Source organism: Prionailurus bengalensis, chromosome B3 (assembly GCF_016509475.1).
Source record: "Prionailurus bengalensis isolate Pbe53 chromosome B3, Fcat_Pben_1.1_paternal_pri, whole genome shotgun sequence".
NCBI classification, from domain to species: Eukaryota; Metazoa; Chordata; class Mammalia; order Carnivora; family Felidae; genus Prionailurus; species Prionailurus bengalensis.
In genome coordinates this window covers 134,875,977-135,147,261 of record NC_057355.1, presented here as the reverse complement: position 1 = coordinate 135,147,261, position 271,285 = coordinate 134,875,977, and the positions used below count along the sequence as shown (strand labels likewise).

Sequence of the window (271,285 nt, the reverse complement as noted above, 5' to 3'; positions counted from 1 at the left end):
AGCCTGCTTTGGATTCTCTCCCTCTCCCTCTCTCTCTGCCCCTCCTCTGCTTGTGCTCTCTCTCTCTCTCTCTCTCAAAATAAATAAACTTAAAAAAAAAAGTCTTCCTTCTAGAAAAAATCTTGAAGGAGAGATGGTACCTTAACCCTTTGTTTGCCTGGCTGGACCAGTCAGTGTTCAACACGCTTCAGGGCAACAGCAGAGGCTGGTCCTGTGGAACAGACACAAGAAACCACACACACATAAGAGACAAGGCTTTCTGTTTCCCTTCAGTTCTTCCACGGAAGGAGTTCTGATCTTCTTTATTCCTTGCTGTATCTCCAGTACCTACAACAGTGCCTGGCGCATGGAGAATGCCCAATAAATGTCCACTGTTGGAGGACACAGGCAGAGCAAGTAACATGCACAAAGGCAACCATGATGAGGGAGCCAGGGAGGGAGAGGAGAAACCATGGCTCAGAAGCGAAGGGAAGCAAGTGTTGCAGGGGGGGAATTCGTGGTTATGGAGGTCAAGGAGGACCTATGGAGGTCAACAAGCACCCACTGGAGTTTGGAATTCATGCCCCTTCTCCCTTACCACCATGATGGTGTCATCGTGGTCCTGTTGGTTAACAAGCATCAGGAGCACCTGCCCCATAAGCAGGATTGCGTTTAGGACCTGACCTGGAAGGGTACAAAAATAGGAGGAGACAAGTCCATTCCCTTGATGTTCAGAGTCTAACCAGGAAGATCTTAATTCACAAGCATGAGCAATTCACAGTAACACAAAACTCCATTTCTGGTTTCTGTAGATGTCCCCTGGATCACTTCCCTAGAGTCCTACAGCTTGATAATGGAAGAACAGAGTAAGTAGGTGTACAGACCTTGTCTTTACTCATTAATTTTTGTGGTGGGAGTCGCTCGACGTTTGCCAAGAGAGTGGCTGGTGGCAGCCTAAATACAACTGCAAATTTGCAAAATAGATGTTGCTGTAAGGAAGAAGCCATCCTAACTGTATAGACATTTCACAAAAAGTGTTTTCATTACAATGAGAGAGACAAAAGATTAGGGAGAATGCTGGCAGTCATGTTTAGTATTGCTTATCTAATAGGTCAGATTCAAGTGCTCCCAATAAGCAAAAGATTGTGAACAAAACAAGCATTTTCAACCAAAGCCAATGGGTTCCCTTCCTAAACAATTCAGTCCCAAAGTCATTAGGTAGAGCTGAGTGGGGAAGGAGTCCATGGTGGGGGATGGAGGGCAGGAGCCATGGTGGCCCAAAGCAGGGGATCAGAGTCCAAGTGATGAGGAGGACAAGCCCAAGGAGGGTGACATGACCCGTGGTGTCACCATCCGATCAGTGCAAGGAGAGATTCCTCATATGGTGGGAGAATGGCAGACTGGCATGTAGCATCAGAGGGAAAGAGTGCACCCACGTGGGGGCGTGCCCATGTGCGTGTGTGTGCGCATGCACAGGGAAACACGTATCTTAGCTCTGCCTGGGAGCACTAACATTTCAAAAGGGATGAGCACGTCTGGTGCCCAAATCTTGGATTCCAAATGCCATTTTCCATTAAAATGAATCAAGAGGCCTTGGAGAAATGGTTGATTCACTAACTGGGGCCTAGAAGTCAGAAGGTGAGCCTCCTGGAAGTCAGAAGTCCAGAAGGTGTGCTGGAAAGTAGGGATGTGCTGAAAGAATGATGGAACCATACACAAAAGCCACAGAATGAAGGAGCTCTCAGTGGTCAAACTGGGGACAATGTGAGTTTCAAATTAAAGAATGTTGGGAATGGATATAACTCACTAACTTCTATAGGAATCCAAAAGTTCATATGGAGATAAAAAATAATTAAAGTTGATGAGGAATGAGACATTTACGCAATTTCAAAGTACCTCCCCATAAAATACCTATCAATTACAAAGAGGAAAAGTCTAGTTTTATAGTGAAGAAACCTAGTAGACACCACCTTAACCAAGTGATCAAAGTATAGGGACAAACCAAAATGGAGAACGCCTCGGTAGGAGGCAAGGGGAAGAAGGCAGTGTCATTGCATGATTTTCCTGCTATGGTGTATAACTTGAATCTGATCCGGAGGAAACATTAAGCAAACCTTAACTGAGGGACGTTCTACAATGTCTGTGATCTTTAAAAGTGTCAAGGTCAAAACACTAAAAAAAATTTTTTTAAGGGGAGCCTGGGTGGCTCAGTTGGTTAAGCATCCAACTTCGGCTCAGGTCATGATCTCATGGCTCACAAGTTCAAGCCCCACATCCAGCTCTGTGCTGACAGCGCAGATTCTGTGTTTCTCTCTCTCTCTGTCCCTCCCATGCTTGCTCTCTCTCTCTCTCTCTCTCTCTCTCTCTCTCTCAAAAAATAAATAACAACATTAGAAAAAAAGTGTCAAGGTCATGAAAGTCAAGGAGAGACTGTTGAGTTGTATTTCCAGACTGAAGGGGACTAAACAGATTTAATTAAGTGCAAGAGTGATTCTGAACTGGATCTTTTTGTGGTCAAAAACACGGTTGTGATAATTGGCAAATCTTGTTTCCTGGTTTTGATGGTTGTGCTGTGGTCAGGTAGGGAAGTGTCTTTGTATGCAGGAAAGACACAGGAAAGTATTGAAAGATGATGGAGTATCAGGGCAATGTATTCCTAAAGAGTTCAAGAAAAAAAGAGGGTTTTGTTTTTTTGTACCACCCTTGAAATTGTTCTGTCACTTTGTGATTGTTTCAAAATTTAAAAATGACAAGAAACAAATATAGAAAATTAAATTGTAGATAAATAAAATGTAGCATATACATACAATGGAATATTATTTAGCCTTTAACAGGAAGGAAATTCTAACATGTTACGAACATGGATGAAGCTTAAAGACATTATAGAAAGTAAAATACACCCATCACAAGGGACAAATACTGTATGATTCTGCTTATAAGAGGTTCCTGGGGGCGGGGGGCGCCTGGGGGACTCAGTTAAGCATCTGACTCTTGATTTCGCCTCAGGTCATGATCTCATGGTTCAGGTCATGATCTCATGGTTCATGAGATCGAGCCCCATGTTGGGCTCTGTGCTGACAGCACGGAGCCTGCTTGGGATGCCCTCTTTTTCTCTCTCAGAATAAATAAATAAGCCTAGAAAAAAAAAAGAGGTACGTTGAATAGTCAAACTCATAAGGACAGATAATAGAAGGGTGGTTGCGAAGGGCTGGGATGGGGGTAACAGGGGGTGAGTGTTTACTGGGGCCAGGTTTTAGGTTTGGGAAGATGAAAAAGTTCTGGAGATGGAGGGTAGTGATGGTTGCACAACGATCCGGATATATTCAAGGCCACTGAACTGGTGAGGACAATAAATATTATGTTACGTATATTTTGCAACATTATATTTAACTTAAACAAAGGAAACTGTGATTCGCTAAGGTGCATTCTGGTGACATGTTTAGCTTCAAATCGTTGCTTGTGAAAAGTGTCACCAGGGTCGGTGTGTGTCTTGAATTAAATATCAAATATTCTTGGGGCGCCTGGGTGGCTCAGTCGGCTAAGCATCCAACTTCAGCTCAGGTCACCATCTCGCAGTTCGTGGGTTCGAGCCCTGCATCGGGCTCTGTGCTGACAGCTCAGAGCCTGGAGCCTGTTTCAGATTCTGTGTCTCCCTCTCTCTCTGACCCACTCCGTTCATGCTCTATCTCTCTCTGTCTCAAAAATAAATAAACGTTAAAAAAAATTTTTTTAATAAATAAATAAATACCAAATATTCTCCAACTCAGGGTTCCTGTTCCAGCTCCGTGAAAAGGAGCTCACCCTGAAAAAAGGAAAGATTTTGTGTAAATGCTTCACGTAGCCAAACATTAACTTTATGACTCTGTGACAATTTAGGAAAAACTCTTCCCGCCAAACGTGGTCGTGAATGTCCATTCTTAGAGAGTGATAGGATATTTGGGAGCCTCACTCTTCAAAGTAAATCTGCTTTTAGTTATTTAGCTAAATAAAGCAACCCAACCAAGTGGCAAGACTCCAAGGTACGACATTGCTACGGGCAAACAAGGCAAACCCTTCTGCTTCATAGTTTGCCTTGCTTGTAAAACCAGAGCACGCATGTCTGCTTATTTAATACAGAGGTTCTGCGATGCTCTGTCAGAGCAAATTCCTGTGGCCATGAAACATGACACACAAATCCAGACGGAGGTTAAGTCTATGATGTTACTAACAGTAAATGCTGCCTTGTAGTTCCTTGGGTGAGTCCTAGGGATAAACCAAACAGTTGCTTTGATGTCTAGCTCCCCGTCCACTGCACTGCTCAACCAATAGCACGACCTACGAGCCTACCTCAAGGTCACAATGAACACTGTTCTCTGGTTGGAGGAGCTGGAGGCTCCATGCCCTTCCTTGGCTGGGGAAGGTCTCACCGAAGTGGTGATAATCTGGCACAACATAGAAGATACAGTGAATCAAACAGCAAAGCACCTTGATTCCTCGGGCCTGGTTCCTTCGTGTCAAATGTCAGACGTGCCAGGATAGACATTTCTTTAGTGCTTTCCAGTCCTATGGTTTTCACAATCTGTAACTACTCAGGCAATAATTTATGAGTTGATGGTGGTATGGGTTACTAAAGTGTTTTTTTTTTCCCCCTTAATTCCTGTGTTAGGGATATGTATGTGTGTTTCTTTGAGAGTAAAATTAACTCTTAGTTGGTCAGTTCTTGGAATGATTGGTCTCAGAACCACACATTAGTCCGGAACTATACTTACCCTACCCTGCAGGAAGTTTGCCACCTGAGATCATAATTGTACAGAAACAAATATATTCAGTAATAGAGCCCCATTCCAGAAGTACATATTGTGAGACAGATATAATGACACATGTCCTTTAAACCTAATCCTCTTATGCTGGGCCTAATATAATTTAGGTTTCAAGGCCATATGTATATATGGGTTACATTTCAGAAGACAGGCAATTGGTCTAAATCCAAATAAAAATGAGCTAAGTTTGGCCCCCTTTCATTTATATCCATCCATCAACAGCTGTACAGAGACGGGATGGCTCAGGCAGTTGTTCCAAAGGGTCTTTCAGTCCCGTTAAAGCTGCATCCAGAAACAGCTGAGGCCGAGCCAGGGTCTGCACTGCCTGAGGTCTCACAAACTGAAAAACACACTCTCAGACACGATTATGCCCTTCCCTGCTCTGTTTCCTGGTTAAGATTCTCTGAGATTTCATTTTATGAGTATTCCTGACCACCAGATGTTTGCGACTCAGGGCCTGCACCGCAAGCTCTTTATTACCTGTTGCATAAAACCAGTGACAGCTGTACATCTAGGCAGGATGGGGACAGTGTAGGGGACAGCGCACTCCCAACGCTGGGGAGGGGAACCGTGGCGGGCGCTAGTTCAGAGGCCGCTGTTTGCCTAGGTGATCGGTGCGCTGGGGCAAAGGGAAGAGCTCCGCAAGGGAGTTGCCCAGGAGGATGCCCCCGCGGGCGCCCTCAGAGGGAGACCATCAGAGGCCTCGGACAAACACAGTGAGAAAGTTAGGAGCTTCAAGGGGCCTAGGAGTCTCTCCTGACCAAGCAGTCGGCAGGTGGGACAGGGCCCTTGGAGGGTCCCGTTGTGCCCAGCAGCCAGACGCAGCGGAATCACGGTGCATTTCCATGGGAACGGCTGGGCAGCCCCACACTCAGCGGTGTGCTCCGTCTATTTCTATGGCACCTATCACCATGGCACCTACTTGCTCTGAAAAACACAGGCTAAAAACAGAACCTAAAGTAAAGGGGGGCAATCCGCTTCCCCGCAGTCACCTTCTGCAGCTGCTGTTACACTTTGGGATTGCTCATGCGGACCTTTTGCGTTCTGAGTTTCCGTGTTTTTGCTGTCGGTGGCTTTAAAAAAATAAAAGGCTTACTTACTATCAGCATCAGCATCATCTTGGGGTGATGTGGCCTGAGGCTCCAGGAAGTCTGTACTTACTTGCTGCAGGTGTAAAATTTCCAGCCAGAGGGAGCTCCTCTGAAGTGGCTCCTCCTCCCAGGGCTTGTTCAGGGCCTCCTGTGAGGTGTTTGGGAAAGTGGGGGAAAGCTGGGGGTTAGTGGACAGGGACAGTGACAGTGACATCAGTATACACAGATGACCCAAGAAAGGACCTGTGTTTATCCCAACAAGTGGATCACAAGCTCCTCTGGGAGCGAAATCCACAAGGTCAAATAGCTTCCCTGAAAGTTTTCCCTAAGTTAATGGCCACCCTTTATAGCACAGCCCTTAACCCAGTCTCTGGAGTCAGACAGAGCTTGAGTTTGAATCCTGACTCTGTCACTGGCCAGCCATGTGAGATCGGTGGGCAACCTCTGAGCAGATGGTTAACGTACTCATCTATAAACTAGGGCTGAGAAGACACAACCCATAGGAACAAGCCACTTCCTGTGATCTCAGCCTTCATGGTCGTTCCTTCATTTGTCCAGCTATAAAATGGGGAGAATAACAGCCTCGAGAGCTCAAAAGAGCTTTGTGACTGTCGAGGAGACAATATATGAAAAGCACTGAGCGGAGTACTCACAGCTGCTAGAGAGGAAACTGTGAGCAGGTGGGCAATGACAATGGCCAGGACAGAGTGCTCAGCCTGCCCTGGTTCTCCGGGCCTGACTTCCTGCCCTCAGGCCCTAGAAACAGGGCCCTCAGCCATGAGTAGCTTCCTGCTTCCAGACTCCCACATTTATCAGTGTCCTTGGGCACAACAGATGTGGCTAAGGACAAGCTCACTCTCTGCAGCAAGAGTAACCATGCAGAAGGGTCATCAACCTGGTACTTTCTGTGATACATAGGACAACAAAATTCTCACGAACTGGAGAAAATCCCAACGCAGTTCCCTGTTTGTAGGCTTTGGAGTCAAGCAGGCCTGGGGACTCAAGTCTCCCCCCTGCACATCTGTTGGCTGAGTGACTCAACTGAAATCCCTTCCCTCACCCATCTGTGAAGTGGGCTGATGCCTCCTATCTCAGAGAGAGGTTGGGGCATTAAAGGAGAAGATGTAGGAAGTGCCTCCAGCCCAGAGTCCACACAGAGTGGGCTCTCAGTAAATGTGGGCTCTCCTCCTCTCTAACCCCCCACTGAATGTTTTAAGGTACAGTAAATACTCTATTTAATGAATTAAGGGTTAGCCTTTATAATAGAAGGAAACAGGTGTGTTTCCTGAATTTGCTGAGGTGCTGGTAAATGCTGGTAAATGCTGAACTCCCAGGCTCACACAACACCCAGCCCAGGGTTGGCATGGCCCCCCTCCAGGGCCCCCGCTGCCCTTTCTCACCACCCCCTCTCAAGAACGCTCTGCCAAACAAGCCTGTAGGCTTGCTCTCACCACTGCTTACCCTTTCCTTTTTATTTTATGAAAGTAACTTCCCCCTTGCGAGCATTGTGGCTGTCTCCCTACCAAATCCCACCCTCCAAGAGGTCCCCCTTTCCACTTGAGGCTTCATGTGCTTCCAAGAAACTGGGCACGACTCCAAGGTGCTGGGGATGGAACATGTGGCCTGAGCTAAGCCAATCACATAATTCCAGCCCCCCCCTGCAGGCAGGGATTGGTTCATGGGTTCAATGCCACTTGGAACTGTCCGGAGAATAGGGAACAGAAGGTCTGCAGGGGCTGTCGATGTGAGGCTGGGCTGCTCCAGTCATTTGACTATCATAAGCAAAGCCAGCCTGTTGGCAAAGCCAACACATGAAGAACAACAACCAAAGCCTCACGAAGAACGGTTGCCGGAGCCATGGCGGCATTCATAGGCCTAGACCAAACTGTGTCTCAGACTTGCCCCGCCTCTTTCTTGGGTCTGTGAGTCAGTATAGTCCATTCATGGCTAAACCAATTAGAGTTGGGTTTTCCATAACACGAGGATACAAGCACCAGGAACATTACTTCCTCTTTAGAGTTCCAGAGCCCTCATCACATTCAGACCTCAGTTCCAAAGCCAGGTCTTGAAGAAAGCCCGCCTAATTCTATTTCCTCCTTTACCCCCAGCTCCTGTGTGTTGTTTGTTAGGAATCGACCACGTGTGTGACCCTAACAATAAAATCGGTCGTGTCTCCATTTTCCCACCGAAGACACTGAGGCCCCAGTGAAATCATTTTCTCCATGGCTACACATTTAGTAGTTGGTAAGATCAGGACTAGTCTAGAAATGAGGACCCTGTGTGATAGGTAGGCTATTAATAAGTTTTCATTTTTTTCTAAATATGAAATTTTTTTAATTCCCCATTTGGATTATAAATTTATTGAGTCCAAAGCTATTTTTTCTTCCTATTTTGACCATCCATTGTAGTCGCTTGAGACATGTTTGTTACCAAACGGCTAAGGGAGTCTCCTGGCCCAGGGGCCCGACAATGTCCAGAGGTCTGCTGAGTACCAGGCATTGGGTGAAGTGCTTGACATATGTAATCTTATATTTTTATTATTTTTTAAATTTTTATTTATTTTTGAGAGAGAGTGCACATGAGCAGGGGAGGGGCAGAGAGCCAGGGGATAGAGGTTCCAAAGCAGGCTCTGTGCTGACAGCAGAGCCCGATGCGGGGCTCAAACTCTCCAACCACAAGATCATGACCTGAGCCAGAGCTGGACACTTAACTGACTGAGCCACCCAGGGCCCCTGTAATCTTTTTTTTTTTTAATGGCTTACTGTAGGGGCACCTGAGTGGCTCAGCCAGTTAAGCATTCAACTTGCAGTTTTGGCTCAGGTCATGATCTCACAGTGTGGGATCAAGACCCACATTGGGCTCTGCACTGACAGCATGGAGCCTGCTTGAGATTCTCCCTCTCTCTGCCTCTTCCCCCTTTCAAAATAAATAAATAAACATAAAATGAAATGAAATGAAATGAAATGAAATGAAATGAAATGAAATAAAATAAAATAAAATAAAAATGGCTCATTTTAGGGGCATGTGGCTGGCCTAGTCGGTGGAGTATGTAGCTCTTGACCTCGGGGTTGTAGGTTCAAGCCTCCCAATGGGTGTAGAGATTACTTGAAAATAAAATCTTTAAAAAAACCCAGCTCATCATATTTATGTGATTCTTAGACCCGAGGATAAGTGGCCTTTTGCCAAGGCCTGTGAGCAGAACCCGATTGTACTGGAAGGGGAGGATCTATCCTGAAGAAGGAACACAGAGAGCCGTGGTCCCCTACTGTGGCACATGGCTGTGTGGAAAGGGCAAGGACTCTGGGTTTGATTCCCAGGCATGTGCCCCCAACCCCCACCCCCACTCTGTGGATGATGGCCAACCATACTCGGGAGCCAAAGAGAGATAAAGAAGTTCAAGGAAACACTGGCCACCAGGTGGGGAGAAGTTTCCATCCCATTCCTTGCCAAACATAGATTTGCTGCTGGAAACCCAGAGCACGCCAAGAAATGGTTATAGCCCAAGCTGCTCTATTTCCTTGAAGATCATTGTGTTTGGATTATAAGAAAGTGTTTTTCCTTTTGTCTCTGCCCAGCAAGCCGTGAACAGTTCCAGATCTGACAGCCTGAGCACTGGGTCTAACTTATTAAAGAAAGGGAAGGGGATATGCTGCGTGGCTCAGTGTGTATTTTCAATGAAGATGTGAAACTGTTCCTCAGACAAGCCAGGCTTTGCTCAGGTGTTGAGCGTCATCATATAACCAGTGTGTACCCCTGCTCAGGGCTCTTTGTCAGTCATGGGGAATGTTCTTCCTCTTTGGGTAAATGTGACAGAGCAGCACTTCTCTGTGGCTTGGGTGGGGAGTTGGGTGGGGAAGCCTGAGGGACAGGAAGAGATAAGATATCTGACATTTTGTCACTTCTTCTAATCTCCTCTTGCATTCACAGAAGGGGGTAGGCCCAGCAAGTTGTTCCACCCCAGGATGAGGCTTCTGGTGTTAAACAGTTCTACGTTTCTGCTGGAAGCCATTCAGTTTCCATTTATGGGAGGCAGTGTTCTCAAAGTATAGATCTCTAGGACACCTGCATCAGAACCCTGGAGCGCTTGGTAAAATTGCAAATTTCTGGCTCCAGAGGATTCCCACTGATTTAGGCTCTACCAAAGATTGAGAACCTTGGGTAGCAGGTGAAGAACATGAGTTTTAGAGTCAGATCAGTATGGACTGAACCCCAAGCTGCAGCTCCACTACCCACTACCTGTGGATCTTGGCCAGGTTATGTAACCTCTCTGGGTCTCCATTTCACCTGCACAAAGGGAATGCTGAACAATCAAGACGGATGGAGCTCATGTGGTTGTTACACGGATGAGGTGAAACATCACGTGTTTAGCCACGCTCGGCAGAAACATTCATTGATTGCATGGTAACTCTTCTTTTTATATAACAATACCTGTACTCAAAAAGTCTGAGGACTTTACTATTTACAAGAAATAATAAACTTGGCCATCACAAGCAGTGTTAAGAGTCCTACTAGTACTTTCCACTGGTACAGGTTTTGATAAGTCTACAGACCAGCACCCAGACCTGGAGGTGTCTTGAGCCACATGAAACGCCACCAGAACTCACATCTAATCCTCAACAGTGAGCCAGCCAGGAGAGGGCAGCAAGAGAGAGCCAGAGTCTAACTGTAGCTGTTCACATCACCATGCCCGAGTGTTAGAGGCACTTGGTGTGATCCTGGTTGGTACTAGTTTGAAAAGACATTGGATTTGGTGGAGGGAGATATGGTAGCATGGTTTTCCTGCTGTCTGGTGGCTGTCCCTCTGACTCTTGACTTCCATACATATCTACTTTAGGAAATCACACAAGCATCACTATATTGTAGGAAACAATAAAACTTTATTGAGATGTAGATACCGGGAGATAATCTAAGTCAGGGATTGGCAAATTCTTCTGCATAGCCTGTGAGTTAAAGAATAGTTTTTTATATTTTTTCTTTTTCTTTTTAAAGTTTATTTATTTATTTTGAGAGAAACAGACACAGTGTGAGTGGGGGAGGGGCAGGGAGAGGGAGAGGGAGAGGGAGACGCAGAATCCCAAACAGGCTCTACGCTGTCAGCACGAGCCCGATGCGGGGCTCGAACTCACGAAACCTCACGAAACCATGAGATCATGACCTAAGCCGAAATCAAGAGTTGGGCGCTTAACTGAGTGAGCCAGCCAGGCACCCTAGTTTTTATATTTTTAAAGCATTGTTAAAAAAAGAGGTGGAGGGGAACAATATCAGTAACAACAAAATAAAAATAATGAAACAAATAAATAACAAAAACAAGAACACTGTGATAGTTAATTTTATGTGTCAGCTTGGGTCGTGGGGTGCCCTGGTAGTTGGTTAAACCTTACTTCTGGTGTGTCTGTGAGGGTGTTTCCAGATGAGATAAGCATTTGAATTGGTAGACTGAGTAAAGCAGACAGCCCTCCCAGGGTCGTGGGCATCATCCAATTCTTTGAGGGCCTGAATAGAGCAAGAAGGCAGAGAAAGGGTGATTTTGCTTTCTGCCTGATGGGTTGAGCTGAGACATTGGTCTCCCCCTGCCCTCTGACTAGGACCTATACCACTGGCTTTCTTGGGTCTGTAGCTTGCAGCCAACAGATTGTGGGACTTCTCAGTCTCCATGATCCCATAAGCAATTTCTTCTACATTATATATAAGATATAATAGATAATACAGACATAATATATCTCCCCTACTGGTTCTGTTTCTCCAGAAAAGAAAAAAATAACAAAAAATTTATACCATGCTTAATGGTGAAATATTGAAAGCAGTCCCTTTAAGATCCAGAACAAGGCCTAGGAAGTCCCATTATCACCACATTCTACTGGTGAGTGTGGTAGAATAAGGGAAAAAAGAAAAGCAAATCAAAATGTGTAAGGATTGGAAAAAAAGGAAAAAAAACCTTCCGGGTCTTACGATTGCCTAGAAAATCCAACATTATCTGCAAGTAAATTATTAAAATTGGTATGAGAGTTTAGGAAGCTTTCCAGATACAAAACCAATACGTGAAAGTCAATTGCATTTCTGTTCATCGGCAACTGTTAGAAAATGTAATTTAAAAAGATACCATCTATAATAGCATGAGCAAATGCCAATACTCTAAATCTAACAAAAATTGCGAAAGGCCTTTATGGAGAAAATTGTAAAACTTTACTGACTTTTTACAACACCTATGTAAATGGAGAGACAGCATGTTCGTGACAGGAAGACTCAGTATTGTAAATATATCAGTAATCCTCACATTGATGTACGTGTTTTAGGCAATTCCAATCAAAATATGAACAAGATTCTAAAAAAGAAGCTCAACAAATGATTCCAAAATTTGTTTGGAAGAGCAAAGGGCCAAGAAATGCCAAATCATTTTTTAAAAACAGACAAATATGTCTCTTTTTGGCGGGAAGTTACCTTTCCTCTACCGGATATCAAGACTTGTTATAAAACCATAGCAATTAAGATTAAATGAAAGAACTCCCACAACTCAACAGCAAAAACAAACAAATTTAAAAAAAAAAAAAACCCTCAACCCAGTTAAATAATGAGAAAGGACTTGAACAGACATTTCTCCAAAGAATATATACAAATACAAACGACTAACAGGCACATGAAAAGATGCTCAGCATCACTAATCATTACAAAAATGCAAAGCAAAACCACAATAAAATACCACTTCACACCACAAAACACAAAAACAGAAAATAACAAGTGTTGGCAAGGATGCGGGGAAATTGGAACGCTTATATATTGCCGGCGGAAATGTAAAATGGTGTAGCCTCTGTGAAAACACTAACATTTACTCAAAATCATTACGTATCAAACTGCAATCACACTTCTGGGTATATGCCAAAAAGAATGGAAGGAAAGAACTCAAACAGACATTTGTACACCTATATTCATAGCAACTATTCCTAACAGTCACAATAGGTGGAATATTCACAAAATTATTGTTTACGGTATTTCACAATAGGTGGAAACAATCCTCATGTCCATTGATGGATGAATGGATAAACAAAATATGGCAGACACAGACAATGGAATATTCCAAAAAGGAAGGACATTCTGAAATACCCTGCAACATGGGTGAACCTTGCTGACATGTTTGTGAAGAAAGCCAGCCACAAAATGACAAATACCATATGCTTCCACTTCTCTGAGTTAGCTAAGATAATAAATTAATAAAGACAAGAGTAGAATGGTGGTAACCAGGGCTTGGATGAGGGGGGAGTGGGGAGTCATTGTTTAATGAGGACAGAGATTCAGTTTGGGATGCTGAAAAGTCCTGGAGATGGATGGTATGGATGGCTGTATGTTAAGCGAATGTACTGAATGCCAATGAATTGTACATTTAACAATGGTTAAGGGGCACCTGAGTGGCTCAGTCAGTTAAGTGTCCAATTTGGCTCAGGTCATGATCTCACGGTTCGTGAGTTCGAGCCCCACATCAGGCTCTCTGTTGTCAGTGCAGAGCCTGCTTCAGATCCTCTGCCTCTCTCTCTCTCTCTCTCTCTGCCTCTCTCTCCAGAATAGATATATATATTTTAAAAAGTAAAAATAAAAATGGTTAAGATGGGGAGCTCCTGGGGGGCTCTGTCAGTTGAGCGTCTGACTCTTGATTCTGGCTCAGATCATGATCCTGGGGGTTGTAGGATCAAGCCCCACATTGGGCTCTACACTAAGCGTGGAGCCTGCTCAAGATTCCCTCCCTCTGCCCCTCTCTCTCGCTCACACGTGCATGTTCTCTCTCTCCCAAATTAAAAAAATTTTATAATGGTTAAAATGGTAAATTTTAAGTTATGTATTTTTTACCACAATTTCTCAAAAAGATTGGGTGGTATTAGAGCAGGAATAAACAAACATATTAGTAGGGCAAAACACAGGAGCACCACTCAAAGTGTAGTCTGAACACTGCTTGTCATCTCTGAACTGTTTGCCATGGGCCAACCATCAGTACAGACGTGAATAGTAAGCGTTTGGAAACTTGGATAGCAACTTGACAGAGTACGTTTAAATTTGCTGGGTCTTGGGGCGTCTGGGTGGCTCAGTCAGTTGAGCGTCCGACTTCGGCTCAGGCCAAGATCTCACAGTGTGTGGGTTCGAGCCCTGCTTCGGGCTCTGTGCTGACAGCTCAGAGCCTGGAGCCTGCTTCGGATTCTGTGTCTCCCTCTCTCTCTGACCCTCCCCTGTTCATGCTCTGTCTCTCTCTGTCTCAAAAATAAATAAAACATTAAAAAATTTTTTTTTAATTTGCTGGATCTAATAATAAACAACTGGGGACTTTATTTTGTGTATCTTTTTGAATTTCATTTTTCTAGCAATTGATTTTTATTGTATTTCCCAAACCATTGTTCTGCAGTGGATTATGGGAAAAACTGGCATTCAACACAGAACGTTTGAGAGGTCGGAGGAAAAAGAACAACCAGTCACACATGGAAACTTGCTTTCTGATGGAGTGGGGAAAAAGGTAGAACTGGGAGCCGATCATCTTACAACAGTCACAAAAATCAAATCCAGGTAGATTAAATACTTAGAACATGAAAGATTTCATACTTCAAATATGAAAGACAAAATATGAAATTCTTAGAAGATAATAATAAATAAGATCTTTATGACCTCAGCTTGGAAAAGGTTTCTTAGACAAGAAAAATTTGGCGTGAAAATGAACAGCTTCTGTTCAAGTCACTACAAGTAAAATGCAAAGGCAATCCCAAACTGCAAGTAAATATCTGAACATATAGAACCGATATCAGATTGTAACCCTCTAAATCCATAAAGAGCTCTTATAAATCAAGAAAAAAATACCAACAGCCCGTTAGAAAATAGAGAAAAGACATGAACAGGCATTTCACAGCAGAGAAAAAGCAGTTGGTTCAAAAGCATGAAGAGAATTTCCAATCGATGGTAAGCAAATACATGCAAATTACAACCATAATGAGACACAGGCCATGCCCGTTCAACTGAGAAAGTTGACAAGAATGAGATCAACCAAAATATTGTCGTTGACTTCTAGTAAAAATACAGATTATTATAATCACGTGAGGGGGGAAATTAGCATTACCCAGTAGACTTGAAGGTGTGAGCACCCTTAAAACTAGCAATTTCATACACTGGTATACACTCTAAAGAACAGAAGAAATACATGCCAAGTGGGATAATCCCACAGTGGAATAGTATGTAGCGTAAAAGTGAACTACAGTGATTTGCATCAACATAAATGAATCTCAGATATATAATGTTTAATGAAAGAAGTCACAGAATATGTATTATATTCTTATTTATTTACTTTTGAGAGAGAGAAAGACAGAGTATGAGTAGGGAAGGAGGAGAGAGAGAGGGAGACATAGAAAATGAAGCAGACTCCAGGCTCTGAGCTGTCAGCAGAGCCCGACATGGGGCTCGAGCTCATAAACCGCAAGACTATGACCTGAGCCGAAGTCAGACACTTCAGCGACTGAGCCACCCAGGTGCCCCTATCATATTATTAAATATAGCATTAAAATAGGCATCCATGCTCTACAAAATCAAACAATATACTGCTCAGAGATTTAAGAGTGTGTGTGTGTGTGTGTGTGTGTGTGTGTGTGTGTGCATGTGGGTAATAAAACTGTATGGAAAAGCATGGCTGATAAACATAGAATTCTGTAGAGGTTCTCTTCGATAGAGAGAGGAGTGTTGACTAGGGAGGAGCATTCAGAGGCTTCTAAGAAACTCACACTGTTCTATTTTTTAACTTGGGAGGTGGGATGCAAGTGTTTGTTTCACTGTTCTTTAAGCTGAGCATATGGCTTATATGTATGTATGATACATTCCACAATAAAAAATTAACATAAAGGAAAAAAGGCCTCTCAGTGATGGGTAAGGATGCAGAAGAAGGTCAAATCCTCTGAGGGTGCGAGCGAAGGCTGGGCAGGCTGCCATGCTCTGGACCGAAAGGAAAATGCAGATCAAGAACCTGCTCAGGGGCCTAGCTCCTACACATTTATTTTTGCCTTTCAAGCATTTTTTTTCCTTTCAGAGACTACCTTTCCTTGCAACCCAGAGGGGCTGTCTGGTGGGCATGTGACTCAAGACAGCTAAGCGGGATACTTCTGCTTTTCTGGCCTCAGTGGTTAATACAGGGATGAACAGAGGTCCCAAGCCAGCCCAGTCAGAGTCAACCATGTCCTTCTGTTGGAACAATCAAGAAAGAGGTAACATTACTATATGTAAATGCATGGCAGGCCCAGAGCTCCATGAAATCTGTCTGAAAATGAAGCTAGCAGAGAAAAAAGCAGAAAGGAGGACTGGAGAGTCACAGAGGGGTAGAGAGAGGGGTAAGAGAGAGACAAAGTCCTCATCCTGTCATTCGAGTGTCTTGATCCAGCCATTCCTGATACCCATTATGCAGACAGTTGCAGATCTAGTTGCAATCAAAAGTGTGCTGTGTGTAGTGTAGAATTTTGTATCATGAGCAGGGGGTTACAAGGGGCAAGCCCTACTATGTGGAATTGGCTGTGCTGGGGTGGGGACCAGGGCCGTGTGGAGCTCCCCCTCCCTGACCAGAAAGTAAGCAGTATCTGCTACATGGAGCAAAGCTGCTAAACTCTCTCCTGTTGGGTCTGGGGAGTCAAACCACATGCTCAGTGAGGTTGGAAATTTAAAGAGCGTATATTTTAAAAAGCTGGGCTCTGGAGTGCATTGGCTACTTCTTCAGACTTTAGTAAGGTTCTATAACAAAAGACATACTTGAATCTCAGCTGGCCTTTCTGAAAGCAGAGAAATGGGAAAACAGAGCCACGAGATCCTCCTTCTGCCTGTGGCCAGTGATTCAACTGAGCTGAGAGCCAGAAAATTATCTTTCAGGATCGCAGAAGTCAAATCCCTGCCCAGGCCAAGAGAAGGAAAACACAGTGGGAGATAAGAGAGGAACACTGGAGAGGGCCTCTTGTCCTCCAGCAGCTCTTGCTGGGCCCTCCCTTCCTGGCCAAAGTGACCATCCCCCCCCCCCCCATAGACAGCGGTCCACTGGGAAAGAGCCTGAGGGCAAGTGGTCAAATCAGCCCTGCCTCTCCCCCACTACTCAGCGTGTCCAGGGCAGAGGCCAAGTGGCTGTGCGTCTAAATGAAAGCTGGCGGAGGGAAGAGCACAGAGATGACTGTTAGCAGACAGACATGGTGAGGACAAGGTCCAGATTCCAGAGCATGACTGGTGTTCCAGCATTGGTTGCCAGCTTATGGACTTATCAGAAAACTAACTGCCCAGCAACTGTCTCCAAGTTTAAACAGTCATACTGCCAGTGACACCCCCGTCTAGCAAACCACAGCATGAGATTGCTCAATTGCTGGGTCCAGCCCCAGACCTCTGTCCTCAGGTCCTCATCTAGTGGCCTGCTAGAGTATACGGTTTCCAGAAGGCGCATTCTCTCTGATGCCACTCATGGAGGGTAAAGAGCAACAGAGAGTCTTCCGGAGAGCAGAACCCCAGGCACCCCTGGACGATTGAGGAACTCAGATCTTCCAGCAGATATGAAGTGGTTTCTTGCCAGTTCTCTTCTGTAGAATGTTGGACGAGTGGCCACAGTGTGTGCGCTGTAGCCCCATTCCCTTTAATAAAGGCAAGTGGTTTTTATTTTTTCTCTCGACCATTAAATGCTGGGGTGTTTGACTTGACCACTTGCTCTTAATAACTGACAGATTATTAAGAGTAACATCCAGACCCGACCAAGAAGAATGCACATCCACCAGCTTGGCTGACATGTGGGCAGCTTGTACCATGTTGGGGTGGCACATTTCTGAAATTGTTTGTATGGGGAAAAATGTTTGCATGGTGGTACATTTCTGAAATTGTTTCTATGCTAGGCAGTCAAGGGGTACAGTGTAGTGGTTATCTATTACTTACTTTCTGCCCTATAATTAGTTGAATTATGCCTCCTCCCCCCAAAGATATGTCTAAGTCCCAATTCCCAGTACCTGTGAATGTGATCTTATTTGGGGAAAGGGTCTTTGCAGATGTAATTAAGTGAAGGATCTCGAGATGAGATCATTGTAGATTAATCAAGTCGGCCCTGAATTCAATGACAAATATCATTATAGGAGGACAAGACACCCACAGAACAAGAGAAACACAGAAGGAGCAGTCATATGACAGTCAAGGCAGAGACTGGAGTGATACAGCTATACGCAAAGGGACACCAAGAACTGCCTGGGGTCAAAGAAGCTGGATCAGGCAAGGAAAGATGATTCCTCAGAGTCCTTGCAAGGAGTGTGGCCCTGCTAACACCTTGCTTTCAAACTTCTGCCCTCCAGAACCGTGAGGTAATATCTCTCTGTTGTTTTTAGCCACCAAGTTGTGGTAACTTGTTGTGCGGCCCCAAGAAACCCATACATGCCCAGACATTTTTAAGACTGTCCCTCCCCTGGTAGGGCTGTCAATCACTATCTCAGACCCAGGTGACCAATCAAAATACTCCATTCCCAGGATCGTGCTGTTTGCCTTGGGGATGGTCCTTGCAATGGACTGTTTGTCTGTTCCCTAAATTCATATATTGGAATCCTAACCCCCAAGGTGATGGTATTAGGAGATGGGCCTCTGGGATGTGATTAGGTCGTGAGAGTAGAATCCTCATGAATGGGATTAGTGCTCTTACAGAAGAGACCCCACAGAAGAGTTGCCTTTCCCCTTCTGCCTTGTGAGGACGTAGTGAGAAGATAGCTATCTGTAAGCCAGGAAGTGGGCTCTATCCAGACACCAAATCTGTGGACACCTTGATCTGGAACTTCCCAGCCTCCAGAACCGTGAGAAATAAATGCGTGTTAAGTCCCCCAGTCTGTGGTATTTTCGTTTTAACGGCCCAAACAAACTACGATAGCCACATGACCCAGAGTAGGCAATTAGAGGTACCTTTTGACTCTGTATAGTTGTTGGGAAAGAAGAATTTCTTGTCCTGAAATTGCTAGATGTTAAGGGCAATTTCTGTCCCTCCATAGAGAGCTTGAGAAGGAAGCCAGCTAAGAAGGAAGCAGAGCCAAAGGTACACAGGGAGAGGCATGCCTTGATGATGCTATCCCTGACCCTAGAAACAAGCATATCTAAATACAGATCTCCCTCTAGCATTTTTCAGCCAGAGAATTCATCTTTCTTGCATAGGTCATGAGTTGAGACTATCACTTGCAAACCCTGGGTCTTGATTGGCACATTCTGTGAGATGCCAGCCAATCTCCTCAGTCATGGGAAGCCCAGACTCAGGGGAGCACCAGAAGTAGAGGTCTTACCTGGTGACAGGAATGAGGCTCCTGATATCTCTGGCTCTCATGGTCTGGGAGATGGGACCAGCCTAGTTCCACACGGCTGGCTAGCCAGCCAGTGCCGTATTCGAAATGCTGAGGCGACCACCAAAGACTAGAGACAGAATCTCGGCTGTTCCGGAGAACAGATTTGGCAGCAAGTAAATTTCAAGCACGGCAGCTAAAACTATCATAACAAACAATGAAAACTTCTGTAAAACGAGAAGATTTGCTTCTGTGCCGCTGGAGAATTAGAGCAAGACACAAACAATCTCTCTGGAGCACCATGCTTTCCCTGGCCAGGGCAACATCACCTCCCCCCAAAGCTTTCTCCAAACCTTCAGTGCTCCTGGCTGAGGAAAGTCACCATTCACAAAATGTCCGGTCCACCGTAAATTAACAAGCAGCTACCCCCCCAGAGACCCTATTTCCTCCCTGAAACCTTGAATCCTGCTGAACTGTCAACCCCTCGGGCCTAATGCAATAATATAATGAATTCAGAAACCCCAGAGAATAAAGGACCCCAGGGCATATGCAAAAATACCGTGCACGCTGACAGCCCAGAGAAAGGAGGCAGCGGGGAAGAGGGGCAGTGGTGCTTCCTTTTGCTCAGCAACTTGGGAGTGAATGAGGAACGACGAACTGCTCTACCCTCAGCTGACTGGCTGCACAGCTTCTACATGTCTGATTGTCAAGGTCAAACCATGCTTCTATTAAAAAACTGGAGACACCCTGAAGAGCTTTTACAAGGGACCTTAACTTGATGCCTCAGGCTTCCTGAGTGAGAATTAAAAGTTTCTGAAACAAATAGTCCATGCCTTTACCATTTGTAGAGCACCTTGTGTGTGCTTCGGCCCTGGAGCTGCTAACGGGGAATCCGGTGTGTGAAATGGTGACAGCCGTGCCAGGCAGCCGTGGCCTGTGAGATGCTGCCCGAGCTGAGTTTTGACAGACAACTGGAGATCAGCACCAGGAGGAAGGCAGAAGGTGCTGCAGGTGAAGGCATGTCGCTAGGCATGAACCTGCACCGCCCCGCGTGGGGTAAAGATGGAGAGGGGCTGTAAGGGTAGACCCGGAATTATCAGGAAGGGTTGTGTGATTAACTGAAGGAGCGTGAGCTTTATCCAAAATCTCTGGGAGCACTGAGGAGCAGGAGGATGCCCTGAGCCAACAGCACTAGGGGGATGACCCTGGCAGTGGAGGATGGAAATAGAGGCGGTCCCTCAAGGGCCCTTTGCCATAGCTGTGTGAGAAGCAGTACGGGCTTTTCCCCCAGTGGTAGGAGAATGAGAGGCAGGGAGATTCAGGAGCTGGAAGAGCTAGAGTCACCAGAACATGATACCTGCTCAATGAGAGGCAATGAGAGGGATGCATCCAAGATAATTACTAGACTTCTTTGCTCTGACATGGGCAACTGGGGTAACGGTACCGTTCCTGACAACTGGGGGCATAAGGAGAGGGGCAAGTCTTGGAAGAGCCTGACGAGGAGTCTGGCTTTAGAATGCTAAGCGGGAGGAGCCTGGGGACAGCCAGAAGCAGTAGTCCAAGAGAGGCTGGACACTCAGGACCAGATGTCAGGAGGGAGAGCAGGAGAGTGTCGGCTCATATATGGTTGAGGACACCAAGGGACAGGGTGAGAAGAGCAGTGGGTGGGACAGAGAGACCCTGGAGACATTTGGGGAGTAAGTAGAACAGGAGGTCTCCATAAGGAGATAGGAAAAAAATATCCAGCAAAGTAGGGTGGAAACCTAGAGAGCAAAGTCATCTGGGAAGAGAGGCTCAAAATGTGTGGGTGTGTAATGGTACCAATGCCCTCGAAAGATGGAGTCATTCTAGGGAAGAAAAACAACAACTAGATCTCGGGAATGGCTGTCTTTCATGACGTTAGTCTGGGCATTTGATCATGGGAACATACGCCAGACGGGTGATGGCGGACTGAATGGGCAGGGGGGCAGTGTCAGCAGCCAGTGTAGATGATTCTTTCAAGAAGCCTGGGCTGCGAAAGGAGAGAGAAAGGGAAACTGAAGGCAGAAGTAGACAGAAATACGGGTTCGAGAACAGGGTACTATTCAGATTGGAGAGCTTGAACAAGTTCAGGTAGTGATGAGAAATACTGGTAGGCAAGAAGCTGAAGATGTGAACAAGAGAACAGAATGATTGGAGGGAGGAGGGGAGGGTGTCTCTAGGGGAGATGGGAGAGTGTCTGGAGCACAAGGAGAAGGTCGGCCGTGGGCAGGAGCACACCCCTTCCCTAGCACGGGAGGAGTGGAGAAGCAGAGTAGGAGATATGCTGGGGGGATTGCCAGAGATGACCTTGAGAATTTCTTGGGGCCTTAAATTGTGTTCAGTTTTCTCAATGGACAGGATGGATTCCCTGTCAATGACAGTGACAGGCAATGAAATGGAGGTTTAAACAGGGTGGATGAAAGAGGAGCAGCCAGGAGGAGACACCAATAATAATGGGACAGGGGAGGCCTAGGGACATCTGGGAGGGCTTCCAGGCAGCCTTGGGAACCTAGTACTCTAATGGTCCAGACAGACTTGGCAGACAATTCCTCCAGCTATAGTCAGAGCCCAACAAAGGAGCAGGGCAGAACTATTCCAGAAGTGGGGTTCCACCGGGTGGGTGCACAGAGAAGGATCAGTGGGCAAGGGTGATTAGAGAGAGATGCAGGTTAGCGCAAAAAATCCAACCACCACAGTCAAGTGAAGCCAACCCCTGAGTTTATAACAATCACCGTTTCAGGTTTTTAGCACAGGGGACCACGTCTCTCCTACATATAGGCTAGATTCCCTCTTCAACACAAAAAGTGTCTGGAGGCCGATGAAATAATAATGGAAAGAGCAAAAAGTTTTAGAATCAGGTAGATGTAGGTTTAAAAGCATCCTTACCATTTCCCTCTCTGAGCTTGAATTTTTGGCCTACAAAATATGAAAAATACACGCTTTGCAGAATTTACAAGGATTAAATGAGATGGTTAATGCATGGTACTCCTGCTAGGTTGTAAACTCCATCAGGTGCATGTTTTGTTACTTAATGCCTGGACTGCTGCCTTGAGCAGGTGCTTGGCACATAGCAGGCCCTCAACAAATACACATGTCCTCCTTCATCTGTTAGCCAATATACCTCAAAGTACCTTCTCTGTCCCTGGAGTAAGCTCCCGCTAGACCATTGATATGCCTTTCTTTGACCCAACCAATAAGTTACTTGCAATAATGAGAATGGAATACTGATCCACACTTCCTTTCATTGAGCCAGGCTGCTACTTAAACTAGTGCTTTCAGGAAAGTATGTATCACCGAAGTTGAACTAAAAGACTACAGAGCTCTGGGACCACGTGGCTGCCCATCCATTCAGCAAACATGTGGCTTGATTTCTTTCTTACAGTCCTGCGGGCTCATAGATAATCCTTGATGAGGTGGGGAGAAGGTTCCCTCTTCAACACATGCAAGGATGAGCTCTAGGAGAATGGAAGGACACAGGGACCCTTCCTTAATCAGCCACCCCAGACTCAAGATCCCAAGGAAGAGTGACTCTCTGGAGACAACAGAGTGTGGAATTTACATTGCCTGTTGGGGAAGTTGTCAAAAGAGCCAGAAGAAAATAAACAAACAAAGAGAGCCAATGCCACTCTTGCTAGGAGGTTTGGGCAGTAAGGGGACAGGCTGCCCAACCCTGCAGACAGGCAGTCTGACCAGCCAGCAGGAGATACCCATGCTGCCACCAGGGGTATTTATCTGAAACATGAGCCAAGAGCTGTCCCTGGGTTTTTCTAAAGAAGAAATCCAGGAGCAAATCAGGCATCCAGTCGGAAGTAGAGCTCAGGTGGGCTAAGAACCCAGTGACCATGAACTCTTCCCAATTTCCACTCTCCCTTTCTTCCTTTTAGTAACAGAATTCCTAGGTTTTAGTTGGGCATATTTAGTTGGCCTAGCTGGAGACTACATTTGCCAGACCCACCTGCAGCTAAGTGTGCCCACGTTCTGGTCAATGAGGGATAGGAGTGAAGGGGCATGAACAGCTTCAGAGTTACAACATTTGGAAGGGGGCCGTTTGCCTGCAGGCAGGAGCAGAAAGGAGATATAATGCTGGGGAGCTGTAACTAGGCAGAAGAGGGGGACACCCTAGGGGATGGGAAGAAACACAACACAAGGAACCTGGGTTCCTGAATGACCCTGTGGAGCAGAATTGTTTACCTGTCCTGGACCGACCGTCTACCTCCAAGCTAGCAGGTGAGAGAGAAATAATACACTTCTATCCTTTTTGAGCAAATGTATTTTGGGGCCCTTTTGTTACAACTTAGCCTGTCGCAAAGGTACCGATAATAATAATTTTAGTACTGATAGTAATATTTACTGAAAACTTACAGTGTGCCAGGTGTTGTTCTGAACATTTTGCATGTGTTATCTCATTTAACCCACACAACACTCCCTAGATAAGGGCTGTCATACCCATTTTACAGGAAAGGAGGCACAGGGAGATTCAGTACTCTGTCTAAAGACTCACAGCTACCGAGTCGCCTAACCAGGAGTCAAGCTAGTAGTACTCTGGATGGACATCCTACCCATGGTCATTATGCGTTTCCAAGCCTAGCTTTTTATAATTCCACGCAGTCTAAGGGACACAGCTTACTTTTATTAACTTTTCTTCACAACTGCTGCAGGACCAAGGCATTTAGTTTCTCTACTGTCGGTTTTCTCCAAGAGAGCACAGGAAGGGGGCCCAAACTATCCACCTCACGGAACTGCCGGAAAGAGAAAACGAATTCGTGCATGTTGCAGAAATGCTTTAAAAGCTAGAAAGTGTGGCATACATGACATATTGCCTTCAGGCAGGCTGGGAAATACTTAAACCAAAATAAGAAAATGCACTCAAAAAAATTTTTTTAAATGCAAATACCATCTCGCAATTTGGCAGATAGCCTGGAAAGGCTGCGGAGTCTGTAAGGAGAGGGGTACACTTGGTTTTCTGCATCTGCCATCCTCAGATGAAAAGGGGAGAGATTAATTGAAATTAACTGAAAGACAGCATACCTGTGTGCCTGGCACGTGCATGTGCGCGCGCGCGCACACACACACACACACACACACACACACACACACACACACAGGCTCAACAGAAGAGAATCATGATCGAGACCAGGAGTAGCAGCCGTTTGCAATCAATGCCTGTGGGAACCCGGCAGGTAACAGAAGTTGGGGAGTGGGGGTGGGGAGAAGACAAAATGCTTGCGGTGTGAGTGAGTGGGGACCTCCGCGAACACGTGCAGCTCCAGCTTCAGCTGCCCTTCTGCAGTTTAAGCCTGGGGTGCAGACCTTTCAGAGTCACGCGTGAAACCTCCCCACTTTCCAAGGGTGCTCAGGTTAATAAATAAAACACGTCAGGGGCCAGCAATTGATCTCTGGGATCTAGCCCCCGCAGCCAGAAGTCACATCTGGCTCTTGAAGATGCTTCATCGTTATTATGGACAAGCTACCATTCGGCTTCCTCTCCGCGAACCCCGTCCTGCCCTGCCCTGCTCACCCCATGCCACCTTCCTCTTCCTTCTTCCTCATCTTCACTCCACCCACCGGTAAAGCCAACTTTCTCTTTGCTCCCTACTCTTGGACCTCCCCTTCCCTTCCTTGTAGCTTGTACCCAGTTATCTTGAAGACACAAAGTAGCTTCCCTCCTCTGCGTGCCAATCAATGCCAACCTTCTCTCTGCCAACATAATCTCAACCTGCTCCCCGCTCCCAACGCATGATAATTTTCGCATACATTCTCAGGCAGTAAGGTGGATTATAGTTAGCTCTCAATTGTCTGTAATGGAGGAGGGGGCAGGGCAGCACAGATGACACGAGAGAAGAGACACCCGGAAGTCACAAGGCTTTGCCTTTAGCATTTGGTGGCACACACGGGTCAGGGGCATGCCACCGTAGCCACCTGTGCCAATTGGTCCTGCCCCCTCCCAGTGGAGACTGAGTCAAGCGGACTCAAGGCCTGGAGAAAGTCTTGAATAGGATTAACAGAGCTCTGCCTCCAGCCAAGGTGGAGGTGATGTCCTGGCTGCTGTCTCCCCTCCACCTTTCCCTCCTCAAAGTCCCTGCCTATGCCCTGCAGGTGCCCAGGGAAACTTGGGACGCCGACTGCCCCGCATCTGTCACAGCCCCCACAGCCACCCCCATTTTGGCCATTAGCTTCATTGCCTTGTTCCAGGCAAGCTGGTGGCCCAAAGACCGACAGTTAAACTGACAGGTTTCAATTTCACTTTCTCTGCTTTCACCACGGGACCAAGGCGTTCTCAGGACAAGGACACGGACCTCAAGGCCCCTGCAGGCGGAGGGACAGAGTGCAGAAACACCACTCACACCTGAGGTGTGGGCAGTCATCAGGTGTTACCTGACCTGTGCTGAGCCCTGAAGTTCAGAGCCCCCTCCCCCCTATCCCCCAACCCAGGAGAAAGAATTTCAGGGAATTTTCTGTCCTGCTCACTGGCTTGGCCAGGCTGTCCCTGGGTGGGCTGTGGGCAGAGCCTGCCCCTTAGCTGCAGGGGTGTGTGTGTGTGTGTGTGTGTGTGTGTATGTGTGCATGTGTGTGGTGTCCTGGGGGAGGGGCCATGCGGTGTTCGTGCCCTCCTGACTTACTGTTTGTTTGGGACGTCTGGACTAGGGCTACAAACAGTTCCTCTCTTTGTTTCCACGGCCTCGCAGAATGTGTGCTTCCCCCAAAAGGCATAAAGGTCCCCTTTCTTCGGCTTGCCGGCGCCACCGCCGCTGGGGCCGGCCTGCGGGGCTCGGGTCTGCAAGCCCAGGCCGGGCCCAGCGCTGACTGTCGCAGCCTGCAGCCTGTGCTCACGTGGCCCGTGCAAGATGGCAGGCGGCCTCCCGGGGCCTCCGTGGCTGGCAGCCAGCTCCCCTTCTTAAAGCTGCAGAGCCTCCGGAGCCGGGAGCCCAGTTCCCTTTCCCCCTCCCTCTCCCCTCCCCCCTCCTTCCTGCAGGAGTCAGCCTGACCTCCCTGGAAAGGGGGACGCGTCACCCAAGGGCTTGGGGGAACTTTGAAAAACTCCTGATGCCTGAGCGGCAGCCCCAGAAACTCTGCAGTCCTTCATCCAGGGGTTCGGTCTACCCAGGAGAGTCTCATATGCAGCTAGTCCCGGGAGTCACCTTAGAGCTTCTCTAACTTCAGTGTGCTCAGGAATCACCCTGGAGGATCCTGTTGAAATGCAGATTCCGTTCTGGAAGGTGTAGGACCAAGGTTCTGCATTTCCAGCAAGTTCCCGGGAGATACGGTTGATTCTGCTCCCCAGACCACGCGGAATAGCAGCGGTGATGGTTATGATGACGTTTTGGGGGTGATGATGGGTTCGGAGCTGACGGCCAAGAAAGAATTCTTGAAGATGTCTTTGGTGCAAAAAAGGTGATTTTGTTAAAGCGCACGGGCAGGAGGACCCTTGGGCAGAAAGAGCTGCACTGGGGTTGTGAGGAATGACTGGCTATGTACTATAGAGTTGGGGAGGTAAGGTCAAAAGGGAAGTTTCCAAAGAGATTTTCCTGTGCTGAAAAAGATTCACAGGATACTGGAGGCCTCGCTATTGTCAAGCTAAAGTTGTTTTCCCTCTAGCAAAGCATTAACATTAAGGCGGTGGGGGGGTTCCTGGGGAAATGTTTTCTCTGTATTTGCCTCAAGTATTTGTCAATGGGCTGAAGGTTATAAGGAAATTTAATTTTACCTGCCATTTCTTTCTTGCCTTTGTTCCCCATATCACTGAGGAGGAGATGTTGGGGCTCAGGAAACTGAGCCTACCAGTTTCTAGAGATTAAGCAATTGATAAGGTTGCCTTTGTCTTGTAATTTACTAAGATATTTGTGAACTGATGGAGACTCATGTCCTGCAGGACTGTGATCTCTATCAGTTAACCATTTGTTTTCTTTCCTTTCCTTTGGTCTTGGGCAGCCGGGAGTGCCTGAGAGACGTCACACACCTCCCCCCTATATTTGTACTTTGCCCTCAGCCTGCCTTATGGTCCCTCATCAGTGGGATCTGCATCCTGCCACCCACGCCTGGAGGCCTTGGTAAGATTCTCTCTAGGTCTCATCACTCATCCTGATCAGCTGTTGGGAGGGTTAACTGAGATAAGCATGAGGCCCCAGAGCAGCACTCAGGCCTCAGAAATGCTCAGTAGATGTTGGTTCTTAGGATTTTCAGCTGGATGCCTCCTTCAAGGGTAGAACAGGATCTGCTTTCTTCCCTGGCTTCAAAGCCCTCAGAACTTCTCTTTTGCCCCAGGGTTGAGCCCAAACACCACACGAGTTCCCCTCTCCAAATGATCCCTGCCCACATCTGTGGCTTCACTGCCTCTGCCTCTCACACATCTCCACACCCCCACCTCAAATCCCAAGTCACACACGTAAGCCAACTACAGGTCCTTCCTTTCATCTCTGGGCCCTTGGGTGACCCTCCCCAGGCCTGGTTCACCCTTTCCATCCTCTGCTCCCTCTGGCTAATTTCTTCCCTTCCCTAATGACTTGGCACAGGTGTGACTTCCTTCAGATAGCCTTTCCTGGCTCCCAAGGACAGGAGGGGCACCTCTCTGGGTTCCCACGGCATGCCATCCTGCTTCTCCCAAAGCCCTGAATGTTGGGTTTTGTCAGTGTCAATTTACGGGCCTCTCTGCCTCTAACGGTTAGAAGCTCAGGGCAGTCTGAGCTCATCACTGTGTTAAATAATATTGGAATGAACGAGTGGGAGAATGATAGAATGAATGAGTTTAATGAATTGAATGAATGAACGAATGAATGCAAGTTCTCTTTTATTACAGAGTCAGAACCCCTGTGTTGTGCAATCCCACTCCCCCAGGGTGCTATCTCCGACCAGCTAGACCCTCAGGTGTAGCTCTGCAAAAGTCCATAGTGACCACGGATCCTCATCTTTCACTGACTATCTCCAGCACCAGTTTTGCCTGCAGAGCCCTGGTGGTGCTCTAATTGATGTCCTATTTCTATTTTTTTAAATGTTTATTTATTTTTGAGAGAGAGAGAGAGCGGGCCTGAGCAGGGAAGGGGCAGAGAGAGGTTGGGGGACAGAGGATCGGAAGTGGGCTCCATGCTGACCCCAGAGAGCCGATGCGGGGCTCAAACTCACGAACCACAAGATCATGACCTGAGCCCAAGTTGGACAATTAACGGACTGAGCCACCCAGGTGCCCCGGTGTCCTATTTCTAGAGAATGAAATGAAGTAAAAGGTAGTTGTTACGTTGGTCATAGGTCACAGAGGAGCCAGATCCCATGCATTTATTATGTTAAACTTTATTAGACACTAGGCAAAAAATGGAAATAACCCAAGTGTCCACCAACAGATGAGTGGATAAACAACATGGGGCATATGTACACGCAATGGGATCTACAAAAAGGATGAAAGTCTAATATATGCTACCATATGGATCAACCTTCAAGACGTTACGCTAAGTGAAATTAAGTCAGACGTCAAAGGACAAATATTATCTGATTCTACTTATATGAGGTACTTAGAATAGTCAAATTCATAGAGTTAGAAAATAGATTAGTGGTTACCAGAGACTGGAGGAGAGGATAATGGGGAGCTACTACTATTTAATGGGTACAGAGCTTCTGTTTCGGATGATGAAAAAGATCTGAAAATGGATAGTGCCAAAGATTGCACGACATTGTGAATGTATGTGATGCCACAGAATTGTATGCTTTAAAATGGTTAAAAGGGTAAAATTTACGTATATCTATTTTACCAAACACACACAAAAAGCTTTATTAGAAACCTAAACTATGGCAACATCCTAACATGCATCCCTCAAGGGATGACTATTATTTTATTTTTTATGAAATTTTTTATTAAAAAATTTCTTTTAATGTTTATTTATTTTTGAGAGAGACAGAGTGCAAGCAGGGGAGGGGCAGAGAGAGAGGGAGACACAGTATCTGAAGCAGGCTCCAGGCTCTGAGTCGTCAGCACAGAGCCTGACATGGGGCTCGAACCCACAAACCATGAGATCATGACCTGAGCCGAAGTCTGTCGCTTAACTGAGCGACCCAGGTGCCCCAATTTTTTTTATTATTTTTTAAATGTTTATTTATTTTTGAGAGAAGGAGAGAGAGTGCAAACAGGGGAGGAGCAGGGAGAGAGGAAATCTGAAGCAGGCTTTGTGCTATCAACGGAGAGCCCAACGTAGGGCTCGAACTCACGAACCATGAGATCATGACCTGATGCTTAACCGACTGAGCCACCCAGGTGCCCCAAGGGGTGACTATTTATAAAGAAGCAAAGTTTCAGGGCCTAAAACATACCCCAGCCTTTTCTTTCCATTTTCCCTTGAGGCTTAAAACTGAAATGGAGAGCCCCAGAAGGCTAAACAGTGCGGACTACCAGAAGTACAAGGAATGTCAAATATTTACAGTTGGTTTCTTCAGTGGGTGAGATCCAGGCAAAACTGCTGGGGGAGGGAAATATGACAATATTCCGATAGCTCAGTGCATGCTTTGGAAAAGAAGCAGTTGCTTGTGTCAAAAGCATTTAGAAATATAATCAAGCTATTGTTTGTAATTGCTTAGCTAAAATGAGTTCCCCTCAAAAAAGAAAAAAAAAAAATTAAACCCAGGTGACTATTGTATGCCGGGTAATTGAAGCTATTTCAAAGTTAAGAAAAGGGAAGGCAATTGAATGGATTTAGTGGGTGATAGAAATAAGAATTCAAGGCTGCTTTTTGCAGCCTGAATTAGATGTGAAGCTTCCAGAAGTGGCTGTCCCTGACAGTGGGGAGGCTGAGGGATTAGTCCTCAAAAGTTGATTTGGCCTCTGCTTGGAATTGAGCTTTCTGCCAACTGCTGAAGAGAGATCAAAGTCCATGTGTTGTTTTGACTCCACGGAAACCTCAAGGAGAAACCACAAGCCATCGGCCCGCAGCCAGCACCCCTCAGCAGCCCAGGAAGTATCCGTTAGGCAGGAAAGATCCAAGTCCCCGTCCACAGAGGTAGATGGGAAGGGCTTGGATTCTGGTTTCCAGCTGTCTTCCGTTCGGGCTGGGTCTCTAGCTGGGTCTCTGCCTTCGCGGGCTTCATACAACTTCCCCTTTCTGCAGAGCACGTTTGCACCTCTGATCTCCAGTCTGCTTGACCTCTCGAGGAGAAAACAGGGAGGGAGGTGACTGTAACAGTTTGTGCCTTACAGCTGGCGGGTGAGACTCCCAGAGTATAGGGGAGCTGAGATGTGAAGACCTCCAGGCGTCAGAGGGAGGGACACGGGGGGTGGACTTAATCACTTCCCTCATCCGCAGATCTCAAATCAAACTTTATTTCCTCCAGAAGTCTCCTTGACCCCCTAGGCCAAGCTGGCACCTTCTGTTATATAAGTTCTCATAACTGCCAAATATTTCCTTCAAAACACTCATTACCTTAGGGAGCTCTAAATCCATAAAATTATTTGATCGTCTGATTCTCCCTCTAGATCTTAAGCTGCACGAGAGTAGGACGCATGCCTGTTTTGCTGGCTGCCATGTCTCCTATTCTTAACAGTGACCGGCAGAGAGTAGATGTTCAATAAACGCTTGTTGACTGAGTCGGTCAAAAGGAGCCAGAGGAGATTGAAAGGGAGTTCTGAAATAATTTCACTGGGGTCCTGAAATTCAACTTGCACCCATGCTATTGCACTTTATTCCAAAAGGAGGCTGGAACAGCTTACCATTTCCAACCATGGCAGCAATTATATTAACCATTTATTGAGTTCTTACTGTATGCCATGTTCCTATTTTATCTCATTCGGGGGTTTGTCTCATTTGATCCTGACAACTAGGCTCTGGGGTCGGCACTATTGTCATTCCTGCACCGAAGATGAAAACACCAAAGCTCTGAGAAACTGGCTGAGCGTCTTGCCCACGGTCACACAAACATGTGACAGAGTGGGGTTTTGACTATTGTTGGGTTTCGTCTCACAAACTCCATGGAGGGTCTGGGGCTCAGAGAGGTTAAGCAATCTGCGTGAGGCTACCCAGCTAGGAAGCCACGGAGTCAGGTTTCAAACCGGACTCTGATTCCAAAAGACCACTCTCGAAAAGAACGTGGCCCACGTTCATGGCCACGTTTCATGGCCCAGTGAAAAATGGCATTTTAGAAAATGGCTAGAGATGTCTGAGCAAGTGAGGCCACCAGGGTGAACCGGAACAGGCAATTTCATTTCCGCTGAACAGAAGACTGGAAGTTCCTGCTGAAGGGTCTGGCCTCCCAACTCCAGCTTGGTACTGACCGCACATAACTCTCTGCCTCTGTCTCCGGGAATTACCTTTCCTCTGAGTTTCCCCAGCCTGCGGCCACTACCTCACATTGAACCCTTTATCTGGGACCAAAGCCTGGGCCGGGGGAGGGTTTCCTGTGACCTCCCAGTAAATCTCCCTGCCTTCACAGTGCCCGCCTGGCACTCAGCCAGCCCCTCTCCACTGCAGTGCCAGGGCCCCACGCAGCTGGGAGTTCCCGAAAGGCTAAGCAACCTTGTCCCCTGTCTTAGGAACAGAGCGGCTCTTGAGTTCATTCTGCTGGCATAGCAGAGGGAAATCACGGCCCCTGTTGGAAAGGGGCCCACCCGACGGGAGATTCCATAAGCACGGCTGAGCTAGCGGCACAAGGGACCCATGGTTTTTAGAGTTCTCAAAAGTACGTTGCTCGGCCACAAATAATGCCATTGTCACAGCAGAACTTCCTGTTTTGCACAAATCGACCATATTAAAAACAGAAAGAGGCAAGAGGCTGGCATTCATTGTGTCTGCTCAGTTGTTTGGGAGATGTTGACTTCTGGGGTGGTTTGGGGGCAGGCAAAAATACGTGAGGGGCACAGGGCCACCAAGCTTCCTTTCTGCTGCCTACTCTTCCAGCAGCCCCGGGCCTGACTGTCACAATACATTTCCTGACTGGTCCCGGCACTGGGCTCATTCCCCTTCGTCTCCACAAGGCTTCTAGACCAACAGTCCCCAGGTGGTTTTTTCGGTCACATCATCTATTTGCTCAAGACCCTCTAGTGGCCTTTCCAAAGACCACAGAGGAACTTCTGAAGACTTAGCAAAGCATCCGAAGCCCTCCTCTGGTGACTGTGACCACATTTACACAGACCCTGCTTCCGGGGCTGAAACCAGGGTGAAACCAGTGTGCAATTGAAGAGGGCACCAAAGAACTCAGTAACCAAAAGTACCGATCTTAAAAAATCAAAATGAATGCCAAAAACCCCCACGATGAACAAAATACCAAAATTTCACATAAGGACAGGGTCGGGCCCTGTACTTGTAGCAGCCCCTCAGGGGCCTGTTCCCTGTCTCCCACCCTCCCCCACCCGGTTCCTGACCTGCTTTACTTTTTCATGGCATTTCTCACCATCTGATGCATCATTTTGTTTACTTCTCGCCTGTTTCTGTACTAGAATCTAAGCCTCATGAGAGCAGGGCCTGATGACCCATGACTGACTCCCAGAGTCCGGAACGGGGCCCGGTGTGTGGCACATATTCAATTATGTTTGTCAAATTAAATCTCTTTAGTCTAACTCCTATGTGCAGCCTCAACACATAAAGCAGATACATGAAGATTTTAGTTAGTATGAAATACTTTTCTACATTTAAATTTATATAATTACTTAGGCAGCTGAAGGAAATATTTTATGTTCACTTGAGCATAAAAATTTGAAAATTGATGTTAGGGACACTTGGCCTCACCACACAGCATCCTCATTTTCTTTTCTTTTGTTTTTAATGTTTATTTCTTTTGGGAGAGAGAGCGAGAGCGCATAAGGAAGCGTGAGTGGGGGAGGGGGAGATAGGGAGAGAGAGAGAGAATCCCAAGCAGGCTTTATGCTGTCAGTGCAGAGCCTGGCACGGGGCTCCATCCAGTGAACCATGAGATCATGACCTGAGCCGAAATCAAGAGTAGGACACTCAACTGTGTGAGCCACCCAGGTGCCCCTCTCATTTTACTTCATATTGCATTCTCTTGGTACAATCTCTTTTTTTTTTTTTTAATTTTTTTTTTCAACGTTTATTTATTTTTGGGACAGAGAGAGACAGAGCATGAACGGGGGAGGGGCAGAGAGAGAGGGAGACACAGAATCAGAAACAGGCTCCAGGCTCTGAGCCGTCAGCCCAGAGCCCGACGCGGGGCTCGAACTCACGGACCGCGAGATCGTGACCTGGCTGAGGTCGGACGTTCAACCGACTGCGCCACCCAGGCGCCCCTTCTTGGTACAATCTCAAGAGAATCTTGACTGACCAAGATAAGCAGTTGAAATTGTAACCATTAAAAAACAACAAACTTTAAATGGGTGAATTGTATGGTACGTGAATTATATCTCCAATAAAGCTGTTAAACAAAACAAAATTGTTCCCCTTGCAAATCTCTAGATGAATGGAGATTTTCTTTTACGAAATAGAGGTGGAAGGAGATACTTCCCCGCAGTCTGGATGAAAATCTATCAACCTGAAACCAAGCTTACTGTGTCGATGCTCTCTACCATCTTGAAATTTAGCCTGTAACCTGTCATAAGTATGTTCTTATTTATTACAATTAAAAATTTTTTTTAGTGTTTATTTATTTTTGAGAGGGAGAGAGTGCAAGCAGAGAAGGGACAGAAAGAGAGAGGGAGACACAGAATCTGAAGCAGGCTCCAGGCTCTGAGCTGTCAGCACAGAGCCCGACACGGGGCTCACACTCATGGACTGTGAGATCATGTCCTGTGCCGAAGTCAGATGCTTAACCGACTGAGTGAGCCACCCAGGCACCCCTATTATAATTTTTAAATAGTTTTTTTTTAATTTTTATTAAAAAAATTTTTTTTAGTGTTTATTTATTTTTGAAGGAGAGAGAGAGACAGAGTGTGAGTGGGGAGGGGCAGAGAGAGAGGGAGACACAGAACCCGAAGCAGGCTCCAGGCTCTGAGCTGTCAGCACAGAGCCCGACGTGGGGCTTGAACTCACAAACCGCGAGATCACGACCTGAGCTGAAGTCGGACGCTCAACCGAGGGAGCCACCCAGGCGCCCCTAAAATAGTTTAAAATAGGGGTGCCTGGCTGGCTCGGTCAGTAGAGCATGTGACTCTTGATCTTGGGGCTATGAGTTCAAGCCCCATGTTAAGTGTAGAGATTACTTAAAAATAAATTAATAAAAAAAATCCTAAAACAACTTTTTAAAAAAACTTAATAAATTTTACTAAAATCTTATCATTAATTTAATAAAATAAAATAGTTTAAAATACACCTCAAAACAGAAATTTGAATACTGAATCTCTAGTTTTAGCTGTGCACCTAAAACCTAACATTATGTGTCAATTATACCTCAATAAAAAAAAATAGAGATTTGAATTCAAAAATTTGAGGACCCACCTACTTGAAGTGTCCCCGATGAACAGGTTTCTGAAAATCACTGTCTTCCAGTAGTTGGGCACCCATTGTATGCCAGCCATTACTTCCTCGTATTTTCTGGGTTTCTGTCCTGTGTACTCCCAGCAAACAAGCTCTCTAGGGCAGGAATTTCCAGCTGTGCCTGGCACACAGCTCATGCTCAAGCAGTGTTTTTGTTTCGTTTTGTTTTTAATTGGCTTGACCCGTCTTGATTTGATCTGGTGAGTCCTCAGTGTCTATCTGTTTTTGGGCTCTCTGGTAAAAACTAAAAAGACATGCAGTTTTCATGTCAAAGAGTCGTAAACACCAATAATAACAATTAACATGCGTTTAAACTCTCTGTTGTGAGATTTACTTGGTTTTCTCCATTCGGTGATTACAACTCTGTGCACTAAGTGCTATTCTTATCCCCATTTTACTGAAGAAGAAACAAAGGCTGCCAAGTTTCTGAGAAGAAATTGTTACTACGGTCACACAGCTGGGAAGCTGAGAGCTGGCACTCAAACCAGACAGGCTGGCACCAGAGCCAGCGTGCAAATGATAGGAAGTCACTGGATGGGCCAAATAGGAAGAGAAGGGAAAGAGAAATACAAGAAGAAAGCCCAGAACTGAGTCAGGTGGAGGAGGAACATGCAAAAGAATGGCCCCAAATATAGGTGAAAACCAAGAAAGAGAAGCATCACAGAGTTCAAGGGAAAATGGCTGAGTGTGTCGAGCATGGAAAATAGTTTCTCAGACTTAGGCATCATGGGAACTCTTGGAAATCAAGAGTTGGAAATCAAGAGTTGGAAAACAAGAGCCCGACGAGGGGCTTGAACTCACGAACTATGAGATCGTGACTTGAGCTGAAGTTGAACGTTCAACTGACTGAGCCACCCAGGTGCCCCTATGGCTAGATAATTGTGTGCTGTGGGGGCTGTCCTGTGCATTGTAGATCGTTAAGCAGCATCTCTGGACGCCACCTGCTAGGTGCCAGTGGACCCCTCCCCTGAGTCATGAGGACCAAAACTGTTTCCAGACAGTGCCAAGTGTCTCATGGGGACAGAAGCTGGATTGGAGTGAGGAGAGGAGAGAACAGGAGGTGCGAGGGGAGATCCAGAAACGAGGGGGGAGGCAGGGCCAAGGGGGACATCTGTTGTTGTCTTTAAAACCCATATATACTTAAGAGTTTTATATAGATGTGTATGTATATATACACGTAGATGTGTATACGTATATGTATACGTGTATACACATATGTATACATAACATATACATCTACACGTAGGAGTTATTTTTACATGTATATTATGCTTTAACATATGCACATGTATTTTATATTAATACTATATGTTAAAATTTTAAAACTCTTTATGTACATATAAGAGAGAGCAGAGAAAGTCTATAGGTTGGTCCAGGGGAGAGTGAAAATTTGCAGATGAAGGAGAGAGAGAGAGAGAGGGAGAGGAGATGTGATTTTCTGGGATAGACAAGAAGGAGTAGGATCCAGGCCACGCGCTGAGGGGTTTGCCTTTGAAAGGAGTGGGGACACTTGCTCCAGTGTAAGAGAAGAAAGAGAGGCCTGTTGCAGAAGTAGATGTAGGAAGGTGTGTGCATTTGGTGGCGGCAAGAGGAGGGAGTTCCCATCTGTTGGCTTCTATTTTCCCAACCAAACATGCGGCTGGGTCAGCAGCAGAGCTGGGGTGGAGAGCGGGGTGGAGGAGGGAGGAAAAGGCCCAATACTTGCACTGGAGCAAAGCAAGCCAAAAGGAGAAGAGGCAGTGTTGATAGCCCATTTGCAGTCTGAGACCAGGAGTTTGGACTGAAGCCAGCCCACGGTGGTGTAAGGATTTTCTCCAGTAACCTCATCTGTGCTGGTGTCAGCGTGGAGCAGGTGGATGAGGCCTCTGGTCCCTGGCAGTAGCTCCCCCAGGCAGCGTTCCAGAGCCAAGCCTCAACATTTGGTTGTTCTTCCTTTAGCCAGAGGGAAATGTGCACCTTCAAGATCAAGAACTGGGGTGGGGTTGCACAGCACCCTTTCATCCCCAGGAGCAGGTGCACAAATCTCCCAGCCCGTCCCCCGTCCTCCAAGTCCACATTTTGTGCATGCACCTGTGAGCCCTGACTCTACTCCACTGAGCTGCAGCCAAAGTCCACTGACCTTCCACCTCTTGCCAGTGATGCCCCTGCTCCTCTGCAAGTCATGTCTGCCCCTCACTTCCAAGGACACCTTCCTTTTGGCTACTGTTCCCAGTCCCAGTGAGAGGGACAGCAAATATGAGCAATGATTCCATGTAGGAATCAACATGCAAAATTCTATACCTTATGATCAGCTCGTCTTCAAATGAAGCAAGTCTTCCAGTAGACACGAGACAAAAGGAAATTCCAATGAGAGAAATTTCAATTCACCCCAACACCTCCTTCTGGAATCCACCCATCTTCCCCTAGAGAGCATTCTGGAATGCTGATCACTTTTTTTGGAGCCAGGAAGTCAAATTAGAAAAATGATCTCTGGCAGCTTATTTTGACTTGATTCAAGAATGATTCAGTAAGCCAACTTTATGGTTTCTGTGACATTTGGAACACCCATGATGTCAGGATATTACCCCCAAACCAGGGAGTGGATGGTTTTCACTGTCCTGGTCAAATCATTGTAAGGGCATAGGAAATGTTGGCTCTCTGAAGATCTCCACAGTGTGACTGCTGACCAAGCTACTGGCAAGGGACAGCCTAACATCATACAGGGGTTCTCAAATGTGAACAAGCATCAGAATCCCCTGGAGGGCTTCTTGATTCAGTAGACCTAGGGCATTTGCATTCCTAAGCTCCCAGAAGATGCTGCTGCTCTGGAAGTCATACTTTATAACACCGGCATAATGGAAGAAGATAGGCATTGATTGGCGTTAGATTCGAGTTTGAATCTGGGTTTCATAGAGCTATGGAAGCCTGGGCAAGTTACTTCACTGCTCACTTATAAAATTGGGATCATACTGTGCACTTGTTTTGAAAATCAGAGAGAAATCATGTCAAGTCCAAGGCCCTTAGTAGGCAGTCAGTAAAAGAAAGTGGCAGCTATTTTTAATCACTATTCTAACACACCTGCACAACTCATAGTTATTTGGATTAGGCATTCAAGACAAGCATCGACTTGGCCTCAGAAGTCGTGAGGAGGTTACTGAATTGGTAATCTCTCCACCCTCTCTTCCTCCTCTTCTGAGCATCCAGGCACCAAAATAGCCCCCCCAACGCCCACCAATGCACTTCCAGCGATGACATTGCCAAGCGGAGGAGATAACTGATCACTTTCACATTTTGTAATATTTTAAGTACATTATCTTTAAAATCTAGGTCAGGATGAAAAATGAACTTGGGCTCATGAAATGTTAGAGCTGGGAAGAAACTTTAAAACCATCTAATTTTCTTGTTAAAGATGGGAGAGTTAAAGGTGAAGAAACGGAGACCCAGAGAGGGGCAGTGACCTGTGAAGGTGGCACAGTAAGTCAAATGGCAGGTGCAGACCTGGAAGCCAGGTATGCTGCCTGCCAGGCCTGGGCCATCACCTCCTGATTCTCAGCCTGTGGGGTGAGCATGGAGAGAGGTCATTGAAAAAACAGCCCAATCGTGCTTTCTCCTCTAGGGTTTTGATGGTTTCCTGTCTCACATTCAGGTCCTTTATCCATTTTGAGTTTATTTTTGTGAATGGTGTGAGAAAGTGGTCTAGTTTCAACCTTCTGCATGTTGCTGTCCAGTTCTCCCAGCACCATTTGTTAAAGAGACTGTCTTTTTTCCATTGGATGTTCTTTCCTGCTTTGTCAAAGATTAGTTGGCCATACGTTTGTGGGTCTAGTTCTGGGGTTTCTATTCTATTCCATTGGTCTATGTGTCTGTTTTTGTGCCAATACCATGCTGTCTTGATGATGACAGCTTTGTAGTAGAGGCTAAAGTCTGGGATTGTGATGCCTCCTGCCTTGGTCTTCTTCTTCAAAATTACTTTGGCTATTCGGGGCCTTTTGTGGTTCCATATGAATTTTAGGATTGCTTGTTCTAGTTTCGAGAAGAATGCTGGTGCAATTTTGATTGGGATTGCATTGAATGTGTAGGTAGCTTTGGGTAGTATTGACATTTTGACAATATTTATTCTTCCAATCCATGAGCAGAGAATGTCTTTCCTTTTCTTTATATCTTCTTCAATTACCTTCATAAGCTTTCTATAGTTTTCAGCATACAGATCTTTTACACCTTTGGTTAGATTTATTCCTAGGTATTTTATGCTTCTTGGTGCAATTGTGAATGGGATCAGTTTCTTTATTTGTCTTTCTGAACAAATCAGGAGACTATAGATGCTGGAGAGGATGTGGAGAAATGGGAACCCTCTTGCACTGTTGGTGGGAATGCAAATTGGTGCAGCCACTCTGGAAAACAGTGTGGAGGTTCCTCAGAAAATTAAAAATAGACCTACCCTATGACCCAGCAATAGCACTGCTAGGAATTTACCCAAGGGATACAGGAGTACTGATGCATAGGGGCACTTGCACCCCAACATTTATAGCAGCACTCTCAACAATAGCCAAATTATGAAAAGAGCCTAAATGTCCATCAACTGATGAATGGATAAAGAAATTGTGGTTTATATACACAATGGAGTACTACATGGCAATGAGAAAGAACGAAATATGGCTCTTTGTAGCAACATGGATGGAACTGGAGAGTGTGATGCTAAGTGAAATAAGCCATAGAGAGAAAGACAGATACCATATGTTTTCACTCTTATGTGGATCCTGAGAAACTTAACAGAAACCCATGGGGGAGGGGAAGGAAAAAAAAAAAAGAGGTTAGAGTGGGAGAGAGCCAAAGCATAAGAGACTCTTAAAAACTGAGAATAAACTGAGGGTTGATGGGGGGTGGGAGGGAGGGGAGGGTGGGTGATGGGTATTGAGGAGGGCACCTTTTGGGATGAGCACTGGGTGTTGTATGGAAACCAATTTGACAATAAATTTCATATATTGAAAAATTAAAAAAAATTAAAAAAAACAGCCCAATCGACCAAAACCGTTATGCTTTCATAAATAAAATTGCAAATCCCCTGGGCTGGCGGGGAGACCCAGGAATTCTGAGTATGAGAGACTGTCATCCAAAGGCAATGGTTCTACTCCCTAGGGGGACAGATCACAATCTCTGAGGAAAAGGGGGCATTTTTTATGCTAATCAGTGAAGGGTATGTGTTCAAAAAAGTTTGGAAACACTGACCTTATGCCATGTCACCTTCCTGCTTAATCTTTCATTTAGTAGGTCAGAAGGTAAGCCAGATTCTTTGCCTTAATTCTTCTAAAACTACTTCCTGTAAGCAGATTCCTCTGGTCTCCATCTTTCATCATCTTCCTGTAACATTATGCTCCACATGCAGAGAGATCTTGCTCTGTACCCAGCACAGAACAGACATCTTTCACTTGTATTTAACTTATTAAAATGAATAGGTTAAAGACCGATTTGCATTAATTTTTCTCTTATTCCATTCTCTTCCGCTGTTCAGAAGCCTATTATTTGCCAGTCTTTAACCGCTGTGGTGGTTCAAAGATAACCTCTTGCTGTCAGTCAGCGAGCATGTGTTGAACATGCCTTGTAACTGTTGGCCACCGAACCCCACGGATGATTACATGATCAACAAGCATGGGCCCTGTCCCTGCTCTTGAGAGCGTCCAGGCTGCGTTCTAGGAAACGATGTCTTTCTGGCAAAAGGGCAGGCCTGGCCAGGTGGGATGCTAGAACTGGCTCATACAAGCTTGTAGGAGCTGATGGTTAACTTTTCAGGGATTTTGTGAGCTGGTGGTTAAACACAGGCATTATTTCAAGTTAAGTTGTATAAACTGACAATTAACTAAATAAAAGACAGAGGTACACCCTCAAAGCTCATCACAAAGATGATGGAAACACACTCAAAGTTGATGTGCACTCAAAAGTCTTCATTTCCCAACCGTTTTCGGATGTTTTGCCATGGTCCTGAGGTAATTTGCATCTGTATGGTAGAAATGTTACCTAACGGTGTCCTGCCGGGCACTTCCCAACTCTGCTTCAGCCTCAGGTACTGTAGCTCAGGTATGGTGTTAGTATTTACATCCCAGAAATCATCAAATGTTACGAACTAGGGTGTGGTTGTTTTTTCTTCCCTGAAGAGCTGGTTGTTAACCCTGTAGTAGCACACCGCTGCATAAAAGTGACATAGTATAAGGTAGAGGAACCAAATGAGGAACGAAGAACATTCGGAGGGAGTGGCTCCAATGGGTCCTTGAATGCTAAGTGGAGAGAGATGGGGTGAGGGGTAATGGTGGGTAAATCTGCCTACACACCTGTCTTGAGGGGATTGTCAACATTGTCTTTGGAGGGAAAGATGAGGCTATTTGTTTCAATAATCGGTATTGAGATTTAACTCACATACATGGCCTATTTAAAGGGCACAACTCAATGACTTCTTAATATATTCACAGAGTTGTGCAACCATCACCACAATTACCTTTAGAGCATTTTCATCACCCTGAAAAGAAACTCTGGTACCTATTAGGGGACACTCCCCATTTCCCCCCAAGTCCCTTCCCCGCCCAGAATTTTAGGCAACCACTAATCTACTTTCTGCCTTTATAGATTTATAGTGTTGTTGTTTTTCTTTTTAAGCTGACACAGAAACCAGAAACTATGAGTTAATCTTGGAGAGTGTTTCGTGGGTTGCATGCCCCTGTGCCAGTCAGTAATTTACCTGATTTTCCCAGTGTGAGCTTGATAAAATGGCCTCTTGACTGTCGCTGACTCACCCCCTCATAGTGGGCCAACTGGTTTCCCTGGGAGGGAGCGAGGAGGAAAAATTCATACAGGTGAGCTGAGTTGTCATTAGAGATAGCTTCAGGCTGGAGGTAACAAGCTGCGATCTTGATAGTTGAGGAATTCAAAGAAGCAAGCCAGGGTGCTACTCACGTTGGGTGTGACCTGATGTAACTGTACACCCAAAACATTCTAAGGGCTGACAAGCCTCTCTGGAGAACTGTGCTGTGGTCAGTCTCCAGACATTTCTAAGAAAGCCCAAAGCCTGTACAGCTGTACAAACTGTTCTATCACTGACTTGGTGGCCCCAGGAGGAGTGGAAAGAGGGTCTTACTTCCTACTGCCAACAATGCATCACTCCACTGGTTCAGGTGGCCACTTGTGCAGTATAACTTGAGGGCATGACGAAGACTTCACCTATCTTAAAATAAATGCCCATCTCCAGCCTACAACAGTGCCTGAAATCCCTGTCATTCCTCTGAGTTGCACCATCATCCCCAGAGGCTACAAGAAAGGTTCCTGTGATGTGGGCTGGGGTCAGGTGGTTCAAGCCAGCAAGATGTTACATTGGGGAGCAGGGGCTGGATCCTGTGTGCAGTGGGACGTTGAGATGTGAGGTGTGGATTGAAGTGGTGAGGAGTAGTGACCATTCTAGATTATAAAGATAAGAGGGTATATTTTGGGGAAAGATGGGTCCACATGAGAAAGTGAGGAGAGTAGAATAGGCCAGTGGAGAGTACCATTGAAGAGATGTAGAAAGGAAAGGTCCCTACATTTAAGGAAAAATATGGGACGTTCGTTCCATCCCATCTAGTTCCTTCAGCCACTATTTTCCCTCTGTTATTTGCACAGTCTTCGTCCTCTCCTCCCATCCATATGACAAATAATTGCAAGTATTTATTTTTTGCCTTTGATCTCCTGCTGTTGCCACATATCTGAACTGAATAAAACATCTCTTTTGAAATTCACAAAAGAAATTGATTGAACTGTGCTTTTTTTAATATATATATTTTTAAAGAGTCTGGATTCCATTAGGAAAAAACACTCCCTTGGAAGAAAAAAAGAACATGGAGTGCATCACATATTCACTTTCCTTCATGCGCAAGGATGTAGCGGTGAGCACGCTCTTGCTGGCCACTTGCCTTGTTGTGGCGGGAGGTGAGATAAACAAGTATAAGCTGGAAGTATGTCTGTACTCTGTGAGGATCTTGAGAACCAGCACCCCCCCCCTCCCCCCCCCCCGCCCTGACCCTCCTGTGCCCTCCAGGGGACAGCATTTCCCAGCCAGGACTCTTCTTGGAGGTTCTTTGGGCAGTGACTGATTAATTTCTTAGCAATCATCATTGTTTTTATGATCTCCAAGTGATCCCACCTGTGTCTATAGGCTCCCAAAGTGTTCTTTCTGAATGGTCACCCCGTCTCTGGGACCCTGTCTCCACGCGGGCTACTGTTGCTATTTTTGTTTGTTTTGTTGTTGTTGCTGTAAATTGTGGTAAATGCCCATAACATAATATTTGCCATTTTTATTTGTTTTGAATTTTTTTCATGTTTATTTTTGAGAGAGAGAGAGAGGGCAAGAGGTGGAGGGGCAGAGAGAGAGGGAGACACAGAATCCAAAGCAGGCTCCAGGCTTTGAGCTGTCAGTGCAGCGCCCATCGTGGGGCTCGAACCCATGAACTGTGGGATCATGACCTGAGCCAAAGTCGGACGCTTAACCGACTAGGCCACCGAGGTGCCCCCAAATTTACCACTTTTAAAGTGAACACTTCAGTGGCATTAAGTGTATACACAGTGTTGTGCAACCACTAGCACTATCTACTTCCAGAATATTTCATCACTGCAAACGGAAACCTCATATCTATTAAGCAGTTCCTCACAGTTCCCCACCCCCTCACAGCTCTTGGCAACCACTAATCTGCTTTCTCTCTCTATGGATTTACCTATTCTGAACATTCCATGTAAATAGAGTCATAGAATGTGGGGCCTTTTGTGTCCGGCTTCCTTCATTTAGCAAAACACCTCAAAGTTTGTCCACGTTGCAGTGTGAACCAGCCCCTTGTTCCTTTTTTATGGCTAAATAATATTCTATTGCATGGATAGACCACACTTTGCATACCTGTCATTGCTGTTCTGTATCTCATCTACCCACATGCAAAGCTTGGGCCCTTCCTCCATTTCCACAATGACCTCCACTCACAGTTTGCTCCTGGGAATAATGATACTTCATAGAATTCTATGACGGGTAAGTCATACATAACAAATAAAATGACCTGGGGTGCCTGGGTGGCTCAGTCGGTTGAGTGTCTGACTTTGGCTCAGGTCATGATCTCACAGCTTGTGAGTTCGATCCCCACGTCGGGCTCTGTGCTGACAGCTCAGAGCTTGGAGTCTGCTTCAGAGTCTGTGTCCCTCTCTTGCTCTGCCCTTCCCCTGCTCATGCTCTCTCTCTCTCTCTCTCTCTCTCTCTCAAGAATAAGAAAAACATTTTAAAAAATGACCCAAAGCATCCAACAATTAGTGCTCAACAATAAATTATTAATGCTATCATTATGAATCTATGAATTCTTCCTAACCCCTTTTTCTGTAGTATCCATCCATGTATTTTACAAAATGTCTTCTTTAAACGTTTATTAATTTATTTTGGGGGGTGTGTGTGGAGAGAAAGAGAGAATCCAAAGTAGGTTCCGTGTTGTTAGCACAGAGCCCAACGCAGGGCTTGATCCCACGAACCGTGGGATTATGACCTAAGGTGAAACCATGAGTCGGATACTTAACTGACTCAGTGACTGGGAGCCCCTGTTTTATAACATATCTTAAAAGCAATCAGGGTTTGACAGCAGAGAGAGAAGGTGCACGGATTAGGTACTTATAAGCATGGTGTTGGATGCATCCCCCAGAGGTTCCCAATCTGTAGGCCACGGAGTCATAGGGTCTCTGCTACCCAGTTACAGCAGAGAATTCCTGAACCGTGTCTGCAGCAAACATTCTCCAGTGCTGAGTGGCCACTCTTACTCTGCTGCATGGCATGACTGTTTCTCAAATGTGTTAGTCGCTGTTGGGATGAATAAATGATAAGTCATCCAAAGCATTTGTCATCATGTGCCCCCTCAGTCCAGCAAAACTCACAATACCATTCATCTCGGGTGGAGGTCCTCCTGACTTTGAAAAGGTCAGAAGCTACCAGCGCACAACAAAACCAAATGGAACCAAGGCATTTCCTCTTAGTCTGAATATCAAACCACTAACAAGAGTTGATTGAACATCTACTGCGAGTTTGGTACTATCCCAAGCAGCACGGTGGGGGAGTGGGAGTATGAATAAGCAGAAGGTAGTTTCTGTCCTGCACACTTTGAAACTGAGAAGACTAGATCCAGGGGGCAGTGCAATAGTGGGGAATGTCTGCACAAGACTGTAGGGAAGAAAAAATACATTTTCCTCTACCGTTCCAGGATCTTGGCGGATATACCCCCTGCAATGAAAGAGAAATTAACCGAAAAAAAAAAATTAAATTTGTGTGTACTGGGGTCCCAAAGATATGAGACTCAAAGAAGTGACCAAAGTGGGCAGCTTTCATACTTTTTAGACAAAGAAACAATACCTTTGTGGAGAGTTGACAGGACAAACAAGTATGGGTTTGGGGGTAGAATATGAATGAAGAAGTAACAGGTTTGTTTATACGGCCTTCTCAGCCCTGAATTCCTTCTCTCTGGTGATAAGGATGCCTTCTACACTCCAGGTGCAGAGAGAGTACCTTTGCATGAGGGGTTTATTTTCTGCTTTCAGGGGGACAGAGAAAGTTCAGAGTGTCCTTACACTGGCTGTTTCCTAAGTAACTTTAATTCAAAATAATCAATATGCTGGAATGGCACACTTTGGGGCAGCCTGCCCTGAACCCCATCAAGATCAGCTGTTAAATTAGCCAGAGGGAGGGGCGCCTGGGTGGCGCAGTCGGTTAAGCGTCCGACTTCAGCCAGGTCATGATCTCGCAGTCCGTGAGTTCGAGCCCCGCGTCGGGCTCTGGGCTGATGGCTCAGAGCCTGGAGCCTGTTTCTGATTCTGTGTCTCCCTCTCTCTCTGCCCCTCCCCCGTTCACGCTCTGTCTCTCTCTGTCCCAAAAATAAAATAAAACGTTGAAAAAAAATTAAAAAAAAAATTAGCCAGAGGGATACTAAATAAACTCAATGGGGGCTGATATCCTCAGGAAAGGATTCAAGGAAGCATCTGGCTTAAAGGACAGGGGAAGCTTAAAAGGGGCAGGGGGTTCCAAGCAGGTAGAGACGGGAATGAACAAGAAAGTGAGGATATGGGAGGATGGGTATTGGCTTGCCTAGAGTCCAGGGTCTGATTTGGGAGACATGGTCAATTCCTATGATGAGGAGGTCAGAGGACAGAGCACCAGAGTTGCAAGGGTGACTGATGGGCAACCAAAATCCCTGAGGTTTTAGTGCTGTAGATGGCTGAACCAAAGGTGTGTCCCAGGCAACTCAGTCTGGATGGAGCAGGAGAGCCGGGGGCCAGGGATGGGTTCAGGGGACTCAGGGACATTTATTCCAGGCTGCAGTTATATCACAAAGACTCCACCGGGGATGAAACAGGAGTCTGTACCCATAGTGTCTCTTTCTCTCTCTCTTTTTAATGTTTGATTGTTTGTTTGTTTGTTTGTTTGTTTAGAGTGGGACAGAGGCAGAAAAGGAGAGAGAGAATCCCAAGCAGGCTCTAAGCTGTCAGTGTAAAGCCCGATGCGGGGCTTGGTTTCATGAACCAAGAGATCATAACCTGAGCTGAAATCAAGAATCAGATGTCTAACTGACTGAGCCACCAGGTCACAGTGGTCCTCATAGTGGTCTCTTATGACAGGAACTGAATGTGTTTGCCCTGTGTACCAACCATCTTCTGCCCTAGACATGCAAATTTGAATTGCCCAGACAGGCTATGGACTTTTGCTTAGCTGCCAGAACTTTTTGCATTATTTCAAGGTTTGGGGAAAGACCTATGCCCTCTGGGAATGGATAAATGGACTGGAAATTTGCTAAGCTGGTTTTATAGATATCTTCCCATACTTGACACTCCTTAGAACAATAGCCCTTCACATGGCAAAGTCCACACTGGCCACACCTTTCACCCACTCTTGTTGAGCGCAAAGGTGGAAGGCTAAGAGGGAGGGTTGTTTAGAGAAGCCAGAGTACTTGGCAGATTTACACCTGAGGATGCAGCCTCTGGGGCTAACCCTTGATAGTCCTTGACAGCTCACCCTAAGTGACCTTGGAGGATGGGGCCTTCACCACCCTCAGCGTGTACATTTCCTTGGATTCTGGCCAGAACAGCATAGAGCAGACAGCCTGGCTCCACAAGAAGCCATGGGCACCTCCCCCTTCCTACTTGTCCTGAGAGCTGACCTGTGTGATTCCTCAAATGGCACCAGGTTGGGGGGGCTGGGGCACTGGATCATGCACTCCATGGCCATCAATGGACTCTCTTTCTTAACACCGGCCATCTCCTGCCAGTGGCTCCTAATTTCCTAACTAGGTTGCCCCCCTCCTCCCCCAGAACCTAGGCGGGAGACACTACCCAACCCTCAGGAACATCTTGTCGTCCTCAGCTCGAATGAGGAGTGATGCTCATGGTCAAAGTAACCTGGGAGGTGAAGTTTTAAAAAAACACACAGGCAGGTGGCAGCTCAGGAGGCAGCGACATCTGAGACAGGAGAGCGGAGCATGTGGGGACAGTATCCCTGCCATTCAACAGCCTACCTTCCCCTCTTCTTTTGTGGGTTGAGAAAAGTGGGGTACATGGATAGTAAATGATCCTTCCTAAGATCCACCTCTGGGGCCGGGACCCGTCTAGTTCCTAATCTGTGGAGGTCTCCCCACAAGAACCCCACGCAGTTTGGAACGCCGGGAACAAGGTGCTTTCCTCTCTGCGCTGTAGTGGAAGTGTGGCCAGGCAGTGGGGAGGGAGGAAAGGCTACGTGGGCACACAGTTCTGCAGCTGCCAACTCCATCATACCTACCGGATCAGGCAGCCCCTCCATCTTCTCGGGCCCGCCCACTACACCTCAATGCTGGACGGACTGATTTCCCCCATCATCATATTAGTGGGTTAAAGGGAGCGTCCGCCTGGGACTGCCCCAGGTGACATCCGTTGTCCCAGGGTAATTATTACTAGTGGCGTCTTTCATTTTTAAAGTGTTCTGGGTTGGACAGTACATTCCTTGGTCGTCCTAGTTATGAGGGACAGGCTTACATAAAGCACACAAGGTAGCTTAAGCAAAGTGACATTCTGTGGTCACGTCCGCGTGACAGTCGGATACAGTGGGAACCAGGGACTTGCACCCCACGTGACCCCTCGCTGTCTGTCCTGCTTTTCCCTGAGGCTTCCATTGCCTTTTCTCTCTGCATTACTGTCCTTGTCTTCGTGACAAGAGCTGCCACCAGCTCCTGAGTTGCACATTTGACAGCTTCCATCATCAAAGGGACACCAACGTTCTCAGGTGCAAGTGTGAAACTGTCCCAAGGCAGGGACTTATGGCCACATTGTGGGCAGGCGGGCCAGGAGGCTTCAGAATGTTGTAACTCTCCGGGCAACCAGAGACAGAATGGAGGAAGAGGCAGTTTTTAGAGGAGAGAAGGTGTAGAATAGACAATCCCTTCAGTGTCCAACACAGACCACTTCAAGTAGTTATTAATGATCCCCGTGGCGTGCATCTGATCACTTGTCTGTCATTTATGTACCAGAGAGGAGGCATATTCCTTTTCAGTCCCCCAGAGCGATGTCATTTGATCTGGAGCAGGAGGGGGAGGGGCTTCCTTGCTCAAGGGAGGGATTCTTGGGAAAAGATGCTGGTTCCCAGAATGCATGTGGCTCTAGTTTGGAAGTCCCCTGCCCCTGAGGCTGTGCCTGTGTGTGTGTGTGTGTGTGTGTGTGTGTGTCTCCACAGGACCTGAGGCACTGGGGTTGAAGTCCATTGTGTCATGTAGCATCCCTCATTGAGCGCGACTCAATGGAAAGGAGGCCTCTTCCCTTCCTCTCTCCCTGACTACAGGCCACATCTCTGCCCCGGATGAGCTCTGTCCCAGGTCTCCGTGTGTCAGCAGAGGCACTGCGGCAACAGCAGCAACAATAACAGTGCAGAACATAACCCCCCAGGGGGCTCCTCAGCTTTTCTGATTTTCTCTCCAAGAGGCAGAGTCACTAGGATGCCCTCGTGGACCGAGGAAGGCCCTGGGATTGTGGGATTTATCGAGGTACTCCCAAGAGGGGGGAAAGGCATTCTCCAAACAATAGCGTGGGGGGTCAGAAGCACATTTAAACTGTCATTTTATTGGGGCACCTGGCTGGCTCAGTTGGTAGAGCCCGTGACTCTTGATCTCAGGGTCTTGAGTTCAAGCCTCATGGTGGGTGTGCAGCTTACTTTAAAAGAAGAAAAAAAAAAAGAGTGCAAACTCTCATTGTATTAAGTAACCCCTGGAGAGGTGAAGCTGAGAGTCGTGCTTCGAATTGTTACTTATTTCACTTTTCATGTATCTTTGACTGTAAATTCTTGAGGGCAGGGCCTCTGTTTTCCACATTGTGGTAACCCCAGAGCTGGGAACAGCATTTGGCACGTACACTGAATTCTCAGTAATTTCAGTAATTACTTGCAGTTCCCAATGGGGCCCTGTTCTGCCCGGTTTCCGGCTTGCCTTCTCTGCCTGGAACATCTTCTTCTGACCCTTTGCCTGCCTAACCCCTCCTTGTCCTGGGAGACCCCGTTCAAGTGTCCCCTCTCCAGGCCGCCTCCTCCAATTCCCAGGCTGGGCTAGCGGCTCCTGCCTAGGGCTGTCTCAAGGTCCAGACCATTCCGCACTATTGTGGCCGGTTGTGGGTCTGTCTCTCCTACTTCTGGAGGGCAACACAATTCCTGGCACACAGTTGGTGACCAATAAATCTTTTCTGAATGGACAAGATGATTTTGCAAGCAATGTTTGGTTCTAGGCACAAATCAGAGGAATAAGACAATGGCCCAGTCCCTTGAACTTCTTTGGGGATTGACTTTCTCAATCTGTGACAAAGAGACCAGGTGACAAGATCCGTGTATGTCAACATTGTAGCAAATTGCTAGATTCCGTCTGTGACTCTGACTTTCCAAGGTGGGTCCTGTGAACTGCACCTGCTTTGGACCCTGGGATCAGTCCTGTCCTTAGTCAGGGGGAATTGAAGGAAGCATAGGTTCTTTCTTTATTTAAAAATGCTGGGCCACCTGGGTGGCTCAGTCGGTTGAGCGTCTGACTTTGGCTCAGATCATGATGTCGCAGTTCGTGGGTTCGAGCTCAGTGCAGAGACTGCTCCGGATCCTCTGTCCCCCTCTCTCAGCCTCTCCCCTGCTTTCCCTCTCCCAAAAAATAACTAACTTTGAAAAATGCTTACTGAGTGTTATGGACAGAATGTTTGCACAAGTTCTCCTGTCCCACCTCTCATTCATACATTGAAAATGGGGCTTTGGGGAAGTAATTAGATTTAGATGAGTTCATGTGGGTAGAACCCTGGGCTGATGGGATTAGTGTCCTTATAAGAGACACCAGAGGGGTGCCTGGGTGGCTCAGTCAGGTGAATGCCTGACTTCAGCTCAGGTCATGGTCTTGTGGTTCATGGGTTTGAGCCCTACATCAGGCTTACTGCTGTCAGCACAGAGCCTGCTTCCTATTCTACGTCTCCCTTTCTCTCTGCCCCTCTCCTGTTCATGCTCTGTCTCTCTTTCTCTCAAAAATAAATAAAACATTAAAAAAAAAAGAGACACCAGAGAGCCTGTTCTCTTTCTCTCTTTCTCTACCATGTGGGGCACAGCAAGAAGGTGGACCCCACAAGCCAGGAAAAGAGTTCTCACCAAACCTGAACATGTTGGCTCCCTGATCTCAGACTTCCAGCCTCTAGAACTATGAGAAAATCATATTCTGTTGTCAAAGCCACTCAGTCCACGGTATTTTGTTATGGTACCCTGGGCTGGCTAAGTAAGATACTGAGTGATGGGGAATCTGAACAAGTACAAAATAATTACCCGTCAGAGCTGTGGACACAGTGCTCTGAAGCTTAGGGAGTGGGCAGTCCACTTGGCTGAGGAAGAAGAAAAATATGTGGGCAGGCATCACAGAAAAGCCCTTTGAACTGGCCCATGAACAGAAGCAAGGGTTTCCTAAGCACGGATCGGGAGGGAAGACCTGCCTGGGTGAGGGCAGGGTGAAGGGGTGAGATTTCCCAACCTATCTAGGAGGCAGGGCAATTGACTGCTCCCTTAGTTTTAAAAACCACACCCCAGCCTCCTTGAGAAGCACAAAATTGCAGGCCCTTCCCTAACATTTGATACAGAAAATTAAATACTGCGAGTATAGAACAAAGCAAAGCTACGGGGAGGAAGCACAGCTTTGTTTTCAATCTGCACGTCCACATCCTCAATCTCACCACCAGCTTCAGTGCATCCGCCTGGTAAGGCCCCCCTCTGCGCTGGACAGCACAAGTTTGCACGGGGTGGCAGCGAAGGCAAAGCTTGTACACGGGGAAACACGGGGAGCCCTTGGTGGCAGGGTGGGACAGCAACTGCGGCAGACAGAGCAGGGAGGACCACTGCCATTGTTTTTAGGGCTGAACATTAGTGCTGGGGGTTAGGGAGGGAGGAGAGGAAGAGAGGGACTTGAGATGGGTGACGGGGGAGAGAACTGTTAAAGCGTGGAGCTGAGTGGATGGGGGGCAAGCAGGAGCTCAGGCCCTTGGTCCAGGCAGCACCCCTCCCTCATCCGACAGTATGTACCACTAGGGCTGCTGTAGCCAGAGACGGTGCTAAGCACTGTGCATGCAGCAAAGACCCGCAAAAGCAATCCTCCTATTTGCATGGAACTTGTGTTTGAGAGGGGGGAAGATGGGCAGCCAACAAATGAATAAATGCATGAGCAAGATCATCTAGTTAGTGGTCAAGGCTGGGAAGACAATACAGGGGGGTGAAGAGACGGGGGTGGGACAGGGTGAAAGGAAGCTTGGGGGTCATGGAAACCACTCTAAGCTGAGACAGCTGAGCTGAGTCCTGAGCAATGCGTTAGCAGTGAGCTATGGGAAGTCTGGAGGCAGAGCATCTAGAGCTCTAAGACAGGAACACATATTTCTTACATACTAAAAAAAAAATTTTTGAAGAGTAAACATTGCTGGTATGCCCGTTCTTAAGTTGACATGGAAGCAAGGAGACATCCCCATTCCCCAGGAAGGAGCTTCAAGGAGCATATTCTCCCTTCTCCTTCTGTTCTTGCTTGCCCACAATCGGACATATGGAGACCCACTCTTTTCTGGGTCTTTCTCACTTTGTTCTATAAGAGTGAGGCAGACCACAACCCTCAGTGCGATAGAGGTGTAAATGTGCCTAGAGCAGGCTCGCAAACAAGACTCCTCTATGCTGTTCTCCATATGCAGATTTAGGGTTGAAAGTGGGGGTGGGGCACATGATGCCTGCCCTCTTTCAGAATGAAAGATGCCCACCTAGAGCTCCAACAAAGTTAACCAAAGCCATTGTTGGGGATGATGGAGTCTACACCGAGCCTGAGCTTCACTGGGATCCTTAAGTCCTCCTTACACTCGTTTTCAACACTGAAGGCAGGAAGGGTGGTTAATTGTCACCCTCCAACCTCTAGGAGCTGGCCTCAATCTTATAGAATACCAGAGTTCCACACTGAGGGCTGGGAAATGTTGAATTACAGGAGTCACAACCTCAGTAAGTCAAATGTAGGCCATATGCTCACAAGATTTGCTGGTCTCCCTGGCACTGAGACCTAAGAAACCTTTCCCTTGGTGAAGGGTGTGATGAGGTGCGCTTGGTTCTCAACAGTGTCCCTGAAGTGACCACAATAACAAGTTCCATGTGGCTGTTTGTTAGAAGGTCCCTAAATCAAGGCCAAGAGCCTGAGTAAAAGCAAACCGATTTGGTCAGAATGGTAGGTGGGAACATCACATGGGCCACACCTCGGTCGTGTACCTCTTTCACGGGAAGAGGGTTGCCTGTCTCACACTTTATCTTGGAATCCCTCCCAAATATGAAAGGGTTTTTGCATGCTGGTGGTCCAACTGACAAACACCCTTCACATGTTCTTTTGAGCACAATTTCCCTCATTTCTGCTTTTCCAGATGCTGCTCAGCTGTGGTAGGTTGAATAATGGCCCCCAAAGATGTCCACAGTGATTGCTGTAACCTGTGAAAACATCATTCCCTCACATACAGGGGACTTTGAAGATGAGATTAAGCTAGGGATCTTGAGATGGGGAGATTTTCCAAGATTTTCGAGGTAGGTCCTATGTAATCACAGGGTCCCTATAAGAAGGAGGCAGGAGGGTCAGGGAGAAGAGAGGAGATTCAACAATGGGAATAAAGGTTGGATAGATAGTCTTTGAAGACACAGGAAGGGTTCATGGGCCAAGGAATGCAGATTCTGGAATCTGAAAGAGCATGTAAAATCAGATTTTCAGAATCTGGGAAGGACAAGGAAACGGATTCACCCTTAGAGCCTCCAGAAGGAACACAGCTTTGCCAACATCTTGATTTTAGCCCATAAGACCCAGACTTCTGACTTCTGGGACTGTAATAAATGTGTGTCGTTTCAAGCCACAAAATATGTGGCAATGTATTACAACAGAGAGGAAACTAACACACCAGCTAAAATCCTCCAACCTTTGGAAAGGTTCTGTAGGCCCAGACCTGAGGTCTTCAAGGACTGTGCTAGTTTATGAATGCCTATTACTTGCTATTTAGGCATTCAAAAGTTAATACCATGCTGCTGTGGGATGGGCCTCCCGTTTTCATCTTGGGCATGTCCCTTGGGTTAGTTGACACGGCGTTTCTAGAACACAGAGCAGGGCTTTACCTATTTTGGTGAGTGAAAAATAAACTATTTTTTCCCTGGGCTTCTTTGCATTTCTCGAGAGAACGAACACTGCACGAAGCACACGTAAGGTACTCCTATATTTGTTGATCATTTTCCTGAAGTTTAAAGCATTTTCCCCAGGACCCCTCTTTTGGCACTGGTTTCACACTTATAGTTGAAGGCCTTTTTTTTTTTTTAAGTTTATTTATTTATTTTGAGAGAGAGACAGTGTGAGTGGAAGAGGGGTAGAGAGAGAGGAGGGAGAGAATCCCAAGCAGGTTCCGCCCCACCAGCACAGGGCCCGATGCAGGACTCAAACCCATGAAGCCATGAGATCATAACGTAAGCTGAAACCAAGAGTCGTATGCTTAACTGAGTCACCCAGGCGCCCCTATAGTTGAAGACCTTTTGTATGAGTTTGGGACTGGTTGAATAAAATGGGGGAAACCATTAAAAATGGCAACACCTTCTCTATAAACATTTATAAACGTGTAATCATTCACCAAATTTTGATGGAGGACCAACGATTTGGTGTGTGCACTAATAGGAGTTCCTGCTAGTCACGCTTGCCTAAATAACATACAAACCTCATCTGTTATTTCCAGGTTGGGTCTCTATAAAATGGCATGAGGTTCCTCAAAAAGTTAAACATAGAATCACATACTTCTAGGTATATAAAAGAGTTGAAAGCAGGGACTGAGACATCTGTACGCCAATGTGCATAAGAGCATTGTTCACAACAGTCAAAAGGTGTAAACAACACAAATGTTTACCAACGGATAAATGGATAAACAAAATGTGTGATAGTGGCAATGGAGCACCACTCAGCTATAAAAGCAAAACGAACATTTGTTGGATGGTCCTTGAAAACATCATGCGAAGTGAGATATGCCGGTCACAGAAGGAAGAATATCATATGATTCCACTTGTATGATAAGTGCCTGGAAGAGACAAATTCATAAAGGCAGAGAGTGGAGTAGAGGTTACCACAGGCTGGAGGAGGGGATCACAGGGGATTATTGTAGGATGAGTACAGAGTTTGTGTTGGGGTTAATGAAATGTTTTGGGCGGGGGTAGATAGTGGTGATGGCTATTATAACATGGTGAATGGATTTAAGCCACTGAACAGCACACTTACAAATGGTTAAAATGGTAAATATTATGTTTTATATATTTTACCACAAATTTTAAAAGTTGTAGAAACAGGGACGCCCGGGTGGCTCATTCGGTTGAGCGTCTGATTTCAGCTCTCACGGTTCCTGGGTTCAAGCCCCACATTGGGCTCTGTGCTGATAGCTCAGGACCTGGAGTCTGCTTGGATTCCGTGTCTCCCTCTCTCTCTACCTCTACCCCACTTGCTCTCTCTCTCTCTGTCTCTCAAAAATAAACATTAAAAGAATTTTTAAAAAGTCATAAAAAACATTCAAATCTCTTCTCTGAAGTTATTCTAGTGTAGTAATATGAAATACAAGCAACCCCCCCTTTTTTTTTGCAGAAGACTCTTTACCACATGGTTGTTTCTAATTATAAAATATTCTAAAGACCTTATAGTTTACTAGCAGGTGATTTGTTAGGAAATCAATATGTGTCCAAAGTATGGACAGGCCTTAGAAGTCATGTTTACGAAGAGATTTTGCTGACACGAAGGAATGCTTATAATATAATGTTAAGATAAAAAAAAAGCAGAGTAGGGGTGCCTGGGTGGCTCTGTTGGTTCGGCGTCAGACTCTTGTTTTCGGCCAGGTCATGATCTCAGGATTTGTGAGATCAAGCCCTGCATTGGGCTCTGCTCTGGCAAGGTAGAGCCTGTTTGGGATTCTGTCTCCCTTTCTCTCTGCCCTTCCTCCACTCACACATACACTGTCTCTCTCTCTTTCTCTCTCTCTCTCTCTCTCTCTCTCAAAATAAATAAATAAACGTTAAAAAAAATTTTTTTTAAAAAGGCAGAGTATACTATTGTGCTTAGTATGATTTCCAGGTATGTTCAAAATAAAAAACCCCAGGGCATCTGGCTGACTCAGTCAGTGGAGCATGTGACTCTTGATCTCAGGGTTGTGAGTTCCAGCCCTACTTTGGGGGTAGAGATCACTTAAAAAAAAATCTTAAAAAAAAAATTACAAACCTATATTAGAAAAATATTAGAGAAAGTACTCTAAAACATAACACAGGTTGCCCCTACATGATTGGAAAGCAGGTTACTTCCCCCCATCTCTTAATTACTTCCCTGTACTCTCCGGTTTTCCTCAGAGAGCCTGTATTACTTTAAAGACCAGAAACCAAAACCCAAAAATGTCCCAAGCCCCAAAACTTCAGTGTGGCATAGTCCTTGCTTATTTGGGCGTCTGCCACATCCTCCCTGGTACAAGACTCTCTGTCTTCTTTTCTAACAACTGCTACTTTAATCCTAGTTGTTGAGGTCAATCTAGTGTTTTCCAAAAGAGGCATAGGCTTGTCCACAGAAACGCATACATATCTGTCAGTGAATGGATGGGTGAAAAGACAGAGAAAGAAAAGGACTCCAAGGAGGAGACCCGCTGCGGGCGGGGAGGGGGTGGGGGTGGGGGGAGGAAAGCGTTTCATTCTCCCCCACTGTAACCTCACCATGAAAAATTAGGTTCTAAAACCACAAGTTTCTGTTTTCAGTATAAAAGCCGACGACCAAGTCCCTTGAAAGTAAATGTAAGGTCAAGGTTATTAAATTCAGTTTTGAGTTCAATTGTTCACTAGCATACCATCCAAAGTAACTTTTACGGACATTGATATTGCCTTTAAAAATAATCAAAACAAAATAGTTTTTTAAGGCCCACCAATACTTAAGGCCCACCAAGGCCTTATTTTTAAGGCCCACCAATGCAATTTTAAGGCCCACCAAAATAGTTATTTAAGGCCCACAAAGACTCTATCGGCAGGGTCTGTATTGCAGGAGGTTATTAAAAAGAAATTTATATATTTTTGTTCTGTTTACTCTGCCATCAGTGATTCCCCAGCTCTGCGTGGTTGCCATGGCCCCAGGGCTTGGCATATGACGCCCTCCCCACATGTAGCCTCACTACGCTGGGCGTTTGCTGTCCCCAGAACTTCCTGGGCTGCGCCGTGCCTTTTTGTTTTTGTTCTTCTGCTCTGTCTGCCTGGAATGCCTTCTCCAGCCCTTGCCCGTGCCCACACGTCTTTCGGTACTTAACCCTAGTATGGCCATCCCTGTGAAGTTTCCCCTCCCCCTCCTAGTGGGCTTGAAGCCCTTGCCCCTTCCCCCCCTCCTGATTAGTCCCTCTGCAACCTGCCTCTGTGCCCTGATAAGTTACCTGGGGTCTGCTCTGTGCACACCCCAGGGGTGATGAGACAGATCACATGAGCATGCCCAGAAGAAAAGTTTAGGACTTTTGTTATCATCCCATTGTTTTAAATTCTGGTTTGTCATGCGCGAATGATGATAGAATGTTTATACCATTATTAATAACCCTTATGTAGCACTTATATACCGTGTTTCAGGGACTGTTCTAAGCAAGTTACATATATTCACTAATTTGATTCTCAAAACAATCCAATAAAATAGATACTATTTTTATCCCCATTTTTCAGGGGAGGAAACTGAAGCATAAGGCTAGGAAATTTGTCCAATGTCATAAAGCTAGTAAGTGGTAGGTCTGGGATTTGAACTCAGGCAATTTGACTGGATAGCTCTAACTGTATTCATAGCCCTGACTATGCTGCTTGTATACATTAGTAATGTAGTATATTACTACATATTATACATATTTTTTAATTTTTATTTTATTATTTTTTTAAATATGAAATTTATTGTCAAATTGGTTTCCATACAACACCCAGTGCTCATCCCAAAAGGTGCCCTCCTCAATACCCATCACCCACTCTCCCCTCCCTCCCACCCCCCCATCAACCCTCAGTTTGTTCTCAGTTTTTAAGAGTCTCTTATGCTTTGGCTCCCTCCCTCTCTAACCTTTTTTTTTTTCCTTCCCCTCCCCCATGGTCTTCTGTTAAGTTTCTCAAGATCCACATAAGAGTGAAAACATATGGTATCTGTCTTTCTCTGTATGACTTATTTCACTTAGCATCACGCTCTCCAGTTTCATCCATGCTGCTACGAAAGGCCATATTTCATTCTTTCTCATTGCCACATAGTATTCCATTGCATATTATACATATTAAGTAATATGCATGTAAAGGATGTGCACGCCCAAACTTTTTCTTGGTGAGAGTATACAACAAAAATAATTATATTCCATAACTTTCTTCAATCATTGGTTATGCCAGGGGTGGGTGACATTTTTCTGTCAAGGGCCAGATAGTAAATAGTTTAGGCTTTGTAGGCCAAGAGGCAAAATCAAGAAAATTATATAGAGAATCATATAACAAATTTTCACAAATTTTTATTGAGGTCAAAATATAATAATAATTGAATATTTTATCATAACAGACTACTAATGAGAAGAATGGAATTCTTTCCCATAGGATAATATTTCACCTATGACATTGGGGCTCAAAGTTGGTATTCCCTATCATCAGATCTGTAAAAACCACTCTTAACTTGTGGCCCCCAAATAGACAGCAGATTCCGCCTGAAGGCCATAGTTTGCCAATCCCCTGTGCCACTATTGCCCAAATTAGTGCAAACTTCTCCGCAATACAGGCCCAAGTACCTTTCCAGCTTTGATTGTTGCTGTTCCTCTGATGATTTTTTTTTTTCCATCCAACTGGATTACTGGTATTCCTCGGACATTCTCTGATTTCTCCTGAAAGTGCTCATGGTCTAGTAGAACAAGCAGAAGTCAAGAAGATCTGGGTTCAAATCTGGATTGTCACTTTACAGCTCTACACCTTTGAGCAAGTGATTTGGCCTCTTTGTGCCTCACTTACCCCATCTGTATGTAACATGGTTTCTAAGCCTCAACATGTTGTGGGCAGAGACGGGAGTCACCAGTTTTCCTGGTATTCATCCCCACCTTCTCATTTAGGGCTTCTTGGTCCCTGTCGAAGCCTCCCTCATGACTGCTAGGGGTCGCACTCCTAGAAGCCCATGCCTGCTGGGCACCACCATTGTCCAGCCAGGCACCATGGACCCTGCTGGTGCCCTGGGTTCAGACCCCACCTGTGATATCATAGTGGTTTGCTCAGTCATCTGGGATGACTTGGGGAGGCGGTTGCCTTGTCCTGTCTACAGTCCACTAAGAGGGGTGCTAGAGCAATCTACTTATGGCCCAATGTTTAAGAGTTTCTGGTAATATAATCCTTCCATGTCAGCCCCCACGCTACAGAATTCAAAAAGATCACTAGAGCCCGAACCAGGAGAAGCCTCAAAGGCCCCGCCTGGAGACTAACTTTAGAACCGCCCTGCTTCTCCAACGACCCTGACATTCTTATCAGAGAAATTTCCTAGTGCCTGGCTGGGCTGCTTTTTCTCCTGGGATGTTCACTCTGGAAGGCTTAATGGCTCCTCTGAAAACAGTTCTCTGTTGAGCTTATCCCACTCATTCACTTGGACTTGAAGTAACATCCCCCCAACTATCACATGTCCCAGGGTCAAGAATAAAAGCAATGATTTAATTGCAACTTGCTTTTGCATTAAATAACAGCTTAGAATAAGCATACGGAGCTCGGCTTCTGCTGATACACACTGCTGAGTTCTTCTTCGTTCTTTTGTTCCCTGTCCTGGTGACCTGGCTCCTCTCACTGCAGATGACATGGCCAATGAGGGCAGTGTCCCCATATGCAGCCTTCTCAGAAAATATACACTAATGGCTTCTGGGGGATTTCCCAGATGCAAGTGTGCACAGAGTATACAGCGTCTGTAGCGTTCATTTCCCCTGAACGCTCCAGATGTGTCTGCCTGGTGTGAACAGCGTCACCTCTGACAGCTGCAGACCTCACCTGTCCGTAGGCTGCAGACGCTTGTCCACACTGCACAGCTGTGCTGCGTTATTTCAAGTCATGATTCTGTCTGCTCTCAGCTGGCCTGTGCTGGGCAGAAGTGGATGTTCCCAGCCTGCCTTGGTCCAGTCCAACAGAACCACATCTGTGTTGTTAACCATTCCCGCATAGGAACCAGTGTGCAAATATATTTTTAATAGCTTCCTGATCCTTCATCATCAAAATATGTTTTATTTAACCATTCTCTTACTGTTAAGCAAACATGTCATTTTCAAATTGTTTGCTTTTGTAAAGATTGCTTCAGTGAACATATCGTACATGAACCTTCGTGTCATTCAATATGAAAGGTACACAATAATGATGAAACTGAATGACAAAGCAGACACTGTTTGAGTCTTGGCCATAATCTCCCAACCAAAAGAAAGTTAGAAGTGCCTGCTCTTCTTCTGGTAGCTGAGTTGTCTTAGAACTGAGTGTGGCCATGACACCACAATTCTCTGTCAGTTTCCCAAAAGACTGCAAGTCGTAAAAGGGATTCTTTGGGAGGAGACCAGCACATAAACGGAGTTCTTAAAAACTTAAGAAGGATGCATGTGTTCCAGAAATGCTCTTCGTAGGTCATCATTGGATACAGGAGTCAGCATATTCCAAGGACTTCCGATGAGAGGCTCACTTTCTTTTCTAATGTATTTTGTTATTTCAGGTGTCTGATTATTTAAATAAGTTTAATTAAATAAAATAAACCGCAGCCCATTTCATCAGACAGGATGACATCAACCTCAAAATGACTGGAAATTTCATCACAGAGTAACCTTGGGATATTTCTGAGGTTTGTTTCCTGCCCCCACGTTGTACCATCCAAATGCATTCTTAATTTCTCCAACAGAGGCGATAGTTTGTTTGCAATCACAATACCACCACTTTGCACATTATCTCATTTGATTCTCGGAACAATACTCTCAAGTACAAACAGCTATTTTTATTATCTCAGTTTATTAGAGGCAAGAAGCTCAGGCTCAATGATATTTAAATGGTTTCTGGTCCATTTCCCAGTTTCCAGGCAGGCCTCTGGCTAAAAATGGCCCCTGTCACCAAAGTATGCAAACCTAGCAGATCAGCTATTCAAGCACGGGTTCACTCATGGGGGTTCTGGTCTTAGTCCCCGCCCCCCCGCCCCGCCCTTTGATACCTGAATATAGTATTCATGAGTCCTTCATATGTGCTGTTGGCTCTGTCATCCAAAAGGAAGAAGATTTTTTTGAGCCCAAATGACTTAAGAGAAGAAAAGGAGAGAGACCAGCTGGTTTAGGATCTAAGAGAGGCAGTGGAGTTGTGAATGTTACAAGAATTAGGAAATGATCACCAGATCCACTCTAGAAAGTGTCTGGCTCAAAGAAGACACACTGCCTGGTTTGTTTAAAACAGGCTTCTGGGATAGGCAGGGGGTAGGGGTGGGGGGGTGGGGGGGGTCCTGTGATGGCTTTTACTTTTGTTCCCTCTACAAATCTCATTTCAGGTTTTCTATCCCACAGGCAATGTCTAGAGGCAGCAAACTAGTTGCTGCAGCTGGCCTACAGTCACAGTTGAACTTGAATTATTTGCCAACCTTTAAAATCATTACTTAATATTACTTAATAATCTGGATTTTGGGAGCACCTGGGTGGCTCAGTTAAGAGTCCAACTCTCGGTTTTGGCTCAGGTCATGATCTCGTGATTTGTGGGATGGACCCCTGCCTCAGGCTCTGTGCTGACAGCATGGAGCCTGCTTGGGATTCTCTGTCTCCCTCTCTCTCTGCCCTCCACCACTCACGTGCACTCTCTCTCTCTCAAAATAAATAAATAAACTTTAAAAATAATAATAATTTAGATTTTGATGTTTCTTGAAAAATCACAAGACTGGGCTGTGGTTGGCCAGCATTCCTGCATGGCAGCAGCTGACCAGTGACTGACTGCCACTTTCAATGAGGTATGTGTATTGCCACCACCATCCCCCTCACGTACCCCCCCACGCCCAGTGGCTGCTTCATTTTACCTCTCTGGCCTATGTAAATATTTAAGTCTGAAATTTGTGAAGGAAAGAATATGATCCTAAGGCATATAAGCACTGAATAGTGAACAAATCTATGATATCTGTTGAAAAAGAGGCCCAAATTTCTCACCCTTCTTTATCAGTCCTTAAGCATGTAGTTCCTAGAATGCTATGGTTAGTGGCAGGCACCTCAGCTTTGGAATCAGAGAGTGGGTTTGAGCCCTAGCTCCAGCATTCATGAGCTTTGTGATGTCAGGGGGGGAAATAAAAGTCATGGTTTAGATAGGATGGTTCCCCAAGTGGTATACAAGAATCCAAGGAATGGCAGGGGACCACTCTTTGGGGTACACATGGAGGAACAGGAGGCTGAGCTTCCTAGCTGAATCTCAGAGAAGGCCAGGATGTGAAAACATCAAATGCCACAGAGGATGTGAGACACAGGGCTGGAGACAAGAGAATTAATTGAAAGTCTGAATATGGAACAATTGGGCCTTCCTATCTCACCCCCATCCCTAAAGCAAGGTCTCTATCACCCAGGAAAGGTACTATCAGATTCCACTCTTTTTTTTAATGTTTATTTTATTTTTGAGACAGAGAGAGAGAGTGAGCGAGAGTGCACGTGTGAGCGGGGGAGGGGGAGGGGCAGAGAGAGAGGGAGACACAGAATCTGAAGCAGGCTCCAGGCTCCGAGCTGTCAGCACAGAGCCTGACATGGGGCTTGAACTAATGACCCTGAGATAAAGACCTGAGCTGATATCCAGTTGGACACTTAACTGACTGAGCCACCTAGGGGGCCCCAGATTCCACTCTTAAAAAAAAAAATTCAGTACCTCTGGAGGGAGAAAGTCAGCACATTGTAGGACTGCTGGGCATTTACATGAAGCCTTTACAAGCCCAGGCACACAGAACTAACCAGATTTTTGGAGCTTCACTCTTTTTTTTTTTTTTTAATTTATTTATTTATTCTGAGTGAGAGAGAGCAAGTGGAGAGGGACAGAGAGAGAGAGGGAGAGAGAGAACTCCAAGCAAGCTCAGGCCCACAGCGTGTGGCCTGATGTGGGGCTTGAACTCAGGAATCTGTGAGATCATGACCTGAGCTGAGATCAAGAGTCAGATGCTTAACCGACTGAGCCACCCAGGCACCCTGATGGAGCTTCATTCTTAATTAAGAATGGACAATGAAGAATCTCCAGACACTGCAGGAAAAGATTTCATAATGAAAGAGAGAAACTACTGGATGTTAGCTGAACCTGCTGTGGCAATCATTTCACGTATATGTAAATCAAACTGTCACACTGTATGCCTTAAACTTATACAGTGATGTATACAGTGATGTACATCAATTATTTCTCAATAAAACGGGGGGGGGGGAATGAAAGTAAATAGGAAAACACAAGAAGCTCGGAGGAAACAATCAATTATTTTAAGAAGAGAACCCAAATCAAAGCAAACTGAACAAAAAACCTCTGGTTAATATATTCAGAAAGACTCATGAAGCTATTTTGTCCACAAAAGAACAGAATGCTATGACAAAGAAAAAACAAGATGAGTTCTTACAAATGAAAAATATGCCTGTTACAGTTATAAAAGAATCAATAGAAAGTGTGAGAGTTAAATTATGGTACTCTCTGAAAGTAGAACCAAAAGACAGAGATTTAAAAAAGAAAAAGGTAAGGAAAAGGAAAGGAAAATAAATACAGGATGTCCAATATCCAATTGATAGTAGATTGAGAGAAAGAGAGCAAACACAACCAAGGAGGAGGACAGTACCAAAGAAATACGACAGGGGAATTTTCCAGCACTGAATGCCACACATCTTTAGACAGAAAGGGCCCACTGAGTGGTAAACACAGAGTTTGAAACAAAAATCCACTTAGTCACATAATCTGATTTTAAACATCAAAGTTAAAGGGAACAGTTGGAAAACTTCCAGTATAAAAAAAAGGTCATCTATAAAGGAATGAAAATAAAACAGATTTCTCATGGGCAACCCTGGAGACTAGAAGGCAATAGTGTAACGCCTTCAGTATTCTGCAGGAAAATGTTCTTCAATCTACGATGTTGTACTCAAACTATCAGCCTACTGTGGGTGCAGAATAAAGATCTTCTGGGACAAACAGGACTCAGAAAATTAACCTCTCACACACCATTTCTTCGGAGGATACTTGAAAATATGCTACAGCAAAACAAAAACATAATCTAAGAAGTAAGAAGATATTATCTTGGAAAATCTAGAATTGACCCAGAAAAGCCATTAAGGGAAATCCCATCATGTGAGCACTGCATGAGGATGGTGGGCCTCAGGGAGGGGGGGTGGGGGCTTAAAAACTCAACAGAATACCTGATTGGTTGAAGAAGCTGGCAGAAAAAAGAGCAGTAATAAAGAAAAATGCAACAAGATAAAAGAAAGACAAATAGAAAACCCAAGAGGAAAAAACGTTGTACCACAAAAAGAAGAACAATCTTCATAAACATTTTGCCTCTTCAGAAAACAGTATTTATAGAGTCACAACAATGTAAATGCTGTTTATTTTTTTTTTTAATTTTTTTTTTCAACGTTTATTTATTTTTGGGACAGAGAGAGACAGAGCATGAACGGGGGAAGGGCAGAGAGAGAGGGAGACATAGAATCGGAAACAGGCTCCAGGCTCTGGGCCATCAGCCCAGAGCCCGACACGGGGCTCGAACTCATGGACCGCAAGATCGTGACCTGGCTGAAGTCGGACGCTTAACCGACTGTGCCACCCAGGCGCCCCTGTAAATGCTGTTTAAATGCTATTCATGTTTTATGATAAGTCTGTGGGGAATTAGTTACCAAGAAGAGAATGCAAATATTCTTATCCTTCAAATTGTATATGGCAGAGATTTGGAGGTAGACATGAAAGAGAAGTGTAGAGATGCTGTTACCTTCATCCTTTTTTCTGAGCAGTCAGGAGATAACTACCCTTAGTTGATGGAATAAGAAATAAAGGTATATTAATGTAACACAGAAAACCTATAGAAAAACAAAGTTATGTAACTATATAAAGAGGAGAGTGGGTGTGGGTGACAATGTGTTCAATCCTCATTTATCATGTAAGGACGAAAATACAGGAGGCATAAAACAATCAATAGTGATAAGAGCAAATTACTTAAAGGTATAGAGATGACACCAGAGGAAATATCAGAAAGAGATAAAAATGATTATTTCTGAGGACCAAGAAAAAGATGAGGTGGGGCAGAGATATTTTCACTATGTTTGTCTCCTCAGCCCCCCACCATGTTGCTTTCCTACCCACTCCCCACCCATTGCCTCCCTCTCTCCTTCGTCTCTAGTTCTCTGGCCCCATCTTGTCTACTTATTCATTTAAAACCTTTGCTTGTTTGTTTGGTTGATTGGTTGGTTGGTTGGTTGGTTGGTTGGTTGGTTGGTTTAAAAAGTCAACTAGTACAAAAGGCATAATCTGACTCAAAGTCTCCATGGACATCCCATCCCAAACTAGAGTCTTCCAGCTGTCACATAAAACAGTCCCCATTTTCTCACAGCGTCTGTGGGGGCTTCAGGAAACGTTCTGAGCTCTGCAGATAAAGTAACGAGGATGTGCAACAGGGTGAGGATGGCATGGGCAGGATGGTGAGGTTGATGATGAGGTTGATGATGATGATTGTGATTCTGTAAGTCTGGCACGGAGCAAAAAATGTCTACTACCTTCTTTAGTTTTGTTAGTTTGTATTCCTGGGTGGCAACTGACTGCAAACTTGAACAGCTTAACACAACATCCATTTAGTATTTCACAGTTCTGTAGGTCAGAACTTGCCAGATCAAACAGGTTACCTGCTTAAGGTCTCATAAACTTGAAACTGAGGTGCAGGCCAGGTGGGGTTCCCAGCTGGGGGCTCTGGGAAAGAATCTCCTTCCTATTCACTTAGGGCAGAATTTAGGTCCTTGCAGGAGTAGGGCTGAGGGTCTGGTTTTCCCGTTGGTTTTTGGCAGAGGGTTGCTATAGCTCCTTGTGGCTGCTCTCAGGGCCTTTCCGTATGGTGCCCTCTATTTTAAAGCCAACATTGGGATATCTCTCTTGCATGGAAGTCTTTGCATGCTTCAAATCTCTGTGACTTCTGCTACCAGCTGGAGAAAATTCTCAACTTTTCAAGTGCTCATAAGATTAGGTTGGACTCACACAGATCATCCTAATCTTAAAGTCAACTAATTAGTAACTTTAATGACATCGGTAAAATCCTTTTGCTGTCTAACATGACATAATCCCAGGAGCAACACCCAAGGACAAAGACCACAGGGCCATTTTATTGTTCTACCACACTCCCCAGAAAATAGCTGTTATTTTTATATTTGATGTGTTTTATGATAAAAAATAACATAGAACAGTTCAAAGAGGAAGTTTCAAAAAAATGCACCCTAAATCTCACCAGAAATGATATTTGGAATAATCATCTCAACAGGTCCTTGTGCATAGAACCAGAGCAGCCAGATTGATAGACAACAGCGGGATTTTACTTTGCAAGTTACTTTTTTTTTTTTTTAATATTTTATTTTGAAGTAATCTCTACACCCAATGCAGGGCTCAAACCCACAACCCTGAGATCAAGAGTTGCATGCTCCACCGACTGAGCCAGCCAGGCACCCCTGCAGATTACTTTTAAGTAAAATGATTAAAATTAATCTAGGGGCACCTGGCTGGCTCAGTCGGTTAAGCATCCACCTTCAGCTCAGGTCATGATCTCCTGGTTTGTGGGTTCAAGCCCCGCATTGGGCTCTGTGCTGACAGCTCAGAGCCTGGAGCCTGCTTCAGATTCTCCCTCTCTCTCTGCCCACATCTGCCGCTCATGCACTCTCTCTCTCTCAAAAATGAATAAACATTAAAAAAATATTAAAAAATTAATCTAACAGAAAAAGAAATGGAAGTAAAATAAAAGCTGTTGAACTTGAAATGTTCCGATACCACAAGAATTCTTACAATATCCCCTTTAAAGATAAGAAAAACTGAATATAAAAATCATCAAGAAGTTAGAATCCTGCTTGCCTAAAAAAGCTGCAGTCCATGCATTTTCTTAGAGTGATTATTTCCTTGCCATTAAACATGAGTACATGTACATCCTTCCAGTCCTTCTGCTGCGACTTTCCCCTCATTTTTGTTAGGTATGTAATTACTTCTATAGCGTTTACATTTTGTTCTTCAACAATAAATTCCATGGCTGTTTCGTCTTAATTCTGTGTTTAAAATGTTCAAAACTGATCTTCAGTATTCTTAAAAAATCCTTAATTCTTCTCTTGATTTACTTGGGTTCATCCAAAAGCTGACTGGATTTCAGTATAAAAGACTTTTTTCAAGAATGTGGAAACCCTGAGTCTTATGTTCGAGAAAGACTGGGAATAGCCTTTATGCTTAATGGACAACTTGGCAGAATATAAAATTTATGAATCATACCATCATGCTCCTAACGTTTGTAGACCTTGCTTTATTGTCATTTAATATTAGGTGTGGCTTTTGCTTATTTTTATCTGCTATATTTTATTATTGATGACTCTGAACAAATTTTACCTTGACAGTGTGTGCTTTCTACCTGCTGACTCAATCTTCATTCCAATTAAGTTCTTTCTGTTGTTCTGTTTGTTCTGGGCATTTCTTCAGGCATGCCAATTACTCATATACTGGATCTCCATTGCTTTTTTTCCATAACTATCACATTTTATAATTTTTAATGTTGTTTTCCATATTGTTCCATTATGTTTTTACTGGTGTCCATTCTATTTTTGGCTGATTCTGTTTTTAATATATTTTTTAATGTTTATTTATTTATTTTGAGAGAGAGAGCAAGCAGGGGAGGGACAGACAGAGAGGGAGAGAAAAAATCCCAAGCAGGCCCCGCACCATCAGCACAGAGCCTGATGTGGGGATCGAACTCATGAAACGTGAGATCATGACCTGAGTCAAAGTCAGATGCTTAACCGACTAGGCCCCCCAGGCCCCCCAGTTTTTGGCTGGTTCTAAAGTTGCTTTCCTCTCTTTCCTTTCTTGAGCTTTGCCACTTGGTTTCATTGTCTTTTATTGCTATATAATTCTTTATTTGTACCCCTGAACGTCCTCTTTGAGATTTTTTCCTGTAATTTTTATAATATTATTTTGTAATTTTTTCCAGTGAGATAGGGCATTCTTTATTAAAGAATAACATGGGAGGGGTGGAAGAAGAATGTTGAGGCACTTGGCAGCTTTCTTTGGTGTGTTTCCAAATCTGTCAATTTCTTCTCTATGAGAGAATGTCTCTTAGATTCTCAGGTTTGGGCACTGAGGGGGTACTGAGGTCTCCAGCAAGCCTCTTTTGGGATAAAGCTCTCTGGATTATAATCTAGCAGTCACCTCTCCATCCCTTACTCTCTCATCTCCGGGAGACTCCCTTGGCATAGAGGCCAGGTCACAGAAAAAAATGAGCATCCACCTGACTTCTCCTTGGCATTGGCCCTCCCTGCTATCATCCTGGTCCTTTGCAAGAACACTATTTCTCCTGTGAGGTCCTTGGATCTTGTTACTCAAGTCTAAATTTCAGTTATTTGGACGCCACTTCTACAATTTTTGCTTCATCTGAATATCACCTCTATTATAATCAATGTTCTTCTTTGAATCAATTCCCAATTATTACTTATTTAAAAAGGAGGCATATCACTATCAGAAATGAAAAGCCAGTATCATTTGTGATAAATAGGAAGTAACTATTAAGGCAAATGCTGAAACAGAACAATGATAGTATGTTCTACCTAGACACAGTTGTCTGCTGGAAGCTGAGTCTGAGGGCTACATATTCCTGGTTAGAAAGAGACATCATTACAAATTAGAAATAAGTTGAACACCATTGGCCCCAAGCCAAGACTTTCTTCCTGATGTAATCACAAGTGGAAGAGAACTCAAAATAGCTTTTTCATTATGTTATTCGATATAGTCAAATGACTGTCCGTGCACCACCTAAACTTATTTCCTGTTCCCCAAGTAATACAAGGCCCCCTTGCCTTTGAGAAACCCCACTCTCATTCAAGGATCAATGATTTGGTTCCTTGGTACTGTGACACTAACATCTAAGAAAAGGTGTTTCCTGCTCAAGGCTGGAGACAGTGTATATTGGCTCTCAGCATTTTAACAATTTCAGTGCAGATTTTACAGTATTTGGCAGGCAAACTTCATGGTTTGTGGTTTGAGGTTTTGAGAGTTTCCTTGTTTCATTAAAAACGGGGCTTTTTCTGTGTTTTTGCTTTGTTTTGTTTTTCGTTGCTTCCAGCAGATTTGGTGTGTGTGTGGGGGGTCTGGGGAGGTCGGAGGTAGAAATATCTTTACTATCTTTCACTGGATCTGTATGTGATGTGCATGCCTCTCTCCCACTGTGCACCAGTTGGCACAGTTCCACGCTGCCAGAGCTCAGACCAGATACTCCAACTCAGCCCAGCACTCCACATCTGCCACACTCAAGGATTTCTAAGCTTGTAGGTACTTATCTGGGATACCAGAAGGGAGAGTGTGAAATTGCCTTAATGCTTCCGTCCCCTTACAGAACTTCCTTCCCGTTTTGTGGACTCAAGGTGTGTGTGCCTTCCCAACATCTTTTTTGAGAACAGTGGCTATATGTCAGCTTTAGCAGTGGATAGGTGTCTTCAGAGAGTATGAACCTTACACCCCCTAACTGTTGGTCTCTGTATCCTGCAGTGACTCACTTAAATTTGCTGCATCTATATCACACAGAGGAGGTTCTGACCAGGTGAAAGATGTTGACAACGTCACTTTTGACTTTTCAAAAGAAGTTCTTTCTTCTCTGAGCGTTTACCTGAGTGTTTTGATAGAGTCAGTTAGAGGGGGTCAAGATGTGGTAAGCCTCTGGTGTTCTCTAAGTCTTATAAATCCAAAGGTGAGGAGCTTCCCTCTCACACTGCAGGAAAAATGAGATCATTGAGCCCTAATGGCTCACACCAAATGAGGTCTCCCTCCACTTTGCTTCCACCCTTCCACTCATGCTAAGGATAAGTGAAGCCACAGCATGGTGCCATAGACACAGGCCCGCAAGATAAAGGGGTGGTGTGCACACCTTTGGGTGCCCTCGTTCTGGCACCAGGAGCCAGCAAGCCTTGTGAAAGGCAGTTTCTAAGGGGAACAAACATATTTTCAAGCTTTTTCTCTATTACTCTTCTGGGCCTTAGCAGAACCATGACACCTTCCCTTTCCCAGACAGACTTGCCCTGGCTACTTGCTCATCTCTCAAGGCCAGAAGGAACAGGGATATTTTGCTTAATTCCAGCAGCTACATCCAGCCCATCAACCATTGTCTCACATGCCTTCAACAACTTCCTCCGTGGATTTTAAGCCATCTTCTCATATCACTGTCTCGTTAATTAAGCCCCTCCCACACATTTTTTTTGGTGTTTTCAGCCACTGATTTATAATTTTCCTTTCTACCATACCTAGCATCATTATCGCCTATGAGAAGTTGTTGTTGTTTCAAAATTCCAGCATGTCCTTATTTATCTTCCTCTACTCTAATGGTTGTACATTACAAAACTGGTTCTACCTCACAATCCCTTGGGGACCTTTAAAAAACATCCCAAGGTTCAAGCCCCATTCTAGGTGCCGGGGATACTGAGATGGATGCCCAAGAGATCCCCAAGCCCACAAGCTAATCCATGCCTGCTTCCAGTCCCTCCTCCCTCTGTCCAGCCACAATGAAGGACTAGGTTTCACAATGAAGGACCTCCTACTCAAAGGCAAACCTCTCAGTGAGCTCAGGTTCCCAGCCCCACTCACTTTTTCAGAGATTCTCTTCATTGGTTCTCCTACCTCTGCCCCATCCACCTATCTCATGACCATTCAAACATGTTCCAGTATTTCTTATCTTAAAAGACAGTCAAATAGAAAATTCCCATTAGACTATCACAGGCATAACTGCAATAGGCAAGACCCACCAATGGATGCTAAAATTAGTGGGCGGAAGTTTAAGGAGAAACCAGGTATTTGCATAGTCTACAAGTACCTCACACATTCTCCCAATACTTATTAATTACAATAGAAAAAATAACACCGTTAGAGTAGAGAGATCTGGCAAGTGCCACCTTAACCAAGTGTTCAAGGTTAACACCAAAAGTAATAAGAATATAAACTTCTTGTACCTCTGATATGGAGAATTGACAAAGAGCACATCACGTCTGTGTTACTCTTGCCAAAAGATGCATAACTTCAATTGAATCATAATAAAACATCAGACAAACCCAAGTTGAAGGGCATTCTTCAAAATACTTGACCAGTGCTTTTCAAAAGAGTTGAGCTCGTTAAAGTCAAGGGAAAACTAAGAAACTGCTGCAGACTGGAGGAAACTAAGGAGCCAGGACAACTACATATAATGTAGGATCCTGAATTGGATACTGGCACAGAGAAAGGACATGGTTGTGTTCCAATAAAACTTTATTTATGGACATTGAAATTTATATTTCACATAATTTTTATGTGTCACGGTATACTCTTCTTTTTTAACCATTAAAAAAAATTAAATCATTTTTATGGAAAAAGTGGCGAAATCTGTAGAGTCTGTAATTTAGTAATGTTGTACCAATGTTAATTTCTCAGTGTTAATGATGGAACTATGGTATGTAACATATTAACATTAGAGGAAGCTGAGTGAAGGGTATGTGGAAACTCTGCACTGTTTTTGCAACTCTTTTGCAATGTAAGAATTTTTTGAAAATAAAAAGTAAAAAACAAAACAAGAAAACCTCCTTGGGTCCCTCCAGCTAGGGCTTTCTCTTCTCTATTTTCCTTCAGGGTCAAACTCCTTGAAAAATATGTCCACACATGCTGTTTCTACCCCTTCACCTCCCATTTGCTCTACCAAAACCACTCTGGATATTGTCACCAATGGCAGCCAAGTTGACAAATTCATGGGATCTTTCCAGACCTCATCTTATATGACCTCTTAGGGCATGTGACTCAGCTGACCATTCCCTCCTTCTCAAAACACTTTGGCTTCCAAGAAACTATGGGTTTTCCTTCTACACCTCCAGCTCTACCTTCTCATTCCAACATCTCAATGTTGAAATTCCTTAGACATCAGTCCTGGGCTCATCTTTTCTTCCTTCTGCACATTTTTGCCCCAGGTGATCTTATTCGTACCTCTGACCTCAAATCCCATCTATCTGCCCGTGATTCCCAAATTTATATCTCTATCCTAGAACTCTCTGCAGAGCTCCAGGCTCATATATCCACATAGCTACCTAATATCGGACTGGGATGTCTCAAAATAAAACTTTTGATCTTCACTCTGGTATGTGTTCTTCCTTTAACTCACCCCTCTCATTAAATGATACCATCATCCCCTCCCATCCACCTAGTTGCTCATGTTAAAAACTTTGGTGTCATTTCAGGTACCCCATTCCCCTCACCCAACAAGTCCAATCCTTTATGAAATCCAAAATACATATCCAGGAACATTCCATTTCTTACTATATCTCCTGCACCCACTGTCATCTTCTGCCTATATGATAGTGATAACTTCCCAACTGGTCTTTCTGTATCCCCTTTTGCTTCCTTCAGCCCAGGCTACAAACACTAACCACAGTGACCTTTTGGAAATAATATTCCATTATATCGTTCTCCTGTTTATATTCCTTCCATTGCTTTGGACTTCACACAGGAAAAACTACAAAAATATTAATAAGGCTTACCACATACTTCATGATTGGGTCTCCGTCTCCCTCTATTAACTAATCTCTTGCTCACTGTGTTCGGGCCCCACCAGCTTTCTCTCAATCCCTAACATACATAGACTCTTCACCTGCCTCAGGACTTGGCATCTGTATCTTCCTAAAATTTCCCCCCATCCCGCCAACAATTCACTTGTGAAATAGTCAGGGTAGACTAGATTTTGCTTTGGTAGCAAACAACCCCAAGATCTTGGTAGCTTACGCCTAAGATTTATTTATTGCTCACATCACTTTGTATGTAGGTCAGGGAGGCTCTTCTTCAAGTGGAGACTCAAGGGTTCAGGGTTCTTATAAATTGTGGCACCCCATATTCGAAAGTTAGCCTTTGTAGTTGCTGTGGAAAGAGAAGAAAGTGTAGGTGATTATGTAGGGTGTCTCTGGCCAGGCCTGGAAATGGCACATATCATGTTTGCCCACACCCCGTTGGCCAGATCACAGTCACATGACCTGAGTCTAACTACAAAGGGGAAAAAAAGTAGTTTTCCTGTGTGTCCAGGAAGAGGAAATGAGATTGGTGAGCACCAGGCCAGTTTCTGCCACATCCTGGTTAAAACCTACTCATCTTTAAAGAATCAGCTAAAATAATACTTCCTTACTAAGGCCTTCGAGCTCCTCCAGCCTAAATTAGGTTGATACATTTTATTGTAACAGCCTATAATTTTCCATTATAGCATGATCACAATGGAAATTTTGCCTTTTGTTATGTGATTATTTAATATTTATTTCCTTTTCTAAACTGTAGGCTCTATGAGAGCAAGAAGGATTACATCTGTTTTGCTTCCACTGTTTCCAGCATCTATCACACTACTTGCTATATAATTGGCATAAAAGTTGTTGAGTGAACAAATGAACAATTACACACAGTCATTCCCTGGCTCCAGCTAGCACACTACTTGTGGAGGAGAAAGGCAAGTAAGTAGGCAGTCATGGTTTAGTGGGATAAATGTTCCAGGCAGGTAAGCCCAGGTTGCTGAGGCAACCTGAATGGGCTGTCAAAGCTTCTCCGCTTTCTCTTCCCTGACAGTCTAATCCAGGAGTCTGCAAACTATGGCCTGCAGGCCAAATCTAGTTTACTGACTGCTTTTTACAGCCCAAGAGCTAAGAATGGTTTTTACATTTTAAATTGTTGAAAAGAATTAAAAGAAGAGTATATTGTGTCACATGAAAATTATGTGAAATTTAATTGCAGCGTCCTTAAATACAGCTTTATTGGAACATGGCCATACCCATTAGTTGACTTATTGTCTATGGCTTCTTTCACACTGCAATAGCAAAGTTGAGTAGTTGTGAAAGAGACCACTTGGCCCTTTACAGAAAAGGTTTGCTAACCTCAGATCTAATCCATGCTGAGTTTAAAAAGTCACTTCTATGTGAGTTACATCCAAGAGGCCATCTTTAATCCTCCCCTTTTCCTATTCTCAGGTCCACTGCCAGAAATTAGGCCCCATAAATTCTGTGAAAATCAAAAAAGGGACACCTCACTAAAGGGGAGCCTACCACTCCACAGCAAATACAGGAAGAAATTGGCAATTACAGACTCCAATAAGTGAATAGTCAAGAGGAAATAATGGTCAATTACAGGATCCGCTAGGAAAAGATGTACATTGTATCTCTGATAAGAAATTGACTGTCTCTACAACTCAGCCAATGAGAACCCATCATTACCCTGAACTCTTGCTTTTCTCCAATGGACTTTCCTTCAAAACAACCCCTGCCAACTTCCTCCTTTTCCACTAAAAAACTCCTCTCCTTTGTTTATTGGACTTGTCTATGATTTTTCCATAGCTTGCACCTCTCAAGTTGCAATTCTCTGATATTCCTAAATAAACCCATTTTGCTGGTAAAATAAATGGATATTTTATTTTATTTTTTTAGGTTAACGGTTCTATCTTTGCCACAGTATTCTTGCCCTGTTATTTTTCTTTTTCTCCAGTCCATCCTTCTCACTGTAACTGAAGCTAACTTCCAAGAGAACAGCTTTGGTATTATAACTACTCTTTGAGACTTCCCAGCCTGGACTACAGTGCAGTACGAAATCCGCACTGCTTAGGATGGTAGTCAAGGTTCTCCATTGTCTTTAAGCACCTTACCTTTTTTAGCTGTTTCTCTTAGGTCATACTTTCACCCAGTCTTATCAATCACTTAACCCACCCTTGCCTTCTCTGCTTTCAGGCTGAACGTCACAGCTCATTTCTGCATGAAATGTCTGCTGCTGGTATTTCTATCTAACCCATCCTTTAATTTGGTTATCTCAAATTCCTTCTTGCCCTAAGAGCTTTCCCTGCTCCCCTACTGAGAATAATTATTGCCATCTGTGCAATTCTCTAACAGTTTGTACCACTGTTTTGTTTCACTCTGCTTTATATTTCCTGTGTATATACGGATTGTTTCTCACGCTCTATTGAAAGCTGCTTAGGGGAAGGTATTGTATTCTGTTTTATTAATCTCTGTATCCTTTTGATGACTTGGGAGTATCTTGTACAAAATGGGAATGTCTATCCTTTGCAAACGTCCTCACCGAGAGAGCTGGGATTGTGAATTTTTGCAATGTCTAATAACTACCTGCATTTACGCACAAATTCCACTTAACTTGTACAGGGCACACTAAGGCAAGTAACATCTTTTTTAAGACACGCTGTCTTTCAGCTGGTCACACGTCCGTGGATCGCTGCTGGACCCCTCAGGTGTATTCGCAAACACGTGTGAGAAGCTCTTCCCTCTAGGCCCCTCCTCTGTCCATTGTGATTGGCGGACCAAATGTTCCAATCAGACCTCCCCGCCTCTTTCAGCAATAGCCAATCACAGACTCCAAGCGCCTCCTGACTACTAGACACTGTTTACTAACAGATCGAAGCTGGGGAATAAGGGGTGTGACAGTTCTGGGGAGGTGAGGGAAGGGAAGATCCTGACTGCGCGTGCGCAACAGCGGAAATGGGCGGGGCAGGACCTCAGGTCTCACCAATCAGAGTGGTCGCGTTTCTCCCTCTCCTGCCTCCCCGCCAAGCAACAACAATTCGAGGAGCTGGGCGGGGCGGCCCCCGAAGCATCAGAGAGGATTGCCCAATGGGAGCCGGCGTTCACAGATGCGCGCGCCCTGTGCCCAATAAGCGATGGCGGCTAGAATGGCTTCTCTACCTTGCTGACTGTGGGCGGAGCGGCCAGGAGGAGGAGGCGGCGGTGCAGGGGGCGGTTTGGTTGCGCGGTACTAGCGGTGCCCGCCGAAGGGGGAGGAGGCGGAGGAGCGAGCCGTGCGGCCAGAGCGGGAAAGAGACTCGTCGCTGCGTCCGAGTTCTGGAGCCGCCGCATCCCGGCTCCCGGAGCTGCAGCGCGAGCCGTGAGGGGCCGGGCGTCCGTTGTCTCCCGGGTTCCCGCGTAGGACCCCGCGGGATCGGAAAAGGGAGAAGATGGAGGAGGGCGGCAGCGGCGGCGGCGCCGCGGGGACCAGCGGGGACGGCGGCGCCGGGGGAGAGCAGCTCCTCACTGTCAAGCACGAGCTGCGGACGGGTGAGCGACCCCGCCCTCTGGCGGCCGGGCCCGGCGCGGGGGCGCGCCCTGAGGGCACGCGGGTGCCCGCACGGGCCGGGGGCGCGGGGCCGGGCAGTGGGCGTGGGGGGCGGGCCCGGGGCGGGGCCTCGCGGGCGGGGCGGGAGCCCGGGGTCCCTGAAGGTGGGGGCGACCCTGAGGGGGGCGCGGGCCGAAAGTTTTCCCGAGCCCGGGAATGAGCGGCGGGCGCGGGGCGTTGGGGCCGGCGGAGCGGCGGACTGCTGCCTGTTGGCACTCATCTCCGAGGATGTCTTCGCGCCCCCTTCCCTCACAGGTGACAGATCTGTCACTGCATCCTGTCAGGGGCGAAAGGTGCGCCTTCCTGAGTGTGGGGTGAACGACGGTGTGTTTGGGAGCCTGAGTCGCTTCTCCTCCCCTCCTGTCCTTCCCTAACGGTGGTCCCGGTGGGGGTTTGTGGAACCATCCCCTAAGCCCCGGGGTCCTGTACAGAGTAAAGGGTGGCTGTTCCTGGGGTGTTTCACGAGTCCAGTGTCTTGTGAGGTAGATAGGGATCGCGGGCTTTCAGGATCTGAGTGCTTTTATTTGCAGTTATCATGAAATACTATACTTGGCCTTGAAGTCTTTCAAAGGTCGCTTGCGAAGAAGGTTCTGTAAATTTAAAGCTCTAAGTAGAAGCGACTAACCAGCCTGGTTTAAGCGCTCACGTTGTAATGTTCTAACATTTGAGATCACTTGAGTTGTCCCAAGCTTCATACTTGTGAGATTACTTTATTCGTTGTGTGGGTCCGAGTGGCTCATTTTGGAAAATGGTTATTTTGACTAATCACGACAGTTTGGGTTTAGATTTGTGGAGCCCGGTCTCGTGTTAGAGATACTTTTTCATTCCTGGACAATACATTTTAATACATTTAACGAGCCCGTTATTACTATTAAATGTTCTCGTGAGCATTTATTAAGGTTTATGATTCAGTTTCTTTGGCATATAAAGATGTAGATACAGAGCTTATACAGCAGATATCAGGTGCATACCTGGTACACCTCGTTACCATTTTGAACAGACTGTAAAGCTAACATCTGTCACCTGTTCTTTCAGTTTTTGTTATTTCTAAGGAGATTGCTGGTTAGCATTCCACTGCGTGCCAGTGTGGTGACTTAATTGAAGAGGGATGTCAAATGCATGTTTACTTATTTCAACATTTTTGAACTTTTTTTTTTTTTTTTTTGGTCATTGTGAATTTCTTATGTATCCTGAGCTAGTTACCCCAAATCTTTTTGAATTCCTAACATAACCTGTGTGGGTTTGGTTGGTTTGTTTTCTCTCTCTCAATTTAATAGACAACTTATGTTTTGAAAGAGCCATGAAGTCAGTTTTTTTTTTTTTCAGTAAACATTTATTCAGTATTAAAATCTGATTTGTGCCAGCAGGCTCAGTATCAGGTGCTTTCTGGTGTGGAGATTTTGAATTTCTTTCCTTCCTTCTTTTTTTTTTTTTTTTAAATCTTATGTAACAATTCACTGATTTATATATGTAGAATTGTGCTGTATCACAAAAGCTACATACACTCCTTAGCTGTTGGCCATGGTGCAACAAGAAGCTTTTTGCTAAGTGACCAGAGAGCAACCTATTTGTTATTAGCAGTAGACCAACTGCTCAGTTTCTGGGTTTTGCAAACAATGCTAGTTTTATAGAAAACAGTGAGTACTGCTTTACTTCTCCTTCTCTGCTAATCCCGTGAATCATCACCTTCAAGTTTGCATTTTAGAAATTGTTCTGGTAGATGGTGAGATTATCCTGAATTCATTAGTACTGTTAACTGTCAAAGGAAATGAACAGTCATTTTGATTTACTGCTGAACACTGGAACAACTGACCGGATATAGTGGTCAAAAATAGTGTTAAAATATAACTTTGAAGATTTGCTCATCTATAGCCAACTGCATCTTTGTCAGCACATGATGCTATAATAGGCATCAAAGTAATTTGATCTGATGTGGTCCTTTGCTTCTCACAACGTGGACAAGCATTATAGCCGTATCAAGTCAGCAGCTGGTGACTGTCCATTTGTGTCCAACACCATGTTGTATGCTGTAGAATGAATGAAAAGGCAATGAAAGTCACATGCAAAGCGTTCCACTTGTGTAGACATGGAAGGTGTTCCAGTTGTGTAGATTGAGTGGCCTGGTATACATGGACATGGGATCGGAAGACTTAATTCTGAATCCTAGCTCTGCCGCTTACTTGCTTGGGCAAGTCACTTCAACTCTTTCGAACTCACTTCTCTCTTCTACGAAATGGGAGAATTGAATGAGACCCTGCTGAAAAAGTGCTAAGCAGTTTGCTTGGCACATGTGAGACACTCCGGAGATGTTGGTTGCATGTAAATCTGAAAATCATTTAATGATAGTATCTTTTCTTAAAGTGTGCACATTAGTCCCATGTAACCAAGAAAATAAATCACTTATTTGGTGCTTAGCCTATGTCACATTGCTGGCTCTCCTCTTTTTCTGGGTATATTTTGCCTTCTGAAGTAGAGTGGAAACTCCCCATGATCCCTGCTACTGCTTAGCAGCCTGTGTGTATCACTTCAGTAACATTTAACACACAGCGCTGTAATAATGGATTTACTTGTCTGTGCTAGACTGTAGGGTTCTTGAGGGCAGACACCGTGTCCTTTGTCCATTTTCAGCCCCTGGTGTATGGTATGGATTCAAATATTTGTTGAATGAATTCGTTGAGTAGATGAGAATCCAGGACCAAGCAACAACCAATAGTTGATTGTATTTCCCAGTATCTTGTAAATGTTTAGTGGTTGATAAATTGATGGCATTAATTATAAACACTGAAGAACGGAGTAAATGATTGCTTGAATCAGTTAAGCATTTCTTGTCACTTTCTGTTTTCTAGGCTAAATGGCACTGGTGATACCAAAAATGATAAGCAAATGTTTTGCGCTCTAATAGGGGAGGAGACCATGTGGACCAGTAATTAGGATATATTGTCATAATCACAACAACAGAGGGATATACAGTGTATAAAAGTAGCAAAGAAAAGGTTAGGACCTTTAGGCTTCAAATAATCAAATCTCTCTGTCGAACAGCAACAAGAACAAAAAAAGAGGGAGGGATTATTGGAAGGATATTGGATTACTTTACCCACTCATTTATTCAATAAATATTTCATTACCTCTTACGTCCTGAGTGCTGGTTTAGATGGTGGGGTTACAAGATAGATATGGTCTTGCCATTGGAAGGGCAGAGTCGCGTCAAAAATCCCTTGAGCCAGAGACATATGTTGTTTGTACTCCCTCCATCTTGAATATTTGCTTGTTTCTTAGAAAAAAAGCTTTTTAAAATGTTTATTTATTTTTGAGAGAGAGAGACAGAGAGAGACAGAGAGAGACAGAGCATGAGTGGGGGAGGGGCAGAGAGAGAGGGAGACACAGAATCTGAAGCAGGCTCCAGGCTCTGAGTTGTCAGCACAGAGCTGGATGCGGGGCTCAAACTCACAAACTGTGAGACCATGACCAGAGCTTAGGTTGGACACTTAACCGACTGAGCCATCCAGGCACCCCAAATCTCTGCTTGTTTTTATGTGAAGGCTTCCTTCTTATCCATTGCTGTCTACCTTTTCCCACACAGGAAAGATCATTGTTGCTGACAGACCCCAAGTTTTACATCTTACAGCCGTCGGTATTGGAGAGATACTGCCTTTTTCACAATTTCAGGAATAAAAATTTCAAGGAAGGACCTTATTGACCTGGCTTTGGTCAGATGCCCATTTTCAGATCATTCAGTGAAGGCCAGGGAATGGGATCATGACTGACTAACATGACAGCTACTGTAGTGAACATGTGGATGGGGGTGAAACCAAACTCTTAGAAGAGGAAGGGTTGCTGGGAAGACATTTCTTCAGATGTCCTGCATTAAGAGAGAGAGCCCAACACTAAAGAGAGGGTCAAGGAAGGGATATTAGTTACCTATTGCCGTGTCACAAATTACCCCAAAACTTAGTGGCTTAAAACAACATGATTTCAGTGAGTCAGAGATCTAGGAGTTGCTTAGCTTGATGGTTCTGACTCAAGATCTCTCATGAGATTGTAGTCAAGATGTTGACCAGGACTGCAGTCACCTGAAGACTTGTCTGGGACTGTAGGGTCCTCTTCTAAGGCATCTCTCTCTCATGTTGGCAGGATGCCTCACTTCCTTGCCATGGGGACCTCTCCATACTGCTATTTGAATGTCCTTATGATATGACAGCTGGCTTCCCCAGAACAAGCAATTGGAGAAAAAGAACAAGGTGGAGGCTGCAGTATTTATTAAACAGAGCTTTTGAAATATAATTTACATACCATAAAATACACTTGTTTTAATTGTACAATTTAGTGAATTTTAGTATATTTATAGAGTTCTGCAACCATCATCACAATCTAATTTTAGAACATTTCCATCACCCTGAAAAGAAACATCTTGCCCATTTTTATCAGCCACTCCGCATTTTCACCACCCTTTCCCAACCCTAGGCAACTGCTAATTCTACTTTCTGCCTCTGTACATTTGCCTAGGACAGTTCATGTAATAGATTTTTACAATACGTAGCCTTTATTGCTGGCTTCTTTCACTGAATGTAGTGTTTTCAAGATTCATCCATGTTACAGCACGTATCTGCCCTTTATTTTTTTAATTGACAGATACCATTCCATTATATGGATATGCCATATTTTGTTTATCTGTTCATTAGTTGACTGACATTTGGGTTGTTTTCACCTTTTGGCTATTGTGCATAATGGTGCTATGTACATTTGTGTACAACTTTTTGTGTGTGGATCTATGTTTTTGTTTCTTTTGTGTACATTCCAAGAGTAAAATTACTGGATCCCATGGTAGGTCTGTGTTTAACTTTGTGTTTTCCAAAGTGGCTTTACCACTTTATGGTCCCAGTAGCAATGTACAGGGCTCCAGTTAACATCCTTGTTAACACTTGTGATTATCATTTTGCTTGTGGCCATCCTAGTAAGAGGCAGTATCTCACCGTGGTTTGGATTTGTGTTTCCCTAATGGTTAATGATGTTAACCATCTTTTCATGTGATCGTGGGCCAGTTGGATATGTTGAGAGAAATATTTGTCTCTTCAGATCCTTTGCCCATTTTTTAATTGGTTAATTTGTCTTTTTATTATTGAAATGTGAATCTTTATGTATTCTTAATATAAGTCTCTTACCAGATATGTTCTCCCATGAAGTGGGTTGTCATTTTGTTTTTATTTTTGATGGCATCCTTCTAGGCACAAAAGCCTTTAATTTTGGTGAAGTCCAATTTATCTTTTTTGTTTCTTGTGCTTTTGGTATTGTATCTAAGAAACCATAGACTAATCCAACGTTCAAGAAGATTTATACCTATTTTCTTCTAAGAGTTTTATGGTCTTAGCTGTTGTATTTGGGTTTTTGATCCATTTGTTGAAAGACTATTCTTTCCCATTTTATTGTCTTTCCACCCTTGTGGAAAATCAATTGACCATAGATGTATGGATTTATTTCTAGACTCTCTTTCCTTATGCCAGTACCACATTGTGCTGACTGTTGTAACTTTTTAGTGAGTTTTGATCTTGGGAAGTGTGAGTCCTCCAATCTTGTTTTTCTTTTTCCAAATGGTTTTAGCTATTCTGGGTCCCATGAAGAACCGTATGAATTTTAGGATTAGCCTGTCAAATTTTGCAAAGTCGTCCACTGGCATTCTGTTAGAGATCACATTGAGCCTATAGGTCAGTTTTAGGAGTATTTCCATCTTAGCATAGTAAGTCTTCTGATCCATGAACATGGAAGGTTTTTCCATTTATTTAGATCTCCTTTCATTTCTTTTAACAACATTTTGTAGTTTTCAGAGTATAAGTTTGTATGTTTTTGTTAACTTTGTTCCTAAATATTTTATTCTTTTTGACGTTATTGTAAAAGGAATTGTTTTCTTACTTATTTCAATTTCTGTTCATTGTAAGTATGTAGAGATATAATTTATTTCTGTATATTGATCTTGTATCCTGCAACTGAACTAGTTTATTAGTTCTAATAGTTTTTTAGTGGATGTCTTAGGATTTTCTACCTATAAGATCGTGTCATCTGCAAGTAGAGATGGTTTTACTTCTTCCTTTTCAATGTACATGCCTTTTATTATTATTATTATTATTATTATTATTATTTGCTTAATTCCCCAGGCTAGAACCTCTAGTATGATATGTTCAGTAGAATTGGTGAGAGTACACATCCTTGTCTTGTTCCTGATCTTAGGGGGGAAGATTTAGTTTTTTACCATCTTTCACCATTATGTATGAGGTCAGCCACAGGTGTTTCATAGATGCCCTGTATGAAGTTGAGGAAGTTCCCTTCTTTTCCTAGTCTATTTGGGTGGTTTTTTTGTTTGTTTTTTTGTTTTTTGATCATGAAAAGGCATTGGATTTTGTGAGATGCTTATTCTGCACCTATGCAGATGATCATGTGGTGTTTGTTTTTTGTTTTATTGGTGTGGTATATTACATTAATTAATTCGGAGGTGTTAAGCCAATCCTGCATTCCTGGGATAAATCTCACTTGGTCCTCAGTCCTTAAGTCAAGAGGGATTCAAGTATATCTTGGGCAGAAAAGCCTTCTCCGGTGGCAAGTCTCCTGTCGTATCAGACCCAACATTAATCTTCTACTCCAGAGCAAGAAAGAATCTTGAAACCTCAGCTTCCTGGAGACATAAGTGGTTTGGTCGGCAGGATTGAATTCTTCCTGTGAAAAAGAAGCTGATGCTTGGTGAAAACCCCTCTCGGGAAAAATCTAACATAATAACATCATGTGTTGATTGAAACTTCACAATTAAATCCACCATGGAGAGATGTCAGTCCCAGAATGCAGTGGGAGGGAGGGGTTGTCACAGTTATTTCCTTTGAGCTCCCATAATGATTTACAGATCTCTTTATGCACCTCCAAGGTGTGAGCACTCCTACATTCCTCTGGTTTGTGAAGGCAGATGAATAAGGTCTGAAATAGAATCTTGCCCTCATTATGTTTGTCCCTAGCAATGTCCCTTTGGGTTCAGCTACAGTTGTTCCTCCAAAAATCAAGTGAGCTCTCTGGGCTTAATACCTTCCTAAAGTATTGAGTGAGCTGATGATCTCACTTTTTTTTTTTTTTTTTTTTTTTTTTTTAACATTCAGTAGGCATTCTCCCCTGTGACTGCAGACAGAATAGGGAGGTAAAATTCCCAATTTTTAGTACAGTACTTGGTATTGCAGTTACTTTATTTCACACTCAAGTTTTTGTGTAGGTGTGCTTCTTTTTATAACCAGTGTGTTCCTGACAAAAAATTGTGTAAATAATATTTTTGTATATCAAACTATTTAGGATATAGAAGGTGAACTTGCTACTTAAAAGAATTCTGAGGTTAATTCTTGAATTAAAACTTTTTGATTGGAGCGCCTGGGTGGCTCAGTCGGTTGAGCATCTGACTTCAGCTCAGGTCATGATCTCACAGTTTGTGAGTTCGAGTCCCACATCAGGCTCACCGCTGTCAGTGCAGAGCCTGCTTCGGATCATCTCTCCCCCTCTCTGTTTGCCCCTTTCCTGCTTGTGCTCTTTATCAAAACTAAATAAAAATTAAAAAAAAACCCTTTTGATTAAGTTCTCCATTGGTAAGCTTTACCATTACTTTGTAGATTTGGCCTTACGTTACTGTTTTCTGACATCATCCTCACAATTTAGGTAGGTGCAAATAGGTAAATGGTGGAGTCTTGTGTGGCAGGCTGAATAAAGACACCCCAAGTCCTCCAAGGTGTCCATGCCCTAACCTGTAACCTATGAGTGTTTCCTTACAAAGCCAAGAAACCCTGCAGGTGAGATTATCCCAGATTATCCAAGTGGGCCTCATGCAATCACAGGGTCCTTATAAGAGGGAGACAGAAGGGTCAGAGTCAGAGAAGGGGATGTGACTGTGGAAGCAGAGCTTGAAGTGATGCCATTGCTGAAAGGGGCCCATGAGCCAAGGAATGTGGGCAGCTCTCCTGTCACCTTGATTTTAGCTCTGTAAGATCCAGTTTCAGACTTCTGATCTCCAGAACTCTAAGAAGACAAGTTTGGGTTGTTAATAAACCATGAAGTTTAGGGGTTGTTTTTCTTTCTCTTTTTACAGCAATAATAGGAAACTATTAAACCTTGCTTAAGATTGGGTGAGCCAAGAGATAATTTTGCCCCAAGCCTGGATAACTGGGTATGATAACAATGTGAAGCAGGCAGTTATTGAAGCAACTATTTTAGTAGAAAATGGTAACAAGTGTTTTTCTTAGTAGAAGCAGAGTGGTGTCCTCTCTAAGGAATCCCCAAGAAGACATTCCTTTCTGATGTTAGTACCAACCCTAGCTGAACTGCTTTTGACCAGCTGTTCTGTTTTTCCTAGGAACGCTGTGAAATGGGTCCCTCTTTTATGAAGTTAGTGCTAGAAAGCTTCACAACTCGAGCCTGTATCACATAAAATTGTGGTCTGGCATGCATCTTTAAGTCTCTTTCTAGTATCATTTTTTTGTCTCTAATCTGCCTTCTTTTCCTGTTTTCGTTCTTATGCTTTAGTTCATCCAAGTAATTTGCCTTGAATCTTTTCTAGGCCAGAGGAAGGATTAGGTAAATATGTAATTAAATGCATTTATATTCAAACACATACAAACAAAGCATAAATAATATTGGCAATATGGGAAGATACTTGACTTTCTCCTCAGTGTTTTGCTTCTTAAATAAAATCTTTGTCATATGGTGTTCATGCTATTTTTATATTTCTCCTAAAAGAAAAAAAGTGAGGTCTTTATTAACTAATAGCACTTTTGTTTTTTTATACAAATGATAAAAATGAGAGAAATAATGAGAAATTAATCAAATAGAGGCATACTTTTAAAAATGAATTCTGTCGGCAGAAGGGTGGAGAGCATACACAGGGCTGTCTTTGTACCAGGCAGTTTTCTACATTAGTGGAATATCCCTTCATCAACTGGAAAATTCAGTCAACTGAAGCACTCTGTCCTCTGACCACATCAATACTGGAGTGGAATTATATGTTTTTCCTAAGGGAGAAACTATTCAAAATATGCAATAAGGATAATGTTGCACCTCAGATCTAAATATGATGCTGCCTTAAGAGGGCATGAATGCTGAATCCTAGCAGAATTGCAGTGACACTTTCCTGTGAACTTGCCCCCATAAGTCCTTTGTATTTGTATCATCTGTTCGTAAGGAGGCATTATAATTACGGCTGGATTAGGGCAAATCTATGGTACACACACAAATCAAACTCATCACCTAATTTTGCCATGTATATATAAGTTGGGCAAAACAGCCACAGTTTTATTCATTCATTAAGGACTGTTGAATTCCTACAGTGCGTCTGGCACTGTACCAAATGCTGGGTTTTAGCAAGGAACAAACTGTATGGCTCCTGCCCTCACTGAGCCATAGCTGAGAGAAAGACCTTAAATACACAATCATACAACCAGCCATATGATTGCAATTGTGATAACTCTGTGAAGAAATACAGGGTCCTGCGGTGCCTGGGTGGCTTAGTTGGTTAAGCGTTGGACACTTGATTTTGGCTCAGGTCGTGAGCTTGCGGTTTGTGGGATCGAGCTCTGCGTTGGGCTCTGTGCAGATGGTGCAGAGCCTGCTTGGGATTCTTCCCCTCTCTCTCTGTCCCTCCCTGCTCTCACTCTCTCTCTCTCAAAATAAATAAATATTAAAAAAAAAAGATACAGGGTTCTGTGAGACAGTCTGACAGGAGGGCCTGGCATCACGTTAGGGGTGAGAGAAGGCTTCCGTGAAGTGGTGACATTCAGCCGAGGCCCTGGCCATCACAGGGTGGTGGGTCGGGGGAAGTGACACAGATGGTCCTAATGTGGGACATGGTTTGGCACACCAGGGTTACTGGAAGACAGGCCTCTGTGCCTCGGACATCATATCCAAGCAGGTGAGTCACAGGAAATGAGGCTGAAAAGCTGGCCAGAGCCATTTTGTGCAGGGATTTGAAGGTTATGATGAGGTGTTCAGGTGTTACCCTGAGTGCAGCATGAGGCCGTGAAGGATTTTTCTGAGATTAGTTTTGCACTGTAAAAAATGGCTCCCGCTCTTGTGAGCAGAATAGGCAGGAAGATTGCATGAAGGGAAACTAGTTAAGTGCTGTTGCAGAAGTTCAGATGGAACGTACAGTTTGGATTAGGTAACAGATTAAGACTTGTGAATATGTTTGCGATGTATTTAGGAGATAGAATCTCAGCAGAACTTAGTGTTGTTTTCATAGAGGGTTTTCTGGCTGGAACAAACGTGTGTTTGAAGGTGCTCTTTGTTCAGATGGTGTATTAATTTTCCGTTGTTGCATAACAAATTGCCACAAATATAGGAATCATAATAACACCCATTTATTAGCTCATAGTTCGGTGGGTTAAAAGTCCTCCCTCCCAGCATGGCTGAAGTCAAGGTAGTAGCCATACTACTCTTGTCTGGAGGCTCTGGGTAAAAATCCACTTCCAAGCTCGTTCTTGTAGTTGGCAGATTTTAGTTCCTGTAGTTGTTGGCCTGAGGTCCCAGCTTCCTCGCTGGCGGTGAGCCGGGGGCCTCTGTCAGCTGGTAGAAGCCATCTGCATTCTTTCTCATTTGGCCCTCCATCTTTAGGCAACGGAAAGTCTTTGACTCCCTGACTTTTAGATCTTCTTCTGTGATCTCTAGGCCCGTGTGATTAGGTCAGTTCTACCTAGTTACTCTGCTCATCATAAGGCCAACTGATTTGGGACCTTAGTTACATCTGCAAAAATCCTTTATTGCAAGGGTGTTACCAGATTCATTCATTCAAGGGGCAGGAGATCGTGCAGAGCTTCATGACGGGCTCATCTTAGATCTCTGCCTTAGAACTCACAGATGGTAAATCATATATGGGAGTGGGCAGAAAAGATAGGATCCAGTTTTACGTGGATCAAAGCAAGTTTGAGATATGTTTGACATATTCTAATGAACATACATGGTAAGAGTAATCACGGGTAATGAAAGCTTGCTGTGTGCCACCTAGTAGGTAGGTGCTTTCATTGACTCATTTAATCCACACCATAACCTTATGAAGTGAGTGCTATTACTATTCCAGTTTTCCAGACGGGGAGGCTGAGTCTTAGAGAGGTTCCCTGACCTGTTCAGGGTTACCCAGGAAGTAAGTAGAAGAACTAGTTTTGAAACCCAGGCAGTCTGGCCCAAGTCCCATCTAAATCACCGTGCTTTAGTTCTTTAGTAAGGTGTGGGTCTGAAGCTTGGGAAAGATGTTTGTGCTGCAGGCCGTGGTCCTAGCATCGGTGGCATTTAGGTGACATTGAAGGCCCAGGGGGAGATGGGATCAAATTAGGAGAAACTGTAGAATCGAGAGAGGAAGAGGACTCAGAAGCAAGCCCTGAACAACTCGACAGTTCAGAGGATGTGTAGAAAAGGAGGTGCTACCAAGGGGCACCGAGGGGAAACAGCCAGAAGAAAAGCCAAGAAAGAACCTTGTGGAAGCCCAGGTGGAATGGTGCTTCATGGGCACATGTCCAGTCCGACTGCTCAACTCGCCACCTTATCTAGAGTGGCCATGGCCTCGAGTTGGCAGGAGAAGCCAGAGCAGATGGGCTGAGGGAATGGTTGCAAGGGGAAACAACTTTGAGAGACTTGGTTCTGGAGGGGATTAGAGAGAGGGACTTAGCCAGACAGAACCTGGGGGTTCGAGGTGGGTATTTCTGGTTATTTTAATGTGAGTGGTGTTAGAACATGCTAGATACCACGAGTCTGAATCCATTACAGAGAGAGAGAGAGAGAGAGAGATTGAGATCAAAACTCCACAAGTGCGAGCAGATAGCTGACAGCAGCAGGGTCCCTTAGAGGAAGGGGACATGAAGTGGGAGCAGAGATTGGCCTCTGATAAGAGAATGCCACCGCTTCTAGGATAATACAAGGGAAGAGGGAGAGGATACAGGTGCATTTGTTGATTTAGTGGCAGGAAGACATGGGAGTTTTGAGCTCTTGTATTTTTTTTTTTCCCTCTATGAATTGTGAAGCAAAGGCAATTCTGTATTCAACAAGAGAAAAAGAACTTCATCGTTTAAAAAAAAAAATTGTTACTCTGGTCTTTTAAAAATTCTTAGATCTAGAAAAACACCCAGAAAGTTGACACAGAATGTGCCCGCTATAAGATGAAAGTTTACAGAACGTTGTGGAACCGCTTATGGAAAAGAGGTTTTCAGGCATAGCCATTGAAATGCTTCTGTGCTCTCCCAGAGGTCAGTTCTCTGAACATGTTCTCTGGATCATGCCAAAATTCTTAGTAAGCATAATGTTCTTTTTCTTCTTTTTGAAGTGTTTTATATTTAGTTCACTTCTTCTAAGTTAGATTTATTTGGTACGCGTATTGGAAAAAAGGCTGTTTGTTACTGCTTTATAAGCATTTTGTTTTCTTATTGACTCCATTTTCATGCTGGCCCAATCGTGCCATTCCAAAATCAGCTGGATAAGTAAACATGACTGTTTTATACACCAAAAGTACAGTGAGTCTTCAAGGTAAGTGACCCTGGCAGTAAGAGAAAAGTGGGCAGCATTGTCTTAAAGTACACAGATATTAAATATAACTTTGTTCTGCCTCCAGCAGAACGCTGTCCAGAGACATGGTTGGAGGCCCAACCACAAATCTAAACAGCTTCAGAATAGCTTACCACCTGGCAGTTAAAAGGAACCTGATGTGCTAACTATTTAGCGTATTTTCCGGCTCTCATATATTCCCTAGAACTGGGCTAATTGGACCCTGCTGACAGAGGTTAAAGATTCTAGATTTCAGAGTTATGTATGTGCTGGCAATACTGCACTGGACACACAGAGCTTATCTGATAAATTGTTTCATAAATAATTTAGTTCCCCCTGACACAAAGAAAAAAAGAACTAAAACAGCAGAGGAAGATTTGTTTCTCACTGCATACAATTGTCACCTTTTGACTGAAACTAAAATTAATCCAAGAAGCTTATGTTTTTGTAGTGTTGAATAAGAAAAAGCAAGGTTTCATAAGAAAAGTTATTTTATAACTTTATTAGGTTGGTCTCAGCAAATTAGATGCTAAATACATATTTCCTAGTTGGCATATTAAAAATAAAGCCAAGCATATTAAATAAAGATGATTGAGTCAGATCGTGCTCTCACACCTCTTTCTGAAATCTTCCACTTCCTCAGAGAACTTACTCCCATTTTCTCCCTCCCCTTTCCCTCATCCTCAAACTCTCCTTCCCACGAACACATTTGAATCGTCTTGTTAAGAAAAAAAAAAAAATCTTCTGTGGCCCTCGAGTCTTTGCTGTCGTTCTCTGTTCCACCAGTTTTTGAAAGAGCAGTTTGTACAGCTGTTTCTACTTTGTTATCTCCCGTTCATTCTTTGATGTGCTGTAGCAGAGGGCTTCTGTCCCAATCTGTCCAGCATGACGGTACCCTCTGAAGTCACCAAGGTTTCCCTGTTTTCCTGATCCGGTGGAAATGTCTGTTTTACTTAACCTCTTCCAGAGCACCTGGTGCTCAGGTGCTGGCACTGTCTTCCCTTCACCCAGGGATGCTGTGCCCTTCCTCCTGGTTCTTTTTCCCTGTCCTCCATCGCTGTGCGTGTCTCGTAAATATTGGTAATCCATCGTCAGCCCTCTTTTCTTGTAAATATGCATTCTGTTTCTGGGAAATCAGTCATCGTCGTGGCCTGAACTACTATCCAAGTCTATTTTCAGCATGGCTGTCTTCATTGAGTTTCTGATCAGTTATTCCCAACTGCCTACTGAACAGAAAACGGGCAGGCAGCCCACAGGTACCTTACACTCTCAAGTTGAATAATGCTTCTTCCTCCAGCTTTCCATGTTGTATTTCGTGGGACTGTCATTCTCCATCCCTCCAGGACCCTAGCTAGAACCATCCTGGACTTCCTCCTCTACCTTACGTTCTCCTTGCCTACCCGTTCACTCTCCCCGTTGTGTAGTTTATAAGTCTGCAGTATCTCCTTTATCTGTTTCTTGCTCCCCCATTGCCACTGCCACAGTCTTAGATCAGTGTCTAACCTGATGGTAATACCTATCATCTATTGAGCTTTGTGTGTGTTAGGAAATCTGCCAAGCATTTTGTGTGTTTCATTGAATTCTGAAAACGTACACACGTGATTAGTATTGTCTCTGACACCCGCAGTGCCCTAGCCCATTTTCTATCTGCCTCACTCTAGAGTTCAGTCGTAGCAAAGAGTTCTGTGTGGGCTTCGGCTCACTACAGTTTGATGGTGTCAAATTTCAGGTATACGTGCTGAACATTTTTACTTTCTGCCCCAGGACTTTGACTTTAAGGGTTGGGACCCTAGTGGGAGCTGGCTCGGCAAGCACAAGTGCGTATTCCAGATATGTACGGGGTGAATGTCCCACTGGGGCCACCCTCACCTAATGGGGGATGATGGAAGCTGATAATAAATGCTTCTCTGTATTGATCCGAGAGTGGAAAATTCTGACGGGCATTCCATATGTTCCTCAAAAGGTCCAGTTCCAGATTAGATTGAGTTGATAATGCATCCTTGTATTGGCTTTTCCTTCTTCCCTATTCACTCTCCTGAGTTCTTCCTCACTCCTTCTCACTGGGATTACTTTCCAAACAAACTATGTGCCCGTGAGCCCCAGCTAAGACATTACCTCACTGGCTCTAGGAAGCATACTTCAGATAGGGTATCGGAGTGGGTCGCCCACTGGTGACATCGCAACAGGGAGGGACACCATTGCTGGCGGTAACCCCTGTCATGTGTGACAGAATAATTACTGAGACTCCGACCTGCAAGGCATTGGGACTGGCATTGAATGGAAGGCGAAGCATTGGGTCATGTTGCAGCTCTGTGACTTGAGTGGTATGGGGACAGTGGTAATTATAAAAGGACCCTGGAGTTGACTGACCTCTTTTACCTTTGGAAACGTTGAAAATGAGGGACTGACAGACTTAGGCCAGCCAGCTCTCATTGCAGGACACACTGTGAAAAGACAGCCTCCATGGCAGCATTTGAAAAGATTGTCATTGCCTGCAACCAGAGGACAGCTGATGCTAAGGAAGCAGGCCCTGGATTTAATCCTAAGGGTGGGAAAGCCGTATATCTTCTTGGGTAGGTTTGTACCTCGGCGGCTGAGCTAACCTGAGAATTACGTTTCCCAGAACTCCCCTCTGGGTTCTGGGTTGGCACTGGCCACAGAGATATTTTGAGCAAGATTTAAAGGCAGAAGTGAAGCAGCAGCCGTATTTCTTTTACATGTGAAGGTTGGTACTAGGCACTGCTGCGGCTCCCACACGTCGTTGCCAATCTGCTGTGTCATATTGTTGGCATGCAGCTTTAACCGCCAGGCCTGTAGCTCTTTTAGCTCCTGTTGGTTCACCTCCATCAACTGCTTAGAATCCTTGGTCATAATGTGCAGCTTTCCCCCAGGGTGCCTGCGTCATCAAAGTTGGAGGCGCGGAAGGTATGAGAGACAGACAGGTTGTTACTTACCTTCATGGGTTCCAGCTTGTCTTTGGGATTACAGTCTATCCTTGCTCCTGCCCACTTCACGTTCACCTTTCCTTTCCACTTGCTTGCCCTGCTCTCTTCAGACTCAGCTCCAGACAGAGAAGCAGCAGGATTACGTAGACTCTTGAACTCTCATACGTGTGTGGGATCAAATCCCTAAGTAAGTCCTTTTTCTATGTTGTTCATATATACACCCTGCCTCTTCTATACACCTGAATACATACCTAGGGTATTTAGAGTCAAAGTCAGCACCCTCAGATGGAAAGAGTAGGACCCTGAGATCTCTGATGGGGACATCTGGGTGGATGAGCCTGATAATTTTGGACCCCTGAATTTCCCTGATCCTCGGGACAGGCAGAATCAGTGTCTTGTTAGAACAGAACAGCCCTCCCTTGTTTGGACACCATGCAAAGGTCTTGTTGAGGTTCATGTCTCCCAGAATGATGCTTGTCCTCTTTAGAATCTGCCCCACCCTCTACCCCTGTTTCTTCTAGAACAACTAGATGCAATCTTTGCATAAACTAATCAGGGATATTCTTGTTCTGGGAGGAAATACTCAGACAAATAATTCCAGGAGCCGGCTAATAAGTACCAATAGGAACAGGAGGAGTTTGTGGGGGAGTGGATCTTGAAGGTACTGGGCCAGGAGTGGCAGAATAATAAGGCTGGATGGGGGAGAATTTATTAACATGGGAGCACTATTCATAACTCAGGATTTAATATCCTGGTAACCTGGTCCTAATATACTGCAGGGATAGTTTCTTGAAGCTTGGACATGAATATGACTTACAGTAAATTAGATAAATATGTTCTTAGATAAATATGCAAGAACAGCTTTGGCAGAGTATCAAAGTCAGAAGTCTCAAAGAAGAAAGAATATTAGAATAGTTTTATTGTATGAGACTAGAGAACATACTATCTGATATGTTCCTTAGGGGGGTCCAAAGAAAACACTTCACTCAACAAGGTAATCCAGAATGCACTGGTGATGGGAAACAGACTGGAGTTGATAGGAGGTGCTACCATGGAATGGGGTTCCCTAGTGTCCATAGAAATGATAGGATTCTGGAGACACAAAAGCCAAATGGTGGTACTTATCATCAGGAGCAAGGTCGATGTAATTACCATAATGGGCCAGGTAGCATTCAGGGTGCCTTGACCTGCAGAGATCTGTGGCAATGGCACCAAAAAAGGTGGACAACCAACCAGGATGTTAACTTGATTAAGACCTTCGTCTCTGAGGGATCTGAGCCTTCACTTGCCCTTGGACTCTGGTTTCTCCAGATGCCTCTTCACTTTTTTACCAGGCACAGAAGCACCAACAAACATCCTAGTAAATTCCTTCAGTTCAAGATAAGCTCTTCCCTGTCACCATTATATGGTAGCAACCAGCTCCTCCTTGAGAGACTCAGTGACTAATTTATTTTTTTCCAGATTTATTTGAGCTATAATTGACATGTAACATTGTGTAAGTTTAAGGTGTATAGTGGAATGATTTGGTACACGTGTGTTCAGTGACAGAGATGGGAGGGAATTTGAGCTATGGTCTATCAGTTGCCTCTGAAGCAGCGCCTCACATCATTTTCAAACTCTTTCAATCAGGTTTTGACTCACTTTGCCCTAACAGTGCCTTCTCTCAAGTATGCTCACCACCCATCTTTTCCTTTCGGCTCCAGGGCTTTTTCAAGGTCCACCACCCAGCAGGAGATAGTGGTGGGAGGGTGCAGAGGCTTATTCAGACTGGAAATGCCTGGAAGTTAATGTACCCTCTAGGACAACCCTTAACTAGAGGGAGTAGGAGCCAGTGGAGAAATGCTTTTCCTTGTCTTTGCACAGGCCATTCTAACAGCTTTCTAATCATTTTCAGAGAGTCTGGTAAGATTAAGCTCCAGTTGCCCACAGCAATGAGCATCTCAATACAGCATCCTCGTATTGGTTCAAGCTCCTTTCCAGTTTCACCCTCTGTGGTCCTTTTTTTCTCCTGCCAATTAAATTGTCTCTATACAAGTCCTCTGTGATGCTCTGTTTTTGGAAGGAATCTAGATTCAGACAAGTACAACTCTGTGTGTGTGTGTGTGTGTGTGTGTGTGTGTGTGTGTGTGTATGTCTGTGTCTCCCTACCTACCCATCCATCCATCCATCCAACCAACCAACCACAGGTTATAAATAAGAGTCTTAGAGGGATAGGAATAATTTCTTAGTGCAGCTTTAGTAACCGGTGGAGATTGAATTCATCTGAAGCCAAAACACAGCAGTGCTCTTCTTCCTTGATTTTCTGCCTCCCCACATTTGAAGATGAAATCAGTAAACCTTAGCTGGTCCTTCAGTGTCCTTAGTGATCTGGCTCTACCTGCTTGTCCATAGGGTTGTTCATAGTTCACTGGTCTGCAAGTTGGTGCCAATAAGTTTCTTTCCTTTCCTTGTGTTTTATTGTAGGGAGATGCACCCCTCACAGTCTGTTTGGGAAAAGTGTACTTTTTCTGTTTCTTTTCTGAGATCAACTCTTGTTGTGTTTCTTTTTTCGGTTGTTGTTTGTTTGCTGGTTTCTGTTCTTAGTTTTTGTATTTCTGTTTTAGGACTTTTTTTTTTTTTTCATATCCCAAATGCTTGTTTGAAGATTTTAAATTGCATTTGGAGGGTTGTGCTGCCATTTTCTTCAGCTTTGTGTCTTTTCAAAAGGAGGGGGAGGGATTCATTGGCTGAAATGCTTTTATTTAGTGTTTTCTGATTTTCACAGTAGTTTTTCTGTGTCCGTGACCTGCTCTTTCTGTGTATCTGTTCATTCCCTACTTGGAGAGTTCTATAGCACCCTCCTCTGTGCACTTTCTTTTATGGATGGTGTTGGGGGCGGGGGGCATGTCTTGTTTGTCTTTCGTTTCTGTGGGATCTTTCATTTTTTTTCCTATTCCCTTCTTTCTCTCCACTTCTGTGTTCCCAAGGGTACATCTCCTTCTCTCTCTGTCTCTGGTTTGCCCTCAGAAGTTGTGCTTCTCTCTCCAAGGCTGCCATTTGTGTCCAACCCCACTGACCCTCGACCTTCTTTCCTGGCTAGTGTTTTGAAGTAAAGTGCTGGCCTATGTGTAGTCTTTGGGCTTTTATCTTGGGCCCTTTCTGGGCATGATTTGTTTTATTGCTTTGTCTAAGTCCTCAGTTCTCCTCTGCTCTTTTCAGTGCCTCATAGGTGTCCCTCCCTGCCTCCAAACCTGCAGGCTTGGCTGTGGGAGTGGCAGGAGCTTGGTTGGAATTTGGTCTGTTTTTCTAGTACAGGTCATTTGAAGGTTGTGGTATTCCTTGGTCCTGCCCAAGGCATGGGTCACATGTGGCTTTATTTCCTCTCTTTGTTGGTTTTATGGTGGTTTTTATTTTTTTGGGGGGGTGAACAGGAAGCCTTTATCATCTTCCTAACCCGAAGTTTCTCTGTACTTTGAAACACTCAGCTTAGACTTTACATTCTTCTCTTCTTTGAAGTCTTCCTTATAGTTTTCCAGTTTCCATGCTCAAATATTTACTACTTGTGCTCCTAACTACTTTTACTTCTAATAGGTACATTTTTATATTGCAGTGTAATCATATATTTGTGTTTCCCTTCACCCCACCAAATTGTGACTATCTCTAAACCGACAGACCACATTTCTTTGTTGTGTTACCATAGTAGGTACCCATTAAATAGATTACTTTACTTAAAGCAGCATAGAAACTGTCAGTTGATGAATGCCACCTCTATCAGCTATGAATAATGTGAATATTTTTAAGTCATATTGTTAAAATTTTTTTTTTATTTTAGAGAGAGTGTGAGTGGGGGAGAGAGGACACAGGGGAGAGAGAGAGAGAATTTTATTTTATTTATTTATTTATTTATTTATTTATTTATTTATTTATTTATTATTTTTAAAAAAAAATTTTTTTTTAACGTTTATTTATTTTTGAGACAGAGAGAGACAGAGCATGAACGGGGGAGGGTCAGAGAGAGGGAGACACAGAATCTGAAACAGGCTCCAGGCTCTGAGCTGTCAGCACAGAGCCCGACGCAGGGCTCGAACTCACGGACCGCGAGATCGTGACCTGAGCCGAAGTCGGCCGCCCAACCGACTGAGCCACCCAGGCGCCCTGAGAGAGAATTTTATTCAGCAGCCTCCACGCTCAGTGCAGAGCCTGACGTGGGGCTCAATCCCACCACCCTGGGATCATGACCTGAGCAGAAATCAAGAGTTGCATGACCAATCAACTGAGCTACCCAGGTGCTCCTGATTTTCAGTTTTAAAAGAAGATAAATAAGTAGAAAATTTGAATAATGATCAGGTTTATATTATAATACTACTAAAATTTAAGATAGTAAAAATAACACTCTCCCATTGAGCTTATGATGTTAGTTGTCAAATTTAATAAAGTTGCAATGACTTTCATATATACCTTTCCTTGCCTTTAATATTGCTTACTAGTTAAAACTCTAGAATATGAAATTATTCATGGTTTGTTCTTTTTTTAAAAAGACTATCTATGAAAAGGTTTGGCAAAATTAATGTTTTTAAAGGATCATTTTAATGTATCAGTGTCTTTTTACCATTTTGGTATACAGGAAATATTTTATGTGTTACATGGCTAAAATTCCATACTTATGGAAAAGACAAACTTGGGTTCTTAAATGTCTAAGGCTCCATTTGCCTGATTAATTTCGGGTGTAGATGTCCCAGAATCTCATCACGTGGTCAGTTATTGCTACTTTCTACCACTTTGCTGATATCTGACTTGTGCTTTTTCTATCACTGGTTTTGAAATAAAGAATTTGACAATATGAATATATATCTTTAAGGAAACTGTGACAATTCAGGCCCTTTACATAAAAATTATTAAATATTTTATTGATAGAAATTGGTTTTTTTGACCTAACTTTTCATAACATAAACATTTTTTTTTAATTTTTAAAAAAAAAATTTTTTTTTTCAACGTTTATTCATTTCTGCGACAGAGAGAGACAGAGCATGAACGGGGGAGGGGCAGAGAGAGAGGGAGACACAGAATCGGAAACAGGCTCCAGGCTCTGAGCCATCAGCCCAGAGCCTGACGCGGGGCTCGAACTCCCGGACCGCAAGATCGTGACCTAGCTGAAGTCGGAAGCCCAACCGACTGCGCCACCCAGGCGCCCCTAGACATTTTTTTTTTTTAATTTTTTTTTTTTCAACGTTTATTTATTTTTGGGACAGAGAGAGACAGAGCATGAACAGGGGAGGGGCAGAGAGAGAGGGAGACACAGAATCGGAAACAGGCTCCAGGCTCTGAGCCATTGGCCCAGAGCCCGACGCGGGGCTCGAACTCACGGACCGGACCGCGAGATCGTGACCTGGCTGAAGTCGGACGCTTAACCGACTGCGCCACCCAGGCGCCCCAACATTTTTTTTTTTAAAGGGAGCAATTTCTTCTCAAACTAAGGGATCCATTTAATCCATTTGTTACCTACAGTATTTCATTTGGTATTGTGGGCCATGATTATTATACATAAAAATTAGACAAAATTTTGGAAGATTAAATAAGAGATATATAAAACTTTATTGCAGTTCATGGGATTAAAAAAAAAACCTGACTTCATCCAGAATTCCCTGTAGAAAGATATTGTTATAAATAGCGGGTGTTAGTCAACATTGTACTGCATTGATTTACTAATGTACAGGTCAGAAGGGAAATTTATTTCTGTAAATGAATTTGTTCAGAAAATACATTTGTTAGTTTTCCATATTCTGAAATTAATAAGGAAAAAGAGTGAAAGGAACAGAATGGATAGTCATCTGAAATTTGTGTGCCATAATTATAGGCATTCTTTCCAATATTTTTTTGTTAAAAGATCATTTTCTTTAGTTTTACTATTTGTAAGATAATTTTTGAATTGTACCATTCTGTATTTTGGCTGTCTTTGCTCTATTCAAAAGAAATACAAAGTAAGCCACATGAAGCTAGATTTGTGGAGTAATTTCTTTGGAAACACTTTAATTTCTTTTTTTTATTTTAATTTTTTTTTTTCAACGTTTATTTATTTTTGGGACAGAGAGAGACAGAGCATGAACGGGGCAGGGGCAGAGAGAGAGGGAGACACAGAATCGGAAACAGGCTCCAGGCTCTGAGCCATCCGCCCAGAGCCTGACGCGGGGCTCGAACTCACGGACCGCGAGATCGTGACCTGGCCGAAGTCGGATGCTTAACCGACTGCGCCACCCAGGCGCCCCTGAAACACTTTAATTTCAGGTGGACATTACAGGAAGACATTTGACCCTATTTTTGTCAGCGTCATTTACGAGCCATTCAAAAAATTGGAACAAACCTCTCTTTTCTTTTGAGGTAGTGCATGAAATTTACTATACCATTAATCAGTTTTGATTGCTGTTATTAGTAGTGTAATTCAGGTAGGTACTCTATCTATGCATTCTCATTAAGTCATTAAGTGCCCTGTATAGTAAATGCTGTTACTGTCTCTCTGGTACAGAAGATGAGACTAAGGTTAAGGGCTCTGCTCAAGTTTACACCTACTGCAAGTGGCAAAACTGTGTATGAATATTTGGACAGATATTTGGACTCCAGAAACTGCTCTACCTAACGCTTTTTCCACAACTGATTTTTCACCCTGCCTGAGAAGAACATACCTTTGTGTATTCATTTATTTATTTTCAAATTCGGGGTGGTGCAAGCTTAGGGGTGGTGAGCGAGCCAGGAAGGGCAAGCTGTTTTTGTATCTTTACAAACTGGTCAATTCTCATTACTTTAGTTTTATTTATTGTTTTAAGAGGTCACTTTTAAAAGCATGGATCTTTTCTGATAGCTGTAAAGAGTGAACACCCATAAACCTACCAACTAGAATTATGTAATCTTAAAATTTTGTGATATTTGGGGTGTCTGGGTGGCTCAGTCAGTTAAGCGTCTGACTTCAGCTCAGGTCATGATCTCACAGTTCATGGGTTCGGGCCCTGCGTCGAACCTGGCTGATGGCTCAGAACCTGGAGCCTGCTTCGGATTCTGTGTCTCCCTCTCTCTCTGCCCCTTCCCCCATTCACATTGTATCTCTCTCTCAAAAATAAATAAACGTTAAAAAAAAAACAATTTTAACGTTTTGTGATGTGGAGCTCGTATCTGTTTTTCAAGAAACAAAGCATTGCTAATTCATTTGAAGCCTCTGTGCCCCTCCTTGATCCCATTCTCCTCCTTGTCTTCCTTTCCAGAAGTAACCCGCTATCCTGAATTTAGTTTTTGCCATGCCAATTACGCTTTTATACTTCTACTGTATAGGTATATGTCCGTAAATTACAGTACATAATGATGTTTTGCATGTCTTTGTCTTTACATAAAGGACATTATGTTATATACACATCTTTATTACCTGTATGCATATCCTTGTTGCCTATAGCACCTATGTCCTTCCTTGCTGACTTTGTGAGTGAGAGTTGTTTGTATGGACCGCTATAACTTTTTAAAATTGACTTTCACTGCTGTATGGTATTCCACTATATGACTATATAATAATTTATCTGTTGCCCTGTTGGACATTTAGGTTTTTAATTTTTTGCTCTCATGCAGTAATATTGACTGTGGCACTGTATGTCTTCACACACATATGTGCAGGAGTTTATCTGTGGCATATACCTAGGCATGGAATCACTGAGTTGTAGGTAGGCACACCTTCATCTTCACTCGATACTGCCAAGTTGCTTTTGAAATTGTACCAGTTCATATCCCTGCCAGTGTGACGCAGGAATTAATTCTACTTTGTTTGCCAACCCCTGGTATTACCAGGTTTTTAATTTTTATCAATTTGATGGGCATATTCTATCTGAATTAGCAATTCCCTGAAAACGGATAGATTTTACAGGTTATTGACTGTTTGGTTTTCCTCTTTTATGAAATTATCATTCTGGTCTCTTGCCCCCTTCCAAACTGGATTTTCTGTTGGATTGTTTCTCTTTGTGTAAACATAGTTCTTTATGCTGCCTGCCTTGTATCCCTAAGTTTCTTTCTTTCTTTTCCATGTTTTTATTTAAATTCCAGTTAGTTAACATACCGTGTAATATTAGCTCTGAGGAGCACCGAGCGTTGTATGTAAGTGATGAATCACTGAGTCCTACACATGAAACTAATATCCCTAACTTTCTTAACAGAGTATTCTGGATATAATTTAACCTTTTCTTTTTTAATAGTGACTGTGAACAACATTTATTGTGCTGTGTTTTGATAGCAGTGCTGAAGATGTATGAGATTGTTGGTGTTCCCATACTCAATGGTCCTGGGCTGCTGTGCTTCTTAGAGCTATTTTGTTTACTTTTTATAGTATTCCCTTTTTCCTCCTTTGTTTCTTGTTTCCATTCTTGATGCTTGCCATATATTTCATTCTTGCTTCACTGTTGTCTGGTTTTAGATAAAATTATCTAGGTGAGGCTCTAAGGATTAGTATTGTCTTTTGTGAAGTGACTGTGCCGTGAGGAGCCACTTTCTTAAATCTTGGAGACCCATCTTTTTCAGTTGGGGGCTTGTATTTGAACTCTGGGTGTTGGATGTGCTCAACCTCCAGATTAGTGTGAGCACTGCTATACCCTGTCAGTAGTGATGATAAGCTTTTGAGACTGGCATGTGTTATTGTAAACCAACATAAGTTATCTTTAAACCTTCTGAACTACAACTTTCCAAAGTCACTTTTTCTTTTGGGTTTCTGAGGGTTGCTGGATCAGTAAAGAAATCTTTCTGATTTTATGCATTTGGCTGGGACCCTACTCTGCTTAACAATGCTTGTAGAGTTTTTATGTTCAACAGACTTTTCTGTGTTTGGGCCACATGGTGTCATATGGCCATCTTTCTGCAAGGGAAGCTGTGAAATTGAATATTTAGCTTCCCAACCTCTCTAGACAAGGAACAAGGTGATGGAGACTTGTGTTAGGTGGACCAACATGTAGTGTCTGCCATAAAGAATATTCAACAAATTAATCCATGTAGGTACTTAGTCAAATACCACTACAAGGTTTACACCAAAACAAAATCAGCAGTCCCTGACCCTCATCTGATATTCCATTTCCAGTTTCTACTCTCTTAGAATATTGTCTACCAGTGGTTAGTGACGTTTAAGAGCTGTTAAGTCCTTAGTTTTAGACTTTTATTTCTTTGCTCATCTACAATAATGGAGTTACGTTACAATTTTGGCGGAATCCATATTCAACCTTTTTTTTTAAATTTTTTTTCAACGTTTTTTATTTATTTCTGGGACAGAGAGAGACAGAGCATGAACGGGGGAGGGGCAGAGAGAGAGGGAGACACAGAATCGGAAACAGGCTCCAGGCTCCGAGCCATCAGCCCAGAGCCTGACGCGGGGCTCGAACTCACGGACCGCGAGATCGTGACCTGGCTGAAGTCGGCCGCTTAACCGACTGCGCCACCCAGGCGCCCCCATATTCAACCTTTAATAGCTATATAAATATCCATTGCTGAGCTAAGTGTCTCATATTTTTGTTTTCTTCATTATATAATTTTTTTTTCCTGGAGTTAAATTACCCCAATATTTTCATTTATTTAATTTTCTTCAAGTCTCTGGGTGTCCCCACATGGTTTTAATAGCTCTTTAAAATAATTTTCAACATGATTTTCTGTAGATCACATAACCCATGAGCACTCCTTTTTTCTTGATGACATTCCGTCTGGAGCTTTCTGTCCTTTTCCATTGGGATTTGTTGGTCTCTCTGTGACTGCATAGTTGTTACCATGGAACTTTACTTCACTATCATCTTGGGAATGGTGTGCTTATTTATTCCTATTTCCTGGATCCTGTGGCTTTTTATTTCTTAAAGGTTTTTCAAATCGGAAAATGTCTTCATTATATTCTTTTACGTGTGATAGGTTGGCTTGGTACAGAATTCCAGATTGAATTGTCACTCAGGATTTTGAGGCTTGTCCCATTGTCTTCTAGTTTCTAAGGATGCTGATGAGAGGTTTGATGCATTCTGATTCCCAGTGCTTTGTACATAATTTTTTTTTTTTAAATCTCAGGAAGGTTTTAGGATCTTCTCTTTATCCTTGGATTGGAATTTTGGACTTAAACATTTACACGGAAATAGAAATTTCATATTTGCATGTGGATACTTTTTTATTCAGTATGCTAAACATTGAGTGCACCCCTTAAAACACTCTCAGTTCTGGGAGTATTTTTTGAATTATAACTTTGATAATTTCCTCCTCTTGGTTCTTTTATACACACTTTCTAGAATTCTGTTAGATGTTAGGTTTCCAAGATATTCTGTAACATTCTTATTTTTCTCTCCTATTGTTCATCTCCTTCCATTTTTTACTTTACTTTTGGCTTATTTCTTTAACTTTATCATCCAGATCTTCAAAATACAACTTTTATTCCCAGATTTTAAAAATTTCTAAGAGCTTACTTTTTAATTTATTATAACCTTTTTTTAAAAAAAAGATTTTATTTTTTTAAAGTAATCTCTACATCCAATGTGGGGCTTGAATTTACAACCCCAAGACCAAGAGTCACATGCTCCACTGGCTGAGCCAGCCAAGGGCCCCATTAATTTATTCCTTTTTAATTGTACCCTATTTCTGTTTCATGGCTAAAATGAATTAAGGATTTGATTGTACTTTCTATAAAGTTTTATTTTTCTTGTACCTTGAATTACCACTCTTTCTTCTGATTTCCCTTTTTTCTTATTTATTTGATGTCTTGTTTGTAGGGATTTTTCTCAATTACCTTGTGATCCTTGACTGGTAACTTGAGTAAGACACTCAAGCACTGGTTAGAAACTCTTTTGTGAGGGATATGTTGCTTGCTAGTTGGAAGCTTATACAGTAGAGCTTTTGTATTGGGAACTGTATATGTCAATATCAGTTAGGCTTTTACTCAAGATTATCCATTTCTCCAGAGAAGGATCCTCCAGACTATTATTTGGGGAGCACTAGCCTGGCCCTGTGCTTTTGGAGCCAGCAGGAAATATGTGGACTTGTATTTAATTTTTTGTTTTCAGTCTGCTATCTCATCCTTCCCCATCGCTATGTCTTATAACCCCAAATCTGGTTCTTTTCCTCCCCAAATTATTAATCCTATATCATGTGTGAGTGTGGGGACATGGGGAGTAAAACTTAAAAAAGGCTTTCAGACATTTTCCCTGTTTTCATGTTTCACTTTGCTCCTCCTGGTCAGCCCTCTGCTGTCCACTGTTAACCTGAGCCTCCGTATCCCAAGCCTTCTTGGGGTCCCCTGGGGGTAACTCAGCTTCCTCAGGAATAGCTTCATCTGCAGGCATTTTGACTTCACCTTTCTCCACCCTGCTGAGTCACTTTACCATTCTTTCAAATATTTTCTATCCTCACACTTTGCAGTTCAGGATTATAGATGTCTTTGGGTATTATTAATTGTAAAGTGAATTTCTGTTCCTTGTTTACCTTGTTTGGGAGCAGTTTTTTGGAAAAACTAGGATGTAGAAAGGTCTTTACCATCTTGAAATTGGGAGTCAATAAATGATTTCATTTCAGTGAATTATATAGCAACCCATTAACCTGTATTGTGCACTTACTATCTATGCACCACCAGTGTGTGCATGCATTATTTAATCTGTACAATATGTGGTTTGTGCCATGCGTGGACTTTATTCAGAATTTTAAATATTTTAGCTCTTTCTATCCCATGACAAATTTTACAGGGCTGGTACTATTAGCATTCTCATTTTATAGATGAGGATACAGAGATACAGGGAGGGGTTAAGCAACTTGTCTGAGCATGCATTGCTAGCAAATGGAGCGTGTATTCTAATCTGTACAGTGAGACTCTAAGCCCCTCTTGTTCTAGATAGCTACTTGTAATTACAAGTGTTTAAATATTTGTAGAATAAGTGTTTTAAAGTACACTCTGGGTTTTAATTTTTTAATTAGAATGATATTTTTATAGGTATGCTTTTGCTTAGCTATTGCCTAGTTGCTATGCTTTTTTATGTGAAATCTTAATCTTTTTATTTTCCATTTTTTTGGAGTCAATTTCAGTATCATAAATAAGGGCAGCTTAGCAAAGTAGAAAGGCCTTTTTAAAAGCTAGTATGTTTTTCATTTTCATGTTAGTAACTATTGAAATGGAAGGCTATAATAAGGCAAATAATAGGAAAGCAGAATAGAATTTTTTATGTCACTTCCCACAAGGAGTCTATGGGTATTCAGTTTTTAATTATTGTAATATTCCTTTAAAGTTCCCTTTTGCAGGCACATAGCAGAGAAAGGAAAAATCTTCATCAGTGGTTAATCTTCTTTTACCATGGGTGTCCTTGACTTATTTAAAAAAAAAGAGTTTATGCTTATCAACTTACTGTTGTCTAGATATTTTAGATACTTTAGAATTTGCCTGTTTATCTTCCTGATTTATAGCCCCAAATAAGAACAACTATAAATCCAAAATAAAATAAATACTTTCCTTTATTACCCCTTCAGATATACTCATGTTAAGCAGGTAATTAATAACATCTAAATCTATATGTAGATAAAGATCTCTGGGTATATGAATGTCAACCTATGTATGCATATATTAGCGGTTTCCTTTATTAAAATCATGTAATTCTCTTCATAAGGGTATTATGGATACTGTTATCTTCCACAATTGAAAGTTTGTAATAGGCTTGCATTGGCAATAGCTAAATCTGTTTGATGGGAATTTTTCTTTCTTTTTCTTTCCTTTTTTTTTTTTTTTTTTTTTTTTAGAGAGTATTTGTGCTTATGTAAGTGGGGAGAGGGGCAAAAAGAGGGGAGGGGAGAGAATCTTAAGCAGGCGCCATGCTCAGTGTGGAGCCCAATGTGGAGCTTGATCCTATGACCCTGGGATGATGACCTGAGCTGAAATCAAGAGTTGGATGCTCAACTGACTGAGTCACCCAGGCACCCTTATTTAATGGGAATTCTTAATAAAGCATTTTAGTTTCCGTCATTTGGTCAACTAAAATATTGCATGTATTGGACAGGCTTATTTGGATTTACTGCATGTCATTTGAATTTCATTAGATTATGATTTCTTTAATTTTAATATTAAGAGTCAATCAAGTTTTCACATACTAAGAAGTACATTGTCTTATTGCTGTTAACAGTATTGGGCATATTTTAGGTTTAAGATGCAGTTTCTATTGTAGAGATTTCTGATTCTCCTGCTGGCACAAGACAGGTGTATTTGTAGTTGGGTGGAGTCATGTGACTAGTTCAGGTCAATGAAATTGATCAGAAGTTACAGGTAAGACTTCAGGCCTGTGTATTTAATTACCGGTATGACACCCTTCAAAGCTTTTATTCCCACTGCTTCAGCAACTGACAGTACTTTAGATGGTGGCTTCTCTGTGATCCCAGGTACTGTAGTAGAAGATATGGAACAGAACCCCTAGGTAAGTCACGATGCACATGAAAAATGAATAAAATAAACTGTGGTTTTGAGCCACTGAAATTTCAAGATAATATGTTATGGCAATATAATTTAGGTGATTCTAAGTGATAAAACCTCCTATAGGGAAAGTGTTATACGAAGGCTTTCACAATTTTTTTAAGACTATAAAGCTGCAAAGAATCCACCATTTTTTAACAGGAAAAGGATGCTGACATTTAGCTTTACATTGAGGGTCAGGTGGAGATGGGTTGGAAGGTTTTTAACTTTTGGAACACCTCTAAGTGACTCCCAGACCAAGGTGGAAACTTCCTAGTTGCCTTGAAGAATTTTTAGGGGAACGGGGGGAGGACTTCAGAAATGACACTTTAACCATGAGCAAGGATAAATCTTTTAGGTTTGGAGGATAATGACAGTTGTCTGATTGCAAATCTCCATTATACATCCCTCCTGCAAAAAAACCACACCCCATAATATTAATTACAAGCTCAGATAAAGCCACCTATGGTGCTTATCTTCAGCTTTGCTAGGAGATAGGGAATACCATAATATTCAGATTATATCCAAGGAGGGAAGGAAAAATAGCACCAAATTCCAGCAGAGTTCTTGCAACAGCAATCCTGTGGGGCATAGAGTGGGAGAGGGGAGTCTTAAGAGACTCTGAAAAAAAAGAAGCACAGAAAACCGAAGCAAAACACAGGCAAAAAAATCGCTCTCAGAAAGAGAGTGTCAACAGTATGTTGCAAAATACTGATCCCCAACCCTGGTGCTTGGTAGCTCACAGCTTTGGCCACGGAAAGGGCTTGAAGTGAAGAGGATCAGAAGTGGCAGTGTTAAAGAACTGCTTCTAGGGGCGCCTGGGTGGCGCAGTCGGTTGAGCGTCCGACTTCAGCCAGGTCACGATCTCGCGGTCCGTGAGTTCGAGCCCCGCGTCGGGCTCTGGGCTGATGGCTCAGAGCCTGGAGCCTGTTTCCGATTCTGTGACTCCCTCTCTCTCTGCCCCTCCCCCGTTCATGCTCTGTCTCTCTCTGTCCCAAAAAAATAAATAAAAACGTTGAAAAAAAAAATTAAAAAAAAAAAAAAAGAACTGCTTCTATAGGAAAATAGATAAGGAAGAAGTGAGCACCTTGGGAATGTGGCTAGTGAAGAGAAAGAAAGAAAAGGAGAAAATAACAGACCTTGCAGAAACAAGGTAACTTAACCTGCCAGTGCCTTGCTGTCATCCATTACACGGTGAACCCCACTAAACTTATAGGCCTCTTTTACACCACCAGGAACCCTGTACACCAAATACCTAAAAATAGAAGAAAAAAAAAAAGAATACAAAACTACTATAAAAGGAAAATAGAAAATGTAAATCAAAACATTCCTACTGATGCAGTACCCCCTAAATCCAGCTGCTATGCAAAAGAAACACAGAATACAATACTCCTAACTGAATAAATATCCATAGAAAAGCACTAGATGATATTTAAAAAACCTTAAATCATATATTCAAAAACAAAACAAGAAATGGGCAAAAAAGCAAAAACCAAAAAACCTAGGGGAACTGCAATGAGAGTCGATCAAACTTAGGGAGAAAAAAAAAGAAAAAAGAAGGAAGGAAAAGACAGAATCATTTTGGAAATGAAGACTAAATAACAAAAACACCAAAGAAGAATAGATCCACATGAAAATTAATAGGAGGTATTGAAGAAAGCGGGGAAACAAATAGCTAAAGATTAGATAAAGAAAGAAAAAAGGTCAGAGATAAAGTAGTTGAAATAGAGGACAAAGAAGATGTAGCACGTTGAACTAGAGTCCTAAGAGAAGAAAAATGAACTATCTAGGAAATATAGTTCCAAAAATCAAAGAATACTTGAGCCTACACATTGCAATGGCCACTGGGTTACTGGGAAAAACTGATGATATAATGATCAGCTCCCATAGTGAACAGCTCTGAGACATATCTTAGTAATACCATTAGACTTTAAAGATTAAAAAAATTCTCAAGAGCTTCAGGCCAAAGGATCAAATAAATTACACAATTGTAGGATAATTAGCTGGCATCAGGCTTCTCAAAAGCAGCACACATGGCATGGCAACTCTGGAGCAACTTTTAAAAGAGAAAACTACTTAAGGAAAGGAAGTGCAAACAAGGATTATATACAACCAACTGCCTTCATGATTGAGGCTATAGAGAAAGTTTTGAGTATGCAAGAACTCAGAGAACACCTACACAAGTGGTCCTCCTGAGGAATCTGTTGGATTGAGTTTCATCCAAATAGATTGGGGAAAAGGACTGATGATGAGCCCATAATATTTATTTATAGAGCGGAGACTGAAACAAGATGGGGCCACAGATAGAAAAAAAGCATGTGAACCTTAAAGTTTTATTTTGTATACAACTATTTGTAATTTGTATCACCTAAGAACGCTTAGAGCATAAGTATGTGAACATATTTGTTCCCAATTTTAGATTCAATTTCAATTTTTCTTGACATTACAGAAAAAATCTAGTTTTTTACAATGAAACACACAGAAGCAGAACTAAGAAACCATGCAAACCATGTACACATTCTCAGATACAAGTATTTATTTCCAAGCTAAAAAGGTGGTGGGAAAGGGGTGTAGGACCTGCCTCCTCAAATTGCTCAGCCTCTTTTTCTGCTTCAGCCTCCACACCAAGTATCCTCTAGTTGCTGACATTCTGACATTTCTTGAGCATTCAGGTTGTTTGCTGGGAAGTGGCTTGGTAATGGCATATGGCAGACCATCTAGATACATGGACATCATTGGTGTACTTCACATTCCATTGGTTCAACATTATAATATTTGGATTTCATCATTCAGCATTAGATCATTACTCTTGTACTCATCATGTTCTTTTATTTCTGGGTGAGTTGGCCATATGCGTTTTGGTTCATTTGGGATGACTTAAACCAGTAAATAAATTTAAGGTCCAATAATTTCATATAGAATAATTTTCTACATTAGCAAATTGTAAGCAAATAGTTTACACCCACTGAATGAGGCATCTCTTATAGTATTTTGGAACACATACCACATGTGTATACAGTGTATGTCCATGTACAGCATAAGTCCATATAGAACATAAGTATATAAATATATGTACAGAAGACTTAAATATATATATAATGGCATAAATATACATTCCCCAGCTCTGTTTGTGAAAAGGCCTAGAAGGCAAGATCTCCCAGTAGCAGTGAGCACACCTGGCACCCAGATTTTGGCTTCTAATGCCATTTACCATTAAAAGGAATCAAGGCTACTTGTAAGAGAAAGCAAAGAAATGCTAAGAAGAAAGGAAGAAAATAAATGAAGGGGTCATGTCAGGACACAGAAGCCAGCTTGCAGATGCTTCTACCAACCAAATCTGGGTCCATTTGTGCAGGAAAATAATTGACAGGAGTGAATTTTAAGGCACTGAAAAAGTGGTAATCCATGAATTGTCTGATGATAGATAGATAGGAAGAAGGGAGGACTCTTCTTGCAATACAGTGCTAACTGGTAGACATAGAGGGGCGTGGAAGAGGTGGAAAATTATTATTATAAAAAAGTATTATTTTGTAACCATTATAGCAAAGATTGGTTTAGGCAAGAATCAACGGATGCTAAATCTAGGTGTGGGAGTTTGATGAGGAATGGGATATTTTGACGGCCCTGTAGTGTCTCTCCACAGATTTCTCATTGCAAGAGGGAAATTAGTACCTTTATAATGGAGAAACTGGACAGCACCTTGACTTGGTGATCAAAACTAACGTTGCCAAGGCACCTGGCTGGCTCAGCAAGTATAGCATGCGACTCTTGATCTCAGGGTCTTGAGTTCGAGCCCTATGTTGGGCATGTAGCCTACTTAAAATTAGAAATGAATAAAATGGGGGTGCCTGGGTGGGTCAGTTGGTTAAGCGACTTCGGCTTAGGTCATATGGATTTGAGCCCCACGTCGGGTTCTGTGCTGACAGCTCAGAACCCGGAGCCTGCTTCAAATTCTGTGTCTCCCTGTCTCTCTGCCCCTCCCGTGCTCACACTTTGTCTCTCAAAAATAAATAAAAAACATAAAAAAAAAAGAAAGAAAGAAAAAATAAAACTAATGCCACCAATGAGACTGACATTGTCTGCTTCTGGTTGTGATACCCTGAGAAGCACGCATCACTTAAGTAGTATTCCAGCTGGGCATGTACAACCTGAATCATGAGCAGACTTCAGTCAAACAAAATTCTGTTTAAATTAAAAAAAATAATAATTATATTCTTCAAAAAACATCAGTTATACAAGACCAAGGTTGAGGAAATCTTTTGGCTTAAACAAGACTAAAGAGACATGACAAAATAAGTGCAATATGTGATTGTATACTAGATTCTAGACTCAAGGAAGAAGTGCTGCTAAAGAATGTATCAGTCAAGGGTCTCCAGAAAAACAGGACCAAAAGTGTGTGTGTATGTGTGTGTGTGTCTAAAGAGATCTATTTTAAGTAATTGGCTCGTGATTATGGAGGCTAGCAAATCCAAAATGTACAAGGGTGGGCTAGCAGCTGGAGGCTGGGGAGAACTGATGTTCCAAGTCTAGTCTGAGGGAGTCTGCTGGAGAATTCTCTCTTCCCCAGGAGAGGCTGGTCTCTTTGTTCTATTCAGGCTTTCAACTGATTAGATGAGGCCCACTTACATTGTGGAAGGCAGTCTGCTGTACTCAAAGTACGTAGATTTAAATGTTAATCAAAAACACTGTCACAGAAACCCAGAATAACGTTTGACTGTTTGACCAAATATCTATGTATATCTCCTTAAATCATACTTAATCTCCAAGTAAAGACAATAACAAGGTCAAGGTTCCCATTAACATGATACAACTATCCTGTGTACAACAGAAAACATGCTGTTTTCTCAGAAGAGGATTCATGGTCCTTGAGTGATGTTTATTCTTCTCCTTGGTATCCATCCTGTAAGTTAAATACTACGATATAAAGTCAATACATCATATATGTTACATGATAAAGGAACAAGAGAGGGAAGAAAACAAAGATATTTATTTTACACACACACATACACACACACAGAAACGTGTGTTGCAGTCTTCATTTCTGTAACTGGTCACATGGTGCTTTCACATTTCTTCAGGAATGTCCCAGAAAGGAGCTGTGGTGTTGTAACTGTCCATTTCCAGGTGGTGATGGCATGTTGTGCAGAGCCATCTATAACCAGGCCTGGGTCTTGTCTCTTCTGTCTATTGATCTTAGGGAACTCCCCATGAGGCCATAACTACAGGCTGGGAGAATGAAGGTAGTGTGGCAAGAGCGGGGACCATGGGCATTTGGGCCACTTGTTCACATAACTTGTCTGCTTTCAGGACCTGCTCAGCCCCAAGCTCACGTTACCACTTCCATTTGATGATGGAGGCTTCTGTAAACACCTGACTTTATGGAGAGCATTTTGCTTTATGGAGAGCAGTCCACCGATGGAATATTAGTCTTATCCAAAAACACCCTCATGGAAACACCCAGAATAATGTTTGACCACATGTCTGGGCACTGTGTAGTTCAGCCAAGGTGACACATGAAATTAACCATCACAAGGAACATCAGACAGTTGACAGATCGGAATGGGAACCACAGGTTAAAGTATTTTATCAGTGTTAAATTTTCTGAATTTGATAACTACGCTGACGTTACTTAAAAGCATTTTTAGGAAATGCATACTGAAATGTTGAGGGGCAAAGACGCATGACATGTGCAAACCACTGTGAATAGATCAGAAAAAGTAAGTTATGTGAGAGTGTGTACATACACGTTGAGTGTACGAATAAGAGAGAAGTGTGGCAGTATGTTAAACACTCGTGATTCTGAATATGAGAGTTGTCCCTTATTTTTGCAACTTTAGACTTTGAAATCATTTTAAAATAAAATAAAAAATTCATGTGACCAGGGAGCACTATAATAGTGTTTAAGAGGCATGAAAGTTCTGTAACATTTTCACTGGCAACACCATTGTGCTGATACCCTTGTCATAAAATCAGAAGCGTTCATTGCTTGACTTGGTTTCAGCGGAATGGGTTACATGCTTCATGTGTGAAATAAAAAAAGGAGGGGACAGCACAGGAGCACGGTCCTACAGAGCTCTAGTGCCGGCCCGTAAGTCCTTCTAGAATATTCTCTGACCTTTTCTTCTGAATTGAAGACTTGGTAGGCGCCTGGGAGGCTCAGTCAGTTAAGTGTCCGACTCTTGATTTCAGTTCAGGTCATGATCTCACAGTTTGTGAGTTCCAGTCCCGTGTTGGTGTCTGTGCTGATGGTATGGAGCCTGGAGCGCGCACGCTCTCTCTTTCAAAATAAATAAATAAACTTTAACAAATAACAAATAAAAACGAGTAAGTAAAATGCAGACTTGGTGTCAGAGGCTGGTTGTGGTAGAGAAGACCGTTAAAACTGAGATAGAGGAAAGATAGGATAAGACGGGATGAATTTAGTCTGTCCGGTCCCCAGTGTTCATAAGCATGAAGTTAGTTCATTCACTAGGAGTCAAAATTGATATTTTTTGTAAGTAGAACTGTTGTTGAGAAGCCGGTTGGCGGTAGCCCCTCTGGAAGTTTATAGCCATAGGCACATATTACTGCAAACTGATCTGATGCAAGGCTGCTACATTTAAGTGCTAATAGAAACCAAACTGGCACTATTAGCAGCATGTCCTCTGGAAAATAGAAAAAGGAAAGGGTGTTGGTAAAGTACTTTCTCATAATAGAATCAAACGTAGAGGCGACACTAGAATTGCAGTGGAAAAATGAGGTATGGCTTAGGAGGAACAAAGTGCTGCTGTATTTTCTTACATCAAATTGAAATCTGACTCTTGGGAATATTACTTTGGACTATTTGAAAACTATATCTTGCGTGGAAGGTACAATTTCAAGTATGTCAACAAATACCAAAATAATTTTGGTAGCACATTGGAATCTGGAGTATTTACCTTCTGTAACGGTTTAAGGTTTTTATCATTTGTAAGTTGGCTAATTTTTTGCCTACCAAAATACTGCCGCATGATTTCCATCGCAAATGAACATATACCTTAAGAATAAGGAAAGCTGTGCCGAGTGTCAGTAACGTGGTTCTGTTGTCTATTCAGATTCAAGTTCAGAGCACAGTTGTTTCTAAATTGTCTGTCAGATAGCTAATGACTGATAAATTAACACTGAGTGATAAACTAACACTGAGGGAGCTTACTTTTGAAAGGAAGTCTTCTAAAAACGTCTACACAATCCTTTTGATGTGCTATATTCCCTAAATTATCTTTGTCTTCACATCTTTGTATGTATTCAGTCATGCGACATGGCCAGGAAATGAAGTATTCAAGTTGACTGTTCTTGTAAAGCTGTATGTTTTATAATAATTGTGAATTTTCAAATCATCTTACTACAGTAAAATTCTTTACTGTGTATTGTTCATCTTCATTTGGAAATCCCACAGACATTTTACGTAGTTTTAACTCACAAAGTTTATGTTTCCCAAATCTATAGACACCCCCCCACATCTGTATCTTACGATAACCAAGTACATATCAAGAAAATTCTAGTTGAATCTGAAAATCTCTTCTATGTAACATTTGTGTTTAGAAAATATTTTCATGGGAAAAACCCCCCAAAACAAAAAAAATATATTTATAGCTCTCATATTTTTGTATCGAAGTATAACTTACATACAGTAGAATTCACTCTCACTGGCATACAGTTCTGAGTTTTAACAAATGAATACAGTTCATGTACAACATTTTGAAGATTTATCTTGTCTTTTATTCCAAGTACTTTGTGATTTTGTGGTCATTGATGGATTACCATTTTGAATTGAAGGGATTGTACTACAGCTTTTCAGAATTTTGTAATTTTCAATGTTTTGGCTTTGTGCTTAGGAGTATTAATAAATAATATACTAAGGAATTTACTTTTCTTCTCTTTTCCTAACTTCAGCGCCTTAGTGTAGCCTGTGTCGTTTCTGGCCTCAACCATTGTAGCAACCTGTGCGTCGGCTTCGCTGTCTTCCACGTGAATTCCTTTCTAACTCATTTTCCACGCTGCTGCTGCTGCTGGTCTTTCTAAGGTACAGAACTGATTATCTCAATTCTCTGCTTAAAAGCTTTCATTGGCTCCTGTTGCCTGTAGACCAAAATACGTACCTTTTCAAATCAGAGTCTTTCACGAGCTGGTTCCTGCCTCAAGTCTGGCCGTGCCTTCCTGCCCTTTCCTTCTTTTGCGTTTGCCTGTCCGCGCTAATTGCTGATTCCCAGACATGCCGTGTTCTCTGTCATCATGGTAGTTTCGTGTTTTCTTCGGACATGCAGGCCTTTCTTTTTTTCCCCCCCATCGGTGCCTCACTTCCCCAAACCTTCAGATGTGGTCAGATGTCCTCTGGGTGTTCTGCGTGCCTCGTGCCTCTGCAGTGGTGTTTGTGCCTGTGGCTTCTTCACTTGCCCGAGCGCCTCCTTTGGCCCCTGAGCTGCTTGGCATCAGGGAGGATGTCCACTCCGGTGTTGCCACTGGTGTGCACAATCCTGGATACAAGTAAGCGTTCAGAGTATTGTTCACTTAGTATCATTTGCTCTAGGTAGGGAGGAGGGAAATGTGTTATCACAGCAATGGGCACCAGAATTCTTTGTATGGAGGGAGCGGCCTTGCAGGCGGGTATTGCCTTGACCTCAAGCTCACTCAGGGATGGGAGTATGGGTGTTAGCTAGGGCTGAGAGGTCAGAAGTAGAGGAAGCTGCCTGACAGGAAACACGGGGACAGATTTGTTGGGTTTGCTCCTCAGAGAGAAAGAGAGAGAGAAAAGGAGGAAAGTCGGAAAAGCCTTGTGAAGCCAGGGAATAGGTGAGGTAAAGACCCCTTCCTTCAAAGACTGGAAGACGGTGAGAAATTAAGACTGTTCCTCCTTCTGGTTCCCTTTTCATTGCTGCCCTGTGTGCCAGAAATCTCTGCCTTTCTCCAGAAATCTCCACCAAAGCCTTTCTTACCAAGGGGTGCTTTCTGCCTGTGTTCGGGTTTTGTTACTTTCATAGAACTCGGGAGGAGCCCCTGTCACACAGGGATTGAGCAGTGCGGAGCAGAGGTACCTGAGGATCTCAGAGGGCACTGAGGATATGTCAGCTCTCCTGGGAATTGAGAGAAGCCTTGGGGGGGAGGGAAAGGCTTTGGACCAGCACAAGTCTTGGCTCTGCTGGTGTGAGTCCTTTGGTCTAGATTATTGAGCTGGCAAGCCCCAGCCAGTAACTAGGATACATACACGAGAAAAAAGTGGAAATGAATGTACAAGATGAGAGTAGCTAGTATTAGGATGGTGGGGTTATAATCGCCGCCACCTCTGAAACTGTTTCTGTTACAGTTCATGGTAAAAGAAAAGTTCTAGAAAGAGAGAAATGTCTACAATATCATGCTGTGATCTTATTCTCCCCAGTACTTGGAAATTAGAGGTCAGTGTTGACTTCTTTAACATTGAAGGTGCTAGAAAGGGGAAGGTGAAAGTAATTATTGAGGAATAGGGAATTTGAGCCAGGACTGAAACTCCTTTCTTTACCAAAAACAGGAACTTTTTTTTATTGACTTGTTAGGCTTTGTCCCCCCACCCTTTGTTTTAAATTGATGAGATAATGTCTCAGAGAGGAAAATAAACCTGTTAAGTGCCTGAAAGTTGGGCAAGCTCTTGTGTAAGACGAGTAGCCTTTCAGCTTTCTAAGTTGTGTTCTGTAGATCACAGATTTATAATAAATCATGGCCTAATTGTTTTGGTTTCAGCGGGGACAGGCTGTTGCCCTACTTCCTGTTGCACTTGCGGCTAATCTCACAACGCTGCTTTCTGTAATTGTTCTCCTTTTCTTCCGAGATGAAAAAAGTCACAAAAGCATTGACAGGGTCACAGTACGCTACTATGTTGTCTTATAGTTATTGCTGTTATTGAAGTGTTCTTGATAGTGACAAGATTGATGCTGGATTGTGCTGTCATTTGTGTCTTCTCCTCGTGCTCGGGTTTCATGCATGTAGCTATAATTACAATCTCAAAAGATCGACGTATCAGCTCAAATGACACTTGACCAATTTAGAGCGGGAAACACAAACAACTACCTGAAACACTTGTGTTTGCTTGATGAGTGCATGTTTTCCTTTTGGGTAAGGCTATCAATGTAAAATAGGGCTGCTTGCAAAGCATGGAATTAGAAAAAAAGGGAGTTGGTTGTGTACTCCACCAGAGAAAGGCTTAGGAGAACAATATGGCCGTCTCCGGGATAGGGGTGTTGCTTCCTAGGGGACCTGGTATTTGAAGCTAATGATCAGGGTGTCCCCTGGAAAGTGCTAGAAACACATTACCTCATTTGGCATTCTGTTTTTTAGTGTTCATTTTTTCCCATCTACCTTTTGTTGTCCACTCTTTAAATATCTTAGTTCTTCCTATAGTTTCGACAGTTCAGATTCTAGGTTTATAGTGGTTTTTGTCGCATAAGGTGACTTTTTAGAGATCTCATTTCATCCCCCTGTGCATGTTGGCCAAGCTGATTTCTGAGGCATTTTGCTGTTGACTCAATGCATTGCTTCTCTGGTACTCCCGCCTGGAGTAGAAAGACCACGGATAATCTTTTTTTCCATCCTTAACACAGCCTTATTCTTCTCTCTGTCTTTTAATCCTTCTCCTTTCTGTCCTGGATCCCATCATTTATCCCTTCCCGAAGGATCTACTCTCTCTGCCCACAGGCCTTCTCTTTCATCTGACTGCTGAGTTGGAAAAATATTTCATATAATTCTTTTCCCATTCTCACTCTGTTCCTTCCTTTCGTATCCTTAAATCAAATGAAGTGTTTCCATGGTTTTTAAGGTTGTTGTCTTGTTTGCCCCTCCCCAGCCATATACCCTGACCTCCCAGCCTAGACTTGGGGATGAAACTATGACTCAGGAACAGCCAACTGGAAGAGATGCTCAGGACAAGGTGTTGGTAATAGGGGAGCAGCAGGGAACTGTGCAACTCACGTGCCCCGTCAGGGAGCACCACCATCCCAGCACCTCTGTGTTCACCAGCCCTAAGCTCTCAGAACCAGTGTTCAGGGTTTTTTTCTGGAGATTTCATGATGTAGGCATGACTGGTTAAATCACTGGCCATTGGTGATTAACTTAATCCCTAGCGCCTCTCTCTTCCCTGGAGGGGACAGAGGGGAGGGTGGGGCTGAAAGTCCTAGGTCTTTCTAGCAACCAGTCCCCAACCTGAAGTTCTCTGGGGCCCTTAGCCCCCAGTCATTTTAGCATACAAAAGACACTCTTACCACTCTGGACATTTCCTAAGTTTCTAGAAGCTGTGTGCTGGGAGCCTCGACAAAGACCAAATCTACATTTCCCGTTGTACCGCCTTTTGACTTCATCGTTAATGAGGGTTGGGTTTTTTTGTTTTTGTTTTTTTGTTTTTTCCTGGCATTCTTTCTTCGGATTCTGTACACTGTTCATTTTCCCACCTTTTCTCTGGCTCTTTTTCTTCCTGCATCCTAACTCCTGATTGTCAGCAAGACTTGCCCTTCTTTTTGTGTGGTCTCCTGAGGACTTTTTTCTTAAAGTGTTTGCTCCTCTCCTAATAACTTGTTTTCCCTCTGCCCTTCTAAGTTCTTTGGGACCTCTGGAACAAAAGACAGATTAATATGAGAAGAACATACAAATTTATGTAAAAAGTCTTATGTGACATGGGAGCCTTCATAAGGAAAGGAAGACCCAGGAGACATAAACCTGTGCATTATCGTGTTAGGTTTGATGGAGTGGAAAGTTGTAGAAAAGGAGTAAGAGAGGACCAAGGTATGAGGTAAGTGTGGTAACTGGAGAGAAACCTAGCAAGGCCTGTTTGTTCACACTCCTCCCTGTGTCCCTTGTCTACAGAGATAGGGATGCTCATGGGACTCCTGGGTGGCTTAGTCAGTTAAGCATCGAACTCTTGATCTCGGCTCAAGTCATGATCTCATGGTTCATGAGTTCATGCCCGGCATCAGACTTCTGCACTGATGGCGCTGAGCCTGCTTGGAATTCTGTCTCTCCTTCTCTCTCTGCCCCTCCTCTGCTTGTGCGCGCTCTCTCTCTCTCTCTCTCTCTCTCTCTCTCAATAAATAAATAAATAAATTAACTAAAAATATTTTTTTTATAAAAAATAAAAATGAAAAAAAGAGATAGGGATGCTCCTTCCTCTGGTACAGGGAGGGTGCGTTTCACAGGAGGTCTTGCTTCAGGGGAAGGTCAGAAACTCCTTCCTGTACCTGCTGTTGATTCTGAGATTACTTCAGTTTAAAATATCCACCATGCCAAGGTGCTGTGTTTGGTGGGTGGATGGCATGTTCTGAACCCCATCAGTGTGCTGTCTCTGCCAAACTTCAGTTCCTTGTCTAGAACTGTCTACATGGCAGCCTTTTCGGAATGCCTAGCTGTCCCTCCAAAATCAGTGTTGAAACCCCAAAACTTCCCCGTTCAACTTCCCCTTTCCATAATATTCACCAGTAACACTACCATTCACCAGGCTTTCATTTCTTGTACTTTAGATATGGGGCCAAAGGGCAGAGGGAGGAACAGAGTTTTCATTTATTTATTTTTGAAAGGGGGGACCCTGTCCTGTTTGCTTTTGTGGTCTCAGCACCCAAATCAGGGGTTCAGCAAATGTTTCTTGAACTGAATATTGCAGTGATTCTTAGGTTCGCTCGTTCCTCTTTGCTCTAGTTTCTACTCAGACCAGAGTCTTGTTAGCACACATCTGGTTTATTGCATTAACCTCACCACCTTTTAGCTTTAGTCTTCCCCTTGCTGCTTTCCACATGGCACACTACTGCCAAAGCAGTTTTCTAAAACCTTACTTTCATCTTGTCAAGAGCCATTATTGTTTATGGATTCAATTGAAGCCAGTCTGGCATTCAAAGTTTTGAATCCCCTAGTTTCCTGTTCCTACTTGATGTAATATTTTTCTGTTTTTCCCACATAAGCCCATTGTAGCTAATTAGAACAATCCTCTTCTTATTCTGTGTTAGGAAAAGACTTATTCCTACTTATGCTTTTGCTCCTGATATTCTTCTAGCCCAGAATTCCCTAGCTGATCTCTTATTTTCAAATCATATACTTCTTACAGACCTAACAGCTGGCTCATGTGTCAGTAGGTACTCAGTGAATGTTTGTTAAATGAGTAAATGAGAACTTGTATTCTCAGTGAGCATTTGTAAGTAGCTTTACATGACAATGATATCCCCCCCAATATCCATAGACTCCATAATCCTTTCTAATAAATTACATTTCTTGTAGTTCATTGCAAGTTTATTAAGTGATTAATCCATTGAATAAAATGGTATCTGAGTACCTCACTCATTTACTAACAACTTACTTGAAATGGCTTCAAAAGCATTCTTCTTTTTCTTTACTTTTACTTTAATTATAAAAGTGCTTTAAATTAAGCCTTTTCTTAGCTTTAACACAAGTGAATTCTTGGATCTAATCAAATGATTTCGGCACATGCTCTGAGCAATTACATTTGTGCAGCTTAGCAGAAACTATGGCAACAGAATGAAAAATGTGTTTTTCCTGATTGTTTTCCTCCATGAGATTGGGAAGTTCCAACTTAAACATCTCAAGTTAAAAGAAATGGTCATAGATAAGATGCGTTACAAATTACTTTTGGTGGAATTGCCTAGAAAGTTGGGTTAAGAAGCCATTTATCAATCATAAGTTTATGGCTCAAATCCTGGAAGGAGGTGCCAAGGATTACAAATAGTAATCTTTGCTGGGAATATGGGAGATTTTCAAGGTTTACTTTAGACCTATTTATATTGTCTATTTTTTTTTTTAAGCCACAAAGCAGGATTATTTTATAATAATAGAACAAACAACAAAGTTATTTAAATTTGGGAGAAAAGACAGTTATCTGGTTTGTCTACATTTATTATTTAAGAAAATACCTCAGTCATATTTTCCTACACAGGCACACAACCATATTATTATACAAGGAACCAAAGGAATCCAGTTGTAGTGTAAAACACCAAGTACTTTATATTCATTGTGTAAGACAAGATTTTTCCTTTAAGAGCTATTAATAAGTCAAGACTGTTTTCTAAAGAGAATCAGTTAAACAACTGAAATTCGTTTAAGTTTTGGCAAATCTTTTGTAAAGTTCCGTTGACTTCTTGTAAAGGAACTCATGAAATTCATCCTTAAAAGTGATTTCCTTATCAGGAAATATGCATTATAGGATAATAACACTAATGAAGAAGTGAAAGATTTTCAATGGGGGTAGTTTCCAATATCTTAATAAGAAAAAAATTGGTGAAAATTGCTTTATGAAAGCATTATCTTTTCTAAATGAATAAACTGAGTAATTCATTAATGTAAAAAAAATCCTTTTGATGAGAAGAGACTGTCTGAGCTGATTAACAATAGAGATAGGCCTAACATAGATCTTGAAAGGTTTAAAAATATTTTCTTTGTCTTAGTCTGCGCTTACTAATATTTAACAACTCATGAGATAGGCATTGAAATAGCTGCTAGACACAAATAACTGACATGGTTGTACTATTATGTACTAATTAATAGCTTATGTAGCAACTAAATAGTTTGTTGATATTCTTTGTTATTTTATATATTTGTGAAGAGGTTTCATAAGGCATTCTTTCTGTGGGAAGGAGTTAATCCTTTTAGTTAGGATTTGGGAGCTGAGGGTAAGGTGTTGGTGCCATTAAGTTATTAGAGCCAGGGGCGCCTGGGTGGCGCAGTCGGTTAAGCGTCCGACTTCAGCCAGGTCACGATCTCGCGGTCCGTGAGTTCGAGCCCCGCGTCGGGCTCTGGGCTGATGGCTCGGAGCCTGGAGCCTGTTTCCGATTCTGTGTCTCCCTCTCTCTCTGCCCCTCCCCCGTTCATGCTCTGTCTCTCTCTGTCCCAAAAATAAATAAACGTTGAAAAAAAAAATTAAAAAAAAAAAAAAGTTATTAGAGCCGGAAATCCAGAAATGCCCAACCTCTGTCCAGCCAATCTACTCTTATCCTTTGGGAGTCATGAGGGGACTGTCTGCAAGGAATAGTAGTAGCCAGTGGGACTCAGAGGTGCCACGTTAATAAAGGCTTGTAAACTTCCAGCACATCAATGTAGAAATTGATGCTTAACAGTGGCCTTGGTGCAAGCAGTTTGGGCTTAAGGCCTATGTCGGGACTCCTGCTTCCCTTCCAACTTCATCCAATCACCAATTACCCCATCACATTCAATCAGCATGTTGAGATGAGTGATTTGGAGGGGAGGGGCACCTGGGTGGCTCAGTCGGTTGAGCATGGGACTCTTGATTTTGGCTCAGGTCATGATCCCAGGGTTGTGTGATTGAGCCCCATGTCAGGCTCCACACTTACTATGGAGCCTGCTTAAGATTCTCTCCCTCTCTCTCTCTCTCTCTCTCTCTCTCTCTCTGTCTCTCTCTCTTTCTCACTTTCAAAAAAAAAAAAAAACAAAACTGGAGGGGAGAACAAACTAGTAAGTGAACCAAGTCCCAAAAGAACCTCTGAATCTGCTTAGTTGATTATTCTATACAGTAGTCTCCCACCTTACCCACGGGAGATCGATTCCAAGTCCCCCAGCAGATGCCTGAAACCACAGATAGTACCAAACCCTCTATATACTATGCATCCTCCTATACATATATACCTATAATAAAATTTACTTTATAAATTAAGCACAGTAAGAGATTAACAACAATACTTAATAATCAGGACAGTTACAACAGTGTATTGTAATGAAAGTTGTGAGACTGTGGTCACTCTCTCAAACTATCTTATTGAACTGTACTCACCCTTCTTGTGATGATGTGAGAAAATAAAATGCCTGTGTGATCAAGAGCTGAGGTGAGGTGGATGATGTAGGCATTGTAACATAGCGTTTGGCTACTATTGACCTTCTGAGGATGGTCAGAAGGAGGATCATCTGTGCCCGGCCCATGGTGAACTGTGGGTAACTGAAACCACAGAAGGTGAAACTGTGGATAAGGGGACTGCTGTATAGTGAAGGAGAAGTGCAAGAGAATGGCCACTGGGCCCCAGGAGGTCAGGCCAGGCCAGGCCAGGAATTGGAGGCAATAAAACAAACCTTGTGTGGAGACTGTTGCTTTAACACAGTGACCCCACCTACTGTTAACTGTGCCCAGTCAGGATTTTGGACTCTTGAATAATTAGATTAGTAACTGCTCTTACCTGTGGGTAGGACTAGACAGGGGGTGGGCAGAGGCTTGCCTGGCACAGGAAAAGGAGCTCCTGCAAGCACAATAAAGTGCCATTTACTTTCACGTAGGAAGGCAAACAATGGACAGTTCTGTCTCTCAGTTCTAAATGCTCGGTTCTGGTACGGTCTGGCCCCAGGCATGGAGTAGCTCCTGATCAGCATACATTTTGGACTTTACTAAGGCATGTAATGACTCAGAAATGCAGATTTCTGTGATTGGCTGATGTTTACTTTACCTCCAGGGTGAAATACAATGTGTAAATATTTTAAGTCTTGTTCTAATAAATGTTGGTATTGTGCTGGGAAGTTGGAGCTCTTGATCTTGGCTTAATAATTTAATTAAGAGAAATATAGTTTTAGACTTTCATATTCAAAGGCTTCTAAATAGTGACAATAGCATAGAAATGAGAACCATTTAGACACCTAGACTCACATGCCCAAATATATGTTTGTCGGTTCTTAGGATTCTATATATAGTATCATATTTACCATTTGTCTATATGTGTTTTATTGTTAACACAGTGAAAAAAGTCTTTATAACTGATAAATTCTTCCCCATGCCTAAATATTGATAGAGCTTCCTATTAATTTGCTTCCATATGTCTGATTACTCACTTTGCCTAACAGATGTCATGTGAAAGAATTATATGGATATTAAGTTCAAGATCCCTTAGTTGGGCTTATATCAAATTACCTTTTTAATTTTATTTTACTCTTTGAAGTTAACTTGCGAGGGGAGTAGTTAAAGTAGAAACTGTAATTGTAGGGGAGGAGAACCTTTCCCTTCCTTTCTTCTAGGTTCTTTGGCTGGCCTAATAATTAAATTGATATAACACAAGTTAACAGGGGAAAAAAAAACCACATTTAATTTTGTATGTACAGGAGCCTAAAGAAATACAAGACTGAAAGAAGTGACCAAAGCAGGTAGCTTTGTGAAGAATTGACAAAAGGGTTTAGTCTTGGGTATCAAATTAGGGAGGCAGTAACAGCTTGTTTATATAGCTTTCTTGGCCCTAAATCCCCTATTTCTGATAATAAGAGCCTTCTACCCTCCTAGTACAGGGAGGATACCTTTCAAATGAGAGATTTATTTGCTGCCTTCAGGGTAGACCCAGGAGGTCACTGTCCTTTCACTGGCTGGGTCTTAAGGAACTTTAATTCTAAAGAACCAGTATGCCAAAGTGGCGTATTTGGAGGGGGCGTGTTCTGCTCCCCTTCATGATGTTGACTGTAATGAGGGAAGACTTTTCTTTCTCATAATTTCACAAAAAGACCGTCTACTGGAGAATTCCATTGTAGAAAACAGCTGTAAAACCTGGATTTAATGTAAAAAGCAACTATTTAAGGCACTGGAGAGTGAACAGAAGCAGATAGACTCTACTGGGGAGTACACAGTTGGAGGAGGGAAGGGAGGGAGCTATAAGAAGTAACTTTGCCTTTTCACTGATTTTAGCTTCAGGCTAAGTACAGTCTGTACTCTGGGGACTCTGGTGGAAAAACAGTAGTCTCTTTGGCCAGGGAGACTAGAAAACTGAAACCAGAGAACCCTGATCACTGAAGATAGGGGAGAAATCCCAGAAAAAGAAGAGCCAGAGGAGGGGGAGTCCTTAGCTTTTGTGAGCACACATCTCTGACTGCCCTCTGAGCCCTGCATGAGTACAGTGGACTCAGAAAAACTCGGGTAAAGACAAAAAATATCAACTGGACTGGAGCTGCCTCCTAAGAAAAATAGTTTACAGTTCAAGCCGACCCAAGATATTTGCCGGCTAAATGAAAGAAACAACTGTCACTGGAGAAAAAAAACAATCTCTCATCTCCACAAATTAACATTTCTACAGTCCATAATTACCCCATATATGGAGAATCAAGAAAATGGAACATATCAGAGAGGAAGAAAATCAGTTGAATTCTACCCTGAGATGAACGAGATATTGGCTGTACCAGGCAAGACTTTTAAAGCAGCTGTAATAATATCCTCAGTGAAATAAAACGCCATGCTCTCAGTGAATAACAAAACAAGAAATCCTATCAGGAAAATAGAAACAATGAAAAGGAACCAAATGGAAGTTCTAGAGTTGAAAAATACAATATTTGAAATAAAAATTCAGTAGCTGGATTTAACAGTTGAATGGAGGTGCAAAAGGAAAAGTACATGAACTTTGAAGATAGAGCAATAGAAATCAATTTGAAGAACAGAGAGAAAACATATGGGGGGGGGAATGAACAGAGTCTCAGGGACTTTTCAGGTTGAATCAAACAATCTAACATGGACATAATTGAAATTTCAGAGGAGAGACAGAATGGGATAGAAAATTTTCTTTTGAAAAATTAAGGCTGAAACCCCCCAAATTTGATGAAAAACAGAAACTTACAGATACAAGATCCTTAGTGAATACCAGGGTGACTGAACCCAAAGAAGTCCACATCAGTACACATCACGGCAAAACTTTCAAAAGCAAATGTTGAAAGCAGTAAGAGAAACATGATACATTTAAATTACTGCCTTCACCTGGGAAACCATGGAGGCCAAAAGAGAATGGAAGAACATGTTTATATAAAGTGCTGGATATTGAGGAGGGCACCTGTTGAGATGAGCACTGGGTGTTGTATGGAAACCAATTGGACAATAAATTTCATATTAAAAAATAAATAAATAAGCAGGAAAAAAAAGTGCTGGAAGAAAAAAGCCTGTCAACCCAGAATTCTTTATCGAAGAAAAATATGCTTCAAAAATGAAGAGGATTCCAGATTTAGTTAGTGGCAGCAGTGACCCAACTTGTGAATAGACTAAAAAGCATGGACAGATACGCTTTAAAAGGGTGAGTTTTATGGAATGTGAATATCTCAATAAAAAGATTTGAATGAAGGTAAGAAAGACTCTTTCAGATAAAAGAAAACTTGGAGAATTCTGCGCTACAAGAAATGTCAAAGGAAGTTCTTCGAGGCTCAAGAAAACTTACACCAGATGAAATTTTGGATCCTTGGAAAAGATAAGAAAGATCATCAAAAATGATAAATATCTACAGAAATGCAGAAGTCTCTCTCTTTCCTCTTTCTTTGTAAATCATATAAGGAAAACTGATAGCATTGTCTTGTGCGTAATCGCATATATAGAAGATATTAACTCCATTTAATATATATCAATATTCCATAAAGAATGATTACAAAGTTTCTACAGTTTTAGGGAAATGGAACAGTATTAATTATAAGAGGACTGTGGGTAATTAAAGATGTACACTGTATTCCTTAGGGCAACAACTGCACTAATAATGTAACAAAGTAGAGCTAAAATGCCACCTGAAAATTGAAATGAAATTCTAAAGACCATTTAAATGTTTTTTTTTTGTTGTTGTTGTTGTTGTTTTTAAGTCAGGAAAGTAGAAACATGGGAACAAACAGAAAAAACAAGTTAAGGGACGCCTGGCTGACTCTTGATCTTGGGGTTGTGAGTGCGGGCCCCACGTTGGGTGTAGAGGTTACTTAAATAAAGGGAAGAGGCAAGTTAAAAACAAGTAATAAAATGGTAAACCCAAATCCAGCCATCTCAACAATTTCATTAAATTGTCAGTAGGTTAGGGGCGCCTGGGTGGCTCAGTCGGTTGAGCGTCCGACTTCTCTCAGGTCACGATCTCACGGTCCGTGAGTTCGAGCCCCGCATCGGGCTCTGTGCTGACAGCTCAGAGCCTGGAGCCTGCTTCAGATTCTGTGTCTCCCTCTCTCTCTGGCCTTCCCCCCATTCATGCTCTGTCTCTCTCTGTCTCAAAAATAAATAAATGTTAAAAAAAAAATTAAAAAAAAAAATTGTCAGTAGGTTAAGTTCAATGGGTATAGGGTTTGGTGTGCAAAATTAAAAAGTTCCAGAGATCTGTTGCAAACACAGTACATGTACTTAACACCACTGTATTACATACTTAAAAATGGTTTAGGTGGTAAATTTTATGTTACATGGTTTGACCACAATTAAAATATTTTAATTATGCATTTAGTTAAACTTTGGAAGGACACTGAAGTCACTTATCCCCCTGAAACTTTTAATTCTAGAAGTTCGCAGTTGGGTCTGATTTGCTTGAAGTTGGAGGCCCAGAGCATTATTTATTTGCAAACACTTTATAATGATGCTCTGTGGCACACAACAAGCTCCGTATAAATTTAACTCCTTGAATCCGCATCAGATCCCTATGAGGTAGGTGTTATTTTATTTTCTGCCATTTTATTATGGGCATTTTCAAATATACAGAGAATTTGGAAGAACTACATGTTGAACACCCTCCCACTCACTGTCTAGATTCTGTAATTAACATTTATCGTATTTGCTTTATCACATATCTGTCCATACCTCTATTCACCCCTTAATCCGTCTTATTTTTTTAAGCATTTCAAAGCAAATTGCAGATATCAGTATGCTTTGAGGGTAGATATTTTTATTATCCTTATTTTACACTAGAGGGGACCTGAGACACAGAGAAGTTAATTACTTTGTCCAAGGTCACATGGCTTTTAAGTGGTAGAAATAGAATTTAGCTTAGGCCTCCTTTAACCACATCTATAGAATGCTGGTTGGCACAATATTAATAGGTATTGCCATAAAAAATAATTTTGTGATCCAATAAATTTGGTAAATACAGTATCTGAGCTTTAGATTCACATACAGATTTTCATGGTGTAGAATCTATGAAGTTCAGCAGTAAAGAAACCTGTAACCTGATTAACTTTGTTTAAGCCGATCATTTCAGGTTTATTTGACTTGAAAGCATCTTTTCCCCCTAAACATAACACCTATTAACATCTTGTAGTATAGGACCAGAATCAATGGAATATATTTTGGAAAATGCTCATTTGTAAGATATCCTAATTTGGTTTATCTAGGACAGAATTTTTTTTATTAAAATTTTTTTTAACATTTATTTATTTTAGAGAGACAGAGCATGAGTGAGGGAAGGGCAGAGAGAGAGAGACACAGAATCTGAAGCAGGCTCCAGGCTCTGAGCTGTCATCACAGAGCCCAATGCAGGGCTCAAACTCAACAAACCGCGAGATCATGACCTGAGCTGAAGTCCAATGCTTAACCGACTGAGCCACCCAGGTGCCCCTGAAGACTTCATTTTTTAGAGCGATTTTAATTTATAGAGAATTGAGCAGGAAGTGCAGAGAGTTCCTGCAGAGCACCCGCCTCCACCTTCTCCCAGAGCCTCCCCTCTGAACATCTTACATTAGTGTGTCTCATTTGGTACAGCCTATGAGCCAATTCTGTGACGTTATTTTCACCCAAAGCCCACAGTTTACAGAGCTCCTTCTTTCTTGTAGTTGTGGTAAAATACGTATCATATACGTATCAAACTTACCACTTTAACCAGTTTTTAAAAATTTTTTTAAATGTTTATTTATTTTTGACAGAGAGAGAGAGACAGAGCATGAGCAGGGGAGGGGCAGAGAGAGAGGGAGACACAGAATTTGAAGCAGGCTTCAGGCTCTGAGCTGTCAGCACAGAGTCCTGCGCGGGGCTTGAACCCACGAACTGTGAGATCATGACCTGAGCTGAAGTCGGACGCTTAACCAGCTGAGCCACCCAGGCGCCCCCAGAATATGTTTTTAAAGAGTTAATACTTTCAAACAAATTTTAGAGCTGGCAGAGATCTTAGATTTTATTCAGGTCTGACTTTTGATTTTGGCTCAGGTCATGATCTCGCGGTTGGTTAGTTCCAACCCTGCACTGGGCTCAGTGCTCACAGTGCAAAACCTGTTGCAGATACTCTGTCTCCCTCCCTCTGCCCTTTCCCCACTTGTGCTATCTCTCTTTCTCTCCCTCTCTATCTCTCTCTCTCTAATAAATACATGTTAAAAGTTTTCCTGTAATATATAACATACAGAGAAGTATACAAAACATAGCTGTGTAGTTTAACAAATAATTATAAAGTGAACCCTGGCTTAACTACCCAAGTCAAGTAATAAAATATTGCTGGTATTTCAGAAGTCCCCAAGGGCCCCCTCCTGTTCCTGACCCCCTTAATTATTTCTTTTTTCTCTTTCTTTTTTTAGCTAATTTAACAGGACATGCTGAGAAGGTGGGGATTGAAAATTTTGAGCTCCTCAAGGTCCTAGGAACTGGAGGTAAGTCTTAAAAAAGCATTTGTTACTCCTATGACAAAGGATTGGTATCTCCAATACAGAAATCAGTTAAAATTTTAAAAGCGTAAGGAATCCAGTGGGAGAACTGTCAAAGAGCACAAACAAACGATTCATAGAAAAAATACAAAAGGAAAAATTTGGAAGAATTGGCAGGGATTTAGGAAAACCAATTTCTTTTACCCTGCTGTTGGGAATGTAAATTAGTTCAGTCTTTACATAGGACACAATACTAAAATCCCTAAAATTTATAGAGAGCTTGTTACTTGCCAAGTACTCTGTGAAATACTTTATGCTGATTAACTCATTCAGTCCTCACTCCATTTTATTCATATCCACTGGTCATCATTGTTAGTAACGAAAAACGCAAGACCCTTCAGAAACCTAACAAAAGTTAGGTTTGAGTTTGGTTAAATTGAGCAGGGATCTTTATGTTTTGTAATTTAGACAATAGGATTGAAATGATGTGTTTTTAACAGTTTTGAAAATTCTCCATAATGTAAGAAGCTTAATAAGCTTAAAAAAAGGCTACAGACGAGAGTGTGCAACATACCATTTCTGTATGAACCAATGTCTACATGTGCACTTGACCCTTGAACAATGCAGGGGGTTACGGGTGCCAACCCCTGCACTGTTGGAAATCTGTGGGTAACTTTTGATTCCCCCAAAGCTTAACTAGTAATACAGTCTACTGTTGACGAGAAGCCTTACTGATAGCATAAACAGTTGATTAACACATAGTTTGTATATGTATTATATGCTGTATTCTTGCAGTTAAGAAAGCTAGAGAAAAGGAAATGTTATTAAGAAAATCATAAGAAATAGAAAATATATTTGCAGTACTATACTGTATTAATCAAAAAAAAATTACATGTATAAGTGGACTCATGCAGTTCAAACCTCTGTTGTTGAAGGGTCAGCAGTATATATGAATATAGAATATTCTCTGGAAAATCACCAAAATGATAACAGTGGTTGTCCCAGGTGGTAGGATTTTGGACGATCTTGGTTTTCTGCTTGTGCCTCCTGGATTTTTGCTGCTGCCATGCTTGCTGCTCAAGAGTCAGGGCCTCTTGGACGTACAGCCTGTGCAGTTGCAGAGACCCCCACACTCAGAAGAGCCCCATGTTAGGTTTAATGCTCTGCTTTCACTGTCCTGAGATTCTAAGTAATTCATGAACAGGGCACCCCACATTGTCATTCTGCAGTCAGCCCACCATTTACACAGCTGGTCTTGCCAGGAACGCACCTGGTCTCTTCAGCTCTCTCTCTGGGATGTGTTGCTCTGCAGGTACGCCACTGTGAGAACTTGGGACTCTCATTTTCCATCTTTAAGGTAGGGATGAAAAGGAGGATTTTAACTCTTTATTTTTGCAGTCTCAACAGGCCCTATCGTCTCTTTCCTGGAAGGGGAGGGAGAGCCTCAGAAAACAGACTATTTTTCTTCTCCACTAAAGTTTAGCTTCACACTCTCAGGGGCCTGTATGCCTTCCTAGATTCCCAGCCTCTTACCCGCCGTTGTCCGCAGGAAGGCATCTGCCCATAGATTCCTAAGTGCCGAGCCTTTTAGCAGGAGAAAAGTCCTTTCTCCTGGGCTTCCAGGATCAGTCCCAGCCACTGCCCTCGCATACCACGTATGCAATTTGTCTTTAGGTCATTCGGTATTGAGCTGTCATGCCTAGGGCCTTGCCATATAAGCTTTTCATGATTTTCCTGAGTAGTTCAGCATATTGTATAGAGCCAGCCTTTACAGCTGCCAGTGCATAAGCCCTATAATTTATTTTCATCAGCTGAATATTTTATTGTCAGGAAGAGTTTAGTATAATTGTCAACTTGGGAGAGTTTACTGTGCATTCTCTCCATCAGATCATTTGTAAAGATGTATTTTTAAAACAAACTAGCCTCACCCTACCATATCATTAAGAAATCATGCTTGCAAAATATCAAAATAATGTCTTTTATTCTTAACATTTGTTTTCCTCTTTCAAAGGCAGTATCTCCTCGAAGAAGAAGAAAGGTCACAACTGTATGGTGACTGAATTTCCTTAGAAATAGTTTGTGCCATTTTGTCAAAGGCTTTTTCAGGTCAATTTATGTTATAGCCACAGAATTTGTTTTATCTGCATGTTTTTTATTCTAATCGCTTTACTGCAATATAATCACATGCCATATGGTCCATCCATTTAAAGTGTACAAGTCAGTGGTTTTAGTATATTTACAGAGCTGTGCAACCATCACCCCAGCCAGTCTTAGAACATTTTCCTTACCTCAGAAAGAAACTGTGAACCCTTTGTCTATAACTTCCCAAGCTTGCCATCCTCCCAGCCCTAAACAACCACTGACCTACTTTCTATACATTATATTTGCCTGTTCTGGATATTTCATGTAATTGAATCATATAATTTGTGGTCTTTTGTGTCTGGCTTCTTCCAGTTAGCATAATGTTTTATAGATTCATCCATGTGGTAGCATGTATCAGTATTTCTTTCCTTTCCATGGCTTAATAATATCCCTCTATATGGATATACCACATTTTGTTTATCCATTCATCCGTCAATGGGATTTTTGGATTGTTTCTGCCTTGTGGCTATTATGACCAATGCTGCTGTGCGCATTCATGTATAAGTTTTTGTGTGAACATGTGTTTTAATTTCTCTTGGGTACATACTTAGTGGTGGGTTGCTATTCCATGTGATAATTCTATGTTTAATTTCTTGAGGGACTACTAGACTGTTTTCTAAAATGGCCACATCATTTTACATTCCCACCATTTTATATTCCCACCAGCAGTGTATGAGGGTTTCAATATCTCCACAACCTTATTAACACTTGCAGCTGTTCTTTTAGAAAATAAGTTATGAAAATCAGACTAAGATCCTGTTTTATTCCAGATATGGTCAAAGCCAAAAAACTTTCATTTAATATTAGTAGATAACCTCTCTGAAGCAAAATAGGCATGGAAACTACAGATCTCCTCAAGCCACTATTAACATGTAATATTAATTAATTTTCATCGCTGAATTTTATAACATGTAACAAAAACCATGAAACTAATTCTGTTCCTTGATCTGTCAATTTCATATTTGGCAGTATATTCCAAATACATAAGTAGAAATAGAAAGGCAGTTTATGTTCTCTTTCTGATAAGATGACAGCTTGCATATCTTGGAAAATCTTCCTCATTTTTAAACCCCTAAAGTGCTGGATAAAAACCTCTAAAGAAAGTCTACTAAATAGTATAGGTCAGCTTGTAAGAAGAAGAAAAATCCTTGGAATCCAAAAGGAAAACAGAACAGGAATCTAGAGAATAAATAAGCCCCTTGAAGGCAAAGTACATATTCTGGGGAAATGTACCAGTAGATTGTGAGCAGGTTCTTTGGACTTAGCATTTCCATGCCTGGTATGAGGGACATCATCTAAGACTCCTGAGAGGTAGAAAAGGTTACTGCTTAGCAAACCACTAAATAAGAAAAAAAAAAAAAAATCCACTCTGCAAAGGGAGGTGCAGAGGAAATTTTTCTGCCTCAGCATTGGCTCTGGGTGAAGGGAAAAAATAAATAAATAAAAGTGTTCCCTGAGCATTCACAACATAAGCCAGGCATCATGCGGGTTTGCAGCTTGAATTTGTACACATTTGTGTAATCCCAAAGAACAAAAAATAGGTAGGAATTTAGTTTACAGTCGTACTGAGTTGGTAGTATTCCCAGGTGCCTAGGAAAAGCAAATGTAAATCCTCTTTGAAAGAATAAACTGTTACCTAGACCATAAAGAAGTACCGAAGAAAGTTTTACAGACATGGTCTTAATTGTCAATGATCACAACATCCAAGAAGCAAGTCTCCATGAGTGAAAGACGTGGAAACAACAAATAGCAAAATTAGACCTGTAGAGACTGTTGGAATTATTAGGTCTGAAATATGATATAAATGTTGATATGGTCTTTAAAATTAAACAGAGCTTTGATGGTAATATTAAGGAAAAAAAGCATGCTACAAAATGGACAGATTTGAAAGAGAACCAATAGTAGTTCTAGAAGTTGAAAAAGTAATTCAGATTATAAACTCAGTAGTTGGTTTACTAGCACATGAGATGTAGCTAAAGAGAATTAACATGTTGAGAGATGGGTTTGAGGAAAATATGCAGAATATAAAATGGAGGAAAATGAGATGGCATTTATAAAAGAGAGATTAAGGGGCACCTGGGTGGCTCAGTTGGTTGAGTGTCTGACTTCAGCTCAGGCCACGAGCTGGTTAGTGAGTTTGAGCCCTGCATCAGGCTTGCTGCTGTCAGCCCGTTAGCTGGTCAGTGGGGAGCCCACTTCGGATCTTCTGTACCCCTCTCTCTGCCCCTCCCCTGCTTGTCCTCTCTCAGAAATAAATAAAAATTAAAAAAAAAAAGACACTGTAAGAGAGAGATTAAGACATGGAGGACAGAGAGAAGGTACAAGGTTGTCTGATCAGAAATCCTAGCTGAGAATTTACTAAGATTGATTAAACATGTGAATTCACAGGTTGAAGAAACAGAACAAATTCCAGGCAGACAAGTATATAGAAATTCTCACATGAATACATCATAGAGAAAGTGATGAGCACCAGAGAAATACGCTAAAAGCAGCCAGAGAGAAAAGACTTATTTATGAAGGAACAATGATCAGATAAACAGATGACTTTTCAACAGCTACCATGAAAACCAAGGGAGAGTAGACAAATATCTGCAGAATGCCCAGAGAAAATAAGTCCGTTTAGAATTGTATACCCAACAAAACTATTTTTCAGAAGCGAGGGCGAAATAGACATTTTCAGACATACAAAAGCTGAGTGTGTTTTCCACCAACACGTTCTCACTAAAAGAATTTCTAAAAGACCTAGTTGTAGGGAAAAAGGAAAGTAATCTCAGGAGAGTTTCCGAGATGCAAAAAGGATTGGATCTAAAGAAAATCTAAACAACCATAGCTGTAATGTTGAAATTGTGGGGTTAAAAAAAGAAAACTGAATCACTGGACAAAAATAGCATACAGTTTGGGAGGTGATAGGAGTTAGTGTTCTGAGGTAGTATTCCGCAAACTTTAACATGCGCATAAATCTTGCAGTGTGTAAGTTTCTAAACTGATTAAAAAAGACCAGTCAACCTTAATATTTTGTAACTGTTAAGAAAACTAGTAAGCAAAAACTTCCTGCCAGGACAATAGTTGATAGAGTTTTAAGAATGAGTTCTGCCAAACATTCAACCCATAGATAATTCTCATCTTCCACAAACTCTTTCAGAGGATAGAAGAGTGGGATTCTTTTTTTCCAGTTCATTGGATGAGGTATGGCTTTAATTTCAAAAACCACAAAGAGAATATGAGGAAGGAAAATTATAGGCCAGTTTCATCCGTGTGAAATTTTTAATAGTGAATTTATCGAAATCAAACCTGGGGTATATTTTCTTTCAACACAGTGAATACTTTGTCGCATTACCTACTTCAACTTTTTGAGTGGTATGATTCCAGGTCCTTAAGATAACTCTGCAAAGGTGAGGAATGAGTTTATCAAGAACGTTTTACTCGGGCATTTTCATTTCATGCTTTTTCGGTGCCGTATTACCAATTATACTCTTACTTCTCTTAGGAGAAGACGGAATAACTAAGGTGTCATTTGTAGGTATTTCTGTATTTAAAATCACATTTTTGATGACTAAATGGAGTAGGTGGAAACTTTTCTTATGAATATAATAAAATCTCAATTTTTATTCAAAAATTTCACCACTAATCTTTCAGTTTCATTACCTTTTTAAGATAATTTTTTTTCCAACGCCACCTAGAATAATAGAAAAGCCTCATCAGATGTCTTTATGTGTCAAGCCAGGTTTTCTTTGGAAGTGAAACTGAAAATTCTTCTGATGAATTAATTTTTATGTGTTTTGAACTATATAAAATGCTATTCACCCAATATCTTGAAGACTTTGTGGAATATTAAAATATCAAAGATTTGCTTTTTGATCTCATACTTAAATGCATGTAATATTTGTTTCAAAACCTCTCTTTCACTCAGACTGTTGATTTATTTCTCTTTCCAGCTACCTTGTTTCTGTTGGTCTATCACTAGTCTGTCGATCAGTTTCTTAAGATAGACACTTGGAAGTAATTTTTGATTTTTCTCTACTTTTTATTTCTTATTTCTTACAAAGTCTTCTAATTTTTCCTTCGAAATGACCCTTGGATTGACCTTTTCTGTTCCTTGTGCCATCACTGATAGATATTACCTTGTACATGGATTGTTGCTAGGGTTTTCTTAACTGGTCTGCTTTTCTGCAAGTTCTCTCTTCTGTGTTATGCATTTTACTTATATTCTGTTATAAATGGTATGCATCCTCATTAAAATTCAACATTACTGCGCTATTCTCCTATTTCAGAATTTATAGTGCCTCCCCCTCCCCCAGTTAACAAATCCTTTTGCCTTGTTTTCAGACTTAGCTTTGTTTTCTCCTGTCTTTTTTGTCCAGTTACCCTGATATTCCACCTACTTTCTAGTCTGGTTACTTTTGTTTTACTCCCCTACATTTAGGCATACTTTCCCGTATTCTGATGCTCTGCCTTATCTTTTTTCCCATAATCCTAGTGTTCCTTTTCTCTTCTGCCCGTCCAAATCCTGCCCAGATCCCTTCCTTCTCTGAATTGGGGTGCTGAAATTCCTTTGCAGAGAACACAGCACTGAGTGGCTCACTGAATTTTCCTTCTTTTCTGCTATTTTCCTTCTAGATTGTAAGCTCTTAAGATCATCTTTATACATCCGTCCAACTCTGTAGCCCTGCCCCATCTCCATAGCTCACAACAGTGTGAGATGATAACGGTCTAACGAGTATATAATTCATGCTCTTGTCTCTAGCATGATTCTTGAGATTGATACCTCCAAGTCCAAGAAATAGCTTTGGTTCATCTTTTAGAATTATACTTGACTCTTGACCAGTGTGGCGGTTAGGGGCGCCAACCCCCTGCCTAGTTGAAAATCCGTGCATAACTTTTGGCCCACCAAAAACTTAACTTCCTTCCTGTTGATTGGGAACCTTAGTGATAATATAAATAACTGTTCAACACATATTTTGTGTGTTATATGCATTATATACTGTGCATTTAACAATAAAGCCCGAGAAAAGAAAATATTAGGAAAATCATAAGGAAGAGAAAATACATTTACGGTATTGTACTGTATTTATTTTTAAAAAATTAATATGTAAGTGGACCTGTGTAGTTCAAACCCATGTTCAAGGATCAACTGTATTTTTTTAAAAATTTTTTTTTTCAACGTTTATTTATTTTTGGGACAGAGAGAGGCAGAGCATGAACGGGGGAGGGGCAGAGAGAGAGGGAGACACAGAATTGGAAACTGGCTCCAGGCTCTGAGCCATCAGCCCAGAGCCCGACGCGGGGCTCGAACTCCCAGACCGCGAGATCGTGACCTGGCTGAAGTCGGACGCTTAACCGACTGCGCCACCCAGGCGCCCCAAGGATCAACTGTATTTTGTTTCATGATGAAATTTTAGATTGTTTGTGCGAATACTGATTCTGTTTTCATTTCTCTCCTTACCTTTTCTGCTGCTTTACTTTTAACCATTTGCTTTCTCTGAGACATGTGCCCAGGTAGAGGTGAAGAAAGTCTTTAAGCATACCCATTGTGTACATTCTTAGTACTTCTAATGCTTAATGGAATGGAGCATGATGGTTTTAGCTAAAAAAAAAAAAAACTTTAGTATTCTCCTTGAATTTTCTTTATTCATCATACATGATCCTGTACTTTGGAGATCTTTTGTCATTACGCCTCCCCAAAAGTTAAATAAAGTTTGCCATGTGACCACAAAGGGTGCCCCCGAGTTGATTTCCTCTTCCAGTTTTAGTGCATTCACAACTGTGAAGTACTTCGTATCCAGGATGACATAGCAAATTCAGGCTTGAATCTTGATGTTTTCATTACCTACTTGTGTTCCCTGGGTAAATCACTTGAACTCTGAGAGCCTAAGTCCCTATTGGCATAAGTCAATAATACCCATCTCACAGTGTTGTTATAAGATTAATGAAATAATGGATACGAAGTGCCAGTTGCTGGATAACCATCAGTTGTGGTTGTTTATTGAATAGGAAACTCCACTGTAAAGCTATATCCTAAATTTGAAAAACAAAATTATTTGGGACTTCTTCATAAGGATAATTAGTTTTTTCATATAGATATGTTAGCATATCTGGGAGTAATTTCAACGGAAGTTATATTTCTAATAAGAAAAGTCTAACAAATGAAAAACTGCTTCATAAATGAGATATTGGTAGTTGAAATTTGATGAACATTTCTAAGACGTTGATTTGTCTATTACCTTAAAAATAACATATCAAATGAAAGGATTGTGTTTCTTATTCTGCTTTCTTCTTTTAACTATACAGACATTTTAGGTTCTGAACACCCTTTTATTTTAGGTTGGCGATCTTATACTTAAATATGCAGAAAATGAGTAATAAAACATTTAGAGTGCCTGACACATAGTAACTGCTGTATAAACTTGAGCTAGTTATGTAACTAAAAGAGAAAGAAGCCCAGCTTCTTAAAAGAGATAATATAATGCATTAGCGAGGTCTCACATGAGCTTGATATGTCATTTTTTAACAAATATTTTATGGTACAGCCTAAAATATGTCCAGCAAGAGAGGAATAGAGCCACCAAAGATCTTCCAGGTTTCAGGCTGGTTCTTCTGGTCCATTATCCAGTCCACAGCCTGAGTGATCCTTCTTAAGTGCAAAATTGGACATGCCACTTCTCTATTTGAAACTTTCAGTTCATGGGCACCTAGGTGGCTCAGTTGACTAATAAGCATTTGACTCGATTTCGACTCAAGTCATGATATCACGGTCTGTGGGATGGAGCCCTGCATTGGACTCTGTGCTGACAGCATGGGGCCTGCCTGGGATTCTCTTTCTTCCTCTCTCTTTGCCCCTCCCCAGCTCGTACTCACGCTCTCTCTCTTTCTCAAATACTAAAAATAAACTTTCAGTTCATTCCCATTGCTCTTAGGATTCACTCATTTACATGTGTTTATCAAGAGGCAAGTACTGTTTTGGGTGCTGGGCTTAGAGTAGGAAATATTAAAAAATTTGATAGATTTTTTTTATTATTGCAGATTTATTATTACAAATCTGCAAATTGAATAATAAGGATCTAGGCATTTAATGTAGTCATTTAATATAGAATTATTCCTGAGCTTATGAAACCTTAGAATGAGTACTGGCAAAGTACAGAAATTCAAAATGCCTTACCTCCAGGAATGTCTAGTGGGCAGCTATCATTTGTGCCTACCTCAGCCTCTGGTGCCCTCATGAGAAGATAACTTTTTCCTTGTTGTGTTGTTTTTTTTTTTGGGGGGGGGGGTCATCTAATCAATAGCAGATCTTGCAAGCTGATGCATGGAAATACTTATTTATCCAGTAGAGAGACCATCTTTTGGTTGCTTACCCCAATCTTAAGTACCATCCTTGAAATGGTGACTCTGGTGTTCTTTACTCATTTTCCCAGACTCTATGAAAATCATCCTTGATGGGACAGCCTTTTTTTTTTTTTTTTTAATTTATACTTCAGCGTTCTCAGAAGCACGTTTTCTTTATTAAATGAGACAGATTTCTATTTCTCTTGGGTAATTTGCCACTAGAGGGTGCTAGAAATTACACTAGGCAACTTAAAGACGGCTACTTTTTGGTGATAGGATAAAGGGGAATAAAACTTTGGTTGAATCATGTAAAAGACTATTTTATAAAGTATGCTGACTTAGTCATCATTTGTCATTTTATTCCCTTAAGTGTTTGGAAAATATCCCTATTAAAATAGTACTTTTCCAAGCATGTATTCATGAATTGTCAAAATTGTTATTTAAAAAAGTTTATAATTCTGCATCTGTATATATCCACTGTACCTTATGCTTCAGTGTAAACCTACAGTGTTTATGGAAGCCTTAGAGGTTAAGTGTTTGTAATGATTTATGCCATGATCATAAAATGATTCCATAGGAAGATGTTGGTTGACATTGACATGATACAACTTATTACTGATGCTGTCGTAAGTCATGTCAGCTAGAAGCAGAGGCCAGGACAGGGATTTAGGTGCATGTGATTAATTGCAGGAATGCTCTCAGGAGAGAGTGAGGGAAGCAGAAGGAGCAGGGGAAGAGCCTAAGCAGCATGTGGTCTAAGCTCGGGTCTAGATTCAGCCTGGACTCATGGGAAGTTTTGGAGCAAAAGTAAGGAGGCAGGCCTTTTGCACCTATGTTAGTCACTGGCTGTAGGCTGCTTGGCTTGGGACGGGTTAGGGAATGGTCTGTCTACCTTAGGCCTTTCTCCTGAGAAGGAGGCAGCTGTGGATTATCAGCAGCTCTGGTGTATGGGTATACGAGCCTTTCCAAGTGTCACTGGCAGAGCACCCTTCACTTCCACTACAGATGGTATTTAACACTGGCCAATAAGACATAACTGTGTAGCTAAATAGACAGCTTGTTTGTTGAGGTATAAAGAGAATGATTTATGAAAGTGCTTCAAGTAATGGTTGTTCTTACTTCCTTGTTCTTGTGGATGTTTCTTTTAGTAAGATTCTCTGATAGTCATATTCATGGGCAGTCATTTCCAAGTCTAGACCTCACAGTTGGACATGGTTTCCTCTGTAGCTTTTTCTTCTTTCCTGCTGGACCAGAATCTTTGGTTTTCAGGTCATTTGGCACCAGGGATAAGATATGGCCTGTGATGTAATGGGTCACTCATGTGGAGATAGGCAGGAGTTGGCCACACCCACTTACATATATGTAGTTATGAGCTGGCTTCATGCATGTAGTGTCTTAGTGCTTTCTCTGAAACTTACAAAGTGCTGATCTAGAAAATTATTACACAATTAGTCTTTAGTTACTCAAGCTAATGCAGTATGCACAAATGGTAGCCATAGATAGTTATTCCTGTGACTATTTTTATTTTCAACCTTTGTACGTGTTAAGTCTTTTTTAGACGCTATCACTATCCATAAGAAAATGTACTGTTTTGTGTTCCTGATTCAGCTGTACAACTGTTTCTGACCATTGACGTAGTTAAGCAAATGGGTCAAATGGCCGTGTTTTTAGTTTAAAAAACTACAATTGGATTAAATCTAGAATGCTGGCACTTTTATTATGTCTCATCCAGATCCTCTGTGTTACATATCTTCAGGAGGATATACATGTTTATGCCCCAAACAAATGGCCTACCTCAGTGTCTTTTATAAAAATTACTGCTTATGATTTCATACGCTTTTACTGTGTCTCTTTTGTTTACTTACAGCATCTATTTATTTAATCGTGTTTGGGGTTCATAGCTTTTCCTTATATCTTAGAAGAATATTTTAGTCTGCCTTAATTAATTTTAGAAATTTGGGGTGTTTTTGATTTTACAAATCAAAGCAGTGGCCAATTTTTACAAAATAGTTATATGAAATGGCTCAGATTCTCCTTTTTTTTCCTCTAACAATTTTATCTCTCTAAAAATTTTATTTCTTTAAAATTTTTTTCTTTAGACATTTTTTCTTTTAAAATTTGAAATATTTCATTTTATAGGTATGTATTTTTTAATACTTGGAATTTAGTGTACAGTTAAGATATCTGTTGTATAAAGGAATTTAGGAATCAATGCTTGTTTGATAAATATATAAAGTCAAGTGCATTTATTTTAAATGTGTTTTGAAATTTACCTTCTTTCAAAAAGAGATTTAAGGGCATTTTCAAGATAAAAAAGAGAGAACCTTAAAAAAAAACAAGTGAAAGCCAGATAAAAGGAAAGTGAAATAGATTTTACAGACATCTGGGGTGAGATAGGCATTATAATTGAGTCTTAAATTTAACTCTGAGGTTATTAGGAGGTAGGGATAAAAGGGAAAATTCTGTGGCTTACATAATTTTTTTTTAAAGGAAAGGCATATAAATTTATTTAGAACAGTGACTTTCAAGCTGTTTTGGCTATTTCCCATAGGACGAAATAAGCACGTTTTTATATTGCAACTCAGTATGTGTATTTATGTTATGTCTGTATACACACACACACACACACACACACACACACACACACACAGACTTTTCTTCCACTAATACTTCTATAGTGTTTGTTATCTGCCAGGATGCTTACATTAATTTATTTAATCCCTGGAACAGAAAGTAAGATGTAGGAACTATTACCCTCCCTAATGTGGAAATTGAGACACTGTTATCTTAACTGTTCTACCCAAGGTCATACAGTTACTAAATACCATATGTAGGGTTCAGCCTCAGGCAATCTGGCAGAGTCTTTGTGTTTAGCTGCTGCTCTGTACTCCCCTCTCTTTTCCCCTCCCATGTGCTCAGATTTGTTTACATTCATATATACATACACATGGGCATGCATTTATAAAGAGGAAACACGGGTTTCATGAAACGCTTTTAGTGTATTTGTTTCTCTTATTTTTTTTAAATGCTGTTTAGACCCACTAATTGATACCACTGCCCACTGTTTGGAAAAAACAGTCTAAAGAGACTTTTTTTTTTTTGAAGTTTATGTATGTATGTATGTATTTATTTATTTATTTATTTTGAGAGAGAGAGAGAGAGCGTGCACAAGCAGGGAAAGGACAGAGAAGGAGAGAGAGAATCCCAAGCAGACTCTGTGCCATCAGTGCAGAACCCGATGTAGGGCTTGATCCCATGAACCATGAGGTCAAGAGTCGGATGCTTAACCGACTGAGCCACCAGGTGCCCCCAAAAACCGGCCTAGAGAGACTTAACAAGTGCTGAAGTTATCAAATGGTTCCTATATCATGAACATTAAATGATATCATGAGAACAGCATCTTTGACAGAAGATGTGTGTCAATATTATTGGAAAAACATTGTCTTTTGGACAATAATGTTTCTTTTTGATGCTAAGGTCTAATTAATCAGATGTTTCATTTGGATCTTTTAGAAGTACCAAATTACGGTTAGTCGGTTGGACTCGTGAGTGTGTGTTTTTGTGGCTGATTGTGCTGTAAGAACACTGAAATGGCTATTTCTCTGACATGGATGATGGGGGGTTTTCTGGGGCTTCATACACACCACTCTGGCATTACTCACCACGTATGTTCCACTTGCCTATTGACAAGGATCTCGTTTCCAAGGGCAGGACAAGTGAAATTCAGAATTCCATGAGTGTATTTCTTGTTTGGTTCCATTCCTGACAATGTTGTCTTGGGGTCAGTGAAGTTGTACAGTGGAAGGAGGAAGGGAAGGCAGGTGGCCTGCTGGTCAGTGCCAGGACATATCACATGTGGAAAGACAGAAATTTTTCCCCAGATTAAATTATATCTGAGAAAGGGATGTGCCCAGGCATTGTGATTTGTTCTTCAGTGATTGTGGCAGATCATAACGCAGTGGCCATAAATGGACTATGTTAAGACATTTTCCTGCTCTAGAATGGTGGCTACTAAGTTTCCTGAGTTCACTTTCACCAGGGAATGTTGCCAGGAATCAAATTTAATACCCAAATTAAAAGGGATTGCTTCACGAAAGCTGATTGTTCCTTCCTCCGAGGGAAAGAGTTGGCTGGGGGTAGCTCAGTACCACTGGTCTGCATTACTGGTTTCTTTTGTTAAAGACTCAGCTTTAACTTTAGAGCAAAATTATCAGCCCAGAAGAGGGTATTTGGCTATATGCTACGGAGCTCTTTCTTTGGTCTGCTCCTGTTTGCTAGCTTGTTTGTTCTTTTTTTCATGCACTTAGCATTGAGTCTCCAATTACTTGCTGATGATACAAGGAGTCAAATCACAGTGTATGATTTCGTGGAATTTCCAGTCCTGTGGAAGTGGACAGTGAAGCAGTCACACAGATCAGTGAAAAGTCATGTTTCTGATCATTTCTGTGACAAAGAATGCATGGTGTTATGAGAGCATAAAATTTGAGGAACTGTGCTAGTCGCAGAAGTCAGAAAAGGCTGGAGGTCTGAAAGAGTCTGCTAAATGAGACAGAAGGGGGAAAGAGGGAGGTGGACGCCAGATAATTTAATTATATTAAGTATTCTCCTTATCTTAAGGGCAATTGGACATCAACTGATTTGAGCCAGAAGGGTTATATATTTTTTTTTTAATTTTTTTTTCAACATTTATTTATTTTTGGGACAGAGAGAGACAGAGCATGAACGGGGGAGGGGCAGAGAGAGAGGGAGACACAGAATCGGAAACAGGCTCCAGGCTCCGAGCCATCGGCCCAGAGCCTGATGCGGGGCTCGAACTCACGGACCGCGAGATCGTGACCTGGCTGAAGTCGGACGCTTAACCGACTGCGCCACCCAGGCGCCCCAGAAGGGTCATATTTTTTATCAGCAATTTAGATGGTACCACAAAAGCTGTGCTTGCGAGGTTGAGGATGAAAGCAAGCTGGGGCCATAGTTAGTGTGGTTGATGGCCGAGTCTCCCTTTAACGAGATTCCACTAATCTGGAAGGAGGAGAGACGGTTGGGTTCCAACAGCAATGAACAAGATCCTCTCTCGTAATGACATGACTGGTACTTGTTAATCAAAAAAACGGTTGAAGTGGAAAATCACTTTAAAAGGATATATATAAATATGTGCTTTGAACATATTAATTTCACTTAAAATAGATAAATATATATTCATCTGCCAGTGAGGCCAGTCTTTGTGGTTGTTTGTTATGTGGGCTCCATGCCCAGCATGGGGCTTGAACTCACCACCCTGAGATCAAGAGTCAGATGCTCTACAGATTGAGCCAGTCAGGTACCCCCACTTGCCAGTCTTTGGGTGTAGGCATGGGACCTTTTCTTTGAGAATAATTTTTTTTTTAACTTTTTTCTAAAGTTTATTTATTTTGAGAGAGAGAGAGAAAGAGAGCACGAGCAGGGGAGGGGCAGAGGGAAAGAGAGAGAACCCCAAGCAGGCTCCACGCTGTCAGCGCAGAGTCCCATGTGGGACTTGAACTCACAGACCGCAAGATCATGACCTGACGCGAAACCAAGAGTCAGACACTTAACTGAGCCACCCAGGCGCCCCGAGAATAATTTTTTAAACAATAGTTTATTTTGTATAAATCACTTGTAGTGATGCTTGTAGTGCATCATCTAAAATTAAGTTTCAGATTCTTCAAAGCAGAGTGGGAACCAGCAGCATTTGAAGTACTCTGAGTCCAGAATCCTTCTAGATTTCCACAGTTTTCCCCCAAGCCTTTTATAGTGTTCCACCCACACCTAGCTTTTCAGCAGTTCTTTTTTTTTTTTTTTTAAGTGTCTTGCTTCTATCCAGTTCTTCCAAAGTATTCAACCTCATTTTTCTTTCACATTTACATTTCAGTGGTTTATGTAACATGTAGTTAAATTATATAATAACAATAACAGGAGTAAATGGGTGAGGCCACGAGTGAGTATCCACGAGTTGGTGTGAAGCAGACAGCTGAGCTACATGGAGACAGAAACGCATGGGTGAACCCGTCCTAGGCAGTCAGTGTGCAGCAGTGTGTTGTACAGAGGAAAAGGGGGGCGTATTCCTGGTCCAAGTGGAAGTCGCTAACAATTTCTGCCATGCAGTTTTTTAAAAGCCATGGTTCAAGTACAGTAGTTTCTGCTAGGAGTTTGGTATGAACCCAAAGTGTGGCATAACTGATAAGCAGTGTGTACGAGGCACACAGTTTTCAATAGCATTAGTAAAAATTGGGAAACAGTGATCTCACAGTGCTTGAGCCATTTGGGTCCCAGTGAGAGCGTCATGTCCTAGGTGAGGACTGCAATTAAGTAAATAAACCAGAGACCTTCTAAAACAATGGCTCCTAACTAACTCTTCCTCCATAATAATGCATGTAAACATATGCACATTTTGCATGCGTTTAATTATATGGTGTTGTAAAGTGATTGCTTTTACAGACTGTAAAAATATTTTTTTAACAAATTGTGATCTCATTATCATGAGATTAGATGCTACTTCCTAAAACTTTTTAATGAATTCACATTTTACAAATAAAGCAAAAAGATCGGTTCAGTTATGCTCAAAATAAATTTCAGCAAGAAGGCTGCTTTTGTTTAGCTTGAAAATGTAGTTGAAATTGTGTGGTGGCTTTTGATATGGCAGCATGAATGTCATCTTGTTTTCAAACCGTCAGTCAGTTTTAACTTTTCTTTATTATGACAACAAGCACTAAGCACCTGATTGATAATACTAATTGTGGCAAGTGGAGTAAGATTCCCGCACTTGGAAAAGCAAACGGAGACGTACTCCAAGGAACTAGACATTTCCCCGTGGTGCTTGGTTTTAGTTCATTTTATATTATTTGCTTTATCCTCAAGCTATTGAGATCGTTGTCAACAAGGTTTGCCAACACTGTGCTGTCTGTGTCGGCGAGGATAGAATTCTAAATCCGCATTTCACTTTGAACAGAACCAACCTTCATAAGAGAGCTGGTTTCCTCCCAGCTGTGGAGTTCTTTCTCCAGCTTTGTGGAGAAGTTTGCTTATGTGTCTTGATCGAGTTCTCTCCTCTGAAATGGCTGGTTGAAGAGCACTCCGGTCTTAAGCAGAACCCAAAATGGCGTCTGTTGGGCCTAGAATTGAAGGATTTACTTCCTTCATTTGGTCCCAGATGTCGATCAAGCTAAAGTCAGGAACGAATCCTTCTTGTCATGCATTCTTAGAATTGACTTTCCTTCAGTCTCAAAAGAAGTAGAACCTCTACCTCTCCGTCAAGCGCCGTTAGACTGGTCCTCTGGAAACCCAGTGAACTCCGTGCCCTCTTTTTCTCACATTTCTTGACAGAGTATCTTGAAGAGGCGCTGATGCTAATGAAATTGATAAGATTCACAGCAGTACACGAGACTTCCGTGAGGATTGCTCATAAAGCCTTTGAAACCATTGCGTGTCGATGTGAAAATTAGAGTCATGCTGAAGCAGGAAGCTTAGTCTCTACCTAAGCAGCAAATCTGGATGTGTGGCCAAACATCCATTTTAGGGGCTCCATCTGAGCAGGAAGTACTGTTCATTTTTTATGGCCAGGAGGGTTGTCAGCATTGGTAGCCTTTGCAGGTTCCAGACGATGCTTTCAGAATAGGAATTCTTTAACGAGGTCGGCACACCACTTACCGAATGAAAGCCAGTTGGTTGTTGGCTGCACTGGAAGGCAAGCAGTCATTCATCTGGTTACGAACTAAAAGGATACAATACTTCCATCAACTCCACTTTTCGTGTCCCCTCTTCAGACACTGGAATGCATGTAGGTGGTTCTGGAGTGGATGGTGCTGTTCACCAGAAAGGCTGCTTCACTTTCTCTCTCTGTACTCATCTGCAACCCAGTTTACCCAGGGAGGGCGTAGCGACTGGGTTTTCTTCCCCTCTGCAGTGTGACAAGCAGCCTTATGGGTGCTTCAAAAACAAGGCTGTTTGGACACAACTGTGTTTTAGTTAGGCATCCTACTCCTAGGATCCTACTTGTCTGAAATGTTTGTTGTGTGGAATGTTGTAAGGCACTTGTTGAATTTTGTTGACATAAACACCTTTGGCACTTACTATGTGATAAAAGTACTGTAGCCTTAGTTAACTGTGGCAACTATAAAAGTAAAAACAGAAGATTTGTAAGCTTTATCCTTCTTTCTTTTCCCTGACGCTTTCTGATAGGGAAAATAATTGTATTGGCAGGATATATGCAGTCTTTAGCTTATGTTATTGGTAAGCTTCTGGATCTCATCACATGGCAAGGTGGATGACTGTTTACTATTTGACAGTTAGTATATAATGTAGCAGCAGGATGATTTTATATTATTTGACCACATACATTAGCATCCTGTGCTACCTCATATTTAGCATAATAGGACATTTTTTTAAAATTTCTTAACATTTATTAATTTTTTACAGACAGAGACAGAGCATGAGTGAGGGAGGGGCAGAGAGAGAGAGGGAGACACAGAATCTGAAGCAGGCTCCAGGCTCCCAGCTGTCAGCATAGAGCCTGATACAGGGCTCAAACTCACCGACCATGAGGTCATGAGCTGAGCCGAAGTCAGACGCTTAACCGACTGAGCCACCCAGGCTCCCCAATATAATGGGACATAGTTTTAAAGTAATAGGAAGAGGGGCACCTGGGCGGCTCAGTCCGTTGAGCGTCCGACTTCAGCTCAGGTCATGATCTCACGGTTCATGGGTTTGAGCCCCATGTTGGGCTCCGTGCTGACAGCTCTGAGCCTGGAGCCTACTTTGGATTCTGTGTCTTCCTCTCTCTCTGCCCCTCCCTTGCGCTCGCTCTCTCTTTCTCTCTCTCTCTCTCACTCAAAAATAAACATTTTTAAAAAAATTTTTTAAGAGTTAAAGTAATAGGAAAGAAATCAAAGAAAAAATATTTGTAACTCACAGAGTACGTCAGTGGAACCTCCTAGTGGTGAGAAGTCTCAAAATCATTTACTTTAAGTTTGGCTTAGGGAATAAGGACATTTTGCATAGGTGAGATGGCATGGTAGTGTTTTTAAGTATTTAAAAAATGATCTTACAGAGAAGGGTAATACTCTTTTTGTAAGTCCAGAGGGTATAGAAGGACCAACAGATAAATATTATAAAAAAGGTCTGTGTCCACTCAATAAAAGGAACATTTTCTAATATTTCCATCCCTTCTCCCCATCAATAAAATAGGCTACTTTGCAAGACTTTCTCCTCATAAAAGTTAACGGCCCCGTGTCCATCACACCAAAAACCCACCTTACTTCTATCGTGACTTCTGTTTAATGTCTCACTCCCTATTTATTTGCCTGTGAGGTCGTCCACTGAAGGGAGGCGGATGGAGCAGAGCTAAGTGTGTGGGACGCAGGGCCAGGTGGGCAAGTATGGTCTTTGATGCTTCAGTTTCTCAGTGTGGTAATCCTTCTCCCCTACTTACAGGGATGATGTAGGAATTGAATGAGTTAATATACCTCTACAGTGCCTGGCAAGTACTCAGATGTTAAGTGCTAACACCCTGCCGTCTGTCAGCCACACGGTCAACACTTAGGCTGAAAGACTAGCTAGCTATAAGCTGAACAGCCATCTTTCAGTGATGTCTTGGGAAGATTTGCTTTGTTGGACAGCACACATAATTTCTAAGGACCGGAGCGTTCTGGAGACGGGAGTCTCAGAAAACGGGGCAGGGTCTGGGCAGGTGCCGTGTGTGTAGGGAACACAAAAGCCCCATACTTGTAGAGGACTTGACTTCCTCCCGAGTTTCTGTCATGGCTGACTCTGTGGAAGATATAGCACGCTTCATCAGAATATTTTCCAGCTTCCTGGCAGGGCTTCTGGAATAGATGAGCTTTTTTCATTTTTATATTTTTATATTTTAGGTTAATTTGTTAGCTTCGGAAAGTTGTCATTTTGGGGTTTTTTTGTTCACCTCTACCTCACTAAAATCTCAGTCTGTGATCATTTTATTTACAATGGGGTAGGACACAAACCCTTTATGCACTTTCTCTGTATTCCAGAATGTGTTCAGTATGATTATGGTAGTGATTTTACTAAAACCAGAGCATCCGATTTCTAGGATTTGCGAAGAATCATCTCTTAAATTCATTTTCAGCCCAAAGCGTGGTCCCTGAAGTTTGTATCCATTCTGCCACCGCTTACCCAAGTCTTTTGGCCACTTCCTTACAGTCCTGGAACCCGTTTCTTATCTGTAGCTTGCAATTACTAAAAGTACCACCTTCACTAGCTGTTCCGAGGATTAAGTGAACCAGTGTGTGGAATGTGTTCAGCACAGAGCCTGGCATAAGCAAGTTCCTTAGAAAGCGTCCTCCTCAGGAGTATTCCAGCCTTTCACCAATCCATATATATATGTCTGTCATGTGTTGGTACTAATTTACTTCTCGAAGGACTGACCTGAATAATGTGGAGTATACAGGAGCCCCTCCCTTTAAGCGCTCTCACACTAGTGAGTGGATCAGAACAGAATTATGGGCTAAATACCGGAGAGGTGTGGGCAGGGTGCAGGGAGGCCCTGGAGGGAAGGTCTGGGTCAGAACTCAGACTAACTCCAGAACGGTCTGATGAAAGTATCAAACTTGGGGCGCCTGGGTGGCAGTGTCGGTTAAGTGTCCAACTCTTTACCTCAGCTCACGTCATGATCTCACGGTTGGTGAGTTCAAGCCCTGCATTGGGCTCTGCTCTGATGGTACGGAGCCCGCTTGGGATTCTCTCTCTCTCTCTCTCTCTCTCTCTCTCTCTCTCTCTCTCTCTCTTTCTCCCTCTCTCTCTGTTCTTCCCCTGCTTGTGCTCTTTCTCTCTGAAAATAAATAAATAAAGTGCTGAACTTCAAAAGTGGGACTGGGCTTACCCACCCAGGAGGTGTTTCAAAGGAAAGAGAATTTTAATACACTGTAGAGATGCACTGGGGACCTACCCCTTCCCTCTCACAGTGTTTTTGTCTGCCTTTCCTTCACCCTCCTCCTCCTACCCCTTCCTGCCCTCTTCGCCTTTCTCTAGGGAAATAAATGCAGATACCTGCGCATTCGGCCCCAGTTCCTCCATCTGGGGGAGTGGCACCACACACAGGGTTTGTCCAACTGAGCCCTTAGGGAAAACTTTTTGAGGTTGACCTACTGAGCCATGAATTACTGCCCAAAGATGTAAAGGGGCTTTTCTGTCAGGATGCTTACAAGTTAAGGTATTTTAGTGTTTTCTAAGTCTGAAGATCTCTTTTGTTTATATAATGTCAGCTTACTTTTCTTTAGTTTTTTTTATTAAATATAGAGGGAGAGTCGAGGTGCTAGGTTTCTATGTGTATGAGATTCTTAAGAACTGTTTTCATTTGTTTACATCAACAGCAAAACCTGAAGATTTTATCTGATGTCTAAAATGTCCTAGTTGTTCCAGAATCAGACTGTGGTTAATTGACCATAATAGCAGCTAGTTCCCTACAGCTAAAAATATTGAGGAGAAAATACCAGTAAAAGAGTGAAAACATAACGCTGTCAGCAGTGGTGAAATATGTAAATACCAAGGTTTAGACCTAGAAATATATTTGGCCTACAACGAAAGAAATCTGTCAAAGCTGTTTTATTTGAAACCGCAATAAAGGTACTTTTTCATCAAGGAAAGTTCGTCGCGCATCTCGTAACTTTCACCTGCCAGTAGATTACCGTTCTGTGTAGTATTTTCATTCTTTTTCTTTTTTCTTTTCATTTTCAGCTTATGGAAAAGTATTTCTGGTTCGTAAAATCAGCGGTCACGATACTGGAAAGCTGTATGCCATGAAAGTACTGAAAAAGGCAACAATAGTTCAAAAGGCCAAAACCACAGAGCACACAAGGACAGAGCGGCAAGTCCTGGAGCACATCAGGCAGTCAGCATTTTTGGTGACGTTGCACTATGCTTTCCAGACAGAAACCAAACTTCATCTCATTTTAGGTAAGTGTCCGTTGGCCCTCGGTTGTCAGTTGTTCTTTTTACCAGAACACTTTTTCCCTTGGGTCTTGAGTCGCAATGAACTCAAAGGACCGCCTCCTTCAGACTTAGAAGAAATGAAACAGTTTGACTCTCATTCTTTCTGTGACGGCAGTTCCTTGAACACCATGAGTTGTTCTGGATTTGGGACCTCCCACCCTGAAGGGGTTTATATACTTCTATTCCACATTCCTTTATTGGTCTTAAGGAATACTTGAGTCATTAGGGGGGGTCTGCTTCCCTGGGCATTGTGCTTCCACTCAAATGTGAGGACCGGAACGGTGACATGGGCCACAGTTTCTGCCTCAGGAGTTCTCAGGAGCTTTCCACGTTCGGGCTGAAAAAGGGATATTTGTGGAAACTGGTAATTGGGGAAAAAGATAAAAGGGAGACTTCTATTCTTGGAGATGCTTTGCTTTTTTGGTGAAAAATCTGCATTTAAAGGAGATGCTCACCAGCCAGTCAATGGGGGCACTCTCATTTCTACCCAAGACACTTTCTGAATCCTTTCCTTTCCCAAACAGAGTTGGCCCATCATGTATGAACTTTGGAAATGTCCTCTGTTAACACGTTGCCAGATTCCTCACGGGAAAGTCACAGCGTTTTCTGTTCCTCCTAATGATAAATGGTGATGCTGTACTCTGTCCTCATTGACTATTTCATCTGTTCCACTTTAGTCCCACCCTTGTGATAATTTGCATTTATGTGCTATGCTCCCCTGGTTCTCGAACTGTTCTGAGGGTTAGAGGAGATAGAAGTCCGCATCGTGCTCTGTAAGCGTCACCTATTTCTTGAGTGTGAATGGTGTGTCTGCACCATGCTACGTGCCAAGTGTTATCCCTGGTGATCACTAGCCCTTCACGACAGTGCCGCTAGAGTCCCCTCATTAGTGATGTTGATGGTTCTAGAAGCTGTATCTCCTGAAGTTACATATCTTGTGTAAACTTGAGAATGAAGATTGGAACTCGGGTCTGACTCATTTCAAAGTCCGCCAAACAGTGCTGCCTATACTCTTTGATTATTGGTAGTACAGACAGGTAGGTTCTTATATATTTGACAATTTTGTCGAATGCCTTTATTTTGGAAATTATACTTTTATCAGTGACAACTAAAGTTGCATTCACTTTTTGAGTCATGAAGTTACACTTCAGGCTCAGTTTGGAATGCTTACCGTCAACTAACAGTCCTAAATCTTGTATACGTAGAGGTCACACTCTCCCTTGCCCTGTCAGGGTCCCCTGTTACCATCATCATCTACCCGGTGTTCCTGCAAGTCAGTTATCATTTGGCTCTTCTTTCTGCCTCCTGGGTCTACCTGCTCAGCTTTGTTCCTTACTGATTCTTAAATACGTATTCCCGGAGTATCCCAGGTATATGGCACAGAGCGCTTTCGTACAATGATTTTGAACACTTATGGCAGGAGAACTCTTCCCTCAAGTGACGACGCAAACATTCAAATGGAAAACAAATAGAAATGAGTACTCCTGCTTGAATCTGAGCCCAAGGGCACAAAGTCCTGCCAGTTTATTTCTATACCCACCCTACAAGAATCTCCAGGGAAGCTTTAGGAAGTCCGTGAACACTGCTTGAGAAGTAATTATCTTGTTTAAGCTTCTCCCCTTATAAAGAGCCGGCTCATCAAAGTGAAATCATGCGCCTAAGATCATGTAAGTAGTGTGAGCCTGACGTGGCAAGCAGCCACACTCCCAGACTCTGCACCACCGCAGAGCAGCTTTTCTCTTCCGCTCCTCTTCTTCCTGTTCTCGCACCATAACTGGACTCGGTCTTTTCTTTTACTGTTTATCGTAAATCGTGTAGTTTGGTAAATCATGTTTTTAATTTAGAAGTAGATGAATGGACGATTTTGTATTTGATTAAAAAACAATAGTCTTGGGGTGCCCGGGGTGGCTCTGTTGGTTAAGCGTCTGACTTCGGCTCAGGTCATGATCTCGCACTTCGTGGGTTCGAGCCCCATGTTGGGCTCTGTGCCGACAGCTCGGAGCCTGGAGTCTGCTTCGGATTCTCTCCCTTGCACTCTGTCTTTCTCAAAAATAAACATTTAAAAACAAAGCAAAACAAAACAATAGTCTTTAATAGTATTGCTTTTTAGCTGTTGGTTCTCCATTAATTTTGCTCTTTGTTAGTGGCCCATAAATAAATACAGCAGAAGAAAACAAGAAAACCTGTTTCTCGAGCCATCTCAGGAGTAGAATGTGGACTAGAACAGCACACCGGCTTCATCATGAGTGAGGCAGTACCTTTGGAACGCATGCCCCCTACTTCCTCTCTGTTGATGTATTTAACATAATTTCTCATTGTGCATGTTAATAGTTGTTTTTTGGCTTTAAAATCGAAACTTTGCAGAATCTTTGAGCAAGGCTTTATTATCAACTGTTTTTATGGTTCAGTTTGCAATGCTTAGAATGCACAGTAGGCCAGTTTTCCAAATGTTGTGCTATACACTTAGTCCTCATCTTAGTCCCTTTGAGCTGCTGTAACAAAATACCACAGACAGGGGGCTGAAACAACAGACGTCTGTTTTCCTCACTGTTGTGGCGGCTGGAAGTCCCAGATCAAGGTGCCGGTAGGGTTGGTTTCCTCTGAGGGCCATAAGGAAAGTCTGTTCCAGGCTTCTCTCCGTGCTCTTGCTGCCTCTTCCAACAGTCTCCTCTCTGTGCATCACACCCGATGGTGCTTTATGTGTTCAATAGTCCTCTTCTAAGGATACGAGTCTGATTGGATTAGGGCCCACCCCGAATGCCTCATTTTAGTAATTTAATTCCCTTTGAAGACCCTGTCCCCAAATACAGTCACGTTCTGAGGTAGTGGGGGTTAGGGCTTCAATATATTAATTTAGGGCAGGCAGGGAGGACACAGTTCAGCCCATAACTATCTGTTAAGTTTATAGATTAGAGATAGCAAGAATTTTCATGTTGAGCTCTTCAGGGACCTAGCTGACCTTTTTTTTTTTTTTAATTTTTTAAAATGTATTTTTGAGAGAGAGAGAGAAAGCACGTGAGTGGGGAAGGGGCAGTGATGGGGGCGTGGAATGGAGGATCCAAAGTGGGCTCAGCACTGACAGCAGGGAGCCCAGCGTGGGCTTGTGCATCGTTAGATCATGACCTGGGCCGAAGCCGGATGCTTAACCAGCTGAGCCACCCAGATGCCTGCCCAGCTGACCTTTTTGTCTGAAGTAAATATTATAGACCTTTTTTAAAAAAAATAATATATTTTTAAAACTATTTATTACTGTAAAAGCACATATATGCATATGGAAAATACGGAAAAGCAAAAATAAGAAATAAAAGATGTCAGAAAGCAAAAATAAGAAAACCTTTTCACTACTGGGAGTTTACCTCATTCTATATTGCTCGGTTATTACTTAGTATGTGTATCCTAGATCTTTTTGTCTGTGTGTCCACATGCAGGCACGTTTTGTCAAATGAGGTGGTCCTGTGCTACCTACGGTTTGCACCCAACATCCTTTCTTCAGCTGATGATGCCTGCTTTTCCTAGTTAATAAGCTTTCACTTCATTTAATACCCAGTGGTACCAGTGATGTATTGTGCATATAACAAACAAACCACTCTACAAAGTAGTTGCTTCAGCAAGGATTTGTTTTCTCGTCATTCTGTGGGTTGGCCGGGCGGAGCTCTGCCGGTGGAGCCCAGACCTGCTCGTGGGATGGTGCTCAGCTAGCTGCAGGGTTGGCTGGCCTTAAATTGCCAAGATGGTTACACTCTCGTGTCCGAAAGCGAGTGCTGGCAGTTAGTTGTCTCGGGCACCTCTCTTCTCTGCGTGGCCTGCGTCCTCCAGGGCAGTAGATCAGTTTCTTCCTAGCACAGCAGCCTCAGGGCAGCCGCCGAGAGGGCAAAGGTAGAGGCTTCAAGGCCTCCCAAGGCCAGGCTCTGGAACTCATGCAGCCTCACCTCTGACCTGAGACCAGCCTGGATTTGATGGGTAGGGAAATAAACTCCCTTCCACCTTTTTTTTAGTTTTGTTTTTTTTTTTAAATTAAGATCTAATAGGGGCGCCTGGGTGGCGCAGTCGGTTAAGCGTCCGACTTCGGCCAGGTCACGATCTCACTGTCCGTGAGTTCGAGCCCCGCGTCAGGCTCTGGGCTGATGGCTCAGAGCCTGGAGCCTGTTTCCGATTCTGTGTCTCCCTCTCTCTCTGCCCCTCCCCCATTCATGCTCTGTCTCTCTCTGTCCCCCAAAAAATAAATAAACGTTGAAAAAAAAATTAAAAAAAAATTAAGATCTAATAGACATACAGCATTATATTAGTCTTAGGTATACAGCATAATGATTTGGTATTTGTATACATTGCAAAATGATCACCACAGTATATCTGGTTAATGTCCCTCAGTACACGTAGTTACAGAATTTTGTTATGATGAGAACTTTGAAGATGTACTCTCTCAGCAACTTTCAAATATGCAACACAATATTACTAACTCTAGTTGCCCTGCTGTACGTGACATCTCCATGACCTGTTTTGTAACTGAAAGTTTGTACCTTTTTTAAAAAATGTATATTTATTTATTTTGAAAGAGGGAGAGAGAGAGAGAGCTCTGAAGGGGCAGAGAGAGAGGGGGAGAGAGGAATTCCCAAGCAGGCTCCACACCATCAGCACAGAGCCTGACGCAGGGCTTGAACTCATGAAGTGTGAGATCACGACCTGAGCCAAAATCAAGAGTTGGTTGCTTAACCAACTGAGCCACCCAGGCGCCCCAAAAAGTTTGTACCTTTTGACTCTCATCACTCATGTCACCTACTAATCCTCATCCCTGCCTCTGGCAACCACCTAAGTGTTCTATTTATAAGCTTGGTTTCTGTTTGTCTTTTGTTTCTTTTTTAAGGTTCGGCATATAAGTAAGATCATATGATATTTGTCTTTCTGTCTCTGATTTATCTCACTTAGCATAATGCCCTCAAGGTCCATTCATGTTGTCACAAGTACCATGATTTCATTCTTTTTTATGGCTGAATAATACTCCACTGTGTATATATACCACATTTTCTTCATTCATTGATGGACGCTTAGGTTATTTCTATATCTTGGCTATTGTAAGTATAATGATGCAGTGAACACGGGAGGAGGGCATATATCTTTTGAAGTTAGTGTTTTCATTTTCTTCAGAAAAATACCCAGAATGCAGTTGCTGGATCATATGGTAGTTCCATTTTTAGTTTTTGAGGAACCTCCATACTGTCTTCCACAGTGGCTGCACAAGGGCGCATTCCTACCCACAGTGCAGGAGGGTCCCTGTTCACATGCTCGCCAAAGACCTCACTTCCTGATGAGGGGACTACAAATAATTGGTGGCCATCTACCACACAAGGCCATATTCACATTTCACTAATTGTCACATAGTATCTTTTTCAGCTGATTCGTCCAAACCAGGATCCAGTCCAGGAACATGTACTTGGTTGTTATGTCCTTGAAGTCTCTTAATCTGGAACCTACCCTTTTTTGTATCCATGGCTTACTGGTCTGAGAAATTATCTTGTAGTATCTTAGCTTATCCCTCTCTCTACTGAATTCTAGTAGTTGGGAAGTTAGATCTGGTCTTGATAGATTGACGTTCACTATTTTAGCTGGAATAAATCGTAGGTGGTGTTGCATGTTTCATATTGTATCGCATCAGGAGAAACCCATTATCTGGTTGTTAGTAATGTGAAGACTAAGAGAGATGACAGTCTGATCCCTTTATAACAGAATTATGTTTTTTCCTTATTAGTGAAAACAATTTGCATGATGTTTTGGCACTTTATGGCTTTAACAATACTTGATAATTACTTGCTAAAATCAACGAATTATGAGTTGCAAAGTGGTGATTTTCTACGTCTATCATTTCTTCTATGTTTATTGGCTGGCATTCTTTCGTCAAGTGTGGCTTTCTGTCATCCACTGTAATTCTTTGGTTACCCTGAGACACGGTTTCTCACAGAAAGGCAAGAATCATTTCCTTTAACTGTCTGCATTCAAAGCGAGACGTTAAAAAGCAAACTCCAGTAGGCCTGTATTTCAGGGTGCCTGATATCAACTACCAACAGTCATAACCAGAGGTAGCTTGTCCCGTGTACTGTTCTGATTGTTCTCTTTTTCACTTACAAGTGTGTCCTAGAGCTCACCCTGCATAAGTTCATAAAGATCTTCTCATTCTTGGGATGCCTGGCTGGCTCAGTCGGTAGAGCATGTGACTCTTGATCTTGGGGTTGTAGGTTCGAGCCCCACATTGGGTGTGGAGATTACTTAAAACTAAAATCATAAAAAAAAAAAAAAGATCTCATTCTTTTAAATTTCCTTTGTAGCAATGCCATTCTGTTCTATGGTGTACATAACCAGTTCTGTATGACTGGATCTTTGGGCTGGTTCTAATCTTATTTTGAGGCTTCAGATACAACTTTGCACATGTAATTTCCCACTTGCGTAGGAAAAAACCATAGGCTTTCTAGGTCTGTGTTTTGCATATACCCTTCCATAGCCGTTGCATCATTTTATACACCCACCAGCATTGTCCTCGAGTGCCTGTTTGTCTGTGGAGCACGATTGAACTCGTGGGTGTTTCCTGGTCTCACAGGCGAGGAGTTGCATCTCAGTATAGAGCTAATGTATGGTCTTGTTAGTGACAGTGAACATCTTTGCTTATGTTTTAAAGGTCATCTGGGGTTTTTTTCTGAAAATCATTTGTACCCTTTGCTCATTTTTTTCCTAATTTTCGAGGAGCTCTTAGAGAGAGGAACCATTTGCAATATGCATTGTAAAATTTCCCCTGCTTTCCATTTGCCTCTTGACTTTACGATGTTTTTACCAGGTAAACAATTTAAATTTATGTGTAGTGGAATTTATTTTAAAACTATTTTTATGGCTTACAGATTTTCAGTCATAAAAATCTTCATAAAAGATCTCCTCAAATTTGAGGGTTATAAAAGAACTCAGTGATGTTTTTTTCCAGTGCTTATATAGTTTTATTTTTTGGATTGAGTACTTTGATGCATGGAGCATTTTTCTTTGGGTATAACATAAAATAAGTATCCAACCTAATCTTTTTCGTATGACTACTGGTTTTCTCAGTACCATTTAGTAAAAAAAAGTCCAAATTTCCACTGACCCGAGGCTCTGCCTTTCCCATATTTTAAATTCTCATATACATCAGGGTCTGTTTCTTGATTCTCTGCTCTGTTTGGTTTGTTGAATCACCGGCCATAATCATGCAATTTTAGTTTAATCGAGTTCTACAGTGTGCTTTAATACCTGGCAAGGCTGGTCCTCAGAACCTTTTGGGGGGCCATCACGTTTGTTTATTTTTCAACATGAACTTTAGAATCAAATTGTTGAGTTCTGTATGGGTGTTGAGCTTGTTAGGGTGTTTTTATTGGGATCGTTTTAAATTAAAACAAATTTAGGGATAATTGACATTTTTATGATACGGGTTATTCCTGCTTAAGAACACGGTATGTCTTTTCTCATGTGTTGAATTCTGAGACCTACAGGAGCGTTTCTCATTTTCCTCCCACCCACATTTCTTAAGTTAATCTTAGATAATCTGCCACGTGTCACCATTGTAAATGGGGTCTTCTCTTCTACTGTATCTTCTAGCTGAGAGCTGACAGTCTTTGTACATTAATTTTATACCTGCTGTCTGACTGCATTTTCTTACCCCCTCCATGGTACTTGTGTCCCGTCCTGTTCTTTCTCAGCCTGCTCATGGCACACTGACTGGTTTGTGTCTAAGTTTTGCTGAAGGAACAGGTTGTGAGATTTATTACCATTCTTGCTGTTCTTTAGGATGTGTTGGGAGCTGACGTGGATACCCACAACTAGGTTGCTGTCCCATTCCTCCTTGGATTCATGGCTCACTGGGCATTTCTTGACCAGTCTCCTTCCCTTGGGATAAAATTTGCCTGATTGGCACAGGCTTCTCCAAACGATAAGATTATTGTAACGTTAGTATTATCTTGACAGATGCTTACCCTTGACACTTGCCAGATATGAAGTATAGTGTTTCTGTCAGAACTGCGTAGGTACGATTGTTTCCTATAATACACCTGGTTTAGTTGTAATTGTCTTCCATTCATTTCTGTTGTTTTACTGTCTTCTACCTTAGGGCTCAGTAGCAGTGACTAGACTTGTCTCCTGGGCTGTAATTTGTTGACTACTCCTGTATACTCCATCTGCTGGAAGTCGCATTTCTGTGGGTTTTTTTTTTTTTTAATTCTACATCATGAATATCTTCTTAGGCTCTGTTGTAATTTACATCTAATGGTATCATATGGATTTAATGGGTTTTCTCCGTTATATAATTATTTAGCCTTTCCAAGTCTTATAACATGCAAACCATACGTACTTCCTTTTATAACTTTCTTTGTACCTCTCTCTGTATGGTTATAACAAGAAATATAAAAATATTTTAATCTATTCTTGTTCTCTCTCTCTCTCTCTCTGTCTCTTAAAATTGTATTCATTTTAACTAACAGTGGGAGAGAATTCTCTGTGGAAAATAATCTATAAAAACAATTTTTCTTTTGGTATTCTCTGATCTGTTAATGGTAATTTTGTCAAAATACCAGCTGATTTATGACTGTATAAACTATCAGATTTATCAGTAGAATTAAGACACTAAAGAAGAGAGTGAAGAAACAAATCACAAAGGGTTTTATAAAGGTGATGCCAAGGAGCTTTGTTAATAATGAATGCCACCCCGGCCTTGTAGACAGTATCATGAGTCATCCTTTCAATATGAATTGAAGTTATTGAAAGCATTAAAGTTTCACTTTTGAGTCTTAATATCATCTCATACTTTGCAGGGCGAGGACATTGCCGAGATGGTAGCAGTTGGAGTGGATCATGATACATTGCAGTCTGTAGTACTTGGCAAAACAGGCAGTAATGGAAGGAACTTCCTTTTCTTTGCTTTGAAGTAAATATGACTAATTTCCAACACTGATAGAGAAGTCTTAGTCAGAACTTTATAATGATTTTGATAAGCTGGAATGCATTCATGAAGAAGTGCTTATTAGAAAGTTGAGCTAAAACCAAAAGAAAAAAAAAAAGGAAGATGACTTTGGCATGACATTAAAAAGAAATTATTTTCAGGTATGTGTGGTATATCATATTAAGACTGTACTTGAGATACAAGACAAGAAGAGGTGCGATCAAGAGAGATTTGGGTGGTCTGGAGGAGGAAGAGTAGGTGGAAATGAGAACCAGAATGTGTAGGAGTTCATGTATTTGAGGCCAATCCGAAGCAAGAGAAAAATTTGTAGGGGAAGAAAATAAAAGAAGGCCAAGTAATAGTGCACAGTGGGAGTAGTGGTGAGGGCAGAATATGGGACTTAAAGCAGATAGCTCTTTGGAGGGTGCCCCCGTAAGAGGAAACATGAGAGAGAAATGCTAAATAAAGGGATTTGAGATTAAAAAGGTTAAATGACTAGAGGTCAGAGTATTGCCAGACAAAAGTAGATCTGTGGAGAGTGAAAGTAGAACCAGAAGATCTCCCTTTGAAAACAGGAGATGTAGGATTTCACCCTTGGTTTTGTCTGTTAGCTCTGCTTCCCCTCCTGCCAGCTGATTTCCATGAGATGACATAAACAAAACAGAGCCTTCAAAAGTTGACCCAACTCTTCCCCTGGTTATCCTTGTACACCCTCAGGGGAAAATAGTGCTGTGTAGGTCGTTTCTGTAGTCTTTTGTAACATTTGAAGGCTCACCAAACTTAGTATCTCGAGTGGATTTCAGCGTCTCCACCTATTAATAGAAGCACATAAACTAAGAACAGCAGAGAGTTTCTGCGTTCAACAGTAAGTCACATCAGATGTGCATGGGTCTGAGCAGCTGAAACTATCCTCTACCAACTAGCAATGTATGTTCCTTCTCAACAAAATGAACGTGTTCCATGTTATTAATGCTCTTGTTGCATGACTTCTCAACAGTATACTCAAAGCATGAACAGAAAAAGTTGTTGCAAATACTTAGAAGTGACTTCGAGTACCTATTTTTTTGTTTTGAAATGGAAAAATTAAATAATACGTAGAAAGTAATAATTGTGATTGAAAGCGGATGCTCTTTACTTTAATGTTAGTCCCATAACATATTTCCCCAGTCTTACTGAGATGTAATTGACATATAACATTATATTAAAGGTGTACAACATAATGATTTGATATGTTTATATGTTGTGAAATGATTACCACACTAAGTTAGTTCACACCCATCACCTCAGAGAGTTACAAAAAGTTTTTCTTCTGATGAGAACTTTCAAGACCTACTCTCTTAGCAACTTGCAAATATACAGTACAGTATTGTTAATGAGAGCCCCATAAAATATTGTCTCAAAAATATGAATAATTTGTCCCAGGGAGTTGCTGGAATCCTGGAAATTTTGTGGGGATCTTCAGGTCGAGTTCTGAAGATGAGTTCATTGTTTTTAAAAAACAAATGTACTAGCTTAAAGGCTACTTCTTTCTCTTCCAATCTCCTCCCCCTTTCCCAAACACACACAGACAGACACACACCACAGAGTGTGCTATCCTAAATCCAAGAAGGAAATATTATTGAGGATGTGATAACCCTACAACAACAAAACGGAATCTACTTGCTATTGTTAAATATCTGTGTCAGTTAAGTGTCATTGAAATAAGACATAAATTGCATCCCTTGTATGAAAAAAAAAATTTGACCTAAATTAGAGGAACATCATTCTAGCATAATAGAGAAAAAGATTCTTTTAATGGGAACTGTGAAGGATCTGGCACTTTATAATTATTTTTAATTATTTTCTACAAGGACATATTAATGTGTCACAGTACTAGAATTGCTGCCCACTGGTAGAAGTCTTACACACTGTAACTTGTTACTACTCTAGACATAAACTTCACCCAGACTTTTGGGTGAAGACTTCTTCCTCAGTCCATGGGCCTGATACTGAGCCAGTTTAGAAGCATAGGGACTCTTCCAGGTCTTAGAAGTAGACGAATAAATGATGGTTCATAGGAGAGATGATATGTGGCTTCAAATTCAAGTTCATTATGTAGGTTTCCTGGAGGACTCTTTGGGATACTGACCCCTTTGGTACAAGAGGTGAACTGTATCAAGATTTTGTCAATTCTAAAACTCTTCATGCATCCTATAAATATTTGCCTGCTTACCCCGTGCCAAGTGCTTGGAAATGGTAGCAAACAACCTAGACAAGATTCTCTACCCTCAGAGCCTGGTAATCGAAAAGGGGGACAGACATTAAATAAATTAGCACATAACTGAGTACTTAGTTGGAGCAAGTAGTCGGAAGGAGATGCAGAGGGCACTAATGAAAGTCAGTCGTGAAAACACCTAAGTCTAGTCTGTGTTGTCAGGCAAGACCTTCCCAGAGAAGTGACATTTAAAGTGTAATTTAAGAGGAAGAATAGAGGTTAGGTGAGCAACAGGAGGGGATATGGAAGAATGTTCCAGGCACAGGGCTCCACCCAGCATGTGTGGTAGCCTGAAAATAGGAGCAGTAGAGGGCTACCAAAATGTCAATGTGAACCCAGTGGAAACAGTCCTGTGCGGTGTGGTTGTGAGGTCAGATCATGCAGGGCTTTTAGATCTTGGAGTCGGATGGACTTGTGTCACCTTAAGCAAGTCCCTTGGTTTTAAGCATGATTTACAACTTACCAATGTCTTCTCCATTAGCTGTTTTGCGAAACAGACTACCCCAAGTTAAGTGGCTTTAACACAGCCATTTTGGGGCAAGTCAGTTTGGGCTGGACCCACAGGCGTGGTTCCCCAGTCTTACTTTACTCTCCTTGAAATCTTTCTCTTGGTTTGCAAACTACAGCTGAAAAGTCAAGTAATGTGAGGGCTGAAAAGCATCCATTGTCTGGTAACACAAGGTTGTTTTTAACCCTGGTCTACGGTGCTATTATGAAGGTGGACGTTGTTCTGTAGTGTGTTAAGCAGTAAATAGAGGCTGTGGTGGGCTGAATGATGGCCACCCAGAAATGCTCACAGCCTAATCCTTGGAACCCATGAATATGTCGGGTTATACGACAGATGAGAATTAAGGTTGCAGATGGAATTAAAATTGTTAGTCAGCTACCTTAAAATAGGGGGATTTTCCCAGATTACCTGGACAGGCCCAGTGTGATCACAGGGGAGGGTGGTTAAAAGTGAAAGAGGAAAGCAAAAGAGGAGAGTGCACTGGAGATGTGACTACAGAAGAGGTTAGAGTAACGGGGTGTGAGCAGTTGACTTGACTGCCATTGCTGGCTTTGAAGATGGAAGGGGCCATGAGCCCCAGTGTGGGTAGCCTCTTGAAGCTGGAGAAGACCAGGAAACAAGACTTCTCCCCAGAACTTCCAGAATAAATGCAACCCTGCTGACACCTTGATTTTAGCCCAATGACATGCATGTCAGACTTACGATCTACAACATAAAGTAATAAATTTGTTTTGTTTTAAGCCACCAACTCTTGTAGTAATTTGATTACCAACAATAGGAAGTGAACAGAGGGTAAGGAGAGTCAGATATCCACATAGACCCTCTAAAGAAGTTTGCCATCAAAGGAAGAAGAAAGAGAAGATGAGGACCTGCAGGATTTAGGGAGGATGGTATTGTGTTTGAAAATGGCAGAGATGCTGCACTTTTGAATTTTTACATTATTTGTGTGATTTCTGAGTTATTTTTATGCTTCTTAGAGATACAGCATCAGAGTGCTTATCCGACACTCCCCACTACTATCACATAAAACTCTTTAAAAGCAAGTTAATTGTACTTGAATACAAATCAGATATCTCTGCAACTTTAAAACTTGATTGCACTAAAATACCAATTCTATAAGAACATTTCTCTTTAGCTTAATACTGACTAAAACTAATTATGCCCTAGTAGTACTTGATGGTAATATATGTTAAACATTTATAAGCCTTGAAATTATGCTTACGTTGAGAAAGTAGATGTCAGGACACCATGAATTTGAATTTTATTTCTAAATCATTACAAGTAAACTGGGCATTATTTTTCAATCCTATAAATTGTAATTGATCTCTATAAACAATAACAGTAGTCAATAAACACTGTGCAATGCATGCTTATTATATCTGGCCCAAGTTTAACTCTTGGTAGCTCATTGAATCCTCATGACAGTCTTATGTGGGAGTTGGAATTATTTATATTCACATTTTACAGATAGAGAATATGAGCCATTAAACATAAAAATACCCATTTAGCAAATACAAAAGAATTGAGATATAATTTTTTTTAAGTTTTTATTTATTTATTTTGAGAGAGACAGAGACAGCACAAATGGGGAGGGGCAGAGAGAGAGAAGGAGAGAGAGAATCCCAAGCAGACTCCAAACTGTCTGTGCAGAGCTCGATGCAGGGCTCAAACTCACAAAACCATGAGATCAGGACCTGAGCAGAAACCAAGAGTCAGACGCTTAACCAACTGAGCCACCCAGAGCGCCCAGAGATATAATTTGTATTATCTTAAGTTGGCTTTATTGTGATTTTTTTTTTACAAACTTCTGCCTTTTAAAATATTTTTTAAAAATTTGCATGTAGTTGACACACAATATTACACTGATTTCAGGTGTACGACATAGTGTTTCATCTTCTCTATACGTTATGCTACCTCACCACAAGTATGGTTACCATCCGTCCCCTTACAACACTATTAAAATACCATGGACTGTCTTCCCTGTGCTGTGCTTTTTATTCCTGTGACTTACTCATTCCATAACTGGAAGCTTGTTGACCCATTTTGCCCATCTCCCCACCCCCTTCCCACTGGCAACCATTAGTTTGTGCCCTGTATTTATAAGTCTGATTATGCTTTTGTTTGCTTACTCATTTTTTTGTTTCCTAGATTCCACATATGAGTGAAATCTTATGGTGTTTGTCTTTCTTATTCCGACCTACTTCATTTACCAAAATACCCTCTGGGTCCATTCTTGTTGCAGACGGCAAAATCTCATTCTTTTTAATGGCTCTGTAATATTCCAGTGTGTGTGTGTGTTGTGTGTGTGTGTGTGTGTGTGTGTGTGTGTGTGTTGTGTGTGTGTGTGTGTGTGTGTACACACACCTCACATCTTCCTTATCCATTTGCCAGTAAACATTTAAGTTGCTTGCTTCCATATCTTGGCTGTTGTAAATAATGCTGCAGTAAACATAGGGGTACATATATCTTTTCAAATTAGTGTTTTCATTTTCTTTGGGTAAATACCCAGTAGTGGAATTACTGGATCACATGGTATTTCTGTTTTTAATTAAAATTTTTTTAATGTTTTATTTATTTTTGAGAGAGAGAGAGAGAGAGAGAGGGAGAGAGAGAGAGAGACAGTCAGTCTACAAGGGGGTAGGGACAGAGAGGAGGGAGACACAGAATCTGAAGCAGGCTCCAGGCTCCGAGCTTTCAGCATGGAGCCCAATGCAGGGCTCACGCTTGTGAACCGCAATATCATGACCTGAGCCAAAGTGAGACGCTTAACCGTCTGAGCCACCCAGGTGCCCCTGTTGCTAATTTTTTTTTTTTAATGTTTATTTATATTGAGAGAGAGAGAGAGAGTATGTGTGAGCAGGGGAAGGAGAGAGAGAATCCCAAGCAAGTTCTGCCCTGTCAGGCAGAGCCTGATATGGGGCTTGATCTCATGATCATGACCTGAGCAGAAATCAAGAGTCAGATGCTTAACAGACTGAGCCACCCAGGCGCCTTCTGTTTTTAATTTTTTGAGGAAGCTCCATACTGTTTCCCATAGTGGTTGCACCAGTTTACATTCCCACCAACAGTGCATGAGGGTTTTTTTTTTCCTCTACATCCTCACCAACACTTGTTATTTCTTGTCTTTCTGATTCTAGCCATTCTCACAGGTATGAGATGATACGTCACCTGTGGTTTTGATTTGTATTTCCCTGATGAGGAGTGATGTAGAGCATCTTTTCATGTGTCTGTTAGCCATCTGGATGTCTTTGGGAAAATGTTTATTTGGGGTTTTTGTCTATTTTTTAATCAGATTGATTTTTTGGTGTTGAGTTGTGTAAGTTCTTTATATATTTTTTATATTAACCCCTTAAAATGTAATCATTTGCATATAAGAAGTTTCTTTTGGTTTACTCAAGGAACCAGCAGTCTAGGGGCGCCTGGGTGGCGCAGTCGGTTAAGCGTCCGACTTCAGCCAGGTCACGATCTCGCGGTCCGGGAGTTCGAGCCCCGCATCAGGCTCTGGGCTGATGGCTCGGAGCCTGGAGCCTGTTTCCGATTCTGTGTCTCCCTCTCTCTCTGCCCCTCCCCCGTTCAAGCTCTGTCTCTCTCTGTCCCAAAAATAAATAAACGTTGAAAAAGGAACCAGCAGTCTATACAAGCATCATTTAAGGTCTTGCATTGTATGGACTATAAAATAGGTTCCAGCTGCTGCACACTCTCAGATTTTCTTCCTCTCTTCTTTCTTTTGCACGTTAACAATTTCTTGGAAATTTTTGGAAATGCCTATCATATTTGGTAAAAATTTAAACATAATAATAATATCAAGAGTTGGTGAGAACTTTGTTTTTTAAGGCATTCATTCACTGTTGGTGGGGAGTATGAGTGGCTATAAGCCTTTCTGAGGAAAGCGCTTATAAAATATTGTCAGCAATAAAAATTTAATATGTAAGTATGTTATAGCTCTGCAGTCTAACTCTATGAATCTGTCTTACTAATCTATACTTGCCCAGCCAGACAAAATGTACGTCCAACCAACAAAGAGAAAGAGCAATGGAATTAGAAAATCATCATTGGATCCAAAGTGGGTAGACAGTGGTTTGATGAGGAATAGGATATTTCTACATAGTCTCAATTCATCTCCCCATAAATTACCAGTTAATTACAAAAGGAAACAGAGTAACTCTACTATGGAGAAACCTGGCAAACACCACACTAATCATGTGATCAAAATTAACACCAATATTGGGAGAACTAGCATCACATGCTTCCTGATATTTTCTGAAACGGTCACATCATGTCATTGCTATTCCTTCCAAGAATGCATAACCTGCATCTGATCATGAGAAAACATCTGGGGGAAAAAAAATGAAATTGAGGGTTTGTCTATGAGATAACTGAGCTATCCTCTTCATAGATGTCAAGATCAAGAAAGAAAGAAAGACTGAGGGTCCAGACTAAAGACCTAGGATCTCCAGTGCATTGTGTGATCATAAACGAGGTCCTAGGCTAGAAACAAAAGTAGCTAGAGAGCGTATTAGTGGGACGGATGACAAGACTTGAATAAAGGGCAAATTAGATAATAGTGTTTTTATCATAAAGTTTCTGATCTTGATAATTGTACTGTGGTTATAGAAAAGGGTGGGTTTTTTTTTTTTTCCTTAGGAGGTGCACCCTGAAGGATTTAGGGGTAGGAGCGTGATGTCTCCAACTTACTCTCAGGAAGAGTATGCACATATATAAAAACACGAAAGAATACTAAAGCACATGAAGCAAAATGTAAACAGTTGGTGAATTTTCGTCATGGTTATGTAGGGATTCCTTGTACTGTTCTGGCAAATATTTTTTGTAAGTTTGAAATTATATCAAGATAAGTTTAAAAATAAATAAATAAAGCCCACAGGCAGGATGACCTAGGAAAAACTTTTCGAATAGGGCCCAGATGTAATGACAGTTTTCACCAGCCTTTCTTGACTAAAGATGATGCCACATTTCGTGTCAATATTCCATATAATGTAAGCCTGAGGAACAAGGTTAGAGTATAATTTGTCCAAAATGGTGTTATTCAAGTTTATACTTCTCTTCTGTTCTGACTTTGGCCAGAGCCATTATGGCATATCCAGAAAGAGGTATAGATACAATTACATGTATCGTCCTTTGTATGTATTATTTCTCACAACCAAATATTTGATGAGATTTGGACTGCCGGCAATTTGAGGTTCTAATCTCTGACAAGGACCTAGACTGTAGTGGTGCCTGGCTGGCTCTCAGGGTCATTAATTCTAGCCCCATGTTGGGTGTGGAAGCTACTTCAACAACAATAACAACAACAAAGAACCTGGACTCCTAGACTGTAGCTCTTCTGTGTTGCCAAATTCAATTCATCGTCTTCAACAGGCAGGTGGGCTAAGGTTATCACCTCTTAGGAAAAATTAAGGAGTCTTCCACAAGGATGGAGGTATTCCTGAAGGCAAAGCCAAGTAATTTTTTTTTTTTTTTGAGAAAACAGCCCAGTCCATTCCTGCAAGATATAAATTGACTCTTTTAAATTATGTGCTATAAATGGGTCAGTGATAATTTTAGCTTGGTACATTCTTAGAAGAGATTGAAACTCATTGTTTACTGTGGCCATTAAAAAAAACCCTCTGTGTAGCAACCCCCCCTCCCGCCAAGAATGTCTACTTTTGAGCACTGTGACATTCAGATGAGCCCTCCAAACTTGTCAAACTTAATTGTGAAAAACATGTAAGATAGCACAATTTTATGACCAAATATATAGAACTATTGGCTCTAAGCCATTTACATGTTTGAAGGACAAAACAGTTGATTTTCTTTGTTTTTTAGAACAGTTGATCTTAAGGCAGTTTTTTGGACAGTAATTAACCAGACCAGCTGCACGATGAGGCTGCTGTTAGTAAGCAACAGTAAAACCATATTTGGAGGAAGTGAAGCACATTTCTAATACGGCATAAAAAAATCACTCTTTGGAGTTAGACTGCCCATATTCATAATCCCTATCCTCCCACTCACAGGATATACAACTTTGTATATTTGTTTAGCCTCACTATTCTCTAGGGAGTACCTATTTTCTCTGGGGATCATACTATTAGAATAGTACCTAAGAGCACTGTTGATAAGGGTCAGATTCACTGTCATATCTAAGTGGAACAGGCACACAGAAGGTGCCCCATGTCTGTAGTTGTTATTACTTCTTTGTCTGGTCTCAAAAGCAGCGAGCTGTGTTGAGATAATAAATTTTAAAGGAGAGCAATGAAAACCCTGTTTTATGTTCCTGAATTTCTACCTGTCAGCAGCCCTTTCCTGCTTCCCTGACTTAACAGGCTATAGAGATGTGGCTTCCATACAAACAGCAGTAGCCAAGAGCCTTCACTGAGTCAGTACCACTTGGTCCACTTTATGTCCAGAGAGGCAAGAAGATTCAGGAATATCAGTAAAAATGGAGCATTCTCATGCTGTTTCCGACAGTTTCCCTATCATAAACAGAATAAAAACAGTCAGCATTGGCTTCAAACAAACAAACCACCAAAAAACGCCAAACTTCATGCTTGCAATTTGTTGTGAAAGAAATTGGCAGAAACCTGAGAAATCTAATTTCTAGAAATCTAATGAATCCATAATTTGTACAGGAAACTTATTACTCAGGGTAGACATATTGGCATGGGCCAAAAGCTGACCAAGCAGAGTAGACCTGAGGTAATTCTAGTTTCCACTCAGTGACTTTTTTCAGTCTGAGCTTTTAGTAAGTCTTTTATGGGAGGAAATATAATTTATGCTCAGTTGGAAAGGATGAAGGGTGGGGTTCCTTGCTTTATAAAGCTGAATCTTCCTCCCAGATATCAGTAAGGATCTGGGTTTTTGTGATGTCACTGACCATATCCATGCCATTGCTAACTCTGTCCCAGAATCTGCCTGCTTTCCTGATTCCAGTATTCTCCTTCAAGAGAGTCAAGCTTTTATAATTCAGCTCATATTTAACAATATCCCTACGGTCTTTTAAATTTGTGTTATTGTTGTCTCACTGCCTGGCTAAATTGTTTTTACTTAGGGCAAGCAAGCCCCAACTTTACCCTATTAGATTTGCTAGATCTCTTGATAAACACACCAATGTAAAGACACCAGAATGCGGTCCCAGCACATCCTCAGTAGTCAGAGATCTTGTTGAAAATGAAAACCCCTTGCTCCATTTCACTTTGTAAAGCTCTGGACCTCACCAGTCCAATCCTAAATACAAATAATCCCCAGGACAGCTATGCCAAGCAAGGGTAGAAGTCAGTGAGAAGTGAGCTCAGTGCCCCGGAGAGGCCGGAACCAGGTGTGTGTGCCGTGATGATAAAGTTTGCAGTGCTGGAGACCTGTAGGACACTGTTTTCAGATGTTTCCCATGTGCTGGCAGCCAGTACTCATTGGTTTGTTTGTAAATAGAACTTGATAGGAACTTTTCCACTCAAATTTACAATGTTGTTGTAGGGGCTATGTTCCTTAAACTGTTTTTGGCTTCCAACTCCCTGGAGAATCTGATAAAAGCTGTAGACCCTCTCTTCTCAAAAGAATGCACAGATGCTTACGTATGCTTGAAAACAGTTGCACATAATTTCAAGGAATTTACATGAAGCACTTTCAGAGCCTGCTCTTCATTGCTCCAAAACCAGCCATAAGAAGTCTATCTTCCTCTCCCTCAAAACGTTCCAGAGGGCTCTTTTGTACCTCTTTAACAGTCTTTGAATAATTGAGGGTGATGACGAGGATCATGGTAACTACCTTGTATTGAGCTTCCAGTGTTTGTTAGACACCGTGTATTCCTTATCCCCAGAAGTGAACTCTGGGTCATCCTCTCCAAACCTGTTCTTCCAGCAGCCTTCCCCAACTCCATCTCTTCAGGTGCTCCAGTGGGACTGGATCTGTACCCCTACCACTGCAGTCGCCTTCCTCCTAACCACCATCCTCTCTCACCCTGCTTCATTGCAAGCGATTCCCTTATTTCTACCCTTGCCCTTCTTAACACAGCAGCCAGAATCATTGATCCTAGTAAAGCGCAAGTCTTATCTTCCCTCACTGTTCTACTCAGAATCCTCTACAGGCTTCCCATCTCATTCAGAGTGAAAGATGAGATCCTTCCAATGGCCAGCTCAGCTCCAGAGGATCACAATACATTGTACCATGCATGGTATGCATAGCAGCCCCGGTGATGGTCTGTAAGACTTTGCACAACTCTCCCACCCCCATAACTCAGTGACTTCTGTGACCTTCGCTCCCCTGCTACGTTTTCCTTGTTCACTGTGTTCTAGCCACGTTTGCTTCCTTCCTAATTGTGAGGTGCACCAGGCTCTCCCGCCTGAAGCCTTTGCATTTGTTACTTCTGCCAGGAATCGGGTCCCCCCAACATCTGCTTAGCTCATGTCTTCACTTTCTTAAATTCTTTGTTCAAGAGTCACCTTGGTGAGGCATACACCGACCACCCTTATTAAAATGCAGTCCTCAGCTCTATCCTAGCATTCCCTATCTGCCTTTAGCTGTGCTATTTTTTCCATAGCAATCATCATCTTCCAACATATTCATAGTATCTTGTTTACTTATGTTTCTCTCTTCCCACTGGAATGCAGGCTTCACTAGGATGGAAAATTATTGCCTGTTTAGTTTGGCATATGGGTGCAGTATCTAGAAAAGTAATTGTGATATAATAAGGGCTCAAAGCCTGTTGAATGAAATGAACAAACCCTAGGGAAATATGTTGTTCTCCTTTTATAATTATGGTTTTAGATTCAAAGAGATTACGCAACTTGCTCAAAGTCACACAACTGATGAATGGTATCACTAGGATTTTTGGATTTTCTGACACTAAAGACTTAGGTTCTTAAATACCAAAAATACTTCTTTCCAAGGATATATAAAATAAGAGGTCAAAATGTAGTCTAGAAGTGGCAGTCTTACAAGGCTGAGGAGTCAAAAGTTGGAGTTTGGGGCCAACACAATGGCTGCAAAGGACCCTTTTCCTTTGTGGCAAAGGACCCTGCCAAGAAGGGAACCACAGGTGAGGTGGTTCAGAAATCTCTGTGTGTGGACTGACTTCCCAGCAGTGAGTGCATGGGGTGAACATCTAAGTGGCCCAGACAAAAGCTGGAAAGGTTGAAAGAGCCCAATAAAGATTTCAGCAGCTCCCACCTTCGGGGAGACAGTTTGGAGTTAAATTCCTCCCAAGGTATAGGGACTTGGTAAACTCTACAAGACTTTTGTCAAAATTCTAGAAGAGCCAGGCCATAAGAGTAAGAACCACACTTGCAGAATCAAAATAAGTGGTGGTAGCGAATTTTAACTCATTGAATAAACTAAACCCCTGAGTCCCTTCAGATGAAATAAATAAATTGAATGATGGGATTTGGGATAATTACATGGTTTCAAAGTACTTCTCCAAAATTACTTACTAATTACAAAAGTGAAATAGGTAACTTTACGGTAGAGAAGCCAAGGAGACACTGCCTTAATCAAGAGATCAAAGTGAAAATCACTGATACTAGGATGAATCGAAATCAGGCCCTACCTGAGACGATGCACCAAGAACAGTGTGACTTCCATGATTTCCTCTAGTGATGCTCACCTGAGTATGATCATGCAGGTACATCAGACAAATTCAGATTGTGGGACAGTGTGCAAAGTACGAAGCCTGTAATCTTCCAAGTGTCAAGGTTATGAAAGTCAAGGGAAGACAGGAACTATTCCGAACTGAAGAAATTGGGTGACTAAACTGAACATTTGATTCTAAACTGGAACCTTTTGCTGTAATACTTTGAGAACAACTAAGGAAACTTGACATTAGGATTGAGTATTAGATGGTAACAATATATTTGTGTTAATATATCATTTTGTGTTAATAATCATTTTGTAAATGATCATGTCATGGTATGGTGTACAAATGAAAGTGTGCTTGAGTGATGGGTTGTCAACTTGACAAATCACTTAGATGGGTTCCTGAAAAAAGTTTTATGACTATATTTAAGACTTGTCTTTAGATTTATGATTGTTTCAAAATAAAATGAAAAAAAAAGTGTATTTCTATATAGTAGGATCAAACAACTGGAAAGTGGAATTTTTTGAACATAAAATACTTGGGAATAAATTTACTCTGTAAATTCTACATTGCTGAGAGAAATTAAAGAAAACATGATTAATAGAGAGATGTACCATGTCCATGAGTAGGAACACTCAATGTTGTTCACATGCCAGTTCTCCCTAAATTGAACTATAGATGGAAAACCGTCAAAGTCACAATCCAAGCAGGGTTTTTGGTGGAGACTGACAAACCGACTCCCAATTCCTATGCAAAAACAAAGGAACTAGAATAGCTCGTTCAGTCTTAAAGAAGAACAAATATGGGAGGCTTAAATGATCTGATTTAAAAATGACTATTAAGTCACAGTAATCAAGGCAGTATGGCATGAAACATATAGATCAGTGGAATAGAACAGGACTCCAGAAATACACCCACACTTCTATAGCCCTTTGATTTTTGACAAATGTGACAACGCAATTCAATGGGGAAAGAAGTAAGTGGTGCTAGAACAATGAAAAAAGTGAATCTCAACACTTACTTTGCTCCATACACAAGTATTAGTTTGAAACAGACCCTAAACATAAAAGTTAAGCATATAAAGCATTTATAAGAAATCATAGGAGAATATCTTTATAACTAGTGTAGGCAAAGTCTCCTCAAAACAGTAACCAAAAGGAGGAGGCGGACGGAAGCAGTATGAGAAGAGGAGGAAGAAGGAGGAGGAGGAGAAAACTGAACTAATAAAAATTAAACATTTTCTGCTCATCAAGAGACACTTTTGAGAAAATTAAAAGCAAACCACTCACTCAGAGATAATATTTTCCATACATATACTTGACAAAGAACTTGTATCCAAAATCTACAAGAATGCCTTTAAATTATTTTAAAAAGTAAACAAAGAGATCTTGCTCCTAGAATGGTCATGTGAGGAGCTACATGGACCTGCTTTCCAGGGAAACAACTGTAACTAATAAAAGTTATCATTTAAAATCTCTGGAGGTTAGCCTGTGGGTGGGCATACATACAGCAGTTGAAGAAACATTTATTCAAGGAAATCTAAATGTTAGAACAGCAAAAGTGGGTGGCAGTTGAGCCATGACCTTCTGCCCTCTCCCATACTGCATGACCGAAACTCCATTTGGGTGGGGGTAGCCAAGAAGTTGGGGTCCCCTTCCCCTCAGCTCCCAGTTAAGAGATACTGTATCTCATCAGGAGATTTCAGGACACCAAGCATTTCTCATTCACCCAGCTCCTTGCTACAGAGGGTAAATTCTTGGCAAAGAATTGTGGCTGAGAGTTTGGGAGCTCCTTTCCTCCGCCCAGCCCCCACTCCTAGGGCAGAAGCTTTATTCTAGGCTTGGAAAGTTGAGAATATGGAGCTCTGATGCTCTTGCCCTGCTTGATTTGTAGGGTGAGGGTTCTGTGCTGGTAGAGGCAAACTGAGAAGGCCAGGGACTAGTGCCTTCATGTAGCACCTTATTAATTAAGTAGGGGTGTCACTCTGAGAGAAGTGGGCCACTGTCCTCACCCCCAGCCCCAGAGCAGGGCATCAGAGATTTCCCCAGAGGGAGAAGTAGTGCATAAACCCGGAACTCTGAAGTTCTTAACAAAAGAACTTATTTGAAGCAGAGTATGTAGAAGTTCAAACCTAAGGATGAGGGGGAAAAATGGGGACTCTGGTGGTAAGCAATTAAGAGGAGGCTTCGTAGCTCCATTAGAGCAGCACACTAAACTGTTGGAATGAGAATACCAGGGAAATAGTCAAGGATGAAGAACACTTTTGGGGCCAGAACAAATCTCAAACACTGGCCTCAGAAACTAACCCTACAAAGGAGCCTGAATTTATTGGATCAGACTGGGGAGTAATTTATGCCCCAGGGCATAAATTGAAAATAATAGATCAATCAGCCAGCAATTAGTGGAGCTCAACAACTGGGTATAATATGAAAGAGTCAGACAGCTTAACAGATCAGGTTCTTAAAGAAAGTAAAAAAAAAAAAAAAAAAAAAAAAGAGTCCTGCTAAACCATTCTATGAATGCCCAAGGTTGTGTCCTCTGAGGAGCAGCAGCAGAGACTTCTTGCAGGTAAAACAGACCTCACTAGAATACTCAGTTATTAAATAAAGAAAAAATAAATAAAAACAATCTTCTGGTGGGGGTAGGGAGTTGGAATCAGATCATAACTTGAATCCACAAGAAAAAAAAAAAATGAAGAGAACCAAAAATGTAAATAAGGCTAACATGCTAAATTATAAGTATATACTTGCTCTCCTCTCAGCTTCTCTGAAAGACATAAAATTGTGTAATCATTGTTATATTCTGGTGGCTTGTAACATGTAGTTGTACTGTGTATAACAATATCGCATAAAAAGGAAGAGGCCATGAGCTCTACAGGAGTAATGTTTGTGTGTGTCACTGAAATTAAGTTGGTATATATCTGAAGCTTTTTTGATGTTAATGTGCATATAATAAGCCATAGCACAGCCACTAATAAAAAGTGAGATTCATTAAAGGAATTAAAATGTTATATTAGAAAATATTCACTTAGTGAAACAGAAAGGAGTAAAAGAGGAATAGAGAAAAAATATATAGAAAACAAAAAAGTAGAACAGCAGACCAGACATCAACAATATCAATAATAACATTAAGTGTAAATGGAGTAGTCCACGTAATCAAAAGGCAGAAGTTGTCAGACAAGGGGAGAAAAGAATCAACATTATGCTGTTTACAGGAGATACAGTGTAGGTTCAAAGATACAAATAGATTAAAGAATAAAGATGGAAAAGGAGAAATCACACAAACAGCAACTACAAGAAAGCAGGAGTGGCTTACTAATATCAAACAAAATAGACTCAAAAACAAAAAATGTTACTCGAGATTAAAAAGGGACACTTCATAATGATCAAAGTGCCAAATCATCAGGAAGACATAACAATTACAAACAAACATGCATCTAACAATGTAGACCCAAAATACATGAAGTAAAACTGATAGAAATGAAGGGAGAAATAAACAACTCAACAACAGTACTCCACTTTCAATAATGCTTTAGATTAACTAAGCAAAAGAGCAGCAAGGAAATAGAAGATAAACCACCTAGATATAACAGACATCTGTAGAGCTCTCTGAACAAACACAGCTGAGTACATATTTTTCTCAAGTGGATAAGGAACATTCTTTTAAGATAGGCCATATGGTATGCCAGTAAAAAAATAAATACACCTCTGGGTGCTTGGCTGGCTCAGTTGAAAGAGCATTGACTCTTGATCTTGGGGTTGTGAGTTTGAGCCCCACGTTGGGTGTAAATTTTACTTAAATAAACCTTTTTTTAAAAACACCTCAATAAATTTTAAAAAGTTAAAAATTATACAAAGTATGTTCTCTGACTGCAATGGAATGAAGTTAGAAATCAATAATAAAAAGAAATTTGGGATATTCACAACTGTGAAATTTAACAATTTACTCTTATGTAACCAGTGTGTCAAAGAACAACTCTAAAGAGAAATCAGAAAATACTTTGAGATGAGAGAGAATGAAGACATGACATACCACATCTTATGAGATGCAGCTAAAGTAGTGCTTAGTGGGAAATTCATAGTTGTAATTGCCTGAATTGAAAAAGAAGAAAAAAAAAATTTTTAAAGAAGATCTCAAATCAGTAACTTTATCTTCCACCTTAAGGCACTGGACAAAGAAGAGCTAACTCACACCAAAGCAGGCAGATACAAGGGAAATAATAAAGATTAGAGCAGAAATTAATCCAATAGAGAATGTGCAAACAGTAAAGCAAATGAGTGAAACCAAAAGATGATTCATTGACAAACCTGTAGTTAGATTGGCCAAGTAAAACAGGAAGAAGGCTCAAGTCAGCAAAATTAGGAATAGAAGAAGGGACTACTAACTACAGAATTAAAAAGGGTCATAAGGGAAAACTGTGAACAACTGTCTGCCAAAAATTAGACAATTTAGGTGAAATAAATTCCTAGAAAGGCACAAACTATTAGAGTTGACTAGAGGAAATATAACATCTGAATAGACCTGTAACAAGTAAGTAAATTGAAGGAGAAGACGTAATAAACTAACCACAATGAAAAGCCCAGACCCATATAGCTTCCGTAGTGAATACTGACAAGCGTTTAAGAAGGAATTAATGCCAGTCTTCACAAATGTCCAAAATATAGAAGAGGAAGAAACACTTTCCAACCAATTCTATGAGGCCAGTATTACCTCAACACCAAAACCAGACAAAAATATCAAGATAAATCAAGAAAATGATAAACCAATATCTCTTATGAATAAAGACACAAAAATCCTCAACAAAATACTATCAAACTGAATCCAGCAACATATTAAAAGGAAGGTATACTGTGGCCAAGTAGGATTTATCCCAGGAATGCAAGGAAAAGTGAAAATCAATTAATATACCTTACTAGTCAAATAAAGGACAGAAACCATATTATCATCATGATAGACATAGAAAAACATTTGACAAAATTCAACACTCCTTTGTGATAAAGACACTCCTACTGCTACTTTTTGGTAGGAATAGTGAACTTCCTCAAAATCAAGAGCCATTCTTTCCCCCTAAAATCAGGAGCAAGGCAAGAATATCCACCTTCACTGCTTTGTTCAACATGAATGGATTAACTCCAAATGTTTCAAAGATTAAAAGTAAGAGCTAAAATGAAAAAATTTCTTAGTGGAAGATGGGTAAATCTTTGCAACCTTGGTGTTGGCAATGGTTTCTTAAATATGGTATCAAAAGCACAAGCAACTAAAGAAAAAAAAGATAAATTGGAATTTAAATTGGATGGAGTGATGAAGATGTTTTAAAATTGAATGTGTTGATAGTTGCATAACTGAATATACTAAAAACTATCGAATTTCATGGTATGTGAATTATATTTCAGTTTTTTTAAGATGTTTATTTACTTTTGAGAGAGAGAGAGAATGAGTGGGGAGGGGCAGAGAGAGCCAGAGACACAGAATCCAAAGCAGGCTCCAGGCTCTGAGCTGTCAGCACAGAGCCTGACATCAGGCTCGAACCCGCAAGCCATGAGATCATGACCTGAGCCAAAGTCAGACACTCAATCAACTGAGCCACCCAGGTGCTCCTATGTGAACTATATTTCAAATGAAGAAAAGAAAATCAGGGGCCCCTGGGTGGTTTAGTCAGTTATGTGTCTGACTCTTGATTTCAGCTCAGGTCACCATCTCACGGTTTGCAGGATCGAGTCCGTGTTAGGCTCTGTGTTAAGAACATGGAGCCTGCTTGGAAAATTCCCTCTCTCTCTCTCTTTGTGTGCCCCTTCCCTCCCCTGCACACTCTCTCTCTCAAAAATAAACTTAAAAAAATATAAACATCAAGAGGCAAACAAAACAAAACAAAACAAAACACACTTTAATACACTTCACCAAAGAAGATATAAAAATGTTCAATAAGCTGGGGCACCCAGGTGGCTCAGTGGGTTGAGTGTCCAACTTTGGCTCAGGTCATGATCTCCTGGCTTATAAGTTTGAGCCCACATCGAGCTCGTTGCTTTCAGCCTATCAGTGCAGAGCTGGCTTCTGACCCTCTGTCCTCCTCTCTGTGGCCCTTCCCCACTTGTGCTCTCCCAAAAATAAGTAAATATTTTTTTAAATGTCCAATAAGCCATGGGAAGATACTAAGTATCATTATGATTCAGGAAAGTGCAAATTAAACCCATAATGAGATACCACAACACACTAAACAGAACAACTAAAATTATAATGACTGAGAGTACCAACTGCTTACATTATAGAAATTCTCACTGACCTCATATCCCAGCCACTGATTAGCACAAGTACTTAACCCATAAGGACACTTCAGTTGTACCATAGTTCCTGCCATTATAGCCCTTTGGCAGCTTCTGTATCTACTTACCACTGTCGATACCTGGACCGCTGCGTAGAGCTGGCTGTTCACTTTGTAAAGTACACAACCATGTACCTACAAATAAAACATGTTTATTTTATGAAAGTCAGGTCTTCACCTTTGGCTCTTGGGCGATTCCAAAAGTAGAAAGTAGGTTACTTGATGCTATTTTAGGTTTGTTTTCTTAAGTTTGTCATTAGTTGTTCTCTGTCTCCCCAGTAAATGGAAAATAAACCACTTTCTATGTTCCAAGCAACCATAATCCACAGTAGTTAACCATTTCCATTGTATGGATAAAAACTGCAGCTGAGAGAATCTTGATTTGCTCAAGGCAGGACACAGTGAAACCGCTCTTTGATCCCAGTCTGAGAGTTACAAAGCCCAGGTCCTATGGCCTATATTGAGGTCCCTTAAAGATAGTATATTGGATTCTTTTTACAACACACTTGCCTTTGAGTTTCAGAGTGATTTTTTTCAGAGTATATTTAATATTTATTCCACTGTAAAGAATCTGTGTTTAATTAATATATCTATGGAGTGCTTCCTGTATGTGGGTACTGTTTGTAGAGATGAATACATTGATCCAGACTTGTAGAAAGCTCAGAGTTTAGTAGAGAGGCAAGTGTGCAAATAAACATTTTCAATACAGTAAGATAATTGCAGTGGGAGAAGTCTTTAGTAAGTACAGTGGCTAACAAAAAAGGAAGTGATCAACTGCTGGAGTGGTTATTGAAGATGAGAAAATGGCATAGGACATGCAAGGATGGATGGGTAGGAGTTTGTCAGTTGGTCAGCTGACCTGTGGGTGTCTGTTTCTGTGTCATGACTAAGTGTGGAAACCATGTATGCATAAACATCAGTATTTGATTTAAGTAAATAACTACTTAAAGGTAGAAAAAATTCATTGTTAGTTGGCAGGAATGCTGTGTTCCTTTACACCTTTTTAATAATTAGCTTTGTGTTAAGATATAATTAAAACCTCTGAGCAAAATGCAGAAGCCTTACAAGGGCAATGCTTTTTATTGGCATGCGCTTTGTAAAACACACTGCAAAACAACCATTAGAGTTCTTTCATTCTGTTGCATCTGCTTTTTTGGAATTTAAAGCTAACCAGGCAAGATGAAACAAAAATTTGCAAGTTCGTGAAGATTTTGCTTTGTTCCTTTTTCAAATTTTGCTGAACTTGATAAATGAATATACTTGGGATGCATGCTTCTCAAATTTTTAGGAGGAAAGCTTTAAATTACATCTGTGACTATTTTCTAGGTATATGTTGTTTCTCACACGTAGATGTTGTGTGGTCAGGTAGCAGTGGTTAGTTTCTGATGAAGCTACTATCAGATTATCAAATGTCTTATTAGAGCTAATTACAAATAATTTTTACAAATAATAATGGTAATTATTATTAAATATAATTATATTTATACTGTCTATATTATAATAATTATATTTATAATTAGTAATTATATTATTAATCACATAATATATTATTGTTATATTATTATTATTATTATTATTCAGCTCTCATGTATTTCTTACTGTAGCCTTTTTTGTCTCTAATTTCATTATTCTTGGGATAAATGGGGCAAATTAAGAGGGAAATGGGAATCTTTCAGTGTCAGGTGTTTGACTCAGCCACCTTGTGCCACTTTTACTTATGGGCTGCATATAGCAATAAGAAGGCCACCTGCTACCTGAAACACGTTTTTGAAAGGGTACATAGAAAATTCTAGAAAATAGGGAATCTGCTCAGATAGTGACTGGCAGCTATTACAAAGGAAAAGCTGAGATTTTTGTTTGTGTTCTGTTTTGTTCTGTTCCTTTTTTTATCTTAGTTGTTGCAATGGTTGATGTTTTGGTACTCCACAGCAAGCTAAGTATTATGTGGTGATGGCAGAGGTTTTGATACACTGCATTTGGAAAAATGTATTTAAATATATATAGATGTCATGTAATAGTTTTAATGGCAATACTCCATGCACATTCATTTGATTGTGGCTTAGGGTAGTCGTTATCTTATGAAATGTATTACTATATGTATTTAGTAATATGTTCTAGATGAAACTATATACTATAGACAAAGAATTATACAAAAATAATATATTAAAGTCAGTGCCTTGTGGTTAATCCAAAATGTTTAAAAGGGAATACTTCCTTAAGTTTATGAATACAAGTCAAAGAAAGAAAAAAATATATTTCATTTTTAGATTATATAAATGGTGGAGAACTTTTTACTCATCTTTCTCAAAGAGAGCGTTTCACAGAGCACGAGGTGCGGATCTATGTTGGAGAGATTGTGCTTGCCCTCGAACATCTCCACAAGGTAAGATGCTCAGTCTTTGAGAGTTCTTTTCTTGAAAAAAAAATCTATTTTAACTGAGGTAATGCCAGAGCTAAAGAGCTACTGTTTTAAACGTCATTGTCTTCGTGGAGATTGTGAAACCACACTTGCACACCGTTGCCAATATTCTCAATTCTGTAGTTCCCTTTTTCAAAAATCATCTTTTTTTCTTGGTAGTTCCTGCGATACGGATTAAAAAGATAGAATGTGAGCAGTTCTTTGGTTCTTGTTTATGAAAAATCCTAATGCTTATTACGAAGTACCATTAGAATAAAAGCTTTTCATTCTTAAAATAACCTTTGAAATAAAACCACAAGTCATAATCTATATTTGCTTAGTTGTGACTTACTCCGTTGCAGACTCTGCCTGTTTGTTTGCAGGGTATATTTCCTGATTAAGTGGGAGAATATGAGTTTTTGGAAAGAAGCGCCTGCCACGCTACCCAGCTACCCCGCTGTCCCACTCTGGTCTGCCTTTGCCTTTGTTTTGCCCCTGGGGCCCCCCTCTTGTTCCCTCTCTGTCCCTCCTCTTCCATTGTCTCCATGTAGCGCGAACTCAGTTGCTAAAAACTTTAAGTGGAATTCATGCCTGTGCTGCTGTTTGAACTTCATAAAATCCATTCGAACTTCAAAAATATATATATTATTTCAGATACTATTAATGTTGATCGAAGAAATTTTGACTAAATTTTTTTTAACTTAATGAGGATGGATTATTATAGAAGCAGTTAGCTGTGTAGACCAAGCGTGTGTGTATTTCCTCAGAAATAGAAAGTATTTGAGTAATTTTCATCAAAGTGTGTGAGATCATGAGGCCATCACGACTTGAGTCGCTACATTAGGATGAGACAGGTGCATTGTAGAGCTACTATTTGTCGTGAATTCAGATCCTGCACTGGATTAGACATGAACAGGGATTAAAGTGGTGCTTATGGAGCATGGACAGGAGTGGAGAGAGATGAAGGAAAAGGCAGGGAAGAGGGAGGAAAATTTTAAAGTGGCAAGGAGACTGGAATTGCAAGATGGAGGCAATGGACGGGAGAGGCTGTGAGAAAAGATGGTGAGAAGACACAAGCACAGAAGGAGGGGATCAAGGAAAGGGGACATCTAGAGCAGAACAGAGCCAGGACTGGGTGGGGGGTGGGGGTGGGGAGGGGTGGTCAGAGCAGGAGTCTTACGGAGAGTGGATGAAAATGTATACGAACAGGAGGGAAAGAGAAAAGGCCCTGGTGGGCATGGGGGGTGGGGCTGCAGTGCGTGGACCAAAGGGACAGAGGAGCAGGAAGGGAGCTGACAGACATTCCTTTGGGTGGAGTTGTCCTGGGGTGGCCAGCTTTTGCTGGTTGAGTATCCGTGGGATATAAAGCAGTTAGGACATCTTCATATATGAACCAAATTGGGCCCAGGAATGGGTTGAAAAGATCTTGGAGTTTTATGCTTAGGTGTAAGTTTTTATAATATAAAAACGATGGTAGAAATCACCATAAATAACCAGAGTAGAAACAAGCAAAACAAATACAAAGCTCCAATGGGTAAGCTACTAAATTCAGTTTTTAATTTGTGTGAAATCTTTAATTCTGTTAATTCTGTTTATTAAAGAAAAAAATCCATGAACACCTGTTATTATTAAAACAGGGTAATCAGAAGTAGAAAACCTGATGAATACTGGATATACGTGTAATTGATGTAGAGTGAAAGTAATGTAGCAAATCAGATCTCAGCTAAGTTTCTCTTAATCTTACTACCCTAAAAAGATAAATACAAAGAGATACAACAGGAAGCCAGGAATATTAACCTTGACACAGCTGCTAACATTGAGTTTCCTGAGAAGAGACAAAAATGAGAGTTTCCTTGGAAGTGATGAGGTGAAGCAGATAGTAAATAATTTATTTCTAAAATTGTTTTCAAAGAGTTTGTTTCAAAGAAAAAAAAGCCACACTGGCTGTTAGATGTTCATGAAGCTTCGAGTCAAATGTCTGCTCGGACTGCAGATATTATCCTCTCTTTCGTGTAGAACACTGAAGTTCCAGGAGGGAAATTGCCTAGCATGTTTCCTTCTGTAATTTTTTGTTTCAATTTTAAGAAATTAGTACGAATCTGCTTTTTCATATACTTTATGTTGTAGAAAGCAGGGTTTCTAAGTTTAAAAACATTTAATTTAGGCTGACATAACATGAAATATGCAATGCACATATATCAAGAACTTATATGACTTGTGTAGATTTATTTAGCTGAAGAAATAGCTGAAGTGTTTTACTGTAACACATGCAAAACAAAATGGAGGGATATATAAATGTTATCTAATTGACTTGTTGCTTATTTAGAAGCCTATTATTCAACAAGCCTTTATTAATTATCTATTTGATGCTTTGCAAGATACTAGATAAATGTGAAGAACAGAGTTAGAGTATGGTTATATCAAGACAAGGAGGAAACACCTAGAAAATATCAGTTATTTTTAGATAAGTGCAATATATGTGTAGGTGCTGTAAGAAGAAAAAGAAAGACATGACCAGTGTGGAATCTGGTTAGTCAGGAAAGCCTCCGAATCCATTAGCAAGTGATGGACACGAATTGGCTAAAAGTACCCGAAGAAGATCATGTACAGTGAGGATTAGATAATTAAGAAGATAGGAGGAAGCAATAGTCAACAGAAAGACCCCACAGAAGCTGGGCCAACAAAGATGGACCTTCATTACACAAAGAAGGAAGAGTTAGGAGGTAGGAGAGGTCCAGCGAGCCCAGCAGATGAGCCCTGAGATAGAGGAATTCACATTTGCCATGGCCAGTTACTAAGAGCCATTAGTGCATCCTGAGCAGGAGAATCCTTTTTTTGGTTTGTTTTTAAGGTAGACAAAGACTTTCCTAATTTATTTTTTGGAAACTGTTATTTTAAAATGCATATTTGTTTGTTTTTACAGTTGGGGATTATATACCGTGACATTAAGCTTGAGAACATTCTACTTGATTCTAATGGCCACGTGGTGCTGACAGATTTTGGTCTGAGTAAGGAGTTTGTGGCTGAAGAAGTGAGTATTATATTTTAATTTGAAGTTAGTAACAATGGAATGTACACAATGATAAAAAATGAGCTGTAGAAGAAGCATTTATCAGGATAGTACCATATGGGTTATGGATTTTGGGGGCAGGTTTGCCTAGAGGAACATCTTGACCTGAATGACTGTAAAGAGTTTTAGCTTAAATTACCATGGAACATGGAACCATCTTGCTAGAATTGCAGTAAACATTTAATGAATATATCAGAATTCCCCAGTCTAAAACAAATCAAAACTATGCATTTAACTTTCCCTATAAAATATGACTGAAAATTTTGAGTAATCCTTTGGGCCCTTTAGGAGAATTATGGCTTAGGTGATAACCAGTGGATCATTACAAAACAAAGGACATACAGTTTACATTATATTTATAAAGTAGGACATGTCGTGATGGCCCTTCGAATTCACTTGACAAAAATGACAAGGATCTACTAGACCTACTTCTTCAACAGTCTAAAATTATTGCAGTAATTTGTGATAGCTGAACTAAAATTTGATAGCTAACGTGCAGATTTTGAATATGGAGGACCTTGCAACTTTCAGTAGAACTCTATTATTACAGGTGCATTTAATGACATTTAAAACTGTACATCTAGTTCTAGTTAAATACTCCTCATGTAGCAGCTGTAATAAAAATTATATTTTTACACTACTGGTTATGCAAGATAACTAGATGAATTTGAATGCCAATTCATTTTTATCTAAGAAATTATTAGTTAGAATACAGAATCACAGTGGAATTTTTGTAGTGAAGAACTTTGTGGTTGTAAAACACATTGGTCTTGAATTCCAAATTAGGCGTATCTATTTCTGAACATTTGCTTTTTGGAATATTGCCCATGTAGTCCTAAGTGAATTTGATAAGTGCTGAAATCATAAAAACTAAAGATCTCAACTTTTTATCATATCAGTATTCATTCAGTTCACTTATTAAGTATTGACCACCTCTACTATGCTAGGTACTGGATAATACAGTGGTGAATAAGATGCCTTCATGAAGTTATGGTTATAATTATATTGATTCTCTTTGATGGGACAACCATTGTTATAAAATAGATGAATTTTTGAGGAATTTACTTCAAAGTTTGATTTTTAAGACTTTTTCTCCTTTGTAAAACTATTAGTGGCAATGTCAGTAAAATGTGACAGATTAAATACATTTACTGTTGCTTCCTCATTAAACCCCATAAACAAAAGTAAAGGAGTAAAATAGGTATGTACTCAGAAAAGATGAAAGAATATAGCAACCAAATTTTGGAAGACGGACAGCAGGAATACTACTTGTAGCCAATTTAAGCATCCCTGATCACAGTTGAATCCTAAGCTAGCAACGTGAGAAGCCCCAAGGCAAACTAATTTGCACTTCTGGTCCCCAGAAAGGTTCAGGACTCCCTCAGAGTAGGAACACAGGTGCTGTGGGACATAGGAGGGTTGTTTGGAAGTCTGTATAAGAAACAGGTAGCCTCCGGGTCTCTGTCTCCCCTATTCACCCAGGCAGCCATGCTTCCCTTACCTTCCAGGAAGACTGAAAGGGTTAAGTAGAAAGACTGGATTCAGGGACGAGGGGCTGAAGGTGAGGCCACAACAAGGAAACTACTGTTTCCTTGGGGTGAAAAATGACACAGCGAACCATGGAGCTCCCACGGCCTCTTTCTGCCACTTTGTCCTGAGAACACGTCTTCCCAGACAGGAGTTTGGAGCATTCCTCTCTGAGAAACTGAAAACAAAACCTGCAGATGCTATCAGTTGGTGGTGTTGCTAGTGAAGTAGCCCGGCCAGATCTTTCTACAGAGATGTCTGGGACTTGACGAGCCCAGCGCGTGCCCCGGAACCATGTTTGTGATGATGTCACAACTTCTCTTTCTATTTTGATTTCAGTATATTTCACCGTCATTCGTTTCTTTTGTCTGTATTGCAATATGATTAGTTTCCTCTGTCATACTGTGCATTTAAAAACACTTATTCTGAGAAGTGGTCTGTGGGCTTCAACAGACAGCCAAAGGGCCCTTGGTTTGTAAAGGACCCCTTCGCAGGGAGATTTGGTGACCATCATCTCCTCTCTCCATGGGACCATTCACGCATTTGCTCCTTCCCTCTATCAAAGTATTTGTTGAGGGCCTTCTCCATGGAGACATTGGGCTAGGTTCTGGTAAGACACCAATGAAAAGAATCACTTAGTGACTCCTGTATTTACAGGTACATGTGGCTGAATGTTTGGCAGACTTTGGCCCTGGGCAACGGCAAAATGTCAGAAGCTAAAACAAAATAAACAAAAGTCAAATATGGATCAGAGTTGTTGAGTTTTTTTTTTTTTTATTTTTTTTTCAACGTTTATTTATTTTTGGGACAGAGAGAGACAGAGCATGAACGGGGGAGGGGCAGAGAGAGAGGGAGACACAGAATCGGAAACAGGCTCCAGGCTCTGAGCCATCAGCCCAGAGCCCGACACAGGGCTCGAACTCACGGACCGCGAGATCGTGACCTGGCTGAAGTCGGACGCTTAACCGACTGCGCCACCCAGGCACCCCCAGAGTTGTTGAGTTTTAATACAGAGATACAAATTAATCAGAAAGACTGTATGACTGAACCAGCCAGGTCCCTCCTCACAAGAGAGATTTGTGTGTCCTGCGAGTCATGTCAGCCGCTCCTCCACAAGGGGGGCTCTCATGGGCTGCCTTAAGTTTTGAGCACTTAGTTGTTTAGGTGCAAAAATGAAATACTGGTATTCTATCTGAAGTGGAGAAATACTGTACAAATTTTCTTATTTTTCACTGAATACAACCTAGCTGCGTTTAATTATAGTTACGTGATAGTGTCTGTATAATTAAGCTTTCTAGTTTCATCTCTTCCCCTCAGACTACCAGCTCATTCTTCCTCTTTCTGTAGAGGACATACCATCACACTAGACTTCAGGTTTAGCTCTCATGGCTGGCATGGGAACCACCCTTCTCTGAGACCCCTACAACGGGATCTCGTGGTCCTTTGCTTCCCTAATTCCACCCACCACTTATTCAGCCAATTTCCCTGCCTAAGACTCCTTCCACCTTAAAAATATTTCCACCAAACAATTTCTGTTTTGATTAGCTAGCAATCCTTTTTGGTTTCACATGTCACGCTGAATCACTTATATTGAAGTATCTTTCTTGGAGTGAGTTTCTTAAATATGTATGGCAACTCTGAGCTCTCTTTTGGGCTCCAGACCCTAACATGCTTCTACCGTATTTCCACTTGACACTTTTGTAGCTCCTCAAGCTCAACATTTCCAAAACCGAGCTTGTCTTCCCCCCACCCAAATCTGCTTCTCCTTCAGCATGTTGCAATTTTGTGTTATAAATTCTGCCCTCATTTGGTCTGGGAAATGTACTTCTTTTTTAATTTTTAGGAGTTTACTTAGTATAAAAAATGTGTACTTTTAAAATAATCTTTAAAGTTTCTCTTCATGGCGTAATATTCATGTCTCTGTGTATTTGTTAATTTAACAATTGAGCAAATATTGAGTACAGTATGTCAGGTATTGTACTAGACCCTGGAAATATAGTGGGGAACATAACAAATTCTTTGCCCTGATGAGCCTCTATTGAGAGGTATTTGTCAAATATTCATATAATTAATTATTTCTAGATTATAGTTTGCTAAACTGGATTGTAAACAGGATAAAATTGATTTATTTTAGAAATCTTTAAAGTCTTTTATATGATAATGAATACTTTACAAGTTTGATACTTTTGATATGTTCTTTTCTCAATCATAGAATTTGATAAATCCCTTGAGACTCTAAGAATAAAAGAAGACATTTCTAAATACCTGTATGCTAGCCTATGTCCTTCAGAAGATTTCTTGAGAGTACAATTAGGTAAACGTTTGTTGAGTTCCTAATGTAAGTCAGACATTTGCTAGGTATCGGATATATGATTCTAACATTGAAGACTTCAAAAACATTTGTTTAGGGGGGGTGCCTAGGTGGCTCAGTCGGTTGAGTGCCCGGCTTCAGCTCAGGTCATGATCTCACCACTTGTGGGTTCAAGCTCCACATTGGGTTCTGTGCTGATAGCTCAAAGCCTGGAACCTGCTTCAGATTCTGTGTCTCCGTCTCTCTTTGCTCCTCCCCTACTAGCACTCTGTCTGTCTGTCTTTCTCTATCAAAAATAAACATTAAAAAAATTTTTTTAAACATTACTTTTAAAAGGGGTTTGTTTTTACCTCTTCGTAAGCAATGTCAAAATGATACATTAATGTATTATTAGTTACCCTATACTTAAAATTTTTTTGATGTTTATTTATTTTTGAGAGAGAGAGAGAGAGCACAAGTGGGGGAGGGGTAGAGAGAGAGTAGGGACACAGAATCTGAAGCATTCTCCAGGCTCTGATCTTTTAGCACAGAGCCCAACATGGGGCTCAAACCCACAAACCATGAGATCATGACCTCAGCCAAAGTTAGACACTTAACAGACTGAGCCATCTAAGCGCCCCTAGTTACCCTATACTTAAATAGTGCATGCATTCTTTGTTTTCATAATCTCACATTGAACATTTACAAATATCACAACAGGTTATTAACATGAACCTACAGGTAGCTAAATAAAAGTAGCAGAAAAATAATGACCCCAACATTTAAAATAGAAGTAGCTAAACTATAACATACTGCCAAACTATAATATACTTTAAAGGGACAGGCCTATGGATTAATCACTATTTTCTCTTTACAGAAAATAGAAAAATGTACCTTTGCTTATAAAATGATGTTATTCATTAATTTTTTGAACATATAAAGGCTTATATACTGGTTGGAACATGTATTAAAGTAAGAGGATCTTTTTCAGTTCTCCACTTTGTGGCTGTGTGACTCTGGGCAAGCCACTTAGTCATTACCCCTCTCAGTCTTAGTTTCTTCATCTGTAAAATAATAGCTGTCATATCTAATTGATAGGATCATCATATGGACAAAATGAGTTGGTGCTTATGAAAGTATGTTCTAATGTGTGAAGCAGTAAATAAATATCAGTTTCTACTTGTAAGACATACTGTTCAAATTTTAGATTACTGTGAGCAAAATTAAAATAGACAGACGAGAATCTTAATTATTCTCCCTTTTCTGATTTGTAAGAAAGTTTTAAAGTACATCTTTAATGAACGCCTGGTTAATAATGTCATTTGCAGCATTCTGCTATTGTGACATATATCACAAGATGCCTGGGGAGGTTCAGGACCCATAAAGAGCATGTTTGCACTGGGAATCAGATAACCCTCCTCTCTAAGGCAGCTTTCTAGTTACTTCTCTCCCCCTCCTGCCTAATTTGTAGTGACATATGTTCACGATTCTTTGCATTGGCATGTGCTCCTGAAGAACGTATTAAGTAAGTCTCTGGAAGCAAGTCTTGTCAGTCACTTGCCAAGCTGAGTGACTTTAGGATAATTTTAGTTATTTTAGGGTCAACACGGAGATGGAAGTGTTGGGAAAACAGGAGGCCTAGAAACCAGTCAGAGCATTTTTCTGTTGCCCCAGTTTTTCTTCTACTCAAACAGTATTATGCAATTTACAGATGATAGCACGTTAGTTTCAGCCATTGTTTTTGCAATGTTTTTCTGTCAGGTATCTGTCAGGGGAAGGGAGACAGATAGGGCTTTGCCCTCAGATGTCTGCCGCACAGATTCCTTTATAACTTTTCTTACAGTAGAAATTATTGGCTCTGCTGCTTCCGATTCTGTGCCTCCCTCTCTCTCTGCGCCATCCCTCCTCCTGCTCACGCTCTGTCTCTCTCTCTCTCAAAAATAAATACTAAAAAATTTTTAAAAATTATTGGCTCTGTTAAGACTTATCGTTACACTATCTATTTTACGGCAGGTTTGGGGCACTTGGGTGGCTCAGTCGGTTAAGGGTCCAACTGTTAATTTTGGCTCAGGTCGTGAACCCAGGATTGCGGAATAGAGCCCCGTGTCTAGCTCTGGGCTGAGCGTGGAGCCTGCTTAAGATTTTTTCTCTCTCCCCAGCTCACTCGCTCTCTCTTTCTCTAAAAAAAATTTTTTTTTAATTTAAAAAATGAAAATAAGGCAGGTTCAATGTATAAGTTCAGTGGGCAGGTTTAATGTAAATGGCATCACAGAACAAGCAGGGACAGCTTTTGAGTGGAGATTATTTTCACAGAAACTTCTATCATGTGCTCCATTGTTCAAATCAGGGTAAATATATATAATTTTTATTTACTTGAAAATTATATTTAGCAGTCACATTATTCTATATTAACATAGGATGCATTAATCTGAAAATAGACCATAATAAAGGGAAAATTATTTAAAACCATGTTGAGTGTCCGGGATTTTCAAGCCCTTAAGGGGAATTTAGCAAAAAATATTCTGGAATTCTAATCAACCCTGAATAAATGGGATGAATAAATGTTTATATCTTTTAAATATCTTTTTTAATTTTTTACATTGTGCAATATTTAACTAATAAAAATATAAAAAAGTGATACAACAGAATCTGTGCACCCACTATTCACATATGCAGTTATAAACATTTTGTATTTTTTTCCACTCACTCAGCAAATATCAATTGAATGTCTACTGTGATCCAGGCAGAGTTCTATCTAGTGTTGAAATCTAGCAATGAACAAAATGGACAGAAATCTTTCCTCTAGACAGGGGGGCAGCCAGTAACAGGAAAATGAGTAAAAACATGTATGGAATATGGTAGATAGTGGTTAAGTTACAAGAAGACAAGTACACTAGGAAAGAGGGATGGGGGTATCAGGGTGAGAAAGGTTGCACTTTTAAATCAGGTAATCGGGAATGGCCTTGCTGAGAAAGTGACAGTTGAGTAGAGACACAAAGAAAGTGAGAGTGTGAGCCATGTCCGTATCTTAGGAAAGAGATTTCTAGGTAGAGGGACCAGCCAGCGTGAAAGATCCCAGGTGGGAATATATCTGGGCTGTTTGTGGAACACAGAGGAGTGCAGTGTAAGTGTATAAAATGACTGACAGGGTAGCAGAAACTCGGGGTGTGCAGGCAGTCGTACAGAGGGAGGATTGTATAGGTCATGTAGGGCATCGAAGACTGTTGTAAGGACTACGGCTTCTTTTAGTGAAGTGGGGGCCATTGGAGAGATTTGAGTAGGGGAGGGAGAGGATCTGACTTATTTTAGAAGAGTAATTCGATTTGCCAAGCATGCTGTTCTAATAGTGGGACAAGTCTAGAGACATGGAGACCAGCTAGTAAGATTTTGCATTAATCCCAGCAAGAGATGGTAATGGCTAGTTTAGACCATGGGCTAGCAGAGTAGGTTGTAATAAGTAGTCAGAGTTTAGATATATTTTGACATTAGAGATGATGAAAGTTCTTGATGGGTTGCGTGTGGGGTGTGAGAGAGCAAGAGGAATCAGGGGGGCCCTAAGTTTTTTGGTTAGAGAGTCTGGAAGGATGAGGTCGCCATCAACTAGTGGACTTCAGATGGAAAGAAGATTTGGGGTAAGGGGAGGAGTTCATTTGAGCAGCTTGAGTTCTGAGATGACTATTAGACTTACAGAGATGTCCGGGAGGCAATAGGACATAGGAGTCTGGAGTGTGGGGGAGAAGTCCCATCTAGAGTTACAGATTTGGAATTTGCCAGTATATTTAAAATCATGAAAATTGAGGAGAATATCAGCAGGGTAAGTACAGATAGAAAAGAAAAAGGGACTAAACTCTGATCCCTGGCTACTCCAACATGGAGAGTAAAGAGAGGAAGAGGCACCAGCAAAGGAAACTGGAAAGTTGGGAAGAAAACAGGCGAGTGTGTTATCTTAGAAACCACGTGAAGAAATGCTTCAAGGACGAACAAGATCAACTATGTCAAATACTGTTGTTTACTCAAGTAAGGTGAGGACAGGAGATTGATCATTGACTCAATTTAAACCTCAAGAGAGAGAGAATGGGAATAGACATATTGTCCTCTACCAATAAAGGCAACCTTGGGGTTTTCTGTAAAAAGGAATAGTGAAATCGTGTGGAGAGGGCAGCAGAGGATGAAGCGGGGTCAAAAGAGGTCTCTTTATTATAAGGCGGGAGAAATGACAGACGTCATATGCTGGTTGGCACATTCCTGTAAAGGAAGTGGGGGTCGATATAATAATAAGAGATGGGGGGGAGATGCTGGACCTTGGGAGGGATAAACTCAGTGCACAAGTGGGGATGTAGTTCTTAGCTAGTGGCTTCGTCAGTTCATCCTTAGGAACAGAGAAGGGTGAGTTCCTGGGCACAGAAGCAGGTGGCTGTCAAGACGTAGTGGGAGCTCATAGAGGGTCTTTTCTGATTGCTTCTGTGTTCTCACTGAAAGTGAGGAGGGAAAAGAAGGAGACACTGGAGTTTGAGGAGAGAGGAGAAGATACAAAATAAGCAGTCATGTCCGTGGGAGAATGAGTGGATTAGGAAATGAGTGCGTTTGCTGGGCAGCGTTAAAGGCCTGCTCTAGGTTCACAGTCATGAATTTAAAGTGAAATTGGTCAACCTGATTCTATGTTTTACTCCAAGCACATTTTGCTTAACAAGTGCAGGCAAAAGGCAGATGGTGGGTTGAATTTAATCCTGTTTTAGTGCCCCTACTTCAGATGTGTATATCCATAAACTATATATACTATTAGCTTGTGTTCCTAAAATGGACATAAATGACATACCATATGCAAATTGTTTTATTTGACTTATTTTTGAAATTTATCCAAGTTGATAAGTATGAATCTATTTCATTCAGTTTACCCTCTGTATAATATTCTTTGATGTGAATTATCCAGTTTGCTTACCCAATATCCTACTGAGATTCATTTAGCTTTCTGTGTTTATCACAGTATTGAAGTTTTTTTTCTGATATTATTGGTTTGCTGCAGTTCTTTAAATATTCTAGATACCTGTCATTTGTAATTATACATATTGTTTCTTTTCCAAGTCTTTCACTTGTTTTGAATGATATTTTTGCCATCATCAGATTTGACATTTTAATAAAATCAAATTTACTATAATCATTTAATATTTATATTTGATTATGTAAAATTTTTAATTTTAGAAAATACACATAAAAATTATAATCTTCACTATTTTTAAAATGTTTATTTATTTTGAGAGAGAGAGAGAGTGAGCATGAGTTGGGGAGGGGCAGAGTGAGGTGGAGAGAGAGAGGGAATCCCAAGCTGGCTCCGTGCTGTCAATACAGAGCCTGATGCAGGGCTCGATCCTGTGAACCGAGAGATCATGACCTGAGCCAAGATCAAGAGTCAGATGCTTAACTGACTGAGCCACCCAGGCACCCCATCATCTTAACTAATTTTAAGTGTAGATCAGTAGTACTAACTATATTGACGTTGTTGTGTAACACGTCTGTAGAATTTTTTTTTATCTTGCAACTAAACGCTACACCCATTGAGCAACAACTCCCCATTTTTTCCCCTTCCTAGCCCCTGCAAACCAATATTCTACACTGTATCTATGAGTTTGACTACTTTAGATACCTAGTATAAGTAGAATCTTACAGCGTTTATCTTTTTTGTGACTGGTTTACTTCAGTTAACATAATGTCCTCAAAGTTCATTCACGTTGTAGCAAGTGACAGGATTTCCTTTTTTTTTAATGTTTATTTTATTTTTGAGAGAGAGAGAGAGGGAGAGGGAGGGGGAGAGGGAGAGAGGGAGAGAGAGAGAGAGAGAGAGAGAGAGAGAGAGAGAATCCGAAGCAAGCTCCAGGCTCTGAGCTGTCGGCACAGAGCCTGACACGGGGCTCAAACTTGGGAATGACGAGATCATGACCTGAGCCAAAGTCAGATGCTTTAACTGCCTGAGCCACCCAGGCATCCTGGGATTTCCTTCTTTTTTAAGGCTAAATAATGTTATAATATATGTATATATCATACTTTGTTTATGCATTCATCCACTAAGGGACATTTGGGTTGCTTGCACTTATTGGCTATTGTAAACAATGCTGCTGTGAACATAGGTGTACAAATATCTCTTTGAGATTATGCTTCCAGTTATTTTAGATATATATCCAGAAGTAGGACTGGTGGATCATATGATTATAACATTTTATTTATTTTCCCTCATGATAATTTTATTTTTAATTTTTTGAGGAATGTCCATAATGTGTCCCATAGTGGCTGCACCATTTTACATTCCTACCAACTGTGTGCAAGGGTTCCAGTTTCTCCACATTCTCACCTGTATTTATTATTTCTGCTTTTCTGATAGCAGCCCTCCTAATGAGCATGAAGTGATAGTTCATTGTAGTTTTTATTTGCATTAATGATGCAATGAGTGATGTTGAGCATCTTTTCGACCATTTGTATATCATCTTTGGAAGAATGCTGAAATTCTTTGCCTATTTTCTTTAAGTTTATTTATTTATTTTGAGAGGAGGGGGAGTGAGGAGGAGCAGAGAGAGAGGAGAGAGAGAGAATCTCAAGCAGGCTCCACACTGTCGGTGCAGACAGAGCCTGATGTGAGGCTTGAACTCATGAACCACGAGATCATGACCTGAGCCAAAATCAAGAGTTAGACAGTTAATTGGCTGAGCCATCCAGGCACCCCTCTTTGCATTTTTAAAATCAGATTATTTACTTTTTGTTGTTGTTTAGTTGTAGTTCTTTATATATTCTGGATATTAACCACTTATCAGATATGTGATTTGAAAATTTTCTCTCCCATTCTATAGGTTGTCTTTTCACTCTGTTTCCTTCAATGCAAGGAAGCTTTTAATTTTGATATTGTCCCATTTGTCAGCTTTTGTGCTTGTCCTTTTGGTATCATATCCGAGAAATCGTTGCCAAATCCAGTGTCACGAAACTTGTTTTTTCTTCTAGGAGTTTTATAGTTTTAGATTTTACATTTAGGTCTTTAGTCTTTTTTGAGTTAACTTTTGTATTTGGTGCAAAGTAAGGGCCCAACTTCATCCTTTTGCATGTGGCTTTCCAGTTTTCCCAGCATCATTTGTTGAAGAGACCATCCTTTGTTCACGTGTGGTCTTGACCATATGCACTGTAAGGTTTATTTCTGGGCTCTGTGTTTTGTTCCATTGCTCTATATATTTGTCTTAATTCCACTACAAAGATGTATTATTTACTGTAACTTTGAAATATGTTTTGAAATCAGGAAGTGTGACTGCCAACTTTTCTTTCTTTCTCAAGATTATTTTGGCTATTCAGGGTTCCTTGAGATTCCATATGAATTTTAAGATTTTTCTTTATTTTTGCAAAAAAAATGCCATTGGGATTTTGATAGGAGTTACATTGAATCTTTAGATTATTCTGGGTAGTATGGACATTTTCACAATATTATGTCTTCCAATCCACAAGCAGGGGATGTCTTTCTTTTTATTTCTATCTTCTTTAATTCCTTTCACAGTATTTTGTAATGTTCACTGTCAGGTCTTTTGACTTATTGGTTGTATTAATTTCTAAGCATTTTGTTATTTTTGATGCTAGTTTAAATGGGATTTTTTTTTTAGATTGTTCATTGTTAGTGTAAAGAAATGCAACTGATTTTAGTATGTTGATCTTCTGTCTTGTAACTTTGCTATATGTACTTATTCTAATAGTGTGTGTGTGTGTGTGTGTGTGTGTGTGTGTAATCTTTAGGGTTTTCTACATATAAAATTATATCATCTACAAGCAGAGATAATTTTACTTTCTTCTTTTCAATTTGGATGTCTTTTATTTCTTTTTCTTGCCTAATTGCTCTGGATCGGACTTCCAGTGCTGTATGAAATAGAAGTGGTAAGAGGGAACATCCTTACTTTGTTACTGATCTTAGAGGAAATTTCCATTTTTCACCATTGAGTATGGATGTTTGCTGTGGGCTTTTCATATACGGTCTTTACTATGTTGGGGTAGTTTCTTTCTATTCCTACTTTGTTGCTGAGTGTTTTTTTTAAGTTTATTTATGTATCCTGAGAGAGACAGAGAGTGTGAATGGCGGGGGGAGGGGGGAGCAGAGAGAGGGAGAGAATCTTAAGCAGACTATGCACTGAAGCCTTGATGCAGGGCTCAAACTCATGAAACCATGAGATCATGACCTGAGCCAAAATCAAGAGTTGGATGCTCTACTGACTGAGCCACCCAGGTGCCCCTCAAATGCTGTTTCTGCATCACTTGAATTTTTCTTCATTCTGTTCTTCTGTTCTTCATTCTGTTAATGTGGTGTATTATATTGATTAACTTTCAAATCTTGAACCATCCTTGCATTCCAGGAATAAACCTCACTTGATCATGTTACATAGACCTTTTAGCGTGCTGTTGAATTTGGTTTGCTAATATTTTGTTAGGATTTTTGTATCAGTTTTCACCAGAAATAGAAGGCTGTAGTTTTCTTTTCTTGCAGTATCTTTTGCTGGCTTTGGTATCAGAGTAATGCTGGCCTCATCTGATGAGTTTAAAAGTATGTTCTTCAGTTTTTTGAAAAAGTGAGGACATTCTTTAAATGTTTTTTAGAATTTTCCTTCAAGCCATCTGGTCCTGAGCTTATTCGGGGAGGGAGGTGGGTGGGGGAAGGGTGTTTGATTGCTGATTTAATCTCCTAACTGATCATGGTTCTGTTCAGAACTTTCTATTTCTCTATGATTCAGTCTTGATAAATTATGTTTCTAGGAATTTATCCATTCTAGATTATCCAATTTGTTGGTGCATAATTGTTCATAGTTATTTCTTTTTTTAAAATTTTTACCTCCTTTATTTTAGAGAGAGAGAAGGAAAGAGCATGAGCGGGGGGGGGGGAGAGAGAGAGAGAGAGAGAGAGAGAGAGAGAGAGAGAGAGAACCCCAAGCAGGCTCCATGCCCATCACAGAGCCCAATTTGGGGCTCAATCCCACAACCATGAACCAAAATCAAGAGTCAGACACTTAACTGACTGAGACACCCAGGCACCCCAATAGTAGCTTCTTATGTCTTCTCTTTCATTTTCTTATGTCTTCTCTTTCATTTCTGATTTTACTTATTTGAATATTTTTTTTAATGTAGCTAAGAGTTTGTCAGTCTTGTTGATATTTTCAAAAAACCATCTCTTAGTTTTGTTAGTTTTTTTCTATTGTTTTTCTATTCTTGTTTCATTTCTTTGTGCTGTACTTATTTATTTTCCCGCTGCTTTTAGTTTTTCTTTTTCTAGTTCCTTGAGGTGTAAATTGGGTTGTTGATTTCTTTGAATTTTTAAAAACATAATCTCTTTTTATCTCAGTGCACTAAGATATTTGCTTTTATTTTCTTTTAAAAATGAGCACATTAAAATGTTAATTTAATAGGAATTAATTTCTGAATATAAAACAAAGTGGGGATATTATTTTATCTCTTTTTATAGATAATCCAGTTGATAGTTCACGATCAGTGAATGGTCAGTTAATCTTTTCCCTGCTGATTTGAAAGGTACCTTCTGTCATATGCCAAATTCCTATACATGCCTGTGAGTCTATTTCTGTTCTGTTTCTCTTTACTCAGTTTCATTCTTCTGGTTGCTTCTCTCTGAATCAAAATAAAAAATCTTAAAAGCCATGACTTTATAGTAAGTCTTAAATCTGGAAAGGTGAGATCTTTCTCTTCTTCACTCTTACCCTGCCATTCTCTCCTCCTCTCATCTGACCTTCCTTCACTCTCTTCTCTATGTTCTCTATTCTTGGTCTTTTGTTCCTCCATGTGAACTATAGAATTAAACTGATAAATTAATTCAGAAATAACTGTGATCTTTGGATAGTGAATCTTCTGATTAATTACCATAAATAAATAGTCCTACCTTCCCAGTTATTATCTTTTATTTCTTTTAATAATACTTTATAACTTCCTGTGTAATGCTTGTACTTATATCATTAGATTCATTTCTATTAACTTTATAAGTTTTATTCCAATTTACAAAAATAAGAATATGGGGTTTTTTGGCACTATAGGAATGTTGATCTTGTACAAAGCAATGTTGCTGAATTTATATTCCAGTAACTTACAGATTCACTTGGATTTTTTAAGTATATGACTATATTAAGAGAAAATCAGAACCACTGTTTGTCAGTAATGATGGTTTTATATCTTTGTGATTCTCATTATTTTTATTCTGTGTGTTTGTGAATGCATAGTTTGGTTTGGTTTTATTGCCCTTTTATTCGTGTGTATTCTTGCTTGTTTACTTTAAGGCTATGTGTCTTGGGTTTTACAATTTAGTATGGTGTTTACTCTAGGGTTTTAGTAGATGAATTCTCAGTTTCTAATTGTTTATTGATATAAAGAAATTCTTATAGTTTTTCTCTCTAATCACCTAGTGTTGTGAGTTATATTAATAACTTTATGTTGTTGAGTGTTAAGCCATCTTTCAATTCTTGGAAAAAACTTTACTTTCTATATTTTATTATATATTTTTTTACACTTTGCTGGATCTTGTTTGCTAATATTTTATTTTGGACTTTATTTTCCAGTTGACATATAATTTTCTAATGTTACATTTGTCTGATTTTGGTATCAAGATTATATACCAACATCATGAAATGAATTTAGAATCAGATATATAGATAGAAATCCTATTCCTCTTAATATTTCCTCTTACTGCACATGTATAGCTATCAGAATGTAATCTTTTTTCTCCCCCCACCCCCGAGTGTGAGTAGCTTTTCAAATACTTATTTAATGTTTTAAAAATATGTATAATTATATATGGTTTGCAATTTCTTCTTCAGTCAGCTCTGGTAAGTTGTATTTTTATAGAAAAATGTTATCTTTTTTCTTTTTAAATTCCTTGGTATCATTTGTTCATAGAATTCACTTATATTTTAATCTCTATTGTGAGTGTAGTAAAGTTTCCTTTTTATTGATCTATAACTTTTCTCTTTTTTCTTGATCAGTTTGCTAGAAATTTGTCCGTTTTAATCTCTTGCAAAAAACAGCTTTTGTCAAGTTTCTCATTTTTTTCTATTTCTTTGATGATGTTCCTTTGTTCCTTTTACTTTTCAAGTGTTGCGTTCATATTCTTTTTCTAAACTTTTGAGTCAGACCTCCAGCTCACTATATTTAATCTTTTCATTTTTAATGAGATAATTTCTAAGAACAACTTTTAGATATATCTCACCAGTTCTGATATATAAGATATTTATTGTTATTGAAATAGTCTAATATGCATTGTGGGTTTTTTTTTTCCTTTGGGCCATGAATTATTTAGAAATGGGTTTTTAGGTTTTCAAATATATAGGAATTTTGGGTTGTCTTTTTGTAAATGAGTTCTAATTTTATTGCTTTCTGTATGGAGAACAAAATATATATGATTTTATTTCTGTAGAATTGGAGATTTGCTTCGTGATCTATTACATGGTTAATTTCTATAAATATGACATATATGCCTGAAAAGAATGTGTATTCTCTAACTATTACATATAAAGTTTGGGGTATTCTCAGGAACATCATGTAAATCTTCTATAGCTTCACTAATTACTTTCCTGCTTGATTAGTCAGTTATAAAAAAGATATGTTAAAATGCCTGCTATGGTTGTGGATTTGTCCATTTCTTCTTAAACATCTCTCCATTTTTGCTTTTTAAGGCTTTTCAACAAATGTTGAGTATATTGAGGTTTGGGATAGTATTATTTTCCTAGTGAAATGTTCCTTTTATTATTATTCAATGACTCTACCTAATTTTAATAATCCCTTTTGCCTTAAAGTTTATTTTCTTGCTATTAATAAAATACTCCAGCTTTCTGTTGGCTAGTGCTGGTCTGATATATCTTTTTCCATCTCTTTACTTTCAATATTTCTTTGTCATTATGTTTTAGGTGTGCCTTTTGTAAATAACATATAGCTGGATTTTGTTTTTGATCCAGAGAGTTTCTATCTTTTAACTGGTGAGTTAAATCTGTATATTATGATTACTGATATATTTTTACTTATTTCTCTTATCTTGCTATGTGTTTCTCTTTATCACAATTTCTCTTTGCTTTCTCCCCCTCCTTTCCTATTTAGATTATTAGGATTTCTTTGTTTCATTTCTCCCTAATGGTCTATAAGTTATATCTGTTCTATTAACTTATATACTGACTTAACAATTATGTCTATAATTGTCATGACCACTACAAGAACATGGAGTGTTTTAACCTCAATTATCCATTTCATTTTCTGTATTATTGTTACTTAGTATTTAGCCCTACCTTGTATTATATTCCCCCAAATTAATCATTATTGTGTAATTTTCATTTTATAAATTCACTACTTGTTTAGATTTTCTCACATGTTTACCTGTTTTCTCTGTTCACTATTGCTTCTTATAACTTAACTCTTTTCTTGTGAGTTCAGTTTATTGCTGAACTGCATCTTTTAGGGGTCTTTTTAACAAGGATTAATGAATAGTAAATTCTCTTTGTTTTAACATGCCTTTATGGGGAAGTTAAGATGGTGGAGGAGTAGGAGGATCCTAAGCTTGTCTCGTCCCTCAAACACAGCTAGACAGTTATCAAATCATTCTGAACACCCAAGAAATCACTTGGAGGTCTGAGAGAACAAAAACTGCAAGTCTACAAGTAGAAAAGCAACCACGTTTTGGAAGGTAGGAGGTACAGAGAGTTGACTTGGGGGAGAAATAACTGTGGGTAAGGTGGTGGGGAGGGAGCCTGCTTATGGATGCTACGGCAAAGTATTATAAGCAAGGGAATGGAAAATTGGAACTTTCAGAAGTCCACTACCATCGGGGACATGCGTGGCTTAAAGGTGCTTAGTGGGGTGGAGTCCCAGGAATGACAGCATGTACTGAGGGTCCCCTGGGTCTCAAGAAGAAAGGGTGGCACCAACATGCTGCACTGTTTCCAGACATAGGAGTGGGGGATGGGGAGGGCAGGGGGTTCCTGTTGAGGGCAGGGAGCTGGAGTGCTGGCTTTTTGCTCTGTTTTGCCATAAAGTCTGAACCCCTGTGCAGCCACTTTCCTTGCACAGCCAGCAAACTGCAAAAGCATGACAAGATGATCACCCAGAGGAACAGTGTGGGTCTGTGCTGCGGAAGTCCCCAAAATTTAGATTTTGAAACTCCGTTGCGCACCTGAGATGAAAAAGCTCGGACACAGGCTGGGTGAACAGAGGGTTCTGATGGCAACTGGCGACAGCTGAGGGATATTGATTGCTCTTCTGTGAGGGTGACCTGAGGAGTGGGGGTGCGAATGTTCAGCTCCAGGGCTAGAGACCAGGGTGCTGCCACATTCATCCCCCCTCATCAGCACTGAAAGCCTTCAGGGAGCAAAACTGTGCCACATAGTAGAGGCTGGAGCCACTTCTACCAAGTCTCACCCCCCTGCACTTTGGAGGTGCGTCTACACTAGGGCAAGTTCACATGAGAATCAGTGTGACAGGCACCTCCACCAGAAGGACCAGCACAAACAACTAGCTTGTACCAAGTCTACTACGGGAATTCAAATCTAGCTTCCTTTTTATTTTCTTTCTTTATTTTTTCCATTTCTTTTTTTTAATTCCTTTTAAAATTTTTTATTATTTTAAAAATATTTTATATATGGTTTTAATTTAAATTTAATTTAATTAGGATCTAGATTCTTTTAACCAGCAGACCAGAACACACCCAGGACCTAGTGTTTTTTTGTTTTTTGGTTTTTTTTACCTTTTTTTTTGCTTTTTTCTTTGTTTTGTGTGTGTGTGTGTGTGTGTGTGTGTGTGTGTGTGTGTGTGTGTGTTTTCTTCTTTTCTTTTCTGGACAAAATGACAAGATGGAGAAATTCACCCCAAAAGAAAGAAGAGGAAGTAGATCTCACAACCAGAGATTTAATTGCTACAGATATAATATGTCTGAACTAGAATTTAAAACAACAATTATAAGCATACTAGCTGGGCTTGAGAAAAGCATAGAAAACACTAGAGAATCCCTTTCTGCAGAGATAAAAGAACTAATATCTAGTTATGCCAAAATTAAAACTGCTGTGAGATGCAAACCCAAATGGAGTCCGTAAAAACGAGGATGGACAAAGTAGAGGAGCAAATGAGTGATAAAGAAGATAAAATTATGGCAAATAATGAAGCTGAAAAGAAAAGGGAAAGAAAAGTGATGGATCATGAAGGTATTAGGGAACTCAGTGACTTACTGAAACAGAATGACATTCATATTATAGGAATCCCAGAAAATGAAGAGAGAGAAAAAGAAGCAGAAGGTTTCTTCGAACAAGTTAAAGCTGAGAACTTCCCTGATCTGGGGAAGGACACAGACATCAAAATGCAAGAAGCACAGAGAACTCCCTTAAAATCCAACAAAAGCTGACCACCGCCAAGGCATATCAAAGTCAAATTCACAAAATACACGGACAAAGAAAGAATACTGAAAACAGCAAGGGAAAAAAAAGTCCTTAACCTACAAGGAAAGACAGATCAGGTTCACAGCAGATCTGTCCCCAGGAACTTGGCAGGCAAGAAGGGAGTGGCAGAATATAGTCAACGTGCTAAATAGGAAAAACATGCAGCCAAGAATTCTTTATCCAGCAAGGCTGCCATTCAGAATAGAAGGAGAGATAAAGAGTTTCCCAAATAAAATGCCTTTATTTTGCACTGCAAATTCATTGTTAATTTAGCTGTCATGGACTATATCTACTCATGGACTAGTTTATCTTTTTATTTTAAAATAAAACGTATGTAAAAACGAAAGCAAAATAAATGTATGGGTTAAGGAATTTTTATAAGGCAAATACAACCATCACTCAAGAATGGGAATTTGTCACCCATGGATATATTTTTATTTAGTCTGCTTGGGACTTTTGCAATATTTTCTCAAGTGTATCTTCTGGTTTTCAGATTCTCTCTTTATTTGTGTCTACTTTGTTTAATCAGCCTGTGTTCATTAGTACATTTTTTCATTTATATAGTTAATGTTTGCTTCCTTTTCATATCTTTCTCATCTTTTTTATGCCGCTACATTATTTTATAGGTATTTTCCTTCTTTATGTCTTTCATCTTTTACAATATACTAGTCTTTTATAGAATGTTGTTCTAGTGTTTCAAGTAATCCTTCTGTTTGGTTTGGGGAGTCTAGTTCACTTATTTAATAATTTTGAGACTCCAGGGCTTTATCTGTGTGAACCCTCGGCCACCTGGATTGTGGGAATTTGTCTGGTTCTGTCATGTGTTCCAGAGTATTACCACGTTGGACCAGATTTTCTCACTTCCTCATACCAAGGAGGGGAGAGTAAATTCAGGCCTCAAGTCTACAAGAGGCAGAAGCCTTGGGATTTGATTTCAAAAAGGGCATATTTGTTTTCTAAGCTAAAGGCCCTCCCTTTGCAGCTGTAGCACAGGTCATATGTCTACCTCACTGGTTTTTGGCACCCTCTTCGTGGCTTGCATCTAGGGATTCCCCTCTCTTTCTCGTGAGCACAGTCTTAGATGATTAGCAATGCAATATTTACTTCTTTTTAAAAATCAAACATTTCTAGGGGCACCTACCTGGGTGGCTCAGTCAGTTAAGCGTCCAACTTCAGCTCAGGCCAAGATCTCGCAGTTTCTAAGTTCAAGCCCCGCAACAGGCTCTGTGCTGATGGCTCAGAGCCTGGAGCCTGCTTCGGATTCTGTGTCTCCTCCACTCTCTGCCCCTCCCCTGCTCACGCTCTGTGTCTCTCTGTGTCTCGATAATAAATGTTAAAAAACTAAAAATTAAAAATTAAAGTTAAACATTTCTAGATATTTGTTGTAAGATTTGACAAAATTAGGATGGGAGAAAATACAGGATGGGGATGAGACTTTTCATTGGTAATTTTGCATTTATAAATTTATCATAAGCAAAGAAGATCAGGATAAAACATTGGCAAATAAAAGCTAAGAATGATTTAATCTAGTGTTTATTGAGAAATGCCTAAGAATTTGTCACTTAAGTTTATATTTGGATTTTTTCTTAGAAGGGAGCCAGTTTTTGTTTTGTTTTGTTTTGTTTTGTTTTGTTTTTTTTGTCCAGTGCTATCTGATCTTTCTCTCCAAGAGACAGTGGAACCTCCTTGATCAGCTGGTCACTTAAGCGCAAGAACACTGTCTTCTCTGCCAGAATGGTACACGCACACTGCTTTTACCATATTTACATTTAAGTACATTCTCATTCACAATCTCTTAACTCTGTGCTCGCTTTAATCAATAATATTATTTATAAAATAATGTGGACCTAAATAGGGTTAGGGTATTTTTTAAAATATTAAAATAGTACTGTAAAGATATTTTGAACAAATGGTAATGAATAGAATTTAGTTATGTTATTCTAGCCTTATAAAACCATAGTTCATAAAATATTACCTAGGATGCTTTCCTGCCCCCACAGCAGACCTTCCTCTGTCATACCTCATCAGTTTATCTCCTTGGTAGAATTATTTGAAAGGCATTCTGTATACTTTCCAGATAACATGCATCTTCCTAAGCAGATAAATACAAATTCAAAAGTAAGTTGGGGATATTTTTACACATAGAAGATAAACTCTCAGGAAATCAAGGCTGACACACTAAAACTTAAAACCCAGAGGGAGTAACACTACCATTGGGGCAGAGGAAGAGGAAGCAGATACAGAACTGCAAGAGGCTAAAATGGCAATGTTTTAAAATAACAGAGAAACTTAAGAAATGCTTTTCCTAATGCTTTTCACTCGTTTCTCAGTAACTGGAACTTCCCAAAACTTAAGCTTTAATTTTTCTGTCTCCTAGAATTTCGATCAAATAGGTAATTATTAATTATTTATTAATGTAGATACTGCCTACTCCCCTCCACTACCCACCACCCCCAAACAAATAAACACAAAACAGAGAAGCTAAAGTGATTTAAAGGGAGCTCAAAACTCATACGGAGAAGGTGGATGAGATATCTTTGAGCACGTAATATGGTTCTGAGCTTCCTCTCTGTTGAGACCTTCAAGAGCTGAGCTGCGTGGTTCTCATTGCCAGAGAAAGTAAAATGTGAGAAGTGGGGGTGGCTGTCAGACCTTTCTGGCATTCATCAGTAAGGTCTATGTGCCTTATACCCTTTGAACACTAAACTTCATGAATATCTAGTATTTTGAAGAAGAGAGTGTATATTTTCATAACTCTGTAAAATTTAATCATTGTCTCATACTTGGAAAAGTGCATGATTTCAAAATGGTTTGTGACATGGAGCTGCCTATTAATGGCAGTGAAAGTTTATATTTGCTAAAAAGACTAGTTTTCTAAATAAATAAAATCTAGAGAAGCAATAAATCAAACTCATTCTTTTTAGTCATAAAACGGTTTGGAGTATTATTTATATTTTTTTCAGGATATCTAAACTTGATTTAGGATATAATGGTTTAAAGGTATTTCTTAGATGAGATCAAATGATAAATACAATGATTCAGTAATTTTCGTGTTTCTTTATGTCAACTACACAGTGATTTTTGCTCACCCAAAAAAAGGCTGTTGTATACTAAATAGCGTATTAATAAAAACACTGGTTTTATGAAGTTTGGATTTTTTTTAAGAGTAATTTTGTAGTATTTCTTTTTAAATAAGTCAGGGAACAGATGAATGCTTCTTAATATACACATTTTTTCTAAGCATGTCTAACACAGTTTAAAATTATTCATTACTTTTTATATGTAAATTAAATGGAATCAATTTTATTTAGCTTTAATTTTTCTGTAGTTTGATACAACATTTGCATTTGGTACTGAAATGATGAAGCAGAGAGATAATGATACTTGACATATGCTTTATATTAGCTACTTATTGACAATATTCTGCCAGGTAACAAAAAAGAAAATTTTCTGCAGATCTAAGCATAAGTAAATTATTTCTTTTCGTTATACTCAGGAATAGTAATCTTTCAGCATATGTAGTATAAAAAAGAAAGAAATGAATCTTAAACCATCTAATATAATTACAATTAAGTAGTTTTAATATATTTGTTACCAAAGTGTTTATATCAGTTCATTACATGTATTGTCTTTGAGCTTAACTTTACACAAATAGAGAACTTCTGCTGATTCTGTAACATTGCTAGAGTAATGTTCTTTACATTTGAAATTGGCAAATAAGAAGAATGCCTATATCTCAAAATCTTACTGATGGAGGAAGAATAAAGTACAAATTGAAAAGCTTCCTTTAGTTTTTTAAAATATTTTAATGGCACCAAAGTGCCTTAAAATGTTTCAGGTACAGCCATGTTAATTGTGTCCCATTAAAGAGGAGTTTTTTTTTTTATTTTATATATCTGTATAATAATTTAGATATTTCTTCTGTTTCATTGGGATGAGTCATATGACACAGTTGATCCATTAAAAAATTTAGTTTTCAAATCTAGACCTTTTTAAAGCCCTACAAAAGAGAAATAACTGTCTTTAAGGACAGTCTTTTTATAAAAACACTTCTGCTCATCATTACTGAGCATATGATTGGCAGTGCCAAACCTAGAAAAAATAAGGTAGGAAGAATTTTTTTCATCATTTTTCATCTCTGGGCTCCCTATTCCCTTCTTAGCATTTGGTCTCTGTCTTTTTTTTTTTTTTTCCCCTTAAGGTTTCCCAGTGTTTTCTCAATGTTGCTGATCTGGAAATAAAGTAGTAAAGTATTAGACAGTTCTTGGTACCCTACTAGGACTATTTGAAGTTTTACAAAGAGAATCGTACAAGAAACCACTAATTGAAATATACATACATACAGCAAAGAAGAAGAACAGATAGATGAATGGATGGATGGGCGGCTGGATGGGTGGGTGGGTGGATGGATGGATGGATGGATGGATGATGGTAGATTTCAGGCCTCAAAGTCTTTCAACAGGACATTCACCCAGGACTGACTATACAGGTGATGATCTGTCCTGGTGAGAAGCGGGGGAGAGTCTGTCAAGCAGATTCTACCACTACTTTGCTACTGTGGTTTATCTTGACCAGTAACATGTAGTATTAACTTTCCTTTTTTGTCACTTGTCAGACTAGTTTGAAATCAAATGCCTTTTTGTTTGTTTGATTGTTTAAGGGTGAAAGAGCATATTCCTTTTGTGGAACTATCGAATACATGGCACCAGACATTGTCAGAGGGGGAGATTCAGGACATGACAAGGTATGTTCCGTACTTCTATATATATCTCTATAAAATGTACAATAAGAATCCTAGTTAATAACTTGAGTACAGTCTCTTCAACAGAGCCCTCTTTCTAGTGTTGTCTTACCTTCATTGTTTTCTCTCCTTTGCTTTGTATGCATGAACACATTATGGTATCTAGTGTTGTAGAGGAAAAAGACTGTTGATTATCTCTTCAGTAGAAATAAGTATACTAACAATCCTTGGAGATAGTCAAGGATTCAAGATAGTCTGTTTTCCTAAGCCCTCTAAAAACCTCACTTGCCTTTGTATGTGCAAAATGAAGATTGTAGAAGAAGCATTCTGAGTAGTTTTGTTATAAAATCTCTTTTTTTCCTGTATTAAAGGGTACAGATTTGTTTAGTCCCATCCTAAGTAACCAATTTTTAGGAAAGAAAACCTTTTAGAACCTCCTAGAATTCCTACATACCTGAGGTCCAGAATAGAGCTAGTCAATAAATACTCTTTCCCATTCATGGAACAGCTTGACAACTTTGAGTTAAATTAAGTGTGACAATATATGGAAAGTGCTTATCAACGTACCTGCCTCCACACTGTTCCTTTTATGATTGCAGTCTGCCTGATCATGTTTCATATGTCATGGTTATGTATTTTCTTTGAAATAGCTCTAGGTTCATAAATTTTGCATCATATCTCTGAAACCTTTGCCCTGAAGTTGAGACGCAGAGTTAAAAATTTTAGCATCCAGTTAATATCTCATTGGTATAAGCTTGTGTATTCAAGAAATTACTGAAATCTTGATTTGCCTAATTATAAAAGAACTAATTTGCAGTATATCAAAATTCCTAAATTATATGTAATTTGGTATGCTCTCAGTTCAGGTAACTACATTTATAAATTGGTTTCCAATTTAGATTGCTTTTTTTTTTTTTTAGATCTCCTTTTATTTTGTATTAAGTGTCTTCATGCTTCCCAAAAAAAGGATGGCTCACACAAATGAAGATGTATGTGAATGTTTCTATAAGAGGAATTGATTTATGTGGTTATGAAAACAACCATTTTCGTTTTTGCCCTTTAAGGTCAAGGAATTTCATGATACTTATTGGAGCAAAATAATCAATAAAAATGCTGAATGGGGCGCCTGGGTGGCTCAGTCGGTTAAGCATCTGACTTTGTCTCAGGTCATGGTCTCATGGTTTGGTTCGTGAGATCGAGCCCCGCATGGGGTGAGCCTGAGCACCACTCTGGGCTCCGCTCTCCGTCTCCCTCTCTCTCTTCACCTTTTGGGATTCTCTCTCTCTCTCTCTCTCTCTCTCTCTCTCTCTGCCCCTAGCTCACTCATGTGCCCTCTCTCTCTCTCTCTCTCTCTCTCTCTCTCTCAAAAACAAATAAATAATGCTGAATGCTCCCTTTTCCCCTCCATCATAAGTGTAAAGATTTTACTTAAAATTTTTAAAATTTGTTTTAAATTTACAATTTTTTTTTAATTAGGGTGCCTGGGTAGCTCATTTAACATGTTTGACTTAGCTCAGGTCATCATCTCACGGTTCACAGGTTCGAGACCTGCATCGGGCTCTGTACTGACAGTGCAGAGCCTGCTTGGGATTCTCTGTCTCCCTCTCTCTCTGCTCTGTTCCACTCACTCACTGTCTCTCTCTCAAAATAAACTTTAAAAAAAGTTAAAAAATAAATAGAAATTTAAAAAAAATTAACCAAGCTGAAACTATTACTTAATGATTTAGGAAATAATGAAAACACTTTTAGCCCCTTAATTGACTTTACTATGTTTACATTCTTTTGTGAGGATACCTCGATATTTGTCCTCCAAATGTCTTTCGTGCAAGTGCTTAATTTCATACTCCTTACACAGAAAGTTATATACAAAACCTTTTGGTTAAAATATTTTCCAAATATATAGCTTTATTTTGTTCATTTTGTCTTATGAAATATATATTCATATTCTATAAAATGACATTGTTGTTTTATAGGCAGTTGACTGGTGGAGTTTAGGTGTTCTAATGTATGAGTTACTAACTGGAGCGTCTCCTTTCACTGTTGATGGAGAGAAGAATTCCCAAGCTGAGATATCTAGGTAAGACTTAATAAAATAAAATAAATATATTGTTTTATCAAAGGAACTTAACCAAATTTCTGCAATTATAGGCTGATAGAAAAGATAATGTTTTTAATGAAGATAGACAAAATAACATTCGTGGTAAATTTTCATTTATATTCACATAGAATGTAGATACATAGCCTTTATATTTCTCTATATTTTATGTGCCCAGTTAGATCTTAAGTCTCATAAGGATAGTGTCAAAATTTTTGTGTGCTCCAAAGCACTTAGCATATTGTCTTAACCTAGTACATCATATATTGAGAACTGTATTTGTTGGGTACTTTTTTCCCACTGTATACTGAATGTAATTTCTTTGCAAATAAAGAAACAGTAGTGATCTCTTCAACTCCTGGCTACATACTCTCAGTAGAAACAAATACCATGAAACCACCCTCTTATAGGTTATCATAGCATTATTCTGTTCTTTTCCGTCATAGCAGTTATCGCAATTGCAGTGTTACATTTTTGTTCATAGTTATTTGATTAATGTCTGTCTGTCCCACTAGATTGTAAGCTCTGTGAGAGCAAGGGGCATGTCTGGCTTTGATCTTCAGCGTTGTATGCTCACGTGCTAGCACAGTGCTTACTATGCAGAATTCAATAAATATTTTTGGAATGAAATGAGTTAATGAACAAATAAACGAACAGTGATAAAACTTTATACTAATTACTAGTTATGTTTTTGTCCTGTTTTTACTTGAATTTTATAACTTTGAGAACAGATTTGACATTAAAAATTAAAAATTGAGACTTCCACTCCTTACCAAGATGGAATAACAGGGACCCGGATTTACTTTCCTGCCTGAAACAGTTTTTAAAATGGGCAAAATGTATGCAACAGCAATATTGAAGACATTGAACATCTAGCAATGAAGGACAGTGAACACAGTGACGGAAAATAAACGAGGTGAGCGCTATGATTGCCCAGCTTACTGCCTTGAGAGAGTATCTAGGCTGCAGCACAGGGAGGGGAAACCCAGGCAGAGTTGAGGAGATGGAAGTGAGAGTCCAGGAAGACCAGGCAGCTAGAGTTTGCAGGGCAGAGTCCAGAGAGAAGTCCAGAGATTTGCAGAAGGTACCCCAAAATTATTCAGCGAAGTATGGATAAACACACATGTGTTTGGGAGCTACTCAGTATAGTTAAGATGTGATCTCTCTCTGAACTGATCTGTAGATTCAACACAATCCCAATCCCAGCAGGCTTTTTTTTTTTCTTACAGAAATTGACAACCTAAAATGCATAGAGATATGTGGAGGACCTAGAATAGCCACATCACCTTTGAAAAAGTAGGCCAAAGTTGATTTCAAGGTTTGCAGGCTACAGTAATTAAGACACTGTGGTGTTCATATTAAGATAGAAAAATCATCGGTAAAATACAAAGCCCAGACATGGAATCACAGAAATATAGGCAACTGATTTTTTTTTTTAACAAAGGCACAACGTCAATTTAGTGGAAAAAAGATAGTCTCTCTTCAACAGATGCTAGAACCATTGGCTATCATATGGGGAAAAATGAACTTGAATAAATACTTTGCACTGTATAGAAAAATTCACTAAAAATAGATCACAGACCTAAACGTAAAACCTAAAACTACAAAATTTCTGGAAGAAAACAAATGAAAATCTTTGTGATTTGGGGTTAGGCAAAGATTTCTTAGGACACCAAAAGTGTAATCAATCAAAGAAAACACTGATAAATAGGGCTTCCTCAAAATTAAGTACATGCGTGCATGAGCTTTTCAAAAGAAACTAAGAGAATGGAAAGACAAACCCCAGACTGGGAGAAAATTACAAATCCTGGATATGATAAAGGACTGGCTTCCAGAATACATAAATAACTCTCAAAACTCAAGGGGGAAAAAAAATCTGTTTTGAAAAATGGGGAAAAGAGTTTAACAGTTCACCAGAGAAGATCTTTGAGTGGTAACTAAACACGTGAAAAGATGACCAACATCATTAGTCTTTAGGGAAATGCAAACTAAACCACAGTGAGATACCACTGTGTAGTCACTAGAATGGCTACAAATAAAGAGCAAGACTGTATCAGGGTTCTCCAGAGGAACAAAATCAATAGGGTGTGTGTGTGTGTGTGTGTGTGTGTGTGTGTGTGCGCGCACGCGCGCGCGTGCACGCATGTGCACGCAAGTGTGTATAAAAGGAGATATATTATGTGGAATCGGCTCGCAAGATTATAGAGGCTGAGGAGTCCCATGATCTGCCATCTGCAAGCCGGAGACCCAGGAGAGCCAGGCCTGAGAACGAGAGGAATCCATGGTGTTAAACCCAGTCCAGTGGCAGAAGACCAGTGACTGGTGTCAAGCGGGCAGGCAGCAAGGGGAACTGAATCCTCCCTTCCTCTGCTTTTTGTTTCTACTCAGACCTTTAAGGGATTCATTGCTGCCCATCCACACTGAGGAGAGGATTCTGCTTTACTGGAGTCCCCCAGTTCAGATGCTGATGATCTCATTGAGAAACACCCTCACAGACATGCCCAGAAAGTTTAATTTGGGCAACCTGTAGCCCGGTCAAATGACACTTCAGATTAACCATCACATGTCCCCCTCTCGTCAGTTTGGCAGCCACGCACATCTCCTCAAACTGTCTTCGTCTCCATAAAGGCAATAACAAGGTCCTAATTCCACCTAACGTGATACAGTTATCCCTCATCCAACCAAAACCCACTAACCCCTTACACACAACCCCTAAGTGATATTCTCCCTTCTTGAAATCCCCTAACTTAGATACTGTGAAAAAAATTAACAGTACTTAAATACCATGATATAAAGTCAGTACATCTTATCTTACATGATAAAGGAATAAGAAAGGGAAGAAAACAAATACATATCTGTAACAAATATATACATTTAAATTATTTATGCACACATACAACCACACAGATATATTCATAACTAAATGAGGAAATACAATAATTACAGTCCTCATTTCTGTAACTGGTTATGGAGTCATAGCTGGTATTTATAACTACCTGCTTCTACTACCTACTCTGTATTCTCTTTGCCTTCAGCACCTTCTGAGGTGATCCAAACAGTCCTTCCTGAAGAATCTGGGCTTTTAGTAGTTCTACCTAGATTGGGTTATTGTAGTTTTCAATTGACCTTAATCACAGAACATGGTAATACTAACATACCCTAAGAGATCTCCTGCATTTCAGACACTCTTCCTTACTTTCCCTGGGGAGTAGTAGTCCACAATTTCCTCCTTGGCAGCAAGGATCATTCACCACAACCAGCACAGCACTCCCTCCGATTGCTTCAGAGGCTTTAGGAGCCCAAAGTGACTGGGTGGCTGTCTGAATTTCCAGCTCAATGGAATCATTATGTGTCTCTTGGTGGAAGCATTCCTTTTCCTAGAACTAAGACCTCTCGACTAGCAGAGCATAAAGTCATGGGAACAGGAAGCACACACTTGGCTAGTGAATCACTTGGGGGGGGAATAGTGAGGGGTGCCATTCCCAGTTCTACCCCCTCATTTCTGGACCCATGAATCCTGGTATGGGATAAAAGGCACAATATATTGGATGTTGATTCAGAGCATTGACAGTCTTCTGGAGAACCTTGCCAGATTCCTGCAACATATTGCCACCTAGCTCACACTGTAACTGTGTCTTCAAAAGGCCATTCCACTGTCCTGTCAAGCCATCTGCTCCAAGATAGTGGAGAACTTGGTAAGACCAGTGAATTCCATGAGCACGGGCCCACTGCTGCACTTCTTTTGCTGTGCGGTGAGTTACTTGATTAGAAGCAACGCTGTGTAGAATACCATGACAGCGCATAAGGCATTTTGTAAGTTCACAGATGGTAGTTTTGGCAGAAGCAGCTCATCGGGAAAAGCAAATCCACATCCAGAGTGTCTGTTCTATTTAGAATGAAACATTGCCCCTTCTGTAACGGAAGTAGTCCCATGTAATCAACCTGCCACCATGTAACTGGCTGAGCACCCTGGGAATTGGTGCCATCTTGGACAATCAGTGTTGGTGCAGATTGGGCACTCAGCGGTAGCCGTAGCCGGGTCAGCCTTGGTGAGTAGAAGTCCACATTGCTGGGCCCACATATAACCTTCCCTACCACCATGGCCACTTTGTTCATGGCCCACCCCATGATGACAGGGTTGACTGGAGAAAGAGACTGACTGCTGTCTACACAACAGATCATCCTATCCACTTCATTATTAAAATCCTCCCTGCTGAGGCTACCCTCTGGTGAGCATTCCCATAGGACACAGATATCGTCACATTTTTTCCTCCCCATTCAGAGAGGTCTATCCACATGCCTCTTCCCCAGATATCTTGGTCAACCAGACTTCCTTGTCCTCAGTATTCCAATCTTGTTTCTTCCAAGTCCCTGACCAGCCAAACCATTGGCCACTGCCCATCAATCAATATAAAGTTGGATGTCCAGCCAGTTCTCCTCCCATACAAAATGAACATCCGGGTGCACTGCCCGCACTCTTCCTACTGGGAGGATCTCCCTTCAGCATGTCCTTCGGGGCTGTGTAGCACTGCAGCCGGCCCTCTCAGGCGGTGCCTTCATGTCATGCAGAACAGTCTGTAAACGAGACCTTGAGTCTTCTCTTCCTCTGTCAGCTGTCATAGGGAACAACCCATGAGGCCAGAGATGCAGGCTGAGAGGAAGAAGGCATTATAGCAGGAGTGGGGACTGTGGGCATTTGGGCCACTTTTTCACGTCACTTCCTGTGCCTCCTCGGACTGCTCAGGCCCCATCTGGTGCGTACTGCTTCCATTTGATGATGGAAGGTTGCAGTGCACACCCAACTTTATGGCTTGATGGATCAGGTAACACCCGATTAGTGATGGGCATTTCAGGTCTCAGTGGAACTTGGAGGGCCATAGTTAAGTGTTCAGTCTCTGTTAAGGCCCAGTAGCAGACCAAGAGCTGTTTCTCAAAACGGGAGTAGTTTTCTGCAGAAGATGGCAGGGTTTTGCTCCAAAATCCTAAGACTTTGTGCTGCAATTCACTGATAGGGGCCAGAGGCTCCAAACGCATCTGTATCTACCACTGACACATCAAGGACTACTGAATCTGCTGGAGCATATGGCCCAAGTGGCAAAGCAGCTTGAACAGCAGCCTGGACCTGTTGCAGAGCTGTCTCTTGTTCTGGGCCCCCCTCAACAGCAGCTTTTCAGGTCATTTGGTAAACAGGCGGGAGCCATACTCCCAAATGAGGAATATGTTACCTCCAAAATCCAAAGAGGCCCACTAGGGATTGTGCATCTTTTTTGGTTGTAGGATGGGTTAGATGCAACAACTTCTCCTTCACCTTGGAAATGGTATCTGATGCACTCCACACCACTAGACCCCTAGAAATCACTAAAGTAGAAGGCCTCTGAATTTTAGTTAGATTTATTTTCCACTCTCTTGCCAATCAGTCTAGAGTAGTGGCTACTTCTTGTTCACCAGGTTCAGTGAGCATAAGGTCATCAATGTAACAGATCAGTGTGTATCTTATAGAAGAGAAAGGCAATCAAGAGTCTTATGAACTAAATTATGACATCAGGCTGGAGAGTTGATATACCCCTGAGGTAGGACAGTGAGGGTACATTGCTGGCCTTGCCAGCTGAAAGAAATTCCTTTTGTTGGGCCTTATGGACAGTGGTGGGGAAAGGACATATGCCAGATCAGTAGCTGCGTACCAGCTGTGTGTTAATTTGCTCAAGCAATGCAACCACATTTGGGTACAGCACTGCAGTTAAAGTCACCACCTGGTTAAATTTACGATACTCCAGTGTCATCTCCAAGATCCATCTGTCTTCTGTACAGGCCAAATCAGTGAGGAGATGGGTGGGAATCACCACTCCTACATCTTTCAAGTCTCTGATGGTGGCACTAATTTCTGCAGTCCCCTAGAAATGTGATATTGCTTTTGGTTTTACCATTTTTCTAGGTAGAGTCAGTTCTAATGGCTTCCATTTTGCCTTTCCCACTGTAATTGCCTTCGCTCCACAGGTCAGGGAACTAATACGGGATTGTGCCAGCTGCTAAATATGTCTCTTCCAAATATGCATTCTGGAACTGGGAAAATAACCACAGGATGGTGTCCGGGACCCACTGAAGCCATCGTGACATGGAGCTGGAACTCCATTGGTCACCTGATCTCCATAAATCCCTACTCTTTTTTTTTTCTCATTTTATCATAGAGAGAGAATGCACACACGTGCATGAATGGTGGGGAGGGGCAGAGGGAGAGAGAGAGTCTTAAGTCGGCTCTATAATGAGCATGGAGTCCGATGGGGGGCCCAATCCCACGATCCTGGGGTAATGACCCGAGCCAAAATCAAGAGTTGGATGCTCAAAACAACTGAACCACCCAGGCACCCCATAAGTTTTTTGTTTGTTTTAATTTGCTTGGTGGGAACTTTTTTTTTCCCACTAGGCTTTATGCCACTACGGAGCCCAATATGGGGCTTGAACTCACGACCGCATAAGCCCCTACTCTGACTGGTGGGCACAGGGATCTCCTGGAATTAGTGCCAGTTCAGAGCCAGAGTCCAGTAGGCCCCAGAAATCTGGTTATTTCCTTCTCACCAGTGTACAGTTCCTCCATTAAAAAGCTGTGGGCCCCTTTGGGGAAGGCTGGGAGAAAGAGTAACAGTATAAATTTTCAGGGTCCTTCCTTAAGGTGACTCATCTTTCCCTTCATTCAAGAGGTTCTGGGGGATATAAACTGGGTCAAATGTGGGAATTCATTGAGGGCCAGTTGATTGGGGAAGGGCAGTAGAGATGACAAAGGGACACCAGGAAACTTTGGAGGGTGATTGGCTATCTATGTCACTTACTTTGTGGCAATGATTTCACAGGTGTATACATATGTCAGAACTTACCAAAGGGCACACTTTTTATGTCAGAAGCTTATTGTACATCACCGTTATTTTAGTAAAACTTAAATTTTTCTTAACATGCTTATTACAGGACAGATTAGGAAGGAAATTATTTCTCACTGTTCCAATTTGTTTAATACTGAAGTGAAGTGATCAGTAATATTTCTTGTTAAAATCATAAAGTCATGCCTGTTATTAAAATTTTAAAATATTACTGTGCTTATTTTAAATGGGCCTTTTGACAGTCTGAAAATGCTTCAGGATTATAGGAAACCTTGGTCATGGTCTTGAGAATTTGGGTTCCTTTGCAAGGTCATACCTGTCATGGTGACAGGTGCAAAGCTAGACTTAATCTGATATTATTAAATAGTATCTCCTCTGACTGATTCCCCACTTTATGATTCCACATCCACAAGCAGTCTCCTTTTTCCAGTTTTCCTTTCCTCCACAGGTCTGCCTGCAGAGAGGTATATTGCTGCTTATGATGGCAGGAATGTTATGAGCCATGTGATACTCAAATTTAAATTGATTTTATTGCCTTTAGGTCAATCATTTGACATTCTGGTTTTAGAAAGAGAAAGAGCCTGAATCAGAGTGTCTAAATTCTTAAAACTCGAAAATATTTTTCAAGAACTTAGATAACATTCTTTCCCTTTAATCAATTATCCATTTGGTCATGTTATTAATAATTTTTTTTAAAGCTTAGTGTTGACCCGTGATTTCGTGGTTTGGGGGTTTTTGTTGTTGTTACTGAAATTTATAAACTGTGTCATCATTCAGTTATCCTAAACTACCTTTTCCTTTCAAAGTAATCATTCTGATTGTCTTCCTGGTATAAAGTCTTTCATAGTATGTTCTTTTAAAAATACGCACCATTCAGTATATATACAATGGGATATTACTCAGCTGTAAAAGAGGATGATATTTTTGCCACTTGCAACAACATGGATGGACCTAGAGAGTATTATGTTATGTGAAGTAAGTCAAAGAAAGACAAATACCATATAATTTCGTTTATACATGGAATCTAAAAAGCCAAACAAACTAGCAAACAAAAAATGCAGAAACAGACCCATAAATACAGAAAACAAACTGATGGTTGCCAGAGGGGAGGAGATAAGTGGCGGGGTGGGGGGGGGGGTGCAAAATGAGTGAAGGGGGGAGGAGATAATAGACTTCTAGTATGGAAAGAATAAGTCCCAGGGATAAAAAAACACAGCATAGGGAATAAGTAAATGGTAGTATAATAGTGTTGTAGTAATAGTGATAGTGTAATAGTGTAATAATGTATGTAGGTAGCTATACTTGTGGTGAGCAGAGAATAACATACAGTCTTGTCACTACGCTGGACACCTGAAACTAACATAAAATTTGGTGTCAACTTGACTTCAATTAAAAAAAACACATAAATTTAAAAAGTGGAAAAAAATGTACCATTCAGATAAATATATCATTATCTTGTCCCCTGTATTAATTAGCCAAGGACTTTCTTCATCATTGAACCCTTCCATTCCTTAATTTTTGTGATCTTCCGTGAATGCCGTATACTTTCTAGAGCTTTGACTTGAGGTGCTTCAAAAGAACATCTTATCCAAGTTATCTACCTGCCCTTGTTGTCTAGACATAGCCTAAAATGAGAGCAGGCATGTTTTTCTGGTATGTCAAATTTCAAAATGTAATAAGAATGAGAGGGGTCGCCTGGGTGATTCAAGTTGGTTCAGTGTCCAACTCTTGATGTCGGCTCAAGGTCGTGATCTCACGGTGTGTGGGATCATGCCCTGTGTTGGGCTCTGCACTGACAGCATGCAGCCTGCTTGAGATTCTCTCCCTCTCTTTCTGCCCCCTCCCCTGCGTGCACTTGCACATGCCTGTACCCCCCCCCCCCGCCAAATAGATTTTTTAAAAAGAAGAAGAAGAATGATACGAAAAGTTTCTCCCTTATGTAAGAGTCCCTTCAACAGGGTCCTGTAGTCCTCTGCCTTCTGTTTGAGCGCCATCCATGAGCAGTGAGCACAGTTGTATAAGGTATTTTCAAGAAAGCCCCTTCCATTAATGAACAACTTTGTATAAAATCCTGCCCCCTTAACGTAAGTTGCAATACGCTTCCTCTAACCTCTGCCCATCAATCCTGGTTCTTTCCTCTAAATAACATAGACTAGTTGGGTCACCTGGGTGGCTTAGTAGGTTAGGCTTCTGACTCTTGGTTTTAGCGCAGGTCATGATCTTGCTGTTTTGTGGGTTCAAGCCCTGCATCAGGCTCTGAGCTGGCAACACGGAGCCTGCTTGGGATTCTCTCTCTCTCTGCCCCTTCCCTGCTTGCACTGTCTCTGTCTCTCTCAAAAATAAATAAATAAGCTTCAAAAAAATTTAAAGAACATAGAGTAGTTCTGTTGTTTCTTCCTGACGTCGCTTTAGGGAAGTGAAGATAGTTTTATCTAGGATAAACCTTTCATTAGCTTTTCTGAGTCTGTGTCTTATTTTTAGTTCATGTATGTGGCGTGTGCTTTCCATGTGTGTCCCCACTAGCCTTTATTCCCCTTCTGTGTAGAACTTCTCCTGGACTCTGTGGGGAGGGGTCCACCCGATCACAGTATCTCCATCAGTTCTATCTGCGCCTCCTCTTTACTTGACTGGGGCTTTGTTACCCATGGTAGTTGAATCCTGTGTCCTCACCTGAGAATCGGGACATACAGGTTCTATTTGCACTTCTTCCGTCATCTCTGACAGGGGCGTTTCTTTGCCTCAATTTCTCTGACTCTAGAAAATATTTGCCATGAGATGTTTATTTGGCATTTCATTATCTGTTTTATTTGGCTTTATTAATGTGTTTCGTTGTATATAGCATAGTGTTCTATAAATTCAGGTCTAAGTGTTATCAAAATAATACTCAACAGAGCTCTTGCTGTACCTTTTAGGTCAGGCGGTTAGCAAACTACAACCCACAGGCCAAATCCATCCTGCTGCCCATTCTCTTGTGGCCTGGGAGCTGGTTTTTGCATTCTTAAATGGTTGAAAAAGTCAAAAGATGGACGATATTTTGTGCCATGTGAATATTCTATGAAATTTTGAGTTTCACTGTCCATTAGTAACATTTTATTAGAACCCAGCTGGGCTCCTTCATTGGGGTATCCCCTCTGGCTGCTTTGGGGGCCACTGCAGCAGAGACGAATATTTGGCCCAGAGACTATGTAGCTTACAAAGCCTGAAGTATTTATTGTCTGGCCTTTCACTGGTTATCCGTCATCCATTGCCCAGTGAGAAACTGCCTGAAAACTCAGTGGCTTAGAACAACATACATTAACTCTCTCAGAGTTCCTGGGGATGAGGAATCTGGGCACAGCTCAGCCAGACCCTCCACTTCCAGGTCACTCACAGGCTGCAAAGTGTTGGGCTGTTGTTGTCTCCAGGCCCACCTGGGAGACGATCTGCTTCCAAGCACGTGTGCTTGTCAGCAGGATTGAGTTCCTCGCGGTTGTTGGATTGAGGGCCTCCGTTCCTGGCTGGCTGTGGGCCAAAGACCACCCTCAGTTCCTTGCCACCTGGGCCTATCTAACATGGCCGTTTGCTTCCTCAAGGCATGCAAACCGGGAAGGAATGGGAAGCGTCTCCCAGGTGGCTGGACTGTTTTGTAACCTAATCATGAAAGCGGTATCCTGTCACCTTTACTGATAGTATTGTTTATAAGCAAGTTACCAGGTCCCGCGCACATCTGAAGGGAGGGGATGACCCAAGGAGATTGCTGTGAATATAAGGAGACCACGATCATTGGAGACCATCTTAGAAGTCTGCGTGCCATGGGCCCTTACAAAATGTTTGCTGACCTCTGCCTTAGGTGATCAATTTCTTATTTGTCCTCCAAAAGAGTGTCTGTCTTTAGGGAATTACGTTGATTTTGTGTGGCCTTATTATAGTCTTCTAAAACAAAATTAAGATAGTAGTTTTCTTGTATTCTTTTATGCATGCTGATTAGTAACACCTTGAATTAGTTCATTTGTATTTTTTTAAATGTTCTGTTTACGAATGTCTTGCTTTTAGAGTTACACATAGAATAACTTTGGCAAGCATTATTATTTCTTGCCCTGTTTTAAGAGATCATTTTTTCCCCCATGGCTTCCGTGTCTCTCTCACATTTTCATGATAAAATCCTTTATCAGCGTATTTTATAAAGGCTTCTTGATTCCCAGTGTGCTGCTCATTTTTTTCTTCTCTTCCTCATTTTCTGTATTTTTGTACCCAGTAGCAGCATCTGTGTTTCTTGAGGTGGTTTTGACTAGTTCCCCCCCCTCCCAAATCCGATGACGTGTGTCACAATAACGATTCATCTACATGTTCTTCTCTGTGACACAATTGCAGCAGCTGGAGGGCAGAGTCCAGTGCCGGGAGGCTGCAGCTGGGAGAGGAACGGGATGGACATGACCCTGCCCTCAGCTTTCTGTCTTAACTGCCTTACATCGTCCTTCAGCTCGGCTTACTCCTGCTGCCCTTGCATGATGTGTGGGGATAGAGTTGAATCCTGCTGTATCATGAACTTGTCCTCTGAAGCACTCACTCTCTAGGGCACTGGAGGGCTTAGAGCCCTGAACAGAACATAGGAAGAATCCTTCCAGCTGTGGGAAGGACCCGCCAGAGGCGCTATTAGAATGGTTACTGTACTCTGTCAGTGCTCCCCCTGAGACCTGGCCTTGGGTTGTTCCGGCGAGGCTCTGTGGAGGTACTTATCACCACCTGTCATTACCACCCAGTTGGCTCTCCACTGGTCCCATCCACGTGAAGTCTGAAAGGTCACCCTCATCCGTACTGGGAGAGGCTGTGGAGGTGGCCTTCTGCCTTTGTGACTCATTTGGTTCAGTTTCTGGAGTAATCTTACTGTTCCTTAGGTGCTCATGGTTCTCCAGCGCCTCCCGGGAGGGGCCTCAAACCTTTCGGGTGATACTCTTGGCTCTGTACTGGCTCTTTGCTCTGACCTTGGCTCTTTTCCCTTTAGCAATCTCTTTGAAATTCTCTGCATTTCACTCTGTTCTTGACTTGAAATACTGCTTTTAGTTTACTGTCCCTTGCAGCCACTTGGTCCTACATCACCAAGGAGTGGTTCTCCACCTTCTCGCATCCCTTTCATCCTGCTCAGTAAGGAAAGGTGCTCCAGCAGAGATAATGGAGTGGGTGAAGTAAAAGCTTCGTGAGCATCGTCCGGGTCACAGAAAAGGGAGAAAGGAAGAGGGACAGGGATGAGGTCTGCCAACAAAAACCAGAGTCAGTGTAGTGGGGTCCCAGCTTTAGCCTAAATCTGCACCCACCCCGTGATTAAGACACATTCAGGCATGTCTGATAAAGCCGTCTGGTAGACCCACTAAGTGCACAAGAGTGCGAGGAGGAGCCCAGGCAGATCAGCTCGGTCCTCAGAGGCCTTGGCCCTGGGAGGGGTGGGGGGGCAAGTCTACGTTGTATCCATCACTTTTAGGGAGAAGATGCTATACGTTGAAAAGAAAAAGAAAGCTCTCTTACCAAAATCTTTACAAGATCGTGCATACATCTTTACGTCCTCAAACCTCACGGGAAACAAATGTTCTCTCTTCTGCACCAGAAGCCATGGCAGGAGTGAGCACCCCTCAGGTGGCTTGTGAGGCAAGAGAAGGAAAGGAGATGCTTTATGTGAGAGTGAAGAAGAGTATTTATAGCTCACTTAAGACATGCCCTGGGGGCTCCCAGGGATTACTGGCTGAGATTTTGAGTAGAGTCCCGGATTTTGCAGGAGTTGGTAAAGAATCTCATTTTATTATTCTTACTGGCAATGTCTAAAGAAAGACGGGGTAGGTGGATCAAGGAAGGATTTGGTAACAGCCAAAGGGAAGTGTCCCCTCTGGCAGCCAGTGTCTGAGAGCAGGAACAGTCCTGGAGTAGCCCCACAGAGGGGGAGGCTCCCCGGGGCACAGCGCCTCTGTGCCGAGAAGTCCCACATAGCATTTCCTGGAATCCTTACAGCCCTGGAAAACAGGTAGCTGCATGTGCTGTTTTACAGACAAGGAAACTGAGGCTTGTCTTGCCTAAGAACTCAGAGCAATTGGGCGCTGGGACTGGGGTCAAGTACAAAATGACTCCTGGAAAGTTGCTTCATGCTGTCCCATGGTTCACACTTGGTTCTGTGCTGCTGTTTTCTTTCCTAGAGCTGAATGCTTATTTCAGGTAAGGGATTGGGAAGTACCGGCCCAGACAACAGGGTGATTGATTTCATTCATCTCTGGAATATTTGCTGGGTGATTTTTACCTCCTAAGGCAGAGGAGAAATACAGAGGCAACATTCTTGTCCTAAGAAAACTTGCATACTGTTCAGGAAGATGTGAATAAAAGGATGACAATTCATAATACCAGGAGTTTGGGGAAGTATTGGAGTGGTGAGATGACTGCCATGGAAATACAAAGGCGGCATGGACCCTTGGGGACTGAGAGTGTCAGGGAAGCGTTCATGATGGAGAGACCGCATGGGCTGGGCCAGGAGGACCCAGAGGCTTGCAGAGGCTGAAGGTAGAAAAGAAGGCCTTTTGGGCAGTGGGAAATACCCACAGAGGGTTCAAGACTTCCCAGCCCCCATGCCAGGCTTGTGCTGGTCACCGTGGGTCTGTGATCTTATAAATCAAGTTCATTCTGTTGTTCCTGTTCTAAAAGTAACGTTCACTATAGTTTAAAACGTACATAAGGGAAAACCGTAATAACACCCAGAGACCAGCACTGCCAATATCTTGATATATTTCCTTTAGTCTTTCAAATCTGTATAATGTTGTACTTATGCTAGAAATATAACTTCATCTTTTCCAGTTTTTGCTTAAAGTTATACACATTCTCATGTATACAAACTCTTTGTACACATAATTTTGCAATGGCTGTGTAATATACCATTGAGTAGACGCACCATAATATTCTTATCTAGTTAGAGTAAATGAAGTTTGCTGAAAACTTCCTAACTCAGGCAGGCATATAAGTAGTCCGGTAATTCTGGGACCACATGGGAACCAGCAAGGGAGAATCAACAATGTTAAGTCACAAAATAGGAAAGATTGTGAACTTTGAAATGGAGGACAAATAGAGTCACCCCAAGAGAAGGCATATGCTATTGGTGAAAAAACAAAGATGTTATCTGCAGGCATCTGTTGCAACTGAGGAAGAAAGAGCCTGAGTGAGCAAGGTATCGTAAATGGAAAATAATCAGATGTGTATTTATTCAGGAAATATATGTTGAGGACTTGCTATATGCTAAGCAGTGTTCTAGGCCCCAGGAAAAAAGCACTGAACAAAATTGCCTTTAAAACGAATCTCTCGGGGCGCCTGGGTGGCGCAGTCGGTTAAGCGTCCGACTTCAGCCAGGTCACGATCTCGCGGTCTGTGAGTTCGAGCCCCGCGTCGGGCTCTGGGCTGATGGCTCAGAGCCTGGAGCCTGTTTCCGATTCTGTGTCTCCCTCTCTCTCTGCCCCTCCCCCGTTCATGCTCTGTCTCTCTCTGTCTCAAAAATAAATAAACGTTGAAAAAAAAAAATTAAAAAAAAAAAAACGAATCTCTCCTCCCTCAGAGCTTACATTTTAGCTGGGAGAGATCAGAGTAACCAATCAATAAATACAAATAGTCTTTAAATGCCATGGAGGAAAAGAAAAGAAAGAAGAGGGATGACTAAGGTGGGGAAATAGGTATTTTTGTTCGGATGGTTCCAGAAGGCTGCTCTGATAAGGTGACACTTGAGCAAAGACCTCAGTGGGGTGACAGGTGAGCACTGCCCACTGTACTAACAGCATTGTTGAGACAGTTCCGTATTGTTATATTGTTGTGATCATAAGAAACACGTGCACACTTTCATGAGCTCACTTTTTCCGCCACATTTTATATGAAAATGTTCGAATACCTGTCACAGTGGAAACCTGCCTACACACTGCCATGATGCTACCATGACTATTTTACCATCCTTGCTTGTTCTATATCTACCCATCTGCCCATCTTGCTCCCCATCATAGTTTTAATTTTAATCTCGATGTTAGTACTCTTTAGTTCATACATTTGTTTTTTTTTAATTTTAGAGAGAGAGAGTGTGTGTGTGTGTGTATGAGGTGGGGAGAGGGGTAGAGAAGAGAGAGAGAGAGAGAGAGGGAGGATCTTAAGCAGGCTTCACACTCAGCATGGAGCCCAATGTGGAGCTTGATCCCATGACCCTGGATCAAGACCTTAGCTGAAATCAAGAGTTGGATGCCCAACCTACTGAGCCACCCAGGCCCCCCAATCCATACATTCTTAAGCTAATCAGATGGGAATTTCTTTCACCACAGAGGTTCTCAGAAACTTAACATTCATGAATAGAAAGAAGTTTTATATTCATTTTTATGTTATTGGTTTTAATTTTATTTGATTTTTCTTTTTTCATGTAATTCCTAATCCATTTGGAATTCATTTCAGGTTGTGGTATGGGGCAAGGTCTTGCTTCGTTTACTTCCCAAATAGCTGGTTTCCCCAGCACATTTGTCAAACAATGTGGCATTGCCCATGTTGGCTGGTCCCTTTTCAAAAACAATGTAAGTTTGTGTATATGCCTGGATGTTTTTCAAGTTGTCTCTTCTGTTCATGTGATTTGGCTGTTGATTTACTTTGCTAGCACCTCACTTTTACAATCTTGTTTCATAATACATTTTAACATGTGGCTAGGCAGATCTTTCCCAGTTATTTTATTTTTCAAAATTTTCTTAGCTCTGTTATTTGCTGCTTCTTGCAAAAAAATATTAGGAGCATCTATGTTCTGGGATATCAAGTTAAAATTTTGTGTGTATGTCTTGATTTGAAAGGAATCTTTCCTTACCTTTAGAACAGGGATAATAGTGGCTGCCTATTGATAGGATTATTGTATGGATTAAATGATAACAAACACAAGAAGTGTTTAATGTGATATGTCAACTCAGAGCCTGTTCTGATTTTCCAGAGAGCTCTGAGATTTATTTGGGCTCAGTGCTCCTGGGCGGCTCAGTTGGTTAAGCATCTGACTCTTGGTTTTAGTTCAGGTCATGATCTCACAGTTCATGAGTTCAAGCCCTGCATAGGGCTCTGCACTGGCAGTGCACCCTAGTTGGGATTCTCTCTTTACCCCTCCCCTGCTCTCTCTCTCTCTGTGTCTCTCTCAAAATAAATAAATAAAAACTTTTTTTTAATGTATAAAAAATAGATTAATTAAAAAAAAAAAGATTTGTTTGGGCCCCACCCCATTACAGTTCATTTCTCAAGTTTCCCAGATTCCCTTTGGAGCTAAAAAGAAAGAGTTCTGGGTCATTACCAATTCAGAAATCTAGAACATTCGAAGAGGTCAAGTGGCAACAACACCTGAGAAATGTCTCCCTGCCCTTGTTGCAGGATGTTCTAGTATTGTCACGGCTAAAGGTCCGTGAGCATCCTCCACCTGCGTCCCCCTTTCTGCAGTGCGCATTCTGCGTAACTGCGCTGGTCTGAGCTCCAGACTGACATTCATATTCACAGGTCACAATAGGCTGTAATCTGGCACCAGTTTTACTTAGCTTCCTGAGATACAGATCAGGAAACATGGGTATCAGCATGACAGCATCAAGCGCCTCTTCATCAGGGGTCCTTGCAGTCACCAGGCCTGGCTGGCCAGCCCACAGAGGGCACACTCAGCCATTAGTGATGAGAACAGGTGGATGGGTGACCCCCACATGGGAAGGCCACCACGGGACTGCATCATACTACTCTTCTGTGCACCGCTTCCACCGCTCCCCCCTTCCAAGGACACCCTTGGCGTAAGAGACAACACCCAGAAACTTGTGTTCTCTGAGTTTTAAATAGTCCTGTCTGCTCACACATCTCAGGGGTGACTTCGCGATAACCAGGCACAGCTGTCATTTCACATGCATCTCGGCCCTGTACGTTTCAAGGAAGCAGAAGAGGAAGAGATCATCTTCCCCTGGAGAAGAGATTTAAGCCTGCTGGGGGCTCTTTCTCCTGACTAGCGCACCTCCATTTCTGGTCCTCTTCCTGGCCTACGGTTCTCCGCGGGATTAGGCTTCAGAACCTCTCCACGCACTGAGGAAGCCCCGTGCCACTCCATTTACCGAGACGACAAGGAGCCTAAGAAGCGGTCCTGCTGTGCTACCTCCTGCGTGGCCCCTGCTTTCACTCCTGCGAGCTGGGGTGCGTGCTCACCATCGCCTGCCCAACCTCCTCCGGCTGCTTCTGGCCGTGTTCGCTGCAGCCAGGAAAAAGGGAAGCTTTGTGGCCACCACTGGTGGTCCCTCTCGTCCCCTCGTCAGTACTGCTCCGAGAAACCCCTTCAGATTTCCACTCCAACTCTTCCTGATGTGCTCCCTGCCTCACTCCAATGTCACGCTCCAGTTCCTTGCGTGTGGCACCTGCTGCAGCCGTCGGTCGCCCACCAATGCTGTCTGCGTGCCCAGACCTCCGCCCCAAGTTGTACGCGGAGTCTCCCGCGCCTCTTCGCAGCTTGGCATCTCAGTGGGTCATCCCTGTTTCTGGGTGCTCCCTGTTCTCTCGATGCCCCTCCTTTTGTGGATGAACCGCCAGGGTTGGCATGACCGTTGCTTTCCCTAAGTGCCTGTACGGAGTAGACTTCCAGCAAATGCCGATGACTCAGGTGTATGGACCTACAGAATCAGTACCTTCTGACGACATCAGCCAAAGTGCTTATTTCTCAGCCAAAGTGAATGTCAGCAACAGGGTATCTATTGCCTGATCCTTTCACACAAAAAGTCCCTGCCTGCTAAAAGCACATGAAAGGTGGGGAAAATGGAAAAGTCTCTGCTTAGCTTTCCCTCAGAGACCGGGCTGCCAGTGTCTCTCAGAGACGCCTGTGCCTGGTCCCAGGAGAGGATTCTCTCCAATGCAGAAAACCGTGACGAGCAGCGAGCCCTGGGGGAACACTAAAGAACCCTAAAGAGAAAAAGAGTACTTCTTTTTTTTCCCTTGTTCCGTCCGAGTGTTCTTGCATCCCCAGGATGGAGTGCCAGAAGCGGGATTAGCTTTGTAATGAACAAGACGGCTAGAATTTCCAGTGAAAACTTACAGTTCCACTGTCATTTCACTGGTTCTCAGTGGCTACTGGCTGTGGTTTTCTGTGTGGTTGGTGTAGCCGAAGGGAGCCAGGGGCACACAGGTCAAGCGCTTGCAATGTTCCCGGTGCGGCGCTAAGCACTGTCTTCGCTCACTGAAGCATCATAATACCCATTTTAGGTTAAGGAGGCCGTGGTGTGAAGACGTTCATTAACTCTCAGAGTCGCACAGCCAGTTAGCAGCAAGCCAGGGTTTGAATTCGGTCTGGCTCCGGAGTCCGTGTGCTTAACCACACTGTGCTGTTACAAATGTGTTACCTGGTTTTGTTCCATAACGGTTATTAATATTTTAATGCCCAACAGGGAATCTTTTTACAAACCCGAATAAAGGAATAACTATCTCCGTGTATACCGTGTTAAGCTTCTTAATCTCAATCCGTCCCTTCCATTATTCTTTCTCATTATTCGTCTGCCCTTTCACAGAGGCAGAGGTACATTTGGATTGGATTGATTTCTTCCATGACCTTAGCATAAATTCAAATATTTCATCAAGAAACTTGATTATCTTACTGTTTCACCTTCCACAGTAAACAGTAGACTTTACCTTTGAGTTCCTTATAGGGCTTGCCTGACTGTTTTATAGTGGGAGATAATGAAGCAGGTGATCTCATCCCATGAAAAGCCCCAGGTCTGGTGCTCGTTTTCACATATTAGGAGTGGAGCCATGTCCCAGTGGCTGTGACCCTACCTGCGTTGGCCTGCCTTCCCTCCCCATTCCCGCCAGGCCCAGCTGTTCCCTGGCACACAGGGAAGGGGAAGAGAGAAGGGTATGATGGTTGGAGCTGAGTGCTGGATTGACTTCTCTGAGTTTATTAGGAGTTGTTTCCATTGGGAAATCTTTCATCGGAGAGTCGAGTCAAGGTCTAACCTGTCCCAAGCCTTCATTTTTTTCCCCAATTAAATATTTGGGGTGGTGGTTCCCCATTTAGAGCGACTTACGCTGAAAAAATGATCCAACGCTTTTTGTCTCTGCTTAGTTTCGGAAATTCGATTTCATGGCATCTCATTTTAAATACTCTTGCTCTGCTTTTCACATACAGTTTAGTTTCAAAGTGTGTGGCACAGTACTTGTCTTGCTAAGAATATCGTCACTGTAACTTCATCCTCTGGTTGTTTTAATAGCAAGTTTTATCTGTCAACAGGAGAATATTAAAAAGCGAGCCTCCATATCCTCAAGAAATGAGTGCTTTAGCTAAAGACCTGATTCAGCGTCTTTTGATGAAAGATCCCAAGAAAAGATTGGGATGTGGTCCACGTGATGCGGATGAAATCAAAGAACATCTCTTTTTTCAGGTGAAATTTATTGAACAGATGGTTTTATATGGCCTGCTATTTGCAGGGTGCTTGGCATTCTTCATGAAATGAGTGAACATGGCCCCTTTTGGAGACATTTGCTCCCTATCTTCACATACACTGTACCTTTTTTTTTTTTTTAGATAGCGGGGACCCTGTAGGAATCCTAGGATCAGAATTCTCCTTGGAGGGGCATCTGGGTGGCTCAGTCAGTTAAGCGTCTGACTTTGACTCAGGACGTGATCTCACAATTTGTGAATTCGAGACCCACATCAGGCTCTCTGCTGTCAGCACAGAGCCTGCTTGGGAGCTTCTGTCTCCCTCTCTCTCTGCCCCTCCCCCGCTTTCTCTCTCACTCTCTCAAAATAAGTTAACATTTAAAAAAAAAAAAAAGAATTCTACTTAGAGACACCTAAATGGTCTTTTTCTGCCTAAATGAAGTGAGAGTGGGGAGGACCATAATGGCGTTCAGTCTTCCATATGCTTATTGGTTCGAGTTTTGAGTATTGGTTTCTATTTATGATCTTGAAATTTAGGCATATGGACTGAAGAAGCTTTTATTTTTTACTTTTCTCTCAGTTCACGAGCCATTCCCACCAGTGTGTTTTGCCCTTTAGACAGTGATTTCATGCTTTCTCCTTTTCTCAGGAGCAATCACAGAAAATTTTAAATGTGCCTATTTCTCAGTTACGTATCTGTAACATAGATTTATTTATTTATTTATTTATTTATTTATTTACTTACTTATTGCTTATTCTGAAGAAACCTAATGAGACCATTCTACAGAGCACCAATACATCTGCTTCACTTAGTTTGCTCACTTTAGTAAAACGAACAAAAGAACTCCAAAATTTTAGGTAACTGGGGGAAAAGAATTAAATTGGCTGAGTTGGCTAGCTATTTAAGTCTGAGTAGTCAACCCAGGATACCATGACCTCAGTTTTTAAAACCCTGAACTTAGGACTTTTAAAAAATTTCATCACCTCAGTAAGCATGACTTAAATATTTATGGTCTAAAGGGACCATCCGGGTTTTATTTTTATTCTGCAAACTGAGCTTTTACAGTATTATCACCAGAGCAAATGAAAATGCCTAACATAACAAAGGAAAACTGCCCTAGAGTAACCTCTGTGTTGTCTATTGTTTTTTAAATCTAGAAAAACAAGTAATGGTTGAGAATAAGAATTACCTCTCTGTATTTCTTATCTTTTTTGTGTGTGACGCATTTTTAAATTTTGTTTTAGAGAGAGAGAGAGAGAGACAGAGCACGAGTGGCCGGGAGGGGCAGAGAGAGAGAGAGAGAGAGAGAAAATTCCAGAGGTTCCATGCTCAGCATAGGGTGTGACAGGGGGTTTGATTCCACAACCCTGGGACCATGACCTGAGTCAAATCAAGAGTTGGACACTTAACCAACTGAGCCCCCCTCTCTGTATTTCTATACTCAAAAAAAGAGCACCAGTCTCTCAGTTGTAACCCGTTTAAAAATGTTACCACACATCTTACAGAAGTTCAGTAACAAATACATTTAGAATAAAATTAACTTCTCAATGTGTACATTTCGTAAATTAGCATGGCTTACAAAGATTAATAGTTGAACAAACTATTTCAAATACCTTGTTGAGAAATGTGGCTGAAAATTTAACAATGTAAAATTCAAGAAAGTGCTCAAGCAAAATACCCTCATCATATTTTCCTAGGATCTTTTTCACTACAGTTCACTATATTTGTGAATATTACAGTATGTCTTTCATATTACGGAAATTTTTCTATGGCTTGAAATAGTAATTTTAGGTTCTTTAATGGCTTTGCTTTTTAAATGACAAGGACTCTTTAGGAAAGACCAGAATCCAACTTGTAAAGACCTAAATGGAGAGGACGTGGAGAGGAACATAACAGCGATCAATTTTCTACATACTAAACATTCTGCTAACAATATATTTCTTTAAATTACCCCTTTCCTCTAGAAGTTTCTCTTAATGTATGTATAAATAGCCAAGCACAAATCATATGCTTGTAATGGAAAACATTACAGCCACACGGAGGACAGAGCGCTAACGAGAAAATCAAGAGACTGACCCTTCCATGAGCTAATGTTTAAGTGAGAAGGTTAGTTCTTACTTTCAGGCTTCAGTTTCCACCTGGGTCTAAAGGAGATGAGCTAATTGGTCTCTAAAGCCCACGCTGGCTGAAAAACTTGAAGATCTGTAATCTAATGATTTTTTTTCTCCATTGCCTCCACAAGAGGGCATAATAAAAACATTTTTTCGTTAGTTGATTAAACTTCCTGAACGTCATCCACTGTCTCTGAAATCAGAATGCGTCTTACAATGGACAGCTTAACCATTCTACTTCATAATGCCTTTTCTTTCTTCATGGTACATGAAATCATAGCATATCTCACTATGAATGAGGACATCTTAGATTTGAAGAAATATGTTAATAGAATAGCTGTGGGATTTGATTCAATAAGTATTATCTGAGGTTGTTTTAAGTGACAGAAGGAGCACAAAGAAAATAGAGCACAGAGTTGGTTCTATTTATCAGACAACAATTGTCTGGCATGGGGGGAGAGGGGCTCGGATTATCCCATGGGGGAGACAAGAAGCAGTATTTAAAAAGCTAGGATACAGACTTAAATGAGAAAAGGGTGATTATATCAGTATGATAGGATCATTTAAACTTACAGACGTAAACAAGTGCATGACTTATAGTGAGTTTATTTTCTAGTCTGTCCAGATGACCAGGAGGAAGAGCAGGTCTAGGAAGAAAGCTACCTAACTTTGTCTCTAGAAAATAGGAATATTAGAGTCAGCATTCATATTCGTAGAGCATTGAAAAGCCCTTTGTCATCATTCAGTTTTATTTTGTTCTGGCCTCACACCTTCAGGACAAAAGTAATTTTTCTGTTTTCCCTGTGGGTGAATTAGGACATCCTGGTGCCCCCCGGAGGATACGGCCAGACCCCACAGTGACGGAAGGCAGTCTCCTCATTCAGGCATAGCATTGAATGCAGCAATAAACTGCAGTCAGAAAATGTGCTCATGCTTGGGAAAAAAACTTATTTATAATCATTGGTTTGAAAGATGTGCCCTTTCCCTGTTGACTAATTAAAACCCTAATCCATCTGTGTTAGTCTCAGAAAATATTTCCACTCTGCTGGTCTCTACTTTGTACCCATTTTCTTTTTCTGTTTCAGAAAATAAATTGGGACGATCTAGCTGCCAAAAAAGTGCCCGCCCCATTTAAGCCGGTCATCCGAGATGAATTAGATGTGAGTAACTTTGCAGAAGAGTTCACGGAGATGGATCCCACGTACTCCCCTGCTGCGCTGCCCCAGAGCTCCGAGAGGCTGTTTCAGGTAATCTCCAAGAGAGGGCGCTCCTGTGCGGCGGCCGATGTGCTGTGAAAGAAAAGATTAATTTTCCCATATAAGTGTTCTTGGCGTCTTTAAAAGCAAGATTCTCTAATCTCTTCAAAATATGGAGATGTTGCAAATTATTAACTGAAGCTTATGGTCTGTGACATAGTAGATATTACTTACATGTTCTTTTTTTTTTTTTCATTTTCATTTTTTATTTTTTAAAATTTACATCCAAATTAGTTAGCATCTAGTGCAACACTGATTTCAGGAGTAGATTCCTTAGTGCCCCTTACCCATTTAGCCCATCCCCCTCCCACAACTCCTCCCATAACCCTCAGTTTGTTTTCCATATTTATGAGTTGCTTCTGTTTTGTCCCCCTCCCTGTTTTGATATTATTTTTGTTTCCCTTCCCTTATGTTCATCTGTTTTGTCTCTTAAAGTCCTCATATGAGTGAAGTCATATGATTTTTGTCTTTCTCTGACTAATTTCACTTAGCATAATACCCTCCAGTTCCATCCATGTAGTTGCAAATGGCAAGATTTCATTCTTTTTGATTGCCGAGTAATACTCCATTGTATCTATATCTATATCTATATCTATATCTATATCTATATCTATATCCACCACATCTTCTTTATCCATTCATCCATCAATGGACATTTGGGCTCTTGCCATACTTCGGCTATTGTCGATAGTGCTGCTATAGATATTGGGGTGCATGTGCCCCTTTGAAATAGCACAGCTGTATCCTTTGGATAAATACCTAGTGGTGCAATTGCTGGGTCGTAGGGTAGTTCTATTTTAGTTTTTTGAGGAACCTCCAGCCTGTTTTTCAGAGTGGCTGCACCAGCTTGCATTTCCAAGTTCTTTATGTAAAGAAGTGTTGATTTTTTTACTTGAAATTTTATTTCTCTTCAGTTTCTTTTATAGAAAAATACAAGACTACTTCATTTTACCTCTAGCATATAAAATTGTCTTCGGTTCATAAAAAGTGTTATCTGATTCTTTATCTTCAGTGAGAAATCTTAACTGTTTTCCAACTCCTAAAAAAGAATTAGGGAAGATTTTATACTGAGAAAAAGGTCTTTCTCAGACTTATACTATTAAATGGCATCAGAAAGCTATTAAAACCATTAAAGACTATTAAATGCTATCAGAGATTCACTTCTGGACCCCCATAAGTATACCATAAGTATGGCTTCGTCTGGTCACCTGGGCTGTGTCTCCGGACCTTAATAACACTAATGTCTAGCACGTGGCTGAGCACATAGTAGATGATTCAAAAATGTTCTTTGAACTAGTGAGTGTTCTAGCTTGAGCAGATTTATCATCTGTCATTATACCACTTTTGGTTCATTCTGGCACGTCGTTCTGCCATTTGATTTTTATTTCTTTTCCAAAACTCCATTTGAAATTTTTAGTCTAAGGAAATCTAATCAGAGTCAAATAATTGCTAAATTAGAAACTCGCTGTAGTGAAACTTGCTACTTTTTGAGCTTGAAAAATGATAACTCTTGGGCCACTTTGTTTAATACCTTAACTGTACCTTTTTTGAGAAGCTAGTTGCGTTCCTAAGTGAACTTTCATCAGCAATGCGAAAGAACTCCATCTCCGAGTCAGATATTGGGGGTGGAATTGGACAGAAGGTTTTTCTGCCTTTAATTCTGAATTGGTTTAATTCTACCAGAAGATGGCATTATCTCCTTCGGAAAAGTTTGTCTCCATTGATTTGAAATCTCCATTGATTTGCATTTTAGATTGCAAATAAAATAAAATTAGATTCATCTCCACACATATTTGAATGTTTTTCACAGAGAGTGAAAAACATTATTACAATCTGGACTGTGCTAAACTGGAAAATTGCAAACCCTTGTTCCTTACTCTTCCTTTTCTTTCTTAGGGCTATTCCTTTGTCGCTCCTTCCATTCTGTTCAAGCGGAACGCGGCCGTCATAGATCCTCTTCAGTTCCACACAGGAGTTGATCGCCCTGGAGTGACGAGTGTCGCCAGGAGCGCAATGATGAAGGTATACATGTGCTTAATTAAATGATACAGTTATGATTTAAATACCAATGCTAATTAACATTGTCAAGGCCAATGAATTTAATAGGCTTACCATTTGAGTAAGGTGCAATTTTAAGAAATGAATAAATGGAAATAGCAATGTTTGCCCTAGAGAATTAGTCACATCCATTTCAATGAACTCCTTTTTACAGTGATAGCAAATTATATATCTTAAAAAATTATACAGATGAAAGTAGAAATGATCTAAAGCAAGCTGAATCTTGGAAGCATATAAATATATTCCATGCATATCTATTAACATTAATAATGTTCTTTAGGGGTGCCTGGGTGGCTCAGTCGCTGGAACATCCGACTCCACTCAGGTCATGATCTCGTGGTTCTTGCGCTCGAGCCCTGTGTTGGGCTCGCTTCTGTCAGCACAGAGCCCACTTCAGATCCTCTGTCCCCCTCCCTGTCTGCACCTCCCCTGCTCATGCCCTCTCTCTCTGTCTCTTACACACAAAAATAAATATTAAAAGAAATAATAATGTTCTTTTACTCTGTTATTTATCCCTCTGTGTTCCTAGTATTTTCTTTTTTTTTTTTTTTAAGTTTCTTTTTATTTATTTTGAGAGAGAGAGCACACAGTCGGGGAGGGGCAGAGAGAGAGGGATGGAGGGAGAGAGAGAGAGAGACAGAGACAGAGAGAGAGAGAATCCTAAGCAGGCTCCATGCTGTCCGTGCAGAGCCCAGTGCAGGGCTCGAACTCCCAGACCGTGAAACCATGACCTGAGCCGATATCTAGAGTCAGATGCCCAACCAACTGAGCCACCCAGGCGCCTCAGTTCCTAGTATTCTCTTAAGGTAAATGATATTGGTTTCTTCTCAGGACTCCCCATTCTATCAACACTATGACCTAGACCTGAAGGACAAGCCGCTGGGAGAGGGAAGTTTCTCAATATGTCGAAAGTGCATACACAAAAAAAGTAACCAAGCGTTCGCAGTCAAAATAATCAGCAAAAGGTAGGGACCATTTCTGGCATCCTTTGGCATTCTTTTGTATGGACTCATCCTGGTCAAGGAATTCTGTAAATTAGGATTTTTATTTTGAAATCAGTGGTTTCTTGTAAAGCTTTTTAACCCTGGGTGTAGCCATTCAGCTCATTAGCTGATCCATTATCCTCTGACTCTAATAGATGTTTGCTGGTAAAGTAATCCATTTGGGACGTAAATCATGGCGTGACAGGCTTTCGAGTCTACCGTGAGAACATTTTCCGTGGCAGTGATAATCAGACTTGCCCCATTCATTTCGACAGCTGTTGCCATTCCTAATAGTTGTGTATCTGAATTTTTTTTTTCTGAAATTACTTAGCAGTTTGCTGGCAGCTTTTGGGAGCCAGCTAGTTGTTTGGGGAACTCATTATTACTTCCATGATTGTGTATTCTTACTACCAAAATGTCAGGCAAGTGAGGCACCCATTTCTTCATGATGGGCTCTTTTCTGACTCAGAAGTAATCATTTTCTCAGGAATAATGCATTACTTGTTCTGGTGGGTGGTATGATTCATTACTGTCATGGAAACCTCATTGTGATACTTGAACACTTACATTCTGAACACGCTGTAAATAAACACAAAACTAGGGCTGGGATAATATGGACATGAAAACTTGGTGAAGAAGGTACGTACGTGGAGGCTAATCACATTCATCCCTGCAGGATGGAGGCCAATACTCAGAAAGAAATAACAGCCCTGAAACTCTGTGAAGGACACCCCAATATCGTGAAGCTGCATGAAGTTTTCCACGACCAGGTATCTCACACTATTTTTCTGTCCCTACTGACTCACACAGAGTTCTTTTTTCCAGTTGAGTTGCAACTGCCGGGGTCAGAGTCAGAGATAATGGGATACGACCCGGCCACCAGAGAGGGCAGAGAAACTTCTTACCCACCCCCAAAACCAGTGCACGCTTTCACTTCTGCTCTTCTCACTCAGTCATGGGCATATGTGACATGGACGAAGGGCAGAGGGCAGGATGGGTCACAGCTGCTGGGCCTCCCACCGGCTCAGCTGCGGCCCGCCGCAGCTTAATCCCTGGACTTCTCAGTAGTCAGTTAACGATCAGCCTTCGACTTTCTTTTCACTTCTAGAATAGGATTTAGAGTTTAAGCCTAGTTAATGCAAGCTCCAGAACAAAGATGAAGCAGAAGGGCAAGGGTACCCCCTTTCCTCTCCAGATGGCACGTTCACTCAGACCACAGGCCAGGTCCTGCTTTGCAACAGGACCCCGCGCAGAAGCACGTACCTCTGGACGTGGGAGGAATGTGTCAAGTCCGTGTCTCCTCAGCCCCTCCACCGCCAACCTCCATGACAATAGTTGCTCCATTGTTGACACATTTCCCCCTGAGACTGGGGGGGAAGACACAGTCCTACTTGAGACAGCATGCTAAGCACAAAAGCCGATACCAGTCCTGGATGCAGCTGACCCTAGCTTTACCAAAGAAGAAGCAGACTCAGAAGGGTCATGAGCCCTGTCCATGGTCACACAGCAGGGCCATAAGCATCTAGTCGGGAAAATCTGGGCCACCTCCACTGTGCTGCTGTAACAGCATGTCCTGGGTAGGCCGAGGCCCAGTTCTCCACCACACTGAAAGTCCCCAGAGCACTGGAATGATACAGCTTAGCCACAGTGACTGCCGCCCTTTAGTATTGCATACCTTACATGGTCCAGGTACCGGCCCAGACTCCACATGCACGATTCAGTCCTTATATAAGGTAACTCCACCAGGTGGGAAAACTGAAACTCTGAGAAGTTAAGTAACAGGATCTCACAGCTTGTAAGTGATAACGCCGGGCTCTGAACCCAAGCAGTCCGACTGCAGAACAAGCTTTTAATTACTCTGCTCTGCTGCCTTAGGGGAGGCAGCAACATGGCCCGGTTCTCCCAGCAGGTGAGCAAGCACCCAAAAATAACATCGTCATCTCCTTTCTCTTTGGCTCTCGTAGTCAGAAAAGGCAGGTCTTTGAGAGGAGGACTTGGAGGAGCTGCTCTCCTTGCTCCTACTGCGGCCACCTCATGGGGCCACCTGACTGCAGTGGAGGTAGTGAGTCCCCCATCCACTGGAGGTGCCTAAAAGGAGCCCGGACAGTCTCCTCCTGAAGATGATTCACATAACAAGTCAAGGGACTGGTGGATGACCTTCAACACCCCCCTCTGGTGTTTGCACTTGGGCCCAGCTCCATCCCAGCTCTTATGTTCTGGCAGATGTCAGATCTCAGGAACTGCATCCCTCCCTTGTTACTTATGCCACAGGTTAAATTTATTGTTTGCTATTTTTATATTAAAGAGTTACTGAATGTGAGTTGTCTCACGATGTGACCTTGTATCTACTAGTACAAATATATAATCATTCTGCTGCCCAGTTGTTGATACCTGGGGTGATTTCTTTCCATGTTGGTGACACAGTTGCCTAGATCATCCCCAAGTACACACAGTCTTCTCTTTGACGGAGGGGTGAAATTGATTAGGGTGGGTCTTCAGCCCCTGGGTGTGCAGCATATAGTTCACTTTGTGTGCGATGATTTGTATTCGTTTCCTATAGCTGCTGTAACAAATTACCACATACCTACACACTACCAATTTATAATCTCGCAGTCTGGAGATCAGAAGGTCAAAATCAGTCTCACTGCTATAACGTCTGGTGTTGGCAGGGCTGGTTCCTTCTGGAGGCTCCAAGGGACAATCCATTTGCTGGCCTTTTTTAGCTTCTGGAAACTGTCCACCTTCCTTGGCTCGTGACCCTTCTGTATATCTCTCCAATCTCTTGTTTCCATAGTCCCATCCCATACTGTTGACTCTGATGGATAATTTAGACAGTCCTCCCAGCTCAAGATCCTTAATCACGTCCACAAAATCCCTTTGCCATATCAGGTAACATCCACAGGTTCTGGGGATTAGGACACGGACATCTCTGGAAGGCCATTAGTCAACTGTCTCATAAACATTTTCTCACTGTTATCTACGTTTTATTGGCAAGGGTCCTAAAGTTATAGAAGTTAAGTAGCATCCCCAAGGTCATAAGTAAGTAGCAGAAGCAGCATTCAGATCCAGGGTTGATTCTAAAACCTATCTTTAAAAAAATGTTTTAATGTTTATTCATTTATTTTGAGAGAGAGAGATAGAGAGCAGGGGAGGGGCAGAGAAAGAGGGAGACAGAATCCCAAGCAGGCTCCACACCATCAGTGCGGAGTCAAATGCGGGGCTCAAACCCACGAACCATGAGCTCATGACCTAAGCCCAAATCGAGAGTTGGACACTTAACCGACTGAGCCACCCAGGCACCCCTAAAGCCCATCTTTTAAACCATTGCATTGTTTGTTAGTCACTGGCAGATGTTTGTAACAGACCTTCAGTGTTGACCTGGTTTGTCATACGTAGAAACTCAAATTAGCTTGATCTCTGGTAGGCTGGAAGCAAATCTCTTATTAAAAATGTTCACCTTTTAAAATTCGCCCAGTTTGTACAGGATAATTATGAAGCTTTTTCTTTCGGGGAGGATTTTGCTAATTCGAAAAGAAACATATTTGTCAAGTGATGTTGGTTCTGTAATGCATAGCACCTGAATCTGGTGATTGGCTATCTTTCTTTAAACAACATGTTTGTGTTCATTTGAGAGCTGATACAGTTCCTTTGCTTTTCAGTGGCTCCTGAGTTATTTTCTTTATGGACATGTGTGCAAAGCATAGTAAATAAATAACTTTTTAAACTCTTTAAGATAATGCCATTGGTATCCAAAGCAATTATTTACAAAAAAAAAAAAAAAAAGGCAGTGAGTTATGGGTATTTGCCGTGGGTATTAACAAGGAACCCTGAAACTAATCTGTTGAGGTCTGACAGGAGGTTCAAAGTGACATCATGAAACACCTTTTTGAAAAGATAAATTTGCTATTCATTGGGTGTGTCAGGCCTCCCGTGGGCAGTTGCCCATTCTCTGTCATTAATCTTCTATATTATTTAAAGCAGACGATTTCACATTATTATCAGCAGCAGGTCACACTTGAAAAAGAAAGCTATGTAAACTTGATCAAGAGGGTTGGAATGGCATTCAAATGAAAGAATTAGTCAAGGAAAGGATATATAAAGATTTCACTGCAGTACTTGAAATTTTCCATTACCAAAATAGAATTCTAAAAAAGCCACATTACCCTTCGATTCTTTCCTCTAAAATATTACAGACTGCTGTTGATTATTTTACCAAGGGATTCTCTAAATGCATTGGTGATAGTTAATAGTCAAGGAATGTTTCATACATAAATACACTTCTCTTCATGAAAGCCCTCCACATTAATCTTTTTTCTTCTCTAGCTTCACACATTTCTGGTGATGGAACTTCTGAACGGGGGAGAGCTGTTTGAACGTATTAAGAAAAAGAAGCACTTCAGTGAGACCGAAGCCAGCTACATCATGCGGAAGCTCGTTTCAGCTGTAAGCCACATGCATGATGTCGGCGTGGTGCACAGAGACCTGAAACCCGAGGTATAAAGTGACGTGCTCTCTCGTGTAACTCAGCCTCGCCTCATTACCGAATATCCCCCCGAGTATGTGTGGGCTTTTCTTGTTTTGTTTTTAGGGCTTCCTGCTAAATAGATACTTGCAGATATCCTGTTTCTGGGATTTTTTTTTCTTTTCTATTTTAGTCTAAAATAAATTTGTCTTTTTTTTTTTTTTGCCAGCAGATCATCTTGAGGTTATATTTGTAAGTGTGAGAGCCTTTTATGGAAGAAATACTTTATGCAACAGTTGTGGGCTAAAAATAGCTATGGAAATTTTTGTAGCAGAAAATAATAGCCCTCCTATATGTGTACCATTTTAGAGGTTTGTTTTTTTAATGATGTATTTTGAAAGCTTGTTTCTCATTTTTGTAATCAAATTGATTAGCTCATGAATAGGAATGTATAGAATTCTGTTCTAAGTACTTAAACATAAAGAATTGTCTTGATTTAATTAGCCATACAATCCTTATATGTCTTTGCTCACGTACTGTCTTTATAGAATTGTGTAGCCATGCAAAAGTAGCAGCTTTTTATATATTTCTTCTGTCAAAAGGTTAGTAAAGAAGGTTCTAACTCTAGAATGTCCCTTTGTAGTATCAAAAATATGAAAATCCCCCCCTTTTAGGAAGTCATCAAAATAATAATGAAAATTGAAAAACAAAACCCAGTGATTTATAAAAGGACAACAGTGACTCATCCTTTACCATATGCAAAATTATACATATTTCCTCTTTAAAATAGATTCATTTGTAATTACCATGTGTTGATAAAGCATTTTCAAATATTCTTAAAATAATAATTTATTTGGAGTCTGTTATTTTGTGTTACACCACAAAAGACTATGTCTCCAAAAGCACCGTTTTTTTGTTGTTGTTGTTTTTGTTTTTGTTTTTTGCCTTTTTAAGTATCTTGGATCATTGGTAGGAAGAGGGTGTTTTAAAAATGGAATTCTGTGCATCCAAGTGTAATCAACTGATTCTAAAGCACATAAACTTCTGTCCCTGGACTTCCTATTACTGTTATCCATATTACTAGTAATTAATCAAAAGTGAACTGTGTTTCATGAACTTGCAACTGTGGTAGCTCTCCCTCTGCTTCCTTCCTCCGAGTTCTCACTCTCCTACAGAACGCCCACTGACAGTATGGTGCTCTGTACATTGGAGATTAGCAATCTATTTTTAAATGCAAAAGCACACCACTTAAATGTTTTCTTGATAGACAAGGAACAAGCATGTAATTTTTTTAATTGAAGAGATCTGTTCCATGACTGTATAGAATTCATTTTCACATGTTTTATTCTTTGATAACCGGCCATCTGTCATCCCATGAGTCTCAAATGATGCAACTGTCCTTTCCAACAGAATTTAAATTTGCCTTCCCATCTTACCCATACAAAGATACTTGTAGCTTCGTTCTTCTTGTTACCAACCTTTTCTTTCAAGTAGCCGTTTGAAATGAAGACATGTCAGATGAGTTAGGACATTCTACTACATTTATAGTCCTAAACCAACATAGATTCTGGAGAAATGAAAATGTGCCTTCCTACTAACATCTTCGTAATAAAATGACTTTCACTTTGACTTTTAAATGGCAGAGTATGTTACTCCCAGGCCCAAAGTGTAATCCCTTTCCCACTGGTGTCGTATTTTAAGACCTGATGGTGTATCTTTTGGTCAATATTAATGTGGCATTTGCTTTCGGCATGGGCAAACTCCTAAATTCTAGGTGAGAAGCAGATAAACTTAGAAGCTAGCTGACATTCTTAGTGGACTGCTTTGTGCTTTTCAAACCGGTCCCCATCCTTAGAGATGAGAGACCAGTGACATCAGATGAGTTTCAGGGTGGAGCTTGAGAGGAGGCTGAAAGGCGGCTGCTTCCTGCCACTCCTGCCCATGCGCACCCAGCCCCATCAGGAGAGCCGAGAGGGGGAGCGCCCCCTCTCCTTCATTTCAAGAACTGCGGTTAAGGAAGTCCTCGCAGAGAATAAACGGAAACCACCTCCCAAGACTTGGCAGGCTCCGTGCGGACGGGGGCCAGGTGTGCCCCACGGTCCTCTGTACAGATCACAGTGCTTGTGCCGCAGAGGAGCTCACAAGTCATTCGCCGAAAGACTTGCCCGGAGCTATGGCGTGGGAACCCCAGCTGGGCTTCAGTTTTTATCCACATTTTATCCACATTTTAATTCCATCACACGTTCAGGATCAAGCATCCTAGGATAGAAAATTTAAGAAAACTTTTTAATCATTTTGCTTTTCTTTCCCCCCACTTTATCCATTTTTAACTTTTGGGTGGAAGGTGTAGAAGATGTTTTTTTTCTTTGTATGAATGAAGCCTTCTGTGATGTCTTTTATTTTAGCGGGAATAATATTAACGAAAAAAAAATGATGTTCCAGATCTGAGGAATAATTTAATGAACATAAAGACATAACAGGTTTCGTCAGCGTGTCTGAAGACAGTATAATCAGATTCGCTTACCGTGGCTACTAGCTTGATAGACTAATAAAAGTGATGATCATGCCTCAGTACAGTTAGCATTTATTAAACATGTGATAAACACGAAAACAATACAGTAAAAGCTTAGTGACTGAGAAGGCTTGGCAGATGAGGGATTCAAGAGAACAATGTTGTGTGCATAATTGAGGAATAATATCCATAAGCATCCAAAAAATGTTTAAGTCTTAGCTGTTTTGGAGAAAATATTCTGAAATGTAATGTATGCCTTTACCATGTCTTCTTTAATTTGTTTTTATTTCTTAAAGGTTTTTGGTTTTTTTTTTTAATCTATTTAAGCAATCTCTACATGCAGTGTGGGGCTTGGACTCACGACCCCAAGGTCAAGAGTCACACACTCTTCCAACTGAGCCATCCAGTTGGAAGCCAGCCTACCGTGTCTTCTTTAATAAGCTATACTGGATACAGCTATTTTATTTATGACTTTATTCAGTGGGCAGATATTTACCAAAGCACCTACTATATGAGTGCAGCAGGTTTGGGGAATAGAGTCATAAATAAGGTGGACACATAGTCCCCGCCCTTAGGGAATTATGGACTCATGAGGAAGAAGACAGTGGACTAATAATGCCGAGATGCTAAGTGCCAGAAAGGAAAAGCAAATATGCTAGGAGAAAATAGAAAAAGTCCTAACTTCAGTGCGGTGGCACGTTTGGGGGGGTGAGGGTGGTATCTCTAAGCAAGCAGTAGGGGCACGTGGGCCTGGTCGGTACCGAGGTTGGTGGAGGGGGTAGAGGACAAACGCCATCCGAAAAATGTAGACAAAGGCTCTGACACAGGAAGAGGCGTGGTGCAATCGAAAAATGTTTCATAAGACACTGTAAAATTGAAATAATATAAACAAGCATAAGCCAGAGAAGAACAGTACACTGTCGTCCAGCTCCCCGACCCTCTCCATCAGACCTCTCTCCGTGTCCGAATCCCGTATCAGCATAGAGATAGACAACGTTATGTACATGGTGTCACCAAGTCCCAGGACATTGTCACGGGAGACTAATTTACGTGTTTGTATCTTGCAGAATTTATTGTTCACTGACGAAAACGACAATTTGGAAATTAAAGTAATCGATTTTGGGTTTGCGCGCTTAAAGCCACCTGATAACCAGCCTCTCAAGACACCCTGCTTCACCCTGCACTATGCCGCCCCGGAGCTCTTGAACCATAATGGCTACGACGAGTCCTGTGACCTCTGGAGCCTGGGCGTCATTTTGGTGAGTTCATTTCATTAGAGCCGTTAAACCTAGTCAGTTCCTGGATGGCCTCTTACCTATCTCTTCCTACTGTTTTTCTTAAAGTTGCGGGGGATATTGACAAATTGGTTTCTTTTCGGCACAACCAAGTAAAGGTCTGACCAAAGGCTATTTCCCTTTTTTAAAATTTACATCAGAGACAATGTAGGAATTTTTATTTTGGTTTATTTTGAAATGTTTAAGGTATTGCGTTTTATATGCATAAGAATTTATATAGTATTTTTTTTAAAGACGCAATAGTATATTTTCAAAAGATGCATATCAGATATAATATGAAAATAGCAAAGTGACTTATTAATAGAAAAACGTTAAAAAATATATTCCCCATGGGGGAGGGGAAGGAAAAAAAAAAAAGAGGTTAGAGTGGGAGAGAGCCAAAGCATAAGAGACTCTTAAAAACTGAGAATAAACTGAGGGTTGATGGGGGGTGGGAGGGAGGGGAAGGTGGGTGATGGGTATTGAGGAGGGCACCATTTGGGGTGAGCACTGGGTGTCGTATGGAAACCAATTTGACAATAAATTTCATATATTGAAAAAAAAATAAAAATAAAAAAAATAAAAAAACTTAAAAAAAAATAAATGAAATAAGTAAAAAATAAAAAATATATTCCGTGAGGGGGCACCTGGATGGCTCATTTGGTTAAGCATCCTAGTTTCGGCTCAGGTCATGATCTCACGGTTTGTGAGTTTGAGCCCCATATCTGGCTCTGCCCTGGTGGCACAGAGCCTGCTTAGGGTTCTCTCTCTCCCTCTCTGCCCTTCCCCTACTCTCTCACATGCATACCTGCATGCCCCCTCTCTCAAAATAAATAAATAAATACATATATACATATATATATATATGTATATGTGTATATATACACACGCACACATACATATATATAAGCTTATATATATATATATATACGTACACATATACACACATATATATATTCTATGAGATTTTCAGACTAAAAATGTAATGAAAGACAACGATTTAGGGTAAGTTAACAAATTAATGGATAAAGCGGGAAATATTTATGGTAACTTATAGTAATCGTGGTAAACATGCTTTTCACAAAATGACCTGGGCTGCTGTGATCAGAAACAGAACATTAAGCTAGAAAAATAATCTTGGCATGTTTCTTCTCAAAATAGCTTTACTTTTTCTGCATGTAACTTGTAATGCATAATCTTAGGGAGAAATTTTCGGACAATACAGAAAGAGTAGAGGAACAAGCAGACTCACTCTTGACATTGTGTGGAGGTGACGTGCGTGAGCTCCCCCTCTTCTAGCCCACTGCCTGCCGCCACCATATTACGTGTGCTTTCTGGCTTTCTGCTTCTTCTGTTTACGTGTACAGCTGTTTGGGTTTTTTAGCAAATGAGCTTATATTATACGTGTAGTTTGAGCCTCCAAACCTCATTTAACCTTCTTTATAATGAGCAGTTAGCATTTTCCAGTTTTTCACTAATTACAAACTACACAAATGACTATTTTTTAATAGATGTGGCTGCATTTGTTTCATTTCCCTGGAATAAACTCCTACGAGAAGGGCACGCACATCTTTATTTTGACATCTATGCCTCAAATTCCTTCTAGAAGGTTTACCAGATCATGTTCCATCAACTGTATGTGAATACATCGGATACTATCAATTTCAACCTGAAATTATTTTCTACTGTTGTAATTTGCATACATTTCTTTGATGAATATTCAGTTTTGAGCATCTTTTCATGTATTTGGACACTTGTATTTTCTTTTTTATGAATTGCTGTTTATGAGCTTTGCCCATTTTAAAGCTCTGTGAAGGACTTTAATCCTTTGTCTGCCATTGATAATGGAGATGTTTTTATTCTGATTTTGTCATTTGAAAACTTTGTTTATAGTATCATGGGATTTTCACTTGTGTTTCAGGGTTTAAATGGAGAATTTTTTTATTTCTCTGTAGTAAGACATCAGTCTTTTCCTTTATGATGTGTTTTTTAAAAAATTTTTTAATGTTTATTTATTTTTGAGAGAGACAGAGACAGAGCATGAGCAGGGGAGGGGCAGGGAGAGAGGGAGACACAGAATCTGAAGCAGGCTCCAGGCTCTGAGCTGTCAGCACAGAGCCCAATGCTGGGCTCGAACTCACAGACCTCAAGATCATGACCTGGCCCAAAGTAGGACGCTTAACTGACTGAGCCACCCAGGCGCCCCTGTGACATGTGGTTTTGATGTCAGATTGTCACACACCCCTACCCCAACCCAAGATTATAAAAATATTCTCCCAAATTTCCCTCCAGAATTATATTTTATTTTTATACTTAAATCTGCACTCCATCTGGGATTTATTTTGGTGTCGATTCTCCCACAGTGGCTAACCAGTTGTCCCTGCAGGATGGTTCCTCTTTTATTTTTAAGCTTTATATGGTTTTTATTTCAGCAATTTTAACTCATCATTTATAATTTTCAAATGAAAATATTTATGAATAAGGTTTTTTCAATAAAAATAAACAACGAACTGCTATAGATTTGAGAGTTTAAGGGCTTAAACTGATTACATTTTCATTAACATTCTCCGAAAAAATTAGTCTAAATAAAGGGGAGCTTTCCAACTTTAGTAATAATATAAAAGTACCCCTTGTAAAAGAGCCTTTACTTTAAATACAGGTCAGTTTTGATCATCATGCTTTTTAAAGTTTTACAAAAAAGTCTTAGAGATGTGGACAAGTGTTTTAGAGCTTCCGAATGCCACATCTATGGAAATAGCTGTGTGTCACAGCACGGATGGAAGCCATGCTTCTCTCTAGATCTGCTTGTCAAGTTTCTAAGACAAGCAAGGGACAAAGAACAGCTTACATGATGCCACAGAAGTACGGTCACAATATCCAAACTATGGGCCGTTCTACAGGACAAACAACCCAGTTTCTCCCAGAAAAAAGAAAAGAGCCTGAGACCCTACAGATTAAAAGACACTTAGAAAACAATCTTTACACTTACTTCAATTCTGATTCAAGCAAATTCTAATTGTAATGCTATTTATTAGGTTCAAACTCTAAGTCATCCAGATACAATTATAATAGATACATACGACGTATATAACACAGATGGAGAAATTTGGATATTGATTGGGTACTGAATGATATAAAGGAATTACTGCTAATTTTTTTTAGATGTGATAATGGTGGTGTTGTGGTTTTTAAAAGATCTTTGCCGTTTAGAGATACACAATGAAATACGTATGCAGAATGTTAGTATACACCTTAAACTGTGAAAAAAAAAAAAACAACCCAGAGTGCTTTGTGAACTTTTCTACATGAATGAATGCATATCTTCAGACGATCTAGATACAAAGCCTCAGTTATTCCACAACAAGCACAAAGTTTATTTGGAGTCTCCTGATTTGCCTTAGAAATCTGTGGCCCTTGGGGTGCCTGGCTGGCTCAGTCAGAAGAGCATGTGACTCTTAATCTCGGGATTGTGGGTTTGAGCCCCACTGGGTGTAGAGATTACGTAAAAATAACATCTTTAAAAAAATAACAAAATAAAATCTTTTAAAAAAAGAAAGGAAATCTATGGCCTTTTTGTATGTTGTATCTAATAAACATGAATGTAGCTATTATAGTTTGAAAATAATTTATATTACCCCCATTGAGTAAAACAAATACTCCAGGAAGCTGCATCATGTAGTATCATATGGCATGATTACAACCCCTGTCTACCTCATAGATATGCAATCCCTGTCAGAAACCTACAGGACTTTGGGGTGCCTGGGTGGCTCTGTCAGTTAAGCATCTGACGTCGACTCAGGTCATGATCTCGTGGTTTGTGGGCTCGAGCCCCACGTCGGGCTCTGTGCTGACAGCTCAGAGCCTGGAGCCTGGATTCTGTGTCTCCCTCTCTCTCTGCCCCTCCCCTGTTCACACACACACACACACACACACAATCTCTCTCAAAAATAAATATTAAAAAAAAATTTTAAACAAACGTACGGGACTTTAATTAAAATAGAGCTTACACGGTGTCTTAGCTTGGTGCTGCCATAACAAAATACCACTGATTAGGTGGCTTAAGCAACAGAAATATATTTTCTCACAGACTGGATGCTGGGAATTCCAATACCAAGATGCCAGCAGTGCTGGGGTCTGGTGAGGATTTTGTCCTTGAGTCGTAAACAGCCACCTGCTCTCTGTATCCTCACATGGCCTCTCCTCAGTGTGTATGCTTAGAGAGAGAGCATGAGCAAGCTCTCTGGTGTTTCTTTTTATAAGGACACTGATCCTATTGGATCAGGACCCCGCCCATATGACCTCATTTAACTTTAATTACCTCCATAAAGGCCCTGTCTCTAAATACAGGCGCGTTGGGGGTTGGGTCTTCAACGTATTAATTCTGGAGGCAGACAAACATTCAGTCCATAACACACAGTATTTACATGGGCTAGGATCGTATGCTACCCCACGGGTACATTTAACATACCTGTGGGGTGATGGCTAATTCCATTTAAAACATAATCCTCCACTCACAGAATCAGATATGGGGGATCCAGCACCAATGGATCAGCCAGTGGTTCAACACAATCCTCAGGGACAGAGCCCCAACCCCACGGGGTACTGTCCTGAGCAGCTGCCTTCACTGAGTTCACGCTCTAGCAGGCTACCTATCGAGCAGTCTCAATTTCCTTTCTTCCTCCATAGAGGAGGGAAGTCCTAGAGAACCCCTCCTCAATGAGGCCATTGGCTTGAGCTGAGGAAGAAGTGCTGGTGCAACAGAGATCGGTGGCACGCACCTGTGAACGTAACTTGCTCATGCCTTCTGGACTTCCTAGGATTGATTCTACGTGTGCTGTGTCCATAGTACATTGGATCGCTGCTCGGGCTTTGTGAATCAGTGCTGATCATAGTATAAGATGCACTGCTTTTGGTATCCCTTCTATAGGCATTCATACTCTACTAGGAACCAGTAGCGTCCAGGAGATGCTTTTCAGAGAGTAGTTCTCTGCCGTGGAAGGCATGACCCCACACAGAATCCTTCAGGTCTGCTCTACAACTCCTCTGTTGCAGTTGCCAGAGACCCCACACAGCATTCTTCCCTTTCGCAGATACCTCTAACACAATCGAGTCAACCAAATCCTATGGCCTAGGTAGCAGGACGGCTTGTGTTTCAGCTAGGACCTGCCGCAGAGCCCTCTTGCCTCTGGGCCCCACTTGGAACTGGTAGCCTTCCAGGTCACTTGATAAATGGATTGGAGCAGGATTCTCAAGTGCAATGTACGCTGTCGCCAAAATCCAAGGAAGCCCACTGAGTCCTGCACCTCTTTCTTAGTGGGACAAGCAATTTATCTTTCAGGGGAAATGTCTCTATGCCCCTAACCATTGGAGCTCTAAAGTCTTTACCAATGTGATAGTCCCCTGAACGTTTATGGAGTTCATCTCCGTCCCTCTGACATTCGTGTGCTTATAAGGCATTTGGGATACCTTCTAGTTCCTGCTCACCAGGTCTCACTTAATGAAGACATCAGTATAGAGAGCCAGCATGGGATTCTTGAGAATGTCGAGATGATCAAGGTCCTAACAGACTATATTATAACAGAGCAGGAGAGGTCACACAGCTCTTGGGCAAGACAGTGAAAGCTATCCTTGGTATGTGAAGACCTACTGCTTTGATCCTTCCTATTGATAGAGATCAAGAACAATCTGTTGACCAGATCAATAGGTGCTTATCGATGCCAGCACCATATTGACTTGTACCACATTCAGCATGGCAGCTGATCCCTGCAGTTCCTTTGGTGTGTACACTGTTCCCTGTTCTCAATTCTTCCCGCTCAGGAATGTAATTGTGTCTTCACTTCTGCTTTAGACTCTGCTCTCTGGGGAACCCATGCTGAAGTGTTGGAGCCTCCAGTGATCTAGAAAGCAGACCTTTAGGAAGGGGCTGTAAAGTCGCCTGACTCACTGTTCTGATTCCCCACCTTCCATTGAGAAAATGGGGTCCCTGCTGCCTTCCAGCCAGAGAAAGAGGAGGAAGAACGGAGTGAAGCCTGGTATATTAGTGAGCAGGCTCCCGCTGTTACCACGTGCAATGGGTTGTGTGATCCTGTTACATTTGTTGTGTAGATGAAGAAAAAGTCTAAGAGAGGTTAACTAACATACCCAAGCTAGTAAACTAAAAAGCTAGAAAACAGAAGCTAGTAAGTAAAAAAGCAGTTGTTGGAAACCAGGTCTGTCTGACGCTAAAGCTCATTTTCCCCTCCTACCGCCTATCTTCTCTTGGGAGTAACTGTGACAGATGGCCGAGGCCCTCGTTACACATCCTGGAAAGTTACACCGAAGGGTGGGTGGGCCTCTGCCAGCTCAGGAAAGAAAATGGCCTTCTGAGGGGACCGAGTAGCTTGTGCGCGGTCCAGGAGGCCTAGGAACTGTTGGTGCAGAATAGGGGGTGGGAATACGGCTACTGCAGAGGCTGAGCCCAGGAGGGAAGACGAGGCCGGAGCTTGAAAGGTGCCCGGTGAATGTCGGGAAGCCAGTGTAGGAGTCTGAAGAGGGAAACTTCGGGAAAAGATGTCGGCTGTGTGAATGTTGCCGGTGTGCAGGAAGGATGAAGGAAAGAAGATTTAGGGAGGTTTCTGGTTTTCTTAGATTGTTCTGGCATTGTTCTTCAGGTGTCCTAGCATTTCCCTCCTTAGAACAAGGATCTTCCGGGGCACCTGGGTGGCTCAGTAAGTTAAGCATCTGACTTGGGCTCAGGTCATGATCTCACAGCATGAGTTTGAGCCCCTCGTTGAGTTCTGTGCTGACAGCTCAGAGCCTGGAGCCTGCTTCAGATTCTGTGTTTCCCCTCTGTCTCTGCCCCTCCCCCGTTGACACCCTGTCTCTCTCTCTCTCTCTCTCTCTCTCTCTCTCTCAAAAATAAATAAAAACATTAAAGTTGAAGAAAGAAAGAAAAGAAAGAGAAAGAAAGAAAGAAAGAAAGAAAGAAAGAAAGAAAGAAAGAAAGAAAGAAAGAAAGAAAGAAAGAAAAAATGTCCTAGGGAAAGGATGTATGGAATTGAATAGAAAAAAATAGCTATTGGGGTACCTGGGTGATTCAGTGGGTGAAGGGTCATGAAGTTATGATCTCACAGTCATGAGATCGAGCCCTGCTTTGGGCTCAGCACTGAGCATGGAGCCTGCTTGGGATCTCTCTCTGCCTCTCTTTCTGCCCTCCTCCGCTTATTCTCTCTCTCTCTCTCTCTCTTTCTCTCTTTCTCTCAAAATAAATGCATAAACTAAAAACAATTGCATTAAAAAATAGCTGTTGAGGCATTCTGCTCCCTCTCAATTCTCTGTTAACACAAATACTATTTTTTCAGAAGCAGCCGGATTATCCCTGTTTTGTTTTTCTTGCTCTTTAAATCTTGGTATCATAATAAGCCGGCTCACTTTATTTACAAGGCTTTGAAATGTGTTTGTTGCTTCAGTGATAGAAGTCTACATAATCTTCTAAACCCAGTAAGGCTAGTTATTGTATTTGGTAAACTATGCTGATGAAGTTACTAGTGAGATTACTGGAGTGGCTTTGACAATGACTTTGGCAGACATTCTGTTCTGTTCCCCTTTTTTCTTGATAGTATACAATGTTGTCAGGGCAAGTCCCATTCCAATCTCACGACAAAAGTTTGACATGTACCAGTGCAGTGGAGATCATGAAGAAAATTAAAAAGGGAGACTTCTCCTTTGAAGGAGAAGCCTGGAAGAATGTATCCCAAGAAGCTAAAGATTTGATCCAAGGTAAGAATCTGATGCAATTTTACATTTTGTATAATGTGTAGTGATTAAAGTGGAATCATACTCATTGTGCATATATTTATTTGTTAATTACTCATGGAGCTTACATGTGTTCTAAAAGGTTTCCAGGTTAGTCTACTGAACCTTTTTTTTTTAATTTTTTAAAATATTTATTTTTGAGAGAGAGACAGAGCGTGAGCCAGGGAGGGGCAGCGAAAGAGGGAGACACCAGAATCCGAAGCAGCCTCCAGGTTCTGAGCTGTCACTACAGAGCCGGACTCAGGGCCAGAACTCACGAACCACGAGATCATGACCTGGGCGTAAGTCCAGCACTTAACTGACTGAGCCAGCCAGGCGCCCCGGCCTTATTTTTTTTCTTATCAGAACTCTGTCCCTTAGTAGTCTTACCCACATGCACAGGGTCCACAGTGTCTCAATCGAACACCTCCAAAATGAACTGACACTATTTTACTATCCTTTCCCCCCAATATGCCTCTTCCCATCCCCCTCTTGCACTGCCAAGCAGCCAAATTACCAAGACAGAAAGCTGGACGTCACCGTACGTCCCGCGCCTTCCTTACCTTCCGCAGCCACTCAGTGCTGCAGGTTCGGTGTCTCTCCTCACCACCTCCTGCGGTTCACGCGGCCGCCCTCGGGTCTTGCCATCCTTCCTCTCCTGAGATCCCACACCATCCTTTCAGCCTGTCTCACTTCCTCTGACTTTACCTGTCCGTTATCGACCAGCAGAGCGACCTTCCTCGTATCCAGACGTGCTCATGCCTCTCTTCTGTTAAAAGTCCTTCAGAGAGTCCCTGTTAGCTTCAGGTCAGACTCCTATATGGGAGCATTTGAGATTCAAAGTCCTTGGTGACCTGGGCCTGCCTGCCCATGCTTCCTGTTACCCTTACTCTGCCTTTGAATTCTTCAAATGTGCCGGCCCTCAGATTCCTGTGTGACTTTGCTCCGGCGCTTTGTAATTCCTGGGGCATCCCTCTTCGTTGAGCCCACCTGTACCCATCCCCCCAGGACTCATCTTCTGGAAGCCTTCCGGGGTGCCCCCACTCTCTGGTCAGAGCCCTTCCCTTGGGCGGCTAACACACTGTGCCTGGGGATTTTGCTGTTGTGCTCGTCGCCTGATGCTGTCCTAGTTGGTTTTGTCTGTACATCAACTCAGAGCTCCTCTTTGTGTCTCCATCTCCATATCTCCCCGCCTTACGGCACTTACTGACTTGTACAAGATGTTTGCACACAAGGGGCGCCTGGGTGGCTCAGCCAGTGAAGCGTCCGTCCGACTCTTGATTTGGGCTCAGGTCATGATCTCACAGTTCACGCCATGGAGCCCCACGTCAGGCTCTGAGCTGACAGTGCAGAACCTGCTTGGGATTCTCTCTCTTCCTCTCTTTTTGCCCCTCCCCCCTTCATGAGCACACACGTGCACGCTCCCTCTCTCTCAAAATAAATAAATAAACATTAAAAAAAGGATTGTTTGTACACAAATGAAGTACATCTAGGTGCTCTTTGTTCCCTTGGAGCTTCCCATTTGCCAGTGGGCGCCTTTATGTTGGGTGCTAATTTTCTCCTGATCAAGAAGCCAGTTAGCCTACAGCAGACATAGGCTATTGTAGGCCTTATCATCAATTAGCACCCAGCATTTACTAGGAGATTTAAATGTATGTGAAAATGTAATTACCTTAGTAGGAGTTTGAAGCCTTATAGAAACCATTGTGTCATGTGAACCTCATTGAGATTTATGTCTGAAGCAACAAATCATAAAATAAAAATATCTCAATTATTCCCATAGGACTTCTCACAGTCGATCCAAATAAAAGGCTTAAAATGTCAGGCTTGAGACACAATGAATGGCTTCAAGATGGCAGTCAGCTGTCCTCAAATCCTCTGATGACTCCAGACATTCTAGGATCTTCAGGGGCTGCTGTGCAAACCTGTGTGAAAGCCACCTTCCACGTAAGGCCCTGGGCTCTGCACACATAGGGCGGGTTTGAATCATGGCCTCAGAGACACATCCTTAGTGGTGCATTGAAAATAATGCGGTTGTTTTTTTTTTAAGTTTAGGTATGTTTTTATAAATCCCTTCGTGATATAAACACATGGATTAACACAAAGTGTGTGGGGCATCAGAGTCACTGCTGACCCACAAGCACTCACATGACATTTAGAATGAGCTTGTGAGATGGGGCAGTCGTGTGACATTTGAGTAGTGGAAAGTTTTCGGGAGATCATGAAAACAATAGGCTTCATATTGCAATTTTTCTCTCTCAAATAAGCTGAACCATTTTCTTTGAAAGCCATAAATAAATATTAGGAGCGAAGGCACATGTGAAAGTCTGTTCACTTAACAACCATTGGCACATCACATATCCTCGAGGCTGCGGGGGACGTGTCGTCAGAGTACACGCATTTGTACCAAGCAGCTGCTAATGCTTTAAGATAATCGCATAAGGAATAGGTGAGTTCCGGAGAAGTACAATTACCTCTGAAGGGATCATCTTGAGAGAGGAAAAAGGACAGTTTCTTCTTCAGCGGCAGACGTGGATCAAAAATTAATGAACGAGGATACCGTTGAGGTGCGCAGGGAGTGACTACGAAGGTTGTAGCAGATGGTCGCCCATCTTCCTGGTGGTATTTGAGGCAAAGCGATCATTAGTAGCCCCAGTGACACCCAAGCTGGAGACCAAGAAAAGTAGGGACAGGCTGCTGGGAGGAGTAACCAGGCCGAGGCATGTGGCGCCGAGCCTTTCTGTGTAGATGAAGTGTCCAAGATCCACCCAGATTACCCCGACTTGGAAGTGGAGAGCAGGGGCCCGTAATGGATCAGGTCTGCTCTGTATTGGGGTTTTGTGGTCAGAATTCTTTTTATTTTCTTTTATTTTATTCTATTCTATTCTATTTTATTTTATTTTATTTTATTCTTATAAGTTTATTTATGTATTTTGAGAGAGAGAGAGACAGACATGGGAGGGGGAGAGAGAGAGAGAGAGAGAGAGAGAGAGAGAGAGAATCCCAAGCAGACTCATCACTGTCAGTACAGAGCCCCATGCGGGGCTCGGACCCACCAACCATAAGATCATGACCTAAGCCGATGCTTAACCACCTGAGCCACCCAGGCACCCCTGTGGTTGGATTTAAATCTCAGACGCAGGACCCAGTAAAAGTAATGGGGGTTGGAGGGGGGGTGGTTAGTGTTTTTTACGGAGAGGTAGCGCGGACCTCATCAAAAGATTGAGGAAGAATCAGGACTCCTGAGCAGCCTGGCTGGTTTGATTGACGCGGAGCCCTGGGGACTCTTCCCCTGAGCTTGTGCGTCCTGCCAGGAGGTTGGCAAGTACCGGTTTTAAGGACTTTGTTCCCAAAACAACTTGGAGCCGTGGTTGCCAACCGAAAGTTGTCTTCTTCTAGAAGTCAGACGTGCTGGAAAGCGTCAGCCCCTTTGCCTTCACAGAGGCTCCCTCTCTTTCTCCCCTAGGCCTTTAACAAATACAAGAGAGAGGGGTTTTGCCTGCAGAATGTCGATAAGGCCCCTCTGGCCAAGAGAAGGAAAATGAAGAAAACCAGCACCAGCACAGAGACGCGCAGCAGCTCGAGCGAAAGCTCCCACTCGTCCTCCTCCCAGTCCCACGGGAAGACCACCCCGACGAAGACACTGCAGCCCGGCCACCCTGCTGACGGCAGCAACCCGGACACCCTCTCCCACTTCTCGGACTGAGCGCGGGCGGGCGGAGGGCAGGACTGTCGCCGCCGACGACCCATCGCACCCGCGTGCCCTCAGCCTGTGCCTGAGGTGACGTCGTACGCTTTTAAAAACGTGCCCCGTTGGTCTTCGCGGAACCTGCCTCTTAGGGAGTTGCTTTCAGGCAAACCCAACTGGTTGCCCGTGTCCAAAAAGCACTGCACGGAGAATGTTACTGTGAACAGAGCACACGTTTTACTGTTGAGTGACCTGGCGTGACGCCAACAGGACTGTTCCTGAAAGAGCAGGGGTGTCTGTAAACCTACTTAGGGGCGGGTCAGGTTCGAGCTGCTTACAAAACGAGTCTCGGGTGTTCCAGACGTCCGCCCGCAGGAGTCACACGTACGGTGATGATGATGATGCCTTTTGCTTTGCCTCGGGGACCGTGTGGCCTTTTAAGAGATGGGCCCCCGCGGAGCAGTGCAGAGATTGTGTAGTGAATTTGATGCCTGGCGTTGGCTCATTTCCTGAGAGAGGGTTTTAACTTATTGTCTTTGTTTTATGGTTGCCTACGATGGTAACCTGTTGTTATGAGTCCTTTTCTAAAAAGTAAAAGAAAAAAAAAAAAAAAAGATACAGGAACGTAAGGTCCCATACTCTGTATTGGGGACCCGTCTGACATGCATGCTAAGCTACGTACGGTTTTAATTTCGCACTGCTCTTTCCTGGCAGGTTGTTTTAATGGTTATTGCCGAATATTGAGGTACACGTCTCTGTTTTAAGTAATACTGCACTTTGTAAAAGACTCTGGATAAAGCAAACTATTTTATAAAGTGCACCGTTTAAAGCACATGTGCTGCATTTTTGCCCGTTTTTCCATCATCCGCTTTAAATTTGTCCTCACGTCCCCCTTCTACCTTGTCTGCGACAAGCGGAATGGGCATAATCACGATCCACTTAGGCACCGATGCGAAGAAAATCTAAAGGAAAATTCTATGAAACACTGTGCTTCACATCTGTGTACTGCGTTGTGCTGCAGCGAGGCATGCCCTCCCGGAGTCGGATATTATGTACATACTATTTTAGAATCATGACTCTGACTCGTCCTGAAATTTTTCGGTTAAATTTTAAATGCAGAGAGCCTATTTTATAAACTTCCGCAGAGCCCTTTTGTTGCTCCAAAGTTCTGAATTCCTACAGAAAGCAAGTACTGTGTGATGGAGACCTTTCACCAAAAGATTGCTTCCTTTTCAAATACAATGAATTCGTTCCCTATGCAAAAAGAAAAAAAAAAAAAAAAGATAGGATTTGTACGTTGTATTTTCTTTTAAAGCCATCACAGGAAATGTCAGGACTGAGAAAAGTGATCTTGGCTGTGTTTACAAGAATCATGCTTAAAAAGATAATGCCCAACATGTTTATTTTATAATTCTTGTTAGTGATAATCTCTTGAGCATTGTTTTGGAATTTGGGCATGATATTTATTTATTCCTTTCTTGAGATAATAGCAGCATTAATTTCAAACAGTTACGAATACTAAAAATATTGCACTCTATGTAATAGTAGTATATTTATTACTAAATCCATGTACATATTAATAGCACAGGCAAAAAATGGCAAATATTAAAATATTTTCAAAATACCGTATCACTCTGTTCACATTTTTGTCCGTGAAGGTTATTGGAAATGACTTTTTATACCTTTTAGCGGCCCAAATGGCTATATAATTCCCACGAGTCAATGAAACTTTTGTGCTCCTAGCTTTCAGTCATTCCTGGTAATGATGGGAAATCTTACATGAATTATTACCACCATATAGCTAATTCACAAAATGTGATTTCCTCAGGCACAGAATTATAATAACCAAGAAAATGTCCGTTTGTATCTATAGTTATGTTAAATAGATTTGGAAATGTCTGAGTTAGCTCTTCAGCTCATTTTTTTTTTTTAACTGTGCATCCTAGTAGAAAATACTACTTGCAGAGTATAAACTAAACGGACTTTGTTGCCAATGGAAAATGATCCAGAAAAATGGTCAGTGTAATGATTGAAGATGTCATTGACTCCTGGATGTTGAAATTGAGGGGCTTCATTTTCATTTATTTTCATTGCCTCTTCTTCAGAAGGACTTGGCAGAAAAGGAAATGGGTAAAAAGGCAGCGTAAGAAGAGGAAGGAAGGAGAGCTTAATCCATCGCAATGAGGGTCTCTGAATAATCTAGAATGGGCTTTTGAAAAGACCTAAAAGCACTCGGGGTGGTGCCCCATGCCAAATACCTTCATCCCCACCCTGCTTATGAATTCCAGAAAGACAGCCTCTGATGCTAAGTTTGCAGTGGTTACACTGTGTGCAAACTGTCACCGCCCAGTGACTTGTATTCTAAAATTCACAACACTCTCACTTAGTCACATCAGAAGTAAACTAAGAAATATCTTACATGAAAATACTTCATATGAACTCTGCCTTAGTATTAGGAGTAGAGTAGAAGTAGATCCAAAAAAGCCCCCAATATATAAATACATTAATTTCTCTTCATAATATTAATTTTGGAGATAGGGCGAAATCACCCCTTCCTTTTTCCCTTATTGATTTTATTGCATGTCGTTTTCATACCATCATAGACCCCGATTCAAATATTTTATAGCTATATATGGCTAATGGAGAGTCAAGAATAAGAAAAGGAAAGTAGTAGAGGAAATAAATTTTAAAAGACCCATTTCTTCTAACGACTATGCCAGATCCTGTGGCTGACTGAGTTAAATTAGCTATTTTGAAATTCATTAATTCTTCCAAACCTCTATAAAATAATAAGTCAATGAGCCACTGGAACAAAAAAATCAAGCCTCCTGAGTTCATTTCAAACATGCTGGTTTGTGTTCGAGTTGCAGATTCATTTACCTGTGAAAAGCTGCTTTTTCATTTTTTTATATTGCTACTGATTTCTTTAAAAAAAACTATGTAAAGGGCTACATTTAAAACGTAAGTTTGGGGCACCTGGATGGCTCAGCCAGTTAAGCGTCCAACTTCGGCTCAGGTCATGATACCAGGTTTTATGGGTTCGAGCCCCACATAGGGCTCTGTGCTGACAGCTCAGAGCCTGGAGCCTGCTTCAGATTCTGTGTCTCCCTCTCTCTGCCCCTCCCCCATTCATGCTATGTCTCTCTCTGTCTCAAAAATAAATAAACGTTAAAAAAAAAAGTTTTTTTTAAATAAAAAAAGACAAGGAAATGTAAGTTAAATATGAACCCAATGCTAGAGCTTTGTTTTCCTGCTTGTAGGTAGATGGGGAAATCGTCGTTTCTCTTGTTTTCTTTGTTTAAAATCCAGGAAGGTTGACGAACATGACATTCTTAACGGCGGTTTTATTTTTGACTTTCTATGGGGCTGGTCACGCAAAATGTGCACTGTCGTGTTGAAATATATGTGACAATTATCCTCATGAAAGACCTTCTGGTTGTGTAGACCTTAGATCATTCATAACAGTTTATTTTAGGCGCTGTAGTGCTAGCCTATTTGCTGAAGTTATAAAACCAGTAAAAGGAGAGATTAAGTGTACAATAATTCTCATTCTCCTGATGAGTAAGAAGGGAAATACAGAGGGTGCCACATTACATGTAAAGGTAACGCTTTAGTACTGAAGTTTTGAAAAATATCCCTAAGAACTTTACCGCATGAATTTTTAAAAAGAAGAAGAGGAAAGCACATTCGAACATACTTAGAAAAAATTTTGAAAGACTGGCATTTTAACGGATAGCAGGTGTACTTCTGTCTCAAGGGGTATGTATGCATCCTTGGGTGTGGAATTGAAAACTCGGCGAAAATAAGCTACAGTAATCCACGTAATTATGTAAATTCTTCCACAGCCTTCATAAAGATAAGAATTCGTCTTCCTAGAAAGTAAGTGGGATATAAAAAGATGAGAAACATTGTTGTTCTTCTGTGTGAACGATTAAGGGGGACAGTGGTGTCACACAACTCAGACGAATGCCATTCCGCCCATCGCCATCTGTGGTGTCTTCACGGACTGCAGCGACTGTAGTTTCTCTTGCTTTCCAAAGGTACAACCGCACACGTGAGCGTTTCCCTACACTGATACTTTACTCCCCCCTTCTTAACACACCCATGTGTTGACTAATGTTTATGGATTGTAATTAACATCAGAGAAATCCTTGATGGGGGCAGAGAAGGGAACATTTGGGGATGAAAGGGCTGTAGGAAAAGGGAAATACTGGCCCTGTGGGAAAATGAGCAGCTTTACATCTCGGAGGTACAAACAATTGCTATGAACATGGACAGAGGGTGACTTTACAAAAAGGCCATTTCAGTAGCCGTGTGTATAAATCTCTTTTAATCACTGTATCTACTGGGTCGGTAGGTGAACTTACTTAGCATGTCTATCAGGCTTTGTAAGATGGTTATTTTTTGCTAGGAGGCCCATGTGATTGCTTTCTCCCCTCCTTCCCTGTTCCCTCTCCAACTGTTCCTACTGCTTTCTGCCATAGAGACCATTGACGTTCCGTGGCCAAAGAGACCAGTCCAAATGGAGCACTAAGGGTACATGTAGGTAGTGATCATATTCTTTAAAAATTTTAGGGGCGCCTGGGTGATTCACTCGGTTAAGTGTCCGACTTTAGCTCAGGTCGTGATCTCACAGTTCGTGAGTTCGAGCCCTGCCTTGGGCTCTGTGTTGACGACTCCAAGCCTGGAGCCTGGTTGGGATTCTGTGACTCTCTCTCTCTCTCTCTCTGTCTGCTCCTCCCCTGCTCACACTCTGTCTGTCTGTCTGTCTGTCTCTCTCTCTCTCTCTCTCTCTCCCTCTGTCTCTCAAAAATAAATAAACAAATTTTTTTCTAATTTTAATGCAGCATAGCATATAAAGTGCACAGATCTTAAGTGGACAGCTCAGTGAACGTTAACTTATGTATGTACCCTCATAAGCATCACCTCAATCAAGATAAGGCTCCCACTCCATACTCAAACTTAACTACTGTTCTTCTGGCTTCTGTCTCCCATAGACTTGTTTGCCTGCCCTTGTGTCTGGTTGGGTTTGATGATCATCGTATCTGTGAAATTCAACTACGTTGGTGCATGCAGCCATAACAATAGTGGCTCTTTTTCATTGCTGTGTATTATTCCATCAGATGAGTATATCCCCATTTATTTATCCATTCTAATGTTGATAGACATTTGGTTCATAATTTTTAGCTTTTCTGTCTAAAGCTGTCACAAACATTCCCGTGCGTAACTTTTGGTGGATATGTACATTCATTCCCTTGGGTTTATACATAAGGATGAAACTTACTGAATCATAGGATGGATGCATATTTAGCTTAAAGATGTTGCCAAATAGTTTCCAACAGCTGTCGCACCGATTTACACTCCCACCAGCAATGTGTGAGTGGCGAAGTTGTATTTCCTTGTGGTTGTAGCCATTCTGGCGAAATTGTATTTCCTTGTGGTTTTAGGCATTCTGGCAAGTGTGGATTCTGTTGTAGTTTTAATTTGCATTTCCCTGAGAAGCAGCGACAAGTAGAGCACCCTTTTATATCTTTATTAGCCGTTTGGACATTCTCACTTGTTGAGCACCTACTCAAGTCACTTAACAAGTTATAGTTATTCGCTTGTCTGTCTTTTTCCTATTGGTTGGCAGGGCTCTTTATATTTTATTGGTATGAAGTTTTTGTCTGATGTGTTGTTATAAATCTCTTCTCTTTGGTTTGCTTTTTCACTTTCCAATCGATGTCCTTTGATGACCAGAAAGTTCTAATTTTTGTGAAGTACAGTATACCCGTTTTTTATGGTTAGTGATTTTTGTGTCCTGTTTCATAAATCTTTACCCCAAGATTCTTATTCTTCTAAAAGCTTTATTTTATCATTCACATTAGATCTGTGATCCATCTAGCACTGGTATTTGTGCATGGTGTGAGATACTACAAAGTTTACTTATTCCATGAGTGTTCACTTGACCTAGCACAGTGTCTTGAAAATCTCAGTGCATTGCAGTTGTAATTTTTACAGTCTTCCCATCTGGTAATGTAAGATCTCTAACTTTGATGTTCTTCCGGATAGTCTCGGCTATTTTTAACCCTTTGCATTTCCATATACATTTGTTTTTATTTTGTTTATGTTTATTTATTTTTGACAGAGAGAGAGAGAGACAGAGTATGAGCGGTGGAGGGGCAGAGAGAGAGAGGGAGACACAGAATCTGAAACAGGCTCCAGGCTCTGAGCCATCAGCACAGAGCCCGATGCAGGGCTCGAACTCACAGACCGTGAGATCATGACCTGAGCTAAAGTCGGACGCTCAACCGACTGAGTCACCCAGGCACCCCTTCCATACACATTTTAGAAACAGGTTGTTGTTTTCCTTGGGGAGGTTACCTATTAGGGTTTAATTGGTATGGCATTAAGTTATAGAGATCAATTTCAGGAGAATTTATATTTTCTCAATTTTGAGTTTTGTAATCCACAGACATGGTATATCTCTTTATTTAATTAGATCATCTTTACTTTGTCTCAACAAGGTTTTAAGATTTACATGTGGAGGTTAGATTTATCTTTAGATTTTTGATGTTTATATGTTATTATCTAATTATTGTTCATTAGTCCGTAGAAACATAATTATTTTCTATACTGCCCTTGCATCTCTCAACCTTACTAACTTCACTTTAATTACACTAATTCTATAGATTCTGTTGTATTTCTTCATGTATACACTCATATCTCCTAAAAATAATGATAGTTTCACTTCTCTGTTTCCAGTTTTTCTTTTTTTCCCTTACTGAGCTGACTAGACTTCTGGCAAAATCTTGAATAGAATGGTGACAGTGGACCTCTTTGGCTAGTTCCTAAACTCAAAATAAGAACTCAGTGTTTTACCATTCAATATGATGTTTGCTGTAAATTTTTTAATAGATAGCACTTGCCAAATTAAGGGGTTTTTTTCTCCTAGTTTTTTGAGAGTTTTAATTAAACACTTGTTCTCCCTCTTCTGAGATGACCATGTGGTTTTTCTCTTTCGTTCTCACCTAGTGCTTAATTACAGTAATTGATTTTCAAATGTTGCATTCCTGGAATAAACACACAAGCTACTCTGTTGTGGCCCAGAGCAGAAATCTGATGGTAATCATTTTCAGTCACCAAAGTCATTTTCCCCACAGTGGCTTCTTGCAATGATAACTTGGTTGTCATGGGTTCACATAGGAGGAAACCCAGTTATTCATTTGTTCCTTCACACACGTCTTTTTGAGCTCCTGCTCAGGCCAGGTACTATTCTCGACACGGGTAATACAGCAGGAAATAAGATTTCGGCCACTTTGGGAGTTAGAGCCTCTCATTTCCTAGAAGGACTGCTCCCAAAGGGTTTCTGTGTTGTACTATTTCAAGACTTTTTCTTGTGTGTGGGTGAATGAGAGACAGACTGAGCTCAAGGCCCTTAGGATGACAACGCCTTCCGAGTTTATAAAAATATTTTTAGGCTTTTAAAAAATTCTGCAGAGATTAACCCACTTCACAGTGGGTTAATCTTTTGAAAAGCTAAGGCATTATGCCTACCTCCCTATCCGCAAGTTTCTACATCATAGGGACAAGACAAACACTTGAGAGACTTACTTTGGAGCAGAAGTAAGTGACAATTCTAGTTAAAACTCCAGGAGCTCGTTCAGGGAGGACAAACATAGCTCTGAAAGCGAATCCTTCCGTGAGTGTCCATATGTGATCCAGTCAGCCCACTTGTGGTTTCTCATTTTAACTTCGGATTTTACCAAACATTGCACATGCTACAAAGCACTTATTAAGTGCTAAAAAAAATACTGAAAATAGTAAAAGATATGGCTTGCTTTTCCCAGTCTTCCAGAATAGCTTAAATGTCACTGGTACCAAGAGATAAAACATAACCTGAGCATATGTTACTGTTAAGATATTGTGATCAAATCAAGAATTTTAGTCCTGTTTTTTGTTATTCTTTCCCACTTTAGAAACTTCACATGTTCTGGGGAATGGTAATTTGTAGTTCCGATTGTAATCCATTTTCATGCGATCAAAAGGCAGTCCAGGAACTAGAACATCATGCATAGTAGCTCTGTAGAAGCTGGACTACACCCATGAGGACAGACCGAGAATCTTGAACACCTGTGATGTGGTGCCCTGGGAATTACAACCCTTTTGGAATGGTTTACGAACTGCCAGTTAAAATAGACAAAGCCAGGGGCGCCGGTTGGCTCAGTCGAGCATCTGACGTCGGCCCAGGTCATGATCTCGCTGCTCGTGGGTTCAAGCCCCGCATCAGGCCCTGTGCTGACACTCGGAGCCTGGAGCCTGCTTCATAATCCGTGGCTCCCTCTCCCTCTCTCTCTCTGCCTCTCCTCTGCTCACACCCTGTCTCTCTCTCTCTCAAAAATTAACATTTAAGGGGCGCCTGGGTGGCGCAGTCGGTTAAGCGTCCGACTTCAGCCAGGTCACGATCTCGCGGTCTGCGAGTTCGAGCCCCGCGTCAGGCTCTGGGCTGATGGCTCAGAGCCTGGAGCCTGTTTCCGATTCTGTGTCTCCCTCTCTCTCTGCCCCTCCCCCGTTCATGCTCTGTCTCTCTCTGTCCCAAAAATAAATAAACGTTGAAAAAAAATTAAAAAAAAAAATTAACATTTAAAAATTTTCTTAAATAATAAAAAAATAAAGTAGACGAAGCCAAACACAAAAAGCCACTTATTGTGTTAGCTCCTGTATATGAAATGTCCATAACAGGCCTATCCATCAAGATAGAAAGTAGATTAGAGATTTCCAGAGGATGATGGGAGACAGAAATGGGGAGCGACTGCTAATGCATGTAGGTGATGAGGTTTGGGGGTGATTAAAACATTCAGAATTCAATAGGGTAATGGTTGTGCAAACCGCTGACCTGTACGCTTTAGATGGGAAATTTTGTGTTATGTGAACGTTACCCTAATTTTTAAAAAATCACACACATGCACGCACACACTCACGGTCAGCCAGAGAAGTTGGAGTCATGTTGATGTAGTCAGTGCTAACACCTTGCTCTTCCGACAAAGCCATCTCCACTGTCGTTGAAGTGGCAACAAGCCTGTTTGAAGCATAATTAATACTATGGCTGGAGAGTCTTCGCTAAAAAGAGAAATTAAGTTTTGAGGGACAGAGTGAATTTGTTGCCTGCAGAGAACCCCCAAACTGCAGCCTACCAGGGGACACCTCCCAGTTTTGGGTAACGTTTGGGTAGATACCAAAATGCTGTGTGTTTTGACGATGGTCTCGTTCAGCTTATCATCACTTTGATCTCCGCTCTAAAGGTTTATCTCTTGCTTTTGGCTTCATTGTCCTAATGGGGCCACCAGGCTCTTGTGTTGCATACATTTTTCTTTGGTGAATCTTTTTCTCCACTCTCTCTTGCCTTACCAATGTTACCTTTCTCTCTCAGAAGCTGGTTCATGTGTGCGGTTGGCTGAAATATTACTTTATTCATTCATGAAATCATTTGGAGCAGTTGTCTTACTCTCAAACATAGTGCAATCAAGATATCTGCAAGTCACGTCACTCCTGGCTTTGCCATCCAAGTAGTCAGAGGTCAATTGTCTCCCTTCACTCCACGGTATATGGTGAAAATATCTGTATCCTCGACAATTGTTTTAAAGCCTAATCATTTCAGTTACTGTTTTTTAAAATTTTTTTAACATTTATTCATTTTTGAGATACAGAGAGAGACAGAGCGCCAGCAGGGGAAGGGCAGAGAGAGAGAAAGATGCAGAATCTGAAGCAGGTTCCAGGCTCTGAGCTGTCAGCACAGAGCCCAGTGCGGGCCTCGAACCCAAAAACTGTGAGATCATGACTCGAGCCGAAGTCAGATGCTTAACTGACTGAGCCACCCAGCCACCCCTGGATAATTTATTTATACTCATTAAAGGTAAAAGTTTTATCAATATGAGAGAACTTACAAATTTTTTTATTCACTAACTGAGACATCACATGAAACTTCTTTTGTTTCTGGCAATGATGAACCGTACTGAAGAAAGATAATTAGACTGAAATTTTCAAAATGCTTTTATGGCAAATGTAAAATAAAGTTGTTTCAAACTGCAGATTATTTCACCTAAAATCTTTATGTGGGGAGTATAATAGCACACTAATATCAGTACTTTTTATATATTTTGAATGGTAAATGTTTTGAAGATATTTTTAAATAAAAACTAGCTATTGAAAATTCTTTCTTAAAATATTTAGAATAAAGCCTATCTAAAATATATAAGCTAGTAGAAGTATTTTTTTGTATCATTAGTGTAATAGTATATACGTTTTACAAGAAGGGACTGGAAAGATAAATATTTGTTTATAGTATTATTTTACTGAGTGATGCTGATGCAGCTTTTATTTTTATTTTAAGATTTTATTATTATTTTTAAGTAACTCCACATCCAATGAGGGGCTCAAACCCACAACCCCGGAATCAAGAGGCACATGGTCCACTGACCAAGCCAGCCAAGCACCCCAGTTTTTTCTTAATTTAAATTCTAGTTAGTTAACATACAGGGCAGTATTGGTTTCAGGAGTAGAATTCTATGGTTCATCACTTACATACAACATCCAGTGCTCATCCCAACAAGTGCCCTCCTTAATGCCCATCACCCATCCAGCCCATCCCCCCCCCACCTCCCTCTATCAACCCTCATTTTGTTCTCAATCATTAAGAGTCTCTTGTGGTTTGTTTCCCTCTCTTCTCTTCCCCCCCTCCCATATGTTCATCTGTTTTGTTTCTTAAATTTCAAATGTGAGTGAAATCATATGGTATTTGTCTTTCTCTGACTGACTTATTTCACTTAGCATAATACATTCTAGCTCCATCCACATCACTGCATATGGCAAGATTTCATTCTTTTTGATGGCTGTGATATTCCATTGTATAGGTATACCACATCTTCTTTATCCATTTATCAGTCGATCAGGTACCCCCAGTCTAATATATCTTTTTTAGATATGGGAGTAAAGTCCACTGTAAAAGTATTTCAATTTTTAAGTTTCAGTGCCCTTGCTTTTGAGCCTGGTGTTGGCTTTCTTTCTTTCTTTTTTTTTAAGTTTATTTATTTTGAGAGAGAGAGAGAGAGGGAGAGCACATGAGGAGTAGGGGCAAAGAGAGAGGGAGAGAGAGAATCCCAAGCAGGCTCCATGCTGTCAGCACAGAGCCCAATGTGGGACTCAAATTCACAAACTGTGAGATTACGACCTGAGGGGAAACAAAGAGTTGGATGCTTAACCAACTGAGCCACCCAGGTGCCCCAGAGTGTTGGCTTTCTAAAGTCAGAATAATCAAATTCTACTCACCTAAAAATTCAGAAAACTTGTTCTAATGGTGTATCTAATGATACATTCAGGGAAAAAGTTGAGTGTTCAGAAATTCTAATTAGAGTTTAAAATGACTTAGTTGTGTCCTAGGTATATTATGAAAGTGAAAATGATAAGTATTTGTGACTATTATACTTAATGTATAGTCTTTATTATGTAGAATTTTTCTTTTAATTAGTTTCTATACTAGTTTCATGTTAAGTTTTTCAAATGTTAGCACATTATGGTGGTTATAGTAAAGGGTTTTGTTTTAAATATAGTAGCATATCCAGGAACTATTAAAGTCTAAGTTACAATGTCAAATTTTTTTTTTCAACGTTTATTTATTTTTGGGACAGAGAGAGACAGAGCATGAACTGGGGAGGGGCAGAGAGAGAGGGAGACACAGAATCGGAAACAGGCTCGAGGCTCTGAGCCATCAGCCCAGAGCCCGACGCGGGGCTCAAACTCTCGGACCGCGAGATCGTGACCTGGCTGAAGTCGGACGCTTAACCGACTGCACCACCCAGGCGCCCCTACAATGTCAAATTTTTATAATTGGATCATAATTTTTCAAATTATCTATCTGCCTTGCTGTGATCCCCACCTGTACTGGAATACTCTCTGGTATGAGTTACTCCCTTATGTTGGGAGATAAGGAAGTTAAGCAAAGCATCACAGGGAATTTTTTTTTTCATAGTAAATTCATCTTATATAGAGAATGACAAGCATATCTAGCACTTTTTGCTAGCACTAGGCTTCTTTTCATTGTGATTGCTTTGCAAAGTTAATGTTCCTCACTGAAAAGAGCCTGACTGGTTTTTTGTTGGTTTTTTTTTTAATGTTTGTTTATTTTTGAGAGAGAGACAGAGTGCGAACAGGGGAGGGTCAGAGAGAGAGGGAGACACAGAATCCGAAGCAGGCTCCAGGCTCTGAGCTGTCAGCACAGAGCCCGACTCGGGGCTCGAACCCATGAACCATGAGATCATGACCTTAGCTGAAGTCGGATGCTCCAATGACTGAGCCACCCAGGTGCCCATGACTGGTTATTTTTGTTTAAAGATGAATATTTTTAATACAGAGAAAATAAAAGTTGCATATGTGCCTCTCACACGGCAAACTCTAAGGTACAGTATCCCACCTCGGCATCAGATACCAGCCGTGCTAACAGCGTGCACATGTGCATTAAATATGGCTCTCAAGTGGATGGGCGGGTTTCCTGTGATTGAACTGATACATAAATATTTGCCCCTTTAAAGGTATTCAGACATTGGAAATTAATTATTTGCCCATGAACCACAGACTTGAAGAACAGTTTTAGGTGAAATTTCCATTCTTAACTTTTTTGCCGATGAATCTTGGGCATAATGCTCTGTGTCTATATTCTAGGACTGTTACTGAATAAGTAGTATTTATTTCCTTGTATCAACCAACGTGTTACTACGTTATGTCTCTTGTGTTCGGAAAAGCCCCAAGACCACGGGAGACACTGTGTGGTGAAGTTAGAGGCAAAGTGACTGGTGCAGCGAGCCCCTGGCGAGAACCCAAGTGCCGGGAGGCAGGGCAGTGAGCACAGCCCGTCATCCAGGTCAGGTGTGGTCCATGCCCCCCCACCGCCCCCCAGCTATGTTTCTGCATGTTGCACTGTATGTGGCGCTTCCCATCAGTAGTGCTGATGGCTTTATGAAAGGAACTGGGCAGGAAGTTGGTCCCATATTTCCAGACTGGCCACAGACTTGATCAATCTGAGCAAGTCACTTAGCCTCTCTCTGCCTCCATTTCTTCAGCCATAAAATGGGAATAACTCCACCCGTCCTTCCCTGCCTCACCAGCACACTGAAGGATCAGTTAAAGAAGAGGAAAACTTTTATATATATATTTTTTTAATATGAAATTTATTGTCAAATTGGTTTCCATATAACACCCAGTGTTCATCCCAACAGGTGCCCTCCTCCATGCCCATCACCCACCTTCCCTTCCCTCCCACCCCCCCATCCACCCTCAGTTCATCCTCAATTTTTAAGAGTCTCTTATGGGTTGCCTCCCTCCCTCTCTTTTTTTTTTCCCCTTCCCCTCCCCTGTGGTCTTCTGTTAGGTTTCTCAGGATCCATGTAAGAGTGAACACATATGGTATCTGCCTTTCTCTTTGTGACTTACTTCACTTAGCATAACACTCTCCAGTTCTGTCAATGTTGCTACAAAAGGCCATATTTCATTCTTTCTCGTTGCCAAGTAGTATTCCATTGTGTACATAAACCACAATTTCTTTAACCATGCATCAGTTGATGGACATTTAGCACTTTCAACAATAGCCAAATTATGGAAAGAAGAGGAAAACTTCTATCAGGTGCTTTGATCCCAAAGATGGGAAGAACATAGATGTAGCTGTTGTTGAATAATGAAGGCTCTCTATTATATAGCAATTTAATTTTAAAAGTGTCTTTGCCTGGTTCTGTATAGTGAATATCAATTAGTATATTGAAATAGAAACTGAGAATAGGTAGGTTTAAAATTAAATAGATTTTTAGGGGCGCCTGGGTGGCTCAGTCAGTTAAGCGTCCAAGTTTAGCTCAGGTCATGGCCTCACAGTTCATGGGTTCGAGCCCTGCGTTCGGCCCTGTGCTGCCAGCTCGGAGCCTGGAGCCTGCTTCGGATTCTGTGTCTCCTTCTCTCTCTGCCCCTCCCCCCGCTCACCCTCTGTCTCTCTCTCTCAAAAGTAAATAAACATTAAAAAAATTAAATTTAATCTAAAAGATTGTTAATGTTTTGGGCCATCAAATAGTAAAAATTTATAATGTATATTATAGTTCTGAGTGTGGGTTTGAAGTGTATTAGCACTGGGCTAATTTGTAGAAGGTCTTATTATTTGAGCCAACTTTGTTTATTTCAGAGGGCATAGTGGATCAGATCATACTATCGTCACAGCAGTATTTTTAGCTTATCTAGAATCTTAGAGCTTAGGAACCTTAGAGCTCACCCAGGGCCTATCAGAGGCGAGGTTCCTTCTGGTGCCATCACTGACGGGGGCTCATGGGGCCTCTTACTGGGGATTCTTTGGGGAAGGGAGCAGGCTCCTACCTTGCTGTTTTGTTTTTTTTAATTTTTTTTAACGTTTTATTTATTTTTGAGACAAAGAGAGAGCATGAACGGGGGAGGGGCAGAGAGAGAGGGAGACACAGAATCAGAAGCAGGCTCCAGGCCCGAGCCATCAGCCCAGAGCCCGACGCGGGGCTCGAACTCACGGACCGCGAGATCATGACCTGAGCCGAAGTTGGACGCTCAACCGACTGAGCCACCCAGGCACCCCATACCTTGCTGTTTTGATGTGTATCTTTTGTTCAAGAATTTCCTAAAACTTGAAACTAGTCAGGTGTTACATTAGAACATGTGAGCATTTAAAATTTTTAATTGAATACCATCTTTTTAAAGGACCTAGGTTTGTAATATTTTCTGGTTTTCATTTCATGGTTTTCCCATTGATGAAGTTGTTCTCTTCATTTTCTTAATAATTTGAAAATATTCTCTTCCCTTCTTATTTGTACCGTCTTCTATTTGGCATTTATAGTAGCAAGGAGGGAAGGGTTGTTTATTTTAATTTTTTTTAAGTTCATTTATTGAAGTAATCTCTACACCCAGTGTGGAGCTCGAACTCACAATCCCGAGATCAAGACTTGCATGCTCTACCGGCTGAGACAGCCAGGTGTCCCAATGATTGTTTATTTTTATTTTTGTTTTATTTTTTGTTTGTTATGTATTTTTGAGAGAGAGAGAGAGAGAGAGAGAGAGAGCAAGCTGGGGAGGGGCAGAGAGAGAGGGAGACACAGAATGCGAAGCAGGCTCCAGGTCTGAGCTGTCAGCACAGAGCCCCACAAGGGACTCAAACTCAGAATGGCGAGATCATGACCCAAGCTGAAGTCTGACGCTTAACGACTAAGCCACCAGGCACGCCTTTTTATTTTTATTTTTTATTTTAGAGAGACAGTGTGCACATGAGGAGGGAGAGGGGTAGAGGGAGAGAGAGAGAATCTCAAGCAGTCTCCACGCTCGGTGTGGAGCCCCACTTGGGTATCGATCCCACAACCCAGAGATTGTGACCTGAGCCAAAATCAAGAGTCAGATGCTCAACTGACTAAGCCACCCAGATGCCCCACATTGTTTATTTTTAGAATAGACTGAAATCATGACTTTCGTTCTTGTCTTACATGGCAACTGGCTTGATTACTGTCTCTTACTTAAAGGTCCTTTAAAACTAGAAGCTATTCCTTTCAGGTAAATGCCTGGTAAGTGATACCAGGAGCTCTGAGGAAGGGGGAGCCATGACACCCCAGTGTAGAGAAGAGTGTCCAAATGCCCTAAGGCTGTATTTCCTTCTAAAGAGCATACTTCCAACAGACATGGCATTCTAGTGTAGACCCAGCAGCTGGGTAGGAAGGCTGTGAAACAGTTTGCTGACTTTTCCTTTAGCAGGTCAGGGGTGGGGACATCATCTAGCCTTGACCTTCAGGTCCACCCTTTGTTCCATCTTTGAGAAATGAAGGTACCTCAATTTTGCTAACTGGCCCAAGTTTGTAACTGGCAACAAAGTAAATCACTTGACTCTTTTCTTTTGGTTGTCATTTCTCCTTCTCTCTCTCTTCCTCTCTCTCTCTCCCACAGTTTACTTCTGCTTTCTAGCACCTTTCTTTTTTTTTTTTAATGTTTATTTATTTTTGAGAGAGAGAGAGAGACAGAGTGTGAGCAGGGGAGGGGGCAGAGAGAGAGGGAGACACAGAATTTGAAGCAGGCTCCAGGCTCTGAGCTGTCAGCACAGAGCCCAACGTGGGGCTCGAACTCATGAGCTGTGAGATCATGACCTGAGGAGAACTCGGATGCTTAACTGAGCCACCCAGGCACCCCCTCCCACCTTTCCAAGGGAAGCTGTGCTTGATCTTGCTCAGTGCAGGTTACCACGTTAAGATGAATCAGCCATAGACTCTAAACCCTGCAGCAGCGATTATCTGCGTGTAGCCGCCAAATAATTTTAGACAGTTTTGAACAGCTGCTTGCTGTCCAACCACACCAGCTGTGTAGCAGTCCCAGGTGGCGTTTGGGGCAGGAGAATCACCGACCGGAGTGGGTTATTCTCTGGCCAAAACTCGTTTCCAGTTTCAAAGGGCTGTTTCTGAAGGTGTCCTCGTAACCTTTTTGTTTCTGGCTCCGTTAGTTGCCTGATAAGCAGTAGCTAATGCATCATTCCCTAAATATGAGAGGAGCGTTTATCATATTCAGACTCCCAGGCTGCCTGTGCAGCCTTCCTGCCTAGGACCAAGTACTCCCCGCCGAGGAGGGGGACTAGTCAACCTGCAGAGACTTGCTTGCACCCTTCTTGATCTCTCCCAAATTCTGCCTGACTTAATGAGGTTCTTGACCTGCACAGCTGTGTCTTTCTCTCCTGCTCTCTCAGTTTTCCAATATGGGAATCTGGGAAACTCCTCTTTGTTCGCTCTTAAGCCAAGTCTCCAGATAGGGTTTGCTTTGGAAGTTGGTGACGTCTTGTGTTGGTTGTAAACATCAATTTGGATGGCAAGTGGGACGTTTCTGGGAAAAAAAAAAAAAAAACCCTTCTGGGGCAAACCTTTGACAAAGTCACTCAGCTGGCATGTAATTGGAATTTTATTTGCATGGCTTTTTTTCTAAGTCTCTCTAGAAGGACGTAATTCTCTAGAAGACCCAATTCTTACAATGCAAGAAATATTCTCACATCAAGGATTTATATCTGCCTTGTATGCCATCTTTTATTATTTTTATTAGTATTACTATAGTATTAATTCTCCCCCAAGGGAATAGCATTTTTTTTTCTTTTTTTTTTTTTTTTTTTTTGCTTGATGCCTCCTGCATTTAGTAAATAGTAGCTTTTTTTTTTTTTTAGCTGCTTTCTTGAATCCTATATTTATAATATTTTATGGTAGATTTTAAAAAATTGATTAATTCTAGCTGGGCTAGAATCATCAAGTATTAATTAATTTTTTAAATGTTTTTATTTATTTTTGAGAGAGAGAGGGAGACAGAGCACAAATGGGGGAGGGGGCAGAGAGAGAGGGAGACACAGAATCCGAAGCAGCCTCCAGGCTCTGAGCTGTGAGCACAGAGCCTGATGTGGGGCTCGAACTCACGAGTCGCGATAATTGGTACTGCCATTGGTTAAAGGTAAACAATATGGAGTTAAGAATTTTTATACTATGAGCTATGTATTGGGACTTTTCAGAATTCCGCAGCTACTTGTCTTTAACACTTGTAACAGGCATGTATGTTTTCCCTTCCGGGTCTTGAAGTCAGTTTTCCCTTTGTTCGGGCAGGTCTGGATGAGTGGTGTCGACCAGAAGGCATACACATATCCTAACGTGGCTGTTTGGTAGACATGTGATGTTTTCTTACTTTGGGCGTTTGGCCAGAAAAGTTTTGTGTGTGTGGGTTTTACTTTTAACAAAGCAGTAAGGGTTTACTTTTTACCAACGTGCGTGTGTGTAAAGATGTATTTATCCAAGCTTTAAGAAAAGAAAAAAACTTGTCAATGTACAAACACCTGATTCGGATCTGTGGGATTTTTTTTTTTTTTGGCATTAAATAAGATGCTTAAAGAAACACAACAGTGTATATCCATAATTCCATGTCTTAGAAGAATGACTCCCCTTGTGCTAAACCCGTGTGTCGCTAACCGACGGCCGAGTTCCCTTAACCATCCTTGTCTGCTCCTCTCTGCAGCCTCTGGAAAGCGTGGAAGCTTCTCTCTGCGCAGCGTGCTCTAAAGGTCTGGTCTTCTGGTTGCCTGTCCACCTTCACTTTTCTCCTAGAACCCCTGTCGTGTGGCCTGGGGGCTCCAGAAGGAACCAGCCCCAGCAGATGTTAACGGAGGTGTGCCTCAGCCTTCGTTACTGCAACTTTTTTTTTAAGCATTTATTTAGAGAGAGAAAGAGAGTGCAAGTGGGGCAGGGGCAGAGAGAGAGAGAGAGAGGGAGGGAGAGAGAGAATCCCAAGCAGGCTCCACACTGTCAGCACAGCCTGACATGGGCTTGATCCCACCAACCGTGAGACCATGACCCGAGCTGAAATCAAGAGTCAGACGCTTAACCCACTGAGCCCCCCAGGCGCCCCCATTACTACAACTCTTGGCAGCTGCTTCCCTGGGCTCCTTGCTACCACCCACCCGATCTTCTGGGACTCAGACCCCCCCCCCCCCGCAAGAAGTGACTCTCCCCCGGCTCCTCTGGCCCCTTATCCCTCACTTCATCCTCTAAACACCCACCTGCCATCCCTCAAGGCCAGCTTCTCTCGATTTTCCAAGGAAATAGTGACCCGATTCAATTATTTGGGGGCAGCAGCCGTTGATGGAATGAGTGGAAGCCCAGGTCCCGTATGAGCGTCTAGTCGCGGCGAAACAACACAAACGCAGTGGCTTAAAGCAATAACCATCGATTATTGCACAATTCCTATGGGTCCAGAATTCAGGAGCAGCTTAGCTGGGTGGTCCTGGCTCGGATCTGAGTCTCTTGTGTTTCAGTCAGGATGAGGATGTTGGCTGCTGTCATTTGAACACCACCCCGCCCCCTCCCACCCCCCCACCCCCACCGGCTCCACTGCCCGGACTGTCCCACAGTGCTAGAAGCTTCCCTGCAGTCATATCTTCTGCTTCTCCTGGCTGAGTCAGGGAATGAGCCAAGCTGGGCACTGGCGCGAAAAGTGCCAGCTTCTGAGCTGGAGGCCACTCTGTCTGTCCTCCTGCTCCCCACCCTGTAGTAGACAGAAAAACGGCCACGTCCTGATCTCAAACCCTGTGAAGATGGCCCCTCACGTGGTAAAGGAACCGTCCTGGTGGGATTCGGGTGAGAGTCTTGAGATGAGAGATTGTCCTGGATTGTCCAAGGGAGGCCCCGTGTGGTCGTGGTGTCTCCCCATGAGAGGGGTGGGAGGCCGGAGAGTGGGGGAGATGGCGTGCCCTGCTGGCTTTGAAGAGGGAGGAAGGGCTCCCAAGCCTGAACACGGGGTGGTCTCTGGAAGGGTGAAGAAACGGATCCTCCCCACGAGCCCCCAAGAAGAGTTAGGCCTGCTGATCGCTTGATTTGGACCAGTGAGATGGACTTCGGACTTCAGCTCTGCGAGGCTGGGGCTCCACTCCAGAATAGCACCTCTGAGAAGGCGGAACCCCTGCCCTCCAACCCTGGCATCCGGTCAGAGGGCCCTCTTTCCAGGAGAGGTGGGATGTCGGCATTTCTCAACCTGGCCCAGCCACCTGTGGTCGAGGCCAAGTCCCGGGCAAGTGCAGGAGGGAGCTGGGGGCTCCCTTCCTCCTTCTGGCCCCTACTTGTGGGGTGGAGGCTCCACCGTGCCCTAAGAGCTCGGGGGCCCCCACCGCCTTGGCACCTGGGGCAGACGTTCCTGCTGGGCGAGGCAAGCCCAGAAG

General features: G+C 41.7%; 1 protein-coding gene and 2 long non-coding RNA genes across 6 annotated transcripts; 1 reads left to right on the top strand and 2 right to left on the bottom strand.

The window, feature by feature from the left end:
- Positions 1–4,534: 4,534 nt before the first annotated feature.
- On the bottom strand, positions 4,535–26,093 carry LOC122469444. The gene is made up of 2 exons (XR_006293471.1): positions 25,785–26,093; positions 4,535–6,017 (listed from the first exon to the last, which is right to left on the bottom strand). It is a non-coding gene; the product is annotated as an uncharacterized LOC122469444 (long non-coding RNA).
- Positions 26,094–57,574: 31,481 nt separating this feature from the next.
- Positions 57,575–75,086, bottom strand: LOC122469443. The gene is made up of 3 exons (XR_006293470.1): positions 74,973–75,086; positions 72,064–72,171; positions 57,575–57,964 (listed from the first exon to the last, which is right to left on the bottom strand). It is a non-coding gene; the product is annotated as an uncharacterized LOC122469443 (long non-coding RNA).
- Positions 75,087–75,241: 155 nt separating this feature from the next.
- Positions 75,242–253,173, top strand: RPS6KA5 (ribosomal protein S6 kinase A5). 4 transcript variants are annotated; one of them, XM_043556843.1, is made up of 17 exons: positions 75,242–75,341; positions 126,538–126,609; positions 147,790–148,008; positions 177,896–178,011; positions 180,950–181,057; positions 203,994–204,077; positions 206,048–206,151; positions 225,277–225,427; positions 228,624–228,785; positions 230,691–230,816; positions 231,684–231,817; positions 232,512–232,605; positions 236,159–236,329; positions 239,877–240,068; positions 247,682–247,841; positions 249,640–249,803; positions 251,323–253,173. In XM_043556843.1, the coding sequence occupies exons 1-17, from the start codon at positions 75,242–75,244 to the stop codon at positions 251,560–251,562; spliced, it is 2,397 nt and encodes a 798-aa protein (XP_043412778.1). In that variant the 3' UTR covers positions 251,563–253,173. The 4 variants fall into 4 exon arrangements, with proteins under 4 accessions (XP_043412778.1, XP_043412779.1, XP_043412780.1 ...); XM_043556844.1 differs by lacking the exons at positions 75,242–75,341; positions 126,538–126,609; positions 177,896–178,011; positions 180,950–181,057 and having other exon boundaries at positions 147,911–148,008; XM_043556845.1 differs by lacking the exons at positions 75,242–75,341; positions 126,538–126,609; positions 147,790–148,008; positions 177,896–178,011; positions 180,950–181,057 and adding an exon at positions 196,820–196,894.
- The last annotated feature ends 18,112 nt before the right edge of the window (positions 253,174–271,285 follow it).

Bases quoted from the DNA above. Each gene is read 5' to 3' on its own strand.
- RPS6KA5 (XM_043556843.1), top strand. From the start codon at position 75,242: ATGGAGGAGGGCGGCAGCGGCGGCGGCGCCGCGGGGACCAGCGGGGAC. The intron at 225,428-228,623 runs GTGAAATTTATT...TTTCTGTTTCAG, and splicing joins AAGAACATCTCTTTTTTCAG to AAAATAAATTGGGACGATCT. The intron at 236,330-239,876 runs GTATAAAGTGAC...TGTATCTTGCAG, and splicing joins ACAGAGACCTGAAACCCGAG to AATTTATTGTTCACTGACGA.